Consider the following 248,316-nt stretch of genomic DNA (forward strand, 5'->3'; position numbering starts at 1 on the left):
TTTCCTCTGTATGAAAAGCATTCTTACCTTCTAATATGCTATTCTGAGTGGAAAAAGAACGAAGGCACAGGGTAAGGACCAGCGTGCTAGAGTTGGATACAACTCAGGGAACATGCATGGGGTGGACTTGACCATCAAATGTTTCACTCATTAGGAGTAAAAAGTTACTGACCCATCACTTTGCTATACACCTGAAACTAATACAATATTGTACATCAACTATAGCTCAATTAAAAAAAAAGTTACTGGCCATTGGTCCAAGCGCTCCCTAGTACATAAGGACAGGACCACAAAGAAGATTTTTCATCTATTAAAGAGACTTACTGAGGGGTCAGCTGGGCTGAAAGATGGTCTCATCCTACTGAAATGCACCCAAACCTAAGGCAGACACCAGAATGCAAATATATAGTTATTACCCATGGGCCCAGATCACCCACGTCAGCATGATCTTCATTATTCACTCTCTATGCTAACTATCTGGGAAGCCAAATCCTAACCTGCAGCTACTTTTTTAATTTGCCGTGAGCCATCCACGTCACAAAGACCAGAAACACTGAAAATCTCTATGATCAGCACCTTCTTTGTAGGAGATCCAGGTGTGAAACCAAATTGCAGGAGAAGATGACTTGGTGAACAAGCATCAGAGCAAAGGTGATGTGATGAATCAAAAGTTTAATGGCTCAGCCCGAGAAAAGCCTGATGTGGTTTGCTCACTCACTCAGCACCGTCTTGCCATGGAGACTGGCAGTCCCCTTCCCTTCCATTCCTGCAGTGTTGTGAGGCCAGAAATACTCTAAGAGAGCTTAGCCAGATTCCTCTCCCCTGTGCAAAGCAAGGATGACACCACTGGCATTTCTCTTCCATGGCTGACCAGCCCTGCTTTGAGGACTACCCTTTCTTGAGATGCATCAGTTCATTTGATCAGGCTATAGGCAAGTCCTATAGTTCTAGTAGCTTGTTTATCTTGCTCTCATCCAACATCCGTGGCTCCCACAGAGAGAGTTTAACTTCCTAAATTCAGGGTTCAGTTTAGCCCCCCAAGTACTGATAAGAGTATTCTCACAAAGGATAAGAATCTGAAGCAACTTTTGAAAAATGTCTCTGTGGCTTGATCTGTCCAAATAATCAAAGCAAAATTTCTGTAATTTACCCCCTTGCCTAGGAAGTTTCAGTGCTGTATTAATTAAGATACAAGCTTGGCGGCTTCAAAAGAGACTGAAAACAATCATAGTTTAAACGAAACAGAATGTAATTTCCCTTTTACGTAACAGTCTGAATGTAAACAATCTCGGGCTAGCAACACAGCACCAAGTTTTGGGACCCAGGCTCCTTTTAGTGGGTTGCTCTCCATCCAGAGACATACTCTTTATCTCCAAGTCTAGGATGTCTCATGGTAATGTCCATGCTTCTATCACTAGTGGCAGGATAGAGGCTGGGGAAGTTCAAGGTAAGCTCCCTCCCTTTAAAGGCATGACCAGGAAGGTGGACACATCACTTCTGCTCACCCCGTGCACAGAACCTAGTCTGCCTCCCAGCCGCAGGACAAATGGTCCTGTAGTAGTCTTTAGCGGGGCAGCATTACACTCAGCTGAGAATTCTATTTCTATGTAAAAATGAGAGGATAGATATTATCTCTGCCCAGCTACCATCATTCCTCTTTCCTTTTGAAGTCAGATTATTCCACAGCTCTTTAATGAGAACAGTTGTAGACTTGTGTATAAAATTAGATTAGAAATATGCTGACTTATTGAGAGTATATATGTCACATGGATTCAAACATATTAACAAATCAAAACGTAACATTTGCATGATATCATTCTAAAGTTCAAGATTAGCAGTATTCCTCAGTTAATACATAGATGTGGGGAGCAAGTCTGCTTGAGAAATAACTTTATGTGGGAAAAAAGCTGTAAATAGGGTTGAAAAAGGAGTTTGAGTTTCCACTGGGGAGGGCCAAATGGAGAGACTAAGAAGAGAATGCTTTTTCTCTCTTTTTGCTGGGTTTTAATTTTTATTTACATGTTCAGGTTGATAGAACTTAATTGTGTTTCTCTATAAATAACTAAGGGGTACATAGCATTGGGTTTTCTTAGACAAAATCTTCAGATAGTTTTGAGGGCTGGTTTTATGCTCAGCTGTCATGGACCAAAGCCTATATCCTGATTGCCCACTAACAAGGCAACTTTATTATACTTCCCTCCAATTTCCCCTATTATCAATGAAATACCCTGTCCTGTTTTTAGCTGAAAGGAAAATCTCTGAGCTCTTGACAAGTAAAAGAAATGAAAATGATATATAATTATGTATGGTTGCACCCATAACCATAGGGTTGGTGGGTATAAATGTTACAATATTTTATTGTTCAGCTTCTGATCCACCATATGAAACATTTTTAAAAAACTTTTAAGCACTTCTCCCCATCTCCATGGACTCCATAATCGTTCTAACCATTGTTTCCAATGGACAAGAAGATGTTTTTAAACAGCATCCAGATAGAAGAGAGGGGTTTAATTAACACACTGTTGACTTTTCTTGGAGAAGAGGGGGCATTTATAGTGCCTACTTTAATATAAGCTCCAGCTCCTTATTCTTGCCTAGAACACCTCACTTAATAATTAGCTCAACTCTCTCTGTGGCTTCATACATGAATGCGCCACCTTTCGAAGTACATGAAACAGGGGTAGTAAAGTGTCTATGCAGTTTGAGGAAATTCAACTCCCCAATTTTATTCCCTGGGTCCAACTGGATTCCAGTAGCCTGAGATGTTCTTTCAACAAAAAATACTTGTCCCTCCCCCATGTAAAATCCATCCAATAAAAATGTTTAACCAAAGAACAGAGAAAACTGCTGCAGAAGGAAGGAAGGAAGGGAGGGAGGGAGGGAAGGAGGGAGGGAGGAAGGAAGGAACAAGGGAGGGAAGGAGGGAGGGAGGAGGGGGGAGGGAGGGAGGGGGGAGGGAGGAAGGGAGAGGGGAGGGGGGAGGGAGAAAATAAATGAGGTTTCCCATAAAAACCCAGACTGAAGGCACTCCATGGGAGTACAAAGGTTACCCCCTCCCTCTCATAGTAGCTTCTGAAAATATGCTCCTCTCTTACAAATGGAAACTGTGTAGCCTTTCTTTCAAAAACTACCCCTCCATGAAATAGCACATGTGCCTGAAGTTGATCAACAAAAAAGATCATTTCTGGTTGGTCAGCCCATGTTTGAAGAAGCTGCAGACTGGAAAGACCCTGGAGGCTAAGGGGGGAACTTCTGTCTCCAAGGAAAAATGGAATTCAAGCCAACGATTCTTGGCCCCATTTTAATAGCACATAGAAGCCTCAGAGTGTTGGGAGGGAAAAGAAAACAAACAGCTGAAAAATCAACTCTTTCTCCCTCCTTAGACTTTTTTAAGTTAAAAAAGAGAAAAAAATTCTCCAATGTTTTACAAAGTCTTTAGGTCTCCAAATATACCAATTAATAATTTTATAAGCAAATCAACTTGCTCATCATAGAGTAATATATTCTTAAACTAATAATGACATTTTGGGAGCTGTAAAGATATATTTTTTTATGTTGTACACATTCAGATTTTCCCAAATTTTGCACATCTAGCAATACTGCACGTTGTTTCTGGTTATGCAATATTCATTCATTAAAAATGTATTATTACATCTGAATCATATATCAACTATACTTCAATTTAAAAATGCATTATTGGGCTTCCCTGGTGGCGCAGTGGTTGAGAGTCCGCCTGCCAATGCAGGGGACACGGGTTCGTGCCCCGGTCTGGGAAGATCCCACATGCCGCGGAGCGGCTGGGCCCGTGAGCCATGGCCACTGAGCCTGCGCGTCCGGAGCCTGTGCTCTGCAACGGGAGAGGCCACAACAGTGAGAGGCCCGCGTACCACAATCAAAAAACCAAAAACCAAAAAAAACAAGGATATCTTAAAAATGTATTATTGAGTTTCTCCTATGTGCCAGGCACCATGCTAGAGTCTGAGGATAAAACAGTAATTAAATAAAGACACAGCCTCTACCCTCATAATGCTTGCAGTCAAACAGAAGAGATGGGCTTTAAGTAATAATTATACAAAGAATTCATTTTTTCTCCCATTGATCTTAAACCCCAAATCAATTTCAATCTACCTTCATGCAAACATGTCAGTGCCATGTAATGCTTTTATTATGGAAGTGGTGCCTCACATAGGCATGCAGACAGGGGAAGGTGTCATGAGTGTGCTCTAGCAGAAGCGGTCAATGTTGCTCTTATTTCCCCTCTCCCTTCATTCCGAGGCAACTGGCCAACTTCCAGCTGCAACCTGCATCTCTTTGCCTCAGGGCTTCTTCTGTCTGCTGGAGACTGCTCTACCAGTTCCTTAACACCCACCACCAGCAGCAGCCCTCAACTAACTACTGACAGGAGTTGGCGTATAAATACCCCAGCTCCCTCACCTCTTGAATAGCATATGTAGGAGGTGTGTTTTCTACACTGGCCGCTAAAGTTCCTGAATGCAATTTAGCTCCATTACACATTCTGCTAACTTGCTTGATAAAGTGCCCTCTCTTGGCTGCCTTCCCTTCCCATTTTACTTCCTCACTTTCCTATAGTTGTTTCCTAGAATCGTCCCCTAAATAATTTACTTGCACTCAAATCCTTCCTTCAGGGTCTGACTCAAAGCCATTTCATAGAGTCTGCCCGTTGTGTGCTCCATTATTAAACCAATCATCGTTTAACAGCACCTACTGAGCCCCAATTATTTTTTTTCTTATTTATTAATTTTCTATCTCTTTAAAGGAAGAAATATAGGAGAGTCTCCCATGTAGAGTGAGTTTTTTAAGTTCTCGAGGGCACTAAAGTACATAGCCTTCTTCCTCTGAGCCACCATGTTATAAAATTTGCTGTCATAGCCAAACAAAATCTCTTCTCTTTCCACTTACACCTATTTTCTGTTGTTTTGTACCCTGTTGACAGAGGCAGGGTGCCCCATATAAGGGAGAGAAGGATGGGAAAGGGGTGAAATAGGCCTTTGGGGTATCCCTTCCACAATAGAAAGAGGAAACTAAGTTCAAAAATACCATTTTAGGGCTTCCCTGGCAGCGCAGTGGTTGAGAGTCTGCCTGCCGATGCAGGGGACGCGGGTTCGTGCCCTGGTCCGGGAAGATCCCACATGCCGCGGAACGGCTAGGCCCGTGAGCCATGGCCGCTGAGCCTGCACATCCAGAGCCTGTGCTCTGCAACGGGAGAGGCCACACAGTTAGAGGCCTGCGTACCGCAAAAAAAAAAAAAAAATTTTAGAAGGATACAGGAGCATACTACTTTTCATGAAGACCATGTGGAATCAGTGTTATTCATTCCTCTTTGGAACTCACAAGATCTAACCACACTTCTGTTGTTTGCCTCTACAAAGGGCCATCTATCAAGAAGTCATCAAAGCTCTCAGTTGTTTAATTTAGGACGTTTAATTTAGCAAGGGTCAGAAACAATTCAATCAATTTAAGTCAAAGAGGGGGACGTGGGAAGGATGTGGGGGAATCTCACAGGACAACAAACCTGTGGAAGAACAGGGATACGGTTGGGACTTGGGGATGATAGAAACCAGCACCTTGGCTCCCTTGCGATGGATTCTGCTCCCTTTCCCTGCTCTCTGTAAACTGACTTTAGGCTTCTCTCTCATTAAAGACTGGTTTTCTCCACATCAGGGCTCTCAGTTTTAGGCAACAAATGTCGTAAGGAGAAAGGGACTTTTGAAAGGGCATTGGTTGTTCTCAGGTTGATATTCATCCGTGTGCACCTGCAGTCCTACTGGCCGCTCACAGCGACTTGCATTCTGACTGGTCACATCATCCGTTCAGGGGAGTCAGTGCCCCGCTGTACCACTCGTTCGGTATGTTGCAAACCACTCCAGCTAAACTCACAAAATCACTGTGAGGGTGGAGAAACGGGCTTTAGGCTGAGCTTCCTAGAGCAACGCCCAGAACCCAGCTAAAGAACTGACCTGATAAGGAAGCCACCTCCAACTCCAGAGCCTCACTGCCTCTCTTACCCTCCCAGCCCTGCCCATGCTAGTAAGATGGCAGCCACCCAGCCAAGCTGATTCCTCAATACATTTATCAAAACTCATCAAATTCTGCCCTTCAGAAATAGAGACACAGATGTAGAGAACAGACGCACAGACGCCAAGGGGGGAAAGCGTGGTGTGTGTGTGTGTGATGAATTGGGAGATTGGGATTGACATGTATACACTGATATGTGTAAAATGGATGACTAATAAGAACCTGCCATATAAAAAAATAAATAAAATTTAAAAATTTTTTTTAAAAATTGTGCCCTTGACACTGGTGAATTTTGTGTTATGTAAACTCTACCTCAATAAAACCGACAAAAATAAAGAAAAACAAGGAAACAAAAGAATCCTGCTCACTTTTTCCTGCCCTTTCTGAAACCCTCCTGTTCCTGCCTGTGCCTTGTATGAAGTGTGGGGTATCCTTTTCGGAGTTGTGTTTTTTTTCTTCCAACTGTTGTTCCAATTGTTAATTTTTCTAGCTAAAACTGCAAATTCTCTGAAGGGAGGGAGTTATTGAAAACTGACCTATGCCCGTTTGGTTCTTCTTGGTGAAAACAGTAGCCACTGAAGAAGTTGGAGATGGGTGAGGATTAGCTACTTCCCCACACCCTCCCAGCCCTGTTACATTGATGGGAAACCTCAAGCCAAATGCTGCCACATATGCAAACGTTTACTAAAAAACAGCTTATTAACAAGCAAACACAAAGCTGCTTATAAAGGCTGTTCTATAAGCCCCATGCAGTGTAAGCTCTCTACGCTTTGAAGTGCTTTGACCACCACCTCACATGAAAGATTTATCTGAGACTCAGGACAACATTCCAGAAACAAGATTCTGTCCACACAGGTAGCATTCTCCTAAACCAGTGCCTGGATATGGGATCATTTAGGGATCCAGTGTCTGTTGCCTGCCCTAAGAGTGCAGGCTACAGGTCTTGCTAGATTCTTCTACCCTGTTTATCCAAGCGGCTTTGAAACATTTCAGCTCATCCGCACATCTCGAATATATTCAGTTTCATCAAACTGGGAGGCCACTTTCATTATGCAAGCACTAACTACTATTTTCACCAATAAAACCCCTTTCTGACATTCACTATGCTTACTAGCGAAGCATAAGGTATTGATCAAGATTGAATAGCGTTAGTGCTTGTAGCAGCTGCCTGAACTTCCTGAACAGAATGAAGCTGGTCCTGGGCTGTGTGTTCTTGCTTACAGCTGCTACCCGTGGAGATGGAGCTTAAACCAAATAGCACAAACTCAAGGTCCTCTGTCTATGCTGAACTTTTTGAAAGTAAATTATAGACATCTTTCCGAAAACATCCTGTCTTCTTTTAAACTCTTCATAAAATTTTTGACTTCTAACATATGTTTAGTAACTCTTAATAAGTATGAGCCAAACAAATTAAGAATGGAGGGTTTTTAAGATGGAAGGAAGGAAGGAAGGAAGAGAGGTAGGGAGGGAGGGAGGGAGGGAGGGAGGAAGGAAGGGTAGAGGGAGAGAGGAAGGAAAAAAGAATGGAGGAAGGCTTCTAGCCTCCAGACCCTCCTTGTCTTTGAAGGTGTAGACACTCAGCCCTGGGCTATGCCTCAGCTCCCAGTGCTGCTGAGGCTTTGGGGACTGGCGGGTTTTTTTTTTTAAAACACATCTAAAAATAAGGAAATGATGTGGTCTGTGAAAAGGCTAAGTCACCCTGTATAAATAAAACTGGGAAATTTCTGGGGTGAAAAATAATTCCCAAAGGTTAATCAGCAGCCTAAAATTAGTCAGATTAGCCCACAGAAGCAAGGCTTCTCTAGGTCGCTGAGTTTGCCGGATCAAGGAAGCTCCAATGCCCCGCCCACTGCAGTCACCCTTTAAGGCCTTTCTTCGACAAGACCATTCCTAGTGGTCATGGTGTCGGAGCCACTCAGGGCCAAGCTCAAAGGCAGGAAAGAGAAGTGATTGGACAGGGAGCCAGGCAAATACCACCCTCCACCTGCCATTCTAAACATATCCAGAGTGTCTTTATGGCAGCATGGCCCAGCTTTGGAATCCAAATCCTTGTCTGCCACTCCCTACGTCTACTGTTTTGGGCAAATTACTCAGTCTCTATGAACCTCAGATTCCTCATGTGTGAAAACAAAAGCAACAATAAAGAATAAGCAAACAGGGCTTCCCTGGTGACGCAGTGGTTGAGAGTCTGCCTGCCGATGCAGGGGACATGGGTTCGTGCCCCGGTCCGGGAAGATCCCACATGCCGCGGAGCGACTGGGCCCGTGAGCCACGGCCGCTGAGCCTGCGCGTCCGGAGCCTGTGCTCTGCGACGAGAGAGGCCACAATAGTGAGAGGCCCGTGTACCGCCAAAAAAAAAAAAAAAAAAAAAAAAAAAAGAAAAGAAAAATACCGTGGACTCTGAATCATAATGCCTGATTTAAATTGTGACTCTGTGACTTATTAGTTGTGGGAACTTGGGTAGTTATTTAATATCTCTGTTTCAGTTTTCTTACTAATACATGGGATAATAATATCAACTTCATAAGGCTATTGTGAGGATTGTATATAAGTGAATATACATAAAACACTTATAACAGTGCCTGGCACCCTGGCACATTAAAAATACTATATTGGTGTTAGCTATCATAATCATAATCATAATAATATTGTATATTAATTATATAATAATGGCAACTGTTACTATTAATGTTGTTATTTTCATGTCCCAGATTTATAGGATTTGGTGGCATATAGGCAATGAATTTGAGTAAAATTAAGAATTGTTCTGGTTAGTCTTCACAAAGGAAGGAGACTTAAATTTCATTCAGCCCAACCTAAGGCCCAGATAGCCTTATTGTCTTTTTTGCTAGACTGATTAGACTGGTAGAGCAGGGTCATGCTATAGAAGTATTTAGGATATGTCTTAATACAAGACAGAATTTCGTCAAGACCCTGATGATGTCTATATAGGTAAGATTAAGAATTCTGGGTCAAGTTAGGCAAGCATATTGACTAACAAAGCTTCCACAAGAAGGTGAGATTTGAGCATGATTTGGAGGAGTAGTAAGCATTAGTCTTGAAAGTGTCAATAGGAAGAGTATCCTGGGGACAGGGAACAGCCCGTGAAAAGGTCCTGCCAGGCATTTTGGACGAACAGCTGGATTAGAGTGAGGGAGGGTGATTACCGTGGGAGATGCAGACAGCGAGGCAAACGGGGCCAACTCACGTGGGAGCCCATATGCGCCAGGGTGAAGCCTTCAATTTTTACCCTGTGTGAGACGGGGACCCAAAGCAGAGTTTGGGGCAAAGGAGCGACATCTGACTTTGGGTTTGAAAGATCAGCCCAGTTCCTCTATTCCAAGTAGACTGTCGGTGCACACAAGGGTAGAGCAGGGAGACAAGTCAGGAAGCTGGTTCATATCCAGGTGAGAGATGATGCTCCTCTGAGCATGTTGGCTTCACGTACTCAGACCAGTTTTCCCCCGATGACAGCTTCAAGTCTCATATTCTCACAGTTTACCGCCAGAGAGCAAAGGCCTCCTTCCCTTTAATTCTCCTTAATTCCCTTAAAAACACATAAGCAAAGCCCAGAGAAAGGCATACACCACTCTACACTCCACTTGCCATTCTTCCCCAGGCCCAGCACACACTTGGCACTCACTGAATGCATTCTGGAAAATAAATGAGTGGCACATAAACGTGCAAATCTGCCACTTGACTGATTTTGTGAGATGGGTCGTAAGGCACCGTTTGCACCCTCTTGCCTTGGCTACTTTATGACCAATGGTCGTATGTGCAAAGTGACCAGATGACTTTCATAAGGATGGCCAATGGCTATGAGAAGCATGTGGTCATACCCAAAGAACTGAATTCCAGCTTCGTTAACATCTCCTCTCACTGAGTTATTCTTTCCTAGACAAGTTTGAATCTTAGGCAATGTTATGACACCAACAAAAGCAGGAAGCCACTGTCAAATATCTTATCAACATCATTACTCAAAATAATAAGTGCAAAACCATCAAGTAAAGCATAGCAGAGAACAAGAGGGACATGGAGAAACGTGGAGCATTTAAATCAGACCTTGAAAACCAGCAGCCTAAGAATCTGACCTGACAACATGTATTGTTTGGCCTACACAATAGTGACCCATGACTTGATTTTAATTTTTTAAATTAGTGGCTGATATGTAAAAGTTGAGATATTTCATATGAACTCAGATCTCCAATTTTTCATTAAAATGTTATACTGTGTGGCAATGTCGAGTCACATGTCCTTCGAGGCCCTGGCTTCCCTTTAGCAGGAGTTCCATCGCTCTCAGCACATGTTCTGCTTCTGAAATGTACAGTATCTCTCTAGTCCCTATTTTAAAAAATTGAACTTGCAATTTCTAATTTTAAGTGTATTTTCTGAGACACCATACAAAGCAAAATCCAGAATAGTGTTCTAGAACTAACACGGTAAAAAATCTCAAACCATGGAAATGCAAAACTTATAAGTAAGAACAGAGAAGTTTTCAATTTTAGAGCAAGGATGAAATAGCTAATGTGTTAATTTTGGCACATCTTTCCCAAGTGGAACCTTCAGCCATGCTAAATCACAGAGATAAATTTAGAATCATTCAAAGCCAATAGGATTATTAGTTCCTACATAAGAAAAGCAGGACTAATAACCTCCTGCCTATGTAGAAATAACCTCCTGCCTATGTCTGCTATTCTAAACTGTAGTTGCAAAATTCCTACTGTGGATACAGCATAACTAGGAACTGGAGGTGGCCCAAACTATGAACCAAAAATTGGAAGAGATCACGCTAATTTGTGAAACCGCATACTGAACCGAGACCAAACATTATTTTTTCTAAATTGTGGACACCCAAAAAGATTTCTATGAAAACTAATAAAATCTTATTAAACTCATATGAACTATAATTGAACAAATGTTTTCTAAAACGATTGAACCAGAACTTTAGAATATTATCTAAACCAAACCAGCATTTTTTCTGTTTGCGTCTCTTCTGATAACTATCTTTAAAGGCCTTCATATTTTTTTCTGGTTATTGTGCATATCAAAAGCACAGGAGACATATTTCAATCAACTATTAACTCTTTTCAATTCTGACAGGCACTGCTAGTTGCCAACCAAATATCCATTCCATCCTACTTCTCTAAAACCTTGATTTAGTCAAGAAAACAATATTCCAACTTCCTTTTCCTAGCTTCCCTTGGAACTAAGTGTGGCCACCTGTCTAAGTTTCAAACTATGAGATTTAAGCAGAGGTTGAGTGGAACTTCCCGGAAACTTTTTTGCCATGGACCAATTCTATATTCTTCCATCTTGAAATTCAAGTGTATGGCTAGAGCTCTAGTACCTTAAGACAAATTTTAGGATGGGAGCTATGCACTAAGGATGACAAAACAGAAATCAGGAGATAGAGTTATCGTTGACATCCTAAAGGTGCATCCCAGCTCCAGATTTCTTTCACATGAGAGGTCCATAAACTTTTATTGAGTATGAGTCATTGTTTTGAGGATTTTCTGTTATACATAGCTAGCTAAACCTTATCCTAACTTATAAAGAAATTATGCTAACATTACAGAAAACAGCTCAGAACATCATTTTATTCAACAAACATTCACTGAATATCTACTCTGCATCAAGCATTGCATTAAGGATACTGATTTATTTCCTGCTGTCATGGAACACAGAAGAAAGAAAACTTGGCTAGGCAACTACATCCCAGACCTAGCCCTACCATTGACTAATGAAGTCTTTGAACTTGGAGAAGCCACTTCACTTCTCTGAGCACCAGGCCCTTCATATGTAATATGATGAGGCCTGACTGTCTTTTCTAAGGTCATTTCCAACTCTTCCATCACATGATTCAGTGGATGTCCATAGAAAACTGATTTTTTTCCTCACCATCCATAGAGCCCTACCCCACCCTTAGTCCCCAGAGGCCAGTAATATGGTACTAACTGACCCTCTCCAACCCCAGTTGATAAGACCAAATATAGATAATCAGATTATCCCTTCCTGGACTCTGAAAACCAGCAGCCTGTGTGAGCCAATGTTTGGGGAGTAGAGACACATGAGAAGTAGGGAAAGTTGCCTGCATAATGGAGCAAGAATACACAAAGGAGGAAAATCTAACGGTACCAAACTGGCAGCCCAATGGGGCGGAGATAGTCCGTAGTTGGATTTTCATTTGAACCACAACATTTAAAAATTTTGGATCATTTGTCAAGATTTTTAAAAGAAGAAATTTTGCATAAAGTTTTAAATTTCCAGCATCTCTGAATTGGTGAAAGATCTGACAACACTAGACTTTCTTTTTTGCATAGCCATGGGAGACTGGAGCAGGGTTGTCTAAACAAGATGAGTTATGTCAGTGCCCACCCCTCCCCATTATCTAGCACCAGTGCTCTGTATTCATCTCCCCTCCCTATAGGGCTCTTGTTGGTATTTGAGTTTGAGGCCCTACCCCAGGCAGTGTAGACACATGAGAAAGTGACAGGCTCAGCCATGATCGTCTAATTTCAGTGTCCCCTGTATAGTCCCAGCTCTGCTTTAGTAACTATCCTAGAATAGTTGTTAGATTCCAGAGTCAGTGGTGAGGAAAGCCAAGAAACAGCACGACTGACATCTTAGAACACCCAAAGGCTCAAGAATTGTCAGAATCAGGTACCTCTAGAAGTGGAAGGTTAAGGTAAGACTAATAAGAATACAGATTAAAAGCAGTTGAAGGAGACTTCCACTTAGGCCAAGATGGAGCAGCCGGGACCAGTTTTACTCCCTAACCAGACACAATTTATAAAATAGACAAAATATATGAAACAATTGTTCTCAAGACATTGGCTATTAGGCAACAAAGTACAGCCATCTCTGAGAGACAGAAAATAAACATGAGCTCCATGATTGCCCCAGCTTACTACCTTGAGATAGTTTTTATTTCCACCCACAAATTTGCCAGAACACACATTATTCTTTCATGCACACAGATCATTTACCAAAATAGTCCCTATTCCAGGCCATAAAACAAGTCTCAATAAATTTAAAAGGACTCAAGTCATACAAAGTATGTTCTGAGACCAAAAGGAAATTGCAACAGAAATCAATAAGGAAAATATATCTCAAAACTCCCAAATGTTTGAAAACAAAATAACACACTTCTTAACTCATGAGTCAAGGAAGAAATCAAAAGAGTAATTAGAAAGTATTTGAACTGAAAGAAAATGAAAACACAATATATCAAAATTTGTGGGTACAGCTAAAGCAGAACTTAGGGGGAAATCTATAGCACTAAACACTTAAGTTAGGAAAAATAAAAAAGAAGAAAGTCTCAAATCAATGACCTCAGCTTCCTTCCAACTTAAGAAACCAGAAAAAGAAGAGCAAATGAAACCAAAAGTAAAGATAAAAGGAAATAAAACTAATAATACCAAAAACTTAAGGAAATAATACTAATTCTATACAGCCTCTTCCAGAAAATTAAAGAGGAGGTAAGGAGTCCTATGAGGGCAGTATTCAATGATACCAAACCAGACAAAGGCATTGCATGAAAAGAAAACTACACATCAATACTCCTCATGAACATAAAGGCAAATTTCTGTTTTTTAAATTGAGGTATAACTGACATACAATATTATATTAGTTTCAGGTGTAAACATAGTGATTAGACATTTGTAGATGTAAATTTCTTAAAACAAATAACCAAGTAGGTATTATCCCAGGATTATAAGGCTGATTTAACATTTGAAAACCAATAAATTTAATTCACTATGTCAACAAATTAAAAAAGAAAAGCCATGTGACATCTCAATAGATACAAAAAAGCATTTAAAAAAATCTAACTTTCCTGATAAAAACCTTCAACAAAGTAAGAACATTTGGGAACTTCTGTAACCTGATAAAGAATATCCAGGAAAACCTACAGCCAACATCATACTTAGTGGTGACAGATTGATTGCTTTCCCCCTAACATCAGAATGAGGAAAGGATGTCTGCTCTCATCACATATATCCAATATTGAACTGAAGGCTCTAGCCACTGCAATAGGCAAGACAAAGAAACAAAGGCATCCAGGTTGGAAAAGAAGTAGAAGTGTCTTTATTCAGAGATGATGTGATTATCTATGTAGAAAATCCTATGCAACCTACAAAAGAAACTACTAGAATTAATAAATGAGTTTTGTAAAGTTTCAGTATATAAGAGTAATAATATAAAAAAATCAAAGTACATTACTATATACCAGCAACAAATTATAGGAAATAGAATTTAAAATATTTAATATCACTTAAAAATATGAAATACTTAAGGATAAATCTGACAAAAGATATGTAAATCTTGTATAAAAAACTAAACTAAAAACTAAAACTAAAAAACATTGCAGAAAACTAAAAAACATTGCAGAGAGAAATAAACAATATTTAAATATATATATAATAAAAGTACTGTTTTCTTGGGTTGGAATGCTCAATGTTGCTAAAATGTAAACTTTCCACAATTCTATCTATAGATACAATACAACTTCAGCCAAAATCCCAGTGAGCTTTTTACATTATACATTATATTGTTAATTTTCACATTGACAAGCTGATTCTAGAATCCATTTGGAAATGAAAAGGGCCTAAAATAGTCAATTCAACTTTGAAAAAGAAGAATAAAAGTAGAGGACTTACACTACCCAACTTCAAGACTTATTATAAAGCTACAATAATCAAGACAATGTGGTACTGAATTCAAGATAAATAGAATAACGGGTTAGAATGGAGAATACAGAAATAAATCCTTGCAAAAGTGCAAAGGCAATTTGATGGGAAAGCATAGTCTTTTTGACAAATGGTGCTGCAATGATTGGATATCCATATACAAAAACAGAAGTTTGATCCATACCTCACACCATATTTGAAAAATTAACTCAAAATGGATCACAGACCTAAATTTAAAACCTAAAAGTATAAAACTTCTAGAAGAAAACAGGAGAAGGTCTTTGTGACCTCAGTTTAAGCAAAGATTTCTTAGGTACAACATCAAAAGATCAATGAATAAAAGAAAAAAATAGATAAATTGGATTTCATCAAAATTAAGAACATTTGTGGGCTTCCCCGGTGGCGCAGTGGTTGAGAGTCTGCCTGCCGATGCAGGGGACACGGGTTCGTGCCCCGGTCCAGGAAGATCCCATATGCCGCGGAGCGGCTGGGCCTGTGAGCCATGGCCGCTGAGCCTGAGCATCCGGAGCCTGTGCTCCGCAACGGGAGAGGCCACAACAGGGAGAGGCCCGCGTACCGCAAAAAAAAAAAAAAGAAAAACATTGTTAAGAGAATGAAAAGACAAGTTACAGACTGGGAATATATATATATATATTTATATATGCAAGTCACATATTTGATAAAGGATTTGCATCCAAACTACGTAAAGAAATCTTAAATGGGCAAAAGATTTGAACAGACAGTTCACCCAAGAGGATATACACATGGCAAATAAGCACATGCAAAGGTGCTCAGCATCATTAGCCATTCAGAAATGCAAATTAAAACCAGAGTGAGGAAGCACTCGGACAGAGGCGTGATCACTGGTAGTATTGTTATTAAAGCATTTGAAAGACCTCGTTGTCCTTCTGTGAAATGCAGGTTTACTCCAAGGCGGGAGGCTGTCTCTGAATGGTGGTTCAAGGACAACCCCCCCGAGACTTCCGGGAAGATGGCGGAAGAGTAAGACGCGGAGATCACCTTCCTCCCGACAGATACACTAGAAATACATCTACGCGTGGAACAACTCCTACGGAGCACCTACTGAACGCTGGCAGAAGACCTCAGACCTCCCAAAAGGCAAGGAACCCCCCACGTACCTGGTTAGGGCGAAAGAAAAAAATAAACAGAGACAAAAGGATAGGGACGGGTCCTGCACCAGCGGGAGAGGGCTGTGAAGGAGGAAAAGTATCCACACACTAGGAAGCCCCTTCGCGGGCGGAGACTGCGGGTGGCGGAGTGGGGGAGCCTCGGAGGCAGAGACTGCGGGTGGCGGAGTGGGGGAGCTTGGGAGCCGCGGAGGAGAGCACAGCAACAGGGGTGCGGAGGGCAAAGCGGTGAGATTCCAGCGCAGAGAATCAGGGCCGACCGCCACTCACCAGCACGAGAGGCTTGTCTGCTCACCCGCCGGGGCGGGCGGGGCTCGGAGCTGAGGCTCCGGCTTCTGTCGGAGCGCCGGGAGAGGACTGGGGTTGGCGGCGTGAACACAGCCTGCAGGGCGTTGGTGTACCGTGGCTGGCCGGGGGGTAGTCCGGGGAGAGGTCTGGACCTGCCGGAGAGGCAGGAGACTTTTTCTTCCCTCTTTGTTTCCTGGTGCGCGAGGAGAGGGGATTAGGAATGCTGCTTGGGAGAGCTCCGGAGGCGGGCGCGAGCCGCGGCTGGAAGTGCGGAGCCCAGAGACGGACGTGGGACGCTAGGGCCGCTGCTGCCGCCACCGGGAGGCCTGTGTGCGAACACAGCTCACTATCCACACCCCCTTCCGGGGAGCCTTGCAGCCCGCCACTGCCGGGGTCCCGGGTCCAGGGACAACTCCCCCGGGAGAACGCACGGCACGCCTCAGGCTGGTGCAACGTCACGCCGGCCTCTGCCGCCGCAGGCCCGCCCCGCACTCCGTGACCCTCCCTACCCGACGGCCTGAGTGAGCCAGAGCCTCCAAATCAGCGGCTCCTTTAACCCCGTCCTGTCTGAGCAAAGAACAGACGCCCTCCGGCGACCTACACGCACAGGCGGGGCCAAATCCAAAGCTGAGGCCCTGGGAGCTGTGAGAACAAAGAAGAGAAAGGGAAATCTCTCCCAGTAGCCTCAGAAGCAGCGGATTAAAGCTCCACAATCAACTTGATGTACCCTGCATCTATGGAATACATGAATAGACAACGAATCATCCCAAATTAAGGAGCCCTGTGGATGAAAGGTTCTTGGTGCTGCAGCCAGGAGTCAGTGCTGTGCCTCTGAGGTGGAGAGCCAACTTCAGGACACTGGCCCACAAGAGGCCTCCCAGCTGCACATAATATCAAACAGCGAAAATCTCCCAGAGATCTCCATCTCAACGCCAGCACCCAGCTTCACTCAACGACCAGCAAGCTACAGTGCTGGACATCCTATGCCAAACAACTAGCAAGACAGGAACACAGCCCCACCCATTAGCAGATAGGCTGCCCAAAATCATAATAAGTCTACAGACACCCCAAAACACACCACCAGACATGGACCTGCCCACCAGAAAGACAAGATCCAGCCTCATCCACCAGAACACAGGCACTAGTACCCTCCACCAGGAAGCCTACACAACCCACTGAACCAACCTTAGCCACTGGGGACAGACACAAAAAACAACAGGAACTACGAACCTGCAGCCTGCAAAAAGGAGACCCCAAACACAGTAAGATAAGCAAAATGAAAAGACAGAAAAACACACAGCAGATGAAGGAGCAAGATAAAAACCCACCAGACCTAACAAATGAAGAGGAAATAGGCAGTCTACCTGAAAAAGAATTCAGAATAATGATAGTAAAGATGATCCAAAATCTTGGAAATAGAATAGACAAAATGCAAGAATCAGTTAACAAGGACCTAGAAGAACTAAAGATGAAACAAACAATGATGAACAACACAATAAATGAAATGAAAAATACTCTAGATGGGATCAATAGCAGAATAACTGAGGCAGAAGAACGGATAAGTGACCTGGAAGATAAAATAGTGGAAATAACTACTGCAGAGCAGAATAAAGAAAAAAGAATGAAAAGAACTGAGGACAGTCTCAGAGACCTCTGGGACAACATTAAATGCACCAACATTCGAATTATAGGGGTTCCAGAAGAAGAAGAGAAAAAGAAAGGGACTGAGAAAATATTTGAAGAGATTATAGTTGAAAACTTCCCTAATATGGGAAAGGAAATAGTTGAATCAAGTCCAGGAAGCACAGAGAGTCCCATACAGGATAAATCCAAGGAGCAATACGCCAAGACACATATTAATCAAACTGTCAAAAATTAAATACAAAGAAAACATATTAAAAGCAGCAAGGGAAAAACAACAAATAACACACAAGGGAATACCCATAAGGTTAACAGCTGATCTTTCAGCAGAAACTCTGCAAGCCAGAAGGGACTGGCAGGACATATTGAAAGTGTTGAAGGAGAAAAACCTGCAACCAAGATTACTCTACCCAGCAAGGATCTCATTCAGATTTGATGGAGAAATTAAAACCTTTACAGACAAGCAAAAGCTGAGAGAGTTCAGCACCACCAAACCAGCTCTACAACAACTGCTAAAGGAACTTCTCTAGGAAGAAACACAAAAGAAGGAAAAGACCTACAATAACAAACCCAAAACAATTAAGAAAATGGGAATGGGAACACACATATCGATAATTACCTTAAATGTAAATGGACTAAATGCTCCCACCAAAAGACGCAGATTGACTGAATGGATACAAAAACAAGATGCATATATTTGCTGTCTACAAGAGACCCACTTCAGACCTAGAGACACATGCAGACTGAAAGTAAGGGGATGGAAAAAGGTATTTCATGCAAATGGAAACCAAAAGAAAGCTGGAGTAGCAATTCTCATATCAGACAAAATAGACTTTAAAACAAAGACTATTAGAAGAGACAAAGAAGGACATTACATAATGATCAAGGGATCGATCCAAGAAGAAGATATAACAATTGTAAATATTTATGCACCCGACATAGGAGCACCTCAATACATAAGGCAAATACTGACAGCCATAAAAGGGGAAATCGACAGTAACACATTCATAGTAGGGGACTTTAACACCCCACTTTCACCAATGGACAGATCATCCAAAATGAAAATAAATAAGGAAACACAAGCTTTAAATGATACATTAAACGAGATGGAGTTAATTGATATTTATAGGACATTCCATCCAAAAACAACAGAATACACATTTTTCTCAAGTGCTCATGGAACATTCTCCAGGATAGATCATATCTTGGGTCACAGATCAAGCCTTGGTAAATTTAAGAAAATTGAAATTGTATCAAGTATCTTTTCCGACCACAACGCTATGAGACTCGATATCAATTGCAGGAAAAGATCTGTAAAAAATACAAACACATGGAGGCTAAACAATACACTACTTAATAACGAAGTGATCACTGAAGAAATCAAAGAGGAAATCAAAAAATACCTTGAAACAAATGACAATGGAGACATGACGACTCAAAATGTATGGGATGCAGCAAAAGCAGTTCTAAGAGGGAAGTTTATAGCAATACAATCCTACCTTAAGAAACAGGAAACATCTCGAATAAACAACCTAACCTTGCACCTAAAGCAATTAGAGAAAGAAGAACAAAAAAACCCCAAAGTTAGCAGAAGGAAAGAAATCATAAAAATCAGATCAGAAATAAATGAAATAGAAATGAAGGAAATGATAGCAAAGATCAATAAAACTAAAAGCTGGTTCTTTGAAAGGATAAACAAAATTGATAAACCATTAGCCAGACTCACCAAGAAAAAAAGGGAGAAGACTCAAATCAATAGAATTAGAAATGAAAAAGGAGAAGTAACAACTGACACTGCAGAAATACAAAAGATCATGAGAGATTACTACAAGCAACTCTATACCAATAAAATGGACAACCTGGAAGAAATGGACAAATTCTTAGAAAGGCACAACCTGCCAAGACTGAATCAGGAAGAAATAGAAAATATGAACAGACCAATCACAAGCACTGAAATTGAAACTGTGATTAAAAATCTTGCAACAAGCAAAAGCCCAGGACCAGATGGCTTTACAGGCGAATTCTATCAAACATTTAGAGAAGAGCTATCACCTATCCTTCTCAAACTCTTCCAAAATATAGCAGAGGGAGGAACACTCCCAAACTCATTCTACGAGGCCACCATCACCCTGATACCAAAACAACACAAGGATGTCACAAAGAAAGAAAACTACAGGCCAATATCACTGATGAACATAGATGCAAAAATCCTCAACAAAATACTAGCAAACAGAATCCAACAGCACATTAAACGGATCATACACCATGATCAAGTGGGGTTTATTCCAGGAATGCAAGGATTCTTCAATATACGCAAATCAATCAACGTGATACACCATATTAACAAATTGAAGGAGAAAAACCATATGATCATCTCAATAGATGCAGAGAAAGCTTTTGACAAAATTCAACACCCATTTACGATAAAAACCCTGCAGAAAGTAGGCATAGAGGGAACTTTGCTCAACATAATAAAGGCCACATATGACAAACCCACAGCCAACATTGTCCTCAATGGTGAAAAACTGAAAGCATTTCCACTAAGATCAGGAACAAGACAAGGTTGCCCACTCTCACCACTCTTATTCAACATAGTTTTGGAAGTTTTAGCCACAGCAATCAGAGAAGAAAAGGAAATAAAAGGAATCCAAATTGGAAAAGAAGAAGTAAAGCTGTCACTGTTTGCAGATGACATGATACTATACATAGAGAATCCTAAAGATGCTACCAGAAAACTACTAGAGGTAATCAATGAATTTGGTAAAGTGGCAGGATACAAAATTAATGCACAGAAATCTCTGGCATTCCTATACACTAAGGATGAAAAATCTGAAAGTGAAATCAAGAAAACACTCCCATTTACCACTGCAACAAAAAGAATAAAATATCTAGGAATAAACCTACCTAAGGAGAAAAAAGACCTATATGCAGAAAATTATAAGACACTGATGAAAGAAATTAAAGATGATACAAATAGATGGAGAGATATACCATGTTCTTGGATTGGAAGAATCAACATTGTGAAAATGACTCTACTACCCAAAGCAATCTACAGATTCAATGCAATCCCTAGCAAACTACCACTGGCATTTTTCACAGAACTAAAACAAAAAATTTCACAATTTGTATGGAAACACAAAAGACCCCGAATAGCCAAAGCAATCTTGAGAATGAAAAACGGAGCTGGAGGAATCAGGCTTCCTGACTTCAGACTATACTACAAAGCTACAGTAATCAAGACAGTATGGTACTGGCACAAAAACAGAAAGATAGATCAATGGAACAGGATAGAAGCCCAGAGATAAACCCACGCACATATGGTCACCTTATCTTTGACAAAGGAGGCAGGAATGTACAGTGGAGAAAGGACAGCCTATTCAATAAGTGGTGCTGGGAAAACTGGACAGCTACATGTAAAAGTATGAGATTAGATCACTCCCTAACACCATACACAAAAATAAACTCAAAATGGATTAAAGACCTAAATGTAAGGCCAAAAACTATCAAACTCTTAGAGAAAAACATAGGCAGGACACTCTATGACATAAATCACAGCAAGATCCTTTTTGACCCACCTCCTAGAGAAATGGAAATAAAAACAAAAGTAAACAAATGGGACCTAATGAAACTTTAAAGCTTTTGCGCAGCAAAGGAAACCATAAAGAAGACCAAAAGACAACCCTCAGAATGGGAGAAAATATTTGCAAATGAAGCAACTGACAAAGGATTAATCTCCAAAAGTTATAAGCAGCTCATGCTGCTTAATAACAAAAAAACAAACAACCCAATCCAAAAATGGGCAGAAGACCTAAATAGACATTTCTCGAAAGAAGATATACACAGTGCCAACAAACACATGAAAGAATGCTCAACATCACTAATCATTAGAGAAATGCAAATCAAAACTACAATGAGATATCATCTCACACCAGTCAGAATGGCCATCATCAAAAAATCTAGTAACAGTAAATGCTGGAGAGGGTGTGGAGAAAAGGGAACCCTCTTACACTGTTGGTGGGAATGTAAATTGATACAGCCACTGTGGAGAACAGTATGGAGGTTCCTTAAAAAACTACAAATAGAACTACCATATGACCCAGCAATCCCACTACTGGGCATATACCCTGAGAAAACCATAATTCAAAAAGAGTCATGTACCAAAATGTTTATTGCAGCTCTATTTACAATAGCCCGGAGATGGAAACAACCTAAGTGCCCATCATCGGATGAATGGATAAAGAAGATGTGGCACATATATACAATGGAATATTACTCAGCCATAAAAAGAGACGAAATTGAGCTATTTGTAATGAGGTGGATAGACCTAGAGTCTGTCATACAGAGTGAAGTAAGTCAGAAAGAAAAAGACAAATACCGTATGCTAACACATATATATGGAATTTAAGAAAAAAAAATGTCATGAAGAACCTAGGGGTAAGGCAGGAATAAAGATGCAGACCTCCTAGAGAACGGACTTGAGGTTATGGGGAGGGGGAAGGGTGAGCTGTGACAGGGCGAGAGAGAGTCATGGACATATACACACTAACAAACGTAGTAAGGTAGATAGCTAGTTGGAAGCAGCCGCATGGCACAGGGATATTGGCTTGGTGCTTTGTGACAGCCTGGAGGGGTGGGATAGGGAGGGTGGGAGGGAGGGAGATGCAAGAGGGAAGAGATATGGGAACATATGTATATGTATAACTGATTCACTTTGTTATAAAGCAGAAACTAACACACCATTGTAAAGCAATTATACCCCAATAAAGATGTTAAAAAAAAAAAATTGGGTGGTGGGGGGGGAGTGAAAGAAATTCAGTTAAAGCTGAGTAAAGCTCTTGGAAAGTCAATGGATAGGATAGCCACATGTCCCTGTTTGCCAAAGACATGCAAGGTTTTCAGCTATTAAGAGGACAATCTCTTACCCTCCAAATATCTCAGTGTCTCTAATTTGATAATGGACGTGTTGGGCTGACACCTCCTGAACCCACTGATAGACATTAGCACCACCTTAACACGAGACAGGGTGGCTTCCTCCTGTGATGCCACAGGAAGTGCACAGCACCACCTGTGAAATATCCTTGCCTCCCCCCCTAGAAAAGAAAAAGAACTCGAATCTAATCAAGTCTCAGATTTCTCAAAATTCACATTTGGGGACACATAATTCTTTCCTGTGTGTATAGGATGCTTAGCAGTTTCCCTAGCCTCTACCCACTCGATGCAAATAGCACTACCACAGAGTTGTGACAATCAGTATGTCTCTACACACTACCAAATGGGGGTGGGAGGGTGCAGCGATCTCCCCCAGGTGAGAACCACTGACCTACATCTAAGCACCAACTTCCAGGAAATGGGATGGAGAAATATGTTAAAGGGCACCAGCAGGATACAATCCGAATGCAGAATGTAGAAAATTCGAAAGGAGAGATGACCCAGTTTTTTCAACAAACATAAGGCCTGGGGAAAGTATGCAAGGGGAGACTGTTACAGTTCAAAAGCCCTTTTTAAAAAAAATCAACAAATGCAATGTGTGGACCCTGTTTGGATCCTGATTTAAACAAGCTGCAAATAGACCTTTATGACACAATTGGAGAATACTGAATTCGGGCTACACATTATGACGCTGAGATGTTCATTTTGTGGGTGTGATAATGGTACTGTGGTTATGTTATTTTTTAAAAGCTTTCTGTTACAGATACACACGGCTGTATTAATGGATCAAATGACATGATGTCTGGTTGCAAAGGGGGATGTAATGGATCAGATCAAACAAGAACATCAGACCATGAATGGTTACTGCAACTCACTGATGGGTACCTGGGCATTCATTATACTTGCCTCTCTACTTCTGTGTGTGTTTGAAACTTTCCATAATAAAAACTTAAATGAAAGAAAGAAAGTCCAAGAAATTAATAAAGCATGGCTTACTATAAGCACATGGACTGGGAGTCCAGAGCTTGGGTGATTTTTTTGTTTTTTTTTTTTTTGCGGTACACGGGCCTCTCACTGTTGTGGCCTCTCCCGTTGCGGAGCACAGGCTCCGGACGCGCAGGCTCAGCGGCCATGGCTCACGGGCCCAGCCGCTCCACGGCATGTGGGATCTTCCCGGACCGGGGCACGAACCCGTGTCCCCTGCATCGGCAGGCGGACTCTCAACCACTGCGCCACCAGGGAAGCCCCCAGAGCTTGGGGTTTTATTTCTGCTCCTCCACTAACCAATCTGGTCATTTTAGCAGGGGAGTCACTTCTCTGGCCTGTAGAATCAGGGTCTTGAGTTATAATACATTTGTGAGGTTTTCAATGATTCCACAACACGCCTTGAAAAGTGAGTTGAACAGTGTCCCCGAGGACCAGCAATTTCAAAAGTCTGAATTTGCGGTGGAGACGCTGGTGGTGTTCCGGCCCAGGGCTCCCAGACTCCCTCCATGGCCCCTCAGGTAGTTTAGAAGTAGCAAGATCAGCTGTGCTAGAACATTCTGAATTAGAAAGTGCCTGCTGAAAAAAGCTTGCGTCAAATCCCTCTTTTTTTTTTTTTTTTTCAAATCCCTCTTTGAGGGGCTGTGGCTGCCGTTTGAGTAACTTGTCAGGAAAGTGTGAATTACAAGTCAGTATTACAAAAGTGTTTATTTTCAGCCTTTCCAAAAAACAGTGAGAAAGAGAGAAGCATGCATAATAAAGCAGCCGGGCATCTGAGGCGAAAGTTTGCTTTTTCTTATCCTCTCCCTCCCAACCTCACCTCTCACCAGAGTCTACAGGTATCCCTTTCCTGTGATCCTGAATGCAGCGAACAGGAAGAGGGCAAGTGGAGAGAGGCAGGGAGGAAGGAGGTACCACCACTCACCGCCCGGGGCGGCGGGGGGCGGGGGTTGCAAAGGAACAACTCATGTCCTGTTTTCCCATCCCCCTGCCGAGCCCTCCTGCCACGAACGCAATGATTAATGTAGGACTGACTGCCAAACGCCACAAAGGAAACCCTTAGAGAGAGCTCCCTGAATTCAACACCCCTGAATACAGCATCCAAAACATCTCTACCCGTGCTTTGAAGAAGGCAGAAAACATGCCTTGCCACCATATGTAGAGCATCGCCCACGATGAAAGAAAGAGGGGAACTCACACCGGTTTCCTCCCCTGCACCCCTTCCCTGGGCCCCAACTGAAACCTCAGCTCCTTTCCCTCAACCTATCAGAAGGGCCCGCCAACAGTTTTCGGCCTCCAGAGTGACCTTCCACCAACGCAAACTTGCCCAAGCCACTCATGCTCCTCTTTAAGATGTTTTCACGTAGCTCATCTCTGTGGGCTTAAAATCCAGACCTCCAGTAGAGGCAGTGAGTGCTAGTGATTTAAAAGCTCCCTCAGGGGCTTCCCTGGTGGCGCAGTGGTTGAGAGTCCGCCTGCCGATGCAAGGGACATGGGTTCGTGGCCCGGTCCGGGAAGATCTCACATGCCGCGGAGCGGCTGGGCCCGTGAGTCATGGCCGCTGAGCCTGCGCGTCCGGAGCCTGTGCTCCGCAACGGGAGAGGCCACAGCAGTGAGAGGCGCACATACCGCAAAAATAATAATAATAATAAATAAAATAAAATAAAAGCTCCCTCAAATCGAAGGAGCCTCAGGACTTCCCTGGATAAATCAGAATAAGCTTCTTTATAATACTCATATGCCAGGCCCAGGTGCAGAGCAAAGGAATCTCGCCCAGATATGCGGCTCTTGGCTTTAAGCCTGGACTTAATGGCCTCTCCCACTCTGTACGTTTCCAGTCTCCCCAGATGTCTTTGGTTACCACATGGCAGCCTCCCTGCCCTGCAGAGAGTGCTGTGGGAAGGGCAGCCCCAGAGAGTGGGGGATGCAGGGGATGGAGCGGCTTCAGGAGGGATAGAGGGTTTATTCCAAAAGCCTTGTCCACCTGTATCATCAATCAAAGAAGCCCAGAGGCAGAGGCAAACGAGGACCCTGAAGGGTAGAGAGAGCCCCAGGGAGCCAGCAGAAGATGAACCAGATCCATTCTGGAGATGAAGCATGAGCACCTGAGGGAGCTTCACAAACACATGTTTAATTACACCAGTAGTACAGGAATAAATTCTCCTGAGAAAATACTTAAGCTATTTCAGATTAAGCTACTGCATTGGTTAGGATGTATTTAATTGTATCAGAATGCCTGCTTAACAGTGATTTAAGCAATAAAGACATTTAAATATCTCAGGTCACAAGAAGTTTGAAGAAGAATATCTGCTTTGGAACAGTGAGACGTCAGGATGCTGGACTGAACTCTACCATTCTCCTGGCCTCTCCCTCATGGTCATAAGATGGTTGCCATAGCTCCGTGCATCACAATTTCAAACAACATCACCCTAAGACAGAAAGGAGGTGCAGAGGCAGAGCTCTTCATCCACTATACTCTCCTTGTTATTACAGCAAGAAAAATACTTCTAGAAGAAAACAGTGGACTAGGTCGCATGGTTACTCCTAAAAAACATCACAGGAAAGACAACCAGTCTAAGTGTACTTGGCTTAGATCAGCCATGCCTGGACCTACCTTCCCTGAGTACAGTGCTGCCCTTTGATACTTGAACAAAATTTGAATTGTTAGTATGAAAGAATGGAAGAGGGTGGGAAATGGCTGCTGTTAGGCAACCGCCGGTGTCTACCACAGCTAAAGTCCCCTTTGACTCTCACCCCCTTTGACTGCCTCCTCCCACCTCCCCAAAGCAAACCACTATTATCATTCCAGACCTTACACACATGTACATATACACATACACCACACACCATAATAGACAGTAGATTTGGAGCATTTAACAGACTTACAGCAGCGTGTGTGTGTGCGCGTGTGTGTGTGTACAAACACGCCATCCTACTCTAGGCATCTTTCTGCAATCTGCTTCATCATTCAACAATACGTCTCAGTGATCCATCCACGCCAATACTTATTAATCTCTTCCGGCCTTGCAACCGCTACATTGTGTTCCCTAGAGTGGACGTGTCACTGTTCACTTAGATACTTCCCTGTTGAGAGTCTCTTGGTTATTTTTAGAGCAGCTTCTACTTGCTTCTGTGCATACAGGCACTGGGTGTTCTCTATGTGGCCCTCCAGCTCCTTTCTCTGCTCTGTGTTCAAATTGCTGACTGCTATAAATACATGAGCTGGCTCTCTGGCATCTGGTTGGGGGAAACCTATGTGAGTGGCCCGAAATCAGAGGGTGCAAAAGAGAGGAGTGGGGTGTTTATTCCCCTCGGTCACTTCCTGCCAAGCTGCAGGTTGGCGGGGGCTATGTTCCTCTACCCAAGGCCACAGCTCCTGTCAAGGGACATGTCCTACAGCTAAAGTTCTCAGGGGTCCCGGTGTCCGCTCTTGTCCCCTTGCTGCTTCCGGCCCCAGGTAGTAGCATTTCTCCCTTCTGTGAACCATCCCTCTCTGGGGGCTGTCTGTTTCCTGGATTCTGACTGATAGAGATCATTACATTCACTAAAAAGAGCAAAAACAATGAAGACCAAAACCTTTCAATACAAGGTCCATTTGTCCCCCAGTCTGCCTCACTGTTTCTCCCAGCATCTCCCCTTTCCAGCTCCTGCTTTCATCTCCTCTCCGTCACTGGGTCCTTGTGTAAGCAGCAGCCCAGATGACCCCCAGCCCTAGATCCGCCTGGCCCCTGGATGCCACTCTCTTAGCACACTGGCTCCGCATCCTGACTGACCTGTCCTTCCTTGTGTGGGAACCCACGGAGATCTTTAATTGGTTGTTGCCAAATGAGAGAAAATACTCTCGGTTCTCACAGTGCAGGACCAGGAAAATGCATGCAATGCCCAAGGGTGGGAACATCCCCTCCCCCTGCTGCCCCTTCCCCCACGCACACCCCAGCCAGCCCCAGGGCCATGACAAGAAACCAAAGGCTCCCTCTCAGGGCTCTGGGCTCTCCAGTACTTCACCTCTTGCCTCCTCTTTTTTTTTTGCAGTGCGCGTGTCTCTCACTGTTGTGGCCTCTCCCGTTGCAGAGCACAGGCTCCGGACGCGCAGGCTCAGCGGCTATGGGTCACGGGCCCAGTTGCTCTGCGGCATGTGGGATCTTCCTGGACTGGGGCACGAACCCGCGTCCCCTGCATCGGCAGGCGGACTCTCACCCACTGTGCCACCAGGGAAGCCCGCCTCCTCTTTTTTTTTTTTTTCCCCACATCTTTATTGGAGTATAATTGCTTTACAATGGTGTGTTAGTTTCTGCTTTATAACAAAGTGAATCAGTTATACATATACATATGTTCCCATATCTCTTCCCTCTTGCGTCTCCCTCCCTCCCACCCTCCCTTAAACGCAACACCAAGTTCTCTACTTCAAACCCTAAGATGAATTTAACAACCAGTTAACAAGTTTCAACACAGCAGTTAAGAATATGGGCTGTGAAGGTAGATAAATCAATGTTCAAATTCCAACTCCACCACTCAACAGCTGAGAGGCCGCATGACAGTTCTTTAACTGCTCTGTGCCTCTGTTTTCTCACTGTAAAATTGAAATAACCATATTACTTACTTCATAGGGTTGTTTTAAAGATCACATACGATCTATCTAAAAATATATCTGAAAGACCTCAACACAGAGCCTAGTCCAGAGAGAGCCCTCCATGCATGGTAATAGATATGACAACACTATATATGTTTGCTGTAGGAGGAAAAATAAGCCATGGCCCTACCTTCAAGGAGCCTGCAATCTACTTGGGAAGACACAAAGAACATTCTCGTAATCATGAACAACACAGATGACCCTCTGTTCAAATGGCAAATTATCCGGTATAAGTTCCAGTGCAACAGTAGTCGGGTGATCCTTTCACATATCTGACTTTTCATATTGCCTGACAGATTCCTGAGGTTAAATGCCAAGCATTATTGTCCTTGGTATGCCCAGTGGTCACACACAGTAGGCATTCAAACACAATTTGTCTAAATACCCAAGGAATACTTGGATGGCAGGTCAGAACAAGCACTTCTTTCTTTCTAAAGCGCTTTGAAAGTGAAGCATCATTTAATTCTCATAAACAACTTTGTGAGATTGTTACTATTATGATCACCTGCATTTTCCAAAATAAGGAAAGGAGGGCTCAAAAAAAGCTTAGCATCTTGTTCAAGTCACAAAGTGAGTTTATGCTGGAGCTGGTCTGGGACCCAAGGCCTTTGACCATAAACGTAGACCCTCTTCCTATAAGGACCACAGAAGTCCGTCATCTGAAGAGCTCTATCTTCTGTCAAGTGTCTTTTTCTGGCCTCCAGTGTGCTCTCTTTTTTAAACTTTCTCTTTGTTCTCTCTAGCTGAGACAGCTGTCTCCAGTTTTTTCTTTTAGCTAAAGGGAATCCAATTCATTAGGATTTATTTTCAGGGAGGCAGAGAGTCTCCTGCTTGTCCAAGCTTCTATCAGACATATAAATATATAATATGTCATTAAACTCTGAAATATATGACACAGTCATAACCACACACAAGCTATTAAAAAGTTCGTTACCTCCAGTGGGAGATATTCACCACGCTTACTGCTCTCTCTCCTTTGCAAGGCCAGAGAGAGTAAGCTCTCTGGTTAGGGGAAATCTTTTAGTTTGCCTAGGAATCCTCCTCAAAGCAGTTGTATTACTGATAAATTCTAGTTTATTTGCAATGCATTGAAAGGCAATGTTTAAAAAAAAAAAAAAAGAAACTTTTTCATCACAAAGAGCACTGCCTGCTCTTTGAGAAAAAAAAATCAAACAACACTGAAACGTGTAAAGTAAGAAGTGAAAATTCTCAAGAGAACGGGAACATAAGCCACGGACTGAGAGAAAATATTTGCAAAAGCCCTCTAACAGAGGGCTGAAATCCAAAATATATGAAGAACTCTTACAACTCAACAATAAAAAATGAGCAACCTGATTAAACACTAGGCCAAAGACCTGAACAGACACCTCACCAAAGATTTATAGATGGAAAATAAGCATATGAAAGGATGCTCAATATCATATGTCATTAGAGAATTGCAGATCAAAACAGCAATGAGATATCACTACGTACCTATTAGAATGGCCAAGTCCAAAATGCTAACAGCATCCAGGGATCTGAAGTAACTGTCATTCATTGCTGGTGGGAATGCAAGATGGTACAGCCACTTCAGAAGACAGTTTAGCAGTTTCTCACAAAGTTATAGTCTTACCGTACAATCCTGCAGTTTCGCGTTCCTTGGTATTTATCCAGATGAGTTGAAAACTTATGTCCACACAAAACCCTGTACACAGATGTTTATAGCAGTTTTATTCATAATTGCCACAATTGAAAGAACCAAGATGCCCTTCAGCAGGTGAATGGATAAACTGTGGTACATCCAGACGATGGAATATTACTCAGTAATAAAAGGAAATGAGCCATCAAGCCATGAAAAGACATGGAGGAATTTAAATGCAAATTGCTAAGTGAAAGAAGCCAATCGAAAAGGCTACATACTATGATTCCAACGATATGATATTCTGGAAAAGGCAAAACTATGGAGGGAGTAAAAAGATCAGTGGTTGCCAGGGGTTGTGGAGAGGGAAGGATGAGTAGAGAGAGCACAGAGGATTTTCAGGGCCGTGAAGATACTCTGTGTGATACTGTAATGCTGGATATATGTCATTATACACTTGTCAAAACCCATAGAATGTGCAACATTAAGAGTGAACCCTAATGTCAGCTATGGACTCTGGGTGATAATCACGTGTCATTGTAGGTTCATTGGCTGTAACGAACGTACCCCTCTGGTGGGAGATGTTGATGGTGAGAGTGGCTGGAGGTATGGGGGAGGGGACGTACAGGCAATATCTGCATCTTCCCCTCAGTTTTGCTATTAATTTAAAACTGCTCTAAAAAAGTATTTTTTAAAGTGGAAGTTATTTTCCCTGTGCCTCCCATGACCAATCGAACTCCCCACATCGAATTGTTATTAAGTGTTTAGTGTATTTACTTTCAGTCTTTTTTCTCACACACACATAATGTGTGTGGATATGTAAATTTTTTTAAAGGTCAGCAAAAGCTGTGTACATGTACAAGATGATAGCAGTGTCTCCTTATAATAGTGGAAATACTTAAAAGTATACAGTTGTTCAAATAAGGAATACAGTCGTCCCTCTAGTATCCACAGGAGAGTGGTTACAGGACCCCCCCACCCCAAGACACCAAACTCCATGGATACTCAAGAGACCTATATAAAACGGCACAGTATTTGCATATAACCTACTCATATCCTCCTGTATACTTTAAATCATCCCTAAATTACTTATACTACTTAATACAATGCAAATGCTATATACATAGTCGTAAATGCAGGGTAAATCTATGTAAATAGGGGCAACGTGTGTGGCAAATTCAAGTTTTGCTTTTTGGAACTTTCTGGAATTTTTTAAAAAATATTTTTGGCCCATAGTTGGTTGAATCCATGGATGCAAAACCTGCAGATATGAAGGGCCGACTGTAGCTGAGTAAACTATGATATATGGCTAACTAAGCACTGTATAGTGGACACTTCGGAGACTCCAAGTTAGTTAGAGTCAGATAGAACTGGATTTAAACCCCCATCTTGCTATTTAAACACATACTGAGCAATCTCCAAACCCTTAATTTTTCATCTGTACCATAAAAACCCAGAGGGTTGTTGTATAGATTAAATTAAAAGTGAGACTGCGTATGAGGTCCTCAGTAAAGTGCCTGGCACCTCGGTGATCCGTCAGTCATGGTCCCTCCTCCAGGGTAAGACCCTTGTCTCGGTGATCCTTGCTCTCCCCAGCAGCTTAACTCCACGCCTGGCACAAAGTAAGCAGTAAACTAAACGCTGGCTGGGACTTCACTGGTGGTCCAGTGGTTAAGACTTCGAGCTTCCACTGAAGGGAGCATGGGCTCCATCCCTGGTCGGGGAACCAAGATCCTGCATACCGCACGGCATGGCCAAAAGAAAGAAAAAGAAAAAAATAAAGAAAAAAATAATAAATGCTGGCTGAGATGGACTGGAGTGGACTATTGTAACTTTTTAAAATCAGTATTTAGAGAAAAGGTGTGGGGCTTGGGATTTCAAGGAAGACAATATTTAATAGAATGAGAGGCCGACACGAAGTTAGACGGTCCGGGGAAGTCGAGGTCAGGGAAGCGCTGCCCTGCACGATGTGGAGGGACCACCGCAGGTGACCTCAGGTCCTGCAGCACCTAAAGGGTGACTCCCAAGGGGCTGCCAGGAGCTCCCGGCCAGACCTCCCACCTGCCCCAGCAATGAGGTTTTCTCTGTGCAGCTCTGACACGGCTCTCAGTTGACTCATTGAGAGAGAGCCCAAGCCTGGGCAAAGAAATGCAGAAACGTAAGTTCTCACAGGGGAAAAGGGGGACTCTCATGGCTCAATCCGTGGAATACTGCAGGAGCATTTTTCAAAACTAAAACAACTTTAGTTTTATATCACGAAGATGTGCTCATTGCAGAGGAGAAATCATCCATAATCTCACCTGCCAGAGAAAACCCCTGTTATAACCATGGTCTTAGTTTCTCATGGATCTTTTCCTATACCTGCATGCGTGTATCATACATGTATGATATGTAAAATATTACATGTGTGTATGCGTTTTTCATATATGATGTCCTTTTATCATATCAATAAACAATCATCCATGACATCATTTTTAATGGCAGAATAGAATTCCAATGTCTGGCTAAACCATACTTTAACCAATCATCGATTGTCAGACGTTCGGGTCATTTCCAAAATCTTGCTATTCTAAACAGTGCTGCCAGGAACTTAGAGCCATGCTGTGAACTTCTGATCCTCTTTCACAGAGTGTGAGAGAGAACAACGGGCTACTTGCTAAACTGACCTCAACCCCAGAGCATCACCCCTCTCCCTACCCCCGGTGATACCCAGTCCTCTGGAGTCTGGCTGACCAAGGTCCACAGTCAGGACCTTGGATTCTAGAGGATTTGTCCTCCTCCCAGAAGGAGTGTCTGAGCCTTTTTGAACCCACGTAATTTGATGCAAGGGCCCTGAAATCAGGCCAGCTCTCGGCAAAATTGGGAAGGAGGTGAAGGTAGTCTTGGCTTCCTCTCAACTCCCTTCCCTAGTGCTGTCCAGTCCTCCCAGGAGGCAGCTGCCCAGCGCCCCACACCCCGGGCCCCGTCTCAGCATCTGACACCCTAACTTCTGCAGCTGCGACACTAGTCAGGCTATAAAGAGCCATACCTTCCAGTAATGTATAACCCTCAAAAGGTTCCCTTTAACATCTTGAGTCAACCAACACGGTCTGAACTAAACACTGCCCGGGGGCACAGGTGGGTAAGACATTATCACTGCCCTGAGCTGGCTTATACCCTGTACTAGTTTCCTAAGGCTGCCATAGCAAAGTGCCACAAACCGGGCACTGTGGTGAGTACAAATTTAGGGAGTGTGTGATCTATGGGGGTTGGGGGGGGACGATAAAGATAAGGCACGAGTACCTGAAAAGATAAATTACAAGACCAGAGTTGTCATCGGGCAGAAGTGATGCATCACAAAGTGAGTTGATCAGAAAAGTGCTGTTTTGGGAGAAGAAGGTGACCTTTGGGAACTGGAGTGGACAGACCTCAGACAACTGGAGGAAGTGGGGCTAAAAGGATGGGGACAACTTGGTGGCCAGAAGCAGGGACAGGGAGGGAGAATGAAAGGGGACAGACGGGTGAGTAAAACCACAGAGCAAAGGAATCTAGACGATTCTTTCCATTATTCTGCCCTGACCCTTCCTCAAGTCAAAGCTACTTGGGAAGGAAAAGGAGATGTTTGCCAAGAGCCAAACCAAGGTTGAAGAGACAATCCCAGAGGATATTAGACACGTGGTAATTCGAAACTGCTTTTCAAGCCAAGACATGCATAAAGGAATACAGATCACATATTAAAGAGGTCACCTTTCCTTCAGGTCTGAGGGATGATTGAGGAGGATGACGCATGTGCCCACCACAGCTGCCAGCTCCGAACACTTGGCACCGGAGGACGCTGCATGACCACCAGTTCTCACTGCTGTGCTTGGATCACACAGCCTGGAACCCAGGAGTCACCAACTTTGGGCGTTGAAGATATTTCCCTGAAGCCTTGGCAACAGAGACCTCATTTACGGTTCCTGTGCTGGGGGAGGATTTCTCCTTTGCCTGCCCTCACCTTCTCCCCAGTGAGGGAGTGGGCAGGCCAGATTGACACACTGGACGGAAAGGGAGGTTCTGTGAAGAGGCTGGGCACGAAAAGCACTGAAGGCTCTCGAACATGGTCAGAATTCATTCAAAAGACCTCACCTTGGCGGCTGTGCGCAGAGCTAAGAGCTCCCACTATCCTTCAGTCATCTCCGGATAAACATACAGTCTAAGTAAAAACAATGTCTGCTATGTAAACACAGCTTCAAGACCTACCCCCAGGTCCCAGCCAGATGGCTGTCTTCAGGCCTCTCCCAAACAGAAATTCCACAGCCACCTTTCTTGCCGGCTCTCTGGGTAAACTAGAGCTTTACAGCCAGGGTGATAGGAAGGCAAAGGCTGGATCCCAGTCCCAGGAAGTTCCAAACAGCTTTGCCATTTACTCAGCAAGAGCCGGAGGTTCAACCAACCCCCTTAGGAAGCCTACGGGTTTACGCGGGGATCGTGTCCTGGATTTCCCCACACTGCCAAAGGCCAGGCGAGGGTGGGAGGTATTGATGTCCATGGGGCAACCGTTGCCCACTAGGGCGTGGGAGCAGAAGGACACATGCTTCTCCCACCCCCTCTTCCCCCACCCCCGATGTTCCTGTGCTGCATTTCACAAAGCTTCTCAGGAAGCAGCCAATTCAATAACTCATCCCTTTGTTGGCTCTCCCGCCTTCTCTGTTTCACTCTCAAATAGACAGCTCACATATAAACATTCCTATCAAGCTCTGCTTTTGGAAGAACCCAGGCTAAGACACTCAGCAACCTCAAAAGATATCACCTGACTCCTGAAAACAGCTCCACAGGGCACAGCTGTGAGGGTTTCCTCCATCCTTGCTTACGTTTGTCTCGAATGTGAACGTTTCTGTTGTAACCAGTCAGGCAATAACTCCGAGACAGGTTCTCAGCACATCCAGCCCAAAGAAGGAGGAGAAAATGATTCCCCTACCTACATGGGGAGGCATGGCAAGTGAATTCTTTTCACCAAGTCCTGTTTCGTTTTGTCAATTCACTGGAACCCATCTTGTGGGAGGGCCGCTGCTGACTCACCATGTAAAAATGGGAAGAACAGTTTCATTAGAAGTGGGAAGTTTCACACACTTCTTACATACACACATCAGGACGCAAAGTGGGGGGACATGGTTTGCCTGATGTCTAAGTGTCCTCAACTCGATAGAGAGACTTTAACCAAATATAACAAGGAGGCTTCCATTTGAGAATCTAGCTCCCTCTTCCAAAGCAGATGATGGGAGAGAATAAGGAAGGGGGCTGGAGAAGTGGGGTAGAATAGAAGTGAGTTAAAATAAACCTGAGAGGAAAGAGCAGAATTCTCAAGAGAGGAGGGAAGGAAAACCTCATCCACACTTTCTGTTTAATGCCTGGGTCTGACCATAATGGCTTTCAAAGCAATAAAGGAAACAACTAGAAATGTATTATGTCGTGGGGAGAAAAGGTTGAGTTTTGTCTGGGGTGTGAGAACTAAGATTACAAATAGTGAAGAAAACAAAAAAGAGTGGTGTTCAGTTTTTCACACTTGTCACAGATCAAAAATCACATTTTAATCTTAAAACTTTGTTGTGATTATAACATTATCATTTTTTTCTATATTAAAAAGAGTAGGGCTTCCCTGGTGGTGCAGTGGTTGAGAGTCTGCCTGCCAATGCAGGGGACACGGGTTCGTGCCCTGGGAAGATCCCACATGCCACGGAGCGGCTGGGCCCGTGAGCCATGGTCGCTGAGCCTGCACGTCCGGAGCCTGTGCTCCGCAATGGGAGAGGCCACAGCAGTGAGAGGCCTGCGTACCGCAAAAAAAAAAAAGGGTAAAGACTAGAACAAAACAATTGTTTCTGAGGTTTTTGGAAGTGTGTGGATCAAAAGAAAATCTTTTTTCCCTGCCTTCACCCCTGCAACAGGGGCTGTAACATCTCCAGGGTCCTGGATATTCAGTCTCATAGCATCTTGGAGTCTGGCTAAAACCGTGGGCTATGCAAATCTCACTCCTAGGTATTTAGCCAAATGAAATGTGTAAATACCTAGGAGTTTTTCCATTCACACGAAAACCTGTACACAAATGTTGATGCATCTTTATTTATAACCCCCCAAACTGGGCACCATCCAAGTATCCTTCAACTAATGAATGGAAACCAACTGTGGTACATCCATACACTGTAACAGTACTCAACAAAAAAAAAAAGAAAAAAGGAACAAACAACAGATGTATGTAGCAGCAGCAGCAGGAGTCTCACGTGCACTTTGCTAAGTGAAAGGAGCCAGTCTCAAAGGGCTGTATGGTTCCATTTATTCTGGAAAAGGCAAAATAGACAGAAAACAGATTCCTGGATGCCCAGGGCTGCTGGTGAATGGATTGACTACAAAGGGGTACCAGGGGATTTTTGAGGGTGATGGAACTGCTCTATACATTGATTGTGGTAGTGGTTTTACAACTGTATGCATTTGTCAAAGCTCATAGAATTGTATACCACTAAAAAGGGTCAATTTTACTGAATGTAAATTATACCCCAGCTTAAACAAAGGCATGAACTGTGGAGTCCCCAGCCTGGGAAAAACCTCAGCTCCACCACTTCCTTTTGTGTGACCTTGGACAAGTTACTTAGGCTTTCTGGTTCTCGGTTTCCTCATCTGTACACGAGGGTTCAATAGCTCCTGCTTCATGGGTTTGTTACAAGGATTCAGTGAATAAACACAGTGCCTGACACCCACTCAGCATCAGATCTCCGAATGACCATACAGCCAAGAGTCACAGCGTGAAGTCCCTCCCCACTGGGTCCTGATAGCTCTCAGACCTGTACTCTTCCACCCCAGGCCTCCCGCCACCTGCCCTCTGCCCAGCCTGGATTCCTGGGGAGATATTGACGCCATCCTTTGAGAACTCTGGGAAGCAATCTGGGTTGCATTAGAACTTGGTATTACTGAAACCTGGCTTTGAGTTCCAACCAACTGCCCAGGTGGGGCATCCATTACAGTAGGTAACAAGATGAATCCCCTCTAAAGAGGTTTTCATTGATTAGGATTGATTAGGATGAATCATTCATTAGGATGAAGTTCAGGGCTTGGACTGCACTGTGGGCAGGATTTGAGTGCTCATTCGTTCACTAACAGAGGCAATCACGCAACAAGTTTGCATCCAGCAGCTCTTCTGTGCTAGGGTCTGCGCCGGGGGTGCTGGGTTGCAAGGGAGGGTCACACCACTCCTTCCCAGCGTCCGCCCCTGTGTGTGCACAGGGTCAGCTACAAACACCTCACTCCCTGGGGTCCTGGCTTTCTCAACTGCCATTGTTGAGGCCAAACCCATTCCGGAACCTAATGGTGCTGGTGAAGAGGATGGGGTTGCTGACCTAAAGAAGAGAAGGAAGTTAAAGGAATGTTTTTAATGGTAGTGGCTAATTTACAAGTTTCCTTTGCTTTTACTACTTTGAAAATACTTGTGACGGACTAGAGAGATACACAGCCCCTCAGATGGGGTAGAGAATTGAGGGGCGAGCACAAGAGGGCTTCAATTGATATTTATAATGCTTATTCCTTAAAATTTTTTTAAATGCCAATAGCCCTAAATGGTAAGTCAGGATGTTAGGAGTTCATACTCATGAATTACAATATACTCTGCACTTCTTCATATGTTTGAAATATTTCTTGTTAATATTTTTAAAGACATACTTCCCTCTTTTTTAGGTAACTGAAACTGTGGTGTGGGGCATTTTTTTTTTATCATAGAAAGGGTATTTCTGTGTTTACCTGAGTAATCAATCCTTCCTTGGAAATAATACCCTGATGCTGATTCTTTGTCTCTCTGTCTCTCTCTGTCTTTCTCCTCTCTGCCTCTCCATCTCTTTCTGTCTCTCTCCCCTCAGAATGTTCTACGGGATGCTGCCTATACAGGTTGGATGAACAAATTGATGACTTAAATCCTGACAGCCGGAAGTATTGGTACTTCAATGCCTTTAAATGCTTCCTACCGGCAGGTCAGCTGTACCTTCACACTCCCGGGGCCCGTGGCCACAGCATACTGCAGATGGGGCAGCTTTGAGCTCTCTTTGCTCAAGGACAGGCTCAGGAGAGAAAAGGACTGCCTTTCAAAGGAAGGGGCGAGGGAAAGCGTGGATCAGCCTCGCCTCAAAGGCTGAAAATAAGCTGGCTTTGTAGACCTCCAACTAGTTGGCAGGAAAGGGGGAGGGGGGAAGACAGGGTAGGATCTTTGCATCCTGTTAAGCTTGTGCTGGTCAGAAAGAGTTAAACTGGGAGTCTCCATCCTAGGCTTTCTCCCAAATCAACTTCTCATAACTAGAGCTCATCACTCATCTCTTGGATAATATATGTGATTAGTAGAAACCAGGTGGTGTTCTGTCCATCTGTCCCACTGTTAAGAGGAAAGCCCAGTGGGCTGGAGATGCAAGGCAGCCTCCCTGTATCCTCAGTGCACCTGAGCCTGGGCACCTGCCATCTCCGGGCACAGTCTCATCCTTGTAAGGGGTTTGGGGGCTGATGAAAAAACAACCCCTTCTTTCCCTAGAGGGTTTCATAACAAAGGAGATAATGGGCAGGAACTGCTTCCAGGCTCCTTGAGGAAATCCAGGTCACTTTCCCGGCTTCTTGCGGTCAGATGCAAGCTGCCCCTTTAGCCAAGTATGGATTTTTCTCTTCACTGGGTTTCCTTTACTCCTGGACTGTAAACTCTCTCAGTGAGACAAGAACTCCTTACTGTACGGGATGCTTCTCCTCCCCCACCCATATCTGGGTGTTTGTAAACCTGTCCAGTATTCTTTCCAAAGCGATGACTTCCTTTGCAAACAACGGTGAGAGGCATCCAGGAAGCCCAGTAGCTGGCCGGCACTGGGGAATGTCAAAGATACAGGCTTGACAAAGATTCTGTGCTTGACAAAACTTTAGTCAGGGGCTTCCCTGGTGGCTCAGTGGTTAAGAATCCGCCTGCCAATGCAGGGGACATGGGTTCCAACCCTGGTCTGGGAAGATCCCACATGCCGTGGAGCAGCTAAGCCCATGTGCCACAACTACTGAAGCCCACGCGCCTAGAGCCCGTGCTCCACGACAAGAGAAGCCACCGCAATGAGAAGTCTGCGCACCGCAAGGAAGAGTAGCCCCTGCTCACTGCAACTGGAGAAACCCCGCGTACAGCAACGAAGACCCAACGCAGCCAAAAAAAAAAAAAAAAAAACTTTAGTCAGGATCCTGATCTGTGCACTTCCTTGTAAAATCCAGTTTGGGCAAGAACCCTGCTAAGTCAGTTTAACCAGAACCCCCCCACCCTCGATATCTGATCAGTTTCATCATCTTCCACCATCCCCAAGTGATGTCTGGTCACCCTGGTCTGTCTTCAGCAAGAATCCTGTGAGGTCAATTTAGCCAGAATCCCCCTTACCCTTGATGTTTCCTCTTGGTAATATTTCATGCCTGACCTCCATCCTCCTGCTTGGCTATAAATTCCCACTTGCCCATGCTGTGTTCTGAGTTGAGCCCAATCTCTCTCCGCCACTATAAAGCCCAGTTGCAGTGGTCCCTATAGCTATCGTGATGGTCCTGAATAAAGCCTGCCTCACCGTCTTTAACAAACATCACTGAGTATTTTTTTTCTTTAACAATCTCCTCCTAGATCCCTGGGCTGAGCATCTGTCCCAGGAACGGTGAGCAAGGAATGAGGTTCTGCTCCTTTGGAGACACCAAGTAAACAAACTACCTCCCTACAAACTAGTTCTTCTTCAGTGAGATGACCTGTGTGTCGAGCCCCACACCATGACTCACTCTAGTAATTCATTCTTCAACATAGGAATCTCACTCAGCAAGGCTCAAAGCTGCCATGTAGCCAATTTCCCTTTTCTCTGGTGAAAATGCCCCCCACGCTGGTTTTAAAGGTATATCAAGAACCCCAGCCCCTTCAACCCAAGTGTTAATGCTAAATGTTTACCAGGACCTCATATGTTACAGAAACATGTCAGCCTTTACATGGGGATAGCACTGAATATAGACGATTCTGTGCAACGTCTGAATGAGGTAAAAAGGCCCTCATTGCCTGGATGTGAACCCGAAAAACTGGCAGGTTCCTCCCCCTAAATTTCTAAATGTACTTCTTTGAATTACTTCTAAGAAAGAATATGAACAGCTAACATCTTTTGAGGCTTTACTCTCTGCCAGGCCCTGTGCTCAGCCTTTAAAGAGATCATTTCATTTAATCCCTCCATGTACAGGCGTGGCTGGGGACTAAAGCTGTAATAGGGTCATGAAACGTTCCACAGCCCCTCAAGCTTCACCAGTAAGCGGTGGAGCTGGGATTCAAGCACCCATCTCTCTAGCTTTGAGTCCAGGTCTCTTAACCACAATTTCCAGAAAGACACTTGTTGAGATGCAAGCGGTCCAGGGTGGCAAGTGCACAAGAATAGACATTGGAAGACGTGTGCTTGAACCTGTAGGTCGCCTCCGAACTTTTTGTAGGATTGTGAGGAATAGTACAACCTCTCTGGGCCTCAGAGATGAAAAAAAGGAAATAATGGTATTAGGTCAGCCTCCTTCACAAGAGTGGTGGATGGGATGGGTTTTACTGCTAATCTCTAAAGGGAGACAGAAAGGAGATAGGGAAACACAGGAGGAAGTTATCAAGGTTCCTCAGGCTTGCGATGGAAGCTTCGTAGAAAGTATCCCAGAAAGCATCCCGCATCCCCACGGGGCTCCCTTTCTGGATGGTATCTGGAAGACAGACCCTCCCCGCAGCCTTCCTCGGGTTCAGTAGACACAAAGGGAGTTTGGGGGAAAACAACAAACTTGAAATGGGCAACTTTAGGTGTCCGGGTCTCAGAGGCTTCACTTACATATCAAGGGAAGTCACGATGGGCCCCCTTTCTGGGTGCTGGAAGCATTAAAGAGGAAAGGACTTTTTAAGGCCTGGCAACATAGTCATTTTCATTGAAATAGTACAAACAGATAAACGTCTGAGGCAGATCCTGAAGAGGCCTGATAACTGGCATCACATTTCTTTGATATTTGATCTATATCTTTTATTTATTTATTTATTTATTGGCTGTGTTGGGTCTTCGTTGCTGAGTACCAGCTTTCTCTAGTTGTGGCGAGCGGGGGCTACTCTTTGTTGCGGTGCGTGGGCTTCTCAATGCGGTGGCTTCTCTTGTTGCGGAGCACGGGCTCTAGGCGCGCGGGCTTCATTAGTTGTGGCCCACGGGCTCAGGAGTTGTGGCTCGTGGGCTTTAGCACACAGGCTCAGTAGTTGTGGCGTACAGGCTTAGTTGCTCCGCGGCATGTGGGATCTACCTGGACCAGGGCTCGAACCCGTGTCCCCTACATAGGCAGGCGGATTCTTAACCACTGTGCCACCAGGGAAGTCTATATTTGATCTATATCTTTTTAAATATATGCAATGTTTTCGTTCTAGTCCCCTGCATGCCCATTTATTTTAATAAAAATATACTTTTAATTACTTAGTCAAATTACTTATCTTTCCCCCCTAAAACCTTGAGTAATAAATTAGAGTTAATTATTGAGCACAGTGCTAGAAAATTTTCAGACATCATCTCATTTAAGCCTGACAGTAACCCTAATGGGGAGGTGCTATTACCCCTCCCCCTGCACAGATGGGGAAACGGTTCTCCATTTCACCGCTGCCAGCACCATGCAGAGATGTTTAGCCTGAGGTTTCTCTCTCCTTGGTGTTAGGGATGAGTGCCCTCCCCTCTTTAAGGTCATATGAAAGAGTCTTTATAATTGTCATCTTCGAAGTATAAAAGGATATATAGGAAATATTATGGTAATCATAATTTCCTCAAACTATCCACTTCTCTAAGACTAAGAAGCCCCTCCCACTTCTTCAAAAGACCTGAAACAGAAAATTCCCTCTTGTATTGCATTATTTCAGATAAAGATTCAGTTTAATGTGGTGATTAAGCTGCTTGGACTTAAAGCATGGGCTTAGGAGTTACAAATCCCCACCAAGCCACTTCCCCCTTGTGTGCTCTTGGGCTAATCATTTACTCTCAGCTTCAGTTACTCACCCATAAATTGGGGATAATAATAGGACCCACCCATGGGTTGTTGGGAGGATTCAATGAGCTAATGCACATACAGCGTGTCACAAAGTAAGTGATCGATAAATGTGAAATGTTTTTCTTACTACAGAGATTTTGGATGGAGATTGCTTTCAGCAATGCCTATTAGTCAACAATGCCTGAAACCACACTTCCAAGATTGGGAAATATACTGCCATTGATTTCAAATTCATCCTCAGATATCAGACTGGATCTGCTGACATTCGGCTGTGAAAATGAGATTCCTGAAGCAGCGTCTCGAATTATGAGCGTGGGAGTGGCTGTGAGGGTAAAGTCTACTGACTCCTGCCACTCAACTGAATTGCTTTAGAAATCTGAAAGCCATTTACAGGGAAGGACAAATCCATAAGGGGATCAGTTAGCTAGCATGGGGTGATCCCTCTGAGACCATGTCAGCACTTGCAGATATAATGAGATCACAGCTGCCTTGCCTCAGGGGGCGGCCCTAATCGCCCTCAGCTCAGGCTGAGCTGATGGTGTCTGCCCCCAGCTGCCCTCCAGCCCGTATTCTCATCTCTCTGCTGCACTGAGAACTCACAGAGACAGGGCCAGGCAGGCTTCAGATCTGCATACCCACCCCTGGCACACGGTACCTGTCATGTAAATCCTTTCAGAATGAATTCATGGGAGGCTGTCAAATTCTCTCCACTCTTCTATAGGGTATATCTGTGTAACCAGGGCCAGTGCTATGGCCTGTACCTATGGGTCAAAACAAGAGCCGTACAGCCCTTGCAATCTTCTTTTCCCAGACCTGGTACATACGGCTGCCCTTCAGCTAAGTGTAACCTCAGAAAGAGTCAGGTCATTCAGGCACAATCTTTATATTCTTTATATTTTAATTGCATAAGTATCTTAGTCTCCTGGGTATCATCTTTCCCAAAGATTTCTGAAGCTGGACTACTTAGGCCAATGAAAGAGCTAATCTATTTTACGTTAATTCCGTTAGCTTTCTTGACCTAGTTTCTGAATTAGGAGAAAGATGGGGAAGGGGGCACCCTTCCACAGTCTTCTAAACCCCACCTAAGGAGAAGACTTGGGAGCTTTGGCTACTCTCCCACTCTGTCATTTGAGTGTGTGCTTGTCTCCCAACCCTGATCCTATATACGAAGATAGGAGAGAAGTAACATACTGGACAAACTTAATAAGAGCTTCCCTCCATGGACTTCATGGAGCCTGAATCCCCCACCCATAAAGAGATTAGTCTAGTGTCCTGACAAGGACCCTGGATTTATCATCATTGGCTCTGCCTCTTGCTGGCTGTGACATTTTGGATAATCATTTAACTTCCCTAGACTTCAATTCTTCATTTATAAAAGCAGGAGCAGCCTACGATATTTTTAATGTTCTCTGTAGTACTAAAGACTAGATAGCCCTCTACAAATTCGAGGAACGATTAGTCTCCCTGGAAAATGCCTTCTTTCCCCGCAACATGAGCTGGTGGAAGGTTCTGAGAACAAAGGTCCCTAGGGAAAGAGAGAAGTTGCCAGCAAGTCACACTCAGAACAAAAAAAAGAGAGGCTGCAGAACTCCCCAGGTTATCTCCCCAAACCTTTGTGGAGACATGAGAATCTCTCTCTGAAAGTTGCCTTTCCCATGGGAATGAATAGAAGCAGCGATTGTCCTGAAGACACATCAGTGGAAATCTTTGCCTTGAACCAGAAGCTCCTAATATATTAACTGAGGTAGGGACTGGCCCTTTTAGAGGGCAGAATACATCAAGACTTGCCTAAAGAACTAACCTGTGCTCTATAGTCCAAGGTTATTTTGGGTCTTAGAAACTATAAGTGCAATTAAAAAAACAAATCAGTGCTCTCATCAACGGAAAGTCATTCCAGTTACTCAAAACTTCTCTCCACATATGTAGCCATGGACGCTCCTGGAGTCTGGCTACAGCGTTTGAGCCTTGTGCAGACACCAAACTACTCAGCCAGCAGACAAAACATAGGGAGCTCTAATCATCCAATCAAGAGACCATGAAAATATGGGCCATAACTCTCTGGCTCTGCCACTGCTCACCAAAGACAAAGTCTGGCCACCTTCCGACCTTGCTGACAGTAGCTTCAGGGAGTTGGGATGGCCCAGGGTCCTCTTCCCCTCCTCTTTCTCTTAGTTGTACCCTAAGATTGTGGTGCACAAATAGAGAACTTTTGTTTTCTTACAAGAAAGGTATCTGTTTTCCCCAAAGTTACCTGAGAAGTTTTTACCAGTTTAGCACCTCAGCTTCAGCCTTAATCCTGAAACTTTCCATCTCCGGACTCTCTATGCCTTTGGCCACAAGCAGGCTCTCGAGGTCACCCCTGTAAGCCCTGCCCCAGCCCTCTGGAGCTGTGAGAGTCAGAGGACAGAAGAGCAGGGTCTGCCCTGAACCCAAGCTCACCACGGGCCTGTCCTGTGGCCGGGGCATCTTGCGGTGACCTGGCGGGGCATGAGGAGGAGGTTGTGTTCTCCTCAGGAGTTGACGGTAGGATGCTCCAGGTCCCTCAGGCTCCATCCTGGCACCACTGGGTCTGAGAGGATGGATAGCTCAGCACCAATTTCAGTAGACCAATTGGGAAGCTCTGCTGTAGACCCTCTGCCCTCTAACGCATGGTTTCCTCATCTGCAAAATGGGAGAGTAACAGCAACCACACTGAGTGGTTGACCCCATGAGATTATTATGGAGGCAAAGTGCCCAGTACAGTGCCTGACACACAGCAGGCATTCACCACTCCTGGTGCTTTTTCCTTGCCTCCACCTCCATGCTGAAGTCCACTGCTGAGGCTGGTAAAACCATCTGATTTTCCAACTCTTGAGTGGTATGATCTATCAGTAGCCTTGCAGAAAACTAGGATGAAGAGTACCTTTCAGCGTTGCTTCCTTTGTTGTTGGTTTTTTTTTTGCCAGTGTTGGGTCTTCGTTGCTGTGCGCGGGCTTTCCCTAGTTGCAGCGAGTGGGGGCTACTCTTCGTTGCGGCGCATGGGCCTCTCATTGTGGTGGCTTCTCTTGTTGCGGAGCACGGGTTCTAGGCACGTGGGCTTCAGTAGTTGCAGCACACGGGCTCAGTAGTTGCGGCGCTTGAGCTCTAGGGCGCTCGGGCTCTAGGGCGCCCGGGCTTCAGTAGTTGTGGTGCATGGGCTTAGCTGCTCTGCAGAACGTGGGATCTTCCCAGACCAGGGATCGAGCCCATGTCCCCTGCATTGGCAGGTGGATTCTTAACCACTGCACCACCAGGGAAGTCCCTCAGCATTTCTTCTACTAAGAAAAAAAATTATCCACTAACACAATACAGTAAGTCCCCTACATATGAACCTTCAAGTTGCAAACTTTCAAAGATGCAAACGTGCATTCACATGTCCAATCACGTAAGTTAGTTTGCATGTTTGGTGTACATTGTCACGTGCGTGCATCCTCTACAAGTAGTTGCGCTTTTGTGTATTTTTCTGTACAGTAGTGTATAGAGTACAGTAGTACGGTATCTTTATTTCATGCCCAGGATGTCCAGAAGCAAGTGTAAAAGCAGCAGTGATGTGGCTGGTACTGCTAAGAAGTGTCAGGCTGCCTGGGACAACTTCAGTCTTCTAGCTAAGAAGACTCTGGTCTCAGGTGGGAAGGGTGCAAAATAGGTGAAGGGGATTAGGAGGTATAAACCTCCAGTTATAAAATAAAAAGTCACGGGAGTGTAATAGACAGCATAAGAAATATGGTCGATAATATTGTAATAACTTTGTATGGGGACAGTTACTAGACTTATCATGTGGTCATTCCATAATGTATGCACACATAATATCACTATGCAGTACACCTGAAACTACAATAATATTTTATGTCAACTATATTTCAATAAAATAAAAAATAGGGAATTCCCTAGTGGTCCAGTGGTTAGGACTCCACACTTCCACTGCAGGGGGCACAGGTTGGATCCCTGGTCGAACTAAGATCCCACATGCTGTGCAGCCAAACAAATAAATAAATATAGACAAAAAAATAACTTAAAAAACTGAACTCATAGAAACAAATAAAAACCTCAAAGAAAACAAAAACAAAAAAAGAAGACTGGTCTCCACCAGCTGACACTTTTTTTTTTTTAATAAATTTATTTGTTTATTTTTGGCTGCACTGGGTCTTTGTTGCTGCGCGTGGGCTTTCTCTAGTCGCGGTCTCCGTTGCGGTGTGTGGGCTTCTCATTGTGGTGGCTTCTCTCGTTTCCGAGCACGGCCTCTAAGGCGCTGGCTTCAGTAGTTGTGGTGCACGGGCTTAGTTGCTCCGTGGCATGTGGAATCTTCCCGGACCAGGGCTCGAACCCACGTTCCCTGCATTGGCAGGCGGATTCTTAAGCACTGAGCCACCAAGGAAGCCCCCAGCTGACACTTTTTTAAGTGTCTTAAAGATCCCAGGCCCACCTGTCTGTCCTGCTCTGTCTCCCCCCAGGTTACTGGTTATGGCTCATTTCCCACAACTCTCAAAGTGCCTCATGACGGTGGCCTTGTATCTCCGGAAGCAAGGGGCGGTAAGCCAAGGTAGATGAGGCCTGATCCAGGAGACACCCGCCATCCTTCTCAGACCTACCTTCCTGGCTCCCACACCTTCATAACACTGAGGTCAATGCCTTCCAAGTTCTGGGGCCTAAGAACTGAGTTCCTCGTCAGGGCACTGGTACTGATGTGAGAGATGACTGATTAAGTGATTAACCGGGATGGTAGAAATACAAACCTGAGGCTAGTTATACATCTGCTAGTTTTTCATGTGGTTATATGCCAAACGCTTTCAAAAAGTCTGGCCCATTCATGATCCATTTACAAACTGCTACAGAGACAATAAAAGCTGGATTTGAGTCTTAACAATAAAGTTAATTTTTTCAATACTTAAACTCCGTTTGAAACATATGTTTGAAGAGGAATCATGTCAATAAAATAATCACTCCCTTAATGCTATGAAAGTTTTGTGTTCATTGTACTTCAGATCCTTGCCACCTAACGCAATAGCACCATTGGTGTTCCTTTTAACTGACTTTATTGTTTTGGAACCATTGAAAAGCATTTTAAAGCTTTTGATTATTTTTTTTAAGCACTGACTAGGCCAAGCTGGTCATGTGGAAATGTGCTCTATTTGGTGAGAAAGGGGAGGGGGAGAGGGCTGGAGGGAGAGAGCTCCTGAGCAAGCTGGGAATTGCCAGGCACTACAGCCTGGTACATCCTCCTTGGGCTGCCATAAGGAGGGACTGAGAAATAACTGGCAAAGCTCTGTAGGTTGAGGAAGGTCTGTACAAAGCATGCATGATATATATATAAAGAGAGAGAAAGGAGGAAACAGTAGAGATACCGATGTAGGTAGTCCAGATTGGTATAGAGATACGGGTACATATGAGCATTTGTAGAAAGATATTAGAGTGCTTCATAGTTTTCCAAATGCTTTTACACAGCATTCCAGGAATAACACTTAGTGAGCTTCTACTATGAGCGAGGTGTTAGGTCTACAAGGGGTACTCAGAGAAAGGCCCTCAAGCAGCTCACATTCTAGTTATTAACATGTAACATCACCTATATCTGTCCTATGAAATCCAAATGAAATGTTCACTGCTGTCAATATGATCACGTAGATATCATCTGTTTGCTTATTTAAATTTGGAGATCCACTTGAGAGGATATTTTATTCATCCCTAGTTAATGGAGTGACAACAGGGTGAGCAAATGGAGACGGGAAGGAGGTAGATTTGCAAGGTCATTTGGTCAAGACATTGCCCTAGAAAAATGCCCTGGCATCTTAAGGGATCCCAGCACATCCTTGCTTGGTGAGTCAGAAATTGGTTTTGGCTGGCACTGTCCACAAGTTTGTGTTCTGGCATGGTGGTGCCCACACCTTTACCCCTGCATAGTCTAACACCCCAGAGAGAAGTAGATGAATGCCATTCTCCAGACCAACTGAACTAGTTAGGAGCCATGTTAGGAAAAAAGTTTAAAAACAACAACAACAAAAAACACTTCATATGAGACCTGAAAATAGAGCTTTTATCCTTGACAGCTATCCAGAGTAAGTGAGTTCCATGGCTGGAAGCCATCACGCCATCTGTCTGATAAGTCATTCAGAAAAGTTCCCCGTCTTCAGGTCTTTAAAGATGAATGCCTCTAAGCCCGAATGACCTCAGCTGTGTGCAGAAGCCGGAAGCGCCTCACTTCTCTTCCCAGCCCTGATGCCTCTTCTGAAGTCATCCAAGGAATTATCCAATCATCCACTCAATTTCCTTATCTGGAAAAAGGATAAGCCATTCCAGTGCCTTTTGTTCCCACTTATCTCCCCAGGGAATTTGTGGTATCTGTGTACCTAGGAATCCTATCTAAAGTGTCCAATGTTACGGAGACCAGCAAAATGCCTGGGTGACTGACTTTGGATTGATTGATGTTTCAAGAATTTGAATAACTGGAGGATGTGGAAGTGGACGTCAGGTCTGGCCCTGTCTTTCGTGTTTCTGAAAACCTGGTGATATAAACAAGAGAGAAAATCGTGACTATATTCTTTCTAAAAGACACTCTTCTGAAGCATCACTACTATCTTCTGGGTCCTGGACCTATACACGGCATATTCTTGCTCACTTTTATATGGAAAAACATTTCTTTCCTTTGCTCTACCCACCGTGCCCAAGAAGAGAGACATGAGGTCGCCACTGAAACCAGTGCTGCTTGGAAGCCACCATATTGTAAACCAAGACTTCCAAGTTATGAAGCCACAGGGTGTGTCGAGAGGCACCCGCCCACGCCTTCTTTACCACTTCAATGGAAAGAGAGCTTAGCCAGGATTAGGGGATTTAAAGCAACCAAAGAGAGTTAAAGCCAAAGAAGGACAGACTGGCATTGTCTTAGTGGTCTGCTTTCAGGCTCTATCTATTTATACTTCCTGTTTGATCAAACAGTACTCAGGTTGACAGTGATTTGGACTTTATCTGGCATCCAAGTTACCTGGAGAGCTTATTAAAATTCGGATTACTGGGCCCACGCCGGTAATTTTGGATTCAGAAGGACAGAGGGGCCTCAAAATTTGCCTGTTTCCTACAGATTTGAAGGAGATGCTAGTACTGCTGGTCCAGGGAATCACACTCGGAGAACCACTGGGTCGAAAGGTACTTTCTTTTCTTTTTTTAAAAAAATAAATGTATATATTATTTTTGGCTGTGTTGGGTCTTCATTGCTGCACACGGGCTTTCTCTAGTTGCGGCAAGCGGGGGGGCTACTCTTCGTTGTGGCGTGCGGGCTTCAGTAGTTGTGGCTCGCGGGCTCTAGAGCACAGGCTCAGTAGTTGTGGCGCACGGGCCTAGCTGCTCTGCGGCATGTGGGATCTTCCCGGACCAGGGCTCGAACCCATGTCCCCTGCATTGGCAGGCGGATTCTTAACCACTGCGCCACCAGGGAAGCCCAAAAGGTACTTTCTTCCAGGTGAAAAATCTTATGTTCTGTGTCTAATTAGTGTGACCAGGTGTCCTGGTCTTGTTGGGATTGAAAGGTTTCCTTGAATGCAGGACTTTTCAGTGCTAAAAGTGGGATGGTCCTGAGCAAATGAGGATGGTTGATCACCCTAAAAATAGAAGAGATGGTGACAACCTAATCTTTTCAAAGTTTGGGTTAATTCAGCAGGCTAACTAGTTAGTTAAGAATTTACTCAGTCCCAGAGGCCACATCTGGGAGTATGAGACAAATTAAAGAGAATAATTGTAGTTCTTTCCTCAAAGAATTTCCAAGTTAACACATTTTTATTGACTGCTTACTTATATGCTAGGTATTTGGCAGGGAGGGTACGTTGGTGAATAAGACAGACATGGGACCTGCCCTCATGGACCTGACTATCTAATGGCGAAGACAGAGAAACTGGGTGAACAAAGGTGAAATGGAAATAATTCTCCTCTTGAAGTGGAGTTATGAGGCTTAATTGAGTTAATGTCTGGAGGTACAAGAGGGAACAGTATGTGACAATTCTTATAATCACATGACCGGAATCTTCTGAAAAGTCCTGATTTATGAGATCACATTTCCCAGTTTTTGCACGAGGGAAAAAAACGGCCATGAAGATAGAAGTCAGAAACTCAGGCGTAGTTCTGGCTGGGCTATTCACTTCTGTCTGACCTTGAAAGAGACTTTGATGTCTTTGTTCCTCAATTTCCACACAACGTAAGAATCAGATGAAATATTATTATGGAAACACTTTCAATATCAACAAACTGATTTACTTGGAAGGCAAGTTATTTGGAAAGGTATCACACAAATTCCCTACTGTAGCCAAAGTATTCAAATCAGAATAATTTCTGTGACCTGTGGTTCTTTTATGGAAACATTTTTTAAAAATATAGAGAGCCTAGGTGAGTATAAGGTTTTCACTTTCAAGGAAGGAGCTTCCATGATTTAGGATGAGAGTTTTCTGAGGACATATGGAAAATTTTTCAAAGACTTGGAAATTTGCATTACTCTATTTGAATTCAAATTTCTAAAGCCAGAGATTCTAACATACACCTAAGTAGCTTTAGGAAAAAAAAAAACACATCTATTGTTGTCTCTATTTTTTCATCTCAAAAAAAGTCTTTTTTGTAAAGTTGAAAGCTATTTAAATCTATATTTCTAAGGCTTCCTTTTTTCTTCACTGGGTGTATGTATGTACAGGTATCCTAGGGGCTTAAGATGTATATCTGAGTCATGTCATCCCCTGCTGTCAACAATTTAGTAGTTTCCCAGGCCCTTAGATTAAGGCTTAAATAACCCTAGGCTAATGATTGTCAACCCTGGCTGCTTTACCTGAAGGAACCTAAAAAGAAAAAAAGAAAGAAAGAAAAACCTGTGTCTAATCCCTCCTCCAGCTGAATCAGAATCTTTGTGGGTAGAGCCTGGGTACTACAGTTTGTAAAAGCCATGTGATCTGGCACTCGTTACCTCTCCAGTGGCCTCTGCCACTGCCCTCACCTCCCTGGCTCTGCTCAGCCTCCCTGGCCGAGTCCTTGATACTAGACATAGTCCAGGGCATTTGCACATGCTGCTTCCCCCCTCTTGGCTTAAGCACTCCTTCCCTGACCTCCCAGAACTATACCAAATTGCTCCAATGCACATTCTCCTAGCACCAGGCCCTGGCCTCCTTAGCCCACCTCACGGCTGCATTGTACACTTACTTATGAGATCCTTGGTTTCACGTCCACCTCCGCACTAGGCTATGAGTTCCTTGAGATCAGAGGCTGGTTGGTTACTGCTCAGTGTGTCTTTCCCAGTTCCAGTGAAGGGCTTGACAATAAGAGGTGCTCAGTACTTATATCAAATGTAGAAAATGAATGACAGCATGGAAGATAATCCAGTATTTTGTCACAGGTTTTAAGAGATGAAAACATACACATTTTTTTTTTTTCTGCTATACGCGCGCCTCTCACCGTTGTGGCCTCTCCCGTTGCGGAGCACAGGCTCCAGACGCGCAGGCTCAGCGGCCATGGCTCACGGGCCCAGCCGCTCAGTGGCATGTGGGATCCTCCTGGACCGGGGCACGAACCCGTGTCCCCTGCATCGGCAGGCGGACTCTCAACCACTGCGCCACCAGGGAAGCCCCATACACATTTTTTTAAAGTCATGTGTAAATCTAAGGAAGTATTGTCATAAAACATTGAACCTCATTTAACCTTAGCTATAACTTCCCCAGCCAAGATTCAAAGATAAGCATCATTTGGAAAATAAAATTACAGAACTAATATAACGAGCCATATCCTGTTGAGAGTTCTTTGGGGAGGTGCCTAGAAAAGGAGGGTTGTCTGTTGCCTTTTCAACGCCACGATGGGGATCCACAGTTTGAGGCCTCCCTTCCAGAGAGATATTTTCTGAAAGAAGAGTTAGGCCCCGTGGTAACTGCATGCAAAGCCTGGCTCTGCTTTCATCCAGCTTCCACTGGGGCCTCCCTGTTAGTCGGTCAGTTAGTTCATAAATAATATCTGCTCCTAAATCCAGAAATGCAAATCGACCGGACTTCGGTTCACATATTTGTAGCTCGAAACATCAGAGAGCTTGAGTCTGCCATAGCCACTCCTGTAAGCCTCTGAAAAAAGCCACAGCTGGTCATCTTGAACAACTAAACTGAAATGCGCAGTAGGTAAAGTTAAGCCACAAAACAGAGAACTGGGTTCAGATCCTGCTTCTACCCCTAATTACCAGTGAGAGACCTTATGCAAGTTACTTAGCCTTTCTGCACCTATCTGTCCTTGTCCCTAAAAGGGCTTAATATTAATAGAACCACATCTCATCGGATGGTTTGTAGTTAAATGAATTAATACGCATGACATTCTTAGAATAGTACCTGGCACATAGCTCCTAGGAGCTCAAACTACCTCTGAGAATTCATGCTTGCCTTGAAAATGGGAATGTGAAGCGTGTATATATGTCTGCATCTAGTAGATCCAAAAATCACCTGCCGATATTGTCAGAATGATGGGAAAACCTAAAAGTCAACTCAGCTTAGAGAGACCATGCCCACACGAACACCCATACCCTACGTCTTGGGTCCCAGAAGGAGATACAAGGAACAGATCACATGTCCCAGGTAGCCACTGGTCCAAGGAGGATGAGAGACACATGAAACACAGTTGAATCCAACCTGGTGCTTGGATCCCAGAGCCAACAGCCAGCCTAGCTTAGTCAAGCCAACCTGTAGACCTATGAGCATGAGAATAAAGGATTGTTGTTTTAAGCAACTGAGCTTCAGGATAATTAGTTAGACAGCATAACTGTGGCAGTAGCAAGCTGACATCACCACTTTATGTCATAGGAATCCAACTCTAGAAAAGGGGGAGGAAAGTAGAGGCTGCCCCTTATGAGTTACATAAGAAGTGGGTGTCTGTTTTATCTGGTAAACTATATTGATTCAGTCATTCATTTATTCCCTCATTCAAAAGATAGCTAATGAGCCACCTACTATGTTTTAGATACTGGGGACAAAACCGTGAATAAAACAGATGGAAATCCCTGCTCCATGGAGCGTATATTCCAGTATGTGAGATGCATTTGCTACAGGCTTCCGTGAGCAGAGGAAATGGTTTTAGAGCATCTCCACTTCGGCGCAGCCAACTCATTTACATTTGTTCAGCTATTACAACACAGGCTTTTAGCCATTCATGCAACCCAACTTAGTTCCCTTCTCTACTTCTCTTTTTAAAGGAATGACTTGCCCTGAGTTCCTACTACTTGACAAGCACTAAAGCTACATTATTTTTAATCATGACAAAATATTTAGCGCACGGTTAACAGTACAGGTTTCCCCCACTATCCGAAAAGAGCGTGTTCCTATGAAGCTTTTCATATGCCGAAACGGCGTAAAGCAAAGAAGCAATTACCTTACGACACATCTTGCTAATGGATGCTCACGGACACAGTTAAAAACTATGGCAGCTGGATGTTGAGATGCTGAGTGCAGTTCCCAGGGAAGGAGTTTGGTTGTTTCACTGTTGCTGCTTGGGGTGCACTGCCTCCAGGATGGCTCATGCAAAACCAATGCTGAAGGCCTTTTTTCACTTTCCGACTTCTTTTTGAAAAGTGAAAATCCTCTTCGGATGTCTTGCAGTTATAGAAAACAGGTACTAATGCAGGTCTTTCGTAAAAGCGAAGGGGCATAAAGCAAACTTTCAAAAAGTACGGGATACATGTATTCTCATTACCTACCTTAGGAAACAGGTGAGAAAGGTGAAGTAATTTGTCCATAGTCACACAGCTGGGAAAGACCTTGGATTTGAACCAGTTATATAGCTACAAAGCCCTGTTTTGATGACGCCTATTGCCTCTCATAAGCCTGGCATTGCCCTGGAAGGTTTTAGATTAAAAGAAAATATTCTCTAATGTCTGATAACTTCGAGGTGTAATGAAAATGGTGGTTTCTGGAGATACCTCTGTAACTTCATCTTCTCCTTCTAAATAAATTAGTTTCTTTTTTTCTGATTCATATTTCATGAGCACATGTGCTTTAAGCCAACTAGAAATTCTTCAAATTGCTACATATCTCAGAACATATAATCCTAGTTAGACCTTCAAATTTCTGGTCCAAAATCTAATCCCAAAACTTACTCCAAAAAAAGCAACAGAAAACAACTGTTTGCCCTGGAATAATAATCTTAGAAGTCAATATAAATAATCAAATATTAAAGGTGATGGCTCTACTGACCAAACTTGAACATTAAAAAACAGTGATAATAGAGGACTATAACATTGAACAAAACAAAAAAAGGAATCTAGAATTCAGAGTTAAACATTTTAAAAGGTGGGATGGGACGCTATTTTTCAACAAATAAATGATAGATAATAAATGTAGAAGGAAGGATGTAATCAGAAAATTACCATTTTGCAACCACTGATGTAATAATAAATGCTTTGAGCAAAATCACCAATAGTTGCTAAATCATTGGGTAAAAGATTTTGGGGGAACAGGATATTTCCTGCTCTCAAAGTATTACCTCTCTTTTATTCCTCATTAATGACAAAGGGTAAAAAGTACCTTTACAATAGAGAAATCTGTTGGACACCACCTGAACCAAGCAGTCAAAATTAGCATCACAAATAATGGGTAAATTGATGCATACCTCCTGATGACTTGCAGAGGGAAATCCCCAAAATGTCTCATGTTATATCCTTGCCAAAAAATGTTTATCCAGAGTGCCTGATCACAAGGAAACAATCTGGCAAGTCCAGGTTGGAGCCATTCAACAGGACAACTGGTCTGGACTCTTTCAAAATGTCAATGTTGTGAAAGACAAACAAGAACAACAGGTGAGGAGACTGTACTAAATGAAAGAAAACCAAAGAGACATGACAACCAAATGCAAAACAATGCAACACTTGATCCTTGACTGGATTGGGGGGTGGAGTGGGGAGGACTTTAAAAGACATTCCTGGAACAATTGGAAAACTTTGGACTGTATTTCAGATAATACTCTTTCACTAATGTTAGATTTTGTGGATGTGATATTGGGATTGAGTTGTATAGGAAAATGTCTTTTCCCTTAGGAAATGCATGATGAAGTATTTGGGGTGAAGTATCAAGTTGTCTGCAATTTAATTTCCAAAGGTTCACCATGTATGTGTGTGTGTAGATAGTGAAGGGGTTCAGAGCAAGTCTCCCCAAAATGTACCACTTCGGCATGTGAATTATTTTGAGTTAACTTGAAGCTCAATTAACTTGAGCTTCAAGTTAATGTGCCCAAAGGAAGCCCAAAAGACTCAGGAATAACTTTTTACCTACCCCTTAACTACTTAAAAGAATTTAGTTAGGGGCCTGGCTCTGAGAGAGAGCTATTACCAGAGATAACTTTCATCTGAATGACCTATCTGTTTGGCAGGGCAGCCACCTAATTACCAAACATCTGCTCTTCTTATTGTCTTGTAACTTACCCTCACCTTTGAAGCCCCATTCCTTAGCTCAGGATGGCATATAAGCCTCACTTCTCCCTTGCCCTTGGGTCTCAGATTCTTATGGGGGCCTCGTATGTATGTCATTCAATTTGTTTTCCTCCAGTTACTCTTTCTTATGTTAATTTGATTATTAGACCAGCCAAAGCACCAAGAAGAGTAGAGGAAAAATTTTTCCTCCCCAACATTGGATGACAGATAGATAGATAGATAGAGAGATAGATAAGGAATAGATAATCTCAAGCATGAAAAGAAAAAAGAGAAGGATAGAAAAAGAAAGCAAATGTTAACAACTGTTAATCTAGGTGAAGAATCTAGCAATTTCATTGCTCTTTCTTTCAACTTTAAGTTTTTAAAAATTCAGAATAGAAATTGGGGGAAGAAAAATAAAGGTGTTAGAATAAAAGGTGTCTTCATTCCTCACCTTGCTGGCATTTGAAAAAACGCCAAGATCTGAAGCAGATCATCCTGGAACATGTGGTCCTGCCTGAATCCCTGGGTCAGGTCAACTGTCCTCACTGCAAACCCACACTGAGTGTCTGACACTTTTATTCGGCACCCTCAGGAGCTGACCATGGGGTGATGGCTCCCCTGCTCCTTCCTTGAGTCTGGGACATTATGATGACTGTTTGGAGCTGGCTTTGATAGACAAGAGGATATTCAGGCATTGCTGGGAAAGACCGTGAAGGGTGAGTCAGGAAAAGAAGATGAGGGGGCAGAGAGACGGGATGTTCGCAGCCAGGAAGCAACTCAGGGAATGTGTGGGAAATGTGGAGGAGGGGAGTCTGGGAAAGGGTAAGGGAGCAGGGGCTTATCTAAAAACGCTTTAATACAAACGCAACATCAGAAGGCTTATTTGGTCTCGTTTATTTACCTACCACAGGTTCCCACTGAGGAGTAGGCAGGCACCACTTACCTGCATCTCCTCATCCTGCCAGCGAGCATAATTCCTTCCACATTCTCTCACCCAAGCCCTCCTTTCCTTGCAAACAGCTGGTCTTCTTCAAGTTAATGTGCCCAAAGGAAGGAACAAAACACTTTAGAGCTGGAATATGTGTGGAGGCAGATTGTAGGAGGGCAAAGGGTAAAAGCAGGAAGACCATGTTGGAATCTTTTACAGTCACCCCAGTGACGGATGATGGTGGCCTGGACCAGACGGTTACAGAGGAGGTGGTCTGAGGCAGTCGAATTCTGGATGCGTTTGCAGGCAGAAGTCAAGAGTGCTACCTTGCTGCCTGGCCTACAAACATCACTGGCCCCTCTAATGTTCCTATAGCATTCCCCATCTCTGTGGTTTATATTCTTCCTTAACAGGAGGGCTTGGTTCTCAGAGCCACAAGGCAAGTTGGAGTGTGGACCGAGGAAGGCAAATCCATCCTTGATCCTGGAAATAGGATTCAAAGGGCATGACCTTCTGATAAAGATTGGTCAGCAACATCAGAGGAGGTTGGGTCCAGCTCAATGCTCCACATTTTCCAGGAAGCCTTACTTTGCAATGTGATGCCTGCCTCCTATGAATCCAAAGGCAATCTCATCTATAGCAATAATATCCTAGCTGACATGAGTATAGTACTTTACCAATGTTTTACACCATTTGGAGAGGTCTTTCCTAATGCCTAGACTAGATTATAATCCCTGTTCTTTTTTCCCCTGGTATCTTGTTCTTTCCCTATTATAATTCTCACTATATTTTATTGTAGATTTTTGTTTAATTATCTGTCTTTCTCACTAGACTGCAAACCTTTATGAGGAAAAGACAATGTTATACCTCTGGTGCCTAACACAGCACCTCGTTCATGAAAGGAATTTAGTACATCCCTACAACTGAATGAATAATCAGTCACCCTTTTAATTTTCAAAACAACTCTTCCAGGATGGGTGTTATTGTCTCCACTTCATTGATGAGGGGAAGGATCCATTGGGAGATCGTTGTAACAAAGCTAGTTAGTGGAAGAACTAACTGGTAGTGGTACCCAGGTCCCAGCTCTCTCCTTTATGCCCCACTTGGAACCTAGAAGAAACATCCATTCATTTAATCAGTCAACACACAATTTTTGATTATTCCCCACACATCAGGCTTTACTTAGGGAACATACACTCATTGGGGGACATACTAAAAGGAGTAAGATTTGTGTTCAGATGCTGGAAACCAGAAGCAGGGAAACGAACATGCAAATACGTAATCGCATTATAGGGTGGTGAGTACCATGGGAGCTCCTAAGAGGAATGTCTAAATCTGCCTGGGTGAGGGAAGGCTTAAATGGGTCCATTTGATCTGGGTTTTGAAAAAAAAAAAGTACTTTTCTAGGAACAGAGCAGGAAAGGTTATTAAAGGACAAGGCTCATGGCTGGTACCTCCAAAGCTGAGTAACCTCGTTTCCGGCTCTGTTACTGACTCTCACGTCCCACCCAAGTCCCAGAAGCTGGCTTCAGGAAATGGAGGAATCGGTCCCAGGACCAGAGGCTTGCTTACCTCAAAACAGTCAACGCAACAGGAGACCCACAGTGCGGAGCCAGGTTGCGTTGTACACATCCCTAGAGCTCACCTACCTGGGCCACCATATACAGATTAAAATATCATCTGTATGAATGGCATTCATTGGATTCAGGCAACGCTCAACTCTCACCATCGCACATGTGGCTCCCACATCTCATTTCAATCAATATATAAAATCTATTTTTGCTAGAGATAAGAGAACGATATAGGTCATCTGACATGGAATGAAGTGAGGTACAACTTGCTGCGAGTAATCGAGCATTGGAACAAGGGAAGACCACTGGTTTATTGGAACCGAGGAAAAGTTGCCTCCTAAGAATATAACAAACCAGCCAGGGCAGTCAACAGTCCTTCTGAGATGTGGTGCTGGAGGGCAGCCAAGAGAGGAAAGTTAATCTGTGAGCATTGTCATACTGTACTAGGAATTGGGGAGGGGGGGATGCTATTACCATAAGCAGTTAATTGACAGGAATTTTTTAAATAGGAAAGCACAGTGATCATATTTATATTTTAGAAAGATAACAGACAGCAGTATGTTAGGGGAGCAAAGGACAGAGGCAGTGAGATTGTTTAGATTAATGAAGAAATACCAGTGAGAGATGATGAGGCGTCTATCCAGGTAATGAGAATTAAGAGGAGGAAATGGATTCAGAAGCTATTTAGGAAATAGAGTCATCAAGACCTGATGACTAATTGCATGTCAGGGGTGAGAAAATAGGAGGAGAGGATGACTCCTAAGTTTCTGACTTGGGAAAATATTTGGATGGTGGTTGGAAGAAGAGAAAGAGAGAGAGGCATAGAGAAAGAGAATCCTTAGTGTGTGTGTGTGTGTGTGTGTGTGTGTGTGTGTGTGTGTGTGTGTGTCTGAAAATAGAATTCAGATTTCTAACTGTTAAGTGACTGTGGACCATAGGCATAGGTTTCCAGTAGGTAGCTGGATATGTGGTCTGCAATTTAGGAGAAAATACCTAGCAATTAGAAAATAGTAACTTGAGAGTGATCAGAGTTTAAATGGTAAGTAGGAGTGGATGAGGTAACCCAAGGAGACCACAGAGAGAGAGAAGGCTGAGGACCCAAACTTAGCGAACATCAACATTTATGGGGCAGTTAGAAGCAATTGCCCATGAAAAAGGCTGCTTTAAACCTTAAACACCACTGGGAGCCTTAGATGTTCTAGTTGAAATTGCATTTGGCTGCACGTAATAGAAACCTGACTTTCTCATCTAGAAGGCAGTCCAGGCAGGGCTTAATGAAGACTCAAGCTCCTTCTAGATCCTTTTGTCCTCATGGTCCTAAAATGGCTGCTCCACCTCAGGCATTAAGCCTGTGTTCCAAGCAGAAAGAAGGGGAAGGGCAAAGGGCAAGAGTCATTTGCCAAGCCTCCCCCTTTTTCTCAGAAAGATAATTGTTTTCTGAAAAGCCTCACCCATTAGGCTAAAAACTACAACTCATTGGCCAGGATTGGGGATACGAATATCTCACCCCATGGGTGCCTGGGGGAGATGAGGTGTTTTTGTTTTTTTAACTTTTTGTTTGGAAATAATGTCAAACCGATAGAAAATTTGCAAAAATAGTACAAAGGACTCCTGTATACCCTTCACCCCAAATTTCCAAATATTAACATTCACCACATTTACTTTATCATTTTCTCTGCCTCATGCATATTTATTCCTACATACTTCAGGATATGCTTCCTTAAAGTAAGGGTCTTCTCTCACATAACCATAATACAATGATCAAAGTCGGAATATTAACATTGATACAATGCTATTATTTAATCTACAGCTTTTGCCAATTGTCCCCCTCATGGGCTTTATCACAAAGAAAAATATATTTCCTAGTCCAGGAACCAACCCAGAATCACACATTGCATTTTGTTGTCATGTTGCTTTAGTTTACTTTCAACTAGAAAGTTCCTAAAACTCTCTTTATCTTTCATGTCATTGACATTTTTGAAGACCGCAGGCCAGTTACTTGTACAACATCCCTTATTTGGGACTGTCTGATGTTTTTTCATGATTCTGGTTACATATTTGTGACCAGAATCCTACAGAAGTGATGTGGTGTCCTTCTCAGGGCATCATATCAGGGGGCACATAATCTTTATTAACTGTGATCACTTGGTTAAGGTGGTAAGGTGGTATTGGTCCGATTTCCCTACTACAAAGTTACTATTTTCCCCTTTGAAATTAATTGAGTAAGAATGTGGGGGAGATGCTTGGCGACTATATCACCGTCATGTTTCTCATCAAATTTTCACCTGTTAATTTTAGCATTCACTGATGCTCTTACCTGAAAGAATAATAAGGTGATTGCAAAATAGTGATTTTCTAATTCTTTCATTCTATAGTTTATTATTTTTCTTTTTACCCTATAGAAGAACTTTTCTTCTTCCTCCATCTATTTTTCAGTCTGAACTCATGGATTCCCAGTCTAGTCAATGAGTTAAAATCAACAACCCTCTTTACATTTTTTTTTGTGTGTGTGCAGTACGCGGGCCTCCCACTGCTGTGGCCTCTCCCGTTGCGGAGCACAGGCTCCGGACGCGCAGGCTCAGTGGCCATGGCTCACGGGCCCAGCCGCTCTGCGGCATGCGGGATCCTCTCGGACCGGGGCACGAACCCGTGTCTCCTGCATAGGCAGGCGGACTCTCAACCACTGCGCCACCAGGGAAGCCCCGCAGGGAAGCCCCGAGAGGATTGTTTTTAAAAGGGCACATTAACACCTTGATAAAATCAGGCTTCTGTTCGTAAAGAGCAAGAGGAGAGATGGAGATTGTGTGGGCAACCAGTTGTGTCTACCCCACCTAGCCCCTCACCATCCAAGAGCTGGTGGATTGAATCCAGACGGCCAACCTGGATTCTAACAAAACAACTTTGTTCTTGCTTTGTTCTAACAAAACAACTTTGTGCCCACATTCCAAAAAAGAGCCTCGAGGCCATGTAATTCCATCCATGCATTTCCTCACTGTCATCCTTTACCACCATCCAAAATGAGTACTCCTAGGGCCAGGGCCCTGTGTTGCACAACTCCAGGGTTGCCATACATATTGTAGACCATGAATGACCTACCAGAGCAGGGGCCGGCAAAGTTTTTCTGTAAAGGGCCAGATAGTAAATACTTTCAGCTTGTGTGTGCCGTTCAGTCTTTGCTGCAACTACCCAACTCTGCCACTGAAGTGTGAAGGCAGCCACAGAAAAAATAGGTAAATGAATCGGCACAGCTGTGATCCAATAAAACTTTGTTTATAAATACTGACATTGGATTTCATATCAGTTTCATGCATTATTGGTAAGTGCAATTTTTTTTTTTTTTTTTTTTTTTTTTTTGGCGATACGCGGGCCTCTCACTGTTGTGGCCTCTCCCGCTGCGGAGCACAGGCTCTGGACGCACAGGCTCAGCGGCCATGGCTCACGGGCCCAGCCGCTCCGCGGCACGTGGGATCTTCCCGGGCCGGGGCACGAACCCGTGTCCCCTGCATCGGCAGGCGGACTCTCAACCACTGCGCCACCAGGGAAGCCCGGTAAGTGCAATTTTTAAAATGTAGAAACCAGTTTTAGCTCGTGGGCTTTACAAAAATAGGCAGCTGGTTAGGTATGACCATAGTTGTCCTCTCCCTGCCCTACTCAGCCCAGACTTGTCATATGCAGTGGCCCTGCCTCCAGCTGGGTCTCTTCTCCCTTACCCTAATCTCCAGTCTGCCATCCCGCTCTGGGCTTTCTTTCCACCTTCTGCCTTCTCCTTTCTGAGGCCTTTTCCTCTATGCCCCAGAACCTCCATTCAATTGTAAATAAACTTCTTTTCACCTTTAACCTTTTAGCTCCTTCCTTGACTTAACAGCAAAGTGAATGTATTCCCTAAGGAACTTTCTTCCTTTGTTGAATTCTGGAAAGGATACTACTCATTTTCCCACGCCCATGGGCATGGGAAGTGGTGTTGGCACTCTCCGTATTCCTCAATCCGACTTCTAAACCTTTATTCTTCCACCCTCTGGCAAAACCCCTTCCTCCTTTGACGCTCTTATCATCCAACTCTTTGAACAACAGCTAACACACAGAGAGTGAGATTCTCACAACCTCTAGGAGATAGGTACCATTATTATCCCCTAAAGTCACACAGCAGGGCCAGGATTCTAATCCCAGCAGGCAGTGCTTAGTACCAAGATGTTACATTGCCTTTTTTCTATGGTCATGTACCATGTGGGTAACCATCCTGCATCCTCGCCTCACTATCCATTATCAGTTTGGCACATGGGCAGAAATAGATGCACACAACTTGAGTCATTTGAAGAGGATTTAATAGAGGAACTATCTATAAAAGTGCAGGCCAGGGCTTCCCTGGTGGTGCAGTGGTTGAGAGCCCGCCTGCCGATGCAGGGAACACGGGTTCGTGCCCCAGTCCGGGAAGATTCCACATGCTGCAGAGAGGCTGGGCCCATGAGCCATGGCCGCTGAGCCTGCGCGTCCGGAGCCTGTGCTCCGCAACGGGAGAGGCCACAGCAGTGAGAGGCCCGCGTACTGCAAAAAAAAAAAAAAAAGTGTAGGTCAGTCTTCCTCAACCTTTTTTCATTATCATCCACCCTAAAGAGAAAAATTAAATCAATTTACTAATTAAATTAACTTAATTAATAAAACATCCAGTTCACCCCAACCCAATCCATTCTTCCAACTACAGAGGAAGTCTTCTTTCTAACTGGACTCTGTGGTTGCCTCTGGGACAGAGAACTGAAAGGCTGGAGATGGGCAAGAGGAAGACCTTTTCAGCTTTTGTTTGCTGTACAATATTCATGTATCATCTAATTTTAAAATAAAATGTAATTTAAAAAATGGATCTAAAATGCAAATACGGTCATTCCTTCCCAGGCTCAAAACACTTCTGTAGCCCATCTGCCTCCAAGTTGAAATCCAAATTCGTTCACACAAGGGCCCTCAGCATACTTCTTTAGCCACATCTGCACCACTTTCCACCTTAAACCCTGTGTCCAGACATGTGAGTTACTGAAAAGTAAATGCGTTCCCTAAGCAAATTTCTTCCTTGGCTGTCAGTTTGCTCATAATGCCATTCGGTATCAGGCATTTTTGTGTACTTGCAGTTTCTACGTCCAAGCATGCCAAGCCTCTCCATTCCCTCTTCACTTCTTCCTGGTGAATTCTTCTTCACTCTTCAAGGGCCAGCTAAAATAACTGCTCTGCTCTCCCGTGGGAACAGCCGCCGACCTTCTCCTCCATGCCACGGCTCTGCAGCCGGTGATTAAGAGCACAGGCTCTGACGTCAGACTTGTGTGGGTTCAGATCCTGGATTTGTCACATACCAGTTGGTGACTTTGGGCAAGTTAGTTAACCTCAGTGCTTCAGTGTCCTTATTTGTAAAATGGAGATTAAAATATGTAGTTCCTCTCTTAGAAGGAGAGTGTTCATTCACCAAATATTCCCTATCTATGATACATCAATACAGAAAGAAGTTCCTGCCACAGCAGAACTTACATTAGATTTTAGAGCAGGGGTTGGCAAACTATAGCCCTTGTGCCACATTGAGCCACCTGTTTTGTAAACAAAATTTTATGGGAGCATAGCCACACCCATTCATTTCTGTATTGTCTGTGGTCACTTCCATGCCATAGTGGTTGAGATCAGTGGTTGTGACATAGATCACAGGGCCTGCAGAGCCAAAACTATTTACCTTTAAGAAAATATTTATCGTTTAGAAAAAGGTTTCAGCCCCTGCTCTGGTGAGATTGAGTTCATATATGTAAAGTGTTTAAAATTTAAAAACATTGCCTGGCCCTTGGAAAGCTCTCAGTAGATGCCAGCATTATTAACATTATTGCATACTCTTATAATAACACTTAACACAGATACTCAGTAAAAATTTTTTGCTGAATAAATGAATAAACAGAGAGGTAAAGAGGAACAAGAAGTTGGGGTTGTGGAAGCTGCTGGAGGAGGATTTTCAAGAAGGTGGAAGTGGTCAGCAGGGTTAGGTGAAAAATCAATATTGAAGGAAGATTGTCAGATTTAGCAATCAGATAAAATGACCTAAACTCGGAGCAGCTTATGTGAAGTGGTGAGGACAAAAGCTAGGCTATGGTAGGTTTAGGAGGGAGCGGAAATGAGGAAGAACAAATAGGAAGGTAGAGATTATACAGCTATGGGACAGCAAGTACTGAGATAAAAATGAACACATTTAGTCAGAAATGACTAAACCTGAATTTTTAAAAATCTGCTAACCAAAAATATCAGGTTTGATATACTGGGGTATCTGATGGCTTTTCTACTCAACTCTAAGCTGTCTGGTGTTGGGTAAAACATCAATGGTTAAAATTCGAGTCCAGAACTAGAAGACAGACTTCAGGCAGAATCTTCAAGTCTGGACCATTAAAAGATTTATGATGATGTTGGTGATAATAAAGTAACGTTGTTTCTTTTTTCTCTTTTAAACACAACTCATTATTATTATTATTATTGTTTTATTTATTATTTTTTTGGCTGCATTGCGTCTTTGTTGCTGTGTGCATGCTTTCTCTAGCTGCGGCGAGCAGGCGGGGGCTACTCTTTGTTGCAGGATGCGGTCTTCTTATTGCTGTGGCTTCTCTTGTTGCAAAGCACGGGCTCTTTGCACGCGGGCTTCAGTGGTTGTAGCACGCAAGCTCAGTAATTGCAGCACACAGGCCCTAGAGCGTGTGGGTTTCAGTAGTTGCGGTGTGTGGGCTCAGTAGTTGTGGTGCCCAGGCTGTTTCTCTGCATCATGTGAGATATTCCCAGACCAGGGATCAAACCCATGTCCCCTGCATTGGCAGGCAGATTCTTAACCACTGTGTCACCAGGGAAGTCCAATGTTTGTTTCTTTTGTGATGTTAATCATTGTGTCATCTTAACCGGTGTAAAATGAGAATTTCAATGCAAACAGCGATATAAATTTGCCTACAGAATATTTATTGTAATCGCAAAACAAAAACAGTACAGGCATTTTTGTTCATTCTATAAACATGTACTGAGTACTTTGCATGCACTATGCATTCTGATAGATATAGATATGTGTTTAGAACTTAGTTAATTTGGTCATTGCTTTCCCTATCCCCTCCAGGAGTTTATGATTTAGTTGGTGAAAAAGGCTAGTCCAAATAGGTTCAATATTTGTTATAAATGCTAAGGTACTAGTTTAGATGGGTTACAGCAGGGGCTCGAAAGAATAAAATAATTTATATGAAGCTATTTTGCCAGCTGTCAACTATTTGCCAACTTTTTTACATCTATACATATGTACATTAAGACTAAAGAGAATGATATCAACTCATAGCTGCTTTCTGGAAAACGTATATGAGACATTTAGGATTCTGAACACATGAATATTATTACTGAGGTCTTTTTAAAGAGTCTACAAAAGAGTATGTTTAGTATGATCTTATTTTTATTAAAATATACACTATATTTTAATAAAATATACACTATACATAGAGGAAAAGTCTATAAAGATACACATTCAGAATATTATCAGGGGTTATACCTGGGAGGTGGGATTACTGGGATATTATTTTCCTTGCTATACTTTTTTGCATTTTAAATTTGTTTTTTTTTTGTTTTTTTTCTGGCCACGCTGCCCAGCATGTGGGATCCTAGTTCCCTGACCAGGGATCAAACCCATGCCACGCCCCCCACCCTCCCACCCCCCCACACACAGTGGAAGCGCGGAGTCTCAACCACTGGACCAACAGGGCAGTCCCAGGGCTTACTCTTTTTTTTTTTTTTTTTTTTTTTTTTTAGGGCTTACTCTTATAATCACAAATAACAATGGAACAAAACCATTGAATTTTAACCACATGTTACGAGCATACAACCTGTGTGCTTATAAGCTAGAGGTTTTTATGTTTTTTAGATTGTCAATGTTTGGTTGTTACATGAATAGCAACAAAAATTTCTTAGCCTACAAATGTTAGAAGATGATGTCTCAAAGAGATGTGTCTGGAAGTTAACTCTGTTGGTTAGTCCTCTTCTGCAAGTGGCAAACCAACCAGACACCTGCTGTTGAAACACTGGGATTTGCTTAAAACAGGGACTTCTGTGCATACAACGAATGAATACAGTGTGAATCACTTAGTTTGACCGCAAGTAACAGGACACTGGTAAAAAGTGGCTTAAACAATAAAGACGTACTATTTCGCATCACCTAAAGTCCAGAGGTAGGTGGGTTCCAAGTCTGGTCAACTCAGTAGCTCAGAAATTCCAGGATTCTCAGTCAGCTCTCCTTTGATTTTCTTGGCATTCTCCCCCTGGAAGTGCTGAACACCACTGTCTCAAACAAGAACTTCTGAGGGCAGGCCCATATCTCTCTTTTGTTCAGGGATTCAAATTTTTTCCAGTATTTCCCTAGCAGACATCTCCTTGCATTTTATTGGTCACCCTGTGACAGTTCAGTGTAAGGAAAAAAACAATGCTCAGTCAAAAGAAAAAACCGTGACCACCCCTAAACCAAGAACTAGAGAAAGGGACTACCGTTATTGCCCTAGACCAGCAGTGTGCAGTAGAATTTAACGGGAGCCATAATGCAAGAAAAAACGTATAGCTCCCTGGGAGTTCCCTGATGGCCTAGTGGCTAGCATTCCAGGCTTTCACCTTTCACTGCCACGGCCTGGGTTCAATACCTGGTCAGGGAACTAAGATCCCACAAGGCCCACGGCGTGGCCTACGTGTGTGTGTGTGTGTGTGTGTGTGTGTGTATGTGTGTGTGTATATATATATATTTATATTTATATTTATATTTTTATATATATATAGCCGCCTGAGTAGTCTTTGGAAAGCCAAAAGCAAGTTTTCATTTTCTCCTTCATGAACGAGCTTCAACATCGATAAGCAACAGTGCGTCCTATCACCGTAACTAGAAATAAGCCCCAAGGGTGCATCTGGTATTATTCCAACAAAGGCTCGTTAGTTATGGAATTTGGACTTTGAGTTCCTGAGGTACGGTTCTGGATGTGACCCTGACTATCTGTGTCATCTTAACGGAGTCACTTGGCTCATCTGGTCCCCAGTTTCCTCATCTTAAAACAGGTGGTCCTTTAATGTCCTTTGAACTCTAGTACTCCATGATTTTATATTACTGTTCAACCAGGGACCTTCCCAGCCCATATCTGAAATCAGAAGGCTGGGCCAGCAACACACAAGAAGTCATCAGAAGGGCACTTTCTCTGATGCCATGGAGCAAAAGGCACTTTTAGAGGGAAAGAAAGAAGGCAAACCATGGTGACTTGTCATTCATTTACTCAGTAAGTATTACAGGGCACCCACTATGTGTCAGAGTGACTCTCTATTCAGTAAGAGAGACAAAGACGTGGTCTCTGCTCTCAGTGAGCTTGGGAGGGAATATAGATAGGCAGATATCAAATTACAAAAGGTGTAAAGAGCGTTAGGGTAGAAGAAGAGGGTACACGTGGGAGGCGCCCCTAGCCCAACTAAGGGGAGGGGAGAGAAGCCTCCCTGGAGGAAAGCAAGTGATACCCAACTGAGGCCTGGAAGAAGAGTACTTGGTTGACTCTCCTGGCATCATGGGAAATTGCCTGGCCTACTGGGCGTCTCATCCTACATTTTATCTTCTTCTCTTCTCTGACTTACTGTTTTTCTGGTCCTTTCTTCAATGCCTTTGCCCAGCTGTCTGTATATCTGGGATCTGGTGAGAGGACCACAGAGAAACTCTTGCAGCAAACTGAAAGTTTCTATTTCAGATCTTTCCACCACCATCATTTCCGTAATCCCCATAATCACCTCCACCACTATCACCACACCATCACTTCCACCCCATCATTGCTATTACCTTCACCACTACCACTCAACATCTCCACCATCATTTCCCCCATCAAAAGTACCACCTCTGCTACCATCGAAAAAGTACACAAGTAAGCCTTGCTTTAATTCCAAAATGATATATAAAATCTGAGTTAATACAATGAGCAAATTAAGGGATGATTATTTGCTTTTCCAAATTATTCAGTTTATAGCAATCTTAAATAGTTAAGTTTTCCTAGTGTTTTTTATATGTGCTTTGTTTTTTTCAGGCTCAGTGGCCATGGCTCACGGGCCCAGCCGCTCCGCGGCATGTGGGATCTTCCCGGACTGGGGCACGAACCCGCGTCCCCTGCATCGGCAGGCAGACCCTCAACCACTGCGCCACCGGGGAAGCCCTGTGCTTTGTTTTTTTTAACAAATATTTCAATTGCCTAGATCTCTTTAGGAATATACCTATTTTAAGAAGTAAGGCACACCAGAGACAGGATTTTCATGCTAAGAAAGAAGGGAAAGCATAATAAGTTTGAAATGTCTCTTTCTTCATTCACTAAATTATTGAGAAGAGTTTTATAGCACGAACAAATCTATTCAACATTAAGTAGTTTTAGTTACTTTGGCCGTAAGTCAGTGACTGTAAAGGCAGAAGTTAATTCTATCAATAGTACTCCTATACATAAATAGTATACCTATAAATATAGAATACTTATATTAAAATATATGACATACGTATCTGCTTAGAGTATATATTCTAATATATTTATCATATATTTGTATAAATAAATACATAGCACTTATATATGTGATCAATGTATATTATTACAAATATCCTTCCCTAACTGTGAAATTTGAAGTAGACTATAAAAATGGCTACAAATTCCTCCCATCCTTGTATGCACATCCCCTGCCATGTGACTCTGCTCCTCTTCTGGTCAAGAAGGAAAGTCTAATTCCCTGCTTCTTGACTTTTGACTCTGGGTTGGCTATGTGACTTCTCTGGCTAATGAGATAGTATAAACAAATGTGATGCAAGCAGAGGCTTGAAAAATGCATGTACTTTGGGGTTTGCCCTCTTGCTGATCTGGGAACCCTGCCACCACTGCCATGTGATCTAATCTGGGCAGGTCTACTGGAAGATAACAGATCACATGGAGCAGAGATGAGCTAGTCCAGCTCAGGCCAGACCAGTCAGCCTGCCAATCACCAGATACATAAGAGACCATCCTAGATCATCTAGCCCCAGCTGAGCTGGCCGAGGCCAGAACAGTCACCTGGTCTAAAGGCCACACACTCATGAGAGATAATAAAATGTTTATTGTTTTAAGCCACACAATTTTGTGTTTTCTTTTGTTTGTTTGGTTTTTGGCCACACAGCATGTGGGATCTTAGTTCCTTGACCAAGGATCAGACCTGAGCCCCCTGCAGTTGAAGCACCGAGTCTTTACCACCGGACCGCCAGGGAAGTCCCTTGTGGTGTTTGTTATACAGCAAAAGCTAACTGATACAGGGACCATATCTTACTGAGTTTTGTTTTCCTCTTTTCCTTTTACGCATTCCAAAAAGCTTGGGTAAAACGTTTGGTTGCCACAAACATATGATCTTTAATTTTCTTCCAATTCTAAAAGTTCATATTCTTATATTATTAAGCATCCTTTCTCAGTTATGAGCTTTACAGAAGAAAGAGGCTGGGGAATAAAGGTAGTAAAAATGAGGCATGATATTAAGAGTGAGAAGGGAGCTGGAGATGTGAAATAAGGTGGTGACAATGGGATGCTAAGGCCAAAAAGAGAGGTTGGTACAACTCATAAAATGTTGACTAACTTCCTGGGAGAAATTTGTTCTATTAAATCAGAATCTCTATGAAATTCCCTGGCACTGACCCCAGATGTCCCTATGTTAAATTGCAAACAGCAAACATACATTCTAAAATTCCCTTATGTTCCATTCCTTAGTTCCTCTCAATCTTTTTCACTATCCTAAATATGGCTTTCTATTTTGGTAGTTAGAATTTTTTTGGCTATAAGTGACAGAAGCCCAACTTGATCTAAAAAGGCCAGATCATCCTCAAGCTTCAGGCAAGGTTGAATCCAGTTGCTCAACTGATGTCCTCAGGGAACTGTCCCTCCATCTCCATCTCTAGGTTCTGCTTTCCTATGTTCTGGCCTCCCTGTATCCCTCAATCCCTGACCTATTTTGTGGGTCTCAGAGTTGAGTGGTAGCAACTGTCTATTCGTGATCAAGCCCTCCTCCTGTTACCCCGATCATGTCAGAGGCACTAAGATCCATCCAATTTCCCAAGTCAAAAACTTGGAAGTTATCCCAGACCTCTCCATTAGTCTCCATATCTAATAGCTCATAAAGCCAAGTCATTTCCATCCCATCTGTGTCTTTGGAATTAGTTTTCCCTCTCCATGGCCAATGCCACTGTGCTTTGTCATGCATTGTTATTTCTGTTGTGGAAGAAGAAAATTTCTCCCTAACCAGTCTTTGCTTTGCTTCCTGCAAACCATCCTCCATGCCTGGAGTAATCTATTAATAATGTAAGTCTGAGTCTAGCATTCCCTGCTTAAAATGGGTATGTAACTTATATAAGCCGCTCCATAAATTTAGGGTACAAACATGATCCCATTTGGGGAGTTTTCCAGTGGATCACTTGAACCTCACCTGCCCTGTTGGCAGAGATCTTAGGTTGAGTTCCCCAGAAATAGAGCCTGAGCTGGGGATAAGCGTTGTTATTTTAGAGGCCTCATTGCTTCCCTGCCACTGGGCTATGACTAAGCCCATTCTAAACCACCCTGTTTGGCCTAATTTATAATAGAGTCTTGGGGTAGGAGATCGAAGGTTGGTGTCTTTCCTCCCAGGAGACAAGAGGCTCCTCATTTAAAATGCTGTGTACCTAGTGCCAAGCTCTGTCTACCTGGGGTCTCAGAGTGGGACCATGATCCAGTCATAAAGGATTCTTTTATGTCTGAGGTCAAAAACTCAAATGCCTACAGGAGCCAGAAGCCGGACAGACTCGGCAGCAACCACTCTGCTGCAATCAACTGTTACCAGGCAAGAATCTGGCACTCACCATCCCCACATCTTTGGAGTTTTTTCAGGAGGAGCTAAAAATCTTGATTTTTATGTGAAATATTCTGATTTCCAACTGTTAGCTTGATTTCTTTAAAAAAGCAGGCAAAACAAAATTTATCTGGGGCCTTATCTGACCCAGGGGCTATCAGTTTGCAAACCCCCAAACAATGGATGCCCACTTACCTTAAATTTGCATAACTATAGGGGCCCCTGCAAAGAGCTGGGACTGGACATAGCTCAGCTGTGAACCTGCTGCAAAAGGTTCCAAGACTTCAAGAGAGTCTTTAACCTCCTTTAGCACAGTCTCTGCTGCCTCCCTGACCTGCCCTTCTCCTCGCCTCTCTGTTACCCTGGCTCCCCACACTGTCACACCTTAGGGCCTTTGGGTCAGTTATGTACGCCCTCCCACCTTCCTTCAAGATCTGGCTCAAACACCCCTTCCTCTGGGCAGCCTTCCTTTCCCTGACCTCTGCTTTTTCTCCTGCTTACCGCATGTTTTAGAGCAGTTATGCCATTGTCCTAATGCTTTCTTACGGGACTGTTTGCCCCACCTGACTGAAACCCTAGAGGGCAGGAGGTTCATTGACCACTGTATCCCCATAGCCTCACAAAGCACCTGGCACTTTAAATGCAGGTTGGAGGAAAGGGCCTCCAGTTTGAAAAATAATGACCAGACCACTGCCTGTCACATGCCAGAAATACATCTATGAAGAACCAGTCATTTTATTTTGAGAAAATAAGTTGAAACTTGGTGTTTAAGAGAAGGGGTAAAAAACACCTCTGCATCCTGTCATCTTTAAAATGACTCCATATTTGTGAAATACAGTTGGAAAGAATAAGTGTTTATACTTCCTCATCTTTGGACATAGCTGAAGCTTCTAAGAAGAGTTCTAGAACAAGAGAATGGCTAAACACCCGTTGCACTGCTTTTCTCCCAGACCTCAAATGTCCCCAGGGCTTTTACAGCCGGGGATGTTTGCTGCCTCGCAGGGGAAAGGGAACCAGCTCCTCCGAATGAAACAGCACTTCTACAGAGGCGAGGCCTTCTGAGGGAGAGCGAGCAGCCACAGCCGAAAGGACCCTTTGCATAATCTACTCATAAATTGAGGCTGCAGAGTTGTAAACTGAAACTCCAGGGGCAAACCCTAAGCGGTTACGTTTTCTCAACGAGAAGGTTGCCCGATCCTGTCAATCATCTCTTGCTCTCTCTCTCCCGGATGCGAGCGCGCGCGCACACACACACACACACACACACACACACACACACACACACACACACACACACACACACACACACACACGAGGTTCGGTGGACCGCTGCCTTGACCCTTGACTTTGAGCCTCTCTCCTCCTTGAAGTAGGGATTTCAGGAAGCAGCGAGGTTTCATTCATAATACATGAACTCAAGGGAGGAGGGAGGCAGGACAAGAGCCTTTCATCTCTGCTATTTAAAATCCCAGCCTTACAGCTGAAAGGGAAAATGACCCGGGAGCCAACGCCATCGGCGACGAAGTATTCACGATAACAGGACGCAGGAGCGCGTCAGCGGCGTGCCCGCCGGCTATATATACCGCGCCGATTATGCAATCGGGCTCCAGCCATTCATGCCGGGACTGGGGCGCCGCGCGCCAAGGGTGGGGGTGGGGCATCATTCCCGGGTGCCGGGTCAGTTTCTAAGTTTGCATCATCCCCTTCATTACGAGAGAGCTTGGGTTTCCATTCCGGCCGGCGGGTCTGGGGGGAGGCAGCCAGGCTGCAAAGTCGCTTGGCACACCCTGGCACACACGACTGCTTATTTAAACAGAATAATAAAAGCACCCGGGCGCGGCCAAACTGAGCGCAGGGCTGGGCTCCCGGCAGGCCGGAAGGAACTGATAAAGCGGGAGCTAATGCTACCCGCTCCCTCCCGGGTCGGAAGTTTCTTCCGAGCGCCGATCATTGAGAAATACCTAAGGGGCAGAATGGGGGTGAGGTGAGGACAGGCGGAACGCAGCTGCGCCCGCCTCGCGGGGCGGGGAGCGGGGGGCGCCGCGGCGGTAGGGGGGCTCCTGCGGGCCGCGGCCGGGCAGCACAAACCTTAGGGCACAGTGGAGTCCTCCCCCAATCACCCCCTATCCCACGCCCCCACACACCCGGGAGGAGAAGGGAACTGATTATCACCAGCCCACCCCGGGGAGATCTACACTCCCCGCCCTACCGGACCCCGACGGGCGAGAACTGGGAGGACGCAGAGCGGGGGCGAAGGACAAGAAAGAGCAGATTGCTGAAAAGGAGAAAATGTCCGCTTCTCCCCGCGCCCTTGCGGGGCGGGAGGGGGCGGGGGCCGCGGCCGGCTTCCGACTTAAAGGAGACCTGCGGGTCTACTGAGCATGTCCGTCCGGCGGTCGCCGAGGGTCGCTCCGGTTCCGGGCTCCAGGCTTTCCAGGCGGCTGGCGAGGAGGATTCGGGAGGGGGTGCTCCCGGGCCCCGGACTCCGGTTGAGAGGCGGGTAGGTGGGGGTCCTGCTGGGGGCTCCGCTAGGTTAGCGTGAAGTTGTGAGCAGATCAATATTACTTTTGACGCTGTACGAGACACCTTTGGTTTGCTATCCCTGCCCCTTGTTTCGCTGGTTGTGTGGGAGAGACCGGGATGCGGGTATTTAGCTCTTTCAGCAATGTCATAAAGCCCTGAATCCGTGATACCCCCTATTCTGGAAACAATCCAGTAGACTTTGATAACACCCTGATAGATCAAAAAACATTTAAGTTATTCGCCCACTACCGCCATTTATTTTTGGAGTTGCCGGAGTCACAGTTAGCAATTGATGGGGGGGAACAAGAGGTGACCTGCTAGGAACATTTTCATCAAAAGGCCCCTTTTGGGTAATGAAGAAGGCAGAAGAGAATTGCAAGGTTTTCTTTAGAGGAACACAGAGGACCAGGAGCGGTGGGGGGAGCATTTGGTAATCCACAGGCTAGAAGGAAGAAATGGTTGCCATTCATCTCCTATTTGCAGAGTGCGTAACACAGCAGTGCCTTCACTTTATAGCCATTTAATCCTCCCAACGACTCTATGTTGTGGGAGTTATCCTGACACTACAGACACCGAACCCGAGGCTCAGAGAACTTAAGGACCTGCTGGAGTCTGGCAGCAGGACAACCAATTTGGGACCTGGTTACTCCTGGACCTTGGAATGTTTTGTTCCTCCGGCTGCCTGGTCCCTGGGTTGGGCCAGTCATTCACTGCTATTAGCAGGGAGCTGGATGAATGAGTTGTGATAACACAGAATCAGCTTGCCTACCTGCAGAAATTAATAATCACCTCGCCTGCCACCTTGCCATTTGAGTACTCTGAAACTGGAGGGTGGCGCCGAAGAGATGCCCATTGGGTGGATAATTTTGACATGGACAAATGTCCATGTTCCTGGAAGTTCAGGAATGAATGAGTGGGAACTCTTTCAAACATTGTTGAGAAAAGCAACAATGGGCAAAGGTGAGAACTGGGTAGATGCCTTAGCCTTATGGGGATTTGGACAACAACGAGGTCTTGCTTTGTTCAGTGCTTTCTCATAGACCCTCAACGGCCTCAAAAACAGAAGGACAAGCGTGGCCTTGTTATCTTTGTTTTATAAAGAAACTGAAGAATTGCTAAAAGCCTCACTCAGGGTCTCAGGACTGCTAGGAGAAAACCAGAACCCAGGTGTTCCTCCCCTGTCTAGTGCCCTTTTCACCACCACACAGCAGCACTCAGCATCAAGGGTGGGTGGAACCCAATCCACATCCACCAAGATCATGGTTATCGTAAACACGAAGCCTAGGGTAAACCACTAGCTTTTCCTTGACTCAAGGTGAAATTCTGTCTTCGGAGTACTTGTGGCTGTCCAAATGCATACATGTACACTTTAGGTATACTACATTTGAGGCATATAATCTCCTCTTAATTTGTTCAGTGGTTGCTATTAAGTTAAAAATCTCTGTGTAGTGTCTTGGCAGATTCAGGAGGATAGAAAAGTACTGCACTGGGAGATCAGGAAGGGGCAGAGACTGCATCTCTTGCTCCCTAGCAAGACCCCAGAAGGAAATATCCAATAGCTATGGAATTTGTGGGACCCACTGCAGAGTAACAACTTGAAGCCCCTTGTTCAAACACCATAAAGAATTTCAAGACTGCAACAGCAGAGCATCAAGCCAAGCAAAGATCCTGTTACAGTTGTTTAGGTTGCCTGCCCATTGCCTAGACAGTGCTGTTTTAGAAAGTGCAGGCCCATCCAGGCCCAGGGTCCCAGGCCAAGGCAGGAAAAATAATTTAAAAACAAAGGGGAGGTGGAGGGGGAACAGGGCTCGAGGAGCTCTCCATCTCCCCATCTCACTGTGCCAAAGCCCAGGCAGCCGGCAACCTCTGGGCCAGGAATTGTGGCGTTCAAGGGCCTGGGACAAGGGCCATCCTCCACCAACTTGAGAGAGATTTACTGAATAATTTAAAAAACATATTTGGGTTTACCTTTTAACCTGGGAAAGTCTTTCATTTCTACTGGAATGCAAACGTTTCTGGGTTGTGTTGGATTTCTTTTTTTCAATGTACAAATAATGATTCCTTAAAATTGCCCATTCCCGTACTAAGAAAAAAAAAGATCATAAGATTCACGTGAAACTGAAAAGCCTCTGACGTTCAGAATCTTGGCAAAGGCATCTGTGTCGCCCCCCACTCTCCCGCTCCAAGGTCGGGGATAGTTGATCTTCTGATCGCGAGCACCCCTCCGGCCCTCCTCTGAGCTCCTCGTCTCCGCCCCCCCCCCGCCCCCCTAGTCCTCCGATTTTTAATCCAGGGGTTTCGAAGGAGGGAGGGAACCAACCGGGAGCCAGATGTGTGCGAGTCTGCGGCTGCCGCCTCCTCCCTCCTCTCGGGCATCTTAAAACCCGGAGCGCTAACGAAGGAGGATCCGGAGTTAGACGCGGCGCAAGTAACTCCGCTCCGGGGCTCCTCCGGGAGTGGAAGCCAGGAGGGAGGGTGGGGGGTGGGGGGGAAAGGAAGCCGGGCATGCTCAGTAGACGGAACAAAGTTTTTTTTTTTCCTCCTTTTTTTTTTTTTTTTTTCGGTCGCAAGTAGGAAGCTTTTTGCACTCCACCACCTCTGGCCGCTGGGAAGACGTCATCGCTTCCGCTCTACTTCCTCCTCCTGTTGGCGGCGGTGAGAATCCAATATGGAGTAAATCGGCGGAGTCAAGAGATGGGGCTCGTACCGGGCGCCCTGCACCGCCTTCCAGGCGCACCTCCCCCGACCGCCGAGCGCTCCCCGGAACCGTGATTGGCCCGGTTCTCCGGGGGCAGCCCCGGACCAAGCCCCCACCCGCGGCCCGCCCTCTCCTCCTGCTCTCAGCGGTCCCCGCCGCTCCACGGCGCTCTTGTTTTTCTCCTCCTCTCCCATCGCTGTCCCCTGCCCAAATCTCTCCTCTCCGCCCGCCCCCGAGCCCCCGGAGCCCCCCGCCCGCCTCGCCCCTCGGCGCTGCGGCGCTCACTCCCCCCCGAAGCTTGCCTGTGCACCCCTTCCCCCAGACCTCACCCCGCGCTCCGGTCGCCCTGCTTCCCCTTCTGCCTTCTGCGGCGTCCCCTTCATCTCTAGCAGCTCCCCCCAAACAAATCAGGCGATCTCCGGAGATGTGAAGAAGGGGGGTGAGCAGACAGGAAGATGAAGGGAGCAAAGCTGCCCGCCGCGGGACAGGCGTCTAGGTGAACAGGAAAATGACCGAAGAAACACACCCGGACGAGTAAGTTTGGCCGCGGGGTGGGACGAGGGTGCCCCGCAGGGGCAGCGTGGGGGCCGGGGCTGAGAACGCGGGCGGGGACTCTGGTTGGGTGAACTTGGCGTGGGGTGCAGCGACTCGCTGGCCTGTGGGCTTTGGGACGCGAAATTTCCTGCTTGTTGAAGTGAGGAGGGGGCGAAAACTGCTGCGGGCCAGCGGGGGCGCGCCTTGGGTCGGCGGGCTGGTGGCCGCTGCGGGGACCAAGGGCGCGCGGGTGACCTCGGGGCGGTCCCCGTTCCCTGTCCGGGGACTCACAAACACTCCTCCCGCCGAGATCCTCGGCGGCGGGAGCGGAAGACCTGACACCCCCGCTCCGGCTTCCCGGAGTCGGTGGGTTTTTACACGGTGACTTTGTGGCTCTCCCAACCGCCGCTAGCGCCGCGGTCCCTTCGGGAGCCCACTGGGGCCGAGGCTCCGCCATGTCGTTTTCCTGAATCGCTCTCATTTGCATACCACATTTTCATTCATAAAAAACACGGCGGAGCACAGGGAGGACTGGGCGCGGGCTGCGCGGGGGTCTGCGTGCGCCCGGGTCCCCGCGCGGGCCGGCGTGCTGGAGCCGCCCAGGGGTCCCGCGGCGCGTGTGAGTGTGTGTGCACGCGCCGGCGGGCCCAGCACAGGCGTCCCGCGGGGTCTGGGCTGCTCGCTGGGCGGATCAGAGGTCGTGCGGCGGGGGCGGGCGGAAGCGTGCGGGGCAGCGCGCCGCGGACACGTGTGTGTATGTATTTGTGTGTGTGTTTATCTGTGCGTGTGCGCGTGCACACGTGTACGTGCCCAGCCCGCGGGCCCGAGGGGAACAATGCTCGGGGCGCTTCGCTGGAGGGTCTCTGTGTAAAGCCTCCCGCGGGACCCGTGTCTTTCTCCAGCCCCGGGCCAAGGGTGCAGCTCCCTCCGGCTCCACGGTCGCAGAGTCCGGTTTGGCTTTCTCCCACCCGCGCCCGAGGCGTTTCCGATCGCGGATGCAATAGAATCAGGGCCGCCCGGCCCCGTGCCTGAGGTCGTCGGCTTCGGGTCCGAGCGGTCACCGCACCGCGGCGGCCGTCTCTGCTCAGTGGCTGTGCCCGCCGCCAGCCACTTTTTTTTTTTTTTTTTTTTGTGAATAAGACGGTCTCCTTTATTGTCACATGATATCCCTCCCCTCCTCCCCTGCACATTCATAAATCCGGAGCCTGCCTCGGCTCCTTTCATTCAGAGCTGCCATTAGCCAAGGTAGCGGCGGCGCCGGCTGGGGCTCTTTGGCCGGGGCGCAGAGAGCGGGTCTGTAGCCGCCGGGACTTGCCTGGAGGGAGGCCCCGTGCGTGTGTGCAGGGGCGTGGGGGCTGTGGGTAGCCCCCGCCCGAGGCCCCGGGTCTTTTGCCCCCGCGAGCATTGAGACCCGGGGCAGAGAGGGGAAGTGACTCAGGGCTGGCCGGCGTTGAGGGCTATGCAGCAGGTGACAGAATGCTGTGCTCTAAGAATCTACTCATTTTTTTTTTTTTTAAATGCCCCTTTATCCTTTGGCGTCTGCTGTCACCAGGCTGGGCGGGAGGGGGTGTTGGGAGGGTTGGTGTTTGGGAAAGGGAATTTCCTTTCTGTGGGTCCCTAGGGAGCTTTGACTGCAGTAACTCCTGGTCTGCCGGACACGCGTCCGTAGCTGGAGAGGATCCCGCCTGGTGTGCGTGTCCGCTGCCCCACCACATCTACTGGTCTTTCTATTTTAGACCTTTTGCTTTGCCTTCATAGACTGTATCTTGAAATCGTAAAATGTTGCCCTTCTAGGGCTGAAATATGGGGCAGGGGGAGGAATATGCTGCTGCGCCTTGCCCCTTTTTGGACCTGACTAATAAACAGGTATTTTTATGGGTCCTTGTTTGGCCCTGCACACACAGTTAGCGGTAGCAGCAGGGAGGGACGGTTGCCATGCTCTGGGCTTGTTGGAGATTGGTTCATCGCCCTAGATTGGGTTCCTTGGCTCCATCCCTCGGGGATACTGGCCTGGCCGCTCCCTTTTCAGGGCAGCAGGTCGGCTGTACATCCTACCCCATCTGGTATCCAAAGCAAAGGGATTTCATGTGGAACCACCAGCAAGAAATAAATCTCTCTCTTCCAGGCTTTCTGAGCAGTTCAGCATGGAACCGGCTGCCCCCACTGCTGTCAGAAGCCCAGTTGAGACAATGGATATTTGAGGACAGGTTCTGGTTTCAGTTAGAGAATCAGAAAGCTGTGGCACCTTAGCGCACTGCAGAAGTGGCCTTCTCGGGATTTCTTTTAATGTAATGACCTTGTCATGAGACAAGAAATGCCTGGTAAGAAAACGGGCTGTTCGGGCTGTAAACTGCCATTTGTGGACTCTGTCCATTATATTGGTTAACGTTCTTATGTAATGATCCCTCTGAAAAAAATTCCTTTTAAATGCTGGTGCCAGGAAGAAGGTTTCTCTCTGAGTTACAGAGCTAGCTGTGATTGCTTTTTTTTTGTTTTTGCTACCACTTTCTGGAAGCTCAGCTAAAATTTTTGCTTGATTATGGTAGCCATATTAGCTTAGGTTTTCGCTAGATTTGTTTACTGCTCCTCTATATTCATTACAGTCTCCTATTTTCTAATGGTTTTATGTTTGAGGTCCCTCAGATAATCTTTCAGAAGTAGACAAGGTGTGTTACTTATAAGGAAGTGACATCAAACTGGAGACTTGAGAGATATATTTGTGCATTAGGTGAAATAGATTTTCCTGATAGTCCACATATATTTAAGGGTTTTATTACACAATACAGGTGTTTAAATACGTTACATTTAGCATCAGAATACAATAACTCAGTCTTGCAACTGGTAAAATCATGCTTAATTTTTTTAAAATAATAAGTTTTGTCTTCTAATGTTCTTTTCCGTGTCAGTTTAAAACTCCTCCCTAGGGAATTCCCTGGCAGTCCAGTTTTTAGAACTCTGTACTTTCACTGCTGTGGGCCGGGTTCAGTCTCTGGTGGGGGAACTAAGATCCTGCTAGCCGTGCAGTGTGGCCAAAAAAGAAAAGAAAAGAGAAAAATAAAAGTGTTCTCTAATAAATACATGCTCATAAATTCAGGAATGCTCTTTTCGCTGATGGTCCTAAACAACAGCTTCCATATAGAAAATACCCTGATCGTTTTTTGATCCCACTCCAGATAGAAATGCATGTTAAGATTTACAACTCCACAGATCTGCTTTTTAATAATTGAAAAATTAACGAGCATCAATAAATTATTGAAAGTGGTCTTTTGTATACAGGGAGTGGAAAATGTTTTTTAAATCATATGTATTCCGTCTGTATTCTTAAATCATTTGATCATGGTTATAAATGATTTGGAAATTTGCAGACAAAATGAAGAAACCCTTCTCAAGCAGGAGACACCTGGCTACCATTCAGCTTTCTATTTTGTTCATGAACTCTTCTCTGCAACACACATCTTGCTGAGAATGGATTTGTAGCTCTGCCCTCGCACATATTTTCCCTAATGTTGGAAGATTTCCCATTTTTTTTAAAAAAAGGCTCTAATATTTTTGCTGAACCATTCCAAAGAAATTAGACATTAGAACTCTCATATCCAATTACTTGAGCTTACTTTCCAAAAGACGAGCATACTATCCCGTGAAACCACAATACCATGATCACACTTTACAAAATTAAGAATGATTCCCTGTTGTCTTTAACTCTCAGTCTCAACTGACTGAAAAATGTCTTTCTAACTGGTTATTTCAGCCAAGGGCTGAAGATCCCGCTTTAAATGCATTTGTAACATATTCTTATGGCTCAAGGCTTAGCCATTTGGTCACTTTCTGATCTAAGGCAAGTTACTTATGTATCTCACTTTGCTTTTATCTGAGTGAGTAAAATGGGAATAAATATTACTGATTTCATGGAGTTGCCGTGGGAATTAAATGAGCCAGCCTGTGTAAAGCTTGCAGCCCACACTAGGAATAACAGGTGTCTGGTGTCGGCTCTGTGCTGGGCACTGAGATAGGTTTCTTACAGGCTCACTTTCAAATAACCGTGTGAAGGAGGTGTTACCCCATTTAACTGATGAGGAAGCTGAAGAGAGCAAATAACTTTTATAGCACTTTACTCATTTAGTCTTCTCAACAATTCTATGCAGTAGATGGTTTTATTACCTCCATTTATAGGTGCGGAAATCAAGGCCCAAAGAGGTTAAATAACCCCAGCAGCCTGGCTCAGGAAGGACTGTGTTTTTAAAGCACCATGAGGTACTGTCTCAGAAGGGGAGAGGGTGGTCAGCCTTAGTCATTCTGACTTCAGAGCTCACACTGTTTCTGACAGTCACGCTGTCCCTAATTCTTCTGAATTGATGACAGTCTGTCATTGCCGTAATTTCTTTCATTTCCCTTATCTTCCCTGAAAATGCTATGAAGCACATACTGAATTAAAGTGAATTTAAATAAACTTGGGCTTGAGCATTCTGTGATACACCTTAAGATAATGGGAGGAGTGTGAATTCAGAGTTGATTATTACTGGAATGTTCGCTCTACAGTCATTGAAATAAGAGTTGTGGTAATTAGACCCATTACAAGTATTGATCTGTTCTCTATGCATTAGCCTTAAAAAAAAAGGGGTGTGTTTCTACTCTACCTGAATAGAATCCTTAAATGTTGAAAACAGAGTTGACTATGCAGAATTGGAATCTTGGTCTCTTCCTTAGAAAATCTTGAAAGCAAAACAAAACAAAAACCTTGGAAAGACCTTAGCAAGCTTATAAGCCAGGACATTGTCACTGTATAAAGACTTTGTCATTGTATAAAGTGCCTACTGCAAGGCTGTATGTCTTGTTAGGTGGTGGGCCTGGACTAACCTCCATCTGCTGGGTTTATTTCCACAGGGATCTTAACAAATGCTACCTTTTTTCCAGTCCCTTTAACCAAAAACATGTATAAAAAGTGGATCAGTATCAGTACCGATACTATTCTGCTCAACAGTCTCCTTGCTTGTGCTGTTTATTCCGGAGGCATCTTTCTTCCTTTCCTTCTCCAACAAGTGAAATTCTGCTCATTCCCTCCTGCCAGCCAGCTCTGAGTCATTCCTCTTATGAGGTCCTCCTAGACTTTCCCCACCCCAACTCCCTAAGTCAAAACCGTGGGCTCTTTATAGCATTTTCCTCCCACACTGTATGACAGTTATCACCATTTAGAGTTGGACTTAACACCCAGCTAGATTCTGTCCCAGAACATGAGCTTTTGGGATTTAGGGTTACCTCTTAACTGCCTAGTTTTCTAACTGTTGTCCCAATACCATTGGGCACATTGTGGTTGCTTTTAATAAAGATCTATTAAATTAAAAAATGGATTTGATTATTTTAAAATGCTGTTTTGCCCCTGCTGACTAACGCAATAATTATAGTTGTCCTATTTGGTTAACTTAGGTTGTGTATAAACCTCCTTCTCAGAAACTCCGTGTTCACCTGAAACATGTCTTGTGGCAATTGGGTGCAGAACTATCTGGTGGTGGTGATCTGTGATTGACAACTCAAAACCATTTTGATTCCAATCAGTGTTGTGAGAACTGGGAAGTAGAACGTCTTAAACACAATAAGCCAGGGCCTGTGTTTCTGCCTCTGCAGGAGAATCTCGGCAGAAATCACAGTATTAAGTTTGCAGTAGCTATAGGGTTCTGATGGAGTCTTAACACTTGAAGTTGGAGACAGCTGTGCTGATGAACTCCACTATTGGCAGAGTTCCTATATTATGGGGATGAACACAAATACACAATCTAACAGCAAAATCCTCAGAAACGGAACAAGATGATAACAGAGGCAGAGCAGGAAGTTTTTGTGTTCGGTTTTGGCTTGTTTTCTCTTAAGTAAATTGGGCTGATTTTTTTTTTTTTTCAAAGACCCAGTCACATTGATAAACTCATTAACTATTCTTGTAAATGTTTCTTTTTGATCAATATTTAAGGCTAGAACACTGATGATTTTTTAAGGCATTGTCTAGGGCTTTTAGTCACTGGAGTCGAAGGAATGTTTTGCACTGGTGCACACCGTGCTCTGTGAAATGCGTTTTCTGTGTGCTTGCCCTAGTAGGCATAGAAGATTGTTACCACAGCTTGGTGTCCCCTGTCAGGGAAAGGAAGTCAGGCCTGGATCTTAGTAAAATATTTGATACTAACTGGCATAGGAGTTGACTAAATTAAGAACCAACAGTTTTGTAACTACTCATTTCTCAGGTAATCTTTTGTCAACAATATGTTCACAGGGGGCACATGATAGCAAATCCTGTTTATGTTATTTATGCTACTTTCAAAGGGTAGTTGAAAATTTACTTGAAAACAAAATTTCTATGTTGACTTGCACTAAGGAGAAATGGATTTTGACTTCACCCTGGCATTTAGCAGTTGTGAGTGAAGAGATTGAAACAACACGGGCAGCTTCAAAATGTAGGGCTTTGGCCCCTCCTCTTTGTACTGAAATAACGACTTTTCAGATCTCGTTGTTTCCATTCTTAGATTTATCCCCTGTGGTCATTCATAAACGCTTAAAACTTAATTAGGCTAAGTTTTTTAACTTTTTAAAAATTATTTTTGGCTGCGTTGGGTCTTCGTTGCTGCATGCGGGCTTTCTCTAGCTGCGGCGAGTGGGGGCCACTCTTCGTTGTGGTGCGTGGGCTTCTCATTGTGGTGGCTTCTCTTGTTGCGGAGCATGGGCTCTAGGCGCGTGGGCTTCAGTACTTGTGGCTCACGAGCTTAGTTGCTCCGTGGCATGTGGGATCTTCCCGGACCAGGGCTCGAACCCGTGTCCCCTGCATTGGCAGGCAGATTCTTAACCAGTACTCCACCAGAGAAGCCCCTCAGGCTAAGTTTTTTAAATTGTCTTTCCTAGCTCAGCTTTGTGTTTCATTTTCATTGTTTATTCCTCTTATTTCTTTTTCTCATTGCTTTGGCTCTGCCTCCCTTATTGATTTTTCAGATAAGCACTGTTTGTTTTGTAATATTTGCATCCCACCCTAACTGAGAATGCACCCAGAAGCTTGGCCCGCCTGCCCTTCCCGGTGTGGGAATAATAGCTTATTGACCTGTATACCACATAGCCTGGCAGAGTGCTGAGCCCATAGTAGGCTTTCTGCAAACATTTATTGATTGGTTAACATAAATGTTCATTAATTGAAAAATAGTTTTACCTTATCTAAAAAATTAAATGACAATTCACATTGTACCCACATCCAAAAAGACTTTGAGTTTTATTGTTTGTTTGTTTTTGTTTTTTTCAGAACTACTGCGAGGGGCAGATTGTCATGATGGTAGTGGAAGAAACGTGGGCTTTGGGGTCACACTCTGCCTCTTCCCGCTACAGACTCTTAACAGTCAGTGTACTTATCTATAGTAGCATATAGTTGACTCTCTTGCCATCCCTGTCTGTGGTCTAGAAATCATATTACCAATAGCGTTCAAATTGTCTCTTAAACAAGAGTCAATAGGCTTGGTGGAAATGAGTGAGGCTGAGAGTTCTCTTAGGAGTAAGCTGGCTTATGGCTTGTTTTGTCTACTTGCGTGCCGTGTTGGTGTTCGCATTTTATATTTCCAGCCAAGGAATAAAGTGGATGCTGGACCAGAGGTTTAATTTAATCGTCAGCATCCCAATAATTTTACTCATTTTTACAGACCTTTGGAAGCTGGATAAGTGTGAATATAGTCTTAACATAGTCATTACATTTCTCTCCTTTGCTTAATAGTTTAAATCATATCTGGGATTTTTCTCACGCTCCAAATTCCAAAACCAGCCTGCTGTGCCAGGATGGTGTGCCCTGGCTCAGTGTTACTTTTCTGGCCCTGGAGGCTTAATGGTGGCCTTCTCACTAATCTGTGGGTGAACAGGTTTCAGATGAGGAGTTTGCTGTCTGCAAACCAGCTTTGAGACCCCTACCATCCGTTCTTAGATGTCTTTTATGCTAAGGAAAATGAGTAGATTTGCTAGATTCCAGGTGTCCATTTGGAGTCTAGTATTCTCTGAATCTAAAGAACTTGACTTTAGAGCATACTTGGATCCTAATTGCAAAACCATGTATAAATTATTTATTGGTTAAAATAAATAGCAGTGGGGGTGAGGCTGGAGGAAAGGGAGAGACTAGCTGTGGAGTGCCATTCACTTACTGCACCCAGGGTTCCAGACACCTTACCTGTCAGGCAGGAGCTGAGCTGTGACTCAGAAGCACCCTCTGCCCTTGGGGAGCTTACATTCTAGCGTGCTAGACACTTCCATGTGCCTTAGGGGTGTGAGGCCAGTGTGGTCTGGATCATGGACTGACCGGCTGCCAGAGGTGTTTCCTCTCTTCTTCCTCTTCCTCTGCAGGGTTCCCCCCCTCGAGCTGCAAGCATTGGGATTCCCAGATTTGGGGTGGAGGGAAGTCTTCCTCCAGAGCATTAGAGGAGCTGCATGCCCTTCCTAGAATCCCCTAACAAGTTCTTCGAGTCATTTTTAGGGGGAGTGTGTGTGCGCTTGTGTGTTGCGTGTACATAAACTCACGCACTCATACGTGGATGGACTGTGCCCAAGAGCCAGAAGGGTCCACAGCTGCAGGCAAAGGAAAGATTCAGCCAGGTTAAGCATCTTGTCTGAGGTCACAGAGCAGGATTTGTTATTTTTACCCACAGTCTTTGACTTCAGATCCCGTGTCTGTAGAACAACATGACGTGTCATGACTTCACAGAGCCTCAGTTTTTGCAAAGAAACTATCGCGTGTACAGCTTGATTGACATTACCGTTGAGCGAATGAAGTTAGAACTCGTTTAGAATCCTGGAAATGCCTCGGAACTATGAGATGACATTTCTTCCTTGCATTCCTGTTCAGCTCTGTGGAGTAGGGGACCAGTGCCCACTGAGGTGGCCTTTTCTGTACTGATACAAAGAGCAGTTCCACAGAGACCTCTTTTTGGAAAGAGAACCGGCCACCTTGCCCTTGATGGAGTGTGTGTGAGCAGGACGGCAAACCAAGCACGCTATACTCCTGGACCTGCTTTTTAGCCTAGCTGTTTTGAGAGGAGGATTAAACTTAAATGTGCATAGGAATCACCTGGGAATCTTCTAAAATGAGGATTCTGATTCAGTAAGGCCAGAGACTCTGCATTTTAAACAAACTTCCTGATGCTGCTGGTACTGCAGATCCAGGGACCTTTGAGTAGCAAGAGCCTGTCTGTGGCTGTGATGATGGTGAGCTCCCGGCTGCCAGGTTTGTGTCTTCAAAGGTGACCTCACATACTTGGCATTTGGAAGCTATTGAAGAGGCTCATTGGACAAGAAGGTGGTGCTTCCAGGCGGAGAGATATCATCAAGGGCCTGCCCTTCCCCATTCTTGGCAGGACCTCCGGCTTTGAGGTATAGCTTGATTTTAGATGTGAAGGTGCTGGAAGAAGTTTTTCTTCTTCTTATGGCTTAAAAAACGTTCTTGGGGCATGCCAGGCGGCCCAAGAGATCCATCACTAAAAGAGAAATAGGAAGTCCCAGCTCTTTGTGTGTAATGTCTGTCAGCTGGCATTCTGCACCTTCCAGACAAATCAGTCTCCTATGGAAAGCCAGCCGCCCTGGGAAGCAGGCACACTCAGCCCTAGAAGAAATCACAGGAAGTAATTAAACTGAGAAGGTCAGAGAAAGAGGAAGTGGTTGTGTTGTTTCTGAAGCGAAGAGCATTGTTGTTCCTGGGGATCAAGATGATGATGTTTAAGTCTTCTGGAATGTGACTGCTTGGGGACTTGATTGTATTTAAATTGTAGCCCTTTTAGTTTATTCTTTTAGACAGCAATCTAGTTAGGAAATGAATTGCTTTTAGGTCTTATCAGGAATCCCCACGTGCTTAAGCAGAAGTCTTAGGCAGGGAGTTGCTTATAGCTTGGCAAATTGCACTTAAATGAAATGAATGTCAAGACTATTAAAGGTTAATTTTAGGTGTCTGAAGTTCTCCCTAATTCTCCTGATTAAATACTTTAACATAATAGTTTCCTTAATTGGAATAATGATAGAATATTAGCATGCATATTAAACCATTTACCCAAATTTGAATAGGGTTAAAATGCAAATGATCAATCACTTGTCAGCACTTACTCTTTAGAGATAATTCCTGGGGAGAGATGGGAAAGAGACCGGAATATGAATCGGAAAGTGGCTTTCTACCTGAGGCAGCATTGCTGGGAAAGCCAAGAATAGACCAGAGGACTGAAGTAAGACCCTTTGTTTCCCCCCAAAAGAGGTACTAAAGATACCAACGCCTGTGATAAGTAATAACTGCAACAAGAAGGTAGATGGAGTGAGAAATCTGAAATGAGCTGATTGTGGACCCTCGTTGGTCTATCATATTTTTCTTTCAGAGGAAGAGGTCCCTCCCCAGCATTTAGGTACCCCCCCCGAAGTTTTGAACTGATGCCACCACCCAGGAGTTGCCCAACAAGTGACTGGGGACCCATAAGCACTTCAAGTGTTGTTTGTGAAGCGAATATGTACATAACATCAGCCATGTACATGTATTACTTTCAATGTATGTAGCTACATTTATAGAATAATCAAATACAACCTCAATAAAATACTACTGTACTGAGTTCACGGTGAATGTTTGTGGTATTTTTCTCAATTCACAGTTATTTAAAAATACAGCTCTAATCCCTGGGGAGGAGGGCCGAGCCCTGAATTTTCAACCTTTGAATACTTACTCTTAGAAAGTTGGGAATCGCTGCTGTGACCCTCATTCTGGATGTAAGAACACGAGTGTGTTCATTCTGTAGGGGATGCGTATGCAAAGGGTGTGTTTACGCTCTGGGCGTTTGGGGATTGGTTGGAAGGTCTGAAGGAAAGCAGAGGGCATTGGTTAGAGGTGGATGGGAGGAGTTGAAAATGAGTCAGGACATCCCCCCACAGAGACTTGGCACAAAGTTGGGTCTCCTCCTAAGAAGGGGTTCCTGGGGGAGTGTATCATCTGTCGTCCAGCTCTTCTCCCTTTCCCCTCCTGCATTTGCTGAACACCTGTGCTGGGCAGCACACAACTCTGTTGTGGAAAAGAGGATATACTCAACACTAGAAGCTCTTGAATGGATACCAAGTAGCAGAGAACATGGTACCAGGTTGCCATGTACAGTAAGTTCTGGGAGTCAGGAAACTTAGGTTCCCATCACTTCTTTGCCACTAAGCTGCCCTGTGACCTTCGGCAAGATGCCGAGCTGCTTCTCTGGACTTGGCTTTCTCATCTCTAAAATAAAGGGATTGGATAGTAACAGAATGTTGAAGAACTCTTGTAGCTCCAAGTATTGTAAGTAGAGTTCTTGTTTTAAGAAAACTTTTGTTCTTATTTATAAGTATAATATTCTTTTTAAAAATAGAGAGAAATACAAAGAAGAAATTCAAGTACTTCTTGCTGCAGTAGCCAGGGGAGAGTTCACTTTCGACCAGGTGGGACTTGAGTTTTAGAGAACTCAGATAAGGATGGTGGTGGTGATGGTGTGGGAGAGTGGTGGGTCAGGCAGGTTGGAGAGGAGGCATCTTATGTACAAAGGTTTCTTCCGCAGACGAGGAAACTCCACCTCTGGGTTTGTGCTTGGGGAGCTCAGAGAAAGAGCTGGTCCAGTCGGGCGAGGCTAAATTTGAGTGGTTATCGCATGCCAGGCTAACAAAATACGTATTTGAGCTTTTGTTTCTTAGGTGGAATGGAGCTGTATAAAGTTTTGAAGCAAAGAAATGATAAAATGATATGTTGGTAAATTCCAACTAGTTGCAGGCTAGGCTGGAGTTAGGGAGGCCACTAAGAACCTGTATCTGGGCAGGGCTTTCCTTCTGGCTCTAATGAAATGCAGTCGGCCCTGCTGTGGGAACCTTTGTTCCAAAGAGGTTGTCCTTACGATTATTGGAAGATGGGGGGGGGTTCTGAAATTCAAAACAAAATTAACCAGCTTACTTTGTAGATCAAACTTACAGGCTAGTAATAAACCAGGTGAGGGGTTTTGTTTTTTGTTTGCTTTTAGCATTGTTACTTCTGCAGGAACACAGCACCACTCAATTGAAATTGCCCTTGTGAAGTGGAGAATACATTGCCCTTTCTCGATGAAGTAAAATGGTTGCAACTTGACCATAAAATTATACAACTGGAGAGTATCTTAGGACAATGCCAGCTCCCTTCTTTTACGGAAAAATTGCAATCCAGAGAGGTCGAGGGACGAACCCAGGGTCACACAGCTAGTTGGTGGCTTGGGATATATAAGCAAGCAGATGTCATCTGGCCTTGGTTCCAGTCCTATTTTGGGTGCTGTGTTAAACATTCATGACAATTGTTACCCTGAGCTGTTGAACCCTCCAGAGACAGGAAAAAGATGGTGGAAACCTGTTCAATTTAGATAAACGTAGCCCGTGTTGATGAGGAACCATCAACACTGAACAGAGTGTCAGCCTCGGTCAGCCCCTGCACAAGTTGAGAATAGGTGAGCTGCCACACGCTGTTCCTGCGTGGCTCACCTTCGGGTGGCAGGTAGGGGTCCCCAGGGGTGGCTTCCTCATGTGTGTTTCAGGAACAGGAGGGTAGGGAGTGGAAGCAGAGAAGGGCTACCCTCAGCTCCCCATTCTGGGGGAGAAAAGATGAACCCTTAGATGAGAAGTTGAAATACATGTGACCAAGGTTTTTGCACCTGGGCGCTAGCAAAAAAGTCTATGAAACGTTACCTACGCTTGTCTTTCTTCCCCAGCTCCAGTGCCTTCTCTTCTCTTCATGTGTTTGCTTTTGATGTTAACTGCCAAGGCGGTGTGGTCATAGACAGCAGGAAGTAATATTTGATATGCAGGTTTTGGGGGGTGGGGGAGGTGGGAGGTCGGTGGGAGGTCGGTGGATGCCAGCATGGGAAGGGTGGCGGTTTTGGCGCACTAGTGTGAGAACTCCGAACATTTCTAAGCCAACAGGTGCTGTTACAGCAAAGAGAGGGAGGGAAGAGTTGACCAGCTGGTCATATAATGAATATTTTTTATGGTATCATTTTACTTTCATTTTTGAAAGGCCGCTGCCCCACAGGTTAACTCCAGATAAAGTTGGGATTATCCCGTGTACCAGACCACATAGCTACTAAGTGTGGTGGCTGTGTAGAAACCTAGGCTTGAGGAAGAATAAAAACAATCCCTAAACCAAGACACATTATCCCCAAGAGCCCACGGTCCAGCAGACAGGCTGGGAAGGCACACCTCACCTTCCTTCTCTTGGGGTTCTACACCCCCCCTTTTAATCTCCATCAGCTGGGCATCCTTCTTACTCATAGAGCAAAGGATCCCTTATGAGCCTAAAGACTGCACTGTGGGGTTTCAGGTTCCACGTCCCAGTGCTTCTGGATCATCCAGATGGTCAAGGTGGTTTGGTTCTAAATGGTTTACCTGCAGATCCCTCCTTTCACATTCCTCGTGTTCCGCATCTAGCAGTACAACAGTGACAAGGAGAATAGACAGCTGTGGTCCAGCGCCCACCCGTGGCATGCAGCCTGAACTAGAACTCCTCCCCTGACTGTCCTAATAAGGGCAGTTTATCAGTATATCAAGAGGCCCCAGGTGGAGCATATCCGGGTTGGTTGGCCATGCTTTCCTAGGACACAACACCTGTCCATCATTCCACTCTCACCTTTCTCCTCTCTAGACCAATTGAATTAGAATTTCACCCTCACACCCTGTGTCAGTATTTCGAAAAATCTAGGAGATTCTACCGTATCTTGGACTAATCAGGGTTTCGAAGAGGGGAAAACCATCAAACCTAGAGGGTTGTGACCAAGCAAGATAGCACCACCCAAGGAGCATTACTCACTGTTTTTAAAGACCCCCCTGGGTTATGGGTGTTAACTAGACTTTATTGTGGTGGTCATTGTGCAGTATATACAAATAGCGAATCATGTTGTACACCTGAAACTAATGTTATATGTCAGTTGTAGCCCAAACAACAAAAAAGTTCCCCTATCACTGCCCCTTAATTTATCCTGAGTCATCTGTCATACAGGAGGGGATTCAAAAGGTCACACACATCCATATTAGGGAAGGGGACTTGCTCTTTCCCTTCCTGCTTTTTCTTTGTTGTTCCATCTCATTAAAGTTAGTAACAAATAATTTCTTAGGGAGGAAGATACCAAATTGATGTTACATGTAAAGTGAGATCATAAGACACAATACAAAATAAACTCTAATTGTTGATCCAAGAGGCCTTCAATTTAATAAAGAAACATTCTAAAGCACACCAAAAAATCACCTACAGCTGTCCAAAATACGACTTTTTTCTCCTCTGCATTGGTTCGTTTTTTTAAAATTAAATTTAATTTTTTTATACAGCAGGTTCTTATTCGTTATCCATTTTATACACATCAGTGTATACATGTCAATCCCAATCTCCCAAATCATCACACCACCACCTCCAGCCCCCGCTGCTTTCCCCCCTTGGTATCCATACGTCTGTTCTCTACATCTGTGTCTCAACTGCTGTCCTTCAAACCAGTTCACCTGTACCATTTTTCTAGGTTTCACATATATGTGTTAATATACGATATTTGTTTTTCTCTTTCTGACTTCACTCTGTATGACAGTCTCTAGATTCATCCACGTCTCTACAAAAGACCCAGTTTCGTTTCTTGTTATGGCTGAGTAATATTCCATTGTATATATGTACCATATCCATTCATCTGTCGATGGGCATTTAGGTTGCTTCCATGACCTGGCTATTGTAAATAGTGCTGCAATGAACATTGGGGTGCATGTGTCTTTTTGAATGATGGTTTTCTCTGGGTATATGCCCAGCAGAGGGATTGCTGGGTCATATGGTAGTTCTATTTTTAGTTTTTTAAGGAACCTCCATACTGTTCTCCATAGTGGCTGTATCAATGTACATTCCCACCAACAGTGCAAGAGGGTTCCCTTTTCTCCACACCCTCTCCAGCATTTGTTGTCTGTAGATTTTCTGATGATGCCCATTCTAACTGCTGTGAGGAGATACCTCATTGTAGTTTTGATTTGCATTTCTCTACTAATTAGTGATGTTGAGCAGCTTTTCATGTGCTTCTTGGCCATCTGTATGTCTTCTTCGGAGAAATGTCTATTTAGGTCTTCTGCCCATTCTTGGATTGGGTTGTTTGTTTTTTTAATATTGAGCTGCATGAGCTGTTTATATATTTTGGAGATTAATCCTTTGTCCGTTGATTCATTTGCAAATATTTTCTCCCATTCTTAGGGTTGTCTTTCCGTCTTGTTTGTAGTTTCCTTTGCTTTGCAAAAGCTTTTACGTTTCAGTAGGTCCCATTTGTTTATTTTTGTTTTTATTTCCATTACTCTAGGAGGTGAATCAAAAAAGATCTTGCTGTGATTTATGTCAGAGTGTTCTTCCTATGTTTTCCTCTAAGAGTTTTATAGTGTCTGGTCTTACATTTAGGTTTTAATCCATTTTGAGTTTATTTTTGTGTATGGTGATAGGCAGTGTTCTAATTTCATTCTTTTACATGTAGTTGTCCAGTTTTCCCAACACCACTTATTGAAGATACTGTCTTTTCTCCATTGTATATCCTTGCCTCTTTTGTCATAGATTAGTTGACCATAGGTGTGTGGGTTTATCTCTGGGCTTTCTATCCTGTTCCATTGATCTATATCTCTTTTTTTGCCAGTACCATATTGTCTTGATTACTGTAGCTTTGTAGTATAGTTTGAAGTCAGGGAGTCTGATTCCTCCAGCTCTGTTTTTTTCCCTCAAGACTGCTTTGGCTATTTGGGGTCTTTTGTGTCTCCATACAAATTTTACGACTTTTTGTTCTAAGTTCTGTAAAAAATGCCATTGGTGATTTGATAGGGATTGCATTGAATCTGTAGATTGCTTTGGGTAATATAGTCATTTTCACAATATTGATTTTTCCAATCCAAGAACATGGTGTGTCTCTCCAACATTTTGTATGATCTTTAATTTCTTTCATCAGTGTCTTATAGTTTTCTGCATACGGGTCTTTTGTCTCCCTAGGGAGGTTTATTCCTAGGTATTTTATTTTTTTGTTGCAATGGTAAACGGGAGTGTTTCCTTAATTTCTCGTTCAGATTTTTCATCATTAGTGTTTAGGAATGCCAGAGATTTCTGTGCATTAATTTTGTATCCTGCAACTTTACCAAATTCATTGATTAACTCTAGTAGTTTTCTACTAGTAGCATCTCTAGTAGTTTTTCTACTAGTAGCATCTTTAGGATTCTCTATGTATAGTATCATGTCCTCTGCAAACAGGGACAGTTTTTCTTCTTTTCCAATTTGGATTCCTTTTATTTCTTTTTCTTCTCTGATTGCTGTCACTAGGACTTCCAAAACTATGTTGAATAATAGTGGTGAGAGTGGACATCCTTGTCTTGTTCCTGATCTTAGAGGAAATGCTTTCAGTTTTTCACCATTGAGAATGATGTTTGCTGTGGGTTTGTCATATATGGCCTTTACTATGTTGAGATAGGTTCCCTCTATGCCCACTTTCTGGAGACTTTTTATCATAAATGGGTGTTGAATTTTGTCAAAAGCTGTTTCTGCATCTATTCAGATGATCATATGATTTTTATTCTTCAATTTGTTAATGTGGTGTATCACATTGATTGATTTGTGTATATTGAAGAAACCTTGCATCCCTGGGGTAAATCCCACTTGATCATGGTGTATGATCCTTTTAATGTGTTGTTGGATTCTGTTTGCTACTGTTTTGTTGAGGATTTTTGCATCTATATTCATCAGTGATATTGGCCTGTCGTTTTCTTTTTTTGTAGTATCTCTGTTTGGTTTTGGTATCAGGGTGATGGTGGCCTCGTAGAATGAGTTTGGGAGTGTTCTTTCCTCTGCAATTTTTTGGAAGAGTTTAAGACGGATGGGTGTTAGCTCTTCTCTAAATGTTTGGGAGAATTCACCTGTGAAGCGATCTGGTCCTGGACTTTTGTTTGTTGGAAGATTTTTAATCGCAGTTTCAATTTCATTACTTGTGATTGGTCTGTTCATATTTTCTATTTCTTCCTGGTTCAGTCTTGGAAGGTTATACCTTTCTAAGAATTTGTCCATTTCTTCCAGGTTGTCCATTTTATTGGCATAGAGTTTCTTGTAGTAGTCTCTTAGGATGCTTTGTATTTCTGTGGTGTCCGTTGTAACTTCTCCTTTTTCATTTCTAATTTTATCGATTTTCGTCCTCTCCCTCTTGATGAATCTGGCTAATGGTTTATCAATATTGTTTATCTCTTTAAAGAACCAGCTTTTAGTTTTATTGATCTTTGCTATTGTTTTCTTTGTTTCTATTTCATTTATTTCTGCTCTGATCTTTATGATTTCTTTCTTTCTACTAACTTCGGGTTTTGTTTGTTCTTTCTCTAGTTGCTTTAGGTGTAAGGCTAGATTGTTTGAGATTTTTCTTGTTTCTTGAGGTAGGCTTGTATAGCTATAAAATTCCCTCTTAGAACTGCTTTTGCCGCATCCCATAGGTTTTGGATTGTCGTGTTTTCATTGTCATTTGTCTCTAGGTATTTTTTAATTTCCTCTTTGATTTCTTTAGTGATCTCTTGGTTATTTAGTCACGTATTGCTTAGCCTCCGTGTGTTTGTGTTTTTTACGTTTTTTCCCCTATAATTTATTTCTAATATCATAGCGTTGTGGTAGAAAACATGCTTGATATGATTTCAATTTTCTTAAATTTACTGAGGCTTGATTTGTGACCCAAGATGTGATCTGTGCTGGAGAATGTTCCGTGTGCACTTGAGAAGAAAGTGTAACCTGCTGTTTTTGGATGGAATGTCCTATAAATATCAATTAAATCTATCTGGTCTATTGTGTCATTTAAAGCTTGTGTTTCCTTAGTAATTTTCTGTTTGGATGATCTCTCTATTGGTGTAAGTGAGGAGTTAAAGTCCCCCACTATATTGTGTTACTGTCGAATTCCTCTTTTATAGCTGTTAGCAATTGCCTAATGTATAGAGGTGCTCCTATGTTGGGAGCATATATATTTATAATTGTTATATCTTATTCTTGGATTGATCCCTTGATCATTATGTAGTATCCTTCCTTGTCTCTTGTAACATTCTTTTTGTTTGTTTTGTTTTTGTTTTGTGGTACACGGGCCTCTCACTGCTGTGGTCTCTCCCACCGCGGAGCACAGGCTCCAGGCGCGCAGGCCCAGCGGCCACGGCTCACGGGCCCAGCCGCTCCATTGCATGTGGGATCCTCCCAGACCGGGGCACGAACCCGCGTCCCCCACATCGGCAGGCAGACTCTCAACCACTGCGCCACCAGGGAAGCCCTCTTGTAACATTCTTTATCTTACAGTCTATTTTATCTGATATGAGTATTGCTACTCCAGGTTTCTTTTGATTTCCATTTGCATGGAATGTCAGTTTCCATCCCCTCACTTTCAGTCTGTATGTGTCCCTAGGTCTGAAGTGGGTCTCTTGTAGACAGCATATATATGGGTCTTGTTTTTGTATCCATTCAGGGAGCCTATGTCTTTTGATTGGAGCATTTCATCCATTCACGTTTAAGGTAATTATTGATATGTATGTTCCTCTTACCATTTTCTTAATTGTTTCGGGTTTTTTTTTTTTTTTTGCGGTACGCTCGTCTCTCACTGTTGTGGCCTCTCCCGTTGCGGAGCACAGGCTCCGGACACTCAGGCTCAGTGGCCATGGCTCACGGGCCCAGTCGCTCCGCAGCATGTGGGATCCTCCCGGACCAGGGCACAAACCTGTGTCCCCTGCATTGGCAGGTGGACTCTCAACCACTGTGCCACCAGGGAAGCCCTCAGGTTTGTTTTTGTAGGTCCTTTTCTTCTCTTGTGTTTCCCACTTGGAGAGGTTCCTTTAGCATTTGTTGTAGAGCTGGTTTGGTGGTGCTGAAGTCTCTTAGCTTTTGCTTGTCTTTAAAGCTTTTGATTTCTCCATCGAATCTGAATGAGATCCTTGTTGAGTAGAGTAACCTTGGTTGTAGCTTCTTCCCTTTCATCACTTTAAGTATATCATGCCGCTCCCTTCTGGCTTGTAGAGTTTCTGCTGAGAAATCAGCTGTTAACTTTATGGGAGTTCCCTTGTATGTTATTTGTCATTTTTCCCTTGCTGCTTTCAATAATTTTTCTTTGTCTTTAATTTTTATCAATTTGATTACTATGTGTCTTGGCGTGTTTCTCCATGGGTTTATCCTGTATGGAACTCTCTGCGCCTCCTGGACTTGGGTGGCTATTTCCTTTCCCACGTTAGGAAAGTTTTCGACTATAATCTCTTCAGATATTTTCTCGGGTCCTTTCTCTCTCTCTTCTCCTTCTGGGACCCCTATAATGCGAATGTTGTTATGTTTAATGTTGTCCCAGAGGTCTCTAAGGCTGTCTTCATTTCTTTTCATTCTTTTTTCTTTATTCTGTTCTGCAGTAGTGAATTCCACTATTGTGTCTTCTAGGTCACTTATCCGTTCTTCTGCCTCAGTTATTCTGAGGCAGAAGATTCCTTGTAGTGTATTTTTCATTTCATTTATTGTATTGTTCGTCTCTGTTTGTTCTTTAATTCTTCTAGGTCTTTGTTAAACATTTCTTGCATCTTCTCGATCTTTGCCTCCGTTGTTTTTCCGAGGTCCTGGATCATCTTCACTATCATTGTGCTGAATTCTTTTCCTGGAAGGTTGCCTATCTCCACTTCATTTAGTTTTTTTGGTGGGTTTTATCTTGATCCTTCATCTGGTACATAGCCCTCTGCCTTTTCATCTTGTCTGTCTTTCTGTGAATGTCCCAACACTCTGTCCAACTTCACACAGCCAACTGGTAGAACTGGGCTTCAAATCCATGTATCGGGACTAAGAACAGAAGGGTTGACTGCTAAGCTGCTAGTGTTGGAGGGTCTCCTGCAGAGGCGGGGGGTGGCTATGGCTCACCGTGGGTACAAGGATAGTGGCAGCAGAAGTTCTGGGTAGTATTCCTTGGCATGAGCCCTCCTGGTGCCCACCATTAGCACCACCAAAGAGCCTCACGACTGTTTTTTATTAATTTTTTGAACGGTTTGACTGAATCTTTAAAATCTCTAATTTTTTTCGGAAGTTTTCCTTAGTGATGTAACACAGATGCTTTTGGGATATGAATTTAGCTATTTTAGTAAAGTAGTAAGTATAAGAGTTTTTAAAATTTTATCTCTTTTTGGGGGCGATTCGGGCCAGTTAGTTTACAGGAATCAAGAATAGTTCTTGAATTTGATCTTTTTTTTTTTGGCTGCATTGGGTCTTCGTTATGGCGCACGGGCTTTCTCTAGTTATGGTGAGGGGGGGCTACTCTTCGTTGTGGTGCACGGTCTTCTCACTGTGGTGGCTTGTCTTGTTATGGAGCACGGGCTCTAGGTGCGTGGGCTTCAGTAGTTGTGGCTCACAGGCTCTAGAGCTCAGGCTCAGTAGTTGTGGCACACGGGCTTAGTTGCTCCACGACATGTGGAATCTTCCCGGACCAGGGATCGAACCTGTGTCCCCTGCATTGGCAGGTGGATTCCTAACCACTGCACCACCAGGGAAGTCCCTTGAATTTGATTTCTGACAAACTTTGTTAATGTGGGACCAGCATCTGTTTGAATTTAAAGGAAAACAGCTATAGAATCATATGCTTTTACCTAGAAATGAAAATACATTGACTTAAAACTGATGTCTCTAACAAAAACTGATGCCGGATTTTAAGACTGTAGCTTGTCACCCAGAAGTGTGACACCACATGCAAATGAGGGAAAGGCTGAAAAAGCGTTTTAATATCTTAGGAGAAAATGTGAAGGGTGCACTTGAAAATGGGAGTCTTGCACAATAATATGAATGTACTTAATGCCACTGAACCATACACTTAAAAATGGTTAAAATGGTAAATCTTATGTTGTGTATATTTTGCTACAACTATAACAGATTTTTTTTTAAATGGGACCAAGTCAACTAAGGACTTCGTAAGATCTCAAAGACTTCTTTGCAGAAAAACGGCAGCCTGGGGCTTCCCTGGTGGCGCAGTGGTTGAGAGTCCGCCTGCCGATGCAGGGGACACGGGTTCGTGCCCCGGTCCGGGAAGATCCCACATGCCGCGGAGCGGCTGGGCCCGTGAGCCATGGCCACTGAGCCTGCGCGTCCGGAGCCTGTGCTCCGCAACGGGAGAGGCCACAACAGTGAGAGGCCCGCGTACCGCAAAAAAAAAAAACAAAACAAAACAGAAAAACGGCAGCCTGAACACAACTGCCTGGGTCCACAGGCCTCAGACACCAAATCTCCTATTTCACATCCTCATTTGTAGATTTCCAGCTTCCTGTCAATCTACGCCTAGTCCCCTTTGCTCCCCTCTTCTGCCCCTCCCTCCAAAAAAGCTCCCTCAGGAAGCTGGAGGCAAGATGGACCTTGAGATGAGGTCAGTGGTGCCCAAAGTTATGTATCTCCTAAAGGTTCCTCCAGTTGACTGTGTGTGTTTCTTTCTAGACTAGTGTGTCTTGACAAGGGGTTGGAACCTCTCAGAAAGCTTTAAAGGTCTAAACAGCTTTGTAGGAGAGCTAACAGCAGAGCTGGTCTTGGTTGTAGATGCTGTGGGTGACGGGCCCGTCCCAGGCAGGGAGACCAGGGTTGAGGGCAGGCTGGCACAATAGTGACCAACAAAGCAGCCTTGGGCAAGCATTTTTACATCCTGAGCCTCGACGGTGAAACCATATGGGATGATAATGCGAAAAAGTGTAAAAACCAAAGAAGTGTGTCGGCCCTTCTGCCTTTCCTCTGTTTGGAAATGGGAGGACTCATAACCTGGAAGGTGAAATTACGAATCACTTAATTTAAACAAACGCATGAGAATGAACGTGTGCTGAGGCCATGCCTGTGAGAACAACAACTCGTCTTTTGAACAGGTTAGGCCTTTTTTTTGTTTCTTTTCGTAAGACTTGCTGTTTCCCTCTTTAAGTCGTTTTACTAGTAGCCTGTTGGTGGAAATTGGATCGTTAGAGGTTCTGAGGTGGAACACACCTCGAGTGGGAAGATTAGCAGCTTCTTCTATAGCTTTTGTGAATTTTTAAAAAAAACTACACACTCACTGTTGTCCGCAAGTACTCATTTTGGCTGTTGAAAATCTATATTCCTTCATAAACTGTGTATAGATCTGACACTTTCTGGCGTTGGGAATACTCAAGTCAGCACATTTGATACTTAGTTTGGCAGTCTCCATGTCCAGTAGAAAAAGCAAATGCTGTCATGAACCACTGTGACAAGCTTTGGGGAAAGGGTTATTCGTGGCCCGGGGCACATTTGTTCATGTGAAAGCACCCCCCGAATCCCCACCCCACCTCAGGGATGGAAACACGGGATCTGTAGATCCTACCAATTCAGGGAGCTGGGAAGTATGCGCTGTTCTGCCACCCCGGATGGCCCTCCAGCTTCTTCTCTGACACTTCTGAGATAAGGAGCCCTCATGCCCGGGGTGACTCGGGTATGTGGCCCTGACTGTCAGCAAGTCCCTCTATGGAACTACTGTCCTCTGCAGCGGCGACAGCCGGTTCCCTGCCGTTCTGAGCGCCCCGCCGATACAGGACGGCAGCTTCCGCTGTCCAGACACCATCCCGGTCTCCTTATCAGTGTTCACGTTCAGCCGAGTCTCCTGTAAAATAGGGGTCCAGAGCTGGAGGTGCTTTTCATAGATGCTGTGGATGGTGGCCTCTCCATGTAGTCTGGGGTAGCGGGGCGCTGGGGTCAGTGCAGGGGCACCAGGCTGTTTGCGTGGAAAATGCGTGCTGCCCATGCTGAGCCTGTACCCTTGATTTTCTGTGCTGCTTTCAGCTGCTCTGGGCTCTGTAGGAGTAGCTCTGTCTCCCTTTCAGAGGCATAAAGAAGGCTTTCCCGGTGCCAGCCTGAGTACTTGCTGGGCATCGGTTATTGGCTCTTGCTGTGCTGGGCAGGCCGAGGAAGGGAGTTCCCTGCTGCTCCAAAAGCTCTCTCCACTTCTGAATGAAGGACTCTAGTCTTTTGTATTCCCGGGGTGGTATTCTTTGGAAGCAGTGCGGAAGACCTGGTGAGAAAAGGTGAGTGAGTGAGCTGCTCAGAGCACTGAAATCATAGTTTCTTGAAGCTGGTCCTGGGCCACCTACTCAGCGTGGTTAGTCTAGAGGGCTTGTTAAAATACGGATGTCAGCGACCACCCAGACCTCCTGGATCAGCCTCTCTGGGCGTGTGGCCCAGAGAATCTGTATTTTTGAAAAGCTCCCCGAGTGATTCCTCTGCCTGAAAGCCAGAGTTTGAGATCTATTTCCGAAATTGTAATTACATCCTCGATGTTCGTTTTCTGAACCATCCAACTACTGAGTACTCAGGAACCTTAAAGGCCGCCTTTGTGCCTTTACTCCACCCACCAGTGCTTTTAATACTTCCTGAGTGTGTATTTACACAATCTGCATTTTATGAAGTCCATAAAGACGTATTTACCCAACAAGTCACCGGTGCTCCAAAGGTCAGCTGCCCTCCATTTGTATGAAAGGCTCTTAACTCAAAGTCAATTAACACCAAGATAGAAGCCGCTTAAAGCAAGCAAGTGACCTGTTCAGGCCGCCACTCCATCCCGAACTTTTCTCCCCTGTTGTAGTTTAGTTTTACAAGTCCCTTCATGCTAGTTAACTTTGCTTAGCCTAGGCATGTGTGGCCCGGTGTAGCACACAGGTAAAGTACCATTTGACAGGTCATCATGTGAGAGTGCTGTTTAAAAGCAAGTAATTGAAGTTACTATTAAACGGTGCCGTGTTAGCAGTTTTGCAACTGACTAAATCACCCTCCCCACTGCAAGCAGAGGGGATAATCCTAGGAATGCTGGGGAAGAAGGGCAGAGAGACCCAGTCTCCCTCAGTGTTGCTTTCAGAGCCTGCTGTTGGATAAGTCTTGCCTAGGTCTAGAGCTGTGATTTCCTTGTTTTCAAAGAGTAATTCCTCAAAGGCTTGCTAGAGGATTAAATGAGATAACCTGGGTTGTGTGCTCAGCTCAGTGCCTGGTATGTGGAAGGCAATCAGTTGTAAAAGAGTATCTGCTACAGCTGATGGTGATGATTACAGTATAAAAGTGGAAAGCCCTCAGAGAGGACGAACAGTTACGGTTAGCAGTTGCAGGAGGCCAAGAGGTTCAGCTGGTAGGCCTTCCATCGTGAACGCCGGGGGAGCAAGCAGCCTCAGGTCCTGCTGCACCGGCCAGGACCCCAACCACATACCAGCCAGCCGGCCGGGCGCACTGCACTGAGACACACTCCTCCAGGGAAAGGTATGGGCCATAACTCCTTCTGGTTTTTACTGTAGACCCTGTGCCTGACATCTTTCGCCTGACTTCTCATATGTGAAAGCCTCTTCCTTAAGAGCAAAAAGCTAGGTCCTCTTTTGGTTTGATTTGGGAACCACGTTGTGGCCTCTCCCGTTGCGGAGCACAGGCTCCGGACGCGCAGGCCGAGCGGCCATGGCTCACGGGCCCAGCCGCTCCGCGGCATGTGGGATTTTCCCGGACCGGGGCATGAACCCGTGTCCCCTGCGTCGGCAGGTGGACTCTCAACCACCGCGCCACCAGGGAAGCCCCTGGGAACCATTTTTGTCTGTCAGGGTTAAGAACCAGGATGGTGAGTACAACTAGCGATAAAAAGGAGGCTGCCTGAGAAGAAGGTATGATCAAATGCCAAGAGTGTGCTGAGGGGCTTCCCTGGTGGCGTGAGCCATGGCCGCTGAGCCTGCGTGTCTGGAGCCTGTGCTCCGCAACGGGAGAGGCCACAACAGTGAGAGGCCCGCGTACCGCAAAAAAAACCCCAAAAAACAACAAAAATTATTCTTAAAGTCTTCATCAGGAAACAAAATTCTTGTTACCATAAGTGAGGCTGTCAAGGTGGCTTTATTCTTTTTTAAATAGTGTGCAACGTAAATTGCTAAGCGCCGCGTTCTTGTAGGGCCGGTAGTACGGCTTTTTAGTAAAGACCGTAGAATTTAGACCAGTGCTGTCCAATGCAAATACTACAGGAGGCACATAAGTAATTGAAAATGTTCTGGTAGCAGTGTTTTTGTTTTGTTTCTTTTTTAAGTAACTAGAAACAGTGAGATTAATTTTAATATATTTTAATTCAACATATCTAAATCATCATTTCAATATGTAATTGATATTAAAAATTGTTAGAGATATTTTGCATTTTTGGTGCTACGCCTTTGAAAGGCAGTGTGTACGTTACACTTGTAGGGCATCTCATTTGGACCCGCTGTGTTTCAGGTGTTCAGTAGCCCCAGGTGCCTCCTGTATTACACAGTACCCCTCTAGACTAAGGCAGGCCTGGTGTCAACTCCTCTCTGCTGCTTGTTAGCCATGTGACCAGGGATAAATCACCTGAACCATTCAAAACCTCACATGTAAAAGAGGGACCATAATATCTATTTTTCTGGGCTCTTGTAAGTATTAAGTCAGATGATGTATGTGCATAAAACTTTGGGTCCACAAAGAGGTGCTCTGTAATTGGCATCTGTGATTTTGAGATATCCACTGTTAACTGCATAGGGTTTGGATTAAAGGATGAGGGTTATGATGAAAGCCAGTATCAGGGCAATGCTTACGGGCTGAAGAAAAACTCCAGAGGGACTTCCCTGGTGGCGCAGTGGTTAGGAATCTGCCTGCCAATGCAGAGGACATGGGTTCAATCCCTGGTCTGGGAAGATTCCACATCCTGCGGAGCAACTAAGCCTATGCGCCCCAACTACTGAGCCTGCGTACCACAACTACTGAAATCCATGCCCAGAGAGCCTGTGCTCCGCAACAAGAGAAGCCACCGCGATGAGAAGCCCGCGCAGCACAATGAAGAGTAGCCCCCGCTCGCCGCAACTAGAGAAAGCCCGCGTGCAGCAACAAAGACCCAATGCAGCCAGAAATTTAAAAAAAAAAAAAAAAAAAAGAGGGGGGGAAGCCTATAATGTGAGCAAACAAGATAAAATGTTTAAAAGAAGAAGAAGAAAAACTCCAGAAAACCTGACAGATTCCTGGGACTGGAGACTGGGATTTTGTACACAAGCCTTGGAAGGGGGCTTTGGGTCTAGCTGAGCAGTTTGCCTGGGGCTCTACCACCAGTTCAGAGAAGGTGATGTACAGGGAATTCCTGTAGGAATCACTGTGGCATCATAAATACAGTCTCCGCCTCAGAGGCGGGGGAGCTGATTTCAGATTTGGACCCTGTCTCTTGTATTGTATATTTATCTTCCTAGACTTTGGCTTCCTCATCTCTCAGCTGGGACTAATTTTATGAGGCGTGTGAGGATTCATTTAGACCCAGCAGTGAAGGTGCTTGCTGCAGTGCCCGTAATGTTTGAGCCAGGTGAATGTTTCTGGCATCTGGAAAGCAGTTTCAACTTAGAGCCTTGTTGAGGGGGCATGAGGTGTAGACAGAAGGGACAGATCATGCCCCTCTGATAAGCAGCCTGAAAGATGGAACCAGCAAGGGAGGAGAGGGGCCCAAGAGACTGGATTTGCAAAGAACTCTCTCGAGCTGAAAACAGACCGATAAATCCTGTCTATGTCAAGTGAATGGATGTGGGGCGTCTAGAGCCCCTCACCCATTTGGTTCGTTGAATACCAAGATTCTAGACTCTGCCAAGGATCTGTGCCTGTGCGGGGTGCCAGAGGGGACTCTGGGAAAGAACTAGGAAAGAGGAGGAACAGAGGCCTGGCGGCATATTTTGGAGTTACCCTCCACGCGCAGACTATGTCATAAACATTCTGATAACATTCTTTTTTATCTGCCCTTTTAGTCCTCTGACTTCCTTTCCCAGCTTTTGATATTTTTATTGTTTCTTCTGGAGAGCAAAATTATCACTAGGGCGTCACACCCTTTTGTGTTAGTAGCAGTATTTTAAGACACTCCCAAGAGCCCAAAAGGAGAACTGTCCTCCAAATGGAGTTCTGGGAAGTTACCTGTGCTCCCGTGGTGAAGCTTGAGCGGATACAGTGTCCACACAGGTAAAAGGACAACGTGATCCAAATACAAGTTGATCTTTTGATTTAAGCAAACCAGACACCAAAATCTAGGTTTGCAGAGCACGTGAACTCGGGTGTATGTGACAGTCGGTGTACACAAAGACTCGGCAGAAAATTGCTTGAAATGAGCAGCATCCCCCCAGCCTGGGGCAGAGAGAAACTTTGCAGGCCGTGCACCCACCCCTTTGATTTACCAACTTTTCTCCTGCATCTGTGGCCAACACAGCAACAGATTCGAGGCCACTCTCACTGAATCTGTACTTGATGAGGACAATTTAAATGTCTCTAAAGATTGTCATTTGATGGGTTTTCACTGCATAAGGTGTTTCCCTTGAACTCAGGCATAGGCATTAATCACCCTCCCCCCCCACACCAAGTTCTTGTTAAGTCATTGTGATTTGGGAGTTTTTCATTATTCACATTAGCTGTGAGGTCCGAGACTTTCTCTCCTGGGACGTTTAGCCATGAATAAAGTTGCTGAATGCCCCCATTTGAGGAAGAGACTAAACTTTCTACTGCCCAAGTAGTGTCCAGTGACTTAGGGCAGAAGCCCGTGTGAGTGGAGGGCGCTGCCTCGCCTGCGGGTCTGAGCTCTCGGGAAAGGTGGATCTTATCTCTAGGGAAGTGGCGGCTCGCTTTATCTGGCCACTCTGGCGGAACAGGTTTGCTCCCAGCGAAGGAGAACTTGATGTTAACTATTTCTGGCCTGTCTCGAACCTGCAGCCAGGAGGGCTGGTTTGTTGAGCAGCCTGAAGTCTGTGTTGCCCCCTGCCCCTGACCTCCTCCTTGAATGGAAAAGATCCTCCCTAGAGATAAAGTCAGGACATCTCAGGCATGGCGCACAGAGAGTGTAGTGACCGACTTCATTTCTGCCCCCACCTTAGCCCCCTGTCACATTCTCTCTAAAAACTCCTTGACACCTTTGAGACAAATGTGGGTCCCACCTCTCACCACTAGGCTCTTCGACTGGGGGGCAGGAGAGGGGGTGGGCACTGGTGTCGCTTTCTGTGTTTTTAACATTTTGATTCATTATTCCTGACGGCTCTGGAGAGTGAATTCTAAGGAGGGTTGGAGGACTGGAACGTGTGTGGGTGGAGGTTTGGGTGAAGAGGGTTAGGAAACGTGCTTTCTTGCTTTTTCTCTGGGGGGCACAGGCTGAGGGATTTACTGCCTCTGGGATGGTGTTTGCGGCCCTGGGCATTTTGCCCCGGCTCTAGAGGGCCCTGCCACCTCCGGGTGGTTGTTTCTCTAACGTGAGGGCTGCGTCATCAGCTCCAAAGAGTGTCCACCAACAACATCTAGGCCAGAAGCACCATTTAACAGATGAGGACACCGAGGCCTGGGGAGTGGAGCCCCAGGTGACACAGTTGGCTAGCAGAGAGGTCTGGTTGGCTTGGTGGTCATCTTTCCCCACTGGGATCATTCAGATGAGTGCCAGAAAGAAAGGGGGGTGTGTATGGTGGTGGGGTGCTGCCCATCGCAGGTGGTCAGCTTTTTCGGCAGGATTAGTTTTGAATTTAAAAGAGTGCCTGCAGGGAAGTGGGGGCAGTCCCTGGGCAAAAAGGTGCTAGGTCTTCTCAGACAGGAGTGCTCTGGGGAGAAGGGCGGATGAGTGTGAGGACTTGTGGAGGGGCTCAGATGTAGCTGCTTAAATTAGTTAAAAGTGAGAAATGTAAATTACTATACTTGCTCAAACCAAATGTCTGAACATTGTTATAAAATGAGGTGAAATCACAGAAAAGAAGATTGCCACGCAGCATTCCTCCCACAAAATGGCTTTTGTGTTCTGGAGAGCCCTGCAGCGCTGATCAATTGCTTGGGGGTTTTGAAGGCCTATTAAGTTCAGGTGTGTGTAATGGACTTTATTGGGGGGTTTTCCTCCTGCTTATTTGGACAGTCATTCACAGTTACTTTGCACTTGTAACAAAGCTGTGATGAAGTGGGAAAAAACCCCTGTTAAACATTTTAACTAGGGAGTATTTGGAGTCAGAATAAAAGAAGTAAGCAAGAGGAAAAACAGGATTTATGGCACTGGCCCTTGTTAACTGCTGTTGGAGTGACAAAAGGAAAGATGAAAAGGATATTTCAGTAACTACCTGAAAAACAGCTTTCTCTATCTACATTTTTATGTCGATTCTGTACTTTTCTCCACCGAGCTGAAAAGTGCTCTAAGAAGGCAGTTTGAGTCCTGATTCTGCCATTTGTTAGTCAGGTGACCTAGAGCAGTTACATAAACTCTAAGGCCCTTAGTTTTCTTTTCTGGAAAATGGGCTGATGTAGGGACACACCTGGCTCAGAAGAAAGCATGCAGTAAATGTTAGCAAGCTGCTGTTGTCATCACCATTATTGTTTCTAATCATGTTTATAACACTGTGTCCATACTGCCCCGAAGATGGGAGAGAAGTGGGGAATGAAAGTGAGGTCTGCCCACGGATGGTGTCCTGGGCCAGTTGTTGGGCAGGGAGGGATTTATTTGGCAGAAGGGAAAGGATGATGTCCAAGCTGGGGACCTGTGCGTGGGATGACTGAGCCATGCCTGCATCTGTAAGAAGCAGACACGCGGTTTTGTAGACCCCCACCTGTACCCTTTGCCTGCTCAGTGGCTTCCCCCAGACCTCGTGTCCCAGACTTGTTGGGGGCGGGGTGTTGACTCTCCAGCTCCCAGAGACCCCAGGTCCACTCTGCACAATACGGTTTAGTTCCAGGAGAGCAGGACGTTTGCCTGTTTTGTTCATTGCTGTGTTCAGTGCCTGATATGATAGCGCAAGCAGTATCTGCCCAATGAGTGAATGGGGCCCAGTAGGAATAAGTACCTATGTTAAATTTATATGTGTTCCTCAAGAAAACGCCCCAAGAAAACTGTCACTATTGAGACTGTTTAGTTGTCTAATAAAGAGAAGAGAGAAACTTTTAAAACAACTTGGTTTGGTTAAAGACACGTTGCATGTACTTGTGCTTACCTAGTTCCCATGTAGTTCATTAATATATTTAATATATGTGATTAACTTTGTGAGTATATGTGATTACAGATTTTAACTTTACATGGTTGCCTGCCTACGCACAATCCTTAGGACAATTACAGGGAATATAATTAGCATGAACATTCCTTTTTTGAAAACTGACTATGCTGCTGCTTCTGGAGTGAAGTGTTTAAATGTCCTATTCACCTGATTATTGCTGTCACCAGCACAGCACCAGCAAATGCCCTGAGGTCCAGGCCTCCTAGACCAGGACTTACATGTGGGTGTGAGTCACCTGGGGCGTCTTGCTAACTTACAAGTTCCCATTCAGCAGGGCTGGGCCCAGGGGCTGAGAGCCTGCATTTCTGTTAAGTTTTCCTGATGCTGCTGGCTGCTCTGTGGACCACACTTTGAGTAGCAAGGCTTTAATTTGTCTTTAGTTTTTTGAGGTTTCTCTTTGTGTTCTAAAGATGACTAGTGGGTTTCCCTGGTGGCGCAGTGGTTGGGAGTCCGCCTGCCGATGCAGGGGACACGGGTTCGTGCCCCAGTCCGGGAAGATCCCACATGCCGCGGAGCGGCTGGGCCTGTGAGCCATGGCCGCTGAGCCTGCGCATCCGGAGCCTATGCTCCGCAACGGTAGAGGCCACAACGGTGAGAGGCCTGCGCACAGCAAATGAAAAAAAAAAAAAGATTAAAGATGACTAGTATATCATATTCTAAATGTTGACTTTTCTATACTTAATCCCTTCTGGAAATAGTTGTTTCCTTAGGAGGGCCATTGTTTGGTTTGCACATGGCCAACACAGTACTGCCAAGTATAGCTGCTCCTCGAAAAAGCTTGGACATTTCAGGATTCACTGTGGACCTTGAGTGAAGTCTGATGCTTTATATTTGGCTTTTGGGAATGTATTTGGGATTTGGGATGTAAATCAAATGTTACTGGGTTCAGTGTTGGCTAAAAGAATTGTGCCAATGAATTCTTTGGCAGAAGTGTAAAATGTCCCAACGTGTAGATTCGTTTCTCAGTTTGACTAAATGTGCTCATCACGGTCTAACCCTTTTTTTTTTTTTTTGCGGTACACGGGCCTCTCACCGCTGTGGACTCTTCCATTGCGGAGCACAGGCTCCGGACGCTCAGGCTCAGCGGCCATGGCTCACGGGCCCAGCCGTTCCGCGGCATGTGGGATCCTCCCAGACCGGGGCATGAACCCGTGTCCCCTGCATCGGCAGGCGGACTCTCAACTACTGCACCACCAGGGAAGCCCCTGTCTAACCCTTTTTTGCTTAATACTGAAGCAAACCTTCTGCCGTCCTGCAAAGTAAAGACCTTGATTATGAGTCTTTGTGTATCTGTACCATGCCTATTGATTTAATAATTTCTGAATTGTCAGAATGTCTTCAGATGCAGCTGCTTTGCAGAATTACATTGCTGTAATTCAGGCAGTAATATAGGTGTGCGTTTAACATCTACTTTGTCTTAAGATGCTGTGATTGCATAGTGAACTCTGATGGGAATTACTATGTGTTTACTAAGGCTTCACCTCCTTAGGTGCTGGAGCACCCCCTTCTCCCCTTTCTCTCCAGGCCTGCCTGGGTACCATCTAGTCCCACGGCTTTATGTACCATTCTGCACCTGTGTGCAGATGACTCACAGGTTGATTTCTCCAGGCTGGCCATTCCCAGAACTCCAGATTGGTGTCAGTATCACCACACGGACATCTAAAGTGCATCTAAATGTTAAGACGTTTTGGACATTAAATGTCCAAAACAGAACTTCCGATCTCCTAAAGGGGGGCAGCGCACTCACCTACCCTTCCCTGTCTTGACAAATGACACCACCATTCACTCAGTGGTCCAACTTTAAATCTGTGTAGGATGTACCGTGGTCTGTTGATTTATATGTTCATGGTCGGTCTCCCTGTATGTAAGCAGGAACTACGTTTCTCTTTTCTCTAGTATACACTAGTGCCACCTAGAAAGTACCAGGTCACAGTATAATCTTAAGTATTTGTTGAATAAATGAACGACTTTATCTGGAATGCAAAGAACTTTAGAGTTCTGCCAGCAGTTGGTATTTATTCACGACTGTTTGGACAAAAACTAAAATAACAAACATTATTCCTAAAGATTTTCTGCTTTGTTTTGTATTGTAAAGAGGCCATTTCTACTGTATGTCGGAAAGTGAGGTACTCTAGTTGTGTTCGAGTTTCTATAAAACCCAAGTGCCTTTATAATTACCTAAGAAAAATGCACAGATATTTGTATGTTTTAATATTCTGATTGCTTTACCATTTATAATCTGAGTGGTCTAATTGTTAGCGTTTATTTAATTAAATTATTGACCCACCGCTATTGGCAAATATTTCTTGAGCTCTCACTGCTTATAAAGTCTTTGTACTTGATGCTAGAAGGGAAAAAAATGGTGCAAGACATGGTGACTGACCTTGTAATTCTGTTTGTAAACATTCAGTCCTTGATTTCTGGTTAGACGCAGTAAATTGAACAAGTGTATATATCTCTGCTTCCTCCCAAAACTCTAATAAAATGACAGTAAGGAATGAAAACAGAATGAACCCAGAAACCTCCCAGAGGGGATAGCAACCATATTTTGCAAGATGGAGTGCCAGTGTGTGAATGTTGGCTTAGCTGAGAAAGCTGAAACCAAGCTGCCTGCTGCGTGGGTGGTGCAAAGTTGGGGGTGGGATAGAAGGCAGTTTCTGCTACAGAATCCTAAAGACTAGGGTTCCAGATGCAGTACTGAACCAAAAACAGGGAGTGAGAGAACATTCCATCAGAGCATGGGAGAAAGAAAGGGAACACCATGAAATCCAGGAATCCAGCGCAGAACAGAAATGAAGGGAAGAAGCCACAGCCCCGCAGCCACACATGTAGGCCCTGAGAACAGTCAGTCCACATGGGGGTGGTGTAGGTTGGATGATCTCAGAAGGGATGGCCTTCGGAGCAAAAATGCTTTTGATCATATTGAAAAAATGCTTTTCAGCTCTGGCCCAGGTTGTAGATGAAATAATAATTGGTACACTGAAAAGTAAGCAAACATTTTAAAAGAAGGCTGTTTTTAATGCAGGAATAAAACAAGCTTATAAGAAAGATAGCCATCACCTTTTATAAGATCCACTTTAAATATTTATCTAATCATACCAGTGTACCACCAATTTTTTTTTAAATTAATTTTATTTATTTTTGGCCGTGTTGGGTCTTTGTTGCTGCATGCGGGCTTCCTCTAGTTGTGGTGAGCAGGGGCTACTCTTCGTTGCGTTGCACAGGCTTCTCATTGCAGTGGCTTCTCTTGCAGAGCACGGGCTCTACGGCGCGCGGGCTTCAGTAGTTGTGGCTCACGGGCTCTAGAGCACAGGCTCAGTAGTTGTGGCACACGGGCTTAGTTGCTCCGCGGCATGTGGGATCTTCCTGGACCAGGGCTCGAACCCGTGTCCCTTGCATTGGCAGGCGGATTCTTAACGACTGCGCCACCAGGGAAACCCCACCAAATCTTGATTTAATTAAAATGTCATATAACTACTTCAGGAGGAGTGAGGAGTGGAATTGTGGAAGGTGATATGATATGAGAGAGCTAAGCCTGAGGAAGCCAGTGGATAAGCACTAAAATTGATGGCAGAAGGGTTGTGCATCAGTGGTTTCACTGGAGAAGTATTCACACCTGCATGTTCTCTACAAGGCTGCACATAGCCCTGTCAAGTGCTTTGGAGGAAATGACATGTCTAAAGAAGTCTAGCTAAGACTGCTGTCTTCAAGAAGTTTGCAATCTAATTAGAAAGGCCAGAGTCTGTGAATTAAATACAACTCCATGTTACCTTGTATTATGAGCAAAGGGCCAAAAACATTGTAGGAATTTGATGGGGGGAAAGGGGAGATTTATGTTGGTTTTTAGGCAGTTAAGAGAAGCTTTGCAGAAGAGAAAGGAATTCAGTTTTGCCTTGAGAAGATTGGTACAGTTTGGGTAAAAAGGAAAAGAAAGATGTCCTAAGCCACAACCCAACCCAGTTACCAAAGAGAAGAGTTAATAATGGCTTATTTGTTCAAGATGGTGGCACTGAGGGCTGGGTTTATCACTTGGCACTGCTGTTGGCTGATTTCCGGCAGGCCTGGGTCATCTTCAGGATTTTCATCAGTGTTGGGATAAGGATCTCAGAGGCCGGGCCATGTAAATCATATAAGCCTGGTGAATGGGGTGTCAGGATATAGTGTGCATCTGTTTCACTATCAGAATTTTTCTACTTCAGTATTTCATTCAAAACAAAGAAAAGCCAAGTGTTTTTCCTTTTTCCTTTTCTTACGGCCATGACTGAATTTTTCTTGCATGAACGGTTCTTGTGTTCTTATTTAAAAGAAGAATTTGGCATATGGCAGACCTCCTCAAGCTATCTTTAGCTGGTTGTGGGGTGTAAGTGATTAAGAAGGCAGCTGTACTTGCTACCAACACAGGCTTTTAAGGAGTGAACTGCTAAGCAGACAGGCCTGGTTAGAAGTTTAGAATAGCCTCTTGGGATCAAAGATCTAATTTTTCAAGCACGGGATCTGCAAGAGTCCCTCCCCTCAGGATTGAAGCCTGGAGGGCTGTTTATGCCCAGAAGCAGCGGGACTTATTTGTTTAAATGGCGGCCACTCTTGGCTCTGGAGAGGCAGCCAGGCTTCCCTTGGAGTAGACAGGAGGAGGCTGACTTCACTTTACTTTGTGTAGTTTGGCTTCAGTGCTCCTTTGGAATAAAACATTCTTTACTTCTCCGGTGTGTCCCAGGACAGATCCATCTCTGTCCTGTTGCTCAGTTACACTGTGGTGCTGGGTCCTTAAGTCTTCAAAGCTTGGAACTCCCTCTTGCCTTTCCTCCAAAAATTTGTTCTTTCACTCAGCAAATATTTACCAGTGTTCTGCCCTATCCAGGACTGTGTGGCTAACACAGATGAATCAGACGTGGGGCCTGTCCATAAATGCCGTCAGTCCAGTCCAGGACATCTTGCAGTGGGGCAGGTGCCCAAGAGTAGGGCCACGTGCTGCAGGGATTTAGAAGGGGAAGGTGATGAGTTAGATGGCTGAGTTTCAGGTAAACACGTCGTGGAGAAGGTGCCATTTGGGTTGAGCCTTGCAGGACAGGCTTAGCCATGCAGAGAGGGAGGTGTTTTAGGCCGAAGTATTTAACAAGGATTCAGACTACAAAGCGAGAGGATGGATGGGATGGATGGGGACCCTGAAGAAGAGTAATCGGTGCTTATTGAGGGCTCACCGTACCCCAGGCGCTTGGCCGAGGTATCAGCCTCGTTATCCCGTGTAATCCTCATAGCAGCTTCTTTCCTGCTAACAAAACTAAGGCCTGGACCCCTTCAATAACTTGCCCAAGGGAGCTCAGTAAGAGGTTAGAGTGGAAATTTGAACCCAAGACAGTCTGATTCCAAATCTCAAACTGTTGACCTCTTAAGACAGAGCAGGTATTGGCCACAACAAAAGACATTTGAGGGGAAAAGGAGTAGTTTGAAAGGTAAGGTTTAGAAAAAGTGGTTTGGGGCAGATGGAAAAAAGAACCTTGAATGAGGAGCTAATTACTCTGTAAATCGCAGGGAGCAATGGAAGGTTTTTCACAGGGCGTGAGGGGACCCCAGCAGGGCTTCCAACTCTAAGGCAAAAAATTCGAGTTCATCACTAGGTGCCTGACACCCCTAATGTCTTTCAGTCCTCATAACAGCCCTATGCGATGGTGCTATCCATGCCCCCTTACACCAACAGGGAAACTGAGTGAAAGTTTAGAGAGGCTAAGTGACTTGAGCCAAGTGGAACTGGGATTTGAGTTCAGAGGCAGAGAGATCAGGCCACTGCGGGAGCCCATGAGAGACGGTTGGTGATGCACGGACTGGAAGACAGGAAGCCCGGATGTGGGAGAATTGGGGGGCAGCTAAAGGGCGTGTGAGTCCAGTGGCAGAGGTTTCCGACTTCCGTCTTGCGGGGTGCAGGTGTTGGAGGGAGCCCTGGGGAGTGCGTGGGAGAGGGCTCTGGTCGGCTTCCTTTCACCCCCCAGACTTGAAGGAAGGGTCGGGATGCGAGGTTCTGCCTCAAGTGGGGCGAGGGCTGCGCTAGGTGACGGACGAAATCCTCCGCAGAGGGTTAAAGTTGGTGAGAGTAGAGTATGGGGAGGAGGAGGGGGAGGGGCCGCAGACTGAGCAACGCTGGACACTTAGCGCCCAGGCCGGAGAAGAACCTGGGATGGAATGAGGGAAGTCGAGCAACGGTACTTGGATGGGCGGCCAGTGGGCCGGACCCCTCTGGGGGAGATGGTGATGGCGGGAAATTGCCAGATGTGGCAAGTCCTTCTGACCTGACAGCTCTGTACTCATTACACTTGTGGCTAGAGTCAAGCCCAACGAGAGCAGTCACGTTTTCCTCGTTTAGAAAATGAGTAAACATCGCTCAGATTGGCATAAACTTACCTAAAATGAGACATGGAAGTAGCATCATGTGAACATATAGTGGTTTAAAAAAAAAATTCTTTTTTTTTTTTACTTCATATAAAAGGAAAAAAGACTGCTGGCCAGTCTTGAATATCTGCCTTCCACCTTCTTTGAGCCTCACTGTGCTCAGAACTGGGCTTGGTGTACCGGGATATTGAGATAATAAGCAAGACAGCTCAGGGCTCCTAGCAAGCCTGCTATCAGAAATGGACAGAAGTGACAGAGGAAGGAGCCCTGCCCCCATGTGGGTTCAGTAAACACTAGGGGAGTGTGCTTCTTTGTTCAAGTTCAAGTGGGTCTGGTGAATGTTTGTTGAATGTCCGTGAAACATATTGATAAGAAATCAGTCTTCAGATAGTGTGTGGTCTTCAGTCAGATTGGCTCAGAGGTGATCCTCAGTTTGGGGGTTTATTGAAGCTGCTTTGCAACAGGAGGTCCATTAAGCCCTGTTCGTGTCCATTCACAGCGGCTTCCTGACAGACAGAAGCCTGTGCAGGGTACCAGCAGCCACCTCCCATCCATGACCAGCCTCTAAAAGCAGCACACTTTGCCAGAACGCCTGTGAATTTTAAAAGCAGGGATTCATCTGCGGAATCATCTTTCCGAGCCTAATGATGTGTAATTGCTTAGTTGTTGAACTGTGGTTGATCTATTTCTAGCAGATTAGCTACCTGAGAGGAAATGAGAATTTAAATTGTTCGCTGGACTTTAAAAAATTTACATCGGAGGAGACATCTGATCCACACATGCATGTGACACGGGGAAAGCTTTTTACTTTTCTCCCCAGGTAGCAGCCACTATTGACTCTGCCATTTTACAATTTTCTTGCCTTCTTGTACTTCTCACACACTCTACTGTCCTCACGGTAGCCTTTACTTGTGTGGTTTAAAACCCATTTTAGAGATGAGGAGCCCAGGTTCAGAGGTAAGTAGCTTAGCAATATCATCCCCGAGGTGGCAGTTGCGGGAGCTGGGATCTGGAACCCAGATGTCTCTCTGACTGCACCATGGCTTTCTGCTCCCATTATCACGAGTAGCCTGTCAGTGAGCAATAACAATTATCGAATGAATGAATAAATGAATGAATGACTTCTTCAAAAAGAATAGTCCATATGCTCCCCATACAAGAGGATATTTGAGATGATTGTTTGGAGAAGGGGGCCACAGATCAGGAGACACCAAAAGATCTCTTTTCATATCTGGTAAATCCCTTTATTATGATTATTAAGGAAAAAACTATGATTATTCAACAAATAGATATTGAGTAAAACTGCACTCTTCAGCTCTGGATTTGGGGTTGGAGAGCCAGGTGGAAGGGCAGGCTGGGGAGAGGTGCACATTCCCCACATAGTGTGCTTCCCACAATAGGACTGCATTTCTGTGCAGGCGGCTAAGAGGTGGCTGGATGCTATATTCGGCATTTTCTTTTTTTTTCTTTGTGGTACGCGGACCTCTCACTGTTGTGGCCTCTCCCGTTGCGGAGCACAGGCTCCGGACGCACAGGCTCAGTGGCCATGGCTCACAGGCGCAGCCGCTCCGTGGCATGTGGGATCCTCCTGGACCGGGGCACGAACCCGTGTCCCCTGCATCGGCAGGCGGACTCTCAACCACTGCGCCACCAGGGAAGCCCTCAGCATATTTTGAATAACGTGATGCTGCCTTGTTTTGATCTCTGTAGCAATAAATTTGTATAAGAACAATAGCTAGTTCTGTGATCTTTTGCCTTTTGCAAAGGAGAGATCTGTTTTAAACTCCTAACAAGCTCCTCCTTATTTCCTGTTATTTAGTAGCAGGTAGAATCTCTCATTCTTTGGGTTCTGGAGCCAGAAGGGCCTGAGGGACCCCCAGCCTGCCCTTGTTATTGTACTGCCCTCTGCTTTCATCCCTCATCTTTTCCCCTCAACTCCTGAAAATCCACTAAAACAACACTTACTTAGGAAGACTAGGACTGGCGAAGGAGGAGGATGGAGTGTCCCTGGCATGTTCTGCTTGATCCTGTTCATTGTCGAGTACTGCTTTTTTTTTCTTTTTAATTAATTTTTATTGGAGTATAGTTGCTTTACAATGTTGTGTTAGTTTCTACTGCACAGCAAAATGAATCAGCCGTACATATACATATATCCCCTCCCTTTTGGACTTCCTTCCCATTCAGGTCACCACAGTGCATTAAGTATACTTCCCTGTGCTGTACAGTAGGTTCTCATTAGTTATCTATTTTATATATAGTATCAGTAGTATACATGTGTCAATCCCAATCTCCCAATTCCTTCCACCCTCCCCTTCCCCCCTTGGTATCCATACATTTGTTCTCTGCATCTGTGTCTCTATTTCTGCTTTGCACATAGGATCATCTATACCATTTTTCTAGATTCCACATATATGCGTTAATATGATATTTTTTTTCTCTTTCTGACTTACTTCACTCTGTATGAAAGTCTCTGGTTCCATCCATGTCTCTACAAATGACCCAATTTCATTCCTTTTTGTGGCTGAGTAATAGTCCATTGTATATATGTACCCCATCTTCTTTATCCACTACTCTGTTGATGGACATTTAGGTTGCTACCATGTCCTGGTTATTGTAAATAGTGCTGCTGTGAACATTGAGGTGCATGTATCTTTTTGAATTATGGTTTTCCCTGGGTATATGCCTGAGTACTGCTTTTTTTTTAACATCTTTATTGGAGTATAATTGCTTTACAACAAAATGAGTCAGTTATATATATACATATGTTCCCATATCTCTTCCCTCTTGCATCTCCCTCCCTCCCACCCTCCCTATCCCACCCCTCCAGGCGGTCACAAAGCACGGAGCTGATCTCCCTGTGCTATGCGGCTGCTTCCCACTAGCTATCTGTTTTACGTGTGGTAGTGTATATATGTCCATGCCTCTCTTTCGCTTTGTCACAGCTTACCCTTTCCCCTCCCCATATCCTCAAGTCCATTCCCTAGTAGGTCGGTGTCTTTATTCCTGTCTTACCCCTAGGTTCTTCATGACATTTTTTTCCCCTTAAATTCCATATATATGTGTTAGCATACGGTATTTGTCTCTTTCTGACTTATTTCACTCTGTATGACAGACTCTAGGTCTATCCACCTCATTACAAATAGCTCAATTTCGTTTCTTTTTATGGTTGAGTAATATTCCATTGTATATATGTGCCACATCTTCTTTATTTATTACTCTGTTGATGGACATTTAGGTTGCTACCATGTCCTGGCTGTTGTAAATAGTGCTGCTGTGAACATTGGGGTGCATATATCTTTTTGAATTATGGTTTTCTCTGGGTATATGCCTGAGTACTGCTTTTTAATGAGCTGATTCATTACTGAGAGTAGATCTCATGCAAATCTCCAGTTTGTATCCTGCAGATTTAATTTCTTAACAATTTCCTCATTTCAGCATAACTCCATTGTACCATGGGTTTTATGATTTCCTTTGAATGTAGAGCCTCACCTCACATTTTATTTCAAAACTGAAATAAATATTTAAAAAATGAAAACCTTAAAAAATAAAGTAGAAGAACCCATAGGTAGATGTTTAACTCATCTCTACGAAAAGGATTGCCCACACATAGACGTACTGGAAGAAATTACAGAGGAAATCACTGATATCACTAATGTTTGTATGATAGCACAGATAATTTAACAGACAAAATTGCAAAAAAAAAAGTTTGCCTCCCTTGTGATATATAGAGTTAATATAAAACTGTGAAGAGTTCAGGAAATTACAAAAAGAGACACTAAGGAAACCAGTAGAAAAATAGACAACTTAATACTTTAAAAAATACCAAGCTAACTGGTTAAAAGAGAACAATGTAGTTGGCTAAACATGGAACAAAATAGTCAACCCCACGAATTATTAAAGAAATACAGCAGAAACATAATAGCAGTTTCACAGCAGTTATTCCCCCAATTAGTAAACTAATGCAAATGAAACAATAGCATTTTTTCAACTGTTATTAATTATCAAACAAAAGTATTTTTTAATGCTGGTATGGCTTTAGTGGGGGGGCATTTTTCATATGCTGCTGTTGGGAGTAGAATTTAGTGTACCCTTTCTGGAAAGCAATTCGGTGATATATATATATATCAGTACATTTTTTTTTAAAGTTCATCTTTATCCGAAAGCCCTCTTCTAGAAAGTTAAAGATAATAATCAGGTGAAAACCCACTTATGGGCAGTGGTGTTTAAAGTTATGTGAGTTGAAAATGTCGATAAGAGAGCCTAGGAGAGTGGGTAAGCCACGTGGAACATCCATATGACCAGATAGCATGCAGCCTCAGAAAGCAGTACTTTCAGGGAATTACTAATAATATGGAGAATACAGCATTGGATGAAAACAGGATACGGAACTCTGTATCTACATATCAGGATCCAAATTTTGCCTGAAACATGCATAGCAAAAGGACCGGAAGGAACTACACCAGCCTGTTAAGTCCTGGTGTGGTCATCTCTGAGCGGTGGTGTTACAGGCATGACTCTTGTTTCCTTACTTATACTTTTATGTGTATATTAAGGTGACTAACCATTCTGGTTTGCCCGGCACTGCCCTAGTTGTAGCACTGAAAGTCCTACCCTGGACAGTTTGTCACTCTAGTATATACGAGTACGTATTGAGATGAGTTTGTGCCATTTGGCAGGAAGAGCCAAAGATAAAGGACAAGTGACAAGCTGATGGGGCCTGGGGAGGAATCAAGCAATAGAGTTTCTAGTGGTACAATTAATATGACTTATTTTAGAAAGTGTAGGAAAAAATAAATACCCAGTAACTTAAATGGTGCTCACATGTGGCCAGTATCGGTCTACATGCATTTCATGGCTATTTAATCAACCAACCCTATGAAAGAAGTACTGATATCACATCCCCCTTTACAGAGGCATAGAGAGATTAATTTACCCAGGTGCCCCTAGCTCTTGACAAAGTCTGGATTTGAACTTGGGCAGTCTGGATCCAGAGTCTGGGCTGTAAACCACCACCTGCATCTCTACAGTTCCTCCACTCCAGCCACTCCCGTTGCTGCCCCTCTTGACAATTACATTATTACTGCCTATAGCAGGCTGCTGAGTTGGCCATGTTTGACTTAGTGCTGCTTCACTCCAGCCCCTGCCGTGGCCGGGACTGCCTTTGACATCCAACAGAGGAAACACCTTCCCCCCATCCGGAGCCCGAGGTGGGGATTTCCATAGTAGAGTCGCTGGCCTCTGGTGATAGAGTTTTTTCAGTTTTGCCGCATGATCTTGTGGCAAGGGCTGGGTCCAGGTGCAGCTCTGGTTATTTCTGGAAACACTTCTCCTTTTCTTTTCTTTTGTTAAGATTGCCTTACCAGTCGTCCTCTCTGAAGGTGATTTTGGCTCTTCTCCCCAGACCATCAGACATTTCTGTAGGTGTTGGAATCTTTCATGATGGTTCTGGACTCTGCAAATTTCCAGATGAGTCCAAGCATGGGGAGGGGATGATGTGTATATCAAGGTATCCATCCTCAGCTTTGTCCAGCTAAGACCCCTGTGATTGCAGGTTGCTTTATCGGCTGTGGTGATCTCTAGGTGGTGGATCACAGGTAGTATTTATTATTATTTTTTTTTTTGGCTGCATTGGGTCTTTGTTGCTGCATGCGGGCTTTCTCTAGTTGCGGCAAGCGGGAGCTTCTCTTCGTTGTGGGGCGTGGGCTTCTCATTGCAGTGACTTCTCTTGTTGCGGAGCACAGGCTCTAGGTGCGCGGGCTTCAGTAGTTGTAGCACGTGGGCTCGGCAGTTGAAGCATGTGGGCCCTAGAGTGCACGGGCTTCAGTAGTTGTGGCGTGTGGGCTCTAGGGTGCACAGGCTTCAGTAGTTGTGGTGCACGGGCTCAGCAGTTGTGGGTTGTGGGCTCTAGAGCGCAGGCTCAGTAGTTGTGGCCCACAGGCTCAGTTTCTCCTCGGCATGTGGGATCCTCCCGGACCAGGGATCGAACCCGCGTGCCCTGCATTGGCAGGCGGATTCCCAACCACTGCGCCACCAGGGAAGTCCCATTCTTTTTGCTTACTTGCTTTAAACATTTCTTCAACAAACTTTCTTTACTTTCCAGATATTAAAAATGTACTTCAGGGTTTTTTTAAACTTAAAATGAAGTTTTACTCCTGCAGAATTTCCAGCTCCTTCAAAATCTGTGCATGGCAAAGAGCTTCTTAACCCTCATTCAAGTTAGAGCAACTCCATTTCTGCACCAAAAAGAAATGCCTTCAGCCGTTGTCTGAACTTGTACCTTGCTGAGAACTCTGCCAGGATTTCTTGTTAATTGTTTGTTTTGCCACATTAATGCAACAATGAGAGGGCACTGGCATTCCTCACCCCTGAGGTTGAAGCACAAAATCGACATTTCTTTTTAGGTGTTTGTTGGGGGGAGGGATTTTTTTTTTGCTTTCAAATCTTAGAAATCTGTTATTTGACAAATAACAAAAAGTTTTAGGTTCTTAACTTCTTTATGGGGACTGTGATGTTTAGGCGAAAACAAAGTTTAAATGTGGACCTTGTGTGTTATATTTTCAAAGAATCTGTGTGTTTCCTTATCGTCTTCCTTCCAAAAAGTTCAAAAGTATATATGTCACCCTCCTTCCCCCTAACACACTTTTTTAGGCGGTAAGAGGGAAGTAATGTAGCAAAATTATTCTTAATTGTAAAAGTAGAGTGTCTTCAGGATTTTTAATGTTCAGGGGAAAGACTATGCTTCCCAAGGCAAGATGTTCCCTTTTGCGGGGGTGGGGGAGAAGACTAATATATCTTTGTATTGCTGCCTGTCTGGAAGGGGGATGAAGCATCTGCTGGGGTGAGAACAGGGGAGGGTTGCCAGGTGGATTCCTGACGCTGGGGCAGAACTGGGAATCAAAGGGCCTTTTCACCCTTCAGAGGGAAGAGGGGTGGGGGCCTGAGAAGCGAGAGCGAGGGGACAGGCTGGGCCAGTCGGGATTTCCAGGTGCCTCGTGCCTACAGCTCCCTGCACAGGGCCAGCGTCCCTGCGGAGCTGTTAGAAATGCAGGATCCCGTGCGCCCCTCCCCAGCCAGCGGCAGCTCCCCCAGATGGTTCGCCTTCACTGCCTATGGAGACTGGTTGAATTGGTGGCTTGTGTGGCTGCCCTGCCCAGGACAGCAATTTCCCTCTCAGCCTCCCAGCCAAGGAGACTGGGAGGAAGATGGGTTGTGAGCTAGACTGAGGAAGATCATATAATTAAATTTATAATATAATAATGTATTCTGAATACATCATATTAAAAAATATAAATTTATAATATTGGACCACACGCTCAGAGTTTGGGTTTTGCTTTGGGTACCTAGGAAACGACCAAGAACACAACTGCAGGGAGAGAGAAGAGAGAGAGAGAAGGGAGAGAGAGTGAGAGAGAGAGAGAGAGAGTGTGTGTGTGTGTGTGTGTGTGTGTGTGTGTGTGTGTGTGTGTGTGTGTGTTTGGGGAAGAATTGCTTTCTTACCACCCCCTCACCTCCCACTGGTTTTGATCCGTCGTCTGCGCTGGTAGAGCCTGTGGAGGGGACCGAGGGACTTCCTGTGCCATTGATAACAGCCCCTAAGAGCACACAGTAAACCCCGCAGTGAGCGGACCAGGCCCTCCCAGCCATCCTCACCAAGAAAGACAGTGAAAGGCCTCATTATACTCTTTGGGCTCAAGAAATCTCCAGCAGTGGAGTCACAAGCCCATGGCATGGACCTTGGCTAATCTGAGCACTGCCCAGGATGGATGGGAGTGGAGACCTTAGCTGGGAGGCAGGCGCTGCACGGGCAGGCAGGTGGGGCAGGCTACCCAGACGGCGCCCTGGGCTGGCATTACCTCACCCTTCTCCTTTGTCAGGCACTGATAATGTCTCTGGCCCTGCCCCTAATGGGAGACACACGATCCTTGCCTCGAGGGCTCAGATTCAGAGTTTCATAAGCTCTGGATTGACTCAGGTTAAACCTCTCCCCTCCAAACGTTGTACTGAAGTACGGGCCTAAACACAGCTCCTGGGTAAGGCTGGCTAATGCACTGAACATGGCCTCGACACGAGCCTCATTGCTAACTCAGGGTGGCTTTTAGATATTTGCTCTCCCTAGTTGTTCAGTGTTTATAAGTTCCCTTTTTTGCATAAACTTATATGTTTAGGATAAATTTTGCATTTTTAGTTAATAGTCTAGACAGATCTGAATTGGAAACAGCTCTGCCTTCTGTGTTGCCTAGGGCTAATTACTTTAATATTTCTGATTTTGTTGAACCAAATGCTACAGTATCTTCACTCTGGAGTTTACATGTGCACAATTACTGAACCTTTCCTGCTTAAGTCCTGTTTACTTGAAATATAATTTGGAAGCATTTACCCGGTATGGTTGAAAGTTTTGTATTATTTTTCGCTTACTAGTATCAGAATTGAGTATGTTTAGCTGTTGCTGTCCATTCAGTAAACTGAGACCTGAGTGTGCTTGCCATTATTTTGTGCAAAAACTAATTGATCAGGGTTATAAATTATTAGGTAAGAAACTCAGAAGCCTCTGTTGGAGTTCCCACTCCCTTTTCCGTGGTCATAGCTGGAGAATGGTATATGTATTCCTCATGCAGAAAGTACAACCAAGAGCCTCAGGTGCAGACTAAGGAGGAGATTGTTCTGGTAGCCATTTGGAGCTTGTGTTGCCTGTGTTCTGTGATGACAACTGGGGGAACCAGCACCGACTGAGTCCCGAACACACAACCCACCCCGAAGAAGCCTTTTAGGGTACTCCCCGCAAAATCACCCTGTCACAGTGCGAGAGCCCCCAGCCCCTACCTTGGGGTTTTAGATACTCAGACTGTTTGCTGAATTTGTATTCATAATCGAAGTATTCTTCTATAACAGTAAAACCAGCTTCAACTTAAAAAAAAACAACAAAAAAAGTACCTGTTAAGGAGCCATACGTGGAGACTTCCCTGGTGGCGCAGTGGTTAAGAATCCGCCTGCCAATGCAGAGGACACAGGTTCGAACCCTGGTCCAGGAAGATCCCACATGCCACGGAGCAGCTAAGCCCATGCGCCACAACTACTGAGCCTGTGCTCTAGAGCCCGCGAGCCACAACTACTGAGCCCATGTGCCACAACTACTAAACCTGCTCTCTAGAGCCCGTGCTCCACAACAAGAGAAGCCCCTGCAATGAGAAGCCCACGCACCGCAACAAAGAGTAGCCCCCGCTCGCCGCAATTAGAGAAAGCCAGTGTGCAGCAACGAAGAACCAATGCAGCCAAAAATAAATAAATTCATTAATTTAAGAAAATATTTTTTAAAAAAAGAGCCATACGTGGGAGATGTTTGCTGGGTGAGACGTGGCAGCGAAAGCGGGTCTCTCCAAAGGGACATTGTAAAGGATGCAAGGCCTGGGACTTCTGAAACAACAAAGTGCTCTAAACCCACAGAGTGACAGCTGAAGAGCCCAAACCTGAAACGTCCTTCCTCAGACACCCTGAGCCTTGATTTCTCTTCCTCTCTAAAATGGGAACCAGACTGTAAGGGTGGAGATATCTTCTTGACAAATCCATGATGACGTTGACCTTACTAGGCTGGCAGTGCTGTTCTGGGTCTTGGGTGATCAGAGGTGACCTTACATTCTTAAGAGGGAGCTACACAATAAGCAGGGCAACCAGTAAACAAGGAAGGTACAGATGGTCCCAATGCCAGGAGAGATGTGACTGAGAACAACTGGTCCAGCCCTCACCCTGTGATTAACCTGCTCAATGATAGCTGCTATTGTTACTATGGTTACTGTTACTGAACGGCCTACTGCGGGGGAGGAGGTTCCTCGAAGATCTTCTAATACCAGAGGGTACACAAAGTTAATACCTCTGCTTTCTGGTACAGTATCCCCGCCTTTCTTGGCCTCACCATCTCCCATGAGAACAATCAGTTGACAAATGCTGGAAAAATCAACTTTGCCTGAATGTCTAGAAAGGTATTTGGGATTTCCAATATTTTTCTTCATGAAGAATAAGAAAGTGGGTCTATATTGAAGGGGTGGTGGTGAACAGTGTTCCACTCTTCTGCTCCCTAGTCCCTACCTCATTCTGCTTCTTTGCTCAGAAGGAACTTAAGGGCTCATAAGCATTTTCCCTGAGAAGGTCTTCATGTCAAGGGAAATGAGAAATCATTTAAAGTTTCTAGGTGAGAACCCAAGGTTCTTGTCTTGAACCGACTTCCCAATGGCAGTGATAGGGCATTAAATTACACATGGCGCCCCCTCTCCCCCCTCGGGCTCTACCCACCCCTGTGCCGGGCAGGGTAAGGTGAAAGGTAGCACTGGCACTCCTCTACCACGCTCCCCATGGTCCTGGCAGCAGCCAGCAAGGTGGTGAGATTTCTGCCGCTGGGCCACCTGTGAAGCAACTGTCGAAGTCAACATGTGCAGCTTTGGTGTCTGGCCAGTAGGTTTCATAATGGTGGTTAATGGAAGTTCCTGTTCGGACGCCCTGAAACTCGTGTGATTCTGTCTCTGGAGGACCTGGGCATCTCTTGCGCAAAAGCAAGATCTCTGGGGAATTTTTAAAAATTTTCCTTTTACCAGTTACTTGGCAAGGTCATAGGAGGCTTTGTAAGTGGCCGTTAGAGGTAGAGAGCAATATTCCTAGCAGCCATTTAGTAGAAATGTATAGAGATCTAATGTGTACCAAGTTCTGTTCTGGAAAGGTGGAAGGGAAGGGCACAGTAATGACTAAGCAATGAACCCAGAGCCCTGGGACTCTTGGTCTAATTAAGGTGTGTGGAAGTGAGACAGACAAATTAAACCATGCTATCAACCAGGACCAGAGAACTCAGTGGAAGGGGCATCTGAACGGGTTACCTGAGAGGATGGAGGCCCATTTCCTTGTCTTTGAGGGGAAGGGTGAGTTTCAGTGAGTTTCAGTGAGGGTGAGGCGAGGTGAGGCGAGGTGAGAAGGGTTCTTAGTGGTGGCAGCGCCCACTGCCCTCTGGGGTCGGTCTGAGGGAGGCGCATGGTAGGGGCCTGCCTCGTGGGTGTGAGCCAATGCCTTCACATGCGGCCTCGGCTTGGAAGGTCCCCACTACACGTGGTTTAACGCTCTGCTCTTGCCATTCTGAAATTCTTAATAATTTTTGAACAAAGCGCCCCACAAATTATTTTCCTTTTGCACGGGGCCCCGCAAATCACAGAGCCAGTCCTGCATATATTGAGATAGGGCTGTAAAGATGAGTTGGACCAGGTTGTGTAAAGCTCTGTCTATCAAACAGGAGAAGATTTGGCTTTTCTTCTCGAAGCAGTGGGGAGCCATGGAAGGTGTGGTGACAGGGGTTGTAGGAGGAGAAGTGGAAAGGCTGGTGAGGCCAGGGAGGCTGGCAGTCTGTGGAGGAAGGCTGATCAGATCATGCAGGAACGGACGTAGCAGGAGCCGAGAGCTACCGGTCTTGCACCTGGGGGAGATGGGCCGGCTTCGGGCCCTGGGGACAACGGCAGAGAGGGCTGGTGGCGATACCTGAGCTTTCTAGCCGGGCTGAAGGGTCCACTGACCGGCAGGAATGTGGGAGGAAGGAGGCCCTGAGCAGTGGCAGTAAGGCAGATGTTTTGCAGGAGTGGGGCGAGGCCCTTTCCAGAAAGACCCGGAAATCTCTGGTGGGACAGCTCGTGGAAACACGCACTGCAGCTGCTCCGCTGCAGCAAATGACCTGCAGATCAAGGTTTCTGTCAGGATCGAGAGCTTCACTAGAACAAATATTCATCCAAAAATAAACTTCCCGTTCTTCCTGTTTTTATAACTTGCCTACTTCCTCCAAGTTTGAGGCTGGTCTCCAGTTCCGTGGGTTATTAATCTTCAGAGGATCAAGACCTCTATAGAAGTATTTCCTGTACATGTTTATCTACCAAGCCCTAAATTATATTTTCCAAATGATAAGAGAACTTTTCCATACTGATGTGTCAGGCTTTTCCTTTGAAGGATTTCGATTTAGGCACCCCAGCCAGTAAGGCTGAAGCAGGATAGCTTATCCCAGCACACGGGAAGCCCTGTGATTGGGAGCTGCAGTGGGCTTTGATGGGTGTGCGCAGCCCACCTCCACCAGGCTAAAGGTGGTCTCTTTCTGACCAGAGCCCTAGGGAGACAGACTGACAGCTGCAGAGGGCTCTATGTGAGGACATTTTAAACGCCCACAGGGGAATAATAGCTCCAGAGATGTCTCCACCCGCCTTAAGAGTTCAAAACACCCTTCATAGGACCATACTTTGTTCTTACATCTTACAACTTCCCGCTTCCTTTCGCACACGAGGTATACATGGTGCTCGTGACTGTGCACAAAGAAAAAGAGCCACGTTGAAGCTTGGGGCCAAGTTCAGCCCCAATAGATAGATAGACCAGCATGGCTCAGTAGGAGGGGGCACCTTACTCCTCGGCCCAGTGAGTCCACCTGCCTCTGGAAGACTTTTTTTGGTCTCCTACTTTTTGTGCTTCACCAATCCCAGGCTAGCATGCTGGTGGGTATATTTTATTTTATTTTTCTTTTTTTCAAAATAAGTTTATTTTATTATTTTATTTATCGTTTCTGGCTCTTGGGTCTTCATTGTTGCGCACGGGCTTTTCTCTGGTTGCGGCGAGTGGGGGCTACTCTTTGTTGCAGTGTGCGGGCTTCTCATTGCGGTGGCTTCTCTTGTTGCGGAGCACGGGCTCTAGGCGCGTGGGCTTCAGTAGTTGTGGCACGCGGGCTCAGTAGTTGTGGCTCATGGGCTCTTGAGCACAGGCTTCAATAGTTGTGGCACATGGGCTCAGTAGTTGTGGCTCGCAGGTTCTAGAGCACAGGCTTCAGTAGTTGTGGCACACGGGCTCAGTAGTTGTGGCTCGCGGGTTCTAGAGAGCGGGCTCAGTAGTTGTGGCTCGCGGGTTCTAGAGAGCAGGCTCAGTAGTGTGGCACACGGGCTCAGTAGTTGTGGCTTGCAAGCTCTAGAGCGCAGGCTTCAGTAGTTGTGGCACACGGGCTTACTTGCTGCGCGGCATGTGGGATCTTCCCGGACCAGGGATCGAACCCGTGTCCCCTGCCTTGGCAGGCAGATTCTTAACCACTGTGCCACCAGGGAAGCGCTGGTGGGTGTATTTTAAATGTAAGTCTTCTTGTATGACTCTTACAGAGAGGCGGCGGGGACTGGGCTGTGTGGGTGGCGGCTTGTGCCTCAGCAGAACCTGGAAGGCTGCCAGCTGCCTCTCCTGAGCCCTTCCGAGGTGGGGTTGGCATGTCATGTTCTGCACAGGGCACCACCCCTCGCCCTTGGCGATTCAGGTAACCAGATTGGGAATGGCCCACTGCTCTAGACCCGCACTGTCCAATACTTTAGCCACCTGGGCTGTTGTGCACTTGAAATGAGGCTAGTATGAACTGAGATGGGCTGTAAGTGTAAAATACACTTTGGACTTTGAAGCCTTAGTACCAAGGAAAAGAATGTAAAATATCTCCTTAGTAATTCCTTCATCTTGATTAAAAATATTATCCAAGACATTTTAGATATACTGGATTATGTCAACTATATTATTCAATATTCTAATTAGTTTTGCCTGGGTTTTATTACTTTTTAATGTGACTACTAGAAAAACTTAAATTGCATGTGGGGCTCACGTTACATTTCTGTAGGACAGTGCTGTGAGCTCAGCTGCCTGTTGTGGCTTCGAGGCGAATACAGGTCACAGAGGTCCCTCTGCCTGGTGGCCTGGCAGAGCGGTGACCCAGCCCTAAGCATAGACTGCTCAGGGCAGTGGGTGGGACAGCCTACTTCCAGGCAGAGGGTTAATAACTGAATAAGCAGCAGCAGGAATTTTTAAAAATCCTTTCAAAAGTACCCCTCCTGGCTGAATTTTTTTTTCCCTTAGCCTCTTCCCCCCCCTCCCCCCGCCCCCCACCGATTCAGAACTCTTCCCCTCAGTCAGCTTGGGACATGCAGGGGTCGTGGTGTTCAGGGGGCTTATTGTTTTGCTTTATTCTCTTGTTTAGATTGTTCTTCTGCCCCAGGTCAGGCTCCAGTAGCTGCCAACTCAGGAACTCTCCGGATGGGCCTGGGAAGCCACTATTTGAGACCAGTCCCCAGGTCCGTCACCCCCCACCCCTCCACCGCCTTTGGAGTGGTTATGCAAGTGTAAACATATCTTGGGAAAACGCAAAGTGGATGTGAAGCTTCAGAAAGCCCTGCTTTGAGAAGTACAGAACCACAGCCGACCTCCTAATGTCAGCTTGGCCTTTCAGGAAAAAAGGGGGGAAATTCCAACTGGTGTTTGAAAACCCCAAGTAATTCCCTGTTACAAAGAGTTTCATGTTGACTTCAGAGGTCCAGGAGGAACTTGATGGATTGTATAGTTATCATTTGCCAAAGGATATGACACAGTCAGATTTCTCTGCTTGGGCACCTATGCTGACCGGTGGGGTGGCGGCGGGGGAGATCTGTCATCAGGCAGCAGAACAGCACTGCATCAGGGCACTCCGTAATTTTGGCATCTTTTGTCCGCATAGCTGTCTGTCGTATACTTAAGCTCTGCTGGAATAATTGACATAAGAAATCGCATTTTTTTAAAGCTCTTGCCCTGTGCGATGTGCTTTATTACATGTACACTTAATTGGCATCACAAACTTTTGAGATACCCCGGAGTAGGCGGCATTGTTTCTCCATTCTACAGATGGAGAAAACGCACTTTAGAAAGACGAAGTAAGTTGTCCGAGGACTCATAGCTGGAAGTCGATGGGGCGGGGAGGGCAGGTCGGACTGTGCGACTCCAGATCCTACTGTTTAACCGTAGGGTGTCACTCGGCACTGCCAGACCAGTCCATGGATGTATTGCTCCATTCTGCACAAGCATTAGTTTGTTATCGAAACGTTGACGGCAGAGGCTGGGACAGGCACCAGGGGAGGGTTCAGTCCTGGGTTGCTGAACCATCCGAGCTAAGAATCGAATACTGTGGGTGCTTCTGAGCTTTGCTGGGAGGACACCCTCTCACCTGGCTTTTTTTTTTTTTTTTTTTTTGGCTGGGTTGGGTCTTCGTTGCTGCGCACAGGCTTTCTCTAGTTGTGGAGAGCAGGGGCTACTCTTCGTTGCGGTGCGCGGGCTTCTCATTGCTGTGGCTTCTCTTGTTGCGGAGCACAGGACCTAGGCACGCAGGCTTCAGTAGTTGCAGCACGAGGTCTCAGTAGTTGTGGCACACAGGATTAGTTGCTCCGTGGCATGTGGGATCTTCCCAGACCAGGGCTCGAACCCAGGCCCCCTGCATTGGCAGGTGGATTCTTAACCACTGCGCCACCAGGGAAGCCCTCACCTGTGTTTTTGTGGTGGAAGGTCCAGGGCCGACTTGCAAGATGTTCCATTTGCATCACCAGGGTGCTCTGCTGCTGTTGTATTGGTGCAGAAAGGGCAGCTCCACCAGCGGCTGGCTCACCTGGTGAGGTTTGGAAATGAGCCCAGGGGTTGAGAGCTGTATGCCCCGGAGTCCGACTGCTCTTTTGGTTTTGCCACCCAATGGGTTCATAGGGCAGGTTCTCCATTCTTTGGGTGGCAGTTTCCCCACCTGTAAAATGGGGATACTCATAGGCCCTGCCTCAGGTAACTGCTGTGAGATTTCAAGAGGACACAGAAGGCATAGTGTCCTTGGCACATGTTAGGTCAATGTTAACTAACATTTCATTATGATTATTATTAATGCCATTTAATGCTGCATGATGGATTATAGGCACATATAAAATATACCATAAGATATCATGTGGCTTGAGTTTTTTGTTGTTTTAAGGCAAACAGTATCAGAGCATGTACCTTTGTATCTGAGTCCGTACACCTTGGTACTTGAGTGTATCTCTCAAAGCTGTGATCTCAGGCACCTCCATGCCCATCTCCATCTCCTAGCCATTTGCTTGAAACATTTTCAGGAGCCTTTTGGGAACTCTTCAGAAGAAGAAAAGATGGTGATATTAAGTATTTCTATTGTAAAGCTAGATTTTAAGTTTGGAAATGGCCTTAAGTTCATTAGAGCTAAGTCTAATGAATAAGTTGAGAATAAGCTTTGGTGATGGTTCCACTATAAGTTAAGAAATGGTGCTTAACTAAAAAGTAAGGATTGATTTTTTTTTTAAATTTTTAATGGCAGACTCATTTATTATAAGACTAGCCTTGGGCTTCCCTGGTGGCTCAGTGGTTAAGAATCCACCTGCCAATGCAGGGAAAATGGGTTCGAGCCCTGGTCAGGGCAGATCCCACATGCCACGGAGCAACTAAGCCCGTGTGCCACAACCACGAAGCCTGCGCTCTAGAGCCCGCAAGCTACAACTACTGAGCCTGTGAGCCACAACTACTGAAGCCCGCGCGCCTAGAGCCCGTGCTCTGCAACAAGAGAAGCCACCGCAATGAGAAGCCCACATACCGCAACGAAGAGTAGCCCCCGCTCGCCACAACTAGAGAAAGTCCGCACGCAGCAACAAAGACCCAATGCAGGGCTTCCCTGGTGGCGCAGTGGCTGAGAGTCCGCCTGCTGATGCAGGGGACATGGGTTCATGCCCCGGTCCGGGAAGATCCCACATGCCTCGGAGCGGCTAGGCCCGTGGGCCATGGCCATGACCGCTGAGCCTGCGCGTCCGGAGCCTGTGCTCCGCAACGGGAGAGGCCACAACAGTGAGAGGCCCGCATACCGCAAAAAAAAAAAAAAAAAAAAAAAAGACCCAATGCAGCAAATAAATAAATAAAATAAAATAAAAAGACTAACCTTGAAGGCAGTTCCAGAAGAAGGGTTCCAGGCAGCTTTGACCTGGGACAGCATCTTTGGAACAGTAACAGAGTCTCCTAGGACCAAAACTTTAAAGGCAGGGGTTTGATGGTAAGTGGGCAGTACTAAGACCTATAAGGTTGTGTTTTGGGAGAAAAAATTAGCCTTATGTACACCTACTGGATTAAGTACCAGCTGAGTTGGCCTTTCATTTGCCACTTGTGTAGCTGCTGATGAAGCTCATAGCAGGAGGTTTCCTGCATCCAAGGAGTAGAGGCCAAAATCTGGCTTTGGCCCTGGGTTGACTTGTGTTCCTGGTGTGTTTACCCCTTGTGATGTACAGAATTCAAATCTGAAGGTGGGAGTGTGTGTATGTCTAGCGAAGGGCCCTCAGCTTGCTGGCCTCCGCCAGGACTTTAAAGCTGGACGTTTGAGAAGGACTCCTCCCTCCTTCCGGATTCCACGGACTTCTGAGTGGCTGGAGAGCGGCACTCAGCTGGGGCTCACCAGGGGTGGAGGGCAAACGCATGTCCCCATGGAATGATGGAAGAAAGTTCAAGGGTTTGGTGTCTGAAGATGCTCATGATGACTAATAGGTTCATCCAGGAAGGCTGGGCCACCAGCAACCTTTGGATTATTTTCTATGGGTGGATGCGAGAGGTGCCACGTTCGGTTTATCTTGTAGGACGTGGCTGTGGAATTTGTTTGGTTGAACTCCAGCTCTGCTGTCTATTGCCAGGTTGACTGTGGCGTCATAGCATTGCCTGGGCCTCGTTTCTGTCCTGTGTAAAGTGAGAACACAATAACACTTCAGGGTGGTGGTGAGAGAGGGTCAGAGGGGTTCCGTCTATGAGGAGCTTTGACAGATGCAAGCTCTCCACCTCTCCCAGGGCCCTGAGAATGACACCAGAATTAACCCCATTGCCACAGAAATGTGGGCAGAGACCCACAGTTTTGTACATCAGAATATGCCACCTGTCACAGGAAAATTTCCCCAGTCCCTCTGTGAGGTGAGGCTCATACTCCCAAGAGGACAATTGCCACTTCCTCTCTGCTTTGAATAAGGTCAGCTGTTAGGGGTCCATTGCCCAGCAGCTCTAACCCATTAAGCTGCCTAAGACCCACCGTCTCCTCTTAGAACAGGCGCTTTTCTGTGGTAAACACAGTGTGGCCTCAGCAGGGTGCACATTGGCACTTAATTAATGCCCAGGTGAGTGAAGGTGGACAGTCGTGTGAACTTCAAGCCTGATGTTGACAACAGGTCATCTCTTGTTTGGATTTAAAGTAGGCCCAGCTTCTGGCTTTCATCTGTTTGCCAAGTCCCTGGTTGTACTGTATAGCTCTAGTGTCCTCCTTAATTGCACCAGTAATTCAAGGAAGCTTGGCCTGGACCCCAGACTTGGGGGCCCTGGACCGACAGCTGAGTAGACTAAAGAGGTTGCAGGTAGACTTGAGCAGAAGGTGTCTAGCTTCCACTGTCCTCTAACACTTACCCCTGACTTTTTCCTGAACCACGCTTTTAGGTTTCTGGAGCGCTGATTCTCAAACGTTGCTGTCCGTTAGAATTACCTGGAACTTTGAAAAATCTAGAAATCCAGACCATGCCCTCAAACAATTAGGTTAGGCACCAATTTGAAAACACACACACACAGAATTCCCAGGTGATTCCAATGTGCAAGTTTGAGAACCAGTGTCTTACTTGACAGGAAGAAAAATCTTCTGGTGCAGTTACTTACTGAGTTGACTTGCTTTCGTGGGGTCGCTAACTCTATCATCTGGGGCCAAGGTGTCCGTCCTGGGGGTTGAACTGCCTGTCCTCCTCAGTAGTGAGGTCTCAGTGGCATATAGCTATTAAAACAACGTGTTTTCTTATGAAACATTTTACATATTCTCAAAGGTGAAGAGGGCAGTATAGGACTTCCCTGGTGGCGCAGTGGTTAAGAATCCGCCTGCCAATGCAGGCGACACAGTTTGAAGCCCTGGTCCGGGAAGATCCCACATGCCTCAGAGCAGCTAAGCCCGTGTGCCACAACTACTGAGCCTGCGCTCTAGAGCCTGCGAGCCACAGCTACTGAAGCCCGTACGCCTAGAGCCCGTGCTCTACAACAAGAGAAGCCACCGCAATGAGAAGCCGTGCACTGCAAGTAAGAGTAGCTCCCGCTTGCCACAACTAGAGAAAGCCTATGTGCTCCAACAAAGACCCAGTGCAGCCAAAAATAAAAATAAATAAATTTATAAAAAAAAAAAAAGAGGGCAGTGTAATGGAACCCATGTCCTCACCATTCAGCAGTCATTCACCACACACTTTTTTGAAGAGATGGGGTGGGTTGTAGTATTTTAAAGCAAATCCCATGCATCATTTCATCCATAAATACTTCAATATGTATCTCTAAGAAATGACTTAAAAAATATAACCACAATACCATCATCACACTTAAGAAAATTAACAGTAATTATGTAATCTCATCTAATAACAAATCCATGTTCAGTTTTTTCCTATTTGTTTTAAAAAATGCTTTTATACATTTGGTTTGTTCCAATTCGTGTCCAAACAAGTATAATTCATTTTTAATGTTTGGCTTTAACCCTGGGGTAATTAAGCCATCGTTGTGTACAAACACAGGTAATGATGCATGTGGACCTCTGCAAGGAGGTGTAAATGTCATTTGGTCTCCTCCGTACTTTTCTTAGCCCTTCTGGTGGGACCTTGACCTGTCACAGAGGAAATGCTCATTGAGGCCCCAGCCACAGCCACTTCTGTGCTGTTCTGCTTCTGCCTGAAGGCATGTTCCCTTTGGTAAACTTAGAATAGAACCTTCAGGATGCTTGTGAAAAGAGAATTATGAGTCAGTTCCGTGGACAGCTTAGAATTTCCTGCTCCTGTGCTGGAGGCGGTGGCTGGGAAGGGCTAGGACTGCCTCTTGGGCCCTCTCTGGGCTCTGCTGAGGGGTCCTATTAGCTGTTTACTTCTGGGGGTTCACCTGGGACTGAGGCTCTGTTGCGGGGAGCAGCCTACAGCTCAGCCCTGCCTCCCCAGGGGTGCAGCTGGCTCTGGGTGCCTTCACCTCCAGCTGGACCTCTGAGTTTAGGTTCAGATGATGACCAGCGACAGAGATGGTTACCTTATGCCCTCTGAGGCAGCACTAGACACCTCATAGTCATCGCTTCGGCACAATGTCTATGAGATAGAATGCTGTTAGAATTTCTTAAAGGGGCAGATGCCTGGATGTCTACTAGGATGGATGGGTGCTGAGGCTTTCGGGGGGTGAGAAGGAGAAGAATGATAATTGAGTTATCATTAAATAATAATTGAATAATAATAATAATTCTGAGGGGTCAGAAGTTAAATAATAATTGAATAAGAATTCAATTATTATTAAATAATAATAATAACTGAATGCTGTCTCACTCCTTCTACAAATGTCGACGGAGTGCCTACTCCATATGTATCAAACCACATCAAAATCTCCTTTTATATACTTCCAAAATATGATTTTTTTCTGAAGTCAAGATTTCAGATGGATTTGTAGTTGTAAGATTTTCTTCTTTCTATCTCTGTACCATGATCAGGTAGTTACAGAGCAGTAAGTAAACATCTTAATATATAAAAGCAACTCTAATATATAAAGTTGTTCATCGCAGGATTGTTTTCAATGGCAAAAGGTTTAGAAGAGCCTAAATGTTCATTAATGAGGGACTGGTTAAATAAACCATGGTGTATCCTTATAGTTGGATATTGTACAGATGTAAGGAGGGAATGAATTAGTTGTCTATGTTTCCATATGGAAAGATCTCCAAGGGATAAAAAGCAAGGTCCAGAACATGTGACTGACATGCTACCTTTTTTGTGAGAAGGGGGGAGAATAAATGTATTTGCATAAACCCCGGAAGGATACACAACTTTTAAAAGGTGGTTACTGCTGGCTTGTCGGGTGGGAGAAGAAACAGGACAGATGGGATGTGTTGGGAGTATACCTTTTTATATTCTGGTTTATAAATCATGAATGTGTTACCTAAGCAGAACAATTAACTGAATTAAAAGGGATAAATACATCTATACTTACATTGTACAGATAAATTGATTACTTGTTATGCCCCATCTAATCTGTTTTGCAAGCTTCTGACCGCTGATTACCTGTACTTAAACATGCCAGGTCTGTTGTGAAATGGACCAGTGAGGCTCTGGCCAGCCCAGGGAATGTGTGGCATGTTCTTCCCGTGATGCCTTGCTTAGTAGTAGATTATAAATATTTGGTGCTATTCTGCAGCCCATAGGCTTTTTCCCTTCCTCATCCTGAGATCCAAACTTGAACTGTAGGGGACAGGGAAGGTGGGCTGCCTGTGTCCTCCTGCACATTTAGCTGCCGTCTTCTGAGGAGGAGGCGTGGTGGGTGGAGCTAGGGAGGGTGGGCATGGCTTCCTTTCCCATTCTAGTCCCTCTGTGCAATCTTTTGCTTATGCATTGGCATCCTGTGTGCCATATTGTCTATGTTTATATTTATTTCAGCTTCTCTTGAGTGGTAGCAAAATCCCTCTGAGGTGAACTGGTCCCACCCTAGTAGCATGGGATGTTCTGATGTTAAGACTTGCTCTTCACATCCGGCATATTCTCAGTATCGGGCAATTCCTCGGGGCTCACAGGAAACAAACAAATGAAGTCCATGGAACAGTTTTCTCCCCCTTGAGTGGAGAAAGAGGTGCAGAGAGAATCTTTGGGGAGACTTCAAACACAGACCATGAAGGAACAAGTCTTGTTTAAAAGCACTCTGAAAGATGAAATTCAAGGACACTGAGGACCTATTCTTCTTCTTCTGCTCTGCCACAAATGTACCTTTTATATTTTATTCCAGTTTGTGCATTTGGGGCTTACTCTTTGGTTTTTCATCTATAAAATATGTGGGACCCGTGTTCATTGTCCGTTCCCCCTCATTGTTCCCTCTTAGCCATCTGATACTTATTTTAATAAAACTTGAAGACTGTCGTTTTAAATGACAACTTAGTGAAGAGAGTAAGCCCTCCTCTGTCCCTGTAGTAGATTATAAATATTTGGTTCCTGAGAAAGGGGGATGCTTGAAGCAAGTTGTATGTTCACCACCTGTGCCTTCCCTACATAGAACTCAAGAAGCTTGTGCCTGTGGCAGTGATCTGTAATCTTTATCTGATAGTTTGCAACGTATTGACCGGCAAGCCCTAACTTGGCTTCACTGGCCCATTTTAAAAATTTCTGATAGAACTTAAATGTTGATGGCAAAGTCAGAAACACTTTTCAGAATAATGAATAACTTTGGCTACCCTTCTGATGATTTATTTAACCTGGTACCTGAGAATTCTAGTGCAGGTACATATTCTGGACACCGTCATCTACTTTTCTTGTTTTGGAATCATCTCTGATTGCTTTTCCGAAACCAGAAGTTAACAATGTGACAGAATTTTGGGATGATTTTGGTTTTAGCTAGGTAGGTAATTCTCAGTAAAGAACAATGGACTTAGTGTCAGAAGTTTTAGGCCCAGTTCTTTCTGGCTGCTACAACTGAATTTGAACAAGAAACTTGGCCGATGATTTTAGTTTTCTCATCTGTCAAATGTGGTTGGTGTAGAAGTAGATATTTCTAAGGTTCATTTTAGAATTCTAGGCTGCTCTTCTGGTTTTTAGTTAACAGTTAAGGCCCATAAGGTGCTAAACCTGTAAATCACTTATTTGCCGCTAGGGGGTGCTGAACTAAAAGACGGAACAAAAAAATCTGGCTACGCCCTACACGCAATATCTTTTGTTTTTTTAAAAATCAGAAATGAATAAATAGAAAAATGGGGAAATATTATTTCCCAATTATTTTTTAATAGGATTCAGATAGTGGCAAAGAATACATTAAATTTAATCTAACCCACACATTTAAAAGGATGCGGATCTCATGCCAAAGCTTGAATTGACTTTTCCTTACAAACATTAGTCAACAATAGCAGTTAATCTCCACCCCCTATTTAAGCCAATAAAGGTTAACCTGCATCTGTTGAATGAATGGAAGAAACTCAATCTACCAAGGGTTTACCATTTGCCAGACGCTGAGCTACAAAAGTGAAAAAAAACTTTTCTTAAGAGTCTCAAGTCCAATGGCAAAGGTAACGTGCAAATCATAGCAAAATGCTGTCATTGTGGTACTGATAGCCATGAAGACGGAGAAGAGGGTGTGCTAGACTGTTCCCCTATCTCTAGTTTCTGTCTGTGATTAAAAGTCCTGTGAGATTGTAAGGCTCAGCACCTGCCTATAATACAACCATGGCTAATGTTGACATTAGCTGCTATTGTTGACTAATGTTGTTTGTAAGGAAAAGTCAGTTCCAGCTTTGGCATGAGATCCTCATCCTTTGTTTGTGTGTGTGTGTGTGTGTGTGTGTGTGTGTGTGTGTGTGTGTGTGAGAGAGAGAGAGGTTTATTGAAATATAAACATTTGAGAACATGTAAGACAGAAAATAACCACAACATATATAGACACTTGCTGCAAGAGGACTTCTGAGGTATTTATCCACTGCCTAGGCTATCCATGTGCTATCACATTTTTTCCTGCTTAAATACAAGTAAGATGGGGAGGGGGAGGGGACAGAGCGATCCTGGCCAGTGGCTGCCATGTGACCTCAGGGCTGCACTGTCAGGAGAGCTCCTCTTGGCCCAGGGCCCCATTCTGGGGGCACCTGCTGGCGCTCCCACCCTCGGACTTGCTATTGCCGTTGAGGGCAGCAAGGGCTTGCCGAGAGGGCAAGCTGGGCAAGCTGCGAGATCTGCATCCTTTTAAGCGTGTGGGTTAGTTTAAGCTGGCCTCTTAGATCCAGGGTCGGGAACATAGCTCTGCCTCAACAAGCCCTGAGTCTTGAACCAGCACTGCCCAGCTTTCCTTCCACTCCACTCTCTCCTCTGTCTGCTTTCATTACTGGGTAGTTTTCTCGTTTAGCTGTTATCAATCCATTCTTTGTACAATTTTGGAGCTTCAAGGACTGAACTAGTTTAAGCCCTGCGTTTTCTAGACAAGGAAATTGAGGCACAAAGAAGGGACTCTGCAGCCCGAGGTCACATAGCTAGTGGTGAAGCCAGGCCGAAGCTACTGCCTCCCAACAGAATAAATTTGCAGGATTTCTAACCCCAGTCATGTGCGCTGTATACGTAGGCAGATGATTAAAGAGTACTCTTGGGAGTTCTCAGAAGAGATTTCTATTTCCACAGCTGAATACCTGCAGAGCCATCTGACAAATAGAGGTGACTACCATTGTCTTGCATATGTTTTTAGTGACCAACAGCAGTCAAGATGAGTGGTAGACTCCTCTTCTGAAGACTGTCCCTGCAATTATGCAGCATTTGAGTGGCTTCGGGTCTAATTCTGGCCTGAAGTTAGGAAGACAACAGATTGGACTGAGCTAGGCTGATGGCAGATTCGGGTCTAGTATGCTCAGTCTGTGCCGTGATCCTCATGATAACGAGTGTACCTTGAGGAATAAGCTGTCCAACCTTAAGCAGATTTCAAGCAAAGACCTCACTGTTCAGCCTGGCAGATGTTACTAAGTACACAGAGTCACCCCTTAGGCACTCCCTATGTGTGTGTATGGGGACAGAGACAGAGAGAAAGAGTGTCTTTCCGGGTCTTGAGGCAACCTCATCCCTTGAACTTAAAGTTCCACCCCTAGATGTAGGTTTGGTTTCTGTCTGCAGCCCAGGTCTCTGAGGCCAGGCCCTGTTGCCCTGTTTGCTCTCCAGGCTGGAAGCGAAAAGTGATCTGCTAGACGCCTGGCCTGCAGCTCGGCCATAGACCCAGAACCCTGAATGCTCTTACCTATTCCTTGCTAATCAAGTCCATGGTTCCTTCTGTAATTTCCCAGGGTGACATTCCCATATTTCTGATGTATTTCAGACTCCTCCTTCCTCTTTTATCAGTCTTGGTTGTGTAACATCCTGTGCTGAAAAATTCAGACTATCTAGCCTAAATCGACCTAGTAGCTCATTCCTGTTTTCCTCCACACAGGCCAGGAACAAAGTTTGCTGGTGCATTAATATAGCCATACAGAGTACCCCACACAAAATGGGCACCGGGTGAATGTGAGTTCCCATTGCCTTTCCCTAAAGAAACCTGGCTGAATCCACAAGCCCAGCTCTGAAAGGTCCTCGTATCGTAGGGACTATTATTAAAAAAATATATATATCTGCTTAGCTTAACAGCTCATATGCATTTCATCATCGCAGGTCTTCTGGCTCTCGCCGAGCTGAACATCCCCAGATTAACCGTGAGCTCTGGAGAAAGCCTTCCTTTACCCCTGTGCTAGACAGTTACACCTTAAGGAACACAGCTGAAAACTGAGTTGGCTGCAAGTGCGATTTGTCACTCTGTGCCATCTCTGAAATCCTCTGCTTCCCTCCTCATTCTTGACCAGCTGTAGTCCAGCGCTCATCCTTCACTTTAGTATTTAACACAGGCGGTTTTCTATTGGATTGACGTCGCAAAGATGTTGATGTATGCCGGGAAGGCAAGTGACCACCAGAAAAACTGGGTGTCTAAGTACCCCCCAGATTTCATCTCTGTCAGATCAGCTGGCTAAGACTTTTTTTTTTTTGGTAAGAGAACTAACTGAAGGCAGTTCGAATGGTTTCTTTTGTTCAAGTTTCCTCTCACAGAGACCAGTCCCAGGAGTCCCTTCACCTGCATTATCCATTAATACTGTGGGTTTATTTTCCCCAAATAAACAAGCGTTCCTGCCAAAGAAAATAGGCAGCACGACTGGATGCGGGGATGAGTCTTGGGACCTGCCTTTGAGGCGTGTTCTTCATTTTTCTGGGTTGGCCCCCAGTCTCCTCACAGGACTCCTGCTGGCTGGGGCAGTGTTGCAGCAGCCGTTGTTTCTGAAGGCCGCTTGTGCTGTATGAATCCTGCCCATGGCTGTCCAGCCCTCTTGAAAGCACCCTTCATTTCTTTTTGCTCAGTTTCCTAAATGCCTCTTCCAGATCATCTTTCACCTCTTGCTTGAGGCTCTGGGGACGCATGTGGTTTCGACATAATGCACAGATGTGACTTGGGGGAGGGAAATTACAGCTGTGGAATCACATCAGCTGCGGTCACTGGACTCTGAAATAGGGGAGGTCAGGAAGGAGGGGAGGCGGAAAGACCAACAGGCAACCTCAGGCTCTGTGGATTTCTCCACCCACCATGAGACAGCACTGTGGTGTGTGTTTTGCATTGTAAGGAAAGCATGAGCTACACAGCTCATGTGGACCAAATCACCAAAAATAATGCTTGTGTATCTGATTCTAAATTGAGATATTAAACAAAGTAAGGGAGCAACGACCAAAACTTCTATAGGGAAAAGACCTGGTTCTTTATCCACCCAGACGTTAATCACCAGGGGTCGAAAAACTTTTTCTGTAAAGGTCTGGATAGTAAATATTTTCACCTTTGGGGACCATATGGTTTCTGTCACAACTGCTCAATTCTGCGTTCGTAGCTCTAAAGTGGCCACAAGACGATAGGCCACAGACCAGTGTGGTGGCTGGCCGTGATTTGCCCACGTCTCACAGTCTAAATTCATAAAACTTGCAAACGTCCTCATGGTTGTTGTTTGCATGAATTAACGAGTGCTCTGTAGGTGGCCAGGCCCTATACTAAGTACTTACTGTGAAAGATCACATTTATCCCATTCAGAACAATTCTCTGAGGTTATTAATAGTATTATACCCATTTTACAGACAAAGAAGCAAAGGCTTAGAGAACTTACATAACATAGCTAAGGGCCAGGCTGGATTTGGAACCAAGATAGCGTAACTCCAGGCTCAAGCTCTTTACCACTGCACGGCACAGCCTACGGTACCTACGTCGTTGGCGTTCACATTTGCTTTTATGCTTTTAGATCTTGACATTAACCAGTATTGGGACTTTAGCCACCCTCTCCCCCCCGCCCCAAAATACATGCAAAGAGATAGTTGCTGAAAACTCTTGTATAAATTAATACATGGCAAGAATGAAAAAAATAAGAGTCCTTTAGCGAGTTATAAGAAATTGGAAGCCATGTTCTGCTGTGCTTCCCAGGGAGTTCTGCTTCTTGACACCCAAGGATCAGTGCTGGGAGATGAATATTTAAAGGCCTAGGGAATTCAGAAGCCAGAGACCTCCAGGCTGATTTTCACGTTCCAAGACCCAGTGCTCTGAGGCTGGCCAGGTGGAGCTGGGCCCGGGCAGCTCTTCTGGATGGCCTCAGCCAGGGCCTACCCGCTCTTAACAGAACCACCAACACCAGCATGAGCTGTTAACCTGCTGTGCCCAGGTGCAAGGGTCCTCGACTGGCACTGATGGTGGCGAGGCCATTGTAGCGTGGTCAGGGCAGACTGCTGGTGGCCATCAGTGTGCAAGTCAGCCAAATAGAAATCTCCATTACAAATGGCAGAAACCGAGTCTGCGTGTCTTTTGTTCTTATAGTAAGTGAGGCGTGTTCTGAAGAAAACTTAGAGTAAAAGATCAGGAAAAAAAAGCATTCCGTAACCCATTACCTACAGCAGTAGTTCCCAAAGTGCTTTCTTCAGCTCATAGGAATGGGAATGGGTGAGGGGTTGCTGTGGCCAGATGAGCTTGTGAAATGCAACACTAAACAAACGGCATTCTCAAGGATGGAGTATGTTGTTTTCCCAAAATGTTTGTTCAGGGGGTTTTGGTTTTGCTTTGTTTTTGGAGCCTCTTATAAAATTGTTTGCAAGGAACACCCTTTGAGAAACCCTAACCCAGAGAGGCTTTCCTAACGTTTACATTTTGGTAAATTTCCTTATGGTCTAAGACTTTTTTTTTTTTTAATGAGTGAGGGGAGCAGCAGCAAAACTGTGGTGGCTATTAAATCCATAAAAATCTTTTTTTTCTTTGTAACAGGGATTGTGTATTTTCTTGTTTCTGTGTTTATTTTGAAACTTACAACTTTTTTGTAAGTGAGAAATGAATAGTGTGAAGGACTCCTCTATATCCAATTCCCCATTTGTTAACATTTTACCGTATTTGCCATATTCTCATTCCTTTTCTCTGTGTGTATGTACATTATTATTGCTATTACTCTTGTATTTTTAAAAAAATATTTGGTTGTGCCAGGTCTTCGTTGCAGCTCACAGCCTCCTTAGTTGCGGCTCACTGGCTTCTTAGTTGTGGCATGCGAACTCCTGGTTGTGGCATGTGGGATCTAGTTCCCTGACCAGGGATTGAACCCGGGGCCCTCCTGCATTGGGAGTGCAGAGTCTTAAGCACTGCACCACCAGGGAAGTCCCTACTCTTGTATTTTTAATTAGTGAAATATGAGTTATACAGTTCTTTAAAGAAGTATGGATTTATTTCTTAAATACAGAAACTCAAATTAGGCTAGAAGTTCATTAATTCCTCCCATTTCTACCTGTTGCATTAAGGTCAGTTATACTTCATAAGTGTGTGGAAGGTTATTTTTAAATTTCAAGGGGACATTTTGATAAGCCTGTAGCTTACAGTCCGATTGAGGAAAGAATCTGTCAAAACCAAGGAAGGCTTCAGTTCCGGCCCACACAGTCCTGAACAGTCTGGATTCGTAAGGGTCACTTGATGTGGTGTGAGGACATCACAACCGTTTGCAGCCAATTTGCAGCCCTCTTTGCCCAGTCCTTTGAGGCTGGTTGGCTGGTGGCTGAGGTGGGAGTCTCGACGTGACACTTCCTCCTCTCCTTCGGTGTCAGCCCTAAAGGGAGCAGTCCCGAGGCCCTAGGCTTTCATAGGACCTCTGTATTTCCGGTGCCCTGTGATGACTTGTCACACTTGGAGAACATACCTACCAACACAGATGGCTTTTTAAACATCTAGTTTCAACAATGATTTCCTTTAACATACATTGGAGCTTCCATATATGGGGTTTCTCTTGGCCATAAAATCAAAGCTGTCTTCCTCCTTCAGGTGGTTTAATCCAATTTGAGCATAAAGCGAGTCGTGCAAACGCCCTGCCACCTCCCGGTGAGGTTTGTTGGTGTGAGAGGACTTGGATGGGACTTCTATAATCTCTCATGGCACCTTTCCAAAACCATATAAGGAAGCTGGAGTAACCCATCCCTCGTAATGTCAATGTTGAGCTCGCGAGTGAAGTCCTCAAAGAAAGCCTGTGGAACAACCACCAGCAGCCTTGGGAGGAGAGGGCACCAGGCACTGGTGGGTCCAGGCGCCGGGTGCCTCAGGACACGTGTATCGTACCTTCCAGCTGGCACTCCCCCACACCCCCAGGGCCGCTTGGTTGCCCGGCGTGAATGATGCCCCCATTCGCACATACGGTGAGTTCTCACCTAACTAGAAAATTGCCTTGTGTCGGTACGATTAGCCCATAGGACTGAATTTTTTTTTTTAATTTTTTAAAATATTTTGTTGTGAAAACTGTCGAAGCTACTCAAACGAAGAGGGAATAATATAGCCAGTTCCCATACACTCACTACACAGATGCAACAGTTACCAAGATTTTGTCACATTTCTTTAAACTTCCCCTTTTTGGGGCAAAAATATTTCATAACAAATCCCAGATATTATAGCATTTCATCCCTAGCATACTTTTTCTTAAAAGTAGACATTTTATAAACACAATGCCACTATCCCACCTAACAGAGTTATTCCAGGGACAAAATTTTGATGTGTTTTTTTTTTTTTTTTTAAACAAAGCTCTTGCAACTAGGTAACCTTACAACATAAGAACCAACATACTGATTTCACTGATAGTTTAAAAGAGGAGGGAGGGTCCTTGCTTTCAACTCTGAACAAAATCATTTGGGGATGGGGGTGGGTAAACAACGTGCCCTTGTGGCTGTATAGACTGTGATCTGGGGTATTGAGCCGTGCCATTTGCTCCCTGTGCATTTCACAGTATCATCAATGACTGATCATCAAAACTTACAAGATTTTTTTTTTAAACAACATTTTAATTGGAAAAAGCATCTGTCAGCTGTCAGACTTCCAGCTTCCACTTTTGAGAAGCAGGATGTTGAATGTGAGTAATGACACAACAGGCCTATAAAATGCGGACTAACCCTCAGATGACTCATCCAGTGCGATGCAGTATATTTGTCAAGGAGACTGAATCATATATGGGGGAAACCACTTCTCAAGCAGCCAGCTGGTTCTCAGGTCCGCAAGAGCCGATCCATTTTTCTCGGAAGCTCTATAGTAGTAATAATGCTAATACCCAGCACTTGGGCTCTACAATGTAGAGGAAATGGCATCGCCCGCCAGGTATGTGCTTACTGTTTATATGAACTTCATTTTCTTGTGGTTCTCCTCTGCCTAACCTTTCTGGTGTTTGTTTTTAACATTTTTTAAGGGAGGGGAAAAAATTATTCTAATTGTGCAGAACTGAAGCGTGTGTGTGTGTGTCTGTGTGCATCCACGTGCGAGGACAGATAGGTAACCACTGGTCTTTTGATTGACACAGAGCTCTTGTCCACTCATGTTCCTTTCTGGAAACAGATTTCTCCTTAGACGTTCAGATAGAAGTGGTGTTAACCCATCCCTTTTATTAAGCCCTGAGTTTAAAAGATACTGCCTAGGAAACAGCAGAGGTGGTATACCTTTTTGGGGGGAGTGGGGTAGCTTAAAACTTTTTAAAAAATGAATAAGCAGAGATGAACTAAGGAGGTGGTCTAATGGTAACTATTTTATTTATTATGTTGGATTTTTTTTTCAATATTGTGCTTTTTCCTACCCCTCCAAGATGGATGACTTAATGCCAGAAAGCTTTATTCCCCGACTAAGTGAATATTTTTTTGCAAATAATAATTTGCTCATACTGAATTCATGCATTAACTTTTTCTAGGTGGGAGAAAGGGTGGTGGAGATTTGGTAACAACATTTAATTATAGCTTTCACATGATCTGAAGGATTGTTCTGCATAATTGGGAGGCTGTGTCGCCTGTCTGACCCTCTCTTCACTCACTAAATTTAAACAATGCCTGGCTAGTTAAGGCACATATCTTGTTTATTTGAGTGTATTAAACATTCCTCCAAGTGTTGACAGTCCATTCAGCGTCTCCTCATGTTTTTTAAAAATACTTTTTGTATCCTACTTGTTAGGGACAGATGCTATAGTTAGTTTATAGCAGTGCTATTTATGCTTTTCTGGTCTGTCTGTCCAAAATGGCTGGGTCAGGGCCTGTAACACAATTGCCCACAAATTTGCCTAAGATTTAGCATTTGTGGAGCAGCCCTGTCTGTGGCGGTAAATTTTGTTATCACTCAGAGAGCATTAAACAGATCTGAGGTTACCAAGCTGGAAAAACAGGCAGTCTTTTTTTCTCTTCCCCTTTCTTGTAAAGCCCATAATAATGACTTGTTTTCCTTGAGGTATGTGTATTCTAAACTGTCAGTAAATGTATTAAATTTATTTATTAAAATGCATTCAGCAGTTCCGATGATATGGTAAGCCAGCATGAAATGAGTTTGTTTGGTGTGTTTCTGTTTGTTTTGTAGATTAAGGGGTACACTATTTTTAGAATGGCCAATTTGTTTTTGGAGACAGGACCATCTCCAAATTTCATTAATTTTGCATTCTATAAATGAAAGCCACCTGTTAGGCTGTAACATGCTAATTATGGTAGAGGACAATAATGTGGAAGAACAGTATTTGAAATATGTGGGAGTTTTGCTAAGAATTTTCCTGCCCACATCTGTACTGCTTATTTTTATATGTGTGTGTATACACACACGTATATAGTGAATATTTAATAATAGCACTTGGCGATATTAAAAAAATACTTCAGATTCAAAGTGAGAGTCCTCTTCATTCCTTCTCATTAACATTTTTTTTTTTTAAAGTCATGGAAGAAAAGCTACTTTAGAAATGTAGCTTGAACTAAAGCCAGAATTTTGCCATCTTACAGTGAACGGGGGTCTCTTGGAGCTTTCGTGGATGCCACACTCAGCCCAGGGCTCATTTTGTCAAAAGTCATCAGAAAAATAATGTGACTAAATAATGTGAATTAAGGGGAGATGAGCTAATTTGCCCTGATTTCACTAAAATCTTAGGTTTTTTTTTTAACATCTTAGTTTTTTTTACATCTTTATTGGAGTATAATTGCTTTACAATGGTGTGTTAGTTTCTGCTTTATAACAAAGTGAATCAGTTATACATATACATATATCCCCACATCTCTTCCCTCTTGCGTCTCCGTCCCTCCCACCCTCCCTATCCCACCCCTCCAGGTGGTCACAAAGCACCGAGCTGATCTCCCTGTGCTATGCGGCTGCTTCCCACTAGCTATCTGTTTTACATTTGGTAGTGTATATATGTCCATGCCTCTCTCTCGCTTTGTCACAGCGTACCCTTCCCACTTCCCCATATCGTCAAGTGCGTTCTCTAGTAGGTCTGTGTCTTTATTCCTGTCTTACCCCTAAAATCTTAGGTTTTGATATCTTTTTTTTCCTTGAGGCCTACAGAAAGTATTACAGGCAGGTATATAAAAACATTTCATTTAAAGTTCTTGATTTATTGGCGTTTTTCTATGTCTGTGAAAAGGCCTTGGTCTCCTGTGATTGGTGCAGTTGAGGCTAACTCAGGTCCTGTCCGCATTATTTCAGGGCAGCGTGATTTCTTTCGGCTTTGGTTACTTTTCACCCTCAGGGCATATTGATCTCTGTAGTCACCCCTGGGGTTGTGGCAGCCTTTGGGAGTCCCTTGGATGTAAGCCCCAAGAGCCTCAGTCCAGAGTGACCACGTGGTTTTCAGATTCCTTCTTTTCCTTTTGAGGGAGAGGGGATACAGAGCGCAGTTGGTACCGTGGGTTTCCCATCATTCAACTTGGAAGCGATTGATAGATATTGAGTGAGACGCTGCCCTTGTTCAGAGCTCTGCGCTGGGTAGTGTCACATTTTAAAATGCTGTGATCCGGGCCCAGCCCTGTCCTTGCTTTCATTCCCTCTTCAGTGGGGATCCATCATCATAGGCAACAGTTTCCTCCTGGGTTTTTCATTCATGGATTAGCTGGAGCCAGTGATGGTTATTTGTAGAAGCAACTTTTAGCTCTTCCCTTCTGCTTCTTCAGAATCTATCATTTCTTGGACGGCTTTCATATCAAAGAAAGAACTGCCCTACTCAAAAATTCATTTGATAGTTTCGGTGGCCATGTCTTCTGAGCCAAGTAGACCGACAACCTGGGACAAAGGATTTTTTTCCCCTTCTTCCTTGCGGGGAGTGGCAGTCAGGGAGGGTGAATTCTGAAAGCTTAGAGCGTCCTGGAATATTTTAGTGGCACAGATTAGTAAACACCAAGGACAGTCTTTGTCAATCTTTGAGTTTTGAAGACCCCTCCCCTTTTTAGCGTCGGCTAAAATTATATTCTAATGACTCAAGGCTATAATGAATTCACTAATCCTTTCAAAATACTATACGTTATCTATCAACATTTAAAAATACTTATTTGTATTTAGAGAGACCTGTTCAGTGAGTTTGCAGTCTGTTCTTCTGTACTTGGTGAATGATTTATGGATGCGTGGTTGTAACTGTAGCCCCCGGGGGAGAGCTGGACCTGTCCGTTGCCTGTTGTCCTTTGCCCACTGTTCTGCTGTTACACTGTCCTCCCCACATCCGGGGTTTATGGCCACTCTGCCTACACAGTGGGTGGGATTAATAGCACTTACAGATAAATCTTGTATCGTTATCTGGGAATATCAACTTTCTCGTGTGGCTCAGAAAAGCCAGAGACAGGTACAGAACAGCCTTAGGGCATCAACCCCTGCTCTTAAGGACATGTGAACGGGGTGAATGACCACTCTCTTATCAAACCAGTATGGACTCTTATTAGTCCTGAGCATTCTTCCAGGTATAAGTTTGCTGACAACCTGTTTGCATTGTCATCTATGCCCAGATTGCCTTAGGACAGATGAGGGACAGTTAATGGAAGCCATGCCCATTCATAGTTGGATTCTTAATCACCAGCATTTCTTCATGACTGATAATCACCAACGAGCAAGCAAATGCCTCGGTGCCAGGATGGCAATTCAGCCCTCTTAGAAAGCTGCTGGCTTGCAGGACAGGCTGCCTTCCTTGAGCACCCTCTTGAGTGCAGCTCGGGGAGTTTGCTGCACTGTCTTCACAGAGCTCTGTGCAAGGAACCACAGCCAGATACTATCTCTTTCCAGATTTCAGCCCAAGAGATGACTTTTCATTTTCAGTGTTAATTCATAGAGTTGTAAAGATTTTCAGATTGGGGACGTACAAGTTGGGTTTGGCTTTTTTGTGGTTTTCTTTTAAACACTCATTCCTTGTGCCCATCCAGTGGAAGAGATGGGTTGCCTGCCATTGCTCCGGCCCCGCGGGGCCTGCTGTTTGACTGGGGCTCTTGAATTCCATCAAATGGAGTATAGACAGCATGTGTCATAGAGGCTGCTTGGGAAGAGTGGGGAGCAGAATTAGTGTCTGTGGGTGGGCATGTGTTCTCATCACATTGCCAAAGAACTGCAGTGTGCAAAATCTGGCAGGAGCTCATTCCAAAGAAAAAGAAAACAGCCCCTTTTTCTGCTTTGAAAAATACTAAAAAAAAAAAAAAAAAAAAATCACTAGCCCCCGTGTTGAAGAAATGGAACCATTAGAAAATCCTTGTGAGTGAGTGTGTGTGTGTGTGTGTGTGTGTGTTTTAAATAATTTTAAAAACTGAGGCTGGTATAGAAGAAATAAAAAGGTACTAATCATAAAAAATATTTTTAAGAGGGAAGAGATATGGGGACATATGTATATGTATAACTGATGCACATTGTTATAAAGCAGAAACTAACACACCATTGTAAAGCAATTATACCCCAATAAAGATGTTAATAAATAAATATTTTTAGAGATTCTGTCACTTATAACTATATCAGTGATAAGTGACAGAATCTTTTATAGTTACCGTGAGAAGGTCTTGTAGTTTGTTAATCATTCCTCACAGTATAGAAGAATATTTCTTAAAGCGTGGTTATAATGTATGTAGTTTGCACAATGGACATATGCTACATTCATCATTAGAGGAGAGTTTTGTGGGTTTTTTAAAATAGAGGTAATGTTTACCTAAGGACAATAGAAATGTTCTTTAGCCAAAGTCCCAAATTTATGAATTTGGGGTCCTTCTTGAGTATACCTATTTCAAGTGGCCCCTTTTTATTTCTCAAATTAATTGACTTTGTGTGTGTGTGGCAAAAAACATAGCATAAAATTTACCATCTTAACCATTTTTAAGTGTCCAGTGTATTAGTGTTAACTACATGTACGTTATTGTACAGCACATCTCTGAAACCTTTTCATCTTGAAAAACTGAAACTATACCCATTAAACAACTCCCATATCCCCCTACCCCAGCTCTTCACAACCACCATTCTACTTTCTGTTTCTACGAGTTTCACTACTTTAGATAATGGCATTTAAAAGTGGAATCATGCAGTGTTTGTCTTTTTGAACTGGCTTATTTCACTTAGCATAATGTCCTTAAAGTTCATCCATGTTGTAACATACGACAGGATTTCTTCCTTTTCTTAAAGCTGAAAAAGATTCTGTTTTATGTATTTTCTTTATTCATATCCCCTGATGGACATTTAGGTAATTTCCACCTCTTGGCTATTGTGAGTAATACTTCAGTGAACCCTGGATGTGAAATTAATTGCCTTTTGAGATAGGAGTTGACCTTCAATAAATGTGAGGGTTAATTCCCTATATGCAAACACACGAGAAAAAGTGCCATCGTGTCACATCACTCTGTGTTTAGCCTTTTCAGTTCACCCAAGAGCTTCCATATACTGAGTTTCTCACTGTGGGAATTTGCTGGGTGTGGAGCAATTTTCAGTCCAGGTGGCTCCCTTCAGGGATTGTGACTTCCCTAGGGGTGGGCTTAGTCCTGAGAGGCTGCTGAAGCACGCTGGTGAATGAGCTGGGCTGTGAGTAGTTCCTCTCGATCAGGCATTCAGACAGAAGCCCTTTCATCCTTCCTTCCTGATACTAGATGGCAGCCTGCAGCCACAGCACGGCTTCGTGGTAGTGTAGTTGCATCTGTTGGGCCACACAGACCGCCACCTTGCCTGTAAAGCTCGCTGCTAGAAGTGGGCCCTGGCTGCTGGATTGACTTCCCTCAGGCAGTGGTCTTTAGCTACCGCTGAACGCATGACCAATAGCTTGGTCGGGCTCCCTGGAGCAAACATGTTGGTGGTAGCCAGGAAAGTCCATATTCAGCAGCTTATTAGCCTCCGAGGCTCTCGATTATCCGTGAAGATCATGAGTCTTAAAATCAAATGGCTATTAGTCTTCCTAATTATCTCTCATGTTCCTTGGAAGTTCTTTCTGAGATCAGACTAGAATACTCTCCTACAAATGAAACAACATTTTAAGAAGATGGTGTGAAACTGTGAGCCAGCTTCCTAGCTAGTTGGCCTACACATTCTCCTTACCCCCCAGTTCTTTTATGGCAGGAGAGAAACTGAATGGAAGCACGTGTACCAAGAGGATGGCTCTGTTTTGTAATATCTCAGAAGGAAATTGCCCTCGTAGGTCAAATCCTGTCCCTCTATGTATAAATCAAGAACTAGTCGAGTCGCTGCTGCGTGTTGATCCTGTGAGCCTTGCCTTGTGGCTGCCTTTCTAACTGCTCACCGGCAGTCATCGCCATCATAAAAGAACAGGGTTTCCCTGGTGGCGCAGTGGTTAAGAATCCGCCTGCCAATTCAGGGGGACATGGGTTCGATCCCTGGTCCGGGAAGATCCCACATGCTGCGGAACAACTAAGCCCGTGCGCCACAACTACTGAGCCTGTGCTCTAGGGCCCGCGAGCCACAACTAGTGAGCCCGTGTACTGCAACTACTGAAGCCCACGCGCCTACAGCCCGTGCTCCGCAACAGGAGAAGCCACCGCAGTGAGAAGCCCGTGCACTGCAACGAAGAGTAGTCCCCGCTCGCCGCAACTAGAGAGAAAGCCCGTGTGCAGCAACAAAGACCCAACGCAGCCAAAAATAAAATAAATAAATTTATTTAAAAAAAAAAAAAAAAAGAACAGTTTCCCCAGGGACGCTTGTTTGGCATTCCTAAAGCGCTGGTACTGGTACCATTGTCACACTGCATTTAAACCAGTCATTGTGAGTTTGGGTACCTTACGTGCTTTCTGTTTGGTTTGTCTGCTGCTTGCATAGATGTAAAGATTTCTCAGCCTTATTAGCAGGCGATCGTCAGGCTGGCTCTTTTCTGCCCTCTTCAAGATCCGGTAGTGCCAAATTCCAGGGACCCAAAATGCAGCCAAAATGAAGAGTTTAAGAGCTTCTCCTTGCTTGCCCTTTCTCCTGCACCCCACACCCAGGGAGGAAAACTCATGGCAAAACCCAGCCGAAAACTGGCTGTTCCACCAGAGGAGGGAAACAGGCTTCTGTTGAGATGGTCAGCGGGCAGTCAAAACCATTTGGGAATAGGCCTGTGATTCAGGTATTTTAGGAATTGATTAGGCTTCCATGGACCGAATTGGGAATCCTACTGCTCACCCTTTTAGGTTGTTCTGTGGGGAAATCACGTTCTCGTTTCAAACAACTGATTTACAAGTAAACTTTTTTTTTTTTTAAGATGTTGGGGGTAGGAGTTTATTAATTAACTTATTTACTTTTGCTGTGTTTGGTCTTCGTTTCTGCACGCGGGCTTTCTCTAGTTGCAGCGAGCAGGGGCCACTCTTCATCGCGGTGCGCGGGCCTCTCACTATCGCGGCCTCTCTTGTTGCGGAGCACAGGCTCCAGACGCGCAGGCTCAGTAGTTGTGGCTCACAGGCCTAGTTGCTCTGCGGCATGTGGGATCCTCCCAGACCAGGGCACGAACCCGTGTCCCCTGCATTAGCAGGCAGATTCTCAACCACTGCACCACCAGGGAAGCCCCGACAAGAAAACTTTGACCAGAGCTCATTTGTGACATTGAAGCAGCCTGGACCCAATGGGAAACCTGAAGTACACAGAGTTTCTTTATCAAAGGCCTACGAGTAAATGTCTCTCCCCATTTTTAAGTTAAGCAATTGCTTCATTGCTTTTTCTTAACACTTTCCCTCTTTCTCTCTGAAAGTAGTGAAGATTGGTACTGGAGTGGCTGTCTTGAGTCAAATGATAAAGCTTATAGGATGAACTGTTTGGGAGAAAAGAGACAATTTCTCTTCTCTTTTTTGCCTGAATTTGCTCCATAAGTATGTCTTGGCGATTTTCTTCCATTGTGGCTAAGGAGAATCTCGCATTTGTGGATGTGTGATCCCAGCCGGATGGCTAGGTTGTACCTATTTTGTTCAAAGGAACTTATTAAAACGCAACTTTCATCATTTTCTTGCTTTTCTCATAGTACTTTGATAGCCCAGCTTTGCTCCTGGGAGCTTTATAATTGCATAATACCACTTGCACTGAGGGAGCCTATCTGTTAGTTTGTCATGGTTTCAGGTCTTTGTGGTTTCAGAGTTTTTCTTCAATTCGAAAGATGTTTTCGGTTGCATTTCACTGCTGAAAGTTTTCTGATATGCTTTTGTAGAATATTTGCTAAGTCCTCTGGCATGACTTTACGGCCATGTGGTTTTTTTTAACACAAAGTTATAAAGAGGCCAAAGTTGAAAAGGGACCTCAAAGGTCATTGGGCCCCCTCCCTCATTTTATACATGAACAAACTGGGGCTTAGTGGGTCTGGGGTGTCCCAGCCAGGAGTGAGAAGGAGTTGTGCCACAGAGGTCAAGTCTGCTGACGTAGGGCACTAGCTACACCCTGTGGATCCAAAAATGAGGATTTGCCTCCGTTGGTGTGAAACTTTGCCAAACTGGGGAGGACTTCCCAGCCCCACCCCCAGCTCTGCCATTTTTGCGCGCGGCTATGTTAGTGATACTTGCTCTTTGATTCCTTTGACAATCAGTTGTCCATCCAGTACATTTTAAGAGACCCATGAGAATAACCTCTCTTATATCCTCTGGATGACCTAGCTGAGATATGAGACCTTGGCCACAATTCTGGACCCCTTTAAAACAAAGCGTGGGGAGTCTGGGAGAGTTGTTTGGAGATTGGATCTTAGTTCTTTATCTGTCCCTAATGCCAGTGACCTTGGACAAGTCCCTTCTCCGGTCTGGATTTTTTTTTTTTAAGAAGATGTTGGAGGTAGGAGTTTATTAATTAATTAATTTATTTTTGCTGTTTTGAGTCTTCGTTTCTGTGCGAGGGCTTTCTTAGTTGTGGCAAGCGGGGGCCACTCTTCATCGTGGTGCATGGGCCTCTCACATCGCGGCCTCCCTTGTTGCGGAGCGCAGGCTCAGTAGTTGTGGCTCACGGGCCTAGTTGCTCTGCGGCATGTGGGATCTTCCCAGACCAGGGCTCGAACCTGTGTCCCCTGCATTAGCAGGCGAATTCTCAACCACTGCACCACCAGGGAAACCCTCCAGTCTGGATTTTAATTCCTCCATCTGAGTGAGAGGTCTGGAGTAGATAATTTCTACGATTCTTTCTAGCTTAAAAAGCGAGTAACTAACTTGTGTGGCTCTTCACCAGTGATAATTGAAGACCTAAGCTCTCCGTGCAGGCCTTCTAGTCTCTGCCTGGGAAAGGAAGAGGTCCAGAATTCTTCAGGGAGAACAGATGCTTCACATGTGCTTTATTTGTTTGTTAAGCTTTTCATCTCTGATGAGGGAGGTGGCAGAATCCTAGAAGAAAAGGAATTAAATGAATTGGTAATTCTTGCCTCCTGAAAGGGTGTCCGTGTCCAGTGGATCACGATCCAGTCAGCCTGTCGCTAACAGGACATGCTGACCTTCCTCCCTGTGGGCGAAATTATCACCTCCTTTTGAGAACAGGTCTTATTAAAGACTGGCTTGTAAAGGATTTTATAGCTTTAAAAAGGTATCAACATAGGTTGATAAAGTAGTTTCCTAACCTTTTGACCATGGTTTGCTTTGGAGTGGAGGGTGGTAGGTGACAGGTAAAAAAATGGAAAATGTGTCCTGGATCACGTGAGGAGAAGTAACCAGACTTTTCAGTACCTTTGTCAGCATCTTCTAGGTTTAGTGTTGATCTCCATTTAGAATCTAGCACTAAATTTTCTCTTTCTCCTTATATCTTCAAGTGTTCAGAAAAGTTGAAAGAAGTATACGGTCAACACCCACCAACTCCAGCCTGCAAACTAGTATTTTACTTCGACTGCTTTATCACCCACATAATCTATCCATCCATCCCTCGGTCCATCTGAGACACCCTGTTATTTTTTTATGCATTTCAAAGTGAGTTGCAGATATGGTGTGCTTCTCCTGGATCAATTCAGCATGTGATCATTAATCACTCTCTTCCTTTTTGTTTTCTCTAATTTGTTAGAAAGCGAAGATTTCTGAGATGGTCAGGTGCAGAAGTTCAAGGGCTGCAATTTAAAGACCTGAATTGGAGATTATTAACTTTAAACAGCTCCCTTTGCCGTTTGTGTTTTGAAGTACCAATTTTTCTATTACATGTGTACTTTAATGTGGTGAGAGTTAATTTTGTTTAGTAATCTCACGTTTCCATTAGCTGGCCTTTGGGGGTTTAAATGTGGATCGTAAATACCATTTTTGGAAGGGTGTATAAAACAGAGGGAAAGTCAAAGAAAATTAATTGCTTTTGGAGAAAAACATAGGAGAAGAAAGGGTTCTTTAGCTGTGGGTTATTTTGTTTGTTTCAAGTTGGTAATCCTTTGATCTTGATTAATTATGAACCCCACTGAACTCTGGGCTCAGCAAAGCAGCAGACAATAAAAGCAAAATCATAAACCTAGAGGCAGACTTTGGCCTCTCGCCTACCAGGACTCCTGTCCCCACTTCGCACTGTGTGATCACCCTGAAACTCACCCTTTAGGACAGAACCATTTCAGTCTGTAAGAAGCAGATTCATTCTATCTTGGTTTGAATAAGATAAATTTCATTTTTTAAAGTGGCTTATTCATGTCAGAGTTGTTCGTGTTTTGATGATTTTTGAGAATAACTCAGAAATCTCCCATCGATTGCCTTTAATGTTAATGAACTGTTGTGATAAAATCTTACTATGATTTCCTAAAATGTTTTAGGTGATCTTAAAATATCCATGTTAACCATGTTAAAGAATCTGTGTATAAGGCTATGGTAGAATTCACATTAAAATAAAACACAGATACATGGATATATTTATTTGTTATTTCAGTAACTGTCTACAGATATGGTTCCTGGATATACAGGTAAAAGGAACGAGGAGTGGAGGCAGGATGCAGACACGTCTAGGTGGGTCTGGCAGCCTTGCCTGGTGAAGGAGATTTGCCTTGAAAGGAAGAGTCTAAAATGGAATTATCCCCCTTGTGCTAACATAATCCTCATCTGAGGCACTGCAGAGAATCATTTGATGCTGGGTTTTTAAAAAGAAATCTTTTCCAAAAATTTTTTTAACTTTGTTGAATTTAGTGGGATTGTAAATTAAAAATTTTTTTTAATTGTATTATATTTACCTCCAAATCGAAGGATTTTTGTTCGTGGTAGAGGGTTGTGTGAGTTAATTTTCTGGAGCCAGTGTTTTAAAACTCAAAAATAATTTTAATTAATTAATTTATTTATTATGTGTGGCTGCGTTGGGTCTTTTGTTGCTGAGCGGGGGCTACTCTTCTTTGTGGTGCACAGGCTTCTTATTGCGGTGGCCTCTCTTGTTGCGGAGCGTGGGCTCTAGGCGCGCAGGCTTCAGTTGTGGCTTGCAGGCTCAGTAGTTGTGGCTCGCGGGCTCTAGGGCGCAGGCTCAGTAGTTGTGGCACACGGGCTTAGTTGCTCCACAGCGTGTGAGATCTTCCCAGACTAGGGTTCTAACCTGTGTCCCCTGCATTGGCAGGTGGATTCTTAACCACTGCACCACCTGGGAAGCCCCTAAAACTCAAAAATAATTTAAAGTGCATTCCAGAGCCTCCTATTAAGGTAATTATCCACTGTAGAGATACTTGACAAATAAGGATACAGAGATCCGGAGTGGTCTGTCAGCCAGGAAACCCACCTAGGATTTAAGGGGCCCATATGCCCAGGAATCTCCAGTTCCCTGGATCCACAGGGTGGGGAAATTAGGATTTCTGCTATTAGTAGAGATTAGAGCAAGTAATCTTCAGATTTCAAGAAAAAATGATTCCTTTCTTCACCAATTGTACAATAAGCTACCATGCCTGTCCTGCCCTATCTCTCCAGGCTTGACCTCAGCCGGGTCTTGCTTCTCCCAGCTGGGTCCGTTACTCACCTCAAGAGATAGTTGCTCGGGAAAGTTATATTGACACAGGGAGAGTTGCCAAAGAGCCATTAAAAAAATCTGTCTTAGACACAACTTCTAAAATTGCCTTCGGGTGCTAAGATTTACTTCAGCCAGCACTTTATTGCCCAGGTTTAACACTGCCCGGTGTTATGGTTTTAGGTTGTACATTAGCATAACAGCTCTAATGCCTTTATCTTTATTGTGCCCCAGTTATAAGTGATCCATCATTGTGGATATTATATATTTATCAATAGTATTCTTGTGGTTTCTGAATTTAAGTTCTGAATTTAAATGTAGGTAGGAAAGGGTTTTTTGTTGAAGAAACAAAAGAACTGTAGCTCCATCCTTAAGACATTGGATATATTAAATAAGTAAAATCAAAAGGTTTTGGTTAAACGATTTTTCCAAAAGGGAAAAAAAAAATCGAGAGCAACAGAAGTATAATCTAGCTGAATCACTCTTTTCCTGTGGAGGATTTATGCTTGTTCAAACTACAGGTGAGGAAAGCTTAAAGGTTAAATTTTAAATTCTGGGTTTTTTATTATTTTTTGGGGGGGGCGCTGCATTGGGTCTTCGTTGCTGTGCGCAGGCTTTCTCTAGTTGTGGCGAGCGGGGGCTACTCTTCATTGCGGTGCATGGGCGGCTTCTCATTGCAGTGCATGGGCTTCTCATTGCGGTGGCTTCTCTTGTGGCGGAGCGTGGGCTCTACGCGTGCGGGCTTCAGTAGTGCACGTGAGCGCAGTAGTTGTGGCACACGGGCTTAGTTGCTCCACGACATGTGGGATCTTCCCGGACCAGGGCTTGAACCCATGTCCCCTGCATTGGCAGGCAGATTCTTAACCACTGCACCACCAGGGAAGCCCTAAATTGTGTTTTAAAGACAGTACAGTGGAGTGATTCTAATATAACTTTGTAAACCTTGCTGAGAAGGAAACCCCAAAACCAGTGTTTTGTAAGATAACCTCCAGCGTACCTGGGCGCTGCCGTGGGTATCACCACCTCCCGTTCAGCATGTGAAGGTTTGCCCTTGGAATTGGGGCTGTCACTGAGGTGAGGGATCGGGGGCCACGAGAAGCTCTGACTTGCCTCGCCAGCTGTAGGTTTTTCTAGCTCACCAGAGTGCTCCCTGGTCAGTGTTTCCAGGCTGTGGGGATGTCAGAGGACCCCTAACTGCCTCTGGTATTTCCTCAACTATTTCCTCACAGGCCTCTTAAGCATCTGTCAAGCTTACATGTTTAACTTCCAGCCCTGATCTTTATTCCTTTGTGTCTTGGCTTCATTTCCTTTTCTTGGCCATTAAGGGTCACAGGACCCATGAACAGCAAGTACCCTCCACTTGGGACAGCCGGCAGGGTGTCCATTCCCATGGACGTCTGCAGGGTGTGTGTTTCAGCTCCACGTGCCAGAGAATGATTTTTCGGTGTACATGCTACTCTGGCTCTTGTGGCCTGAAAGTGTGAGGAAGCACTTGGAGATTGGGAAATGCACATTGTAATGTAAAGGAAAGTATTGTACATAATATTATAAACAAGGTAGGGGCATTTATTTTGAATCATGGAAACAGTAGCTCATAGAAACGAGTTTGCAGTGGTTATTCCAGAGGAGAGTTTTTGTATTAAAGTTTAAGTAGGAAAATAAAAGTACTAGAGGCCCATGTCTAATAAACTTCAACTTCCTAGGATTGGTTCTAAGGAATTATTTATAAGTTATTAAATTTAAGAATCATTCCTATTTCAAATATCAGTCATGCTGGCAATGTCCTTCGTAGTAATGGAGAAAACAACCCCTTTTAATACATGCACTATAAAATAGTGTGTGGGTGAGTAGGTCTTTTTATATGCTTCAGGGTAGCTAGGTAGCCTGAACAACAAAGATGCTGGGCTTATATGGGGCATGTGAGGATGAGAATAAGCACGCCCCATGCCTCCCCCTCTGGCTCAGGGTGGAACTTGGACAGGGAGGGCTCTAGTGACCTTGCAGGACAGCAGAACTTACTAGCTGTGATGCAGGATTAAAGTGGGGATTCCTAGGGAATTCCCTGGTGGTCCAGTGGTTAGGACTCTGCACTTTCACTGCCAAGGGCCCGAGTTCAGTCCCTGGTCGGGGAACTAAGATCCCACAAGCCGTGTGGCATGGCCAAAAATAATAATAAAGTGGGGATTCCTAAAACATTTTCTAGTTATCTTCACTCCCAGATTCTGAGCCCAGCACATAGTAAAGGAGGAAAACCTATTCACACTCCACAGTATAAGCAAGAACCCCTGCTTTCCGCCCAGTTAGTTTCTGGATGAAGGTTACATCCCCAGTCATTGCAAGGCAAGCACCCACCACCTTCCAGGTACCATGTTATATATTGGGGTTCCATTCTGAAAACTCATTACATGCCATGTTAAAACTGCATCAATTGATCACAAAGATAAAACACATAAAAGCTCTGCTGTATCGTCTGGGGGAATGACTCTGCATGGGCAAGATGAGCTGCAGCATCTCAGAAATGCAGGGACACTGTGAAGATTGGATGAAGAGCCTGCTTTCTTCTCTGGGTGAATCTGGTCCCTGGCAGAGGGCCTTGGTGCCGTGCATGCGAAGTTATGGTGTCAGTACCTGTTCGAGGTACCTGGATTCTCTTACTAGCAGATATGGGGGTAGGGCTGTTTCCAAGACCACTCTCCGTCAAGTGTACTTCATGGCTGATTTCATGGCTGTTAAGTTAACTGTGGGGAAGCCTTTTTCTTGAGTGGTCTTAGCCCACTTTTTAGCTCCCCCAACTCTGATATCATGCAAGCCAGTTCTCTTTAAGAAGCAAACACTTAATGTTCAGAAAAGTCCTCTGCTTCGTAGTGGCTGCTCATTTGCATTTGAGAGGAGAGCCAGGTGCCTTCCCCAGAACTGGCTCCTGTGGGGTCTCCCACGTCTAGATGCTTTTCTTGCCACTGTTGCCTGTAATGGCCTAACCATATAAACAACACACATTTTGTTTGACAGGAAGCGGGCAGAGCTAGTGTTCTACCTGTAGGGGCTTGTACAGAGCTGAAAACCACGTTTCCACCATGCATAAAACTCCATTATGTACAGCTTTCCTTTCCAAACTTTATAAAGTTTGGATTATATACATTTCTAAAACCAGCGCAGCCTACTTAAAAAAAAATTCTTAAGTAGTTGATACCTACTAAAACTCAAGAAACCACCACCCTTTTAAATAGAATACGACCAGTCTCTTTGGCTCCTCAACTCATTTGATTCTGCCGAAATATTTTGTTGATCCTTTTTAAAAAGATGACAAGACACATGTATTTCACACACATACGTTTTACACATACACGTAATACTTTATATACACATAACAATTCGATTCAATCAAAGAGCTTTTTGAAATCTATAGGCTCAAGGAAGACTGGGGGTGGGCCGGGCGTGTGATTACAGTGAAGAGGGGTCCTCGTCCCCCTGGAGGACGTGGTGTTATATTTGGCTCAGCTGGCGGCTCGTGGTTGTGCTGGGACCAAAAGGGAGCCTGACAGGCGGTGATCTGGACTAATCCCTCTCGAGGTCTGGTGAAGTGGAGAAGGATGGAAAAGAGGCCTGGGAGGAAGTGAATGTAATGTTTAGCATAATGGAGAGAACCCTGTGATCAGATAAGGGCTGGCTGTGTGGGGGCGGGGGCAGGGGGAGTATTTATGGCGGATGTCAAAGTTCCAGGCTCTATCTCTGAAGCCAGTGGGAGAGCCAGAGGAGCAGAGCGCCAGTTGCCACATGGCAGACGGGCTGCTTCCCTACAGGTGTGCCTGAAATGTAGGCTCAGACCTGTTCTTTATAAATCTGCCTTGCATTAATCATTGCTGGAGGTCCGTTTTGGATGCTCTCCTGCTGTCCAAGGCCCGACAGGCCTCCCTGGCACCCCGTTCTCTGACAGCTAAAAAAGGCAGGCAGTCAGGAAACCCAGTCCTCATGGGCCAGAAAGGCTTGTCTTTAAAGGACCTGCTTTTGTAATTAAAGTCAGCCTTTCAGCAAAAATAATTATGATGGCTACAGTTGACCAAGCTTCTTTGTATCAGGCACTGGACCTCAGTTACTGCCTTTAACCCTCAGGACATCCCAGCACGGTGTAAGCTGCTTCTTCGTGTTTTGCAAATGAGGAAACTGAAGCTCAAAAAGAGCTTCAGCTGCTGAGAAGGTCAAGGCAGTGCTGACCTGTCTGGCTTTGAACATTCTTTACAGACACAATGCTGCCTCATCACTGTTTCCTACAATCCCTTTGTTTACTTCTGTAACGTGGCCCAGACAGGGCCTGCTTTGAATCTGGGGAGCACAGCTTAGAACAGAAATGCCTGAGATGCAAAACTGCTTGTGCCACCTTGGAATCAGCACCCCAAAACAAAAATCTAGCTTTAAAATTGTTCTTTCTCTCCCTCCCCATCCTGCCATGGGCTGTCACCGACCTCTGTTGCATGTTGAGTGATTGCAGGACAGCAAGTCCTGTTTTTACAAATAAGGCTGCATGTGGGGAGTGCAAAGCTTTGTCCTTCAAGGAACCACATTTGGCCAGATCCCCAGCCCAATTTGAAAAAGCCAGTTTTACTCAAAATGCATATAAAGAATGTAGTGGTGTTCGGGTGGTGGTCAAACACCATTTGTAATGACATTGACTCTTAGGGTCAGTGTAACTCAAGTTCAGACACTAGGGAGGGCTCCATTCAGTTTGTGTTTGGACCCACGCCTGGAACTTCACCAGGTCCTAATCAGTTACACCAGTTGAACAGTTGAAACTTTCAGAAGCATGAGGTGATTGTTGTTGTTGACAGTAGCGTTTGGGGGATTTTCTAAAGCGTACCTGCAGCATTTTTCTTGTGCACATGAAGAAATGCATCTGCCTTAGCCTCTCCTGCTTCATCCCGCACCCCACAGACAAACCCCCGCATCTGGCTTAAGCGGGTTGTTTAATTCTTTCCAGAAAGAGGGAGGGAGGGTGGGAAGGGAGTTTCTTCCTTCTTTATACCTTTTCGGTAGTAGAGTTCATTGTCCTTTCTGTTCTGGGCGGGGTGAGTGCCTGAATAACGTAAATACACCACGGATAGGAAGCAGTTGGCATGCGGCCATGCAGCTGGATTATGCAGACACCCGTCGCAGCTTTTAGTGCAACACTTTATCCCCCTGCCTTGTTTTCAATAGTCACTTGCCTCAGTTAATGCTGGCTATTGGGGTTGCTGCCAGAGGAGATGGGGGGCTTCTTTTCCCCACCCTCAACACCAGGTCCTAATCAGTTACACCAGTATTAACAGTTGACCTGGTGTTCAGCTGTTAAACTGGTGTGACCATAGAGAAGCGCACCACAGAGAAATCTGTGCCCTCGGGAATGGGCATGGAAGGAACCAGGGCAGGAAAAGAGGATGCTGCCGACCACCGTCAAAGGCCAAAATGAACGGCCCCTGTAGTCTGGAAGCCAGGGGCTGGGGTATTTGTTTGAATCTCTAATAAATGATACTCTTTGGAAATAAGTTTATGGCACCAACGTAAGTAATGCAAACTTCCCTTTTTCGTGTTTACTTAATCCCTTCAAAGGAAGGGAGAAGAGCACACAGCCGCAACAAAAAAAAAGTAAAAGCAAGAGGCGTGTAGAGTTTCAGTTACTCACCTTGGCCATTTCCTGTTGGGATGAACCCACGGTACATTCACAGACGATTTGAGAAAGCTGTGTTTCATACTAGAGAATTACACATCCTGGGAACCCTTAGTTTTTCTAGAATAAATGGGGAATGTGGGGGAAGCGTATTCTCAAATTGTGTGTATGTAACTAAACAGATATTATAAAATGTTCTTAATCTCTCTCATCTAAAGGAATATGCATGTTGAATCCTGAGGTGAATGGATTAATGATAGAAACCACGTGACTTTTTAAATTCAATTTTCCTGTTAATGAAAAGGAAATCTTTAGCCTATCCCAGTTAAGCCGTTGTGGCTCATAAGCAAATGAGTATTGAACACTATATTTTCTCAGAGATTTTCTTAGCTACAAATAAGTTTTTAAAACCTGTTTACAAATATTGTCTATTTAACCCATTCATTCCTCGACCTACTACATGAAAGACATCACTCTAGGTTCTAAGGATATAGCAGGAAACAAAAAGGGCAAAGTCCCTGCTCTCATGGAGTTTACATCCTGGTTGGGAAAAGTGGGCAAACAGGGCAGATGTTGATTTAGTAGCATGTAGAGAGACAAAGCACGGTGAGAAGATGTAAGAGGGGTAGAGGGTGCTGCTTTATATAAAGTGGACGGAGAAATCTTCTCTAATGAAATAACCCTGGACAGAGACCCGAATGAATTAAGGAAATGAGTCTAGTTGGTGTGTGGAAAGAAGAGTGGGAAATGGGGTTTGAAGAGAAGGAAATAACGAGTGCAAAGGCCCTGAGGTAGGGTGCTTAATGCAGAGGACCATCAAGGCCAATGGGACTGAAGTGGGATGAGCAAGGAGGAGAGTAAGATATGCACTAGATTTTGACTCTTACTCGGAGTGATATAAGAAGCTTTTGGAGAGTTTGAATAGAATGTCGTAATCTGATTTACCTTTCGACTTCCTTAGAAAGTTGGGCAGGTATGGGAAGTAAGGAGGCCAGTTAGGAGGCTGTTGCAGTCGTCAGAGAAGTGTTCTGGATATATTTCAAAGGAAGAGCCAGTTGGGAATCACGAGTTCAGTCTTAAACGTGTTAACTGAGGTGACTACTAGATGCCAAAGCAGAGAAATCACACGGGCAGTTGGTTTTACTGATCTGAAGCTTAGGGAAGAGGTCTGGGTGTGTAAATGTGAATTGGGGCACTGTTAGCACATGGAAAATATTTAAGTGGAGTCGTTGGCCCTGGCTTAGATCATGGATCGTTTAGGCACAGTTAAAGGAGGGGAGGCAGCAAATACTGGTACCAAGTAGTAGGCGTGCTAGTGGGCACCGGTGCAAGGTCTCTTCTGAGTGTGTCTGTTTTCTCAGTGAAGGCTCTGAGCACTGGGCCTGGGGTGCATAGAAAGAGAGGGTTCTATGTTACTCTGCATCTTTGTTTCCCTAGAATCTGGTACAGTGCCTGGCATGTAGAAGATGGGGATGTATGTTTGAAGGATTAAAAAAAGCAATGTTGTTCCAAGAAAGAAAACAGCAAGTGAGAATTTAATGGCCTTGCCGAAAATCCAAATAAGTTTCGGAAAAGTGATGAAGAACGAAAAGAAGCTAGAGTTGGTCTCTGGAGGAGAAAGAGGATTTTTGGCCAATGTGCAAAGGAACTTATTGTGAAATCAAAGTTTAGACTGGAAAAAATAAAATCATAAACAGAAGGCTACACATGTGTAAAGGGTATTTGAACTGAAATATAAATGATCGCACCGTGAATTTGTGATTTAGGAGTGGGCTATCGTCTACTTAACGCTAAATCAGAAGATTATTATCCTTATAAAATGTTAAGCCTTGGTCATTCATTATAAACCAAGTTTTAAGGGTTGAAACCATAATGTCCTTTTAAGTTAATAGATTCGTCTTTCTGAACTTATAGATACCAAACTGTAGATAGAAGTTCATTCGTTTTATTATTAATATGTCCACCTAGAAACTGGAGAATGTTATGCTTGCATACATTCTCAAAGATTCACAAATATTTTTTAATGACTGGGCGTCTTTTTTTTTTTTTCTAAACGTACTTTTATATTGAGTTTAAGAGTTTGGGTTTTTCCCTGAACATTGATACAGGCTATCTTTTAAGGTTGCTGCCAGGCGTAGATTTTCTTTTGATGAGTCCCAAAAATGCTGGCTATGGTCCCCTTGCACTGTGAAACGTGTCCTCCAGCTCCAGACCATTGTCATGCCCCATTCTTCTTGTTGTTGTCGTTTTAGTGACAGCTATATTGTGCGCGTCAAGGCTGTGGTTATGACCAGAGATGACTCCAGCGGGGGATGGTTCCCACAGGAAGGAGGCGGGATCAGTCGCGTGGGGGTCTGTAAGGTCATGCACCCCGAAGGCAATGGACGAAGCGGCTTTCTCATCCATGGTGAACGACAGAAAGACAAACTGGTAATGGCAGACGTGCAACGCGTGGGTTAAATTAGCAACGACTGATTTCTTGACATTAAATCATAGCCCTTTTCCTGTAGGTATATTTTTCCTTCTTTCTCTGACTTCAGACTCTTGCAAAAGCTTCCAAAGTTAGAATTCACAGGGCTGGCGCCAAATTGCAAAACCTAACCTTGGCTTTTCAGTGAAGTCACTTTTTACTACACACCGTATAACTCAGATGCTTAGAAGCCGTGCATTTGGCTGTCTTATTTGCGTCTTGATTAATTAAGCTGTCTTGCTGTCACTGTAACAAGATGTTCAAAATGAAAGTACGCTCTTTATTATGAATCACATCGTAGTGAGCTGTAAAGTCAGAGTTTTTTTAAACATTGGGTTTATTCATGGAGCATGCCATCAAGGTTTGGATGGTGAGAGATAGAATGCAAAGAGGAAGTGTCGTCTGACGTTACTTCTAAATAAATGTTTATCTCAAAAATACTGCAGCTTCTATTTCATAAGCTAATAAACAAAACACTTTTGGGAAAAGAAAGTAACAAAAAGCAGCGGCATTACACTCCTGTGTAATAATTCTACATGCTTAAAAATAGGCACTTTGGAGAGTAATCATTATCTCACAAAGATGGGGGCGTTGATAGTTTATAACATAGTTTCATGGAGGGACTGGATGTCCAGTTCTTTGTTATGAAGGAATCTATGATACGAAGGAAAATTGTCTGTTTTTAATTGGTGGCCTTGAATCTGGGAGAACATGCTCCTATCTGTATTTGATCCTGGAATGTATACTCCAAAGCCAACCATTGATTCAAAATGTGCAGGATCTCAACAGAGAAAATACAAAGACACCACAGGAATAAGTCAGTGGTACATTTGAGACCCTTGACAGCGGCATGTGTTGAGTTTTATGTGCTGAGTATACAAACTTAATCTTCTTCTGCAACCACTTCTTAATGTTTATAAAGGTTACAAAATAAGGCAGAACAATTTCTAAATGTTATATATGGATTAACAGAAATGGTATTTTCACACTTGATTCATTTCTGAAAATGAAATGAATGAAAATGTAAAGGGAGAATGTAGCTCATTTTAAGAAACATGGCCATTCAAGAAATTCCTTACATAATAGTCAAATAATTAAAACATTCTTGTTTATAAGATATTCACAATAAAGGCAATGTAACCACACTAACAAGGAAAAGTAAAATAACTACCTTTTAGCCAGCATTTACCTAAGGGCTGAGTACAATGCTAGCCCTTTAGTTGAGATGTATCATTGTATCCTTACAGTAGCCTATATAGCTATAACTGAAGAAACTAAGATTCAGAAAGACTCCTTGTTCTGGATGACCCATCTTGGGAGCCGGGAACCAGTATTTGATACCCTGTCACTCTGACCCCAAACTGAGCCAAAGTCGCATGTGCATAACCACCTGTAGCCCTTTGATATAGTTTTTTTCCCCTTTGTGCGTATTTTTATTTTTACCTAGCTGTATTCAGAGCTCGTAAACAGTTTTATATCTGTGTGTGTGGTGTGGTTTTGTTTTGTTTTGTTTTTTTGGGCCACATGGCATGTGGGATCTTAGTTCCCTGACCAGGGATCGAACCCTTGCCCCCTGCAGTGGAAGTGTGCAGTCTTAACCACTGGACCACCAGGGAAGTCCCTAAAGTTTTATATCTCATAAGATATTCTCATAAGAAATTTTTCATGTTGCTGGTATCAGGTTGATTTTCCACTGTTTATCTGAGGATCTCCTTAGTGTCAAATGTTAAGATTCCTTCCCTTCCCACTACCCCCAGTATTATCTACCTGCATTCTCCACACTTATTATTTACTTGGAATAATTTGAGGGGTCAAATTTTTATGACTTTTGATACTTGTACAAAGAGCTGCTACCAGCATATGTGAGAATTTTCTTTAACACACGGAGGGTCACATATTTTAAATCTTTACCAATTTGATTAGAGTAACAGTGGTATCTTGTTGATTAATAATGAGATCAAATGTTTTTCTGTTGGTTAAACAGTCTTAACTGTGAATTATCTGTCAGTGTCCTTTGTGTATTTACCTTTTGGGGCCTGATTTTTCTCCTTGATACGTATGCCCTCTGAGTATAATAAAGATACTCATCTTCATCTACATATTTGCAGATATTTTTATAATCTGTTGCTTGCCTTTTTTATTTTAGTTGGGGTTCTTTTCCTACAAAAATTTTGCTAGAAAATTTTTTTTCACTTTTTCCCTTTTTATTTTTATTGTTACTACTTTTGTGTTAGCAAATTATTGTACCTGGTTACATCTTTTTAGGTCTGTTTTTTCCTGGTATTTCTGTGGTTTGTCATAGAATATGTCAACCTGAAATAGCCTTTAGATTGTCTAATTCAGCCCTTTCATTTTATAGATACATTTGTAAACTTGTACCACCGACTTGACCATAGTAATTGTGAGCTTCTGCAATTTTGTTTGAGGCCCTTTATGTAAATAACCTCAGTTAAATTCCTGCAACATTCTGAAGGAGGAGGATACTATTGATATTATCTACACTTTGTAATGGGGAACCTCAATTCTCCAAGAAGTGATCCATTTCCCCAGTCTGGGGCACATAGTCATTAGCAGAGCCAGCACTGGGAACCATTTCATTGTGAAGCCAAAACCTGGTCCCTTCATACCAGCTCTGCATGGGAATAGGACAGTCCTGGCTGTGGACCAGCTTCTGTTGTGTGTTGCTGTTGAACAAGGATCGTGTGCCTCATCCCCTCCCCTGTCATGTTTCTCCATCACCTTCTCCCTCTTCTTGTCCCCCTTACATTCTGTGACTACACTTCTGGACTTTTATATATTATATCCACTAGTAGTTAAATCACACACCCATACACCCAGATGTGCTTCTGCATCTTTCCATCCCTCACTGTGCCTGTTTCACACTCCGGTAAATCCGGGACTCCTAACACACAACCCCACACACACTTACGGCAATATGGTGACTCCTCCTTTGGCCTCCAAGCTTACGTAATGCAGCATTTCTGCCCACTGGAGGGTATGAATCCTCCTGGAAGCTGTGCAAATGGGGTGGGGTTGTTGAAGGACACCCCTCCCCCTCAGTGGTGGAATGGCGAGGAGAGGGTGGAGATCATTTTGGGAATACAGAGAACGGATGGTATCAGAGTTCCCAGTATTCCAACCGGGACAACCAGCCTTTTCTGATAGAAACTGTTGTCAGTGGTTTTTCCAACGTAGTGCAGTTCTAGAATTCAGCACATTGGTTTTTGTTGTTGTTAACTTGACTTCTGTGTTGACGCCTGTGAACTTAACTTCCATTGTTTCTACGGGAAAAGTCTGTGTTCCAAATATCCATTCACAAAGTCGTTATTTGGATAATTTTTTGTGAGTCGGAGACAATCAAGTGTTCCTGAGAAATTATATGTAAACTAAAAATTTCTGAGTTGGATCTTATTTTAGATGAATTAGAGGATTTTACTTCTGAAATGAATCCTGTGCGAAACTACCTTATGAAGGTGAATCACAAAATCTAAAAGGTTGCATTCCAGTGCAGGTCTGTGAGCGCTCCCACACACATTTGGTGGGAGTCACAGCCGGCAAAGCTCTCTGAAAGGCAATTTGGCAGGATATGAATTTAAAATGTGTATTCCGTTTTACTTGGCAGTTCCACATCTAAACCCTATCCTATGGAGATAGACAGCAGAGCTTTATGGATAGCTATCGGAGAGTTTTGGTCTCAGAATCCCTTTACCCTCTAAAAATGTATTGAGGACCCCAAAACGCTTTTATCTTGTAGCTTATAGCTACTAATATTTACCATACTAGAAATTAAAACTGAAATTGTTAAAAAATCTTAATTAAACAGTAGTGTTAGCATAAATGACATTCTTTACAGGCAAGAATAGGCAAATAACTATATAACTATTTTCCAGAAAAAAAATAATTAGAAGAATAGCGTTGCTTTGCATTTTTGCAGATCTCTTTATTATCTGACTTAATAGAAAATAGCTGGATTCTAATGTCTACTCTTGCTTTCAATCTGTGGCCATATGTTTTGGTTGAAGTACATGAAGAAGATCCAGCCTCACACAGATATGTAGTTGGAAAACATAGAAATATTTTAATAGCCTTTTCAGACCATCGTAGATAGACTTCTTTGATGCTACACCAAAACTCGGCTTGTAGTAGTTTCTTAAATGTGGACTCTGAAACCATATCAATGACCTTTTTATACTCTATTACATTAAAATCCACTGGTTTATCTTTCTCTTTGCATGGATCTTTTACTCATTCCTGATTTTGTAACGTCATGCATTGGTCATTTGGAAAATAATGGTTTACTGAGTTAAACAGATCTTCCAAATGTTGATACATTTAATTCTACAATATCAAAAAATCACATTTCTTAATATCACCACTGATCTCATTAGAAAAGTCTTAAGTATTGGGAAGCTGTCCAAAATTCTAATTTTCACTTGAAAGTTGAAATTTCATTATTGGCAACAAATAGCTCCTCGTTCTCCTTGAGGTGACAGGCTCGCTGTGTTCATCTTCAAGAAAATGTCGGCCAAGTACCCAAGTCTGAATAACCGTAGTTCACCTGTAGGCTGTTCTTTCAAGTAAACCTGGCGATCCATGAGGAAAGTAGTTAGTTCAACTCACAACTGCAGCAATTACACACCTTTTTCCTTGAGACAATCGTCATTCTTCCCCATGCAGTAGAAGTAAGAAGGCTATGAGAGATACTCTTCCCTTTTCTAATTACACATTTGTGCAAAGCCAGAGTTTCTTCCCATACTTCAGCCAAAGCGACGTATTACAGCGGATCAAATGCAGAAGCAGATATGAGAATCCAATTATGTGTACTTCCCATTTCATCACACGAGATGAAAGATGTGTATTCACAGGTCAAGATGTAATAATTTTTAACTGCTTCATCAAGTACAGTCCTACGTAAGACTGGCCTTTTTTACTTTGACCATGTGACAGTGGTGAATCCGGTGACTTTGGTACTGTTTGGTGCCACTGCCTGGCCTTGATTCATGCCTCAGCACAGCAGTTTTACCCACCATTCCTTTTGCACCATTAGCAGAACTGGCAACACAATGAAAAAGCAAAAGTATCTTAATATATGAAAATAGTTTTGCCATCCCAGACCCCGTGAAAGGACCTGGGGGTGCAGAGGGAAGGCTCCCAAGAGACCAAACTTTGAGAACATGTTCAAGGATGTTCATTCCAGCATTAGACAGTGTAAAAGCAACCAATTAGAAATGACTTAAATGCCCGTTAGTGTGGAGAATGGCTGAATAATTTTAATATAGCCGTACTGAGGAATATTATTTATGCAGCCACTAAACAGAATCCTTTTTACCTTCCTGTATCTCCAAGACACGTTTTTGGGAAAAAGGCAAGTTAAAGACCAATTTATAGGCTTGGCTACATTTAAACAGACTCACACACACACACTTACATGCATATGTAAAGAAGCTGCAGGAAGGGAACTGGAGTTGTGTCTACCATACCGACAGTGGGCAGTTCTGGAGAAGGGAGAGGCGTTGAGGGTAGGGACGGTGAGATGGGCAAGAATGGAACCTTCATGGACTCACCTAAATTACTTAAATCTTCTACAATATGGATTTCTTGTATCGATTTTTTTGAAACCTCCAACAAGAATATATAATCACTTTTTGTCTCCCCACGCATCTGATTTAAAAAGCTATTTTTAAAAGCCTTTCTCAACTTTTAAGTCAATGCCTAAACTTCACTTTAGAAGATTGATACCTATTATGCCAAAACTTCACTAGAGGGGTTATACCTGTTAGGAAGATGAAAGCATTTGAACGTTTTCATTTTTGTCATTAAACTTAGATAGGTAATGATGTAATTTTGTTTAAGAGAACAAAGAAATGGTGTCTGGCCTCCTCCCCCTCACATAATTTAGGTGGCTGAACTTTACTTTTCTAAGAACTTATTGCACCTCTCTAGGAAGATGTACCTTTGGAATAATCTTAAACACAGAAAATGTCAACCAAAGACTAATTTTTTTCACCCAAAAAATAGGGAAAAATCTAGAAGTCTTTGTTTTTACAAAAAAGTTTATTTTGAGACTTTGCATTGAGACTATTAAATTCTAAAATAGATAACATTTGTTAGTTAAAGCCTTGGTTATTTGGATATCCCCAATTTGGAATGGGGCTGGGCTGACATTTAATCATTGTGCTATTCTTAGGGGAAAATGGCCATAGTAAGCAATTTAATCATAAATAGAACTGTGCGAGGGGACTGTTGTCTTCATTCAATACAATGGAATAAAGTTAACTGGGACTGCTATTTGATATGCCAGTTTGACTATTATTCTCATCTATTAAGTTAGGGAACATTTATTAGGCAATGTTTAATTTCTGTTTGCCTAGATGTATTCTTGAAAGTTGTGCTCATTTAAAGATATTCTCTCTAATTGGAATTTTTATTAATTTAGGCAGGCCTTGATTCTTTCACTTAGTTAAAAATTAATAAGATCTCATTTTGTTAAATGTAGAACTTTGCCAGAACAAGATCAAAGCTAGTAGAAGTTAGCAAAATCATTTTGATACATATATAATGGAACCATAGAAATAAATATTGTCAATATTTTGGAGCTTTCTATGAATAAAGACTGGAGTTTACGTTCGCATGATTGCAATGCCTCTTTTATTCTATAATCTTAAACTCTGGTATCTCTACCCGCAGTAGCACTCTACACACAGAGGGAGTTATTTTATAAAACATCTTGATCTTTTACAGTCTAGTTAGGGGAACAAAACTAATGCACACGAAACTGGTAGAGAATAATATGAAACCAAGTACTAAATTGTGAAGGTGACAAAAACGGAAGTAAATAAAAGAGTGAAACATAATGCGATATACTGGGAAGCGTGTGTGACCCTGTTAGGTTTCTTACTGTTTGGTGTTTTCAAAGCATGTTCATGTGTACGTTCATTGATAACGTTGGTGTTGCTTCCGCTTTAGAGATAAAAAGGTCAAAGGTCTAAGCCAATCTGCTCAAAGTCATAGCTTAGTCAAAAGGCCGTTCTGAGACGAGATTGCTAGAAATTTGGAGATTGTTCTAATAATCCAGATAAAAGGTTAGTAGAGACCTAGATCACGGTAGTAGCAATTGAAACAGGGTTGATACAAAAGATGTTGAAGGAAAAATGAAATGGACTTGGTGAATAATAATACGGGGGATAGAGAAAGCCGAAGAGGCAAAAGAAAACCACAGAGATTTGAGCCAGAGAGAATGAAAAGAGAGGGGTTGGCATTGCTAGATAAGGGGAAGTTACTAGGGGCAGAATTTTCAGAGCAAGTTAGTTATTTTCTCAGCTTGTTGAATTTGAGGTCACTGAGAGACACGCATTAGGACAGGAGAAGGAAGATTGACAATCCACCAAGGGAGGACCACCAAGGGTACGGGGTAGCAAGGAGTGCATGGTCAACAGAGGCAGACAAAGCCTTCCTCCAAGAAGCCTTCAAAGATACGTGAAGGCAGAGGGGAGGGTTTTCGTTAGTTGCCACCAAGGACGATGGTTCCTAGTTAGCTTTTTGTAACCAGACACAATCATGACGATTTAACAAGTAACCCGCCTGTGTGCTTCAATCCTTCAGGTGGTATTGGAATGCTATGTGAGAAAGGACTTGGTCTACACCAAAGCCAACCCAACCTTTCATCACTGGAAGGTCGACAATAGGAAGTTTGGACTTACTTTCCAAAGCCCTGCTGATGCTCGAGCCTTTGACAGGGGAGTGAGGAAAGCAATTGAAGACCTTATAGAAGGTATTGAATTTATTACTGCATCCTCAGCGGGACTATGGGAGGTTTCAGGTTCTTTTTAATCTGAATTGTCTGCCATCATATATTTGTGGATTATTTGCAGGAAGGTTGGGGGCCAGGTCAGTAGAGGCCAAAACTTTAGGAACATCCAAGGAGAAAAAAACTTTAAGTGACAGTGCAGGGGAAAAGGAGATGGGTTTCAGAGTAACGAGTGATTCCAATTGGTTTTTAGACTCTGCTCTGAAAAGACAAGTTCTAGACTTCCATGTGAATGACTTTTTGATGTGTTTTACCTTTCCCTGACTATTGAGAAACAGCTTTGGTCAGATTTGGTCCAGAGGTGGAGAATAGATTCTAATGGGCCCAGAAATCTCCATGCCTTCCCACTGTTGTGTAAGGAGAGCCCAGGGGGTACGTCTGCTACTGAAAAGGCAGAGGGATCTGTGACTCCTTAGTCCATGGGTGAGCAGCTGGTAAACACTGTGTTGCATTTAATCGTGGCCTGGAAGGCTCTTGGGCAGTGAGTTCTCGTGGGCTTTTCTAGAATCCACAGAGTCCAAACACACAAATTCTCCACTTCGACACATTCAGTTATCAAATCAAAGGGTTCAAGCTTCCATAGCCAGGGCCCTGTGAAGAAAGGAATATTAAGCAAGGCACGGTAAAGCCAAATTCAGAATTTGGGGAGATTAATCACAGAAGAATATATGTTTTATTTGTATATGAAAAAATATGTTCTGAAGTCATTTTCTTCATTGCGGATTTGGGGGAAGAGAGAAAAGCAAAAGAAACATCTCTTAACATCAGCAGGGAGACAGTTCTGGCTGGAACACGAATCAGGGAACTGCAATCCCAGGGTGGCCAAAATGAGTAACAGCCAGTGTTCACATCATAGATCTGACACAAGTGGCAAATGTTTAAAATCTTGTTATTAAACATAGCTTTTAAATGTTTAGAAGAGAAAGTATCCTGTATTATTGGTAGAAGCAGTATGTCCACGCACTTAGTCACTGAAGCTACACACAAAATTTGATTCTTTTGTAATTTTTTTCTCTGTATACACTCTACCTAGCTCTGTTCTATCGAACTTGCCTTAAACGTTGATTGACTAGAGTAATTCAAATAGTAGAGAAAAATCCTCAGAGATCAACAGGAATTGCACACAGGGTATTGTGGGACTTGTTTTTCCTCCTGTGATCCCTCATTGGAAATGTAAATGTTTCTCATTTCTTTCTGAGCAAGTCTTTTGATTTCAGTTTCATGTAATAGCAAAATATTTTCCAAATGTACATTTTGTAAGACCTAACGAAGAAAAGGAGAAGATAGAGACTAAATTTCCCTTTTGGTAGATCTATCACTTGTGCAAATTTTTTTTTTTGCGGTACACGGGCCTCTCACTGCTGTGGCCTCTCCCGTTGCGGAGCACAGGCTCCGGACGCGCAGGCTTAGCGGCCGTGGCTCACGGGCCCAACCACTCCGCGGCATGTGGGATCTTCCCAGACTGGGGCACGAACCCGTGTCCCCTGCATTGGCAGGCGGACTCTCAACCACTGCGCCACCAGGGAAGCCCTACTTATGCAAATTTAAGTATGTTTTTCCTTTTGGCCATAAACAGCGTCAGTTGATTTGATCCACACATTACGGAGTGGTATTAGGAAAGAAAAGGGGAAGTTATAGTGATTTGCCTACCAGAATGAAGAAGGCGTTGAACAGATAAACCAGTTGAACCCTAAATGACCATTTTTTTCCCTGATGGAATAAACTGGGTTTTCTGACATGAACCTAAATGAACCTAAATGTTGGCCCGCAAAAACGAAGAAAACTCATCGATACCCTAGTATTGCAAGAGAAAACCTCTTTTGCCCAGGTATCAGCTTAGAAGGTGGCTCCCACAATCTGGGGTTTAGAGTACAGTGTCTGAATTTCAGTACAGGAAGCAATCATACTAGCTACTTAGTCAAATCCCCTCGTGAGTAAATGAAAAGCCCTGACCTCTAAGTCCAGTTATGCAGTGAGATTGTGGCCCGTCCAACCCGGAGTTCTCCATCCATTGCTTTTCCCACTACACAGTGGGGGCACGGGGGTCGCTGGTGGAGGCCGGTCATGATGCTGCTGGCCTCTGTGGTGCCTCTCTGTGTACTTGGTCTCCAGTGGCCAGTGAGGGAGTTTGAGGGATTGATTTGGGAACAACAGTAGGCAAAGTTCATTTAGGGAACATGCTGGCTAAAGTCAATTAAGAAGGGTAAATTAAAAGCATTTAGTTCCCAGGTAACATATTTCTGCTGGTGATTCACATGTGAAAGGAATAGGATGTGGTTTATTTAAACATACTTTTTTAAATGATTGGCTTTGACTTATCCTCTTTAGAAACACTTTTTTGTGATTTTTGTGTCTTTTTAGGCTCAACAACATCATCTTCCACCATCCACAATGAGGCTGAGCTTGGTGATGATGACGTTTTTACAGTAAGTTCCCATTGTCCTTTGCTTTCCAGATGAGTTGGTGAATAATCAGAGAGAGGTTCTGTTTAGGGGCATGAGAGACGCTTCGCAATTTGGTATTTGCTGTTGCTGTTGGGATGCTGTCAGGGAGATCTCTGCCTTGTCATAATTTTGCTGCCCTGGGTTTTCCCTGGTCCCTCATGTTGCCGTGATGCTACAAGACACATAGTATTGGCTCTCCTAGAGCTGTCCAGGGTGCGCTCCCGGTCTTCCTTCACACTTAAGGTGACTAGCCATCCTGGTTTGCCTGGGACTGTCCTAGTTTTAGCACTGGAAGTCCCTAGTCCAGCAAAATACATACTTCAGTCCCAGGCAAACTGGGACAACTGGTCACCCTACTCTCAGAGTTTTGCATTAACAACCAGCTCCCCCAACCTCCCTTGCGCGATGGGTGCGGGGCCGGGGAGTAGCCTTCCTGATGAGTAATTAAACATCTGATAAGAGTCCTGAAGGCGGAGTTGAGGTTAGAGCCAAGCGTGCTAAGGCAGGAAATGGCTTGGATATTTTGACACAGCTTGAGTTAATGGGATGTAACTGGAGACAAAATGATTTCTCAGCTTGCCCCTTCACTAAAATTCTGTGCTTTTAGAAGTTAATTAAACAAACAGTTCAGTGTGCACCTGCTGTGTGCTTGTGCCATCAGGAGCTGTAGGGCAGCATTTCAAAGTCTCGGCCTTGACCCACAGGAAGAAATACATTTAAATTGTAACCTAGGACACACATCCATAGACATCCCAAACCAGATCGTATTTCATGCCCTGCGTTGTGACTTTTTTCTCTTTTTATTTTCTTCTGCTTTTTATTATGAAACTTTTCAAGCATACAGGAATATTTAAAGAATAGTACAGTGAACACCTGTATACTCTACACCTAGAGTCAACAGTTGTAACATTTTGCCCCATTTGTTTTATCTGTGCATGCGTGTGAACTTACACACACACGCACACACACATAATTTTTCTGCTGATCCAGTAGAAAGTAAGTCGCCTCTAAATACGTGAGCATGCATCGCGTAAAAATAAGGCGTTCTCCTATACAACACCATTACTGGACCTAAGAAAATTAATAGGAATTTCATAATATCATCTAATAGTTCCCTGATAATTCCTCAGTTGTCCCAAGAGTATCTTTTATAAGCTGTGTTTTTATTTAATATTTTAAATATTAGTTGCAACCCTTTAAACTTGATTCCCGACCCGCTCATCCTGCAACTAGTAATTTGAAAAACACTACTTTGGGAAGACAGGTGTGTGAACCCAGCTCAAGCCCTCATGGAGGTAACTGGGTGGTCTGGACAGCAATGAGATGGGCCTGTGAGAAGCTTAGAAGCCAGCACAGACTGTAAAGTGCTCTGGCCCAAGGTCCTTTACAAGGAGGGTTGTGGGGGTCAGAGAAGACCCCTGGGAGCTGAGGCTGGACCAGACCTCAGTGGCATTGGAACAGGGTTTGGGAACGGGCTTCGAGGCGGGGAGTGAAGGTGGCAGCAGGGATGCATGTACTGAGTTGCCTGAGCATTGCAGACCCCGACCTGACATGAGTAGAGAGTTCTTGGGACGGGGGCAACGGTGTGTGGGGGGGGGATATGTCAGGAAATGAACTCAGTTGTGCCTCCGCACAGCGGCTGGTGTAATGTGGCTCTGAGCAGGCTTCCTATAGCGCTCCAAGCAGATCCTCTCGACAGTTGGCATGTTGCTTACATCTGTTCCTTTGTCACGTTTTGAGAGACAAACAACAGCAGGCGGGTTAAAAGGTGGCTTCCTGTGCTCCAGAGCAAAACTGTCATTCGCAGCTGCTTCCCAGCTACCTGCCAGAAGTGATTTATGGAAGCAGGAGAGGGCAAGAGGGAACAGGCTGATGATGGAAGCCAGCATCCCTCCTGGTTTTGTCCTTTAATCCACAGGGAATCAATGTGCTGTTCTAGGGTAAGGCCGAATGCCTGGAAGGAAGTATAGAAACAGCTCCACTGCTTCCAGACACTCGGAAACTCGCTGCAGGAGGAGTGCGACTTAATTGCATTCCCTGTGGGCCCTGATGTATATGATTCTTGCCTTCATTCCACTTGTTTACAAACAGGGGCCTATTAATAATACTACCTCCCTTCCCCAAGACAAGCCCAGTCATTAAGCCATTGACTATCAGCAACATCCCATGTAAGGATGGGAGTGTCGTCAGGGGCGAATGCGCCAGGTTTCCTGTTTGTTCACGAGCTCCCTGTCATGAGACATTTTGTCCTAAGAAATCAGGGAGATTTCTGAAAGCTGGAGCCATGGAAGAGAGCAGCTGCGTTAACTCCTGTGTAGCCTATAGCTTCCCAAGGTTTGTTGCGTTCTGAAACTTATATTGGTAAGACAGATGTTTAGAACTTGGAACTCATTTATTATAGAAAGAGTATAAATGGTGATAGACCCTCTTACAACTTTTGACGAGCCAGAATGAGAATTTTCAAAGAGAACAGCGTATGTGGGAGAAAACCTTTAGAGGCATAACTTGAGGAACCAGGAGGAGGTCTTTTGTTTCTGCTGCTGGAACCAGGGGTTTCCCTCTGTTTCAGGGGATTCCTTGGGACTGGGAGGAAAATAGGACACTGGACAACATATGGATGCATGTTCCACGTTGGGGGATGAAGTGGAGGAAGGGGCACCCCCATATCCACCGTGGAGAAGTTGTTGGGCTTGGGTGCTCGCCAAGCATGGGCTGTCTCATACTTTCCTGACTCTCGGCGCCTAAACCAGCCTGTCCCCCTGACTTCTCAGGATGGTAATTAGCATCCAGCTTGGCATGTGTGCACGCGTGTGCAGACACATACCCACGTACTCTGCCCATGCGTCTTGCCAGTCGCCAACACATTGCCTCTGCAGTCATCCCACGCCTCTCCTGCCACCAGCCTGGTGTGTGTCCACATCTTTCCTGATGGAACCACCACCAGAGACTCCAGATTAGCCACTGCTCTGATTTTCTGAGTCTTGGGCTATTTATCCATCTATGTGTCTTAGTATTTCTCCCTGAACCAATTATGATTGTTCTCTCTTCTTTCAAATCCCATAGTACTCTTGTTTATTTCTCTCTTGCTACTTGAAAGCCTGCCGCTTTTTTTGGTGTTCGTATTTTATCTGCTGAATGAATGACTCTTCATCTAATTAGAAGCAGTCCTCATTATAGTCTCTACAACCTTATAAAGCTTTGCTGTATAGGTGCTCAATAAATGGGTGCTCTGAACCCCAATATAGTACGTAACAATCATAGGGTTTCGTATTTTACTCATTGGCTTTATTGCTATCCTGGGGGACCATCTAAAGGTGGGTGAGTTTGAGGGATTCTCAGTAGCTTCATGTCATATTTTTCTTGCTGTGTTTTCCGACGCATCTACAACTAGGAGACGAGCTCCAAGCATCATCACCCACTCTAAGCCTTTGGCTGTTCATGTTCCTTGTTGCCTTCCACCCCGCACGGTCTCCTCTGCTCCCTGGGAGACCTCAGATACCGTGATCCATCCAGGTGCACGCAAATCCCTAGGTGGCCAGGGTGTGCCCGGCATTAAGTATGGATGTGGGAGGGAATTCCAGTGCCTGAGCCATTTGGTACAAATTTGTAAGATGAGTAATGGAGAGGGTATAAAGCAACGACAACAGAGGCTAGTGTTCTGTGGGGGCCCTGGTGAGAGTCAGCCCGCTCTCATCCGTGCCTCTGGCAGACAGCTTTTCATTTCTCTCCCCGGAGCCGGAGAGCCTTGAGAGGGACAGAATGGAAGGACCCTCGAGAGTCTATCCCTCTGTTGTGCTTTTGTCTTGTGGGGGAGACATGTGCTCTGGCGTGTCTTGTGGAGGAGGCCCACGTGCCCTTGAGAGATGGACAGTGTAGCTCCGCGGAGAGGCCGAGCTGCTTTGCTCCCCAGCCTAAGACTGACGTTCTCCTGGAGCCCTACAGTTGAAGACTCTGGGCCCAGAGGGTTTGGGGCCCACAAGGAAGGGGGGTCATCGGGGATGGGGAGGCAGTGAGTAAAGGGACTATATAGAACTAGAGAGGCTCTGGGTTTTATAGTCATTTAATGAACAATCTTCCAAGTTCCTATCTTGTAGGATTGGATCCATTGAAACCTGGTGGTTTATTTACTGCTGCAGAGCTCCAAAATCATTTACAAATGTTATTAGCATCTTCGTAGCTAGACAAGGAGAATTTTAATACGATCTTGGGAGAATGCAGCTGCAGGGTACACGTACTTCCAGAGCAGGCTCGTCGAGAATCTGTGGTCAAGTGCTGTCGGTGCTTCAGCTGTCATTGTGCTGAGTGGCTGGATTCTGTCTCTAAAGCTGGGGGATTAGGGAAATATTTGCTTTATAGAAAGATACTTGGGGTGTAGAAAATAGCTAAGTCTTCATCTTCCATAATAAGAAGGCCTTAAATAATATCCAAAGCTGCAAATCAGGAAAGAGTAGTATTAACAAGATGCTGTTAGAAAGATGGAGAGAGAAATACAAGGAGAAAGAGCCACAAGAATTGAAGGTTTATTTCTCTGGGGAGTGATAAGCTGAGATGGGGAGGGGCGAGATCGCTACTTGAGCTATTAAATGATATACACGTATTGATTTTTTTTTTAAGAAAGAAAAAAATAAGAGGGAGTTTGCTCAAAAAGGCGGGGAGGGGGGTGGTCAAGGGAGGAGGAAAGTGTGTCCACTGTGGAAATAATGGCACATTAAAGGTAGGAGACCTGACAAAAGAGTTAGCTGGAAATGTTTGGCTTGCAAGGAGGTGAGAATACCTGTAGACGTGCCAACTCCTCAGCATTCTAGGTCTTGGAATTGGAAGGGATTTTTTCATGTCAGCTGAGCCAGCCTCCTTCCTTCTGGCAAACAAAGTAGGATTTGCCTCATTTTATAGACACAAGTCGTGCAGTCAGATGGGCGACTTGCCTAAGATGACACAGCCAGTTCATAGTGGAGGAGCAACGAACACCATCTCCTCGCTCATCCCGTTCACCACTGCCGTTTTGCTCTCCATTTGTTGAATATTATATTTATGGTATTTCGGCTGCTCTATTTTTTATATGTCAATCTTATGCAAGAGTTATGTTTTAGGTTCTCCTGGACCCAAGTTGGAAAGGGGAGAAGAGATAAGAGGATAAATATGTAACCAGTGCCCCGTGTGGCCCATTCACGTGACGGACTTGGAGCCCGAGTGTGTGTTACAGCCTAGAAGTCCGCAGAATAGCAATAGGAAGTCCGGTCCTATATGAGGTTTTTTTTTCTTTCTTTATTTATTTGGCTCTGCCGGGTCTTAGTTGCGGCACGCAGGATCTTTTAGTTGCGGCGTGTGGGATCTTTAGTTGCGGCATGTGGGATCTTTAGTTGTGGCATGCGAACTCTCAGTTGCGACATGTGGGATCTAGTTCCCTGACCAGGGATCGAACCCGGGACCCCCTGCATTGGGAGTGCAGAGTCTTAGCCACTGGACCGCTAGGGAAGTCCCTATAAGGTTTTGATTTATTTTCCCACCTCCAAGGTTTATTCTCCCGCCTCAGTATTGCTTCTGGATTTGGGCAGCACTTCTCAATAGAGATTCCTAATGAACCCCTCACACTTTACAACATCCATCCTATGTAACGAGTTAACTTCTCTCTTGTGCACCTAGAATAGCACTAACTGTGTACCGTCATTTGCAGAATCGAGAAGAGTCATTCATAGCATTTTGTGTGGGTCGGAATTCTCTCCTAGAACCCAGTTAAGAAAGGCTGGCTGGGATATATGTATACATATAGCTGATTCACTTTGTTATAAAGCAGAAACTAACACACCATTGTAAAGCAATTATACTCCAGTAAAGATGTTAACCAGCCTTTCTTTTTTTTTTCTTTTTTTGTTTACGTTGTGGTGTTTCATCGTCCTTTAATTGTTTAGGTAGGCAGTCCTCCTTCACGTAGGAAAAATGTCTTTTACAGCATTGTCCGATTTTAGCCATGTTTTCGCCCAGACTGGAAAACGTGGTTCTTCCTCGTGCCCTACGCTTGAACCCTTGATATCCTGTTCCTCACAAGCTGCATTTGATTACTTTCTGGTTATTCATGGTTATTCAGAGCAGTTGCTCCTAATGACATCTCCAACCCCTCCCGTCCACTTCAGGTATTTTCTAAAGCGTGGCTAGAACATGTGGTTGAAACCAAAGTATGAAGCAGCAGTTTGTCTTAGGTGAGCTTTTGAGTCTTTGCAAGTTGTGGTTATTTTCATTCTTGATTAAGTAGAAACAAATGAATTTGTGGAATTCTGTAACTATCAAGCTTTCCCTTATAGAAGCAGAAGACTGCAGCATACCACAAAATTTTCCTTTTCTTGAAGAGTTTTTTCCACCTAATCCATCCCCAACACACATTAAAACTGAAGGCAAATCTAACAGTTTTGTAATAAATGGGGTTCGTTTACTGATTTTCTAAGAAAGGGGATGTTTTTAAAAGGTAAAGTGGCATATGACTCCTGTTTGTGCAGAGTTTGGAAGTTGGGGGGAGGCCAGGAGTCTAAACTTGGTTCTGCCATTAATTAGCTGTGATCATTGATCCTTTTGGACTCAAAACCTTCCCAGGGTGAAATATTTCCTTTGAGTTTCTGTTTGCTGGCCCAAGGGGAGGAGAAGGAAAGGCACTGTGGCGTGGAGCTATCCCTGGCACTGTGCCCTGCACTTTCATGTACGTTACTGTATTTGGTCCTCACAACTGACCATGAGGTACTTATTGACACTTCCATTTCTGCAGGTAAAGTCCCCAAGGCTCAGAGAGGTGAAGCAACTTGTGCTCAGTTCCATACACTGTTCACCTAGAATGCAAACCCCAAATCTGCTTGCTGACTTTCAGAGAACTTTAAGAAAAGGAAATATTTATTCAATAAGTTTCAATAGATTTCGCGTATGAAATATACCAGATTCTCATCATTGCCAAAGAGCCGCCTAAATAATGGACTTTTCAACTAGTACATTGGCTTAAAACCTCAACTGACTTCTTCAGTGGCACTATGGGGTTCTCTTGTGCCCGCCTGAGAGCCCCAGTCACATTTTAGAAGGTCAGTTGATCGAAAATGTTTCTGTTGGGCTTCCCTGGTGGCGCACTGGTTGAGAGTCCGCCTGCCGATGCAGGGGACACGGGTTCGTGCCCCGGTCCGGGAAGATCCCACATGCCACGGAGCGGCTGGGCCCGTGAGCCATGGCCGCTGAGCCTGTGCGTCCGGAGCCTGTGCTCCGTAACAGGAGAGGCCACAACAGTGAGAGGCCCGCGTACCGCAAAAAAAAAAAAAAAAAAAGTTTCTGTTGTCTTTACCCTTGGAATTAAGGGATTGGGATAGAGTGGTGCAGGAACAGAATAAGTAAAAGAGAAAATAGGTTGAAATGTAAATTACCTCTACAGAGTTTGACTAGTGGAACTAATCTATGGCGGTTTGTTAAGAAAAGCAAAAATGTTTTGGGGGAAGGACAGCTATGCTTTGTGGATGACACCAGGGAGCGGCGTCCCATTAATGCTGCTGGCTGAGACCCAGCACTGCATGGGGTGGTATGGAAGTTCTCAGAAGATGGATGGGAGCTGCTTTATCTTCTGAATGCCAGTAATTATCAAGCTCACATTGCACAGTAAGAGGAGGATCTTTTTATTCAACACGTAATACCTACAGTGGCTAAATTAAAGCAATTAAATGTCTAAGGTTCAAACAAAAGCTTTGAGATGCTCTCAATTTCAGGAAGCCCAAAGGCATTTTGGTAGTCCACCAACTTGTGTCTTTCTTCACTTACACATGTATCATCTCATCTTTTTAAGCTGTGGATAGTAATATACTACTATTTCCATTTTATTAATTCATGCAGAGTACATGTTCAAGGTTACCTGAAACCCGCTTCCTGATCACAGCCCTGCCAGTGAAGCTAAGCTGTGGGTTTATCAGAGTCCTTTCCTTTCATGTCAAAATTTCACCTAATTTCAAAATTTAGAAACATAAAACTTTTTTTCCTATACATTTATTTTTTTTTATTTTTGGCTGCATTGGGTCTTCGTTGCTGCGCGCGGGCTCTCTCTAGTTGTGGCGAGCGGGGGCTACTCTTCGTTGCAGTGTGCTGGCTTCTCTTGTTGCGGAGCATGGGCTCTAGAGTACACAGGCTTCAGTAGTTGTGGCGCGCAGGCTTAGTTGCTCCACGGCGTGTAGGATCTTCCCGGACCAGGGCTCGAACCCGTGTCCCCTGCATTGGCAGACGGATTCTTAACCACTGCACCACCAGGGAAGCCCCAAAGCTTGTGTTTTTTTTTTTAATGTGTGGGAATTTTGGTTTTGTTGTTGTTTTTCACCGTAGAAGAATGCCCACTTTATCTATCCTCCGGGTCCTGGACAGAATAATGTCTTAGAGTCTAGGACAGAGTCATCTCCTTTCCCCCCACCAGCAGCCTCTTAGACCCACACTGCCTGCTAGCTGGAGCCGTAAAAGATTTCCTGCTCTGCTTGCCTCTTTGAAAGAGGACACCTGGAACCAATGTAGGCCCTGAGGACAGGTGAGCCAGTGCGACCTGTTGACAGAATGGGGGACAAGTTCCTGTTTACCAAAGGGAAAAGGATTAGCCATAGGCCTGCCAGTCTAACAGCTACTGAGGGGAAAGGCTTGCTTTGCTGAAGAGTTAGAAACGACAACTCAGCGCCAAACCACCGGAGCCGGCGGTCTCCTGACGCCCAGAACAGTTTACCGTCTTCTGAGAGGCAGAAGATGCCCAGACTTCCATGAGATCAGTCTCATCTCCCAGCCCGAGGCTGAGGAGAATGCTATATACTTATATATAAATGCACGTGTGCATACATGCTTTTTTAAAAAAATAAAATGGAAGCCCCTGCGATAGGAAGAATATTGAATATTGCTTTGGTTGTATCAGTGGCTGAAATCTATTTTGGTGGTAGATTGCAGTAAAAATAATACAGATTGGGGTCATAACTACTAGCTAGCTGTCTTTAAAAATTCAAAACATCGGGAATTCCCTGGCGGTCCAGTGGTTAGGACTCTGCACTGCCACTGCAGGGGGCCCAGGTTCGATCCCTGGTCAGGGAACTAAGATCCTGCACAGGGCGCAGGGTGTAGCCAAGAAAAAAAGATTCCGCAGCATCTACAAGACAGGGCAGAATTCTACTCTTGTCAGTCTGAATTAATCCTGCAGCTTTTTTTCCTATGTGGTGATGACTTCTTATTTTATTTACTTTTTATTGAGGTATAGTTGGCATCCATCCTGTGGCTCTCAAATCAACTAAGCAGTAGTCTTAGACTCCTCTGTAATGTTCTGAGGAAGAAGCCAGAACGATTACACAGAAAAGTTTGAGAACTCAAACAGCCCTTGGAGATCATCCAGGGCGACTCCCTCTTTTACACATGAGGACACTGTGGCCCACAGAGGTTAACACCTGGCCCGAGACACGTGGCCTAGCCTGGCCTAGAGTCGAGGTTTCCCAGTTCCCTCCGAGGAGTGCTATTTTTGCTTAACGTTTCTGTATGATTCCTGGATAGCGCAGATTAGCTCCTTAAAGAGTTTCTTCACTTCGTTTTCTATGCCTTATTCAAAACACATAGTGACACATTTCTGTCACTCCCCAGAAATGGCTGCTCGGATCAGGCTTGGCTCTACAAGCTGCGTGTTCACAGCAGCTCATGTGCTCCTGGGGATACAGAGAGGATCAAGCAGCTGTACTTGTTTGCTTGCCTCTCTGGAGGTGGCATCCGTCCCATGTGTCTCCATCCCCAAGAGAGAGAAGAAAATTAATGGTTGGTTGCCAGCCTCCCAGTGTTTTCCCTACCAGTGTGGACTTGATCAGGCTGGTCATGTCTCTATTTTATTAAGGTTGGAGGGGCCCACTCTTTCATGTTAGTGCCCTCTGACTCTTGCTTCCACCTCCTTTCCCTTTCTTTTCTCAGCCTCCTGTGCTTCCTTATTAAACTCTTGTCTCAGATTACTGCCTTTAGGACCAGGCCATGCAAAGCTTATTACTCAAAATACGTGTTTTAATATAACCACAGAAAAATTTGAAAATGTAGTCAAAGGTATACCCCTTAAAAGGGGGACCAAATTTAGGTGGTTAAGAAACGTAACTCCCATACATAAAATAGATACGCAGCAAGGATGTACTGTATAGCACAAGGAACCATATTTAATATCTTGTAATAACCTATAATGGAAAATAACCTGAAAAAATGTATGTGTCTGAATCACTTTGCTGTACACCTGAAACTAACACAATATTGTAAATCAACTGTACTTCAATTTTTTTTTTTAAAGAACTTCCATGTTATAGATATTGTTCCAAAGTATAGAAAAAGGTAGAACACTGCCTAGCTCAGCTGACAGGACTAGCGTAACCCTGCTGCAAAAATTAGCAAGATGAGCTCAAGTAGAGGAAAAACAGGGGCCAAACTCACTTATGAATCTAGACGTAACGTTTTAAAGTAAAATATTACCAAATCACATCAATATTTATAAAACAAATGTAATGAAAGACCAGTAGAGTAGATCGTATCCCAGGCATGCAAAGATGGTTTATATTCGCAAAGTTTAACTGTTTGATTCATGCATTAATGAAACAAAGGTGAGAGACCGTAGTCATCTCAATAGACACAGAAAAACCATCTGGTTACATCCAACATCTTTTGGTGAAAACTCTTAGCAATCTAGAATCCAAGGAAACTTTTGGAACTTTATAAATTTATTTATTTATTTTTGGCTGCTTTGGGTCTTTGTTGCCACACACGGGCTTTCTCTAGTTGCGGCGAGCAGGGGTTACTCTTAGTTGCAGTGCACGTGCTTCTGACTGCGGTGGCTTCTCTTGTTGCGGAGCATGGGCTCTAGGAGCATGGGCTTCAGTCGTTGTGGCATGAGGGTTCAGTAGTTGCGGCTCGCAGGCTCTAGAGCGCAGGCTTAGTAGTTGTGGCGCACGGGCTTAGTTGCTCCGCGGCATGTGGGATCTTCCTGGCCCAGGGCTTGAACCCGTGTCCCCTGCATTGGCAGGGGGATTCTTAACCACTGTGCCATCAGGAAAGTCCAAAACTTTGGGAACTTTATAATCACTCCAGTTATCTGGAAACATTATATATAACAGAGAATCATTAGAAGTCCCACCAAAGTTAGGTTCAAGACAAACAGAGACATTCTGGTTTCCCATATCATGCTGGAAACCCTGGCAAAATGTAGTAAGGCAAGAAAAAGGTGGTACAAATATTGGAGAGGAGACCAGACTATCTTTTGTGGGTGACAGGATTTGCTTAGAAAAGTCCACAGAGAATCACTGGATAAAGCATTTGAATTTTTATGAGTTAAGCAAGGGGACCCGATCACAGGATCAGTAACTTTTCTATATAATCAGTAGTGACTGTTTAGAAAATGGAAATGCTTAATCTCATTTCGTTTTTGCAGTAACCCTGAGGACAATTTTTGCTCCATTTTGCAGATGTGAAAACTGGAGCTAGAGGTCACCTTGACCAAAATCAGACAACTCATAATTAGCAGAGAATTGATTCAAATCCAGTCTGCCTGGGCTGAGACCCTGTTTTTTAGCATTATAACATTCCATCGCATTTCTGTTGTTCAGTGCCTCATGTTAGGTTACAGCCTTCTTAATTGGACATCTTTTTAACAGAGCGTTGACACTGAGCTGGAGTCGAACGCAAACCCGGAGGCAAGTTTTTTTGGCGGGTACATTTGCAGGTGACAGTGGTTGTGCGCACTGCTTCCGGTCACACGGGACCTCCTACAAGTGGGCGGCGCCGCAGTGGCAGCGTCTGGCCTTGTTCACAGTGGGTGGCATCAAAGGCTGGCACTGCCTGCTCTCAGGAAGCCTGCCGCTGAAGCCACCCCACTAAGGAGCCTGAGGTCCCCAAGCACAGAGGACCTCTGCTTTTGTTCTTCTTGAGCTCAAACCTGCAGCACTTCCGAGATTCCCTTGCCCCACCACCAAGGCGAGCTGAAAACGCAGCCGGTCTTTCCAGGTTGAAGGTGAAGCTCTCCGATTGGTAGGTTGGTGGGTGTCATTAGCTTGTGCACACAAGTAACAGAGACACGTTCTAGAATCTTGCTTGTTGATGTGCGGATGTGCACAGCCTAGTGGCTGCTTTTCTCCACGAGCAGAGAAGGGGGCACCAGTCCAGAGGTACTTGTGATGAAAGGTTTTTCCTCTCGCCTCTCTTGGAGATACCCTGATAGTACATTCCTTCTGTTGGTAGGTCACTTGAGCCTCTGGACAAGATTTATCTGATAGCAGAGATGGGAAGCCTCAGCTTCCGACGGAACCTCTCCTGCGTGCTCTAAGCCCAGAGCAGGCTGGCGGCAGGAGGCTGTGGGCCGGGCTGGGACCTCCCCGCAGGAGGCGGTAAACTGGGGGGCACACCTCAGCCTTCTGGCTTCACGGCTCCTCTGTACAGTTTTGTTGTCAGAGTAGGAGAATTCGAAAGGCCTTTCTCAGTCTCACGTTCTCTGAATTGTCAGAAAATTGTCCGGGAACTTTGCACTTTACAGTGGGAAGAGGCTGGCCGGGGCTGGGGAGGAAAGATGGGAGCATTGGAAGGGAGAGTCTGATTGGCTGAGGAGTACTAGGAAATACCAGGTGTGCCTGATTTCTCAGAATGACTTTCCCTACATTGTTAACCTGGACACAGGTCACAGAAAACAGGGTGGATTCAGGTGACTAACACCAGGTGAGGGATGTGTTAACTGAGTTTCCGAGAACTAAATGGCAAGTGTGTATTACAGTGTTTAGTAGGAGGGTAGCTTCTAACCTAAGACGTGCCTGGCACACGGGTGTTGGATAAGAGTTTAACCCTTGAGATTTGAATCATACTGAAGGGCCCTTATCTACTGATTCAGAAAGTATATATTGAGATCTGTAGAAACCTTTGTATTCTTAACATCTTTATTGCAGTATAATTGCTTTACAATGGTGTGTTACTTTGTGCTTTATAACAAAGTGAATCAGTTATACATATACGTATGTTCCCATATCTCTTTCCTCTTGTGTCCCCCTCCCTTCCACCCTCCCTATCCCACCCCTTCAGGCGGTCACAAAGCACCGAGCTGATATCCCTGTGCTATGCGGCTGCTTCCCACTAGCTATTTACCTTACGCTTGGTAGTGCATATATGTCCATGCCTCTCTCTCGCTTTGTCACACCTTCCCCTTCCCCCTCCCCATATCCTCAAGTCCATTCTCTAGTAGGTCTAGTAGGACACAGTCTTTATTCCTGTCATACCCCTAGGTTCTTCATGACAGTATTTTTTTTTCTTAAATTCCATATATATGTGCTAGCATACGGTATTTGTCTCTCTCCTTCTGACTTACTTCACTCTGTATGACAGACTCTAGGTCTATCCACTTCATTACAAATAGCTCAATTTCGTTTCTTTTTTATGGCTGAGTAATATTCCATTGTATATGTGTGCCACATCTTTATCCATTCATCCGATGATGGACACTTAGGTTGTTTCCATCTCCAGGCTATTGTAAATAGAGCTGCAATGAACATTTTGGTACATGACACTTTTTGAATTATGGTTTTCTCAGGGTATATGCCCAGTAGTGGGATTGCTGGGTCATATGGTAGTTCTATTTGTAGTTATTTAAGGAACCTCCATACTGTTCTCCACAGTGGCTGTATCCATTTACATTCCCACCAACAGTGCAAGAGGGTTCCCTTTTCTCCACACCCTCTCCAGCATTTACTGTTTCCAGATTTTTTGATGATGGCCATTCTGACTTGTGTGAGATGATATCTCATTGTAGCTTTGATTTGCATTTCTCTAATGATTAGTGATGTTGAGCATTCTTTCATGTGTTTGTTGGCCGTCTGTTATCTTCTTTGGAGAAATGTCTATTTAGGTCTTCTGCCCATTTTTGGATTGGTTTGTTTGTTTTTTAGTTATTGAGCTGCATGAGCTGCTTGTAAATTTTGGAAATTAATCCTTTGTCAGTTGCTTCATTTGCAAATATTTTCTCCCATTCTGAGGGTTGTCTTTTGGTCTTGTTTATGGTTTCCTTTGCTGTGCAAAAGCTTTAAAGTTTCATTAGGTCCCATTTGTTTATTTTTGGTTTTATTTCCATTTCTCTAGGAGGTGGGTCAAAAAGGATCTTGCTGTGATTTATGTCATAGAGTGTTCTGCCTATGTTTTCCTCTAAGAGTTTGATAGTTTCTGGCCTTACATTTAGGTCTTTAATGCATTTTGAGCTTATTTTTGTGTATGGTGTTAGGGAGTGATCTAATCTCATACTTTTACATGTAGCTGTCCAGTTTTCCCAGCACCACTTATGGAAGAGGCTGTCCTTTCTCCACTGTACATTCCTGCCTCCTTTATCAAAAGGTGACCATGTGTGCGTAGCTTCATCTCTGGGCTTCTATCCGGTTCCATTGATCTGTCTTTCTGTTGTTGTGCCAGCACCATACTGTCTTGATTACTGTAGCTTTGTAGTATAGCCTGAAGTCAGGGAGCCTGATTGCTCCAGCTCCGTTTTACGTTCTCCAGATTGCTTTGGCTATTCGGGGTCTTTTGTGTTTCCATACAGATTGTGAAATTTTTTGTTCTAGTTCTGTGAAAAATGCCAGTGGTAGTTTGATAGGGATTGCATTGAATCTGTAGATTGCTTTGGGTAGTAGAGTCATTTTCACAGTGTTGATTCTTCCAATCCAAGAACATGGTATATCTCTCCATCTATTTGTATCATCTTTAATTTCTTTCATCTGTGTCTTATAATTTTCTGCATACAGGTCTTTTGTCTCCTTAGGTAGGTTTATTCCTAGATATTTTATTCTTTTTGTTGCAATGGTAAATGGGAGTGTTTTCTGGATTTCACTTTCAGATTTTTCATCCTTAGTGTATAGGAATGCCAGAGGTTTCTGTGCATTAGTTTTGCATCCTGCTACTTTACCAAATTCATTGCTTAGCTCTAGTAGTTTTCTGGTAGCATCTTTAGGATTCTCTATGTATAAGTATCATGTCATCTGCAAACAGTGACAGCTTTACTTCTTCTTTTCCGATTTGGATTCCTTTTATTTCCTTTCCTTCTCTGATTGCTGTGGCTAAAACTTCCAAAACTATGTTGAATAAGAGGGGTGAGAGTGGGCAACCTTGTCTTGTTCCTGATCTTAGTGGAAATGCTTTCAGTTTTTCACCATTGAGGACGATGTTAGCTGTGGGTTTGTCGTATATAGCCTTTATTATGTTGAGGAAAGTTCCCTCTATGCCTACTTTCTGCAGAGTTTTTATCATAAATGGGTGTTGAATTTTGTCGAAAGCTTTCTCTGCATCTATTGAGATGATATGGTTTTTCTCCTTCAGTTTGTTAATATGGTGTATCATGTCGATTGATTTGCATATACTGAAGAATCCTTGCATTCCTTGAATAAACCCCACTTGATCATGGTGTATGATCCATTTAATGTGCTGTTGGATTCTGTTTGCTAGTACTCTGTTGAGGATTTTTGCATCTATGTTCATCAATGATATTGGCCTGTAGTTTTCTTTCTTTGTGACATCCTTGTCTGGTTTTGGTATCAAGGTGATGGTGGCCTCGTAGAATGAGTTTGGGAGTGTTCCTCCCTCTGCTATATTTTGGAAGAGTTTGAGATGGATAGGTGTTAGCTCTTCTCTAAATGTTTGATAGAATTCGCCTGTGAAGCAGTCTGGTCCTGGGCTTTTGTTTGTTGGAAGATTTTTAATCACAGTTTCAATTTCATTGCTTGTGATTGGTCTGTTCATATTTTCTATTTCTTCTTGATTCAGTCTTGGCAGGTTGTGCATTTCTAAGAATTTGTCCATTTCTTCCAGGTTGTCCATTTTATTTTGAAACCTTTGTATTCTGAGACACCATCACCTTTTCTCCTGAGTTTGTATGAGTCAGGACACACTGTCTTACTTGGAATAGTTGTACTCGTATTAATCTCACCAAGATTAACAGAGAGCAGGCACTGGCGTGGGCTCTCCAGGGTTTGCCAAGCAGCGATGTGGTGCGTTGAGATTGGAGGGCAGGGTCTGCATTTCTGTCCAGCTCTGCCAGTGGTTGCCTGCCACCGGTCGGCAGGATCCCGAATTTCTCCGAGTCTCTGTTTTCCTGTGTGTGATGTGGAGACAATATTTTGCCTGCAGTGGTGTTCACATGTAGCCAGGGCCTGGCACATCATAAGCCTTCACATAATGTGAGACTGTTAAGGGTTGTTTGCTTTGTCGTGCTGTCAACTTGCAACCACCGGTGTGTTAAAAGAGGGGAGGCAGGATCTCCAAAGACATAAGGAAAGGGTGGGTGAGACTTGGAGGACAGACCAGAGTTTGGAAGAAAGTAAAAATTCTTGTGTATCAGTCTGGTCTCTTTCAGTTGCTGGGATTTGAGGGGTAAATAGCAACTCTTTCCTATCTGAGTTCTGAACCGATTGAGAAAAAACGATAGGAGCCCTGTCTTTACTGATGAGGTTAGTGCTGGCTTACACCTGTGGGAAGTGGACATTACAGGAACGGACCCCAGGATTAGACAGACCTGCCGCACCAGGCACACGTGCGCTGGGGTCTCCACACCCTCCCCGCAGTGGGGTGGGCCCTCGACCTCCAAGTAGACCGCACTGTCCCAAGAATGGTTGCCAGCACATGCAATTTGCCAGTTGGGTGGCTCCCAAGAGGTAGAGGAGGGAAGTAGCAGGCTCTGGGCACCCTGTTCCATTCCACCTGCTGCAGAGGAATGAGGCAAGAGAGAGGCCAGGAATGTGATGCAGGTGGAAGGCTGCCACAGAGAAGGAATCGGGAAGGGGGGAAAGGTGCACCCAAGGGACGAACCCAACGCATTCTGGGTTAAATTATCAAAGGGAGTTGGCTCTTACCTTTGGGACATCTTAGGGTGGATCAGGATTCAGGCTTGGAGGGATCTAGAAGCTCAAGCGGTGTCTGCGGGGGCCTTCTTCCCTTGGTTTTGCCTCACTTCATCCTCACACAGTTTCTTTCCCTGCCGCCTCACCAGGATTCCAGGCTTACAGGACCCTTAGCTCTTAACTTCAGAGATAGAGACAGACAGCATCTTTTCTGACCTCTCCATCAGAAATCTCTCCATATTGCCTCAGGGAGGACTGTGTGGGTGTCCATATCTGAATTAGTCACTGGATTGTGCGACTGGAAACAGCATCAGCCCTGCAGCACATGAACCAAACAGAATCAAAGAAAAATCCAGGAGGCTTGGGTTTCCCAAGGCATGCTGCACATGTCCACCAGGTTTTAAAAATTAACATCAGTTGTGCTGCATAATGGAAATACGGGTGTCTTTTCTTTTTCCTGGATACTTATACTCCCATTTTTCTAAGCATTTATTACTTTATAAATGGGGGGGAATAACTTTTATAAGTCTGTTTGTTTCAACCTTACCTTGCTCTTTGGAGGATCTATGACACGAACAAAAAACAGGAAAATAAAAGGAGATAAATAAGCAAATACGATAAGGGGAATATAAGAGTGAGAAGCAACAGCAAAGGAGGAGTTCCTAGATATTTAACAGAAGTAGGACACCTAGATATCAAGGAAAACCTTTGCATTTATTTGCGAAAAAAAAAAGGGGCGGGTGGGGTCCATCACTCTAAGGAAGTAGAGGTGTAGTGAGAATTCTGAGGGGCCCTGGTTTCAAAGGCAGTTGTCAGCTGTACTTGACAAGTCTTTATGAGCATGTGGCTCCTGGGCCCCAGGGATGTGGAGAGTGACCGTCACCTGGGGTCACCGGGGAGCATGCAGCACTTACGTGGTGGGCATACAGGGAGGCGAGAGGGCCTGTGCTCTGTCCACAGCCACAGTCCATTCTGATAGCTGATCACCTTCCTCGTCGCCTCTACTGGGAAAACAGCTCTGCCCTCCCTCTCCAGAGATGGTGACTCCCAGGCTTGCCTCCGAGCTGAAGGTTACCAAATTTCTTCCTGGAAAGCCAGTACCTATGATACCCCCGAGGTATCCTTCATCTCTGAGACGTCCCCAGGCTGGGGTTAGCCCCACAAAGGGACATATGGGTTTGATTCTTGCCTGTTTGCATCTCCTCTGCGTACCCGAGGACCTCGCAGCCAGGGCCACAAACAGGTGACCATTCTTGATCCAGCTGGAGCGCACCAGCAGCAGGCCTGGTGCGGTGAGCCCTTCCCCAAAGCCGGTCACTGCTCCCACAGTTTGAGAAAACAAACCCAGCTTTCCAGGGTCTGTGGCTGGGTTTCTCTGCCCGCCGTGTTTAAACAACCTGGCCCTTCAGGGGTCCTCCGGCCTCCCATAGCCAGGATAAACTCAAGATTCTGGGGAGTCCAGCGAGACGCCACCAGTGTGCGTAGACGGTGTGTTAGGTTTTTGTGCGGGTTTGGTTTTTGTTTTTTTAATTAACTCACGGCTATCTCCTTCTACACAGACAGCTACAGACAGTTCTTCTAATTCGTCTCAGAAGAGGGAACAACCTCCTCGCACAGTCTCCTCCCCCACGTCCTGTGAGCACCGGAGGATTTATACCCTGGGCCACCTCCACGACCCATACCCCACGGACCACTATCACCTCGAACAGGTGAGCGGCGGTCTCGTTCCTGGGGGGTCATGGGGTGGGCGGCTCCTGATCCCGGAACAGCCTCCTTCCCCTGGCGTTCAGCCACACGCCAGAGCCTAGGCCTCTTCTCCTACTTAGTACCTCCGCCCCCATATTGGAGGTGGTGCAGGCGACTCACCCTCAACGCAGAGTCTTCTGTGCGCCGGGCACCTCGCCAAGCCCTTCATGTGCTTTATCTCCTTTAATCCTCACAAATCACCCACAAGCAGGTCCTCCGCATCCCCAGTTGAGAGATGGGGACGCTCGAGGCTTAGGGAGACAGAGTCCCTGCTGGAACAAGATGCAAATGCAGGTCTCCGCTCACGCAGGACACTATGCTCCCTCCTGGTAGCATACCGTGCGTTAGCATACGCTAACACTATGCGTTCCTGTGTCCAAAGGGCCTCCCGGCTTTGTGTGAAAGCACAGGACTGCGATTGGGACCACAGAATACTGTACACTTGGCTTGAGCGCCCTGGCATCGCGGGCTGCAGGCCCAGGCTTGCTTGGGGAGCTGTAGCTGGAATTCAGTAATTCAACAAATATTTACCAAGCGGCCGTTTTTCAGAGCAGGTTCTCAAACTGTGGGGTGTGGGCGGGTGCCCACGTGGGTGATGTGGCCACCAGTCTGCTTTGAAAAGAGAAAAAGCACGAGGCACTGAGGTTTTATAACATAGATTTATATGACTTTTTTTCGAAATCCATTTTACTGTGTGTGCTTCCTAATATTTTTGGCATTAAAAGTTCTTTTTTAAAATCACATTATGGGAGCAATAGATGGGAATTGACTTTTTGATTCTCCTTACTTTGCAAAATAAATTATTAGCAAAGTCTGTGTCAGCTCCCAAGATTTGTTTTGAAATAATGAAGGATTGTGATTTTCCAAAGTTGGGGAAACTCTGACATGAAGAATCTGGCAGGAATTAGGGCAAATCAGAGCCTGTGAGACGTGGCCCTTGCTCTGGTGGGAAGTGATGAGTAAAGCTAATCACCATGTGATAAATTCCAGGACAATATTATAATGACAATATTGGCAACAGGTACCAAGCACATCCTGTGTGACCGGCCCTATGCAGTTTGCTCGTCAGGGAAACCAAGTCTGAGGCTTAGCGACTTGCTGGTAAATTTCATGGTCCGAATTCCACTCCAGTGGGTTTGCTCAGAGCCATGCTCCTCATCCCTTAAAAAGCCTTCATGCTCGGGGCTTCCCTGGTGGCGCAGTGGTTGAGAGTCCGCCTGCTGATGCAGGGGACACGGGTTCGTGCCCTGGTCCGGGAAGATCCCACATGCCACGGAGCGGCTGGGCCCGTGAGTCATGGCCACTGGGCCTGCATGTCCGGAGCCTGTGCTCTGCAGCGGGAGAGGCCGCAGCAGTGAGAGGCCCCCGTACAAAAAAGCCTTCACGCTCAAAGGGCGTCGAAGGTGGAAAATCTCATTGTTTGCCACAACTGGGATGCCCTGTGCAAGGCAGGCTTACCTGCATCAACTCAATAACTATGTATTCAGCACCTGCTCCTCTGGACAAGGCACTGACGCAAACTGTAACGGGACAACCTGCAGAGATGACTATTCCTCCCTAAGGGATGCAGGTTGGGTTTGAAGGCTAGAGGGTGTGGCCCTGGGTTGGGCCATCCCGGGCTCAGATTCCAGCTCTGCTGCTCACCACCTGTGAGATCCTGGCAGGATTCAAACACAGTTGGCCTCTGGAGCCTGTACTCTTACCCTTTGCATATCTCAACATCTTATCTTCCCAGCCAGATTACAGGGTACTTCTGAGCCTCATAGTTTGCTGTTTTGCACATGACCCACAGTGACACATGCGTTTTAGATCATGGCCCAGTAGGCACATGTTATGTACACAAAGATAACAAGGGTACTTACCTTGTAACATGCAGTGCACTCCAGTGTTCTGCTGTTTCTCTGAACAAAAAAGAAACCAGTCTTAGAGCATGCTGTACAAAAACAGGTGAAACTAATCTAAGCTGTTAGAAATCAATGTTCCTTAGGGGTCACTGTTCCTTACCTTAGGGGTGGGGGTCACAGAAGGGAGGTTGAGGATATTCCAGGGAGGCCTCAAGTTCTGCTTTCTGATCTGGGCATGTCCAGCTTCTGAAAATTCACTTTACTCTTACGCTGTGTATACTTCCCCCCCATATATGGTAATACTGCAACAGAAAGGGGGGAAATGCTGGTCTCCACCCATTAAATTGACTTCCTGACCCAGGAAGGGATTGGGACTCACAATTTGAAACACATCTTTGACCCACAAGCTGTTCAGTAATTACAGGATGGGTCAGTTCCTTAAAGCAATGCCTTTGCCAAGGTGAAAGATGCGTACCGGAGGTTTGTTTTGCCACTGCTATGAAGTAACGCCTCCTTTTTCCTGGGGCAGCCGATGCCAAGGCCCTACCGCCAGGTGAGCTTCCCGGACGACGACGAGGAGATCGTGCGCATCAACCCCCGGGAGAAGATCTGGATGACGGGCTACGAGGATTACCGGCACGCGCCGGTGAGGGGCAAATACCTGGACCCCTCGGAGGACGCGGACTCCTACGTGCGCTTCGCCAAGGGCGAGGTCCCCAAGCACGACTACAACTACCCCTACGTGGACTCCTCAGACTTTGGCCTCGGCGAGGACCCGAAAGGGCGCGGAGGCAGCGTGATCAAGACCCAGCCCTCCCGGGGCAAGTCCCGGCGGCGGAAAGAGGACGGGGAGCGCTCTCGGTGCGAGTACTGCCGCGACATGTTCAACCACGAGGAGAACCGGAGGGGCCACTGTCAGGACGCGCCCGACTCCGTGAGAACTTGCATCCGCCGGGTGAGCTGTATGTGGTGTGCGGACAGCATGCTCTATCACTGTATGTCAGACCCCGAGGGGGACTATACAGACCCGTGCTCGTGCGATACTAGCGACGAGAAGTTTTGCCTCCGGTGGATGGCCCTTATCGCCTTGTCTTTCTTGGCCCCCTGTATGTGCTGTTACCTGCCCCTGCGGGCCTGCTACCACTGCGGAGTGATGTGCAGGTGCTGTGGCGGGAAGCACAAAGCAGCTGTGTGACTCGGTTTCCCTCCCCACCGCCCTCCATCCACAGCCCCAAGGGGACTTGTCTCCTCCATCCTCTCATCTCTGCCCGCTCCTGGGTACCCAAGGCGCCGTTCCAGCCTGGGGAACCTGCCTGGTGGACTCTGCACCCCTGCATCAGTCTCACCCACGTGTGCGCACACAGTGTTCTAAGGCGAGGAACCGCCGCCTAGACCCTCGTGTATTACTAACAATCTGTAATCAAGCTAACCGTCTCATCATCCAGGTGTTGATTTCATGTCCTTCCTGCCCACCTCTTCCAGTTCCAAGGCACCTTCAGTGGGAACTGCTGATTTTTGGGTGGGTTTTGTCGTTGGTTTTTCCAGGAGCTCCGAAGACCATCTTTCTCTTGGTTGAGCTTGCCTGTGGCTGACGAGTTTGCTTCCTCAGGTTCCTGTGGAAATGGAATGTCAGAATGATGAAACCCTGCCAGATGTATTTTAACCTGCAGTCAGTGATTATGTATAGGAGGTGAGCTAGTTAACAAACTTCTACCACAAAACGAGATCGCTTTAACTTTTCTAAAGCCAAACTTCCCATGTAAGCTGCAGTTTCTCCCTTGAGCCCATCATCATCTTCTGTCTCCACACCCCTGCCCCCAAAAAAGTCGGTCAGTTACTCACTGATGCAAAACATTCTCTCGTAAAATGACTGAGAACTGAGCCTTAACTTCAGATTAACTTGCGAGAATCAGGAAAATTCTTTAAACTGCATCGCATCCTCTCAGACCAGGGCTAGAAAGGGGATTCCAGGTTTCTCCGAGCCTCCCTGGTTACCCCTAAAGGAGAACTTTTTAAAATTATGTCACCGCCACTTGTAAAAATTTAGCAATATCAGAAGAAACCGCTAATGAAGTAAGGAATTTTGCTCATTGTTTTGCAAACCAAATAGTCTCTTCAAACCAAGCCAGTGTTCTCCCGAACACGGCCCAGTTGAGAAACGCTAAAGGTTGTAAATAAAACTTATGGGAGCTTTTTTCCCCCCAGTGGCTATTTTCTATTAACTGGGGGAAATTTTAAATGTCATCAATTTGAAGAGTGGTGGGTTGCATTTTGTTCATGGGTTTGTGTTTTTGTTTTCATTTTGGACTCAATTTCACGTCACCAAATTCTTCGTTTACACTTGGGAAAAAACAAGGCCATATGTAAAAACCCTTCCGATGCCTAAGTGTCTTTCTCCTGCAAACCCAAACTTGCCACTTTGGGTGCACGGATGGTTAGGTCAGCAGGCTGGGTCCACCTGTCGCCTTGCCACGTAGGAGGCTTCTAATTAGCTGGAAAAGAGTATTTTTCTAATATATTGCAAGGAATAGCCAAATGTTATTGCAGAAAGAAGAAAAGTGAAGAGTGGTTACCTGTACCTAGCATAGTACAATCAGAACGCCGTGGAGACCGTAGCGGACAGGCTTGTCAGCGCTGGCTCTTCCCACCATGATCTTCCTGTGATTATTGCCAGCTGAGTGCATGGCCTCCTTCCTCTCTCCCCACTCCCCCCATCCCTTCTCAATTGCACACAGGACATCAGTCTCCAAGGAAAGGGACTTTTTTTCCTAGTCTGCCAATCATATTGGGAAAGTGCTAGCCACACTTACCTTCCTGGGAATGTTTTCAGCTCACCTGAGAGCCCTTTGCAGTTCTTTATCAGATCACCGATGTAAATACCCAGTGTGCTTATGAGTTTGTTGGTAGACGTTTTCATTTGTCGAAGTGACTGGTTTGGGTCTTCCAGTTTGGGAAAGGAGCAGAGAGCTGTTAATCTGGTGATGCAAGAAAAGAGCCACTTCCCAGCCTGGAGAACATCTAGAAACCTTCAGCCAGCCTCCAAATGCTGTCGAAAGACCATCTTCTCCCCCGTCCTGAGGCATTTTCTCAGGGTCTTTCTCAAGGTCTCCTCTCTACAAAGCACAACACTAATGTATGTTTTGTTAGACCTCAGTTCAAGCGTCCCTATTTATTTCAGTAAGAATACACCTATCCCAGACGCTTTTGTTTGCCCTCTCTGTTTATTCATTATCTGTTTCTATCTTCCTTTACCCCTTGTCCTTTTCCGCCCCTTCGAAGAGTTAACGCTAGTGACTCTTACTCCGCGCTAGTGACTCTTACTCCGCGTATCCTTTTTGGTTTGTGTAGAAGGTACAAGGACAGCCATGGGGACATTTATGTAAATACGTCTCTCTCTAATTGCCACACTGCAGCCGAACAGTGTGTAGTATTTTCCCAGTCAGCTTTGCCATACTGATGTCAACCACCTAAGAGAAATTATTCAGATTTTATTTTTGTATCTGTGGTAACAAAACATTAACCAAAAGAGTTTGTTTGGAAGCTTTCCCCGAACCTCCCCCCACCCCCCCAAAAAAAACCACCAAGCTATTTGCTCACATTAACGAATTAAAGTGCCTGAAGCATAATTGATTCTTTACCTGTATACTAAAAACCCCGTTGTATTGATTTTTTTATAAGCCTTTTTACCTCTGTGTAAAAAATATATATACAAGTGTATGATGTACATTTTAGTTCTTAACTTTTTTTTATGGTTTCTAATATGTATGACCAATGTAGCCATTGCTTTAAAATGTACCATGTAAATATAAACACATCCTATCAGATCGCTGGCTTTGGGATGTTTGTCTGGAGACAGGGTGGCGTTCGAGCCTCTGCGGACGTGGGAGCTCTCGCACGCAGGATGGGAAGGGGTTTCCTTTTGAGGAGGATGTGTGGACACCGGTCTGTTTTTGAGGCCCTTCCCGCCTCTGGTTATGTCATATTCCCCGGGGGAGACTGCAGCTCCTTGGGCTCAGATGCCTCAAGTGAAAAGAATGCTGTATCACCGCCCAGGGAACACCCCCTCTTCCTCGGCCTGGCTTCCCCCAAGCGTGCTCCACGGAGGGAGCCGCTGTACTTCCTCCGGGTTGTTTCCCACTGATTCCTGCTGAACCTTAAGAGTGTGTTTGTGTGGAGTTTGGAAGATAGTTTCTCACAGAACACAATTGTTAAAACTCCAAGATCCTTGGTCTCCTCAGAGCGGTTGGATTTTAGTGATATTTGGCCCACTTTCAGTTCCAAATGGGATCTTTGGATACGCAAATGTTACAGTGACAAAGTGTGGAGTCCTTTAAGGGTAACAGAAGAAAATTTCAGCTTCTTTAGAGAACCAAGTAGGGGCCTTAAAAAGAGATGTGCAGAGGGGTCCCTTCACATTAGTCTTGACTCTTGCCAAAAAGGGTGACTTTTCCAAACCACTGGCAAAGGTGAAAAGCAACAGGAGATGCTGGGAATTAGAAAGTGAATGGAGAGAAACAAGCCGTGAAGATTGGTAATTAAGAGATGATTAGAGAACTTCATAAGAGCTCTTTCATTAGACTGGGAGGGGCACAAACCAGGTTAATAGGGGGTGAAGAGTCAACATGGAGTCAATAAAAACATCAAACGTAAAACATGTTTTCAAGAAGTTTGATGGAATAGAGGGATTGTTCTGAAGGAGAATTGGTGAAGTCGAAAAATAATATTTGCTGAGACAGTATATATTCATTTACTGATTATGACAATCCTGAATAAATGGCTCTGATTTTTAAAAAAAGAGAACTTGGAAGGCACGTCCAGAGCTTCAGGGGGCCCGAGATCTGACCTCACGCCACCCTTCTGTCATCCCTATTTGAAGTTGAGGAACTGAGGCTTAGAAGGGGTAAGTAACTAAGGTAACCTGTGGTCTCATGAGGCAAGGACCAAACCAGATGACTGACTGCAGAGCCCAGGTCCTTGCCAGCCCTCACTGATAGCTCTGTCCACCCGCTCCCTGTTTGTGGGCTTGAAAAGTGGGCACCAGGAAGAGCCTTGCCCAGTCCGGGCTGCTACAGGATTCATCTGTCATCTGGTGCCCTGTGCGCTCAGCCAGGAGCTGGGCTCTACATCCGTCATCTCCTTCAACCCTCTTCGGAGTAGAGGGTTCATTTCCACTTCACAGGTGAGGAAGCAGGGGTAGAGAAACACGTTACTAGTCATTAGATAGTTACTAGCCGTTAGCCCTTGGGCAAGTGATGTCACCCTTCTGAGCCTCAGTTTCCCTGGGTGTAACAAGTGGGATAATAGCCACCCTCAGCATGTCATGAGGCTCAATGATTACAATTCACACTATCGTTACAGTGCAGTACTCAGGAGGTGCTTCAAAATGCTCCTTCCTTCCTCAATTCCTCCTCTATTCTGGGACCCTAGGAAACACCAAGAACTGGAAAGGACAGCATCTTTTGAGGTACAGGAGGCCGAAGCCATTGTGGATATTTTGTGAGTATGTAGACCTACAAAATATGTGTGTTGGGATTTCTTTTTCTGAACCTCTCTGCAATTCTAAATTAGGTTTTTCTTCGTTGCTGGCCCTCCCAGATCCCTTCACAGCCCTCGAAGGCTGCGGAAGGGCACAGGGCTGGCTGATTCCTTAAGAGCCAGTGCACACAACCTGCCTTACAGAGCCGCCTTCCTCAACCTCCAGCTCCGCTTCTGTGGCCTTTGGGGTGTGAGTCGGTGGCCTCATCTCCTGGGCCTCTGTTTCTCCCTGCTGCACTCCCGTTGCTAGTTACCACTCACCCTTAACGGTGGGCGCCCCCCAGAAAATCAGGAGATCTTCCCAGGGGACAAAGTGTTGTCACAAGAGTTCTGTTTCCCAGGGATTCAGGGTGGTTTGTTATTTGAGCGTGGCTTTCAAACAGGCTGCCACAGTGCCATCCATGTGAACGAGGGGCCAGAGCTTGTAAAAGTGTGTCGGCTGCTTGCAGGCACTCTGATTGCAGGCCTGTTGGGCTTTCTGATTTGTGGGGTTAGCTGGTTAGAAATAGCACACTTCGTCTGTTTGTTTAGGCCCGAACCAGATGGGTGGAATGAAGGGAGAGGACCCTGGTGACATCTTGCACCACCAGATACCAGTTGTGACCTTGCAAATCAGGGCCCTACCATCTCCTCAGCTAGAGCAGCCCCCTGTGTTAGTGGTTCCTTCCAGGCAAGCTGACCCCCTAAAGGGCAGTGCTGGGGCCAGGGTGGAGGTGGGGTAGAGGGTGGAGAGTAGGAGGAGACAGGCTCTGTAAATTTATAAAGGAGGAATAAAGCCAGTTACGTGATAGTCATGCCTTGTACCCTTTTCCTCTCATTGTGTCTTGCCCTCTTATTTTTTTTCCCCAGTTTTGGGGGAGGGCTCTGATTATTATAAAAGTAATATACATAGTCATAAAAATGTCATACACCACAGAAGTTTAAAAAGGTGTGTCTCCTTGTACTAGTTTGCTAGGACTGTTCACATCATCTTCTCTGTGTATCTCTGTGTCCAAATTTCCCCTGTTTATAAGGATATCAGTCATACTGGATTAAGGTCCACTCTAATGGCTAATTTTAACCTGATTATCTCTGTAAAGACCTATCCCCAAATAAGTTCACACTCTGAGGAAAGAGATTAGGACTCCATATGAATTTGGGAGAGACACAATTCAACCCATAACACTCCTCTGTCCCACCCAAAGTAAGCACTGTGTGTCCTTCCAGATTTTTCTATACATTTATACACAGATGTGTGTATGTGTATACATTTGTGTGTGTATGTGTGCATGTGTTTCTTTTCTCTTTGGAGAGGAACAAAAATACAGCTATGCATCTATCTATACTGCTCTGAAACCTGTTTTTACTTAAAAATACATCTTCAGCCATTCTATGCATTTTGATTGGAGCATTTAGTCCATTTCCATTTAAAGTAATTATACACACTCACTCACACACACACACACACACACACATTGCCATTTTGTTAATTATTTTCTGACCGTGCTGTAGTTTCTCTGTTCCTTTCTTCTTCTCTTGCTCTCTTCCTTTGTGATTTGATCATTTTCTTTAGAGGTATGCTTAGATTACTTTCTCTTTTGTATATCTACCATGGGTTTTGCTTTGTGATTACCATGAGGCTTACATATAACAACTTATAACAGTCTATTTTAAGTTGATTACATTATGTTCTAAAGGTCTACATTTTTAATCTCCCCCCACTTCATTTTCTGTTTTTCCTGTCATACTTTACTCCTTATCTTTACATACTTTACTGTATCCCTTAACTAATTGTTGTAGTTATAGTTATTTTTACTGCTTTTGTCTTTTAACCTTCATACTAGCTTTATAAGTGATTAATCCACCACCTTTACAACATTCGATTATTCTAAATTTTACCATATATATATATATATACCTTTACCATTGAGATTTATAGTTTCATATGTTTTTCTGTTACTAATTAGTGCCCTTTCTTTTCAACTTAAAGAAGTCCCTTTAACATTTCTTGTAGTGCTGGTTTAGTGATGATAAACTCCTTTAGCTTTTGCTTGTCTGAAAAACTTTCTCTCTCCTTCAACTCTGAAGGACAACTTTTCTGGGCATAGAGTATTCTTGGTTGGTAGTTTTTTTCTTTTAGCACTTTGAATATATCTTGCCATTGCCTCTGGCCTGCAAAGTTTCTGCTGAAAATCAGCCGATAGTCTTATAGTAGTTCCCTTGTATGTAACAAGTTGTTTTCCTCTTACAGCTTTTAAGATTCTCTTGTCTTTAACTTTTGACATTTTAATTATAATGTGTCTCTATAGAGCCATCTTATGTACTGCCTATAAGAAGCTCACTTCTGATGTAAGGACACACAGAGACTGAAAGTGAAATAATGGAAAAAGAGCAGTTCTAAGAGGGAAGTTTATAGTGATAAATGCTTACATCAAGAAACAAGAAATATCTCAGATAGACAACCTAACTTTATACTTCAAGAAACTACAAAGAGAAGAACAAATGAAGCCCAAAGTTAGAAGGAAGGACACAACAAAGATCAGAGTGGAAATAAATGAAACAAAGACTTAAAAGGCAATAGACAAGATCAAGAAAACTAAAATCTGGTTCTTTAAAATGATAAACAAAATTGCCAAACCTTTAGCTAGACTCACCAAGAAACAGAGGACTCAAATAAATAAAATCAGAAATGAAAGAGGAGACATTACAACCGATACCACAGAAATACGAAGGATCTTAAGAGACTACCGTGAACAATTATACACCAAAAAATTGGATAACCTAGAAAAGAATGGATAAATTTCTAGAAACATACAACCTATCAAGATGGAATCAGGAATTCCCTGGTGGTCCAGTGGTTAGGGCTCGGCACTTTCGGTGCCATGGCCTGGCTTCAATCCCTAGTCAGTGAACTAAGATCCCACAAGCCATGCTGTGTGGCCAAAAAAAAAAAAAGAAAGAAAGAAAAATTAATACCAATCCTTCTCCTGTTCTTCCAAAAAATAAATAAAGAGAAGGAAACACAAATTCATTTTACAAGACCAGCAGTACTCTAATACAAAACCAGACAAGGACACCACAAGAAAAGAAAATTCCAGGCCAATAAGCCTGATAACCATAGGTGCAAAAATTTTCCACAAAATATTAGCAAACCAAATTCAATAATAATTACAAGAATCATACACCATGATCAAGTGGGATTTATTCCAGGGATGGAAGAACACTTCTGAATCTTCAAATCAATCAATGTGATACACCACATTAACAAAATGAAGAACAAAAATCATTATAATCTCTATGGATGATACAGAAAAAGCTTTTGACACAATTCAACATCCGTTTCGATTTTTTTTTAAATCTCATTACAGTGGGTTTAAAAGGGTAGTACCTCACATAATAAAGGCCACATATGACAAGCCCACAGCTAATATCATACTCAAGGATGAAAAGCTGAAAGGTTTTCCTCTAAAATCAGGAACAAGACAAGGATGCCCACTCTCACCGTATGTTTTAATCAACATAGTACTGGAAGCCCTAGGAAGAGTAATTAGGTGAGAAAAAAGAAATAAAAGGCATCCAAATCAGAAAGGAAGAAGTAAGACCGTCTCTATTTGCAGATGACATGATATTATATATGTAGAAAACCCTTTATAAAGACTCCCCCCCCCAAAAAAAACCTGTTAAACTAATAAATTCAGTAAAGTTGCAGGATACAAAATCAATATACAAATGGCTGATGCATTTCTAGACATTAATAATGAATTATTAGGAAGACAAGAAAATAATCCCATTTACAATCACACCAAAAAGAATAAAATGCCTAGGAATAAAATTTATCTAAGTAGGTGAAAGACCTATACACTAAAAACTATAAGACACTGATGAAATAAATCGAAGAAGATGCAAATAAATGGAAAGATATTCTGTGTTCATGGGTTGGAAGAATTAATATTGTTAAAATGTCCATACTACCCAGAGCAATCTACAGATCCAATAAATCTCTGTCAAAATTCCAATGGCATTTTTCACAGAAATGGAAAAAGCAATCCTGAAATTTGTATAGAACCACAAAAGACTCTGATTAGGTAAAGCAATTTTGAGAAAGAAGAACAAAACTGGAGGCTCCCTGATTTCAAACTGTATTACAATGTTATAGTAACAAAAACAGCATGGCTTCAGCATAACGTCAGACACATAGATCAATGCAACAGAATAGAGAACCCAAAAATAGTTCCGCACATACACGGTCAATGTATTTACAGAAAAGGAGCCAAGAATGTACAATGGGGAAAGAATAGTCTCTTTAACAAATAGTGGTGGGAAAACTGGATAGCCACATGCAAAAGCTGGACCACTATCACACCATACACAAACGTCTAAATGTACTAAAAACTTGAATGTGAGACATGAAACCATAAAAGTCCTAGAAGAAAACATCAGTGAAAAGTTCTTTGACATTGGTCTTGGTGGTGATTTTTTGGATTTGACACCGAAAGCAAAGGCAACAAAAGCAAAATTAAATAAGTGGGACTACATCAAACTAAAAATCTTCTGCACTGCAAAGGAAACCATCGGCAAAATGAACAGGAAACCTATGGAATGGGAGAAAATACTTACAAAGCATATATCTGATAAGGGGTTAATATCCAAAATATATAAAGAACTCATACAACTCAATAGCAAAACCACAAACAATCTGATCAAAAAATGGGGAGAGGAAATGAATAGACATTTTTCCAAAGAAGACATACAGATGGCCAACAGGTACATGAAAAAGTGCCCAATGTCACTAGTCATCAGGGATTGCAAATCAGAACCACAATGAGATATCACCTCACCCCCGTTAGAATGACTATCAATCAGACAAGAAATAACAAGTCTTGGCAAGGATGTGGAGAAAAGGGAACCCTCGTGCACTGTTGGGGGAAATGTAAATTGATGCAGCCACTATGGAAAACAGTATGGTGGAGGTTCCTCATAAAATTAAAAATAGAACATATGATCCAGCAATTCCACTTCTGGGTGTTTATCCAAAGGAAATGAAAACACTAACTCAAAAAGACAAATGCACCCCAACGTTCATTCTAGCATTATTTACAGTAGCCAAGACACACACACTGGAATATTACTCGATATTATAAAAAAGAAAGTTTGCCATTTGTGACAACATGGATGAACCTTGAGGGCATCATGCTAAGCGAAATAAGTCAGAGAAAGATGAATACTGTATAATTTCACTTCTATGTGGATTCTGAAAGGAAGAAAAATGAACTCATAAATACAGAGAACATATTGGTGGTTGCTAGAGGGAGGGAGCGTGGGGTGGGTGAAATGGGTGAAGGGGGTCAAAAGGTACAAACTTCCAATTATAAAATAAAGTAAGTCCTGGGAATAATGTACAGCATGGTGACTATAGTTAATAATCTATATTGTATATTTGAAAGTTGCAAAGAAAGTAAATCTTAGAAGTTCTCATCACAAGAAAAAAAAAATTTAACTGTGGTGATGGACTTGCTGTAGTGATCCTTTCACAGTATATACAAATACTGAATCAGCATGTTGTACACCTGAAACTAGTATAATGTTATGTCAATTATGTCTCAATTTTTTAAAAGCTATGTGAATACAGTTTTCTTTCATTTAGTCAGACATTAAAGAGACTTGCAAAATATAAGCCAGTGACTCTCTTCTCACTATTTTTTTTATTTGGAAAGCAGTTTTTCATTAAAAATGTTATTTATATTAACATGCAAAGGACTCATTATTTAAAATAAAATTTTAATAAATATTTTTAAATTTCTCAGTTTTAGTTTCTAATGCAGTCATATCAATAACTGTACCCTACTCAGACTGAAGCTCTTTGGGGTCCTCAATAATTTTTGAGTATAAAGGGATCCTGAGAACAAAATGTTTGTGACCTCTTCCTCTCTTTGGTCAACAGGCTGTTTCTTACTCAATTCTGCCCTTTTTCTCTTCAAATGCAGTTTTAACTCTGCCTTTTCTCTTCTGGGTACTTTATATTATCTTCTTATTTTTACCAGCTCTCTTTGTATCTCTTCTTATATCTCAGACTGTTTTGTTCCTTCTAAGTTCCTTCTTCGGCCAGTTCCATTGAGACCATATCTTCTTGCATCTCTCAGAGGACACAGCGCAGCTGTTATCTAAGATCAGCCTCTGTTTCTTGTAGAAAAATCAACAACAGTCATGTTCAGAGAGATCTGCTATTTCCAAGTCTTGAGGACAGCTTTTCTGTCCTTCAGGCTCTACTGTCTTTTCATTGGCCCCTTGTTGGTACTTTTCTTTTTTTTTTTTTTAAAGAAGATGTTGGGGGTAGGAGTTTATTAATTTATTTATTTTTGCTGTGTTGGGTCTTCGTTTCTGTGCGTGGGCTTTCTCTAGTTGTGGCAAAAGGGGGCCACTCTTCATCGCGGTGTGCGCGCCTCTCACTGTCGCGGCCTCTCTTGTTGCGGAGCAAGGCTCCAGACGCGCAGGCTCAGTGGTTGTGGCTCACGGGCCTAGGTGCTCCACGGCATATGGGATCCTCCCAGACCAGGGCTCGAACCCATGTCCCCTGCATTGGCAGGCAGATTCTCAACCACTGCGCCACCAGGGAAGCCCGGTACTTTTCCATCACATGGAGAAGTACCCCTCTATCCAGGCTCAGTCTTGCCCATCAGATGAGGTAAACGCAGGGTCCTTAGCCTCCCACTTGGGTGCTGGCAGCTTCCTCTCGGGGATAGGAGCCTGCCTGGCTCAGACGCTCATGCTGGTGGGCATTGTCTGGGGTGTCTCTGAGCCAGCCTGGGGTGGTTGTCCTGCTCAGCTTTGGGGATCTCTGATTAGGCTGGAAAACCAAATGTAGTTTGCAGACGGCTGAGCAGCCACTCCCAGCACCTTCCCCTTTTTTACCACTGTTGATGGCAATTTCTCTAGCAATTAAACCTCTGAAGATGGTGCACACCTTCAGCCATCCTCCTCTCTCACACGCTGTGTTGCATGCTGGGATCTGTACTCTTTGTCATTTAGAGAGAGGCAGAAAAGGAGGATGAAACTACTCTCTGTCTGACCTCGAAGATAATTCCTGCCTGCCCAGGTGGAAGATCATCACCAACGAAGGAACTGAGTAAAACGAAACTATTTCCTTTCTTCTTGGGGACTGTCTGTCCCATTCTGGCTCAGAGGGGGCAACACAAATGGTGCGAAATCCAAGAATGTTCTTCTGAGTGCATCCCAGTGGACAGCGTGGTTAGTGAAAAATCTGCCTGGAGTTTGGCTCCCAGCCTCCCCTTTGGTCATAGGGTTGTTGCCAGGTTTCACATTTGTGTGGGACTTTCTGGGAATCTTAGGGAGATGCTGCAAGGGGTATCATGTGTGTCTGGTCTGCTTCTGCACTCACCTGGGGGGGGGGTCTTTGGGAGTCATATTTGTGGCTTGATGCAAAAACCATCTCGCGTTTTTGTCTTCTTTTGTCAAGCCTGGGTAATAACTACCTCTGTCTCATGCTCGCCATGCTCCATTAGTAACTATGGTTGCCTTCTGAGCGTCTTCCAAAAAAGCCTTTCCTTGCCAAAAGAGACAAAACTGATCATGTCTGCCCAGCCTGAAAGCTGACATTGTAGGCCATCACAAAACCAGCCTGTGCAGCGTGCAGTGGAGGAGAAACACGGGACCTGCAGCTGTGGTCCTTTTCTGAGTCTCCCCTCTGAGGCCAGGAAGTTGTGGTGTGGTTCCTGCATGCTGCTTTTGAATGAACGTCTTTGCTTCCTTGCTGCCTTGATGCGACAAGCAGAAGCCACTTTGAAGATGCCTTGCCCCAATGGGGCCCAGATATTTACATAGTGGCCTTTCAGCCCATGAGCAGTGTGTACCTCTGCAAATATTTTAGGCCTCCCTGCATGCTTGTGGGCCCCTAAGTGCCATTCACCAGCTTTTAAGTTTGTTCTGCAGGCAGTGAGTCACCGAGAGGGAGGCCTGACTCAGAGCACAGCGGGCCCCGGCTGTCTGCCTCCGCCACCTCCTACCGCTGCAGACTTGGCGGGGAAGGAAGCAGTGGGTTTTACAGCTGGTGTTTTTGGTTTGGAAAAAAGAGAGAGAGAGAGAAAAGAATTTCTTTTAAAAAATACCTTGCACATGTAAAATGACACTAAATGTAAGTATATATGCAGTATTTTGAGACGAGAGAAACGGCGTGGTTTGCATGATTCATCACTCCTCTTGATGACAGCAAAGGAGGTTTGCACTCAGCCTCTGGTATTTTGGAAGTTTGTTCCAAATGCTCTGAAAAGAGAGAGAGGAGGACCAGCTTCCTCGACCCTTCCTCAGAAAGAGGGTCAGGTCTGAGCTAGATTAGGGCAGCACAGGTTTGCTTCTGTTCCTCTCATCTGACTGAAGATTCTCATTTTTTCTATCAAAACCTGGGTCAACTGCTTCTTCATGGGTGCAGGGGGGCCAGGGTGTGGGGATGGGAGAAAGCCATACTTTCCCGAGTCTGACTTGAGCCTAGAAATATATGTTGACAGGGCCAGATGGGAGCGTCCTGCCCTTGCTGCCTCTCAGCAGGTGCACTGGGCTCCCCAGAGGCGGGCCGAGCATCGCCAAGGTTGGGCGGCCAGTGGCCGGGAACACGCAGTCTTTCTAGGATTCGGCTTTTGCGAGTTACCAAAACATGGTGTGCTGCTCTGAGGCTGACACATACCTTGGCAGGGGCGTTGGGACTCCCGCCCAGAGCTGGGAGTCCCCGAGGTCAGGCTGGCCTCCAGGCTGCAGTTTGGAGGAGGGGCCTCACGGTGGGTGGGGTGACCTCTGTGGATGGACGCACCGCCTGGGAGCACCGTGGCCACAAGAAGCAGGCTGACCCCGGGAGCAAGGGCACAGTTAGGGCACCCGGGGAGAGCCTGGCAGCAACACGCCCAGGCGCTCCACATCCCCGCCCTCACATTCACCACGAGAAGGGAGGACCTCCTCGCTCCCTCCGTCACAGGCTCACTGCAAGTTCATTGTCGGGATTAAGCAGCCCTCAGCATAAAAGCAGACCATCGTACCTCTGAAATTCAGAACTTCACTTTTCCAAATCTGCGTTACACTCAAGTTTGGCGAAACAGAGTGCTTAGTCCAAAAAATTTTTTAATTAGCTCTATTGTTCTGTTTCTTGCATTGGGAGGCAGTTTCAAGAGTATTTGCCTTATCAAGAGACCTTAATAGACATTTCTCCAAAGAAGACATACAGATGGCCAGTAGGCACATGAAAAGACGCTCAACATCACTAATTATTAGACAAATGCAAATCAAAACTACAATGAGGCATCACCTCACACCAGTCAGAATGGCCATCATTAAAAAGTCTACAAATAACAAATGCTAGAGCAGGTGTAGAGAAAAGGGAACCCTCCTACACTGTTGGTAAAGCCATTATGGAGAACAGTATGGAGTTTTCTCAGAAAACTGAAAATAGAACTACCATATGATACAGCAATCCCACTCCTGGGCATATACCTGGACAAAACTATAATTCGAAAAGATACCTACACCCCTATGTTCATAGCAGCACTATTCACACTAGCCAAAACATGGAACCTAAACGTCCATTAACAGATAAATGAATGGATAAAGAAAATGTGGTACATGCATACAGTGGAATACTACTCAGCCATAAAAAAAGAATGGAATAATGCCATTTGCAGCAACATGGATGCAACTAGAGATTATCACACTTAGTGAAGTGAGTCAGAAAGGGAAAGACAAATACCATATGATATCACTAATACGTGGAATCTGAAATATGGCACAAATGAGCCTATCTACAAAACAGAAACAGACTCACAGACATAGAGATCAGATCAGACTTGTGGTTGCCAAGGGGTTGGGGGGAAGGAGAGAGATGGACTGGGAAATTGAGGTTAGTAGATGCAAACTATTACATTTAGAATGGCTAAACAACAAGGTCCTACTCTATAGCACAGGGAACTATATCCAATCTCCTGGGATAAACCATAATGGAAAATAATATTAAAAACAAAGAATATATATATGTGTGAGTCACTACAGCAGAAATTAGCACAACATAATAAATCAATTATACTTCAATTAAAAAATTATTAAGACAAAGTATTTCTGTCATAAAATATGACATTATCTTCATTACACTTACTGTCATGTAAAAAGCAACGGAAATTGTATTAAGCCTTGAAAATGCGCCAGTGCACCACAATCAGAAATAAACACAATCCATACAGAAGGCGCCAAACTGACCAACACTAATAAATTTCAATTAATATAGAAAAAAAGAATATTTGCCTAATAATTTTCTAAGGTTCAGCTCTGCGTTTGTTGTGTGGGGTTTTCTGTACGTGTGTTTTATGTGGCAATAAGACGGTTAAGACTACCTGGGCTCTTTGGTGGGGCTAACGGCAGACTCTGGGAGGGCTCACGCCAAGGAATACTTCCCAGAACTATTGCTGCCACCGTCCTTGTCCCTTGGTGAGCCACAGTTGCCCCCGCCTCTGCAGGAGACCCTCCAAAACTAGCAGTGATATCAACTTGTGAAAAGGCCTGGCCAGTTGTCATGCAGAAAGTCTCTCTTCTGTACTGATCTCTCTATTTTCCCATGGCGTGAAATTGTCTATGCGCTGGCTTTCTTATAAACTGGAAGATACACCAGAAATACATCTACACGTGGAACAACTCCTACAGAACACCTACTGAACGCTGGCAGAAGACCTCAGACCTCCCAAAAGGCAAGAACCCCCCCCCCAAGTAACTGGGTAAGGCAAAAGAAAAAAGAATAAACAGAGACAAAATGATAGGGACGGGACCTGCACCAGTAGGGGGGGAGCTGTGGAGGAGGAAAGGTTTCCACACACTAGGAAGCCCCTTCGCGGGCGGAGACTGCGGGTGGCTGAGGGGGGAAGAAGCTTCGGAGCCGCAGAGGAGAGCGCAGCAACAGGGGTGCGGAGGGCAAAGTGGAAAGATTCCCGCACAGAGGATCGGTGCCGACCGGCACTCACCAGCCCGAGAGGCTTGTCTGCTCACCCGCCAGGGCGGGCGGGGCTGGGAGCTGAGGCTCAGGCTTCGGTCAGAGCGCAGGGAGAGGACTGGGGTTGGCGGCATGAACACAGCCTGCAGGGTGTTACTGCGCCACGGCTAGCCGGGAGGGAGTCCGGGGAAAAGTCTGGACCTGCCGAAGAGGCAAGAGACTTTTTCTTCCCTCTTTGTTTTCTGGTGCGCGAGGAGAGGAGATTAGGGGCGCTGCTTAAAGGAGCTCCAGAGACGGGCGAAAGCCGCGGCTAAAAGTGCGGACCCCATGCAGGCATGAGAAAAGTGCGGGCATGAGACTGCTAAGGCTGCTACTGCCGCCAGCAAGAAGCCTGTGTGCGAGCACAGGTCACTATCCACACCCCGCTTCCGGGAAGTCTGTGCAGCCCGCCACTGCCAGGGTCCCGGGATCCAGGGACAACTTCTCTGGGAGAATGCACGGCGCGCCTCAGGCTGGTGCAACGTCACACTGGCCTCTGCCGCTGCAGGCCTGCCCCGCACTCCGTGCCCCTCCCTCCCCCCACCCACCCACCCCCCGCCCCGGCCTGAGTGAGCCAGAGCCCCCGAAGCAGCTGCTCCTTTAACCCCCTGTCCTGTCTGAGCAAAGAACAGACGCCCTCCGGCGACCTACACGCAGAGGCAGGGCCAAATCCAAAGCTGAGCCCCTGGGAGCTGTGAGAACAAAGAAGAGAAAGGGAAATCTCTCCCAGCAGCCTCAGGAGCAGCGGATTAAATCTCCACAATCAACCTGATGTACCCTGCATCTGTGGAATATATGAATAGACAACGAATCATCCCAAATTGAGGAGGTGGACTTTGAGAGCAAGATTTATAATTTTTTCCCCTTTTCCTCTTTTTGTGAGTATGTATGTGTATGATCCTGTGTGAGATTTTATATGTATAGCTTTGCTTCCACCATTTGTCCTAGGGTTCTATCCATCCGGTTTTTTTTCTTAATAATTATTTTTATTTTAATAACTTTATTTTATTTTATCTTATTTTATTTTACTTTATCTTCTTTCTTTCCTTCCTTCCCTCCTTCCTTCCTTCCTCCCTCCCTTCTTTCCTTCTTTCTTTGTTTCTTTATTTCTTCTTCTACTAATTCTTTCTTTCTACTTTTTCTCCCTTTTATTCTGAGCCGTGTAGATGAAAGGCCCTTGGTGCTACAGCCAGGAGTCAGTGCTGTGCCTCTGAGGTGGGAGAGCCAACTTCAGGACACTGGTCCACAAGAGACCTCCCAACTCCACATAATATCAAACGGCGAAAATCTGCCAGAGATCTCCATCTCAACACCAGCACCCAGCTTCACTCAACAACCAGCAAGCTACAGTGCTGGACACCCTACGCCAAACAACTAGCAAGACAGGAATACAACCACACCCATTATTAGGAGAGAGGCTGCCTAAAATCATAATAAGTCCACAGACACCCCAAAACACACCACCAGACGTGGACCTGCCCACCAGAAAGACAAGATCCAGCCTCATCCACCAGAACACAGGCACTAGTCCCCTCCACCAGGAAGCCTACACAACTCACTGAACCAAACTTAGCCACTGGGGACAGACACCAAAAACAACGGGAACTACAAACCTGCAGCCTGCAAAAAGGAGACCCCAAACACAGAAAGATAAGCAAAATGAGAAGACAGAAACACACAGCAGATGAAGGAGCAAGATAAAAACCCACCAGACATAACAAATGAAGAGGAAATAGGCAGTCTACCTGAAAAAGAATTCAAAATAATGATAGTAAAGATGATCCAAAATCTTGGAAATAGACAAAATGCAAGAATCAGTTAACAAGGACCTAGAAGAACTAAAGATGAAACAAACAATGATGAACAACACAATAAATGAAATTAAAAATACTCTAGCAGGGAGCAATAGCAGAATAACTGAGGCAGAAGAACGGATAAGTGACCTGGAAGATAAAATAGTGGAAATAACTACTGCAGAGCAGAATAAAGAAAAAAGAATGAAAAGAACTAAGGACAGTCTCAGAGACCTCTGGGACAACATTAAACACACCAACATACAAATTATGGGGGTTCCAGAAGAAGAAGAGAAAAAGAATGGGACTGAGAAAATATTTGAAGAGATTATAGTTGAAAACTTCCCTAATATGGGAAAGGAAATAGTTAATCAAGTCCAGGAAGCACAGAGAGTCCCATACAGGATAAATCCAAAGAGAAATTTGCCAAGACACATATTAATCAAACTGTCAAAAATTAAATACAAAGAAAACATATTAAAAGCAGCAAGGGAAAAACAACAAATAGCACACAAGGGAATCCCCATAATGTTAACAGCTGATCTTTCAGCAGAAACTCTGCAAGCCAGAAGGGACTGGCAGGACATATTTAAAATAATGAAGGAGAAAAACTTGCAAACAAGATTACTCTACCCAGCAAGGATCTCATTCAGATTTGATGGAGAAATTAAAACCTTTACAGACAAGCAAAAGCTGAGAGAGTTCAGCACCACTAAACCAGCTTTACAACAAATGCTAAAGGAACTTCTCTAGGCAAGAAACACAAAAGAAGGAAAAGACCTACAATAACAAACCCAAAACAATTAAGAAAATGGGAATAGTAACACACATATCGATAATTACCTTAAATGTAAATGGACTAAATGCTCCCACCAACAGACACAGATTGGCTAAATGGATACAAAAACAAGACACATACATATACTGTCTACAAGAGAACCACTTCAGACCTAGAGATACATACAGACTGAAAGTAAGGGGATGGAAAAAGATACTTCGTGCAAATGGAAACCAAAAGAAAGCTGGAATAGCAATTCTCATATCAGACAAAATAGATTTTAAAATAAAGACTATTAGAAGAGACAAAGAAGGACGCTACATAATGATCAAGGGATCGATCCAAGAAGAAAATATAACAATTGTAAATATTTATGCACCCAACATAGGAGCACCTCAATACATAAGGCAAATACTAGCAGCCATAAAAGGGGAAATCAACAGTAACACATTCATAGTAGGGGACTTTAACACCCCACTTTCCCAAAAGGACAGATCATCCAAAATAAAAATAAATAAGTAAACACAAGCATTAAATAATACATTAAACAACATGGATTTAATTGATATTTGTAGAACATTCCATCCAAAAACAACAGAATACACATTCTTCTCAAGTGCTCATGGAACATTCTCCAGGATAGACCATATCTTGGGTCACAATTCAAGCCTTGGTAAATTTAAGAAAATTGAAATTGTATCAAGTATCTTTTCCAACCACAATGCTATGAGACTAGATATCAATTACAGGAAAAGATCTGTAAAAAATAAAAACACATGGAGGCTAAACAGTACACTATTTAATAACGAAGTGATCACTGAAAAAATCAAAAAGGAAATAAAAAAATACCTAGAAACAAATGAAAATGCAGACACGACGACCCAAAACCTATAGGACACAGCAAAAGCAGTTCTAAGAGGGAAGCTGATAGCAATAAAACACTACCTTAAGAAAATGGAAACATCTCAAATAAACAACCTAACCTAGCACCTAAAGCAAATAGAGAAAGAAGAACAAAAACAACCCAAAGTTAGAAGAAGGAAAGAAATCATAAAAATCAGATCAGAAATAAATGAAAAAGAAATGAAGGAAATGATAGCAAAGGTCAATAAAACTAAAAGCTGGTTCTTTGAGAAGATAAACTAAATTGATAAACCATTAGCCAGACTTATAAAGAAAAAAGGGAGAAAACTTAAATCAATGGAATTAGAAATGAAAAAGGAAAAGTAACAACTGACACTGCAGAAATACAAAAGATCATGAGAGATTACTACAAGCAACTCTAGGCCAAGAAAATGGACAACATGGAAGAAAGGGACAAATTCTTAGAAATGCACAACCTGCCAAGATTGAATCAGGAAGAAATAGAAAATATGAAGAAACCAATCACAAGCAATGAAATTGAAACTGTGATAAAATATCTTCCAATAAACAAAAGCCCAGGACCAGATGGCTTCCCAGGCGAATTCTATCAAATATTTAGAGAAGAGCTAACACCTATCCTTCTCAAACTCTTCCGAAATATAGCAGAGGGAAGAACACTCCCAAACTCATTCTACGAGGCCACCATCACCTTGATACCAAAACCAGACAAGGATGTCACAAAGAAAGAAAACTACAGGCCAATATCACTGATGAACATAGATGCAAAAATCCTCAACAAAATACTAGCAAACAGAATCCAACAGCACATTAAACGGATCATACACCATGATCAAGTGGGGCTTATTCCAGGAATGCATGGATTCTTCAATATACGCAAATAAATCAATGTAATACACCATATTAACAAATTGAAGGAGAAAAACCATATGATCATCTCAATAGATGCAGACGAAGGTTTCGACAAAATTCAACACCGATTTATGATTAAAAAAACCCTGCAGAAAGTAGGCATAGAGGGAACTTTCCTCAACATAATAAAGGCCATTTATGACAAAGCCACAGCCAACATCATCCTCAATCGTGAAAAACTGAAAGCATTTCCACTAAGATCAGGAACAAGACAAGGTTGCCCACTCTCACCACTCTTATTCAACATAGTTTTGGAAGTTTTAGCCACAGCAATCAGAGAAGAAAAGGAAATAAAAGGAATCCAAATCGGAAAAGAAGTAAAGCTGTCACTGTTTGCAGATGACATGATACTATACATAGAGAATCCTAAAGATGCTACCAGAAAACTACTAGAGCTCACCAATGAATTTGGTAAAGAAAACACTCCCATTTACCATTGCAACAAAAGAATAAAATATCTAGGAATAAATCTACCTAAGGAGACAAAAGACCTTTATGCAGAAAATTAAAAGACACTGATAAAAGAAATTAAAGATGATACAAATAGATGGAGAGATATACCAAGTTCTTGGATTGGAAGAGTCGACATTGTGAAAATGACTCTACTATCCAAAGCATTCTACAGATACAATACAATCCCTATCAAACTACCACTGGCATTTTTCACAGAACTAGAACAAAAAATTTCACAATTTGTATGGAAACACAAAAGACCCTGAATAGCCAGAGCAATCTGGAGAATGAAAAACAGACCTGGAGGAAGACCTGGAGGAATCAGGCTCCCTGCCTTCAGACTATACTACAAAGCTACAGTAATCAAGACAGTATGGTTCCGGCACAAAAACAGAAAGATAGATCGATGGAAAAGGATAGAAAGCCCAGAGATAAACCCACGCACATATGGTCACCTTATCTTTGATAAAGGAGGCAGGAAAGTACAGTGGAGAAAGGACAGCCTCTTCAATAAGTGATGCTGGGAAAACTGGACAGGTACATGTAAAAGTATGAGATTAGATCACTTCCTAACACCATACACAAAAATAAGCTCAGAATGCATTAAAGACCTAAATATAGGGCCAGAAACTATCAAACTCTTAAGGCAAAACATAGGCAGAACACTCTATGTCATAAATATCACAGCAAGATCCTTTTTGACCCACATCCTAGAGAAATGGAAATAAAAACAAAAATAAACAAATGGGACCTAATGAAACTTTAAAGCTTTTGCACAGCAAAGGAAACCATAAACAAGACCAAAAGTCAACCCTCAGAATGGGAGAAAATATTTGCAAATGAAGCAACTGACAAAGGATTAATCTCCAAATTTTACAAGCAGCTCATGCAGCTCAATAAGAAAAAAATAAGGAACACAATCCAAAAATGGGCAGAAGACCTAAATAGACATTTCTCCAAAGAAGATATACACACTGCCAACCAACTCATGAAAGACTGCTCAACATCATTAATCATTAGGGAAATGCAAATCAAAACTACAGTGAGATATCACCTCACACCAGTCGGAATGGCCATCATTAAAAAAATCTAGAAATAATGCTGGAGTGGGTGTGGAGAAAAGGGAGCACTCATGCACTGCTGGTTTGAATGTGAGTTGGTACAGCCACTATGGAGAGCAGTATGGAGGTTCCTTAAAAAACTACAAATAGAACGACCATATGACCCAGCAATCCCACTACTGGGCATATACCCTGAGAAAACCATAATTCAAAAAGAGTCATGTACCAAAATGTTCATTGCAGCTCTAATTACAATAAGGAGAGATGGAAACAACCTAAGCGCCCATCATGGGATGAATGGATAAAGAAGATATGGCACATATATACAATGGAATATTACTCAGCATTAAAAAGAAACGAAATTGAGCTCTTTATAATGAGGTGGATAGACTTAGAGTCTGTCATACAGAGTGAAGTAAGTCAGAAAGGGAAAGTTAAAAACCGTATGCTAACACATATATATGGAATTTAAGAAAAAGAAATGTCAAGAAAAACCTAGGGGTAAGCCAAGAATAAAGACAGAGACCTACTGGAGAACGGACTTGAGGATAAGGAGAGGGGGAAGGGTGAGCTGTGACAAAGTGAGAGAGAGGTATGGACATATATACACTACCAAACGAAAGGTAGATAGCTAAGGGAAGCAGCTGCATAGCACAGGCATATCAGCTCCGTGCTTTGTGACCTCCTGGAGAGGTGGGATAGAGAGGGTGGGTGGGAGGGAGACACAAGAGGAAAGAGATGTGGCAACATATGTATATGTATAACTGATTCACATTGTTATAAAGCAGAAACTAACACACCACTGTAAAGCAATTATATGCCAATAAAGATGTTTAAAAAAATAAGAAAAAAACACACTTGCTTAAAAAAAAACTAGAAATAATAAATGCTGGAGAGGCTGTGGAGAAAAGGGAACTCTCTTGCACTGTTGGTGTGAATGTAAATTCACACAGCCACTGTGGAGAACAGTATGGAGATTCCTTAAAACACTACAAATAGAACTACCATATGCCCAGCAATCACACTACTGGGCATATACCCTGAGATACGATAATTCAAAAAGAGTCATGTACCAAAATGTTCATTGCAGCTCTATTTACAATAGCCCAGAGATGGAAACAACTGCAGTGTCCATCATCCAATGAATGGATAAAGAAGATGTGGCACATATATACAACGGAATATTACTCAGCCATAAAAAGAAACGAAATTGAGCTACTTGTAATAAGGTGGATAGACCTAGAGTCTGTCACACAGAGTGAAGTATGTCAGAAACAGAGAGACAAATACCCTATCCTAACACATATATAAGGAATTTAAGAAAAAAAAAGTCATGAAGAACCTAAGGGTAAGACAGGTATAAAGATACAGACCTACTGGAGAACAGACTTGAGGATAAGGGGAGGGGGAAGGGTGAGCTGTGACAAAGCGAGAGAGAGGCATGTATATTTATACACTACCAAACGAAAGGTAGATAGCTAGTGGGAAGCATCCGCATAGCACAGGGAGATCAGCTCGGTGCTTTGTGACTGCCTGGAGGGGTGGGATAGTGCAGGTGTGAGGGAGGTAGACGAAAGAGGGAATAGATATGCGAACATATGTATACGTAAAACTGATTCACTTTGTTATAAAGCAGAAACTAACACACCATTGTAAAGCAATGATACTCCAATAATGATGTTTAAAAAAAAGAAAGAAAAAAACGGAGAAGACTCAAAATAATAGAATTAGAAATGAAAAAGGAGAAGTAAAAACTAACACTGCAGAAATACAAAAGATCATGAGAGATTACTACAAGGAACTCTAGGCCAACAAAATGGACAACATGGAAGAAAGGGACAAATCCTTAGAAATGCACAACCTGCCAAGACTGAATCAGGAAGAAATAGAAAATATGAACAGACCAATCACAAGCAATGAAATTGAAACTGTGATTAAAAATCTTCCAACAAACAAAAGCCCAGGACCAGATGGCTTCCCAGGCGAATTCTAACAAACATTTAAAGAAGAGTTAACACCTATCCTTCTCAAACTCTTCCGAAATATAGCAGAGGGAGGAACACTCCCAAACTCATTCTACGAGGCCACCATCACCTTGATACCAAAACCAGACAAGGATGTCACAAAGAAAGAAAACTACAGGCCAATATCACTGATGAACATAGATGCAAAAATCCTCAACAAAATACTAGCAAACAGAATCCAACAGCACATTAAAAGGATCATACACCATGATCAAGAGGGGTTTATTCAAGGAATGCAAGGATCCTTCAATATATGCAAATCAATCAACGTGATAAACCATATTAACAAACTGAAGGAGAAAAACCATATGATCATCTCAATAGATGCAGAGAAACCTTTCCACAAAGTTCAACACCCATTTATGATAAAAACCCTGCAGAAAAAAAAAACAAAAAAAACCCTGCAGAAAGTAGGCATAGAGGGAACTTTCCTCAACATAATAAAGGCCATACATGACAAAGCCACAGCAAACATCACCCTCAATGGTGAAAAACTGAAAGCATTTCCACTAAGATCAGGAACAAGACAAGGTTGCCCACTCTCACCACTCTTATTCAACATAGTTTTGGAAGTTTTAGTCACAGCAATCAGAGAAGAAAAGGAAATAAAAGGAATCCAAAACGGAAAAGAAGAAGTAAAGCTGTCACTGTTTGGAGATGACATGATACTTATACATAGAGAATCCTAAAGATGCTACCAGAAAACTACTAGAGCTAATCAATGAATTTGGTAAAGTAGCAGGATACAAAATTAATGCACAGAAATCTCTGGCATTCCTATACACTCATGATGAAAAATCTGAAAGTGAAATCAAGAGAACACTCCCATTTACTATTGCAACAAAAAGAATAAAATATCTAGGAATAAACCTACCTAAGGACACAAAAGACCTGTATGCAGAAAATTACAAGACACTGATGAAACAAATTAAAGATGATACAAAGAGGTGGAGCGATATACCATGTTCTTGGATTGGAAGAATCAACACTGTGAAAATGACTCTACTACTCAAAGCAATCTACAGATTCAATGCAATCCCTATCAAACTACCACTGGCATTTTTCACAGAACTAGAAAAAAACATTTCACAATTTGTACGGAAACACAAAAGACCCCGAATAGCCAAAGCAATCTGGGGAACGTAAAACGGAGCTGAAGGAATCAGGCTCCCTGACTTCAGGCTATACTTAAAAGCTACAGTAATCAAGACAGTATGGTGCTGGCACAACAACAGAAATATAGATCAGTGGAACAGGAGAGAAAGCCCAGAGATAAAGCCACACACACATGGTCACCTTATCTTTGATAAAGGAGGCAGGAATGTACAGTGGAGAAAGGACAGCCTCTTCAATAAGTGGTGCTGGGAAAACTGGACAGCTACATGCAAAAGTATGAGATTAGATCACTCCCTAACACCATACACAAAAATAAGCTCAAAATGCATTAAAGACCTAAATGTAAGGCCAGAAACTATGAAACTCTTAGAGGAAAACATAGGCAGAAACTCTATGACATAAATCACAGCAAGATCCTTTTTGACCCACCTCCTAGAGAAATGGAAATAAAAACAAAAATAAACAAATGGGACCTAATGAAACTTTAAAGCTTTTGCACAGCAAAGGAAACCATAAACAAGACCAAAAGTCAACCCTCAGAATGGGAGAAAATATTTGCAAATGAAGCAACTGACAAAGGATTAATTTCCAAAATTTACAAGCAGCTCATGCAGCTCAATAACAAAAAAACAAACAACCCAATCCAAAAATGGGCAGAAGACCTAAATAGACATTTCTCCAAAGAAGATATACACACTGCCAATAAACACAGGAAAGAATGCACAACATCATTAATCATTAGCTAAATGCAAATCAAAACTACAATGAGATATCATCTCACACCAGTCAGAATGGCCATCATCAAAAAATCTAGAAACAATAAATGCTGGACAGGGTGTGGAGAAAAGGGAACACTCCTGCACTGCTGGTGGGAATATGAATTGGTACAGCCACTATGGAGAGTGGTATGGAGGTTCCTTAAAAAACTACAAATAAAACGACCATATGACCCAGCAATCCCACTACTGGACACATACCCTGAGAAAACCGTAATTCAAAAAGAGTCATGTACCAAAATGTTCATTGCAGCTCTATTTACAATAGCCCAGAGGTGGAAAAAACCTAAGCGCCCATCATGGGATGAATGGATAAAGAAGATGTGGCACATATATACAATGGAATATTACTCAGCCATAAAAAGAAATGAAATTGAGCTCTTTATAATGAGGTGGATAGACCTAGAGTCTGTCATACAGAGTGAAGTATGTCAGAAAAAGATAGACAAATACCGTATGCTAACACATATATATGGAATTTAAGAAAAAAAAGTCATGAAAAACTTAGGGGTAAGACAGGAATAAAGACAGAGACCTACTGGAGCACAGACTTGAGGATAAGGAGAGGGGGAAGGGTGAGCTGGGACAAAGCGAGAGAGAGCTATGGACATATATACACTACCAAACGTAAGGTAGATTGCTAGTGGGAAGCAGATGCATAGCACAGGGATATTAGCTCAGTGCTTTGTGACCACCTGGAAAGGTGGGATAGAGAGGGTAGGAGGGAGGGAGACGCAAGAGGGAAGAGATATGGGAACCTATGTATAAGTATAACTGATTCACATTGTTATAAAGCAGAAACTAACACACTACTGTAAAGCAATTATATCCCAATAAAGATGTTAAAAAAAATAACAAAAAAATACTTGCATAAAAAAATAATCTAGATACAATAAATGCTGGAGAGGGTGAGGAGAAAAGGGAACCCTCTTGCACTGTTGGTGGGAATGTAAATTGATACAGCCATGGTGGAGAACAATATGGAGGTTCCTTAAACAACTACAAATAGAACTACCATATGACCCAGCAATCACACTACTGGGCATATACACTGAGAAAACCATAATTCAAAACGAGTCATGTAACAAAATGTTCATTGCAGCTCTATTTACAATAGCCCACAGATGGAAACAACCTAAGTGTCCATCATCCGATGAATGGATAAAGAAGATGTGGCACATATATACAATGGAATATTACTCAACCATGAAAAGAAATGAAATTGAGCTATTTGTAATGAGATGTATCGACCTAGAGTTTGTCATACAGAGTGAAGTAAGTCAGAAAGAGAGAGACAAATACCGTATGCTAACACACATATATGGAATTTAAGAAAAAAAAATGTCATGAAGAACCGAAAGGTAGGACAGGAATAAAGACACAGACCTACTAGAGAATGGACTTGAGGATATGGGAGGGGGGAATTGTAAGCTGTGACAAAGCGAGAGAGAGGCATGGACATATATACACTACCAAACGTAAGGTAGATAGCTAGTCGGAAGCAGCCACATAGCACAGGGAGCTCAGCTCGATGCTTTGTTACCGCCTGGAGTGGTGGGATAGGGAGGGTGGTAGGGAGGGAGACGCAAGAGGGAAGAGAGATGGGAACATATGTATATATATAACTGATACACTCTGTTGTAAAGCAGAAACTAACACACCATTGTAAAGCAATGATACTCCAATAAAGATGTTAAAAAAAATAGAAGGAAAAAAAGGGAGAAGACTCAAATCAATAGAAGTAGAAATGAAAAAGGAGAAGTAACAACTGACACTGCAGAAATACAAAAGATGATGAGAGATCACTACAAGCAACTCTAGGCCAAGAAAATGGACAACCTGGAAGAAATGGACAAATTCTTAGAAATGCACAACCTGCCAAGACTGAATCAGGAAGAAGTAGAAAATATGAACAGACCAATCACAAGCAATGAAATTGAAACTGTGATTAAAAATCTTCCAACAAACAAACAAAAGCCCAGGACCAGATGGCTTCACAGGCGAATTCTAACAAACATTTAGAGAAGAGCTAACACCTATCCTTCTCAAACTCTTCCCAAATATAGCAGAGGGAGGAACACTCCCAAACTCATTCTACAAGGCCACCATCCCCTTGATACCAAAACCAGACAAGGATGTCACAAAGAAAGAAAACTACAGGCCAATATCACTGATGAACATAGATGCAAAAATCCTCAACAAAATACTAGCAAACAGAATCCAACAGCACATTAAAAGGATCATAAACCATGATCAAGTGGGGTTTATTCAAGGAATGAAAGGATCCTTCAATATACGCAAATCAATCAACGTGATAAACCATATAAACAAACTGAAGGAGAAAAACCATATGATCATCTCAATAGATGCAGAGAAACCTTTCCACAAAGTTCAACACCCATTTATGATAAAAACCCTGCAGAAAAAAAAAACAAAAAAAACCCTGCAGAAAGTAGGCATAGAGGGAACTTTCCTCAACATAATAAAGGCCATACATGACAAAGCCACAGCAAACATCACCCTCAATGGTGAAAAACTGAAAGCATTTCCACTAAGATCAGGAACAAGACAAGGTTGCCCACTCTCACCACTCTTATTCAACATAGTTTTGGAAGTTTTAGTCACAGCAATCAGAGAAGAAAAGGAAATAAAAGGAATCCAAAACGGAAAAGAAGAAGTAAAGCTGTCACTGTTTGGAGATGACATGATACTTATACATAGAGAATCCTAAAGATGCTACCAGAAAACTACTAGAGCTAATCAATGAATTTGGTAAAGTAGCAGGATACAAAATTAATGCACAGAAATCTCTGGCATTCCTATACACTCATGATGAAAAATCTGAAAGTGAAATCAAGAGAACACTCCCATTTACTATTGCAACAAAAAGAATAAAATATCTAGGAATAAACCTACCTAAGGAGAAAAAAGAGCTGTATGCAGAAAATTATAAGACACTGATGAAAAAAGTTAAAGATGATACAAACAGGTGGAGCGCTATACCATGTTCTTGGATTGGAAGAATCAACACTGTGAAAATGACTCTACTACTCAAAGCAATCTACAGATTCAATGCAATCCCTATCAAACTACCACTGGCATTTTTCACAGAACTAGAAAAAAACATTTCACAATTTGTACGGAAACACAAAAGACCCCGAATAGCCAAAGCAATCTGGAGAACGTAAAACGGAGCTGAAGGAATCAGGCTCCCTGACTTCAGGCTATACTTAAAAGCTACAGTAATCAAGACAGTATGGTGCTGGCACAACAACAGAAAGACAGATCAATGGAACCGGATAGAAGCCCAGAGATAAACCCACGCACATATGGTCACCTTATCTTTGATAAAGGAGGCAGGAATGTACAGTGGAGAAAGGACAGCCTCTTCAATAAGTGGTGCTGGGAAAACTGGACAGCTACATGTAAAAGTATGAGATTAGATCACTCCCTAACACCATACACAAAAATAAGCTCAAAATGCATTAAAGACCTAAATATAAGGCCAGAAACTATCAAACTCCTAGAGGAAAACATAGGCGGAACACTCTATGACATAAATCACAGCAAGATCCTTTTTGACCCACCTCCTAGAGAAATGGAAATAAAAACAAAAATAAACAAATGGGACCTAATGAAACTTTAAAGCTTTTGCACAGCAAAGGAAACCATAAACAAGACCAAAAGACAATCCTCAGAATGGGAGAAAATATTTGCAAATGAAGCAACTGACAAAGGATTAATTTCCAAAATTTACAAGCAGCTCATGCAGCTCAATAACTAAAAAACAAACAACCCAATCCAAAAATGAGCAGAAGACGTAAATAGACATTTCTCCAAAGAAGATATACACACTGCCAACAAACACAGGAAAGAATGCTCAACATCATTAATCATTAGCTAAATGCAAATCAAAACTACAATGAGATATCATCTCACACCAGTCAGAATGGCCATCATCAAAAAATCTAGAAACAATAAATGCTGGACAGGGTGTGGAGAAAAGGGAACACTCCTGCACTGCTGGTGGGAATGTGAGTTGGTACAGCCACTATGGAGAGCAGTATGGAGGTTCCTTAAAAAACTACAAATAGAACGACCATATGACCCAGCAATCCCACTACTGGGCACATACCCTGAGAAAACCATAAGTCAAAAAGAGTCATGTACCATAATGTTCATTGCAGCTCTATTTATATTTATATTTATATTTATATTTCCAGAGGTGGAAAAAACCTAAGCGCCCATCATGGGATGAATGGATAAAGAAGATGTGGCACATATATACAATGGAATATTACTCAGCCATAGAAAGAAATGAAACTGAGCTCTTTATAATGAGGTGGATAGACCTAGAGTCTGTCATACAGAGTGAAGTATGTCAGAAAGAGAGAGACAAATACCGTATGCTAACACATATATATGGAATTTAAGAAAAAAGAAGTCATGAAAAACTTAGCGGTGAGACAGGAATAAAGACAGAGACCTACTGAAGCATGGACTCGAGGATCAGGAGAGGTGGAAGGGTGAGCTGGGACAAAGCGAGAGAGAGCTATGGACATATATACACTACCAAACGTAAGGTAGATTGCTAGTGGGAAGCAGATGCATAGCACAGGGATATCAGCTCGGTGCTTTGTGACCACCTGGAAAGGTGGGATAGAGAGGGTGGGAGGGAGGGAGACGCAAGAGGGAAGAGATATGGGAACCTATGTATATGTATAACTAATTCACATTGTTATAAAGCAGAAACTAACACACTACTGTAAAGCAATTATATCCCAATAATGATGTTAAAAAAATAACAAAAAAATACTTGCATAAAAAAATAATCTAGATACAATAAATGCTGGAGAGGTTGTGGAGAAAAGGGAACCCTCTTGCACTGTTGGTGGGAATGTAAATTGATACAGCCATGGTGGAGAACAATATGGAGGTTCCTTAAACAACTACAAATAGAACTACCATATGACCCAGCAATCACACTACTGGGCATATACCCTGAGAAAACCATAATTCAAAAAGAGTCATGTAACAAAATATTCATTGCAGCTCTATTTACAATAGCCCGCAGATGGAAACAACCTAAGTGTCCATCATCCGATGAATGGATAAAGAAGATGTGGCACATATATACAATGGAATATTACTCAACCATGAAAAGAAATGAAATTGAGCTATTTGTAATGAGGTGCATCGACCTAGAGTTTGTCATACAGAGTGAAGTAAGTCAGAAAGAGAGAGACAAATACCGTATGCTAACACACATATATGGAATTTAAGGGGAAAAAATGTCATGAAGAACTGAAAGGTAGGACAGGAATAAAGACACAGACCTACTAGAGAATGGACTTGAGGATATGGGAGGGGGGAATTGTAAGCTGTGACAAAGCGAGAGAGAGGCATGGACATATATACACTACCAAACGTAAGGTAGATAGCTAGTGGAAAGTAGCTGCATAGCACAGGGAGCTCAGCTCGGTGCTTTGTGACCGCCTGGAGGGGTGGGATAGGGAGGGTGGTAGGGAGGGAGACGCAAGAGGGAAGAGATTGGGAACCTATGTATATGTATAACTGATTCACTTTGTTATAGAGCAGAAACTAACACACCATTGTAAAGCAGTTATACTCTAATAAAGATGTAAAAAAAAGAAAAAAGATGGTTAAAAAAATAAAAGTCCTCTACAGAAGAACTATCAATTGAGTAGCACCTAAAAGCTACTATTGGTCCCCTAGTCTACAATTATTAACAATAATGACTGCAGGCCCATTCATGTAGCCCACATTCACGTGGCCCCACTAGCCTGTTGCCTTGGCAGACATGCGTACTACTCAGGGTTACCCATGTGGCACTCTGCCACTGCCTGGTCTCTTGCAATTAGGTTTGGCCATGTGCCTATTTCTGGCCAGTGGGCTGAGTGGAAGTTACCTAGAGAGGCATTTAAAAGTCATCTCTTAGTGTGACCCTGCTGCATTCTCTCCACACAACCCCCAAGCACTGTACACATCGCCCCCAGGGCAATCATAGAGGCCACGCACTGAGGTGGAAAGCCACAGGTGAAAGCAGATGGGGTCACTGAGTCACTACAAGATAAACAGCTGACATGGGGGAGTGGCCTGGATCAGGAAGTGAATGAATAAGGAAAAAAATAAATCTTGGTATTCAGCCAATATAATTTTGGATTTGTTTGTTACCACCAAAGACTGTCCTGACTGATACAAATATGGCAGCAGTTAACATAAGAAACTTCAGCATGAGACAAAAAGCCAGCTTCATTCAGTGAAGGAAAGGCAAAAAGGTGAGAAGACGACACCCTCCCCCTTGCTAATCAGTCCTGCACACTCTCCCCTGAGCCCGGGACGGGCTTCAGGATCTTCTCAAGACTTACTAAGAACTAGAGAAGAGGCAAACCTCTGTTGAGCAGACCTTCTTGAGACATGAGGAGGCAGGGGAGAGGGCAGTGCACGAGGAGATGGAAGACACGGCCCCATCCCACGGTCCACCCCAACATGTATGCTGTGTGACCTTGGGTAAGCTGCTTCACCTCTCTGTACTTCAGCCCATGCCTCCTTAGGTGTGACAGGTCTCCACCTGCCTGGGGTGGCCGGCAGAACAATTGACCTTTACTGCCCCAAGTGGGATGGGATGAGATGGTGGCTGGAGAGAGGAACCTTTGCTCTCCACATTCTTGTTCTCATTGAGAAATGTCACTGGGGCACCCGGCAGTGCTGAAGTCTGTTACTATCGAAACTGGAGGGCAGTATGGATGGGATGTCCCAAAGCCAAGAGCCTGCATGGCCCCCTGTGTGCCATCCCCAGCACCCTGGAGATGAGAGAAGTGCAATCTCTGCTTCAGCAACCTGGGAGGGACCCCAACTGTCCCTGGATGTCATCTTGCTCTTGTGATCAAAAGCACACACAACGTTGCTCTCACATATGTGCAGGGGCATTTGCCTGACGATGCTTACTGAGACATTGTTACTGATGGCAAAAATCTAGAAAGGCCAAGAAAAATCTAGAAAGTCCTAAATGTTCCTAAAGAGTGGACTGGTTAAGTTTTGATATATCCATACTATGAATTATGCAGCCATTTAAAAGCCAGGCAGGTGTCTCTGTACTGACGTTAAAGACTTCCAAGACATATCAAGCCAGGTGCACGTAGTGTGGAGAGCACACAGCCATTTGTATACACACACATTTAAACACACAAGCATGTACACGTCTGTGTGTGTGTGTTCTATACAGCTGGAAGGCAACACAAGAAACAAGTAATGGTGGCTGCAGTGGACTGGGGTCTGGTGAGACAGAATTAATTTTCATTGTAAATTCTTTTGTACTATCTTTTACCATATATGGATATATTTGGTTTCCCCTAGAGTTTTTTGTCAAAGAAGTAAAGAAAGGAAACACTGGCTTTGGATTCCAATCCTAGATTTCAAGCCAATCTTCACGTCCTCATAACTGTGTGATCTTGGGCAAAGCTCAGTTTCCTCATCTGTAAAATGTGGATAATAGTAGTGCCTCCCTCACTGGACTGTTGTGAGGATTAAATGAGATCATATGTAAGAGTTTAGCCCGGGGCCTGGCACCCATTAAGCACTCTTGGCAACCATTCATGGCGCCCATTAAACTATTTTTGATCAAGCACGAAGCTCACTGTCCATTTGACCACGGGGCCCAGATATCTGACAGTATCATTAAGACCATTCCTTGAAGAGTGAGTGTTGATATTAGTTTTAATATTTTATCACCTGGCAGCATCTTGTAGAAAACACTCATTTGCCTCTTCCTGTGCCCTGCCCAGCCTGCTATTAACAGTCTCCAAAGCCTTCTTTTTTTTTTTTTTTTTTTTTTTTTGCGATACCCGGGCTTCTCACTGTTGTGGCCTCTCCCGTTGCGGAGCACAGGCTCCGGACGCGCAGGCTCAGCGGCCACGGCTCACGGGCCCAGCCGCTCCAAGGCATGTGGGATCTTCCCGGACCGGGGCACGAACCCGTGTCCCCTGCATCGGCAGGCGGACTCCCAACCACTGCGCCATCAGGGAAGCCCCCAAAGCCTTCTTTAAAACTGTGCTCCTCCATATGGTTTCCCCAAACTCCTGCTCAATATACAGGGCTGCTATATAGCTGACTGAACATCCTTTTCTCCTTGAGCTTTTACGGAGGATGTGAGGGAAAGGGCTCTTCTTACCAAATAAGGGAGAAAAGTCTCTCGAAGCCATTAGGTGTCTGACACCGATTCAATTACCCCATCCGTGCCCTTTTCAGCTCAGCACTTCCTAAACTTCATTAGTGCTGTAGCACTGCTGCCATCGACCCTTCTCTGAGAGCGTCCTACAGAGCAGAGGACAAACTCCATCGCGGCAGATCACTGCGGCACTTCTGCTTCCTGAACAAAGGGCTCTGGGGGCCTCCCGGGCTGAGAGGAGGGCCCAGATGAGGTTGTAGGGCCCAGTACAACCTACCCCAGCCTGGTTCACATCACCCAGAGTTTCAAGTGATCTTAAAACAACCTTGGTGGGGCTTCCCTGGTGGCACAGTGGTTGAGAATCCACCTGCTAATGCAGGGGACACGGGTTCGAGCCCTGGTCCGGGAAGATCCCATATGCCGCGGAGCAACTAAGCCCGTGCGCCACAACTACAGAGCCTGCGCATCTGGAGCCTGTGCTCCGCAACAAGAGAGGCCACAATAGTGAGAGGCCCGCACACCACGATGAAGAGTGGCCCCCGCACGCTGCAACTGGAGAAAGCCCTCGCACAGAAACGAAGACCCAACACAGCAAAAATAAATATTAAATAAATTAAAAACAAAAAAAACCTTGGTGCTCCCAGGTTGGTGAACACATCCGCATGAGGGGAGGGTGGGGCACCCTGGTTCCCTGGGGACAGAAGCTCCTGCATTCAGCACCCTTCCGGACCTTGCCCTGGCTGTTCATCTGTATCCATTATAATAAACTGGTAAACAAATTTAAAGGGGGTAAAGAAAGAAAAAAGGAGAGTCAAAGAGTGAAAAATGAAGAGAGTTGAAGGAGAGAGACATTTTCCCTAAGTAACTAGGGAATGAAGCAAAAACAGAACATACATGAATATGCAAAGGAAATTCTACTCAACTGGTTATTGTTTCTAGTAAAAGACTGACTGTGATATATGGTAAATATCCTCTGGAGTAAAACCAAGACATGAGGAAATTGAGGCTTGGAGAGGGCAAGTAACTTGATGAGGTTAAGGGACTAACCCAGTTTTCTCATCTGGTCTACATGATCCCTGAAACTCCTTCTACCTCCAAGAAAAAGTAAAAACATAAACTTCTGTTTTTGTTCTACAGTCTTAAGAAATACAGCATCTTTCCCAAGAACAGAAGCAGACTGTTGTACGCCTTCCCTTGTTGCACAAAACTGAAAATGAATAATTTTTGTATTAATCACATTAAAAACTGAACATTACACTAAAAACAAACAAACAGAAAAACAACTTGGGCTACCCTGGTGGCACAGTGATTAAGAATCTGCCTGCCAGTGCAGGGGACACAGGTTCAAGCCCTGGTCCGGGAAGATCCCACATGCCACGGAGCAACTAAGCCCGTGCGCCACAACTACTGAAGCCTGCGCTCTAGAGCCCGAGAGCCACAACTACTGAGCCTGCGTGCCTAGAGCCTGTGCTCCACAACAAGAGAAGCAACCGCAATGAGAAGCCCACGCACCACGACAAAGAGTAGCCCCTGCTCGTCACAACTAGAGAAAGCCCACGTGCAGCAACGAAGACCCAATGCGGCCAAAAATAAATAAATTTATTAAAAATAAAGAAAACAACTTAAGAACTTGGGTTCTATAGCCTACTTCGGCTTACTCTTTGTAAGCAAAATAGCTGTAGTCTATCCTACGGCTCAACAGAGCCCAGCCACAACTGCCTTACTTGTCTGTTGGACCAAAGGTTATAAGAGGCTTGAGGAAGGGGACTGCTTACGTACCCACGAAGCATCCATTGATGACCTGATCGCTGAGAGTGGGAAGCAGATCCCAGGGAGACTGCGTCCTTACGAGCTGTAATCACGGAACCAAGGAAAGCATCTTGAAAGTTCTAGTTGGCACAGAGGGATGGAGCTGCTTGTCTTTGAAAATATCACTGGGCTTGGACCATGAGCATCTTGGCGTCATCCATGAGAGACTGGAGACCAGAGGCCCTTCCCCTCCCAGGTACCTGTAAGCTACTGGATTCATATGGAACCATAGAGGAAAGGGAGAACATCTGCCTCCTGAAATATGACTGAGATGGAACTCCTTGCCACCACGGCCAGTGGAAGCTTGGAGTCCTACTTAATTAGGGGTACAAAGTAATTGTGATGGTTTTGCATCAATAGTCGGGAACTAAAAGTCATATCAACTATATTTGTATCTCTGGTGCCTAGCAGAAATGTTGGCACATAGTAGGTGTATAATGAATTAATGACCAGTCCTGAGGCCTTGTGAGATCTTCAGTCATCAGATGAAAATTCAATTACTTTTCATAAGTTCTGCTATTCTCAAAGGCAGAGAGTGGGCTCTCACCATTTAGAAAATTGTTCACCCCATGAGAGAGCAGAAATCCTCCCTAGTATCACATGCCACTCTCCTGCTCCATCCCTCCAATGGCTTCCCATCTCACTCTGAAGAAAATCAGAGTTCTTACCATGACCTTCACAGTCCCACAAGATCTGCCCCCCCCATCTCTCCGACCTCATCTCCTAATACCCTCCCCGTCTTTTACTCCCTTAAGCCACATTGGCCTCCTCGTTGTTCCTCAAGCATGCTCCTGCCTCAGGACGTTTGCACTTGCTATTCTAGCTGCCTGAAATGCTCTGCCTTGAGATCTAGGCATGGCTTCATCCTTTACTTCCTCAGGTCTCTGCTCAATGTCACCTGTTTAGAAAAGCCTTCCCTGGGAATTCTCTAGTGGTCCAGTGGTTAGGGCTCGGTGCTTTCACTGCCTGGGTTCAATCCCTGGCTGGGGAACTATGATCCCGCAAGCCGTGCAGCACAGCCAGAAAAGAAAAGCCTTCCCAGATCACTTTACCCCTCTCCATCCCCCCATCCCACACTCAGTGCTTATACTACTTTATCTTCATAATATTTAGATGACAAATATATGATACAGTTATTTATCTGTAGTTCTGTTTCTCATGAGAGCAATAAGAGAAGAGATCTTATCTGATTCCCTCCTGAATCTCCCATGCTTAGAACAGTTCCTGACACATAATAGAAACTCAAGAAATCTTTGTTGAATAAATGAGTGAAGTTAACCAACAAATTTGACCAACAAATGGCCTAGGCTATCCCACCCCCTAGGTATTCTCTCCAAGTGAGATTTAATTGGCATGAATTTCAGAAGGAGAATGTTAGAGCTGGAAGAGCCCTTGAGATGGCTGACTTCTGCCCTTGTGGGACCCTGCAAGGGCTGGGGTGTAGGCGCTTGAGGCCTGGGGCTTTCCGCTGATGGTAAGGAAGTCACCTTGATGAGGGGAGACTCCCAACCCGGTGCTCCGTGGTGTCTTCTCCAATATCACTGGGCTCAGGGCAAGAGGGAAATCCCAGGGATGGTAAGCACCATCTGAGAAAATACATTTGGGAAACCCTGGGTGAAACCAATCTCCTTACTTCCCAGGGCCTAGGTAAGCTTCTGTGCCTTGTGGTTCTCCAAGGTGGGGCGACACTAGATTGCATTTCTCAAACTTTTTAAACCCTTTTTCTGGAGAACTGTTTTTGTGGGATTTGTGTTCTCTGGGACACAGCTCGGAAAACACTGGTTTCATGCTTTCTTCCTCCTGAAGAGCCATCTGAAGGTGTGTGGGAAGCTGCGGGAAAGTCGGATGCTTTGCTTACCTAAAGAAGCCAGAGATGGGAATTTCCCTCAGCACAAAGCCAGGCTCACCAGCATCTTGCATCTCTCGGAGGAGCCCTGAAGCACGTCGCTTTCTACACTCTGCCTCCTCTGCGACCCCCTAGACCTGAATGGGCTCCCTTCAGCATCTCTGTGCTCAAGCCCTCCACACGTTTCACCAGGCTCATCTTTTCCCCTCCAGGTGTCATCTTCACCTGCCTGCCTTCCACCTACCTCCTGAGGCTCTGCTGGGAGAACTTCCTGGAAGTGCCCCTCTTCCCTGCCCTTTGGCAGCCCCCTTGCAGGGAGCCACTTAAATAGCTGGCCAGCATCGTAAAGGAGACAAGCAGTTTCCTGAACAGTATGTGTGTGATCCAACTTTATAAAATAAGGACACACGTTGCAGGCATGTTCATGTCCATCTACACAGAGAAAGAGGAAGCTGGGAGGTGTCCTCCACCAGGGTGACAGTAGTTATCTCTGGGCAGCTTTTCTGTTTAGCTGTATCCTTAAATTTGATTTTCCCACGTGTGTTTAAAAAGAAAAAGAAAGCTCATGGAAGTGTCACAGAATCTGCAGCTGTCATTCCACTCCTCACTAACCATGTGACCTCAGAGCACACAACATCTCGGGTTCCTCATCTCAGAGATGCCCCACCTTTTTCCCTCTCGGAGGTTCTCCGGGAACCGTCTCTGTTCTGTCACTAGACTGCAAGCAGCTGGAGAGCAAGCGAGCGTCCCCTGTATCACACCTCCTCGGCATCCTTCCGCAGGACCGTGCGGTGCCTTGCACGCTGCAGTGTTGTTATTTTTTATTACTGCAGGTGCTAAATAAATCCTCAGTGCCTGAGCCCAGAGCCACACACATTTATCCTTGTCATCGCTCCAATTCTATGTGGCTGGGAGAGCCGAAGGCGCTGGAGGCGCAATAAATCTGCTCTTTGGGCCCCACCCACTTCTCCACCAAGCGGATGTGGTTGCTAGGAGCCAAGGCTGGAGTGATGGGCTGAGGCCCTGTGAGTTGGGAGTCCTGGAGAAGGGCTGGCTGGCTTCACAAACTCCCCTCCCAGGAGGTGTGTGAGGGCTTTGGGCAATGATTTCCCCAGAAGGAAGGGATGAGGCCCTGACCAGGCGCAAAGGCAGCAGGTAAGAGCCATGCCTGGGTTTAGTCCTGCCTCAGCCCTCTGGTCCCCACCACCTTGAGCCTGGGCAACTCACATCACTGCTCGGGCCTCACTTTCCATGCCCATTAAATGGGACAATAGCTCCTATATTTTGGATTATCATGAGAATAAAATGAGAGTCAGCACATAGCAAGAGCTCATAATGATCAAGCGGTACCTCTTAAGATGGTTTCAGGGTCCAAAGACAGTCCGAAGTGAGTAAGTAGCCTTTAGGTGGCTTAGAGTTCAGGGCTGGCTTCATGCCTGGACCCTTCCCCAGTTCTACCCAAGCTGCCGTGGATATAACTCACTTAAAGCAAGCTCCAGTTTTGACAGGGGGAGGGCCCATCTTTCCCCTATGCTGTACAGCCTTGAGTGGATTTATGAAGCAAAAGCAGCCCATGGTGTATCTTTTGTGTGTGCCAGGCATCTGCTAGGTATTCCATATCCCCTTCCTAGAGAGGACATCCGTCAGGGTGCAGAAGAATAAGGCTGTGTCTAAAGCCACACAGTATAATAAATGGTGGCACGGGGGCCAAATGCTGCCAAGTTACTCCACCGGAAGAGAATCAGAACCTCCTACAAAGTCTGCTCACCCCTATTTTGTCTTGCAGACTCTGGAATTTTCCATTCCATTTGTTGAACCCCATTTGTAGCAAAGACGTCTCAATGCATCTTGGGAAGGAATGTGCTAATGGTACTATATACAAACTCACTTCTCCCACATCTTAGCCACACTGAGTGCCACGCCTTTAAACAATGCTGAGACATTCTTCTTAGGATATTTGTGGCACAGGGCGGAAGCCATTATTGCCTCCTTGCAGCTGTGTTTCTCTAGGTTAGGGACTGTGATAGAGACCCAGAACTAGGTGCTGACTGAAGGGGAAGTGCTTCTACCAAATCCTGTGGGTGACCTGGGGCCTCTTGAGTGTTCCCTAAAAACTCATCGTCAACATGGGAGGGGAGAAGACTAGAGCCACCAGGTGCTGAAGAAATGTTTCCTGGCACGAGGATGCTTGGTGACAGTCACTTGAGGAACACAGCTGGGGGGTGGGTGCTCAGCCATTTAGACACACTGGAGTTTCACATTTGACCTTTGGCTTCCACACGAGATTAAGGGACAGAAAACTTTTCAAAGTCATTTTCTATTTACATAACTAGTTCAAGGGTGATGGTGGAGGTGGGGAATCCAAAGTCTACCTAGACAACTTCTGCTCTTTTTGATTTATGCCAGTGGTTTATATGTTTAAGTTTCAGTTTTGTTATAAGGTTTGTTTGTATGACAAATGAAGTTCATGGATCATATAAGTCATCTATACACATTTTTAAAAGATTAATGTAATACCCTAACTCTGACACAGAGTTTTTAACGTGAGAACTACTGATATGGGGCCATGTAACTCTTGAAGTGCTGTCCTGTGCACTTGCAGATACTAGCAGCGTCCCAGGCTTCCACCCACAGACCTGACAACCAAAAAGTTCTCCAGATATTGCCAAGTGTTCCCTGCAGGGAACAAAATCATCCTCCATTGAGAACCACTCCTCTAACATAAAGGATAAATAAAAAGGTGATAATGTGTAATAAAGTAACATGCATTTCAAAATATAAATGCTTACGCATGGCTGGACTGGGAGTCGCCATGAAGCAGCCACCTGCTGCACCTGCTGATAGTGAAGGGGTTTGGATTTAAGAGAAGTAAGAAGATCAAGAGCTCTTTCTATAAGAAGATCAGGAAAGTGTAAGGGTAGAAGTATGGATGGACACTAGAAGAAAAATGAGTGTTAGGCTAATAATAGAGAACACTTAACTGTACATACGTGAAAGAATAAAATTACTATAATTAAAATAAAGATAGTATACTGAGATCAATAAGACTCAATCATAAATGAGCTGGGACTTATTTATAAGTACAGCATCAGGGTAGTTCCCTACTTTATGACCAGGGGTGTCACTATAGAGACAGAATCTCTGGTATTTAACAAGAACTTGGGGCTGTATCCTGTGAGAGGATGGACTGAAAGAGGCCAAGTGGTAGGAAGACCTCTGAGGAAGGAATCAGAATAATGTTGAAAAAGAACAGACCAACTGAAAAACAATTTGAAAGTGAAATTCTTATAACCTAGATTTCTTATCATTGTGCCTATGTGTGTGTGCGTGTGTTTGTATGAATATAGATGGCAATATTATAACAATATTTTTTTAAATAACAATGAAATTCAATGAGATCCTTGTATTACATGAGCCTACAAATTTCTATCTGGTTCAAGATCTATTCAAAGGAATCTCAAATCTCTGTTACATATTTTCAGTTGGTTTCATTGCACAGTACTGCCCTACTGCATTGAAACACTTTTCAGGAAAATTTGTAGTTAGAAACGCTTAATGCGTAGAACCAGCAAGTTGCACAGCATGAGTAAGTTATACAGTCATTGCCAGACAAGATCTTTCTTCCGTTTAAGTTTCTTTCCGTGGAATGGTCTTCTAAATTACTGGACTTTTCCAGTAACGTTTTAGAACTTATGTTCAGAATTATCATGTTCTAAGTATTGCTGATGTACATCTGTAGTGAGTTTAATCTGGGAGAACATTCAAAATTCACGTGGGACTCTCCCAAACACTGCAGGACATCTAACTTCCTCCTCATCCCCAGATGCCAATGGGCATGTCATCCAAAAACTACACCCACCAATTTCCAAAACGCCCCCTCTGGGACACCACAGCTCCTGTAGATTACCCCAGACTTATATGACCACATCCCAGATGTGGGTCACTGCCACCCAAGACCTCATTGACAAGCATCCACTATATGGACACAGATTCAAACGTCCCTCCCATCAGCTGGTGTTTGGGGCACAACATAGGTACTTCTATTATCTCCACTGCTAGTATCTTTACTACCTGTAACACTTCTATGCAATTTTTATTAATCATAACTCAATGACACCTTTGATGAATGGTATTAACAAGGTAAATGGGTAACATCTGTTGAGAGTTCACTCTGTGTCAGACCCTGGGTGTGTTAGCTTTGTTACTTCATTCAAACTTCACAGTAATCCTATGAAGTAGATACTATTATTAGACATATTTTACAGGGAGAGTTTCAGAAACTGGTCCAAAGTGACCTAATGAGTGACAAAATCAGAATTTGAATCCTGGCTCTTACTCTATTTGCTATACTATTTCCCCACAACTGTCTTCTCTGTATTCAATTTAAGCCAAAGAAGTAAATGGCAAACCCACACACCTATGGTCAATTAATCTTCGACAAAGGAGGCAAGAATATACAATGGAAAAAAGACAGTCTCTTCAGCAAGCGGTGCTTGGAAAGCTGGACAGCCATATATAAATCAATGAAGTTAGAATACACCCTCACGCCATACACAAAATAAACTCAAAATGGCTTAAACACTTAACCATAAGATGTGACACCATAAAATTCCTAGGAGAGAACATAGACAAAACATTCCCTGACATAAATCATACCAATGTTTTCTTAGGTCAGTGTCCCAAAGCAATAAAAATAAAAGCAAAAATAAATAAACTAGACCTAATCAAACTGATAAGCTTTTGCACAGCAAAGGAAACCATAAACAAAATGAAAAGACACATACAGACTGGGAGAAAATATTTGCAAATGATGCAACCGACAAGGGTTTAACTTCCAAAATATGCAAACAGCTCACATAACTCAATAACAAAATAAACCAAACGATCCAATCAAAAAATGGGCAGAAGACCTCAATAGACATTTCTCCAAAGAAGACATACCAGATGGCCAACATGCCCATGAAAAGATGCTCAACATCGCTAATTATCAGAGAAATGCAAATCAAAACTACAATGCGGTATCACTTCACACACATCAGAATGGCCATCATTAAAAAGTCCTCAAACAATACACAACATTGTAAAACAACTATAACCGCCCCCCCCCAAGATCTACAAACAGTAAAAGCTGGAGAGGGAGTGGAGAAAAGGGAACGTCCTACACTGTTGGTGGGAATGTAAATTGGTGCAGCCACTGTGGAAAACAGCATGAAGGTTCCTTAAAAAACTAAAAATAGAATTACCATATGACCCAGAAATCCAACTCCTGGGCACATATCTGGAAAAGACAAAAACTCTAATTCAGAAAGAAACACCCCAATGTTCATAACAGCAATATTTACAACAGCCAAGACATGGAAGCAACTTAATTGACAGATGAATGGGTAAAGAAGATGTGGGGTGTGTGTGTGTGTGTGTGTGTACACACACACACACACACACACACACACACAAAATGGAATATTACTCAGCCATAAAAAAGAGAAATAATGCCATTTGCAGCAACATGGATGGACCTAGAGATTATCATTCTAAATAGAGTAAGTCAGACTGAGAAAGACAAATAGCATATGATATCCCTTATATATGGAATCTAAAATATGATACAGATCAACTTAGTTACAAAACAGAAACAGACACAGAAATAGAAAACAAACTTATAGTTACCAAAGGGGAAAGGGAGAGGTGGAGTGACAAATTAGGAGTTTGAGATTAGAAGATACAAGCTACCATATATAAAATAAACAACAAGGTCCTACTATATAACACAGGGAACTATATTCAATATCTTGTAATAAACCACAATGGAAAAGAATCTGAAAAAGAATATATCTTAATCACTTTGCTGTATGCCAGAAACTAACACAACATTATAACTCAACTATACTTCAATGTTTAAAAAAGGAAAAAAAAAAGAAAAAAGGGACTTCCCTGGTGGTACAGGGGTTAAGAATCCACCTGCCAATGCAGGGGACACTGATTCGATCCCTGGTCCGGGAAGATCCCACATGACATGGAGCAACTAAGCCCGTTCGCCACAACTACTGAGCCTGCGCTCTAGAGCCCGCGAGTCACAAGGACTGAGCCCATGAGCCACAACTACTGAAGCCGGTGCTCCTAAATCCTGTGCTCTGCAACAAGAGAAGCCACCGCAGTGAGAAGACTGCGCACCACAACGAAGAGTAGCCCCCACTCACTGCAACTGGAGAAAGCCCGCATGCAGCAATGAAGACCCAACGCAGCCAAAAATTAGTTTTTAAAAAAGTAGCTAGCCACAAAGCATACTTTTTTTTTTTTCCTGCAGTATGCGGGCCTCTCACTGTTGTGGCCTCTCCCGTTGCGGAGCACAGGCTCCGGACGCACAGGCTCAGCGGCCATGGCTCACGGGCCTAGCCGCTCCGCGGCATGTGGGATCTTCCCAGACCAGAGCACGAACCCATATCCCCTGCATCGGCAGGTGGACTCTCAACCACTGCGCCACCAGGGAAGCCCACAAAGCATAGTTTTATAAAAATTTGTATGTTTTTATACCCAAAGTTTATTGAGACTCAGTATACATGTGGCACAGCCCCCTACACCACCTGTTCAATAGTCCTGTGCACTTGGAAGAACTGGAGTCGAGGAAGGGCTGATGGAATGTTGCCCTTGAAGCCCTGAAAGGTACCTGGTTATGAAAGAAATATTGAGCTAAATTCACCATACCCAGAATGGCAGATAGGATTCATCTCAAGTGTCAGCTGATTGATTGGTTGTGGCTGCTAAGGTTGAGAAGGACTTTTAAGGCAAGTTGCAGGTGTCATCAATTAGTAATGTCTGCCCTGGCTCGGGAAAGGGCATGCAGTAGCCCCCATGTTAGGAAGTTACTATCCCTGTTTCCCTAGGCAGGAAACTGTACACTTTAGAAAAGTTTTCAAAAATAGGAATAAAAATGAAAAGGAATCTTTGGTGCAGTTCTAAATTAACCAGAAGGCTCCAGTTCCTCAGAATATCCTTCTCACATATCCATAGAAACATCAAGGTAAGAAGGACCTTCACAATTAGACTTATTCACTTTAGAAATGTTTTCAAAAATAGGAATAGAAACGAGGAGGAATTTTCGGTGGTGAATTCTAAGTTCGCCAGGAAACTCAGTTCCTCAAAATATTCAAGTATTCATAGATACTGGAGGCTAGGAAGGACATTTGAGATTAGTCCTGTGGTTCTCAAATTTGGCTTACGGTGTAATCACCTGGGGAACTTTTGAAAAATTCTGATGTCTGGGTTCTGATTTCATTGGTTTGGGGATGGGCCCAGGAACTGGCATTTTCTTAAAATTCCCTTACCGGTTCTCATGCCCAGCCTGGATTGAGAACAACAGATTTCGTCAAAACCCCTCATTCTACAGATACGGAAATGGAGGCTGAGAGCAGAGGGATGGTTTTCCCAGGGACTCCAGGGACACAGCTGGTGGTGGGGCGCAGAGCAGATTCTGGTCTGGGCGTGGGGTGAAACCCCTGGGTCCTTGAGGTTGCAGAGCTGGAGTCCTAGAGCCCAAGTCAAGTCTCATAACCTGAGTCCCCCTGGCCACTTTCCTTATAGCTGACTCTCCAGCTGAGTGTGACCACGCACCTCAAGACCGCCGTTTTTTTGCTCCCTCAACCCCTGCTCCTGGCACTCCCGAAGAGAACTCCAGACATTTCTCCCTAGGCCTCTAGTGCATATCTGGTGTTTCCTGCCTCTTGCCATATGTGTCGCATTGTATGCCTTGCTTGTCCTTGATGTCCCTGGATAGCAAGTGAAACAATAGTGAGATCGACAAACGACCGCCTAAAGTAACCTTTAAAAGGCTACTTTTAAAAAGTTTAAAAGGAGCAAGGGAAGGAGAAGTGCGCTAATGTTTGTGCAATGCTTCCCGTGGGCCAAGCACCTTACATATTTATCCTCTTGACAACGCTGGACGGGAAATATTATTACTCCATTCTACAGATGGGGAAAGGTGGATCTGAGAGGTTAGGTGACTTGCCCAAGGTCACACAGCTAGCAAATGGCAGTCAGGATTTAAGCCACTTCTCATCATTGCCCTCTGCAACCTCCTCCACTAATGTGGTAGTCCCTTAGAAGACAAGGTATATCACCCTACAGATTGCTTATTAGTTACAAGGCAAAGATGGTAACTATGCAGGAGAGAAGCCTGACCACGCATGGACCAGGTGAACTAAAGGAACCTTAGGTGGACATCACCCAACATCACTTACGTTGCCTTTTGGCCAAGGCTACGTAACCTGAACCTAGTCACTAGGAAACATCTGAGGAACCCAAATGGAGAACAGTCAATAAAATCACTGGCCTCTATTCTTCAAACATTTCAATGTCAACGTCAAAGCTGAGGAACTGTTCCAGAGTAAAGAAACAAAAGAGACAAGGCATCTAAATGCCAGAGGTGGTACGGGATTTGATTCTTCACTGGAATGGGGGAAAATGCTTTGCAAGCTTGTTGGGCCAATTGACAAACTTGAATATGGAGTGTAGAAGAGAAAACATTGTAACAGTATTAGATTTCTTGAATTTGATCACTGTACAATGGCTCTGTTCTTAGGAAATACTGAGGTACCTTAATACCTTTAATACGAGATAAAGGGGCACGACGTCTCTCAAATGTTTCGGGAAAAATAAACATTGCCGCAGTATTCCTTAGAGTAGCCAACAGAGCTAAGCCCATAGTAGACAGTGAATTTTGAATCTTCGTTTTTATTTGATTAAATAATTCTCCAGTTTCCTGACAACAAGGAAAACACTTTGCAGCGTGGCTTTCTTGGTTTCTAACATTTCTGCTTGATTTTAGAGGAGGGACAAATACAATTCTGATGCTTCACCAACCTCCTCCCCACTCTACTCCCAGCTCCTCTAAGGAAGGGGGAAAACACTGTGAACTTGTCTTATTTTATGATCATTTATAAATTCCTCCACATTTCCTGGAAATTTACTTGGGATTTTATTACTCTTACCATATTCTTGGGGTGAAAAAAATAAACTCAGCAGGACATAACTGAGTACATTCTCTGTTCTTCTGACCTTCCGCTCCTCTGAAAATCGTTAGGTCAGATGCTCACTCTACCAGATGGAGGGGGACTGAGTGGGGCCTCTCGCTTGAAAACGAAAGTCATCTTTAGTTTGACAAATATTGAGCCAGCCTCTACTCTGCGTTGTATGCAGAGTTCTTATCTCAGACATTTAAAGGAATGAACACATTCTATTTTACTGAACTAAATGTGTCCGAAATACCTCCTGTGTCCTTCGTTGCAAAGCACCAGTTTCATTAAGACAGAATTGCGGGACTTCCCTGGTGGCACAGTGGTTGAGAATCCGCCTGCCAATGCAGGGGACACAGGTTCGTGCCCTGGTCTGGGAAGATCCCACATGCCGCGGAGCAACTAAGCCCGTGTGCCACAACTACTGAGCCTGCATGCCACACCTACTGAAGCCCGTGCACCTAGAGCCCTTGCTCCGCAACAAGAGAAGCCACCGCAATGAGAAGCCTGTGCACTGCAACGAAGAGTAGCCCCTGCTCTCCGCAACTAGAGAAAGCCCGCGCACAGCAACAAAGACCAAATGCAGCCAAAATTTTAAAAATAAATAAAATTGAACCTTTAAAAAAAAAAAAAGACAGAATTGCATCCTGGCCATTTGGGACAGGAAGTACGTATACTAGTCAGAGTCTTAGCTGCGATCAGCGTAACCTGCCCTGGACGGTTTTAGCAGAAAAGAAGAGAAATTACTAAGGGATACGTGGGAGCTCACTCAGTTACTAAGGAGAGCCACCACCTCCCCTTGTGGACACAGCCTCTGCTGCCCACACCTCTGACACTGGGCACTGGAGAGCAGGGGCCCTGCGCGGCCGCACTCAAGAGCCCCAGGCCTGTTCTGCTTCCCACCCCCTCGGCAGGAAACCATTCCTCTGGGGGTCTGCTTCCCAAGTGGAAGTGCCTGATGGGCACACCGAGCAGTGACTTCTGTCTCAAGGAGACAGCACTTAACGATGTAGAAAAACCCCTAAATATGGGAAGAGAGTTCCACAGAAGCTTGGTGGCCACAGTCATCATGACCACATCCACGAATACAGAACCGACGAGGCAACCAGGGAAAACGCCCAGCTTCTAGGTTGTTTTCACGCTCACTAGGCTCCTGTACTTGCTTTTGCTGTCACCATCTTCCCTCTGTTGTTCTGGCATTTCAAGGCTTATTCTGAATACAAAAAATGAAATCTGGAAAATCCTCAAATCTTAGTTCTAAAGTGAACCTTCTGAGGAGGAGACTGGAAGTAATAACTATTTCAAGCACCTGGAAACCTGCTGTTTCCAGATGAGAAGAAAGGGGTCCAGGAATGTGAGATGTGGCCACCGCTACTGTGTCTATGCTGCTGGCCAGGACCATGATTTTCCAGAACGCGCCTTGCGTAGTGTTAATAGACGCGTGGCCAGAGAGAGGAAGGAGGCAGTGATTACGAGAGGGACTTTGCGCCGGGCAAATGAAAGTCCACTCCATTTCCTTTCTGTAGGACTTCCCTGAGACTACTATGCTGCAAGGGAGGTTCATGCAGCGATGCCCTAACTCACTGGACCACAGAGAGTAAGGTGTCTTGCTTGGGTTTCACCAAACACTGTTAGGGAAATTACCCCAGGCTGCCTCTCACCCAAGTTAGAGCCCCAGAGAACAGTTAACTTCTTCAAATTCAAAACTCAGAGACTTTCATGCAAATACAGTGATTTTAAATGTCACTGGCTTCAGACCAACTTTGAGGGCTACTTTGAAAAGGGAAGGAGGGATGATACCTGCAGACATTTAGCCCCTTTCAAGTTCTGTTGAATGACTAGGGAAGTTACTTTACCTCCCCACCCCACCGTTTGATTTAGGAAATGCAGCTTGAAAGCTTTCAACCACGGGACCCCTAACCTTACATGCAAGCTTTAAGATTCAATGAGTGTAACTAAAACAGGCTAAATAATACAGGCTAAATAACACAGGCTAATAATGTTATCCAGTGAGGGAAAAAAGGTGTTTCCTACAAAGTCAGTTCAATACACAGGAACTTTCAAATGTGCTTATCTTGCACAAACTGAAACGAAAATCGTCATGAGTTGATTTTGTTATTTTTCTTTGTTTTGGTTTTTGGCTCACTGTCAAGTTCAACTTGACAGATCACCTTCAAATTAATTTAACACATATACGTGTATAAAACTTGCAAAAACTTTGGCTCCCACGTGAGCTGGCCCTCAAGCCCTTCACCAGAACAGCTGCGTTAGGCTGACCACTTCCAATTGCAACATACCGTTTGGCTTTAGTAATCCCTGGCGCACCTCATAATGAGATAATTTAGCAGCCTATTAAAATGTCCACCACTCCTGCTTTTTAAAGGTGTTTGTTTGGTTCTATCCAAAGGGCCATTAAGATATTGGGGAAAAAAACCATCTCTGAGGTGTGGCCCACAGCATCAATCCTGAGGAATCTCTCCTTTGATTATAAAAGCACTGAACTGTGAAGGTCACCAGGCAACAGCCCAGTTACTCTAAAATAGTTGCTGCTGGAGACTTCTTCATTTGGAATGGGTTTTGATGAACACCCAAGAGATCATTTCATACTTTTTATCCGTATATTCACTTCTTTTAAACCATAGTTTTTTTAAAAAAGTGATCCATTATTTTCAACCAAATCTCATAAAATGTATTTCATCCTCTCATGGAAAACTGAAGGAAGACTGGCAATATAAATTGCTTTATGGGATAACCTGCTACATATATTTTTAAACAATTTATGTATAGGACTTGATGTGTCTAAATATCCAGAAACATAAGAGGAATCTGTTTCCAGGACCTCTTTAAACCAAGTCAGGCCCTCCAACGCTGGGTTGCTTTTTTCTTGGTATTTCCATTCCATGTGAAAACATTAAAACCAGGTCCTAACCCTCAGCTGTCCCACGAGTACGTGAATTACAGATCTTTGCACATCTGAAGTACTTTCTTGCCGCTTTTTTTGGTTTTCTTTTGTTTTGTTTCTGCTACACAACTTCCCTCCTTCCTTCCTACCCTTGGCTCCCCAGGGCTTTTAGAGATGGGCTAACCACGAATCATGTCCTCCTGCAGCAGCGATGGAGACCCAGAGCCAGGACCCTCCCTCTGCTCCTGGCCAAAGGGGATGAAAGCAATAAAGGCCATCTTAAACAGCACTGCTGTTCACGGCGCAGAGATCTGGGAAACACCCTTGAATTCAGAGAGCGAGCAAATTTAGCTGCTGCTTAAGTGACACAGCTGCTCTGTATGGGAGCAGAGTCACTGTCTCCCAGAAGGCAATGGCCCTCCACAGTTTAGCCTCTGCAGATGGCCTCCCATTAGGTTGCCCCCCATGCATGACAGTCACTCTGAGAGCGTTGCCCATGCACTCGCCACCCTCAGAGCATTCCATACAGGGCAAGTCCTTAGCAGATTTAAGTGATTCAAATGTTTCCCCTCCCCAAGTGTTCTTTTCAAGGGCCATTTGGATTCCAGGGGCCACTGCTAACCTTAATAACTGACATTCTTTCCATTTCTTGCCTTCCTGTGATGAGTGGCGATTTTGAAATCTCCACTGATGAATTTGTCAAGTTCTGATCTAAATTCAGGGCCAGAATGAACACTTGGTAGGCAAAAACTAAGCCTCCCCCGAAAAAAAGTTTGAGCTTGATAAATCCTCAAAGTGTGACAAGCCCCTCTGGATTTAAATGCCTTTGCCCAGCAGACCACTGACTTGTTTACTCCCAGTCTCCACTTAATTTTTTTCATGGGAATGATTTGCTATAAACAGAAGAGCAAGCTCTTATGGGGCACTTCATATCAAAGCGCTTTTTTAATGGCACTTGGGATGTCAACCACTCCGGGCTGGGGCACTTTACTCATGGGCTTGAGTTAAATTAAGGCACACAAGAGACAAGTGCTTTTCCCAAGGCCTCTGAGTGGAGGGTGAGTCCAGGCGAGGTCCTAAGCTGGTCGAGGCTTAGAGAGACAGAGAGACTCGGATGACCATCACGCAGAAACATGGCAGGGTGTTGAAGCCAAGGTTGTGAAGCCAGAGAGATGCTTGAGTCCAACTCCGCCTCTGAATTTCCTAGCTCTGCGTCCTTGTTCCAGTTACTTGACATTTTTTTTTTTTTGGTCACACCGTGTGGCATTTGGGATCTTAGCTCCCCGACCAGGGATCGAACCCGCACCCCCTGCATTGGAAGTGCGGAAGTCTTAACCACTGGACCGCCAGGGAAGTCCCCGCGTTACTTTACCTTTGCAATCTATTTTCCTATCTACAAAGTGAAGGTAATAAATCCGATTTGAAATACAAGAGAATGCTGGTAAAGTGCCCTGAGGGACAGCGCCTGGTTCTTAGTGTGTGCTCAATAAATGGTGACCATTACAGCTTTCTGTCGTGTTGGCATGCTTGTTGCTAATGCTTCCTATGTGACTCCGTTAATGAATGTAGAGCCTGAAGACCTCTGTTGGCTCAGCTCACAGAAAGTCAAGGAGCTTTAAAAGTTCAAAAAACACTTGTTTAAGATGCATTCTTGTTCTCTGAAAGGCAGTAAACCAGGAAAATGTGCTCCATTTCCAAAAGGATTTCAAACAAAGGCCCTTTGAAACAGATGAGACTGGCAACACTTTCCTTTGTAAGTAAAATTAAGGTACAGTAATAACGGAAGCCGGTCTTCTCTAGTCTTACAGTAGGGGGAGGGGAGAGGGGGAGGGGAGAGAGGGAGGGGAGGGGGAGGGGAGGGGGGAGGAGAGATTAACCGGGAATCCAAGAGTCCCTGGTGGTAAATTCTAGGCGGGAGAGCCTTTGTCTTCATTCTGTTAGAAGACTCCCAATTAAATGAAAGCTTTGGAAAAACACACCCAGGTTTTTATCATTGAGGCTGTAGCTTAATTTTGAACAAAACCCCCTGGGTTTCTGGTTCATGTTTTTCTAAGTGTAAATGAGCCCTTCTGAGAGTGCCACCACCTCAATTTCGGGAAGTGGGGCCAGGTATCTGCGCCATAATTAGCTCCCCAAGAGATTCTCAGGCACCCCAAGGTTTTAGAACCACCAGCCTGAACGTCCTAGGAGAGGAAGAGGTGGGAGAGGGAACACCTCGGAGACTCGGAATTCCCTCTTGGTCTGAATGGAAACAGTTTACACTGACATTGTCACAAATCCAAGAGATCTGGGGTAAACGGTTTCCTCATTTCTCCTCCATAAATCAGCGTGGATGTTCTTGGCCAGCTCTCTCCTTGCGGGGTGGGCAGCTGTGAGTCAGCGAGGGGCTTACCTCCTCATCTCCTAAACTCGTCCTGCCTTTTGCAGATGCAATTCTTTCCCTGTCTGCCTCACACATAATTATTTTAGCAGACAAGCTCCACGCCTGTAGAAAACAGGATATATTCTTGAAAGTAATTATTGTACTGAAATTTAGTGGGAAAAGGCCCTCCTTCGGTGTGAGGTTTTTGAATCAAATCAGCTAGTGAAGAGGGCTTCCATTTAGTTTAGTTTGCCAGTTAGCAAAGCTTGAGCTATAAGAGTTTAAGATGTCATTTCAGAGAATGTGGGAACAGCAAAGGTTTTTTTTGTGATCCAGGCCATATTCAGAAGTTTTCGTCTCAGTGATTTGACGGCAGAGATGGGGGTGGGAGTGCCACAAATCTAAGCTTCTTTAGACTCTTAAAACATGGGCATTTCATTACATAAATCTTTCCCCTCATATATTTGTTCGAAAGACCCACAAATGCAACAAAACAAAGAAAACTTTCATTTAGAATGCTCAAGGAAGCCTTTTCAATTTTTTTAAAAAAACAAATACCTAGGAGAAGATTTCCATTGGCTCACACCACCAATCTTAGCTTCCCTTGAATGGTATGAAGAGAAAAAATGTTTAAGGCGTAAGAGTGCTACATATATAAAATGGAAGAGAAAGATAACTCAGCCATCTCTTTTCTGAGATTAGTAAAATTATCCAAAACTTAAAAAAAAGACAACCATGAAATTGTCACACCGTTTTAAAAAAGTAGTAGCTTAAAGTCAGAAGATAGTTTTCCTAGCACAGCCTTCACCTGTGTGTTTGAGAAAAGGCAAGTCGGAAACACTGATACCCCCCAAATCCACATTACGAACAGCATTCTGCTTTAGGGGACCTTGTGATTTTTCAGTCAGTTTTCATGTCATAAGAAATGTATTGATAGCAGTCATTAAACTGACTATTGGACATCATAAACATTTCCACTTTTGGACAAACTTTGCGTCAACACGGCGAACAAAGAAGGCTCTAAACATCTGATACACATTTTTAGCTAACTGTACTATCAGAGGTGGTGCTTAAAATGCTGGAGGATATTTGCTGTGTGCTCCAGGGTGAAATGGAAAATTTAAGAGACGCTTAAAACAGTAGGAATGAGATATGCAGGCAAACAAATAGCAAGAAAATGCATCCAGCATCAACCACACACTTTCCTTCTACAGAAAATGCTAAAACTTACTTATATGAGCTATATAAGAATTAGGTTCAGAAGATAAAAGTCACTTCCTACTCACCCAGAGGATCCACCAACCTCCTCCTTGGAGAGCGTCTCTGCACTGAAAACTAACCACCTCACCTGCAGCTGGTTACTTAATTTTAATATGTAGTAGCTGCAGTGCCCCGCCCCCCTCCGTGCAAATCTCTGGCTACAATTATTCCTGCCTAAAAGGGCAAATGCAAGAGTAAGCTTTTGTTTCTCTCTCTAGCAGCTATCAACTAAAATAATAAAATTCCACAAACTTCCAAATTTTATAACGAACTGAGCTTACAAAAAAATCAAAACTTGAATCAATCATATATAAGTGGTCTCCCCACTGCATCCAAGTTCGCTTGTATGTTGGTTGCATGGAACTTGAAACAGATATTTCCTCTCCAGAAGTAAAGCTACATCTGGTAGGTGGGCTCCCTGGCCAGACTACAAATCATTTCAGTCAAGTGCCTGGATCGTAGTACTAGCTGTACTACCTTGAGTTCAGGGAGCTGGGAACCATGCAAGTCAGAAGGGAGGAGAAAACAGCTCTAAAAACCACTCTGAAATAAGCAGTTTGCTCTGGTTACTTCACCACTTCCAGCACCCAACTCGCATCTACAGGGGCCCCTAAAAAGTGAACTTACCCTCCTGACTTGTTTACTCTCCTCAGGATCCTGCCTGTTTTCACCAATGGACTCAGGTGAAACAGACCTTCCCTCCACTTAAATCACAAAGAGCTGCTAATAATCTTCACTAGGTGTCAGTCTGAGTCACTGGACTTCCTTTTAACTCACACCAACCTGTAAATGACTGATGGTGCTTTAACCTTCCCAGAAGAATTTGCATTTTGAGCAAAGGATAGTATCACCACCTGAACTGAGGATTTGTTTGGGGCGGTGGGGTGGAGGTCAGCGTCAGTTTCCAGGGCTTGTTGACTTCTGAACCTATTTGCTGAAAGCTCTAGAAGTTTTCAGAAGAGCGAGACAAGGGCATGCAGGTGTGGGCCCTGGGGAGCGGGTCCTGTTCGTCCTGTTAATATCCTA

At 44.2% G+C, this 248,316-nt stretch overlaps 1 protein-coding gene, 1 long non-coding RNA gene and 1 other non-coding gene across 4 annotated transcripts; 2 read left to right on the top strand and 1 right to left on the bottom strand.

The window, feature by feature from the left end:
• The first annotated feature begins 75,838 nt into the window (after positions 1 to 75,838).
• On the top strand, positions 75,839 to 197,319 carry SPRED2 (sprouty related EVH1 domain containing 2). 2 transcript variants are annotated; one of them, XM_060169136.1, is made up of 6 exons: positions 75,839 to 76,496; positions 162,693 to 162,870; positions 170,513 to 170,681; positions 173,079 to 173,143; positions 191,565 to 191,714; positions 194,125 to 197,319. In XM_060169136.1, the coding sequence occupies exons 1-6, from the start codon at positions 76,471 to 76,473 to the stop codon at positions 194,788 to 194,790; spliced, it is 1,254 nt and encodes a 417-aa protein (XP_060025119.1). In that variant the 5' UTR covers positions 75,839 to 76,470; the 3' UTR covers positions 194,791 to 197,319. The 2 variants fall into 2 exon arrangements, with proteins under 2 accessions (XP_060025119.1, XP_060025120.1); XM_060169137.1 differs by lacking the exon at positions 75,839 to 76,496 and adding an exon at positions 142,709 to 142,844.
• Positions 182,161 to 182,233, top strand: TRNAG-GCC (transfer RNA glycine (anticodon GCC)). The gene has a single exon. It is a non-coding gene; the product is annotated as a tRNA-Gly (tRNA).
• Positions 192,176 to 193,816, bottom strand: LOC132531402 (uncharacterized). The gene is made up of 3 exons (XR_009544087.1): positions 193,756 to 193,816; positions 193,614 to 193,652; positions 192,176 to 192,360 (listed from the first exon to the last, which is right to left on the bottom strand). It is a non-coding gene; the product is annotated as an uncharacterized LOC132531402 (long non-coding RNA).
• Positions 197,320 to 248,316: the final 50,997 nt, after the last annotated feature.

This window comes from Lagenorhynchus albirostris, chromosome 13 (assembly GCF_949774975.1).
Source record: "Lagenorhynchus albirostris chromosome 13, mLagAlb1.1, whole genome shotgun sequence".
NCBI lineage: Eukaryota > Metazoa > Chordata > Mammalia > Artiodactyla > Delphinidae > Lagenorhynchus > Lagenorhynchus albirostris.

Excerpts from the sequence above, each read along its gene's own strand:
- SPRED2 (XM_060169136.1), top strand. The coding sequence starts at position 76,471 with ATGACCGAAGAAACACACCCGGACGA. Across the intron at positions 173,144-191,564 it reads GTGATGATGACGTTTTTACA|ACAGCTACAGACAGTTCTTC; the intron begins GTAAGTTCCCAT and ends CCTTCTACACAG. Across the intron at positions 191,715-194,124 it reads ACCACTATCACCTCGAACAG|CCGATGCCAAGGCCCTACCG; the intron begins GTGAGCGGCGGT and ends TTCCTGGGGCAG.